At 38.8% G+C, this 288358-nt stretch overlaps 2 protein-coding genes across 6 annotated transcripts; one reads left to right on the top strand and one right to left on the bottom strand.

Moving 5' to 3' along the window:
• Positions 1 to 127020: 127020 nt before the first annotated feature.
• On the bottom strand, positions 127021 to 228705 carry WASF1 (WASP family member 1). 5 transcript variants are annotated; one of them, XM_060114865.1, is made up of 10 exons: positions 228449 to 228705; positions 165253 to 165413; positions 159667 to 159801; positions 147009 to 147162; positions 145812 to 145929; positions 144172 to 144344; positions 142366 to 142545; positions 140610 to 141238; positions 139584 to 139737; positions 127021 to 127158 (listed from the first exon to the last, which is right to left on the bottom strand). In XM_060114865.1, the coding sequence occupies exons 2-10, from the start codon at positions 165383 to 165385 to the stop codon at positions 127107 to 127109; spliced, it is 1728 nt and encodes a 575-aa protein (XP_059970848.1). In that variant the 5' UTR covers positions 165386 to 165413; positions 228449 to 228705; the 3' UTR covers positions 127021 to 127106. The 5 variants fall into 5 exon arrangements, with proteins under 5 accessions (XP_059970848.1, XP_059970850.1, XP_059970849.1 ...); XM_060114867.1 differs by having other exon boundaries at positions 144172 to 144341; XM_060114866.1 differs by having other exon boundaries at positions 228478 to 228705.
• Positions 228706 to 229434: 729 nt separating this feature from the next.
• CDC40 (cell division cycle 40) lies at positions 229435 to 279022 on the top strand. Its single transcript, XM_060114593.1, has 15 exons — positions 229435 to 229651; positions 246783 to 246869; positions 253456 to 253585; positions 256468 to 256551; positions 258685 to 258824; positions 259911 to 260007; positions 261792 to 261931; positions 262762 to 262836; positions 264259 to 264304; positions 266397 to 266498; positions 268090 to 268205; positions 268449 to 268582; positions 273486 to 273562; positions 275971 to 276115; positions 277120 to 279022. The coding sequence occupies exons 1-15, from the start codon at positions 229463 to 229465 to the stop codon at positions 277295 to 277297; spliced, it is 1740 nt and encodes a 579-aa protein (XP_059970576.1). The 5' UTR covers positions 229435 to 229462; the 3' UTR covers positions 277298 to 279022.
• The last annotated feature ends 9336 nt before the right edge of the window (positions 279023 to 288358 follow it).

Here is a 288358-nt window from a genome sequence, read left to right as displayed (position 1 = left end):
TAGTGTAATCATTTAATCAAAATTAAAGGTCAGACCACACCGAGTACTGCAAGGATGTAGAGCAATTAGAATTCTCATATACTGATGTTGGGAATGTAAAATAGTACAAACACTTTGGAAAATAGTTTGGTGGTTGCTTAAGAAGGTAAACACTCCTCCTACCATATGACCCAGCCATTCCACTCCTCCTACGTATTTATGCAAGAGAAATTAAAGCATATGTCTATATAAAGACTTGCACATAAATGTTCATAGCAGCTTTACTTGTAATAGCCAAAAACTGAAAACAACTCAAATGTCCATCACAGGTAAATGAATAAAAATAAACAAACTGTGATACATCATACAATAGAATGTTACTCAGAAATCAAAAAGGATGAACTACTGATACATGCAACAACATGGATAAATCTCCAAATAATTATGCTGGGTAAAAGAAGCCAGGCAAAAAAGAACACACATTGTAAGATTCCATTTATATAAAGACCTTGAAAATATATAGTGACAGAAAGCAGATCAATGGTTGGGATTGGGGGAGTAGGGATGGGAAAGAGAGAGAGGCAGGGATCACAAAGGGGCACAAGGAACATTTTGGGGTGATGGATAAGTTCATTATCTTAATTGTGATGATGATTTCATGGGTGTATACTTGATATGTCAAAACTCATCAAGTTGTATACTTTAAATATGTACAGTTTATTATACATCAATTATACCTCAATAAAGTTGTAATAAATAAGTGTCAGAGAAAGAATCATAGTAAAATAGCATCTAATTTAAAATAATGCTAGATGGAAATAAAATATAAAGTTCCAATATGGCATGATTCATGTGTCAGAATAAGTTATGCTGCAGTAACAAACAACCCCCCAAAATCACAGTGACTTAACACAGCAAAGATTTCTCACCTGTACAATGTTAACTGCACTGCCTGGGCAACTTCCCAAGACAACTGTTCTATATGCAGCAATGTAGCCATCCATATTCTGGCTCTATCCCTACAACATGAGGCTATCTCTATAATCACTGGGGAGAGGGAGAACTGGAGGGTCTCACACCAGCAATGCAATGCTTTGGCCCATAAATGACACTACCACTCACAGCCCATTGGGCAGAGCTAGTCACATAGCCCACCTAACTACTAGGGCATGGGGAAAAGAAATAATCCTGAATGTTCAGAAAGAAAGGCGAATCAGAAATGGATGAATTCACGAAGATTTTACCACTCGTGGTTTCAAGAACAAATACACTGTCTCTGCCATCCCAAACTGAACATCAAGTTGCAGAGAGAAGAGATTCATAAGATTCAAATCCAAATCTTTAATTATTTAAGACTAGACAGAAGTTTATCATCATTTAATAAAACTTTACATTGTGGGGCTGTTGGGTTCATTTGGAGGAACACAGTACAAAAACGTCAAGACGGGGCTTCCCTGGTGGTGCAGTGGTTGGGAGTCTGCCTGCCAATGCAGGGGACACAGGTTTGTGCCCCGGTCCAGGAAGATCCCACGTGCCGCGGAGCAGCTGGGTCCATGAGCCATGGCCTCTGAGCCTGCGCGTCCGGAGCCTGTGCTTTGCAACGGGAGAGGCCACAGCAGTGAGAGGCCCGCGTACCACAGAAAAAACAAAAACAAAAACAAAAACGTCAAGACGTGAAGTGAGAATAAAGGAAATGCAGTTCCAGACTGGACCTGATTTTCTAACCTCAGTCAGACTTTGCCCCTGGTCACACAGGAGGGGAGAATTGTGAAGGTTTAGCACAAACCCTTCTCCACAAACAGACTAACAAGCCCAAGCCCATGTTTTGGATATGTTGTTGAGATTTTGTGGGAAAAATTGAGGGAAAGAGTGTGAATTGATGGTGATCAGAGAATCCAGAAATATCTGAATTCTACCACAAACTTACTGGGTTCCCTTAGGGAAATAGTGAGGGACAATATCCTGTCAAAATTATTATCTGTTGAAGGGAAGGAAGGAGGAAGGAAGTTAGCTGTGACTGTGAGCTGTGGCTCTGGCACACAGCCTAAAGGCAGAGCATCCTTAGAAGCTGGGCTGGGTTGTATAAACCGTCCTGTTCTCTTAAACCAAGAATGTATAAATGGCCTCAGTTCAAAGCTTGACTTGCTTTGCCCAATTTAAGCCCTTAATACACAAACCCTGGTCTCAGATCTTGCCATTAGTGGTTATAAAAAGAAACAAAACCAACACCAAACTTCCAGACATGGGAAGAAGAGAATCAGAATGAGAGAGAGAGGGTGAGAGAGAGAGACCCAGTGGCCAGTTAGCCTGCACCTGGTTGCCTCAGAGGATAGCGAGAAGAAACCGGCCAGGCCTCCAGACAAGGAGCAGTCCTGTCCCTTCTACTCCAGCCAGAAGGAAGGGAGTATGCAGTTGGCCATTTACTAGATGGGCCAATTGGATCAGTGTTCCTGCCAATTAAGGGTAGAGAGAAAAGAAGATGGAAAGAGAGAGGAAAACACAGCATCTTACATGATGTGGTCATCTGGCTTTTAACTAGCTGTCAGACCATGGGAAAATTCTTATTTGTTCAGTGGGGAATCGTAATAGTAATTACCTCCTAAGGCTGTTGTAAGGGTTAAATGAGTTAATATATAAAGTCCAGTAGTGCACATGGTAGCATCATGTATGCCTTAGCTGCTATTGTTATTACTGTTGGTGAAAGCAGACGTCATGAATACTGAATTTCACCTAGTCTAGATTTTACAGCCGTAAGTGCATTTTGCTTTTCAAGTTTCCCTCTACTGCACCCATAAAATATTTTTCATATGTTATCTGTTTTCAGTAATCTGCAAATCTCAAAAATGCCTTTTCAATATCTTTAGCTACTGCTTTGAAAATAATTTGAATACAATGTATGATATTCATATAACATTTTTGATACCTAGTTAAGATTTATCTCCAAAACAGCAATCCAAATCAGCATTATGCCCATTTTTTCCAATGAATGAAATTGAGATCTACATACTTGCTAAAAAATATTGATCTTTAATTTTCAAATAATCTTGATATTTAGGAATACCTGAGCAGAACAACATTGATGCTGATGATATTACCTCTGCTTCCCTGAAAGCAGATTTTTTTTTGTACATAAAACCAAACAAAAAATTAACCTGCACACACACATCCTCTCTGTGTCTTTTGTCTTTCTGTTTCTGTCTCTCTCTTTCACGTACACACACACACACACACACACACACACACACACACATCTCTATTCTCTGTGACTTACCAGGGCTCACTCACTAGAAGGATATACTACACACCCAGTAGTTGTTTGTGTTCCAGGATGTTCTGCAGAACTCCGTTATTTTCTAGAGCAATGCAGCTATAAGAAAGGAATCTGTCTGGATCAACTTCAGAGGTGTATAGGAGAGCCAACATTCCCAGAGTGGTGGCTGGATGAACACATTCGAATACATATATGTAGGTGGAAGGAAGGGGGGAGAAGGACCTACACTCACTAAGAGAGCCCTCTGAGTACTGTACTTATCAGGCCAGGCATGTTGTGTTGAGGGAAAAGGGTTTATGGCCACTTGAGTATGCGAGTGACAGCCATGTCCTGGAAGCCTTCCTGTGTGTGTTGGCTTAAGTCCTAGGGTAACCAAATTCAAGAATGATTATAGTGCCTGGTAGTGGGGTATTACTGTAATATTCAAGTGAACCTTGTATTAAAAGAATAATTGTCCCTAGATGTTTTTATTATTATTATTAATGGCAACACACAGTAAATAAACACGAGACAGCATTCTTTCCTTCACTGGAAGTGTTAAATTTGTGTTTTGCCAATATTTTACACAAAGATGCTTATGAAAACATTGGCAGAGGTAAAGACAGCTATACAATCATGTTTCATAACATAATGATAAGTCACATTTCCACCACTGTGAATGCACATCCACTTTATTACTGAAACAGCTGACAGCTGATAGTATTATCTTTTGTTGCTGAGACATTTAAACAGTGTGTGACAGGTGTCACTGGACAGGCTGGTACCATACCAACAGAACTTTCTATATCATGCAGTGTGCATGTGAAAACCAATCTGCCTGGGCTTTGCAGATTGTACTTAACTCCTGGAGCTTGTGGCTATCTGTGACTTCCTTCCTCTCCAGTTGTCAAGGGAGCCAACTGGGTCTGCTGGGGGTTTCGGCTGTAGCATCAGAGCCAGTCAGGACTGGAGGGACCTGAGAGACCATCTTGTCCACTCACTTGGGCTTCAGACTGTAATACTGTCTTTGGATTCAGTTCAGAGAAAATGGGTCACTTACCCAAGATTGCACAGCTTGTAAATGGGGAAGACAGGTTTCCTCTTTTACCTCCCTATCACATGAAGTGTTTGGCATTCTGTCAGCCCGTATAGACTCACGTGTTTTCTCAACTACCTTTACAGTCCCTCTCTGCCCCTCCCTCTCTTCTCAGAGATGTCCCTTTCTTACATCCTAGCAAAGCAGCTGGGCCAGGACTCCATGCCAACTCTAGTGCCTGGACTGAGAGCTCTGAGTGTTGTTAGGATTGGTGACTCAAGCTGGACTTTTGGCAAGGAGGGTGCTGGAGGTACCTGCAAAGCCCGACACTATCTCTTCTGGACTTCAAACCCCAGGCTCAGAGTGAATGGTTCTACCAGTCCAGAGTCCTGGCCATTCAGTGTGGTGAAAGAAGGGAGTTTTGACCCTAGACTCTGCTTATCATCCTCCCAAAGCTCAAAGTTTGGCCGCCTTTCTTTTTTCTATCACAGCCAAGACAGAATGATACCACCCAGGAAGCAGTCTTGTGGCAACTTCCAGCTCCACTGTTGTGGAGGACAGTCTTTGGCTAAGCATTCAGTCAATTGGTAGACAAGCTGAGTAATCAGCTTGTAAATCAGATGTCCCTAAATATCAGAGCCAAACTCTCTTGTGCCCTATAATTCAGTCCAGGACTTGCTCTGTATATTGTTTATACTTGAAATACCATCTTCAACCACTAAGTCATGCAGTTGACCATCTTCAGAACTTTAAGTAAAGCTTTTAGCCTAAAGAGTCAAGAGTTTTCTACCTCCCCCAATTAAGCTTAATGTAGATTAATGAGTTAAATTACAAATTTTTATTCTATTAAAAATTAGAAGAAAATGTAAGTGAGTACCTATGTCTGACATCTCTGGAGTGGGGAGGATTTTCTGAGCTGAAAGCAATGAACATAGTCACAAAAGTATATAAGAAATTAAAGTATGTGTGCTAAAACAAACCTGTCATGAACTAAACCAGAAGAAAAAGAACATAGTAAATATTTAAAGTGTATATATGACAAAGGGGTTACTCTCCTACATTTGAAGAATTTTTAAAATCAAGAAAAGCTAATGAACCCATTAGAAAATTTGATAAAAATATGAAACATATTTCAAAAAGGAAGATAAACTGTTCAATTATACTATCCAAGAAATGTGAATAAAAGCAGCAAGATGCCATTTTTCATCTAGCAAGTCAGGTACTTCTTTCAGTGAAAGTATCAAGTATTGACAAAATAATAATCATAATGTCTTGTTGACTTTGAAATATATGTAGAAGTAAAATGTAAGACACAACATTTCATTGTATAAGAGCAGAAATTTACGAAGTAGAAAAAAAACTGTATGATGGAGAAAATTAACAGTCTTTGCATTGTTTGAGAAATGGTAACAGTGCTGTATTAGTTTCCCCTGGCTGCCGTAACAAATTACTACAAACTGGGTGGTTTTAAAAACAACAGAAATTTATTCACTCACAGCTCTGGGGGCCAAAAGTCTGAAATCAAGATTTCGGCAGGGCCACTCCCTTTGAAGGCTCTAGGGGAGAATCCTTTCTTGCCTCTTCCAACTTCTGGTAGCTCCAGGCATTCCTTAGCCTATAGCTGCATAACTCCAGTCTCAGCCTCCATCTATACATGGCCTTCTCTTCTCTGTGTCCTCTCCTCCTCTGTCTCTTACAAGGACCTTTTTCGTTGGATTTAGGGCTCACCCAGATAATCTGGGATGATCTCATCTACTGAGATCCTCAATTATATCCTCAAAGACACTTTTTCTAAATAAAGTCACATTCAAATATGTATTTTTATTCAGCATTTACAGTTGTTCTTGGTGGAAGGATTGGTTTCTTACAATCTACTCCATCATAGTCAGAAGTTCCTAATATATGTTTACTGAGTATTATTTTGTTTGGATGTATTCCAGAAGAATGTATGCTTTCTCTGTTTCCTACGTGTATATTTTAAATTTACATTAATGGTGTTGTGTTGTGTGAGATCTCCTTGAGTTTCTTACCTTTTTCTCTGAGTGCCATGCCTCTGAGCTATCCCTGTGGCTGTGTAGACTCTAAAGATTATGCTTCTCACTGCTGAATCTCACAGTGTGCTTCCACCACATTCCAGTCTCCCAGTAATGGCACCCAGATTGCCTCCAACTTTCTAAAACCACAAATAGTCTCGAAATGAGCACTCCCAAGTATGCCCCTTTATTGACCAGTCTGAGAATTTCTTTGAACTATATATAGTCAGGAGCAGAATTACTGGATCACTTGACCCAGAATTTCTGACTCAAATAATTGCTAGGGACTTCCCTGGTGGCGCAGTGGTTGAGAGTCTGCCTGCCGATGCAGGGGACACGGGTTCATGCCCCGGTCCGGGAGGATCCCACATGCCATGGAGCGGCTGGGCCCGTGAGCCATGGCCGCTGAGCCTGCACGTCCGGAGCCTGTGCTCCGCAACGGGAGAGGCCACAACAGTGAGAGGCCTGCGTACCGCAAAAAAAAAAAAAAAAATTGCTAAATTTGACTAAGCAGTATAATATTGCTCTCCGGAATGGTTTTATCTCTATATTAATTGCTCCATATCACAGAAGTGTGAGTATTTGGAATTTTCCATAAAGCAAAATGGATACAGTAGTGATGCTAATCACTTTGTTCTCACCCCGCCTCCACCTGCCCTGTACACACACACCTGCTTCCTGCTCTGGCCTCCTTAGTTTTACCAGATGGACTTATCCCCACAGGCCACAGCTGATTGGACAATGATGGACACCTTGACCATGCTGAGCCAACCAGATACTTTCTACCAAAAATTTGCGATAAGGACACTGAAGACTCAGTTAGAAGATGGTGGACACTTGAACTGAAAGTTTAGAGTCAGAACTACTCTGGTTTAACCACCATCAACAACTTTCATACTGATAATTAAGCAGGGAGAATCAGTCAAGAGAGACAGAGACAGAGACAGACAGACAGAGACAGAGAGAAAGAGACAAAGAAGCAGTGAATGGAGCCGACATGTAGCTGCACTAGAAATGGAAAAAGCAGTTTATTTGCTGACTCCCTGGACCTGGTCCTTGTGGGTCTTCCTGAATTTTGTTCCCCATTTTGGATGCCTACAAGGTTTGTGACCTACTGAATTCTTTTTTAAAAAACTGAATTTACCTAACTTAAACAGGCTACTTTCTAGTAACCAAATAGCTCCTAGGAAAATATATAGCTTATTTTCTTGCCTTAGTAGACAAAGCACACTGATTTTTGTAAATAAAGTTTTACTGGAACACGGGCAGCTCATTCATTTATATATTGTCTATGGTTGCTTTTGCACTACAAAGACAGAGTTGTTACTGTATGGCCTACAGAGTCTAAAATATCATCTGGACCTTCACAGAAGTTTGCTTACCCCAGCCTCATCTTTAGATAACTCAATGGCATCATTATGAATATCGTCTCTTGCAATCTGCCTTGGTCCAGTGTTGCACTCAGGGTTTCTTGAGGTGTATAGAGGGCTATTTGCGCCACTCTAAATGCCCCCAGAGACCTGTGATGCTCTAGCAACTGGTTTTCTCTCTCTCCCCCTCAGGACCATTGTTACTTCTCTCTGCTCTTTGGGTAGGATGGCAGCACCATGATTAGCTGTTCCTGTGTCTATCACCTCTTGAGATGTCTGCTGGACCCTCCCCTTTCCTCCTTCTTTCCTCTCTCTCCTTTCCCTGCAGCTTCTCACTTTGCACTTTTGTCTTTGAACGCTGACTTTTACGGCCAGTACCAGTCATCCAGTGCTCTGCTGAGGAGCTATCTAGACATACTGCCTCTCCTTCAGTCTTCTTATCTGAGGTTCTTATTGATTATCTTAATTATAGTTTAGTTTTATGTTCAGACTGCTGACACCTCCACATTGTGGAAAGTACTGGAAACAGAGCAGTGGAAAAGTACAAAGAGGATTTCAATAGTTCTGCAGGACACATTAGATACTAGGCATTGGAACAAAGGTGGAGATGGACCACCCCTCCTCTGCATCTTCATGCAGATTCCACTTGGCCACCTCGCCATACCTCTGCCCCATTCTTCCCACTTCCACACAGGGCTGCGCTGGGCCAGAGTTCCAGATAGCCCTCTTTACATTTTGTCTTGACACAAAGACCCCACCCTAAACTACACCCTACCCTTTAGAATCATCACTCTAGCCATCTTTGGGGTGAAGTATTAAGAGAGGACCGAAGCCCTAGACATATGGGCCCATCTAAAGTCCTCAAATGGTAGTCCTATATATATAGTAAGCCCCTTGTATTGTAATCAGAGGGTATAATTTCTGCTCATGGGGGGGCTGGCACCCTGGGAGTCAGACTTAGGCCTCAGCCCTGGCTCTTTCTTTGCATGTGTGACCGCAGATGAGGTCCTTCACCTCTCGGGCCTCAGCTTGTTCATCTGCAAAATGAGGGCTTTGGACTGAGATGAGTTCTGAGTTATTTTTTATTTTAGCCTTGTCACTCTGTTCTGAGCAGTTGGCCAGCCAAGATCCCATCTCTGATGGGGCTTAGAGAGATGCTATGTTGGCCGAGAACTAGCTTATTCCTCAGGAGATCCCTTGCTTAAATAACTTGGGCGGGGTGGGGGGGGTTCACTATATCCAGAGGCTGCTCTGTGCTTTCCAGCTTTGACTAAGGCAGAAATGCTTTGAAAACTGGCAGAATTTCATGTTCTAAAAGTTCATCACAGGGCTCCAACTGCATTAGAGAAAGGTGTATGTCTGTCATACAGAGTGAAGTAAGTCAGAAAGAGAAAGACAAATACCGTATGCTAACACATATATATGGAATTTAAGAAAAAAAAATGTCATGAAGAACCTAGGGGTAAAACAGGAATAAAGACACAGACCTACTTGAGAATGGACTTGAGGATATGGGGAGGGGGAAGGGTAAGCTGTGACAAAGCGAGAGAGTGGCATGGACATATATACACTACCAAACGTAAGGCAGATAGCTAGTGGGAAGCAGCCGCATAGCACAGGTAGATCAGCTCCGTGCTTTGTGACCACCTAGAGGGGTGGGATAGGGAGGGTGGGAGGGAGGGAGACGCAAGAGGGAAGGGATATGGGAACAGATGTATATGTATAACTGATTCACTTTGTTATAAAGCAGAAACTAATACACCATTGTGAGGCAATTATACTCCAATAAAGTTGTAAAAAAAAAAAAAGAGCAGAGAAGTGAACTATTCTTGTCAGTTCCTCTGCTTAAACCCACAGTAGCTCCCATTGCCACTAAAGTCAGACTCCTTCACATGACCAGTCAAACCCTTCATCATCTAATCCCTGGCAGCTTCTTCCCATGGACCTCTCAGCCAAGCCAGATGCCTTTTAGTACTTGAATATGCTGCTCTCATCCATCTCCAAGGCTTTGTATGTTCTGTTACCTTCGACCCCAACCTTCCTCGCCTGCCCTCCCCACCTCTTCCCAACTGGTGAGTAATACCTCAGGTCCTAGTTTACACGTTCCTCCACCTCAGACGAGGTTAGGTCTCCACAGGATGTTCTCCAAGTGCGCTGAGCATCCCCCAGCCTGGTAGTCTTCACCCTTTCTGGCAATTATTTCTCTAAATTGCCTCTCCTTGCTAGATTCTTAGCTCCAAGGGACCCTGTCCATTTTGTCACCACCATATCCCAAGGCCTGAAGCAAGCCTTGTGTTTAAGAGGTATTCAAAACATACATGTTAAAGGAGGGCCAAGGAATGAATTTGCTTCCTCTTCATGATGAGAAACACCTTCCTTCTTAGGCACTGCTATGGCGATTGGCCCAGAAGCCTTAAAAATGATCCAGTTAAGTGGCTTTATTAGCTGAAAGCTAAATGATGGAGCAATGTCTGGTGGCAATGGGAGGGCTGCAGATGGGGCTCTAAGCCATTCTGGTGGCTGGGATGGTGATGTTATTAGATGGTGTCAGCACATCACAGCACAGGGATAGGATATGGCTTGGCTGATCAAATAACTAGCTAAAGAGCGAAAAGTAAAGAGACTCTTTCCAACTTTTAAACAAAAAGGGCATTAAATCCTTTTCACTTTGATCTCTTGACTCACTAGTCAAGTTAATTTCCAACTGTCTCAGGCCCTAGGATAGCAGGTTCCTCCCTCCCTGTCCAGAATCCTAGAGTGTCCTCAAGCAGCTGCAGCCAGCACGGCTAAATCACACACTCCTGGGAAAATTCTGAGGTCCCAGAGGCAGAGGGAAGCCAAGAGGCCAGCTGGGAAGCCTGAGAAACCCCCTTGTTACTGCAGGTTCTTCTCATTATAATCTCTGTGAATAGCAGATATTCATAGAAACAAAGTGTCCATTAAATAGTATTTACATAAAGACACACTGCAACCAAGCTCCTTACATTTTCAGAGGCAGCTAGTACAGCTGAAGAAAAATGCTAAGTGGTTGTGTTAAGATAGGGGCATGTTTGATTTCTTTTTATTTTCTCTGTATTCCAAATTATTTTTGATGATGCACATAGATTTAATAATGGAAATATTAATTTATAGTAAAGAAAATATAAAATGGGGGCTATATTGTCTAGTACTAAAGACAACATAGTATTGTGACCTTTATACAAAAGTTAAAAATGTAGTACTTGGCCTCTTATCCCAAATTTCTAGTTTGGTTTCCTGCCAGGATTCTTAATACACAGCAGCAAGGTCTTAATCAACTTTTAATCATCATAGCAAGAGCTGGGATGGTGTGGGCTTCTAACAATCATCTCTCTGTAAGAACCACCACCCTGCAACGCATTTTAGGATGAGGAATGACTCACTCAAGAATATGCTTGCTGGTGGAGTTTTACACAAAGTCATACCAGTAAATAGTGGCAGTCGTGGTACGTGGGACCCCACTGAAGGGAAAGGACAGCTTTCATCCATGGAGGTTTAAAAAGTCTTAAGAAGAACTTTTCCTTCTTTTAGGTTAACTCTAAATTAAGAATTTATTTGGAAATTGAAAAAGACAAGAAAGCTTATGTTTACCATTATGTTTAAGAATAAACAGGATGAGGAAGATATCTGAACTAACTACACTATTTTCATGTTCAGTTAATATCTGCTTATTTTTAAGCAGGAGGTTCTTAGTATCTTTACTTCCTATGTAGATTAGTTTCCTGGGCCGCTGTAACAAATCATCACAAACTTAGTGGCTTAAAGCGACACAAATGTATTCTCTTAAAGTTTCGATCTCACTGGGCTGGTTTCTTCCAGAGGCTCTAGGGGAAAATCCATTCCTTGCTTTGCCCAGCTTCTAGAAGCTTTTCTCATTCCTCGGCTCACTGCTCCACACCACATCACCTCTTCTTCCTCTGCTTCCTTCATAACATGACCCTCCTGTCTCCCTTAGAAGGACCCTTATGATTACACTGAGCCCCCACAGGTAATCCATAACCATCTCCCCATCCCAGGATCTTCAGCTTAATCACATCTGCAAAGTCCCTTCTGCCAGGTAAGGTAACATACACAGGTTCCGGGGATTAGGACATAAACAACTTTTAGAGGGAGTAGGCATTATTCAACTTACGACATATACCAAAATTCTCTATTTGGTTAAAACTGACAAACTTTTGAAAATATAGAGAGCAAACATTTTTTAGTCAATAAAAGCATTTTAATATCTGTGATGTGTGATAATTATACTATAATATGCCCCCCCCAAAGTGCTCAAATTAGAGAGTTTCATCTATTTTAATAGCTTCATCAATTTTTCTGACAGAGATGAAAATTTTAAATAAAATCATCATTTGTCTCATAGCTATGAAGGCCAAGAATTTTTTAAGTGATAAAATATATTTTTAAAATTAAAATAGTTGTTAAATTGGATCTTCTTGACTTGATTAGTAATTAATCTATTTTATTCTAAGTACTCAGAGTTTCTAACCATCACTACATCCTCTAACTTGTGTGATAAATGAAAGATTCTAATCAGCATCCTTTCTGTTAGTTTAAAGAGGAACAACAAGGTGGTAAATACAAGAATATCACTCTGATATGCAAACCAAAACTACAGTGAGGGGCTTCCCTGGTAGCGCAGTGGTTGAGAGTCCGCCTGCCGATGCAGGGGACACAGGTTCGTGCCCCGGTCCAGGAAGATCCCACATGCCGTGGAGCGGCTGGGCCCGTGAGCCATGGCCACTGAGCCTGCGCGTCCGGAGCCTGTGCTCCGCAAGGGGAGAGGCCACAACAGTGAGAGGCCCGCGTACCGCAAAAAAACAAAAAACAAACAAACAAACAAAAACTACAATGAGGTACCACCTCACACCGCTCAGAATGGCCATCATTAAAAAGTCTACAAATAACAAATGCTGGAGAGGGTGTTGAGAAAGGGGAACCCTCCTGCACTGTTGGTGGGAATGTAAATTGGTACAGCCACTATGTAAAACAGTAAGGAGGTTCCTCAAATAATTAAAAATAGAGTTGCCATATGATCCAGCAGTCCCACTCCTGGGCATATACACAGACAAAACTATAATTCGAAAAGATACATGCACTCCTATGTTCATAGCAGCATTATTTACAATAACCAAGACATGGAAACAACCTAAATGTCCACTGACAGATGAATGGATAAAGAAGATGTGGTACATATATACAATGGAATACTACTCAGCCATAAAAAAGAATGAAATAATGCCATTTACAGCAACATGGATGGACCTAGAGATTATCATACTAAGCAAAGTAAGTCAGAAAGAGAAAGAAAAATATCATATGATATCACTTATATGTGGAATCTAAAATACGATACAAATCAACATATCTATGAAACAAAAACAGACTCAGATATAGAGAACAGACTTGAGGTTGCCAAGGGGAAAGGGAGGTAGGAGAGGGAAGGAGTGGGAGTTTGGGATTAGCAGAGGCAAACTATTATATACAGGATGGATAAACAACAAGGTCATACTGTATAGCACAGGGAACTATATTCAATATTCTATGACAAACCATAATGGAAAAGAATATGAAAAAGAATATATATATGTATAACTGAGTCACTTTGCTGTACAGAAGAAATTAACATAACACTGTAAATCAACTATACTTCAATAAAATTTAAAAAAAAAGAAGAATAGCACTCTGGCTTGGAATATTGCTGCCTCAGCCTTTACCTATCTGGGACCCAGTTAAGAACAAGGAAGTGAGTGGGACCTACCTCTGAACCTCCAAAACAGGAGATAATAAAGACTCCCATTTAGCAACCTGTACTCCATTCACAGGAGAGCCCATCTGGCCCTCACAGAGCCACAGTGCTTTACTTTAGATATCCTTCTAATAAATGTGATCATCCGATTTCCCACGGAGATAGGAGAAGGTGATAGGAGAAGTATCAAGCTAGAAGTCAGGGCACGTGGAATGGAGTAATTTTCTGTTAGGCGGATACAATGACCTCAGCAATAGCAAGGACCTGGAGATGAAGGGGTATGCAGGAGTCTCAATGAGCAGGCACACTCACATGCAGACACTTTCGAAGACTTGATTAGAGCAGACAAAAAATACCCCAGGCTCTTCAGAGTCCACTGAACAACCCTGAAATAACTGTTATTCAAAACATTAGCTTTGAATCACATAGAAAAAGACAAGTGACGTTTGATTAGCTCTCTTTAAGAAAACAGGGAAGTGTGTGGGTTAATTTCTTTTAGATTTCATAAAGATTAAGAAAAGTTTCCCCCTTCCCCCTAACTTGCTTGAAAGGATAAAACGTCAACCACTCAGAAAACTTGGTTCCCCTAACTGACTTACTCTCTAGTATCCAGATAGTTATGATTTTTTGGAAATTAAAATTTCATTAATTTGCGTTCTACTCATTCAGAATTTTTGATAATTCTATACCAGCTGGAATGACTAAAATTTTGCCTTTGTCTAATCTACAAAGAAAGGGTTTGCCAAGCAAACTAAACATAGAGATATATTTAGTCTGCTTATCAAAAATGTAAAGTCCTTTGAAATGCTTCTATGCATTTAGAAGCTACTCAAATATTTATTTTCTTCTGTTCATTATTCTTAATATCATGTTTATTTAATGTTAATTAAACATTAAATAAACATTAATATTAACGTTTAATATTAAATAACATTAATATTAATGTTTATTCTTAACATCTCAATATCATGTTTCAGTTTATGTACATGAAAATAGTAAAAAAAAAATTGCATTTCTTTAAACATATGTAAAATTCAAACTGATCACTTCAGTGTGTCCAAGTTAATGAGAATTTTTTTCTTTTCCCCTGTGGATTATATTACAATCAAAGCAGTGATGACGAAATAGTTTGAGAACTATTTATGTAAGATGAAAAGATGTTTTAAAGGCGCAAGCACTATTTATGACAATTCAAGATATGAATTATACTTAAAACCTTTGTTAAATTGAAAAGATCAAACACAATTTTAAATTGAGAAACAGGCTCTAATATATTCAACACCCAGCAAAACTTAACAAAAGCTTCACAAATATTTGCAATTATCCTAATTTTTCTCCTGTAGTCTAATTTACAAACAGTGGGAAAACAATTTTCATAGACCGTAAATCACAAACAACAGATGAAAGACTGAAATTGCAGACACAGAAGTTTGCATGTGTCTTGTAAGAAAACCAAAGTCCCAGAGTTGTTCACATAAATGTAAGTAGAAACAGATCTCCTAGGATTTGTATCTGGAAGATTAGGGTTAGTATTTAATATGTTCTAATTTAAAGCTGATTTAGCATCTTGCTACTTTATGTTCAGAAGAGTTTATAAACAGAGGTTGTATCTGACTGCACAAACTATTTAGGAAAAAGAAATTAAATTCAGCCAAACAATTTTTTTTTTTTCTCTAGCAACTGGATCTGGTCAGTCCAATATGTTATAACTAGATAGTAATTGGTTAGTACTTTTGATTGTTGAAATATTGGTTTAAAAACAAAAAGCTTTGACTAAATAATATTACATATATCTGGGATTTGCTTGAATTAATCCGAGAGCAGAGGTGGATTATTATGGATGAAAAAGATGGGCCATGAGTTGACAGCTGCTGAAACTGGGTGATGAGTACACAGGGATTTGTTATACCCTTCTGCCCACTTTTGGTGTGTTTGACATTTTCCATAATAAAAATGAAAAACTTTATGTTGAGAAGACAACTGAAAGAAAACAAAACTAATTACTAGTTTAGCATCAGAAAAGGAAAAGTGAAACTGAATTGTGGTTAGTTAGCCTCATTTTTTTTTTAACATCTTTAGTGTCTACACAGCAAGCATCTACAGATGTTTCATACAGCTCAGTCCAGAAATGAGTCTTGAGACCTGCTACACTCATCACACAGCGTGGGAGAGCCAGTCCTCAGAATGCTGGCAGCTTGAGGTTTCCTTTCCAGAGTTTCTGGGTGATCCTGGGCAACCTCAGCCCACCCGCCGTCTGGATCTATTAGGCCCAAGGAATCCATGGTTGAACACTATGAGATTTCCATATAATAATGATTCTGTGATTTTTCCAAGTCCTCAGGCCTCTCATCGAATAAGAATTAACCATGATTCAGTTCCTGATTCTCACTGAAAATGGGCATATATGTACAAGCACAAGTACACTTGCACATTTAAGAATATATAATTATACCCCTACCTTGTTCCCAAAAGGATTTAAGATATTTGTGCACATATGAGATAAAATTTAAATTAGTTTTGCCATTTAACATCTTTCCCTGAAATAAAGCTTCATGAATATTTATCTTATATTTGCATAAAAAGGCAAACACCTTGTCATGCGACCCTTTTGTTCAGTTGGCTCACATCACTCAAGTTCATGATGAGAAACTGTCCTATTTATACACAGAATGTTAGATTTACTTTTGATTGAAATGTGGTTAAGATCAGAAAAGTTGCCCTGTTAAGAATTTTGCTTTTCCTCAGTGACATCCACTTCAAATTCTCATTTCATGACTCTTCAGATTGCTTTTGGTCATGAAAATAGGGGCGCATACCTTTTAAATTCACACATACAAGTCCAGTTGTTCTAATACCTCTTGCATAGAAAAACACTCTCTGCTGGAGATGTCTGCCTTCCCCTTTGTCATCTCATCACCCATCATCAATAAAAGCCTCAGAATCAAAAAGCAGAAGGAAGCAATTTTCTTGCAAAGCAGGAAAAAGGAGCCAAATCTCCAAAGATGTCTTTGACCATCCAAAAGCTTAAAAGTTGGAGAAAACATGTTCTGTTTGAGCACTACACGCAGGGGTATTACCTCAATTACACCCACTTACAATCATTGCATAGACTGAATCCCACTTGGCTGAAATTCTGTTAGTTTGCAGGCAACTGGAGCTTAACCTGCCTGGGTAACAGCAGGGCAGGGCATGCTCTAGGCACAGCCACTCCATCCTAAGGGATTCAGGGACCAGGCAAACAGTGGGAAGTCATTGCAAACCAAATTAACCTGGAATAAGGAATTACAACCACATTTTCTTTTTCATTCAACGTTAATGAACAGCTGTCAGTGCTAGGCACTGACTGTTGAAAAGTCAAGGATGCCTAAGTCCTGATCCCCACCCTCACAGTGCCCCCTGAGACCTGCAATTTGTCCTATCACTAAAGTAATTCTCATTACAGAAGCTTGGGAACGTGTAGTAAATTAACCAGTGGGAGCAATGAGAAGTTAGTAAATGTGGTCACTGATAAACAAAGGTCCCTCAAGAGCCATTCAGAATAGCCTAGAAAATGAGTTTAATCATGCAGACCAGAGATAATTCTCCAAACTACTTGTGAGGCACTGGCCATCAGTCCTGCCTCTAAGCCCTTCTTGACTGTCCACTTAGTGGGTCAGGCAACAGCCAGGTGCTTTAGATCACTGGCTCTCACCTAAACTGCATATCAGAATCACCTGGACACCTCTTAAAGCTTTGAATGCCCAGGTTAAACCCCAGACCAATTAAATTAGAATCTCTAGGGATGGAATCTAGGCATCAATCAGTATATTGTTAAACTCCCCCAGATGATTCCAATAGGCACCCAAATTGAAAAGCCAGTGTTTTTAGATAAGTAATCTCATTTAATCTTTAAAACCACCTGATGAGGGGGTGTTCTCCATGCCTAGCCTATACAGAAAGAAATAGTCTGAGAGATTTTGAAATTTACAGGTAGTTTCTAACCTAAATTTGTCTGATTCCAAAACTAAGGTTTGAACAAGAGCCTTCCTTACATTAACATCTAAGGAAAGCAGCTATTCAAATGCATATCGTGATGGATCAGAATTCAATGACACATTAACAGACCAGTTTGCTAGCCTCAGAAGCAAAAAGCAGCATTCCTAGTGAATGGAGCCCAGGAAGGAAATTTGTGGTTAAGGGGAGGAGGTTGGTGTGTTCCAGACTTTGGTTTTTGACACTAAGATGCCTTAGTCCCATGCCCTGGAGTATGTCTCTTGTTTAAATGTTGGTTTCATTGTGTTGTACTGAAATCTGGCTAGGGCCTGATAGATATATGCTATTTTCCTTGAAGAAGAAATTGTCCTTAGCAACAAATAGGACATCAGTGGGAGGAGAAAGTCTCTTTTCTCTTGAGTTAGGTGCTCTAGGAGCCCAAAGCTCTCTGAGAATGGTCTGGATTGTAGAGGAAAACTTGCATATACCTTAGTGAGGCAGGCTGGGGCCCAAGCAGCAAGGCACTTCCTATTCTTAAACCTGACTACTGCCAACTGAAGAAAAATGCACAACCTAAAAGTTGAGAATTATGTTGTATTCAGTGGACATTCTGAAGACTTCAATCCTGGGACACAGCATCTCAGATAACTATGAGAGACTGCCCCAAAGAGGTTACAGGCAGTGGCGGGTAGGTGGGAGTCAGGATATATAGGAGTTTTTGCAAGACCAGGTAGTCAGAACATCAGAAGATTCCTGTTAATTAAAGAAAACCAGATATCTCAAGTTAAGGAATTTAGCACTTTTCTACGTATGGGAAGATGCAGGAGTCTGGGCTCACTGAAATCATTCCTTTGATATGCACCTCAGCTATCTGGGGCCAGTATCCTGCTTTTCTCCATCCTGAAGCCCCTCAGGGTGCACAGCTGGGGGTGATTGCTGTGGCAGTGGGCAGCCCATTTGTCTCCATCTAAGTTCCCTCAGGGCTCACCATTAGGGGCAGCAAGGCGACTGTAATGTGATGGCTTGATGGCTGCAACATCCTTTGCTTACTGATATGGCAGGCAATATTTTTCATTCACACTACATATCCTATTCCTTGGACAGAGCTTTTTAAAGATGCAAACTCCCAGGCCCCACCCCAGTCTTAGAGACCAATCTCTAAGGGTGGGATGGAAATGTGTCTTTTTTTTGTGTGTGTGTGTGTGTGGTACCCAGGCCTCTCACTGTTGTGGCCTCTCCCATTGCAGAGCACAGGCTCCAGACGCACAGGCTCAGCGGCCATGGCTCACAGGCCTAGCCACTCCGCAGCATGTGGGATCTTCCCGGACCAGGGCACGAACCCGTGTCCCCTGCATCAGCAGGCGGACTGTCAACCACTGCGTCACTAGGGAAGCCCGGAAATGTGTCTTTTTATAAAGTTCTCCTAGGTGGAAATCACTTAGCTGGGGGACTTTTTTTTTTTTTTTTAATTTTTGGCTGCATTGGGTCTTTGTCACTGCGCACAGGCTTTCTCTAGTTGCGGCGAGCGGTGGCTACTCTTGGTTGCTGTGTGTGGGTTTCTCAGTGCAGTGGTTTCTCTTGTTGCAGAGCACAGGCTCTAGGCGCACGGGCTTCAGTAGTTATGGCATGCGGGCTCAGTAGTTGTGGCTTGCAGGATCTAGAGCGCAGGCTCAGTAATTGTGGCGCACAGGCTTAGTTGTTCCACGGCATGTGGGATCTTCCCGGACCAGGGCTTGAACCCATGTCCCCTGCATTGGCAGGCGGATTCTTAACTACTGTGCCACCAGGGATGCCCGGGGGACTATGGACTAAAGATGAGTGAGCTATATTTTGTAAGTCTAAATAACTAATAATAGTATGTTCCTATCTGTGTTTATTTCCCTTTTGTCTTCCCTCAGCCCATAGCATAGCCTTGTTTAAACGTGCTAGCCAAGTCTATTGTGTACTATGAGTTGTGTGTCCATGCTTGTGCCAAAATGTTACAAGTGAAGTAACACTTCATCTCTCTGAGCACCAGTTTCCTCATCTGTTAAACAGCAAATGAAATAAAGAATGTATATAATGCATTTCATACAATGCCTGTAGGTCCCCAATGCCTTCCCTACATGGTGATAGGTAAAAATGCTCATCTCTACTATCTTTCTGCTGTGAAAGGAAGCAACTTCCTCCCATCCTTGGTCAAGGAGAGCCATGCCCAGGTGGAGGATATTAACAATCAATTGGGCGGCGAGGGCAGCCCAAGGACACTGGGCCCAAGTCATGCATTGGACATGTATAAAAATACAAACCTGTATCTGAATGATGGAAGATTCACTATTCACATTCCATAGTAGGTCTGAATGATAGAAAATGATTCAAAGTTGGATTTCTTCAATCTGCTAGTGCCACTACTGTATGTAAAGTAGAATTTAATTTACACAAAATTTTCTCAGGAAATCATCTCCTGCATTACACAAGGTCAAGTATTTATGAAAGAGAAATTTCCTAATGTAAAATCAAGTGCAAAGATAAATGGTCAGCTGGGAGCTCTAGCAGATCTCATTTTCCTTGTTTTTGGACTCATGTAGACCCAAACTACCAGAGGTCACCATCACATTCAGCAGCTATTATTGTATCTACTCTGTCCATGGCATTGTGCTAGGTGACAGGGCCAGTTTGGGGTGGGAGTGGAGGACTGGGATACACGAAGAGAAATAGTGCAGACGCCCTGCCAGAAGAGTCAGGCAGCCAAATTACACTAAGAACCGTGGCCACAAGGCCCCACACCGCCTGCCCTGCCCACTCCTCTGTGCTCGCTCTGCCCCATCTCACTGGCTCTTTTCTCTTCCTTGGTCCCAAGCTTGTCTCCACTTCAGGACATTTGCCATGTGGTCCGCTCCATCTGCAGTGCCCTCCCAACCCTACGCATTTCTTGCACACCCTACTTCTCTTGACTGGAGGAGCCCAGCACTGTTACCTCTTCAGAAAGGCCCTTTCCTGACCATCCAAATTAGGATTCCTTTTCCTTTCCTCTGCTGGTAATCTCTCTCCCAATCCCTTTCTGGCTTCCTTCATAGCATGACACCTCCCATCATTTATTGTTATTTTATTTATTTGTCTGTTAACTGGGGTTTTATTTGTCTCCCTCCCAAGAGGTATCCTCAGTACTTATCATTATGTTTTGAACATGGTTAGTGCCCATTAAATAACTTAAATGAATGATTATCAAGTCACAACAAAGCAAGAGGAAGATTCAAAATTATAGAAATTAAAGGGATCAGAGCTCAGAGGAGGAAAAGAGAGCCTCCTGGTGCAGAGAGAAGATGGTTGGGGTCCATTTTCTGAGCAATAACAGGCCAACAGTCTCATTAGACTTGTGAGAGCGGGTGTTGGTCACATCCCTAGTGGTCTCTTGGCAGACGGCCACAGGGCCGTCTTAGGGCTAATCACGTAAGAAGCCACTAGGTGTTTGGGGGTGTCTCTGTAAGATGCCAGAAAACAGTACAGTATTTACAGTGATCTGTGCCCCACTTAATCAACATGAACTTGACTCTGAGGGGTCCAGGCTGAGTAACCCTGAAAAGCCATTCCTTATATCACAGCCAAGACCTCCTTAGTGCCTACAGCATCCCTACTCTCACATTAAACATTAATAACTCACATTTATTGAGCACCTACTTATGTGTTAGGCACTAGCTTTACCGTTTAATGCCCACAGCAACCCTATAAAGCAGGTATTACTCAGGAAACTGACGCAGAAAATAGTTAAATGATTTACCAAGGTCACCCAAGCTAGGAAGTGGTAACACTGGGGCTCTAACCCAGGCATCTGACTCCACAGCTTATTCTCTGAAACCCTGCATGACCCCACTTCCTAGAGCTGTTCATACACACTGCTGGCTGACTGTACTCCTAACCACTCTAACTCAAATGGAGTTTGCTAAATATTTAAAAGCATTCTTTAGTTTGACAATCTATTTTGGGAAACTATTAACTTTCTCTTTTGAGAATGTGGAAGCTTAATTAATTTATCCATGACAGTGGTGTGGTTTTTACAAACAGTAGGTTGTTTTTAACAAGCTGATTTTTCAGCATCTTCCCAGCATAGGAAAAGATCCTGTCATGGTCTTACCCAGCTTGGGGGCCACAGGGTCAATATGCCGATTTGTTGAAAGTCTTCAGAGGTGTCTTTCTACCACTTGATGAATCCTCCTCTTCTTTCTTCAACAAGCTGCCTTTTGGATTTCTTCCCCACCTTGGCATACAATCTCTCAAATTTAAATGACAGTTGGAAGACTGGTACACATAGTCATGTGCCCAAAGCTCACGTAGAAGTGGTAAATGCTACTATTGCTGAGAAATCACTGGTAGCGTGCAAGGATGCCAAAGCCCAAATCCTCAATCTTTTTCATCCAAAATGATGCAGAGGCAAAAAAGCACAACTTCCCTGAAAACTCACAAGTGGTGTTGGCTTATTTTGTATGATATTGGCATACAGTTATTGGAATTGTGCATACTGTTGGGACTGGGTGTAGAGGAGAATGAGTCTTTTTGGCTTTCTGCACAGAACTGCTCTGTAAACTCATCCATGCCAATATCAACATCTGGATCTGTTAGGAGAAAGTATGGGGGAGCCCAGAGCCCCCTGTGGTCTTTTCCTCACATGAGTGACAGTTCTCACAGGAACCAGGCATGCCCAGAGCTCTACTGCTTTTTTATCTCAAAACCCTTTGTTCTGATGAAATGTACAAATATATACATATATAATGTCCCACACAACACTAATAACATGTTGCCAGAAATGTGTGCTCTTTCACCTCTAAGTCTGTTGCAGTTCAAAACAGGATTTTTCCCCCTCACCAGCCTATAGAAAAATATAAATTTGCTTATGGCCAAATTCTAGGAAACCACTGAAAGATACTTTTAATCCTAGGTGAAGCATCAGATTATACCTTTTTTTTTTTTTTCCTGCTTGCTTATTGTAACAAAGCCATTCCAACAAGTTCTTCTGGAGGCATTTCTAAAAGTCTGTAATTAGAAGCAGACAGAACTAGGTCTTTTTACTAAGCTAGAATTTTCATATACACCTTGAGATACGTTATCAGTGGTCACCTGGTGGTGGTGACCCTGAAATGACCTGACTAGTAATAAAAGATGTCAGATTCTGAATACAGCTACATCATGGGTGATTATTATAATTTCTTTAGGAAATATTTTTGCATCATCTGCTAAAGTTGGACATATGCATACCCTGCACCTCAGCCATTTTCACTGTCACAGAATTGGAATTTTCTGAGGCAGAGCTCAGGCTGTGTAATTCTATCAGATGCTTCAGATACGCAGACACGTGAAGAATGTTCATAGCAGCACTATTTGTAATAGTTAAAAAGCGGAAACAGCCATAGTGTCTATCAACAGTAGAATGGAAAAACTGAGGTCTAGTCACAGAATAGAATTTCATTTCAAAAATTAAAATGAAAAACTATTTCTACATACAACATGGATGAATCTCACAAACAGTGCTTCATGAAAGAAGCAGAACACAAAAGAATGCATCTTGTTGTGTCCACTTGTATAACAAGGTTCAAAAGTATCAATGGTGGAAACACTGTGATTGCTTTGCAACTGTTACCTGGGCTATGTATTTTGGGTTTGGTGTACTTTTCCATATTTGAGTTATACTTCACAATAAAAAATGATTTTTTAAAAGAAGATTAATAAACTATATATAAAATAGATAACCAACATGGTCCTACTGTGTAGCATAGAGAACTATACTCAATATTTTGTAATAACCTATAAGGGAAAAGAATCTGAAAAAGAATATATTTATATATAAATAACTGAATTGCTGTGCTGTACACCTGAAACTAACATGATATTGTAAATCAACTATACTTCAATTAAAAAAATTAATAGGAAGGAACTAAAGTCGATGCATATGGTCCATATTCTCAAACAATTTGGGAAGAAATCTGGTTTCATCTATGTCCTTTATCCCATTGAAACCTGAGCATATGAGGCCAGAAGCCAAAGGCAAAAGTGGGTCTTTCTGAGAGCCTTTATGATTGCTCCAAATCAAATCAGCTCCTGAGTTCCCAGTTCCACCTGTGAAAAATACCTAGTCTTGAACTCAGGAGTTCTAAATTCCATGTGACCAGCTTCCTTTTGCTTTTTACTTGACGAACAAATTGCACTGCCAAGAAAGTGTCAAAATTCTATCAAGATTAATTATGCAATTTCTGTCTATAAATGATATACCTCCTGTACCCGGTGAGACCCACCCATGCACTAATAGTATATGACAGCTGCATCACCAACAAAGCCTCCCCGGCCTTCAGTTCTCTTCAGAGGTGAACGCTTCCTGCTTGGGAGGTGCTGACAGGCCCTGTGACAAATATGAATCCAGTGAAGTCTCAAACCTGAGACAGCGTGACTACCCAGGCTCACCCAAGGACCATCCCATGCCACCAGTGGGTAAAGAGGGGAATTCATCACATTTCCACCTTTTCAGAACAAAATACATTCCTGTTTGAGGTTCTGGAATTTTTTTCATGATGTTTTTTATTTTTTAAAAATAGAGTTAAAAACTTTATTATTTTTTTGGTCAAGGTCATATGCAGTGTATTCCTGTCCAGAGACTGGGGAACCAACAGGCACCCCCTTCATGAAGACTCAGCTGTAACCTCATCCTGTTACTAAGGCGAAAGGGACAATATCTGTTCTCCAGGTTTTCCTTGTCTCTTTATCCTCTTTGAATGAATAAAGAAATGACTGAAAGCTAAAGTTTTGAGCCTTAAGAGAAATAAAAATTCTTTCAGCATTGGCTACAGACTCATTCTTTCCCAATGTATTTAGGTTGGGAAAAGGAAACATCCACTGCACTGGAAAGAAAAAAGAAATTGTCCCCTCCGCTACTCCTGTGAACCACACACCCAGTTCCTCACTCAATTCCCACTTGTTCCGAGTTCAAAGGAAGATGCCAGAAGACATGAGAGTAGAGACTAATCAGCATATGCAGCCCTTGCTCTCTAGAGATGTCCATATAAATATGGAAGGTGCTGACTAAATATAAGAAGGAACTGTAAGATAATGGGCCTGGGATTTTATTTTATTAATCTTTTACTAGTATTATCCAAACAAACTCTATATCCAAAGGTACACATTTTAGTAGAGGCTACACCATTATTCCACTGGTGCTGATTCTATTACAAACACTTTGGTAATACAAACGAATTTGAACAATACAATTTTGAATTTGTTTTTGCATGCAATGAGGCCCTTTTGAAATGTAAGAATTGGAGGAAGTATTTGTGGATGATTTTATAAAGCCAGTTCAAACAAAGTGGCATGTTCTTTGCTTTCCCTAGTATATTGTTATTGGGAAAGAAAGGGGGAAAGATCAGGAAGAACAAAGGGAAAACCAGGGGCTGGAAAATTCTCCAAACCAGTGGTTCTCAAAGTGTGGCCCCTGACTGACAGCCTCAGCCTCACCTGGGAAGTTTTAGAAATGCAAATTCCCCCCCCCCGACTTTAGACCTACCTACATTTCTAAATGTCCCCAGGGTTTTTAATAGCCTGATTCCATTTTTACTCTTTTTTCTCCTGTAAAAATAACTACTAACACCTTCGGATTTATTTCAAGTCATCCTTTTGGGGTACTTATGTGCATGGACCCTGTCCCCTTCATTCTAAACTGTATGATTTCACATTAGTATAGAATAAGCCAGTCCTGCCTTCCTGTGTGTCATTAGGCTGCCCAGTGTGAACTGGGCCACTGCTGTGGCTCATTGATCTGGTTTTCCCATAACTGGTAGAAGAAAAAAGGAAAATCAGGAAGCAGCTTGTTTCTCATCTTTAATTAATTGTTCCTTCCTCGAGGAAACGCTATTAGAATTAAACCAAGATTCCCTGACCCTCCGTGGGAGAAGAGCTATTTTCCCACCCCAGAGCCTGTGAGTATGCTGGAGGGGTGGGGGGCTTGTCGGAGGGGAGGGTGAGGGGGGGCAGGGTGGGTATGAGGGTAAGGAAAGGTGGTAGCAAATTCCAGAGCAGATCAGGGGAGAGGGACCATGAAAGACACCCTTGGGGGAAACAGATCTGGAAGCCACAGTAAGAAGAGACCTATCTGATTCTATTCAAGATGTACTTTGTCTTCATAAAACCATTTGGGGCCTTTTAAAAGTAAATTCAATGAAGAAGCATTACATGATAGTGGATGCTCTCTCTCCAGCAGTACTTTTATCCTTATTCCATTTTATCATAGAACAATTAGTTACTGGACAGATGCTTTTGATTTCAGTATGGAGAATGACAATGTCAAGAAAGAATACACATAAAAAATTATAACTTCTTTCAACCGTTTCTAATGACTGTTGGAAGGATGACTTGAAACAAATCCGAAGGTGTTAGTAGTTATTTTTACAGGAGAAAAAAGTAAAAATGGAATCAGACTATTAAAAACCCTGGGGACATTTAGAAATGTAGGTAGGTCAAAACATTTGCAAAACCAAAAACTGCTTTGGGAAACACTGAGTAATTTTTCAAATTTCTCTAATAGGTTTCCACAGAAAGAGGATGTGCAACAACCTGGAAGACAGATGGGGTTGAGGGGGCAGGGATTCCATTTCCAGCTCCATCAGGGAGCCGTGGAGTGAACTTGGACCCCCAGAGCCCTTGGCTCCTCATCTGTAAAGGTTGGTATTTCCAATCTCAAAGACCCATTTCAGTTCCAGCTCCCTGAGTCTAAAAAATTTAATAGCCAATAGGTAGAAACAACCCAAATGCCCATCAACTGATGAACAAAATGTGGTCTGTTCATACAATGGAATATTATTCAGCAATAAAAGGAATGAAGTACTGACACATGTTATAACATGGATGAACCTTAAAAACATTATGCTAAGTGAGAAAAGCCCATAACAAAAGACCACATATTATATGATTCCATTCCCAGGGAATGGAAATCTATAGAGAAAATAGATTTGTGGTTGAGGGATGGGTAGGTGGGGGGGATAAGGAGATGATAGATAAGGTCACAGAAGGTTTTTTTGAGGTGATGTATGACGGTCATACAGATCTGTGAATACACTAAAAACCACTGAATTGTATACTTTAATTGGGTGGATTGTATGGTATGTGAATTATATCTCAATAAGACTATTTTTTAAAAGTCTATTAGAAAATGCATTTTCATACGTTGCTAAGTTTTCTACAGGAAACAAACTCATGCTGCTAGACCAAGAACACCTTTATGAGACGGATAAGAATTATTATTTCATATAAAGCAAGTTTCACAGGGTTTAATACCACTCCCTTAAGATAAAATCTGGAGGAAAATTGAACTCCAGGCCTTCGGGCATCGAAAGGGAATGACATAAACTGAATAGGTGGAAAAGTAGAGAAATGAGGTGAGGAAAAGTTACATGAGAATCAGCCCAAGGAGCTGACTCTGCATTTGGAAGGTCAGTGATGAGAAAACACTGCCTGAGTGAGGACAGCAGCTGCTCAGTGAGCCCGGAGCAGGGGGAGCAGCCAGGCCAGCAGTGGTGAGGACAAGTGAGAAAGCTGGCACTGGCAGGTAACTTGGCAACATGCATGGGGAGGGGCGAAGGACAGACTGGGGGTGGGGGCCGGAAGCAATTACTAGATTGCCCAGCTGTAACCACCACAGCCCAGGAGCCCATCTGCTGGCTGAAGGGCGTTTTCAGGTCAGAGAACTATGGCCAGCCCTCAGCCCACAAAAGCAAGACCGGAAAAACTGACCAAACCCAAAAGCAGCGGCCTGAGTCAGTCCTTGGCTAACATTCCAAATTGGAAAACGAAGGTTTGCATCTGTTTTCTCCTTTGAGAAAACAGATACCATGTGGTGCTGATGTACTGCACAGCCATAATCCTAGTGGGCAAGGGGGCTGGGGGATTATGCAGCCCAACAAGCAAGCCCCTCCCCCATTCTCACAAAAGACAATACAGCCAGACCCCGCTGACTCATTAGCACTAGCGTGCAATTTACAGGGAAGGGGCTACAGGAGGGGGACCGAGGCCAGCAGAGAGCTTGAATCTCTAAACTCTCAAGTGAGAGCCCCCTCGGCTCCAATCTGGTCAGCCCAAGGCAGTGGGTCTCAAGGCACAGCCCAGGACCAACAGAATCAGTATCGCCTGGGAAATTGTTGGAAATGCAAATTTCTACTGAATCAGAAATTTGGGCATCGGGCCCAGCAATCTGTTTTAATAGGACACACGGAAGTCGCAGAACGATTAACTAAGTCACCCCCTATTCCAGTGACCCTAATATTGAGCACCTGGGAGCCATATCCTATAACCTTTCTGGGGAATGTTGAGGTGGAGGGTCAGCAGGGACTTAGTCTGAGGAAGAGAAATCTCCAAGTGACATGCACCAAGCACAGAACACCTCTGAGCTTCACCTGAGCCCTGCTCATCAGGGCAGACTTCTGGTGTCTCACTTTTGTGAGTGGAACCCAAAGGGTGAGCCAAGGTCTCATGCAAACCCATCTCCCCACCTCGGCACTCCCCACCCTGCTCCGCCCTCCACAAACCTTCCACGGGGTGATTATTCCCTGGAACAGTCCCAATACTCAAATAGTGCTTTTCCAGTAGGAAGTCCACTCACACATGTGCGTGCTTGATTTATTCTATGTAAGAACCTTGTGAGGGAGGGTGCTCCCCCCAAGAGACAAGGAAATGGAAGAGAGGGGTACCAGGAATATACCCCATTGTTCTCTCAGGTCAGAGTGATCTCCCCTGAACCCTGTACCTTCCTGGAAAATATCTCCTCAAAGGTTACACAACTGACTCAGAGATTAGAGACGTGGTGGCCTGCAATGTGAAAACAGATGCTCGAGATTGCTTTGCCCTTTCTCCGAGGGGTCCTTAATCCCTTCCAGAGTCTACTATCAGCCTGCGCCATGAGGCACTTCTGCTCATCAACCACCCTGATCGTGGGTGTATGGTTGAGTCTGTGTGCATGCACCCTTGTTTCAGGCCTCCTGGCTTCAATAGCCCTCGCTCCCAGCCATGGGCCATTTGATTGGCCTGCAGGGGACTTTATCTTATCTTCTTCACCCCTCCTCACGCATTCCACAGTTCTGGTCCTGTGGACCAGGAAGTCCTCCATCGTGTTTTTATTTGATAGTAATGGTGGCAAGTAGTGTTTCACTTAACTAATTATTTGAGGAATTGTTCCACTGTAGCATTCTACAGCCTCTTATCGTGGAGAGAGAGATTGTTACAGGACCAAGGTACCTTTGGGAAACACTGTGTACGTTTACCTTGCACATTAGCTTGCTAAAGGCTTTGAGAATTCCAGTAATCAAGAAACCTACTGAACTTTGTTTGCCCATTTCCTCCCAAATGTAGTTGATTACAGAACTAGTTTTCATGGGAGACCTATTTATCTCTCCCAGGACACGAGTGTTCCATGGAATGCATTTAGGGTGACAGGACCCTACCTTCTCCCCCATCCCGTACTTATCTCTGTTGGGTTTGTCTGACACATGTTCACTGTCCATAGCCTTCAGAGGACCATAGCTCTGATTCTTGGGTTCCATCCTAGCCCAGCTTCCTAGGTGTGGAAGCACCCTGTCCCTGGAACCTGGCTGCTTTTCATTAGCCTCTCCCAATTGTGAGGAAGGACAACTCCCTGTTTTGAGTCCACAGCCCACTCAGGCTCCCCACTGAGTTCCTGGTTTCCTGTCCGAAGGGTGTTTCTGTGTTTCCTTAATTCTAGGACAGAGAAGACTGTGGTGTTCTGAGCTTGGTGAACGGTCAGACCTTTCTTGGGGCAGGACCCCAGCCCTACCTCTTCCCTCAGGCTCTCTTTTGTGAAGGATAGTTCAGGCAGAGTTTCCCAATTGTTAGAGATTTACAATCAGAGAAACACAGCCAGCTCCAGGGACATTAAAATGGAGCTTGTAAGAAATGACTAAAATGCAGACCTGGGCTTCAGAGGGAGGTCAGGGCCAGAGCTAGAGAGTGGAGCTCAGGAGAGAAGACAGTGAGGGACATATAGCAGGGTTTCTTAAAGGTTGGAAGGGAGGGGCTTCCCTGGTGGCGCAGTGGCTGAGAGTCTGCCTGACGATGGAGGGGACACAGGTTCGTGCCCCGGTCCGGGAAGATCCTACATGCTGCGGAGCAGCTGGGCCCGTGAGCCATGGCCGCTGAGCCTGCACGTCTGGAGCCCGTGCTCCGCAATGGGAGAGGCCGCAACAGTGAGAGGCCCATGTACCACAAAAAAAAAAAAAAAAAAAAAAAAGTTCGGAAGGGAGGATGAGAACATGAAAGGTTTGACTTATGAGGACCAAATTCTAAAGAGAATCAAAGAGCTCCCTTGGCATCCTCGATCTGAAAAATTCCTCATTTTATTCTCATTAGATTCATTAAATTGAGTACAACTTGGAAATGGCTCAAGTTGACATTACAAATACTGAGAAATTTCACAGCAAAAAAGAGAGAGGCAAATACAAGTTACCATTTTCAAATTTTTTACCAGAGTTACAAAAGAAAGAATTGATGGAACCTGTCAAACTTCTCAGAGTAACATTTTATAGAATTCTCTTCTGTATACCTTTGGGAAGCAGAGAAAGGAAAACACACATGAGGTAACTCCTACAGAATACCTGCAATAAAAACTTTGGATATCTCCTAGAACTTCTTATAAATGACAACTCATTTTTAACCGTAAAATGACTTTCAGCTCACCATCTACAGCTACCATCTAAGCTCTGAAAACTATCCCCAATCCACACATTACTCACTTCCAAGCACTGTGGATTTTAGAGCCCTTTATCTCTAAGGAAATATTTCTACTTGTAATAGTGATGTCCTAGGAGCAAGCCAAACATATTAGAGAGAACCAATGTAATTAGTAATTAAAAATAATTAGACTATAAAAACAAAAATGTAGATCAAAACTGTATTCAATACTGAGTGAAGTACATCAGACAGAGAAAAACAAATATATGATATCACTTATGTGTGGAATCTAAAAAAATGGTACAAATGAACTTATTTACAAAACAGAAATAGAGTCACAGATCTGGAAAATAAACTTACGGTTACCAGGGGGAAGGGGTGGGGAGGGATAACTTGGGAGATTGGAATTGACACATACACACTACTATATATAAAACAGATAACTATTAAAGACTACTGTATAGCACAGGGAATTCCACTCAACACTCTGTAATGACCTATATGGGAAAAGAATCTAAAAAAGTGTGGATATATGTATAACTGATTCACTTTTCTGTACAACAGAAAATAACACAACATTGTAAACCAACTATACTCCAATAAAATTTTTTTTAAAACTGTGTTCACTCCATGTCAGCTCAAAATGAAATGAAAGATGGAGTAGAGTGAAGGAGGGAGGCAAACTCATAATCTTAATGATCTTAAACACTCAGCTATCTAGAATAGATTTTTTTGTTGTTTTTTTTTTTTCCTGCATTGAACAAGCAGCCCCTAACCTCCTTCTCAGAGGCTTTGGCAAATGATTACTTCTGAGGTGGCAGCACCCAATCTAATGTACTCGTTGTCAGAAAAGCCTGAGCCTACATTACATGTCTTCTAAATTAGTCACCTAATAAGATTGGCTCCAAGTAAAAATCAACAGTGTGTGTTCCTGCTATCTTTAGCTCTTGGGAAGGAAGAGTCTGTCTCTTGCCTTTCAGAAGAGTCAGAAGCCCCTTAGCTGCTGATAGAATTATATACAGCTTCTCTCTGGCACTTTCACAAATTTAGCACTGGCACAAAGATAATAAGGGGTCTGGAGGAGAGGGGGAAGATGGCGGAAGAGTAAGACGCGGAGATCACCTTCCTCCCCACAGATACACCAAAAATACATCTACACGTGGAACAACTCCTACTGAACACCTACTGAACGCTGGCAGAAGACCTCAGACCTCCCAAAAGGCAAGAAACTCCCCATGTACCTCGGTAGGGCAAAAGAAAAGAGAATGAACAGAGACAAAAGAATAGGGACGGGACCTGCACCAGTGGGAGGGAGCTGTGAAGGAGGAAAGGTTTCCACACACTAGGAAGCCCCTGCGCGGGCGGAGACTGCGGGTGGTGGAGGGGGGAAGCTTTGGAGCCCCGGAGGAGAGCGCAGCAACAGGGGTGCAGAGGGCAAAGCGGAGAGATTCCCGCACAGAGGATCGGTGCCGACCGGCACTCACCAGCCCGAGAGGCTTGTCTGCTCACCCGCCGGGGCGGGCGGGGCTGGGAGCTGAGGCTCGGGCTTCCGTCGGAGCGCAGGGAGAGGACTGGGGTTGGGTTGGCAGCGTGAACACAGTCTTCAGCGGGTTAGTGCACCACGGCTAGCCGGGAGGGAGTCCAGGAAAAAGTCTGGACCTGCCGAAGAGGCAAGAGACTTTTTCTTCCCTCTTTGTTTCCTGGTGCGCGAGGAGAGGGGATTCAGAGCGCCGCTTAAAGGAGCTCCAGAGACGGGCGCGAGCCGCAGCTAACAGCACGGACCCCAGAGACGGGCATGATGACGCTAAGGCTGCTGCTGCTGAAACCAAGAAGCCTGTGTGTGAGCACAGGTCACTATCCCCACCTCCCCTCCCGGGAGCTTCTGCAGCCCGCCACTGCCAGGGTCCCAGGATCCAGGGACAACTTCCCCGGGAGAGTGCACGGCACGCCTCAGGCTGGTGCAACGTCACGCCGGCCTCTGCCGTTACAGGCTCGCCCCGCCTCCGTAAACCCCTGCCCCGCAGCCTGAGTGAGCCAGAGGCCCCGAAGCAGCTGCTCCTTTAACACCGTCCTGTCTGAGCGAAGAACAGACGCCCACCAGCGACCTACACGCAGAGGCAGGGCCAAATCCAAAACTGAGCCCCGGGAGCTGTGCAAACAAAGAAGAGAAAGGGAAATCTCTCCCAGCAGCCTCAGAAGCAGCAGATTAACTCTTCACAATCAACTTGATGTACCCTGCATCTGTGGAATACATGAATAGGCAACGAATCATCCCAAAATGAGGAGGTGGACTTTGAGGGCAAGATTTATTATTTTCTCCCCTTTTCCTCTTGTTGTGAGTGTGTATGTGTATGCTTCTGTGTGAGATTTTGTCTGTATACCTTTGCTTTCACCATTTGTCCTAGGGTTCTATATGTCCGTTTTGTTTTTCTTAAAAATTTTTTTTTCTTAACAATTATTTTTAATTTTAATAACTTTATTTTATTTTATCCTCCTTTCTTTCTTTCTTTCCTCTTTCTTTCTTTCTTTCTGTCTACTTTTTCTCCCTTTTATTCTGAGCCACGCGGATGAAAGGCTCTTGGTGCTACAGCCAGGAGTCAGTGCTGTGCCTCTGAGGTGGGAGAGCCAACTTCAGGACACTGGTCCACAAGAGACCTCCCAGCTCCACATAATATCAAACGGCGAAAATCTCCCAGATATCTCCATCTCAACACCAGCAACCAGCTTCATTCAACGACTAGCAAGCTATAGTGCTGGACACCTTATGCCAAACAACTAGCAAGAAAGGAACACAACCCCACCCATTAGCAGAGAGGCTGCCTAAAACCATAGTAAGTCTACAGACATCCCAAAACACACCGCCAGATGTGGACCTGCCCACCAGAAAGACAAGATCCAGCCTCATCCACCAGAACACAGGCACTAGTCCCCTCCACCAGGAAGCCTACACAACCCACTGAACCAACCTTAGCCACTGGGGACAGACACCAAAAACAACGGGAATGAAGAACCTGCAGCTTGCAAAAAAGAGACCCCAAACACTGTAAGATAAACAAAATGAGAAGACAGAAAAACACAAAGCAGATGAAGGAGCAAGATAAAAACCCACCAGACCTAACAAATGAAGAGGAAATAGGCAGTCAACCTGAAAAAGAACTCAAAATAATGATAGTAAACATGATCCAAAATCTTGGAAATAGAATACAGAAAATGCAAGAAACATTTAACAAGGACCTAGAAGAACTAAAGATGAAACAAGCAATGATGAACAACACAATAAATGAAATTAAAAATACTCTAGATGGGATCAATAGCAGAATAACTGAGGCAGAAGAACGGATAAGTGACCAGGAAGATAAAATAGTGGAAGTACTACTGCAGAGCAGAATAAAGAAAAAAGAATGAAAAGAACTGAGGACAGTCTCAGAGACCTCTGGGACAACATTAAATGCACCAACATTCGAATTATAGGGGTCCCAGAAGAAGAAGAGAAAAAGAAAGGGACTGAGAAAATATTTGAAGAGATTATACTTGAAAACTTCCCTAATATGGGAAAGGAAATAGTTAATCAAGTCCAGGAAGCACAGAGAGTCCCATACAGGATAAATCCAAGGAGAAATATGCCAAGACACATATTAATCAAACTGTCAAAAATTAAATACAAAGAAAAAATATTAAAAGCAGCAAGGGAAAAACAACAAATAAAACACAAGGGAATCCCCATAAGGTTAACAGCTATCTTTCAGCAGAAACTCTCCAAGCCAGAAGGGACTGGCAGGACATATTTAAAGTGATGAAGGAGAAAAACCTGCAACCAAGATTACTCTACCCAGCAAGGATCTCATTCAGATTTGATGGAGAAATTAAAACCTTTACAAACAAGCAAAAGCTGAGAAAGTTCAGCACCACCAAACCAGCTTTACAACAAATGCTAAGGGAACTTCTCTAGACAAGAAACACAAGAGAAGGAAAAGACCTACAATAACAGACCCAAAACAATTAAGAAAATGGGAACAGCAACATACATATCGATAATTACCTTAAATGTAAATGGATTAAATGCTCCCACCAAAAGACACAGACTGGCTGAATGGATACAAAAACAAGACCCATATATATGCTGTCTACAAGAGACCCACTTCAGACCTAGAGACACATACAGACTGAAAGTAAGGGGATGGAAAAAGATATTCCATGCAAATGGAAACCAAAAGAAAGCTGGAGTAGCAATTCTCATATCAGAAAAAATAGACTTTAAAATGAAGACTATTAGAAGAGACAAAGAAGGACACTACATAATGATCAAGGGATTGATCCAAGAAGAAGATATAACAATTGTAAATATTTATGCACCTGACATAGGAGCACCTCAATACATAAGGCAAATACTAACAGCCATAAAACGGGAAACTGACAGTAACACATTCATAGTAGGAGACTTTAATACCCCACTTTCACCAATGGACAGATCCAAAATGAAAATAAATAAGGAAAGACAAGCTTTAAATGACACATTAAACAAGATGGACTTAATTGATATTTATAGGATATTCCATCCAAAAACAACAGAATGCATATTTTCTCAAGTGCTCAGGGAACATTATCCAGGATAGATCACATCTTAGATCACATCAAGCCTTGGTAAATTTAAGAAAATTGAAATCATATCAAGTATCTTTTCAGACCACAACACTATGAGACTAGATATCAATTACAGGAAAAATGTTCATTGCAGCTCTATTCACAATAGCCCGGAGCTGGAAACAACCTAAGTGTCCATCATCGGATGAATGGATAAAGAAGATGTGGCACATATATACAATGGAATATTACTCAGCCATAAAAAGAAACGAAACTGAGCTATTTGTAATGAGGTGGATAGACCTAGAGTCTGTCATACAGAGTGAAGTAAGTCAGAAAGAGAAAGACAAATACCGTATGCTAACACATATATATGGAATATAAGAAAAAAAATGTCATGAAGAACCTAGGGGTAAAACGGGAATAAAGACACAGACCTACTTGAGAATGGACTTGAGGATATGGGGAGGGGGAAGGGTAAGCTGTGACAAAGCGAAAGAGAGGCATTGACATATATACACTACCAAACGTAGGGTAGATAGATAGTGGGAAGCAGCCGCAGAGCACAGGGAGATCAGCTCGGTGCTTTGTGACTGCCTGGAGGGGAGGGATGGGGAGGGTGGGAGGGAGGGAGATGCATGAGGGAGGGGATGTGGGAACAGATGTATATGTATGACTGATTCACTTTGTTATAAAGCAGAAACTAATAAAAACAATGGAAAAAAAAAAAAAAGATCTGTGAAAAATACAAACACATGGAGGCTAAATAGTACACTACTTAATAATGAAGTGATCACGGAAGAAATCAAACAGGAAATCAAAAAATACCCAGAAACAAATGACAATGGAGACACAACGACCCAAAACCTATGGGATGCAACAAAAGCAATTCTAAGAGGGACGTTTATAGCAATACAATCCTACCTTAAGAAACAGGAAACACCTTGAATCAACAACCAAACCTTGCACCTAAAGCAATTAGAGAAAGAAGAACCAAAAACCCCCAAAGTTAGCAGAAAGAAAGAAATCATAAAGATCAGATCAGAAAGAAATGAAAAAGAAATGAAGGAAACGATAGCAAAGATCAATAAAACTAAAAGCTGGTTCTTTGAGAAGATAAACAAAATTGATAAACCATTAGCCAGACTCATCAAGAAAAAAAGGGAGAAGACTCAAATCAATAGAATTAGAAATGAAAAAGGAGAAGTAACAACTGACACTGCAGAAATACAAAAGATCATGAGAGATTACTACAATCAACTCTATGCCAATAAAATGGGTAACCTGGAAGACATGGACAAATTCTTAGAAATGCACAACCTGCCAAGACTGAATCAGGAAGAAATACAAAATATGAACAGACCATTCACAAGCACTGCAATCGAAACTGTGATTGAAAATCTTCCAACGAACGAAAGCCCAGGAACAGATGGCTTCACAGGTGAATTCTATCAAACATGAATAGAAGAGCTAACACCTATCCTTCTCAAACTCTTCCAAAATATAGCACAGGGAGGAACACTCCCTAACTCATTCTACGAGGCCACCATCAACCTGATATCAAAACCAGACAAAGATGTCACAAAGAAAGAAAACTACAGGCCAATATCACTGATGAACATAGATGCAAAAATCCTCAACAAAATACTAGCAAACAGAATCCAACAGCACATTAAAAGGATCATACACCATGATCAAGTGGGGTTTATTCCAGGAATGCAAGGATTCTTCAATATACGCAAATCAATCAACGTGATACACCATATTAACAAATTGAAGGAGAAAAACCATATGATCATTTCAACAGATGCAGAGAAAGCTTTCGACAAAATTCAACACCCATTTATGATAAAAACCCTGCAGAAAGTAGGCATAGAGGGAACTTTCCTCAACATAATAGAGGCCATATATGACAAACGCACAGCCAACATCGTACTCAATGGCTAAAACTGAAAGCATTTCCACTAAGATGAGGAACAAGACAAGGTTGCCCATTCTCACCACTCTTATTCAACATAGTTTTGGAAGTTTTAGCCACAGCAATCAGAGAAAAAACCGAAATAAAAGGAATCCAAATCGGAAAAGAAGAAGTAAAGCTGTCACTGTTTGCAGATGACATGATACTATACATAGAGAATCCTAAAGATGCTACCAGAAAACTACTGAAGCTAATCAATGAATTTGGTAAAGTAGCAGGATACAAAATTAATGCATAGAAATCTCTGGCACTCTTATACACTAATAATGAAAAATCTGAAAGTGAAATCAAGAAAACACTCCCATTTACCACTGAAACAAAAATAATAAAATATCTCGGAATAAACCTACCTAAGGAGACAAAAGACCTGTATGCAGAAAATTATAAGACACTGATGAAAGAAATTAAAGATGATACAAATAGATGGAGAGATACACCATGATCTTGGATTGGAAGAATCAACATTGTGAAAATGAGCATACTACCCAAAGCAATCTACAGATTCAATGCAATCCCTATCAAACTACCACTGGCATTTTTCACATAACTAGAACAAAAAAATTCACAATTTGTATGGAAACACAAAAGACCCCGAATAGCCAAAGCAATCTTGAGAACGAACAATGGAGCTGGAGGAATCAAGCTCCCTGACTTCAGACTATACTACAAAGCTGCAGTAATCAAGACAGTATGGTACTGGAACAAAAACAGAAATATAGATCAATGGAACAGGATAGAAAGCCCAGAGATAAACCCACGTACATACGGTCACCTTATCTTTGATAAAGGAGGCAGGAATGTACAGTGGAGAAGGGACAGCCTCTTCAATAAGTGGTGCTGGGAAAACTGGACAGAGACATGTAAAAGTAAGAGATTAGATCACTCCCTAACACCATACACTAAAATAAGCTCAAAATGGATTAAAGACCTAAATGTAAGGCCAGACACTATCAAATTCTTAGAGGAAAACATAGGCAGAACACTCTATGACATAAATCACAGCAAGATCCTTTTTGACCCACCTCCTAGAGAAATGGAAATAAAAACAAAAGTAAACACATGGGACCTAATGAAACTTCAAAGCTTTTCCACAGCAAAGGAAACCATAAACAAGACCAAAAGGATGGAGAGAAAAATGGGAGAAAAAATTTGCAAATGAAGCAACTGACAAAGGATTAATCTCCAAAATTTACAAGCAGCTCATGCCACTCAATAAGAAAAAAAAAAAAAAAAAACCCCAATCCAAAAATGGGCAGAAGACCTAAATAGACATTTCTCCAAAGAAGATATACAGACTGCCAACAAACACATGAAAGAATGCTCAACATCATTAATCATTAGAGAAATGCAAATCAAAACTACAATGAGATATCATCTCACACCGGTCAGAATGGCCATCATCAAAAAGTCTAGAAACAATAAATGCTGGAGTGGGTGTGGAGAAAAGGGAACACTCTTGCACTGCTGGTGGGAATATGAATTGGTACAGCCACTATGGAGAACAGTATGGAGGTTCCTTAAAAAACTACAAATAGAACTACCATATGACCCGGCAATCCCACTACTGGGCATATACCCTGAGAAAACCATAATTCAAAGAGAGTCATGTACCAAAATGTTCATTTCCGCTGTATTTACAATAGCCAGGAGATGGAAACAACCTAAGTGTCCATCATCGGATGAATGGATAAAGAAGATGTGGCACATATATACAATGGAATATTACTCCGCCATAAAAAGAAACGAAATTGAGTTATTTGTAGTGAGGTGGATGGACTTAGAGTCTGTCATACAGAGTGAAGTAAGTCAGAAAGAGAAAGACAAATACCGTATGCTAACACATACATATGGAATCTAAGAAAAAAAAATGTCATGAAGAACCTAGGGGTAAGACGGGAATAAAGACACAGACCTACTAGAGAATGGACTTGAGGATATGGGGAGGGGGAAGGGTAAATTGTGACAAAGTGAGAGAGTGGCATGGACATATATACACTACCAAACATAAAACAGATAGCTAGTGGGAAGCAGCCGCACAACACAGGGAGATCAGTTTGGTGCTTTGTGACCACCTAGATGGGTGGGATAGGGAGGGTGGGAGGGAGGGAGATGAAAGAGGGAGGAGATATGGGAACATATGTATATGTATAAGTGATTCACTTTGTTATAAAGCAGAAACTAACATACTACTGTAAAGCAATTATACTCCAATAAAGATGTAAAAAAAAATATATATATATAATATTCATATAACTGAAAAAATAATAATAAATAGGGGTTCTGGCTGGGTACACATGCAGCATGCTCCAATAGGAGCCCAAATTTATGTCCTTGGCCCATGGAGATAACTGCTGTTGGGGCCAGCCCTGAGTCTGGCTGTCTTTGTTGGTAAGGTTCTCTCTCTCTCTCTTTTTTTAAAATTTTTATTGGAGCATAATTTCTTTACAATGTTATGTTAGTTTCTACTGCACAGCGAAGTGAATCAGCCATACGCATATGCACATCCCCTCCCTCATGGCCCTCCCTCCCACCCATCCCACCCAACTAGGCCATCACAGAGCACCTAGCTGAGCTCCTCGTGCTATACAGCAGGTTCCCACTAGCTATCTATTTTACATATGGTAGTGTATTTATGTCAAACCTAATCTTCCAGTTCATCCCACCCTCCCTTTCTCCCCGTGTCCACACGTGAGTTCTCTGTGTGCCTTTCTATTCCTGTCCTGCAAATAGGTTCATCTGTACCATTTTTCTTGATTCCACATATATGCGTTAATATACGATATTTGTTTTTCTCTTTCTGACATACTTCGCTCTGTATAACAAAGTTTAAGTCTATCACATCTCTACAAATGACCCAATTTCATGTCTTTTTATTGCTGAGTAATATTCTATTATATATATATGTACCACATCTACTTTATCCATTCATCTGTTGATGGACATTTAGGTTGTTTCCATGTCCTGGCTATTTTAAGTAGTGCTGCAATGAACATTTTGGTACATGACTCTTTTTGAATTATCGTTTTCTCAGGGTATATGCCCAGTAGTGGGATTGCTGGGTCATATGGTAGTTCTATTTGTAGTTTTTTAAGGAACCTCCCTACTGTTCTCCATAGTGGCTGTATCAATTTACATTCCCACCAACAGTGCTAGAAGTTTCCCTTTTCTCCACACCCTCTCCAGCATTTATTGTTTGTAGATTTTCTGATGATAGTGGTGTGGTGATACCTCATTGTAGTTTTGATTTGCATTTCTCTAATAATTAGTGCTGTTGAGCATCTTTCCATGTGCCTCTTGGCCATCTGTATGTCTTCTTTGCTGAAATGTCTATTTAGGTCTTCCACCCATTTTTTGATTGGGTTGTTTGTTTTTTTGATATTGAGCTGCATGAGCTGTTTATATATTTTGGAAATTAATCCTTTGTCTGTTGCTTCCTTTGCAAATATTTTCTCCCATTCTATGGGTTGTCTTTTTGTCTTGTTTATGGTTTCCTTTGCTGTGCAAAAGCTTCTAAGTTTAACTAGGTCCCATTTGCTTATTTTTGTTTTTATTTTCATTACTCTAAATTTAAGACCAGACACTATAAAACTCTTAGAGGAAAACATAGGAAAAACACTCTTTGACATAAATCACAGCACATAAATCACAGAAAGATCTTTTATGACCCACCTCCTAGCATAAGGTTTTCTCTTATCCATAGAGCTGGTGAAGAGAAAAATCAAAACAAAGGGTCAGCAAAGAAACACTCAATCTCTTCCCTGTTCTTCTGTAGATACACTGTTTTAAAATGTATCTAGGATCTATCATAATCAGGTATGGAAAAACAAGCAGACACAGAAATGACGGTTATGAAGGAAGAAATTTTTACTCACAGATCCCTAGAAGCAGGAGGCAGGCCACACAAGGCCACATGGGGAAGCTCCAGTGTTGGTCAGGAGGCAGGAATGAAGGGAAAGCATAGGCAAAAGACTTTATTGTGGTTTTCGTAGAAAGGGATGGATGAGCAAGGTAAGCAGTTTAGGTTTGGCTAGTTTGAATAATTTCAGCAAGCTCTGGACTACAGGGTGGTCCCTAGTTGTCCAGTACCTGTCCCTGGGTGATTTAGAGGGAATATTGGCTTGGTGTGTGAGTTAATAAAGGAAGGAACTGGGAATATGGACTTTGGATTGGTTGGTTTGCATATGAAAGGTGTGCTCGCAGGCAAATTGTTTACTATCTCTAGGAATTAGCTAGCTCTGGAAGGGGCAGTCTCTGGGATTAGCAAGGCCCCAAGATGTCAAAGCATCATAAAATACAGAAAAAGTTAAAAATCATCTGATGTCCCTCCCTGCAATTCTCATTTCTTCCTTCCTCCTCTCCAACAAAGGACCAGTCTGTTCAGCGTAAGCTCACTAGCCCCCAGATATACAGTACTATCCTCTCATCTGTGCAGGAACCCTTCTCACAGTGCTGCCTTAACACATTGCTTAAGCATCCTGGTTGAGAACCAGAGTTAAATATACCTGCACATTAGAATCATTGGGGGAATTTATTAAAAATATAGTTCCTTGGTCCCATTCCAGACCCACAGAATCAGAATTTTCCAAGGTAGTGCCGAGGTGTTCTGTGATGGTTAATTTTTTGTCAAATTGACCCCAGGGTGCCTAGATATCTGGTTAAACATTTTTCTGCGTGTGTCTGTGAGGATATTTCTGAATGACATTAACATTTGAATCAGCAGACCAAGTAAAGCAGATTGTCCTCCCCAATGTGAGTGGAGTTCATCCAATTCATTGAAGGCTTGAAAAGGACACAAAAGGCTGAGTAAAGAGAGAATTCACGCTCTCTGCTAGACTATTTTTGAGCTGGGACACCAGTCTTTTGCCTTCAGACTTGGACTGGAATTTACACCACCAGCTCTCCTGGTTCTCAGGTCTTCAGAAGCTTGTTGACTGGAGATATTGGGACTTCTCAGCCTCCATAACTGTATATACACCTCCTATGGGTTCTGTTTCTCTGGATAACCCAAGCAATTACACCTTGAAATTCTATCAAAGGCTTCAGATCTTCAGATTTAGATCTAGGGTATGTATCCTCCAGTTCCCTGCCCCTTCTGGTCCATGAAGACTTCTCTGCCTCAGCCCATACAGAGTTTTCCTTTCTCCTGAATGCTTGGCACATTAATTATCAGAACTACACATTTTTCTATATATCTGCATTTTCACTGTCCTGATTACTATAACTTTATATTAAATCATAAAATCATGAAGTATAAATAAAGAACTCCAAATATGTTCTTTTTAATCAAAATCAATTTTTTATTCAAAATTCTTTTAGCTATTCTAGGTCCTCTGCATTTCTCTATAGATTTCAGAATTAGCTTGCCAATTTCTACAAAACTCCTTCCGGGATTTTGATTGGAAATGCATTGAATGTACAGATCAATTTGGGGAGAACTGACATCTTAATATCATTTAGTCTTTCCACCGTAAGCATGGTATGTATCTCTATTTACTTGGGCCTCATTTAATTTCTCTAAGCAATGTTTTATATTTTTCATTGTACAGGTCTTGCACATATTTTATGCCATTATAAATAGTATTATTAAATTTCAGTTTCTAAATTATTCGTTGGTTATATATAAAAATTTGATGATTCGCCTTTTATCCTATGACCTTGCTAAATCCATTTATTAATTCTAATAGATTTTTTGTAGTTTCTTAAGATTTCTTTACATAGATAATAATGTCATCTGTAAATACAGTTTTATTTCTTTCTTTCTGATCTATATGTCTTTTATTTCTTTTCTTATCTTACTAGACTGGCTAGGATCAATACAGTGTTGAATAGAAGTGAGAAGAGTAGACATCTTTACTTTGTTCCCAATCTTAGGGGGGGTGCATTCAGTCTTTATCTAGTATAATGTTAGCTACAGGTTTTTTATTGATAATCCATTTTGGTGAGAACAATTTCTTCTATTTCTATTTTACTGAGAGGTGTTCTTTTTTTAAAAAATCAGTATTGGGGCCTCCCTGGTGGCGCAAGTGGTTGAGAGTCCGCCTGCCGATGCAGGGGATGCGGGTTCGTGCCCCGGTCTGGGAGGATCCCATGTGCCGCGGAGCGGCTGGGCCCGTGAGCCATGGCCGCTGAGCCTGCGCGTCCGGAGCCTGTGCTCCGCAGCGGGAGAGGCCACAGCAGTGAGAGGCCCGCATACCGCAAAAAAAAAAAAAAAAAAAAAAAAATCAGTATTGAATATTATCTAATTCTTTTTATGCATTAGATCTGTTGAAATGATCATACTGTTTTTCATTTTTAGTCTGTTTAATGTGATAGACTATATTGACTGATTTTTGTATGTTAAACCAACCTTGCATTCATTCCTGGGATAAACCCCACTTGGTCATGATGGTCTTCTTTGTATATTTCTGGATTTAGTTTGGTAATATTTTAAAAGAATTTTTGTGTCTTTGTTCAAGAGAGATATTGTCCTTGATACTCTCTATGTGCCTAAAATCTACATGATTTTATTTTGATTCTCACAAAAATCTTGTGAAGATAATGTCAGTGCATCTTAAAGTGGATACAGGCCTTTAAAATTCCTGTCAGTTGGCACTTATGCTGGCTTTTTTTTTTCTTTCTATTACTTGTATTGATAATTTTTAGATGTGAAAATTAAGGCTCAGAATTGAGTAACTTGTCCAGTAGTTAGATTTGGGATTCAAACCCAGGATTCAAACTGAAATAGGAGGGAAGGGGGCAGGGCACAACCTTTAAAAGAATGGCATAGCCATTGAGGATACGACAAAAAATGGTTAGAGCTGATTAGGCCCAACATGGTGAAAGATTTGACTTCCAGTAGACCTTGAGCCTCATTATACACTCATTGTAATACATTAGCATGCTAAATGACACACCCACAAGCACCAGGACAGTTCTGAGGCTGACCATAAAAGGCCAAAAAGTGGGCAGTGGCCCAATTCCTAGAAATCCCCACCCCTACCCCAAAACAGTTGGAATAATCCTCCCACCAGTTAGCCTGTGAAATTACTCAGCCCATAAAAACTAACCACCTCTTATTTCAGGCCTCTCTCACCTTTTGAGATGGACCACATTCTGTCTATGGAATGTGTATCTCTCTAAATAAATTCACCTCTTACCTATCACTTTGTCTCTCACTGAAATCTTTTTGCAACAATGAGACATAAAGAACATGAGTTTCTTTAAGTCCTGAAACCAGATGTTTGATTTCAATTAAAAGACAGGGTGTTCGAGTCCCAGCCCGTGGGTTCAAGTCTCAATCCAAGTTGTGTGGCTTCAAAACCACCTTATGTTCATGCTGCCTTTATTATTTTTTTTTTTAATTTTTTTTCTTTTTGCGGTATGCGAGCCTCTCACTGTTGTGGCCTCTCCCGTTGCGGAGCACAGGCTCCGGATGCGCAGGCCCAGCGGCCATGGCTCACGGGCCCAGCCGCTCCGCGGCATATGGGATCCTCCCAGACCGGGGCACGAACCCGTATCCCCTGCATCGGCAGGCGGACTCTTAACCACTGCGCCACCAGGGAGGCCCCCATGCTGCCTTTAGAGGGAAGTGACTTCTTTTCATCTTGTGTAAGGATTCTGTATCAATTAGAAATGCATTTGGCTTCATGGAATAAAAGACCCAATATACAATGGCTTATTCAAATGGATATTTCATTTTTATTTTATTTTAGAAAGTCCAGATTTATGAACTTCAGAGTTGGCATGATGGTTCCTCAATGCCACCAGGGACTCAGGCTCCTTCTGTCTTCCCACTCAGCCCTCTTTAGTGTTTGCCTGTCACCTCATGGGTATGAGCTGGCTTGTCCACCTCCAGCACTGAGACAAGTTCAAGGCAGGAAAGAGAGGATGGGCAAAAAGCAAAAGGAGATGGCTGCCTAAGTCTACCCTCATTAAAAGAATGTCCCAGAAACAACAGTTAATTAATTAATTACTTATGCGTATACCACACTGGCCAGAACTGTGTCGCGTGGTGACTGAAAGAAAGATGGGGAAATGTAGTATTTCTCCCTAAGCACACTGTCCACCCGCCTCAGGGTATATTGCTGCCCCGTGCAAAACTGTGTATAGTCAGTAAGAAAAGGAGAGAGAATAGATATTGAGTGGGTACTTAGCAATGTCAGCCACAGTTCTCTCAGGGAGAACTGATTATTCAACAATCAATAACCCTAGTACATTGGCTAGAAATGAGAGTGAAGTTCTGCTTGGACTATTTCCCACAGGCCACCAGGTAACAGTATAATCCTATGGCTATACACGAGTTTGACTGAATCATAGTCAGGGTGACTCTCCTCAGAGGTGTAGCTTACCACTCCAGCCCAAGCATTTCATCAATGGGGATTCTGTGAAACCATCTACAGTGTAAGAAAGCTGAACCAGAGGTTGCAAAGAGGCTTGAGTCAAAAGTTCTTCAGGTCTTTAAAGCAGGAGATGACCTGCTGCCAGTTTTCACAAATAAAATTTTATTGGGACACAGCCATGTCCATTTAAAAAAATATTGTCTGTGGCTATGTTCAGTCAAAAACAGTGCTAAGGGCTTCCCTGGTGGCGCAGTGGTTGGGAGTCCGCCTGCCGATGCAGGGGACGCAGGTTTGTGCCCCGGTCCGGGAGGATCCCACGTGCCACGGAGCGGCTGGGCCCATGAGCCATGGCCACTGAGCCTGCGTGTCCGGAACCTGTGCTCCGCAACGGGAGAGGCCACAACAGTGAGAGGCCTGCGTTCCGCAAAACAAAAAACAAAAAAACCCCAACCAAAACAAAAAAAAAAACAGTGCTAAATACTTGCAGCTGAGGCCTATGACCCACAAAGCTGAAAATACTATTATTTGGCCCTTTGCAGCAGAAGTCTGTTGACCTCTGCTCTAACACAATGCTGCCCAATAGAACTTTCTTTGATGATGGAAATGTTCTATGTCTGCCCAATATGGTAGCGACTAGCCACCTGTGACTGCTGAGTGCTTGAAATGTGGCCAGGGGGACTAAGGAAATAAAATTTAAATTTCATTTGATTTTAATTAATTTAAATAGCTTCATATAGCTAGTGGCTACTGTATTGGACAGTGCAGCTTTAAAACGTTAGTGCATCTTAAAGTGGATATAGGCCTTCAAGATCCCTGTCAGCCAGGCACTTATGCTGACTTTCTTCTTTGCTATAATTTCTTACATTAATAAGTTCCTTACACCTTGGCAGCTGAAGAAGCAGAGACTCATCCAAATTAACTAACTTGCCCATTGTTACAGTGTTGGTTAATGACAGACCCCACAGTTGAACAGAATCTCCACAGAGCCCATGTGTGATGCTTGCCAAGAGTGTGGTGAATTCATGTTTTGGTTCTCTAGGAGTTTTGGGGGTGGTAAGGGTGGGCTTCGCCCCGTGTAGTCCTGGCCTAGGTGAAAGGCGTGTTATTAACATCCTGTCCATCCTTGGCTCCCTGTTGCTCTTCTAATATGAGATGATAGAAGGATTTCTGCTCTAAAAGATATTCATTATTTTACCATGAACAGTCTTTCTGGCAAGGGTCTGAAGAGCTGTTTATGCTCCAGACTGCTCATTAAGATCCATTCTCTCCCTGGAGAGAGAAGACAAAGGGACTCCAATGACTTCTATTCTTTTGGTGGGCCAGTAGTTGCATTTAAGTTGTACCCAAGAGGTACCAGAAAAGGGGCTCAATAATGTTGCTGACTGAATGGCTCTTCCAGTCAAATGTAAGTGGTTGTACCCAGAATACTAGCAAGGAATTAGCCCAGTGCACGTACAAAATGCAGCATTCCCTCCTCTGCGGTGTGGGTCCATGGACCGCTCTGCTTTTCCTTGGTTAAATGGGAGGTGCCTGTAGTCTTTTCTGCACTGGTTGTTAAATACCATTCCTCCCCCTCCTCCCACCCAACACCTTCCCCAGTTCTCTATTCATACTGGCCTGGAAACCTGCTTTTCCCATAAATGAAATAGTAAGAAAGGAGTATAATCTGTGTTCAAATCCATGTCAGCATGGAAAGAAAGTGTTCCCTGGCTGTGACAAGGCCTGAGTCATGCAGGGGAGGGTTCTGACCCTGGTGTGGGCCTGCAATTTATGGAAGTTAAAATGTGCTAGGGATGCCCATTGCCAGAGGAATCCTGTGATGTAGCCTCAGCAGGAAGGGTATCACTCACAATAGTAACAAAACACAGAATGTACTGAGAAATAAGCCTGGCATGCCATGCATGAGACCTATATAAAGACAACAAAAAGGCTTTACGAGAGACAAATGAAGAAGGGCTCTGTATAAGCCCTGAATATGGGGCCTGAGAGGCCTGCTGGATCATGGATAAAATGCTCATTGTTCTCTCATTATGGGTAATAATAATTCTACCTTATGGAATTGTGGCAAAGATTAAATGGGATAGTTCATATAAAGATCAAGGTCAGTACTCATTATATATTAACTACTATGATTATCAGTTAATTTTAACTAAACAAAACCTATTTTTAAAGGAAAGCAGAGAACACTAGTATGATTTAAAACATACCAGATATTTAAGTATGATTTAAAACAATGAGTAAAATAAACAGGTTACTGACATAAAGGTGGACATGTAAATAAACAAAGAACAGAAAGTACTGGAGGGCTTCCCTGGTGGCGCAGTGGTTGGGAGTCCGCCTGCCGATGCAGGGGACATGGGTTCGTGCCCCGGTCCGGGAGGATCCCACGTGCCGCGGAGCGGCTGGGCCCCTGAGCCATGGCCGCTGGGCCTGCGCGTCCGGAGCCTGTGCTCCGCAATGGGAGAGGCCACAGCAGTGAGAGGCCTGCGTACCGCAAAAAAAAAAAAAAAAAAAAAAAGAAAGTACTGGAGACTTACTCATTGTGAGAATGTAATCTATTCTAAAGGAACCATCACAAAATAATGATGAAAAGAAGGATTTGTTCAATATTCTTGGGATAACAATAAGCTATTTGGAAAGAATAATTTACATTAACCCTTCATACCACACAATGAAAATAAATTCCATATGTGTATTAAAGAGTTAAACAGTTCTTATAAAACACAGAAAAACTAGCAGAAAACAAAACTGAGTGATTATCAGGTCTCTGGGGGATTAATTAACTTAAAGCTATGAAGTGATCAAAGTGTTAAAAATAAGACAACGGGCGCAAAATGAAGTTGCTTATGCTAAGCCCCACATCACAAAACCAAGACTTAATTACAGTTTCAGCCTCTTTCAGACATGAAATCTTAACGCAGTCAATCAGGAATCCTCTGATCAGCACTAGTTAGGTAATCTGCCTGAGAGATCCCTGCCATCCCCTAAAGGAAAGTAACCTTGCAATAATCAACTCGCTTTTTTGCTTAGTATAATTTCCTTGTTTCTGTTCCCTTCTGCCTGTGAAAGTCTTTCATTTTGTACAGCTCCTCAGAACTCCTTTCTATCTGCTAGATTGGATGCTGCTTGATTCAGGAATCATTTAATAAAGCCAATAGGACCTTTAAAATTTACTCAATTGAATTCTGTTTTTTAACAAAAGAAAATACAAAAGTAAAGATCAACAGAACTGACTACATAAAAGTGTTAAGTTTGACAGGACAAAAACTGAAAGAAAATAATAGATTAGAAGAAATATTTTTGTTCAAAGTCCAAAAGATTAATATTTATATTATATGAAGAACTCATGAAGATATATTAAGAAAACATTAAGACTGACATAAATGAGAAATGATACAATCCACATAAGAAGTGATATCATTAGCAAAATACATATGAAAAAATGTTTGCATCTTCCTCCTTACCTAAAATAACCACCAAAACAAAATACTAACGTAAGAGGGAAGCATTAGAGTCTATGTATTAAATTGGAAAAATGTAGAAAATCTGATAAAACCCAGTGTTGATGAGACTGATAATACTTGTACATTTGTACATTGCTATGTGTTACTGAAATTTGATACAGAACTTTGAACTCTGCAAATCAATTTGCCAATCTTCAAATCTTTTGACATTGTGTATTGTGTGTATATATGTATTTCAATTCTCTTTATATTATGATGCTTTGACATCTTAAGAAAACTTTCTGGCTGGGAAGAGACTGCCTCCCTGGCTAGCCAATTCTTAGAGATAGCTAAGGGCCCAGCAGGGAGCAAGCCTTTGATATACAAACTAGCCAAGGCAGTCCTCTATCTGGCCTGTGTGCAGGAGGTCGTATTCCTGTGCCTTTATCATCCCAGGGCCTGGTACCAGACTACTAGGGACAACCCCTGTAGCCCAAAGCCCACTGAGATTATTCCAAATAGCTAATCCAAATAGCTAATCCAAATAGCTAATCCACCATGGCTAGCCCGGAGGGAGTCCGGGGAAAGGGTCTGGAGTTGCTGAAGAGGCAAGAGTCTTTTTTCACTTTCACTTTCGTTTCCTGGTGTGCGAGGAGAGGGCATTAAAAGGGCTGCTTAGGGAAGCGCCGGAGACAGGCGCGAGCCGCGGGTAAGGCGTGGACCTCGGAGACGGGCGTGGGCCGCCGCTGCCCGCTGCCCGCCGCCCCCGCGGCCCGCCGCCGCCGCCGCCGCCGCCGCCGCCGCCGCCCCCGCGGCCCGCCCCCGCCGCCGCCGCCCGCCGCCGCCGCCGCAGCCGCGGGGCCTGTGTGCGAGCGCGGGTCACTGTCCGCCCCGCCTTCCGGGGGACCTGTGCACCCCGCCACTGCCGGGGTCCCGAGACCCGGGGACGGCTTTCCCGGGAAAGCGCACGGAGCGCCACGGGCTGCTGCAACGTCACGCCGGCCTCTGCCGCCGCAGGCCCGCCCCACACTGCGCGCCCCTCCCTCCCCTCTGCATGAGTGAGCCAGAGCCCCCGAATCAGCGGCTCCTTTAAACCCGTCCTGTCTGAGCGAAGAACGGACGCCCTCCGGCGACCTACGCACAGAGGCGGGGCCAGGTCCAAGGCTGAGACCCGGGAGCTGTGAGAGCAGAGTCAGGGAAATCTCTCTGTGCAGCCTCGGAGGCAGCGGATTAAAGCTCCACGGTCCATTTGATGTGCCCTGCGTCTGTGGAGTGCATGAATGGACAGCGAATCATCCCAAATTGAGGAAGTGGACTTTGAGGACAAGATTTAAGACTTTCCCCCCTTTTCCTCTTTTTACAACGAATTATTCCAAAGTAAGGAGGTGGACTTAGAGAGCAAGATTTCAGACTTCTTGCCCTTTTCCTCTTTTTACAACGAATTATCCCACATTGAGGAGGTGGGCTTGGAGAGCAAGATTTTTGATTTTTCCCCCTGCTCTCTTTTTGTGAATGTGTATGTGTAATCTTCTGTGTAAGATTCTCTCTGTATAGCTTTGCTTCCACCATATGTCCCAGGGTTCTATCGGTCCTTTTTTTTTTTTTTTTTTTTCAATAATTACTTTCTAATTTTAATAACGCTACTATATTTCATACTTTATTCTATTTTACTTTACCTGCTCTTTCTTTTTTTCCTACCTTCCCTTCCTCCCTCCCTCCCTCCGCTCTTCCTTTCCTTCTTTCTTTTTCTTTCCTCCCTCCCTCCCACCCTTCTTTCCACTTTCTTTTTCTTTCCTTCCTCCCTCCCTCCCTCCTGTCTTTCTTTCTTCCCTTCCTCCCTCCCTCCCTCCCTTCTTCCATTCACTCTTCCTTTTGCTTTCATTGCCCCCTCCCTCCCTCCTTTCTTTCCTTCTTTCTTTCTTCCTTCCTTCCTTCCTTTCTTCCCTTCTTCCTTTCTTTCCCTCTCTCTTTCTCTCTTCTACTAATTCTTTCTTTCTGCTTTTTCTCCCTGTTATTCTGAGCTGGGTGGATGAAAGGCTCTTGGTGCTGCAGCCAGGAGCCAGTGCTGTGCCTCTGAAGTGGGAGAGCCAACTTCAGGACACGGGTCCACAAGAGACCTCCCAGCTCCACATAATATCAAGCAGCGAAAATCTCCCAGAGATCTCCATCCCAACACCAGCACCCAGCTTCAGTCAACGACCAGCAAGCTACAGTGCTGGTCACCCTATGCCAAGCAACTAGCAAGGCAGGAACACAACCCCACCCATTAGCAGAGAAGCTACCTAAAAACATAATAAGGCCATAGGCACCCCAAAACACACCACCAGACGTGGACCTGTCCACCAGAAAGACAAGATCGAGCCTCAACCACCAGAACACAGGCATTAGTCCCCCCCACCAGGAAGTCTATACAACCTACTGAAACAACCTTAGCCACTGGGGTCAGACACGAAAAACAACGGGAACTACGAATCTGCAGCCTGCAAAAAGGAGACCCCAAACACAGTAACATAAGCAAAATGAGAAGACAGAAAAACACACAGCAGGTGAAGGAGCAAGATAAAAACCTACCAGACCTAACAAATGAAGAGGTAATAGGCAGTCTACCTGAAAAAGAATTCAGAATAATGATGGTAAAGATGATCCAAAATCTTGGAAATAGAATAGACAAAATGCAAGAAACAGTTAACAAGGACCTAGAAGAACTAAAGATGAATCAAGCATCGATTAAAAACACAATACATGAAATAAAAAATACTCTAGATGGGATCAATAGCAGAATAACTGAGGCAGAAGAATGGATAAGTGAGGTGGAAGATAAAATAGTGGAAATAACTGATGCAGAGCAAAATAAAGAAAAAAGATTGAAAAGAACAGAGGACAGTCTCAGAGACCTCTGGGACAACATTAAACGCACCAACATTCGAATTATAGGGGTTCCAGAAGAAGAAGAGAAAAAGAAACGGACTGAGAAAATATTTGAAGAGATTATAGTTGAAAACTTCCCCAATATGGGAAAGGAAATAGTTAATCAAGTCCAGGAGGCACAGAGAGTCCCATACAGAATAAATCCAAGGAGAAATACACCAAGACACATATTAATCAAACTGTCAAAAATTAAACACAAAGAAATCATATTAAAAGCAGCAAGGGAAAAACAACAAATAACACACAAGGGAATCCCCATCAGGTTAACAGCTGATCTCTCAGCAGAAACTCTACAAGCCAGAAGGGAGTGGCAGGACATAATTAAAGTGATGAAGGAGAGAAACCTGCAGCCAAGATTACTCTACCCAGCAAGGATCTCATTCAGATTTGATGGAGAAATTAAAACCTTTACAGACAAGCAAAAGCTGAGAGAGTTCAGCACCACCAAACCAGCTTTACAACAAATGCTAAAGGAACTTCTCTAGGCAAGAAACACAACAGAAGGAATATACCTACAATAACGAACCCAAAGCAATTAAGGAAATGGGAATAGGAACATACATATCAATAATTACCTTAAATGTAAATGGACTAAATGCTCCCACCAAAAGACACAGAGTGGCTGAATGGATACAAAAACAAGACCCATATATATGCTGTCTACAAGAGACCCACTTCAGACCTAAAGACACATACAGATTGAAAGTAAGGGGATGGAAAAAGATATTCCATGCAAATGGAAATCAAAAGAAAGCTGGAGTAGCAATTCTTATATCAGACAAAATAGACTTTAAAATAAAGACTATTAGAAGAGACAAAGAAGGACACTACATAATGATCAAGGGATCGATCCAAGAAGAAGATATAACAATTGTAAATATTTATGCACCCAACATAGGAGCACCTCAATACATAAGGCAAATACTAACAGCCATAAAAGGGGAAATCGACAGTAACACAATCATAGTAGGGGACTTTAACACCCCACTTTCACCAATGGACAGATCGTCCAAAATGAAAATAAATAAGGAAACACAAGCTTTAAATGATACATTAAACAAGATGGACTTAGTTGATATTTATAGGACATTTCATCCAAAAACAACAGAATACACATTTTTCTCAAGTGCTCATGGAACATTCTCCAGGATAGATCATATCTTGGGTCACAAATCAAGCCTTGGTAAATTTAAGAAAATTGAAATTGTATCAAGTATCTTTTCCGACCACAATGCTATGAGACTAGACATCAATTACAGGAAAAGATCTGTAAAAAATACAAACACATGGAGGCTAAACAATACACTACTCAATAACGAAGTGATCACTGAAGAAATCAGAGAGGAAATTAAAAAATACCTAGAAACAAATGACAATGGAGACACGACAACCCAAAACCTATGGGATGCAGCAAAAGCAGTTCTAAGGGGGAAGTTTATAGCAATACAATCCCACCTTAAGAAACAGGAAACATTTCGAGTAAACAACCTGACCCTGCACCTAAAGCAATTAGAGAAAGAAGAACAAAAAACCCCCAAAGCTAGCAGAAGGAAAGAAATCATAAAGATCAGATCAGAAATAAATGAAAAAGAAATGAAGGAAACGATAGCAAAGATCAACCAAACTAAAAGCTGGTTCTTTGAGAAGATAAACAAAATTGACAAACCATTAGCCAGACTCATCAAGAAAAGAAGGGAGAAGACTCAAATCAATAGAATTAGAAATGAAAAAGGAGAAGTAACAACTGACACTGCAGAAATACAAAAGATCATGAGAGATTACTACAAGCAACTCTATGCCAATAAAATGGACAACCTGGAAGAAATGGACAAATTCTTAGAAATGCACAACCTGCCAAGACTGAATCAGGAAGAAATAGAAAATATGAATAGACCAATCACAAGCACTGAAATTGAAACTGTGATTAAAAATCTTCCATCAAACAAAAGCCCAGGACCAGATGGCTTCACAGGCGAATTCTATCAAACATTTAGAGAAGAGCTAACACCCATCCTTCTCAAACTCTTCCAAACAATTTCAGAGGAAGGAACACTCCCAAACTCATTCTACGAGGCCACCATCACCTTGATACCAAAACCAGGCAAGGATGTCACAAAGAAAGAAAACTACAGGCCAATATCACTGATGAACATAGATGCAAAAATCCTCAACAAAATACTAGCAAACAGAATCCAACAGCACATTAAAAGGATCATACACCATGATCAAGTGGGGTTTATCCCAGGAATGCAAGGATTCTTCAATATACGCAAATCAATCAATGTGATACACCATATTAACAAGTTGAAGGAGAAAAACCATATGATCATCTCAATAGATGCAGAGAAAGCTTTCGACAAAATTCAACACCCATTTATGATAAAAACCCTGCAGAAAGTAGGCATAGAGGGAACTTTCCTCAACATAATAAAGGCCATATATGACAAACCCACAGCCAACATTGTCCTCAATGGTGAAAAACTGAAACCATTTCCACTAAGATCAGGAACAAGACAAGGTTGCCCACTCTCACCACTCTTATTCAACATAGTTTTGGAAGTTTTAGCCACAGGAATCAGAGAAGAAAAGGAAATAAAAGGAATCCAAATCGGAAAAGAAGAAGTAAAGCTGTCATTGTTTGCAGATGACATGATACTATACATAGAGAATCCTAAAGATGCTACCGAAAAACTACTAGAGCTAATCAATGAATTTGGTAAAGTAGCAGGTTACAAAATTAATGTACAGAAATCTCTGGCATTCCTGTACACTAATGATGAAAAATCTGAAAATGAAATCAAGAAAACACTCCCATTTACCATTGCAACAAAAAGAATAAAATATCTAGGAATAAACCTACCTAAGGAGTCAAAAGACCTGTATGCAGAAAATTATAAGACACTGATGAAAGAAATTAAAGATGATACAAACAGATGGAGAGATATACCATGCTCCTGGATTGGAAGAATCAATATTGTGAAAATGACTCTACTACCCAAAGCAATCTACAGATTCAATGCAATCCCTATCAAACTACCACTGGCATTTTTCACAGAACTAGAACAAAAAATTTCAAAATTTGTTTGGAAAAACAAAAGACCCCGAATAGCCAAAGCAATCTTGAGAACGAAAAAAGGAGCTGGAGGAATCAGGCTCCCTGACTTCAGACTATACTACAAAGCTACAGTAATTAAGACAGTGTGGTACTGGCATAAAACAGAAAGATAGATCAGTGGATCAGGATAGAAAGCCCAGAGATAAACCCACGCACATATGGCCAACTTATCTTTGATAAAGGAGGCAGGAATGTACAGTGGAGAAAGGACAGCCTCTTCAATAAGTGGTGCTGGGAAAACTGGACAGGGACATGTAAAAGTATGAGATTAGATCATTCCCTAACACCATACACAAAAATAAGCTCAAAATGGATTAAAGACTTAAATGTAAGGCCAGAAACTATCAAACTCTTAGAGGAAAACATAGGTAGAACACTCTATGACATAAATCACAGCAAGATCCTTTTGGACCCACCTCCTAGAGAAATGGAAATAAAAACAAAGATAAACAAATGGGACCTAATGAAACTGAAAAGCTTTTGCACAGCAAAGGAAACCATAAACAAGACCAAAAGACAACCCTCAGAATGGGAGAAAATATTTGCAAATGAAGCAACTGACAAAGGATTAATCTCCAAAATTTATAAACAGCTCATGCAGCTCAATAGCAAAAAAACAAACAACCCAATCCAAAAATGGGCAGAAGACTTAAATAGGCATTTCTCCAAAGAAGATATACAGACTGCCAACAAACACATGAAAGAATGCTCAACATCATTAATCATTAGAGAAATGCAAATCAAAACTACAATGAGATATCATCTCACACCAGTCAGAATGGCCATCATCAAGAAATCTAGAAACAATAAATGCTGGAGAGGGTGTGGAGAAAAGGGAACACTCTTGCACTGCTGGTGGGAATGTGAATTGGTACAGCCACTATGGAGAACAGTATGGAGGTTCCTTAAAAAACTAAAAATAGAACTACCATATGATCCAGCAATCCCACTACTAGGCATATACCCTGAGAAAACCATAATTCAAAAAGAGACATGTACCAAAATGTTCATTGCAGCTCTATTCACAATAGCCCGGAGCTGGAAACAACCTAAGTGTCCATCATCGGATGAATGGATAAAGAAGATGTGGCACATATATACAATGGAATATTACTCAGCCATAAAAAGAAACGAAACTGAGCTATTTGTAATGAGGTGGATAGACCTAGAGTCTGTCATACAGAGTGAAGTAAGTCAGAAAGAGAAAGACAAATACCGTATGCTAACACATATATATGGAATATAAGAAAAAAAAATGTCATGAAGAACCTAGGGGTAAAACGGGAATAAAGACACAGACCTACTTGAGAATGGACTTGAGGATATGGGGAGGGGGAAGGGTAAGCTGTGACAAAGCGAAAGAGAGGCATGGACATATATACACTACCAAACGTAGGCTAGATAGACAGTGGGAAGCAGCTGCAGAGCACAGGGAGATCAGCTCGGTGCTTTGTGACTGCCTGGAGGGGAGGGATAGGGAGGGTGGGAGGGAGGGAGATGCATGAGGGAGGGGATGTGGGAACAGATGTATATGTATGACTGATTCACTTTGTTATAAAGCAGAAACTAATAAAAAAAATAATAAAAATAAAAAAAATAAAAAATAAAAAAACCACAATGAGATATCACCTCAAACCTTTTAGGATGGTTATATCAAAAAGACAAGAGAGGCTTCCCTGGTGGCACAGTGGTTGAGAATCTGCCTGCTAATGCAGGGGACACGGGTTTGAGCCCTGGTCTGGGAAGATCCCACATGCTGCGGAGCAACTAGGCCCGTGAGCCACAACTACTGAGCCTGCGTGTCTGGAGCCTGTGCTCCGCAACAAGAGAGGCCGCGATAGTGAGAAGCCCGCGCACTGCGATGAAGAGTGGCCCCCGCTTGCCACAACTAGAGAAAGCCCTTGCACAGAAACGAAGACCCAACACAGCCAAAAATAAATAAATAAATTTAAACATGCATTGGTAAAAGCCTTTACAATATGAGGATTTTAGCTACTTCAGCATAATCTAGCCTATTCTGACTGGTAGAGAATCTCTGTCATCACTTTCTCTTAAAAAAAAAAAAAGACAAGAGATAACAAATGCTAGCAAGGATGTGAGAAAGGGGAACCTTTGTACACTGTTGGTAGGAATGTAAATTAGTGTGGTCACTATGGAAAACAGTATGCAGGTTTCTCAAAATAGAATTACCATATGATCTAGCAATCTCACTTCTGGGTATATACCCAAAGGAAATGAAGTCACTATCTCGAAGAGATATCTGCACCTCTATGTTCACTGCAACATTACTTACAAAAGCCAAGATATGGAAGCAACCTAAATGTCCATCAATAGATGAACAGATAAAGAAGTGTGGTATACACACAGACAGACAGACACATACACACACACACACACTGGATTCATCAGTAGTTTGATTGATTCAGCCATTTGTGACAACATGGATGAAATGAGCACATGATGCTAACAGAAATAAGTCTGACAGAGAAGGCAAATTTTGAAAGATCCCATTTATATTTGGAATCTAAAAAGAACCAAAACAGAGAACAGACTGGTGTTTGCCCAGGGGCAAGGTGTGGGAAAATTGGTGAAAGTGGTCAAGGGGTACAAACTTCCAGTTACAAGGTGAATAACATGACGACTATAGTTAATAATACCATATTGTATATTTTAAAATTGCAAAGAGTAAATTTTAAAAGTTCTCACCACACACACACAAAACTGTAAACATGTGAAGTGATGGATGTGTTAACTAACCTTATTGTGGCAACCATTCTGCAATACATACATATATACCACATTGTATACCTTAAACATATACAATGATCTATGTCAATTATATCTCAATAAAGCTGGGAGGGAAAAGGATACCTCTGAGACAGAGGGACAGTGAAATCTGAACTGGGTTCAAAACCTCCTGGCAAGTGTATGATTTTCAGTTTGGTCAGGAGCTGAAAAGAACTAGGTATTCAGTAGTCATGGTATTTCCAATTCACACATAGACTAAGACAGAATTTTTACAAAGTCTAAAACAATAATGATAATAATAAGCAATCAGATTCCCTGATAGACCCTCCATAAGTTTACATCAAAAAGTCTCCTTTTTGCCTAACAACTCTTCCCAGAGAGATGATGTGATAAACATACCATTTTTAGCCACAGGCTTGTTTTCTCTTATGGCCACTGTGATTACACAGTGATTATGTTCCCTTTTTTCTTCAGTTGCTAGGAGGCTCAAAGTCAATTTGTAGTCCACTCCAGCTGTTGTACAGGACTTTAATCGTGGGTAGCTATCTCAGTGTTTTCACACCACCCCTAACATTACTTTCTTTTTATTCCATCATTTTCCCTTTTTGCAGCTTCTTCAACTACTTTTCTTTTATCCCATTATAGACAATGTTATAAATTTACTCCAATCCTTTTTTTTTTTTTTTTTTTTTTTTGCCATACGCGGGCCTCTCACTGTTGTGGCCTCTCCCGTTGCGGAGCACAGGCTCCAGACGCGCAGGCTCAGCGGCCATGGCTCATGGGACCAGCTGCTCCGCGGCATGTGGGATCCTCCCGGACCGGTGCACGAACCCGTGTCCCCTGCATCGGCAGGCGGACTCTCAACCACTGCGCCACCAGGGAAGCCCCTTTTTTTTTTTTTGACTGCGTTGGGTCTTCATTGCTTCGCGTGGGCTCTTCTCTAGTTGCAGCAAGCCGAACTTGCAGAAACACACAAATTAATCAAATATTAAATTATGCCTGTCATCAGAGTTCCTGACGCTACTCCTTTTGGCACCTGACAAACTGAAGAAGTACAGTTGGGGACAGGTGCCCTGACTACCCTGAGAGCCCTTGACATGCTCCCTTATTAGAAATGCTCTAAGAAATTCAACTGCAGGATCAAAGCCATCTCTGATTTAAGCCCTAAAACCATCCCCACAAAATTAATTTATTCAGTCCTTTTAAAAAGTGGAATTAACATTTATTAAAAAACCAACTTTATGCATTGGTTTTAGATACAGACCTATAAGTTTTGACAGATGTATACACCTGGGGATCTATCACCCCAACCAAGATGTAGCAATTTTCCATTACTTCAAAATTGCCTTTCTGCTACTTTCCAGTCGATCCCTCACCCCCATGCCCTATTCCTACCACCACTTATCTATTCTCTATCATAAATTTGCTTTCCTTGTAGAATTTCATATAAATAGAATTGTACAGTATGTACTATTATGTGCCTGACATCTTTCATTCAGATTAATTTTTTTAATTTATTTATTTAATTTATTTATTTTGGGCTGCTTTGGGTCTTTGTTGCTGCACGCAGGCTTTCTCTAGTTGCGGCGAGCGGGGGCTACTCTTTGTTGTTTCGGTGGCTTCTCTTGTTGTGCAGCACGGGCACCAGGCACGCGGGATCCAGTAGTTGTGGCATGCAGGCTCAGCAGTTATGGCTTGTGGGCTCCAGAGCACAGGCTCAGTGGTTGTGGCTCACGGGCCCAGATGCTCCGTGGCATGTGGGATCTTCCTGGGCCAGGCCTCAAACCCGTGTCCCCTGCATTGGCAGGTGGACTCCCAACCACTGTGCCACCAGGGAAGCCCCAGATTAATGCTTTTAATTAATACATACATACTGATACATACATGTTGTATGTACCAGTAGTTTGATTATTTCCACTGATGAGCAGTATTCCATTGTATGCATGCTCCATGTTTTGTTTATTTACTCATTTGTTGATGGATATTTGGGCTGTTTCCAGTTTGGGGGTCTTATGAATAAAGCTACTATGAACGTTTACATTAAAATATCTTTGTGGACATATATTTTCATTTCTCTTGGGTAAATACCCAGGACTAGAATTGCTGGGTCATATGGTAAGTATGTTTAATTTCATAAGAAACTCCCAAACTGTTCTCCAAAGTGATTATACTATTTTACACTTGCTCTGGCAATGAATAAGAGTTCCAGTAGTTTCAAATCCTTGTTAACACTTGATATTGTCAGTCTTTTAAAATTCTAGCCTTTTTAGAGACTGTGTCATGGTATTTCATTACGGATTTAATTTGCATTTCTCTGATGACTAATAATTTTGAGCATCTTCCATGTGCTTATTGGTCTTTTGTATATCTTCTTTTGTGAAATGCTTGTTCAAATCTTTTGCCTATTTTTTTATTGGACTGTCTTCTTATTGAGTTCTTTACATCTTCTGAATACAAGCCCTTTATGATGATCGGTAGATACAGATATCCACAAAATATTTGCAAGTATCTGTATTTATATTTAATAATAGATATATTTCATATATTTGTGAATATAAATGCAAATACTTTATTTTTTCATATATTTTTATATGCAATATGATATATATTTACATGTGTAACATTTATGATACATATACATTTTAAAATATTTATCTCAGTTTATGGCTTTCCTTTTCATTTTCTTAATATTATCTGTTGAAGAGCAGAGCTTTCAGTTTTGAATAAAGTCAATTTTTTTTAAGGTGTGATTTTTGTATCTTAAGAACTCTTTTCCTACCCCAAAGTCACAAAGACTTTCTCCTATGTTTTCTTCTAGAAGTTTCACAATTTTAGCTTTTTTATTTAGGTCTCTGATCAATTTTGAGTTACTGTTTGCATATGGTGTGACATAAGATTCTAGGTTTGTTTTTCTTTTTCCAAATGGACACCAGCATCATTTGTGGAAAAGACTATCCTTTCCCCCATTGAATTACATTAGCATCTTTTTTGAAAATCAAAGGACCATACATATATGGTTCTATTTCCGGGTATTTTTTCCTGTTTCACTGATGGATATAACTACCGTTATGCCAATACAACACTCCTTGATTACTGTAGCTGTACAGTAAGTCTTGTAGTCAGGTAGTATAAAATCTCCAAATTTGTTCTTTTTCAAAGTAGTTTTGGCTGTTTAAGGTCATTTTGTATTTTTATATAAAGTTTAGAATCCACTTGTGAATTTCTATTTCTAAAAATGGCAGCTAGAATTTTTATTTGAATTGTGTTCGTTGACTCTATTAATCAGCTTGGGGAGAACTGACATCATAACAATATTGACGATTCTAATCCACGAACCCAAGTAATGAAAGGCTATATGATTTCTAAAGTGCTGGGTATTTAACAGTCCTGAGTGTACTTTCTGTTACTATACTTTTCATACGTATGCTTTATTTCTCACTGTATGTTTGATATTACATTATTGTATTTATTTTAAGAACACTAAAATTTGCTTTTTATTTTCTAAGTGGCGAAACTCTTTTATGGAGGTGTTCTTTAATTTTTCTCAGCAATGTTTTGTCATTTTCTGTATAGAGGGTTTGGATGCCTTTGCTAAATTTATACCTAAGTATTTCATCTTTTCTTGGATACTACTGTAAATAAATAAATGGTGTTATTTTTTAAAATTTATATTCCAACTCTTTGTTCCTAGTCTACAAAAATACAATTAATTTTTTTAAATTGAAGTATAGTTGATTTACAATGTTGTGTTAGTTTCTGCTGTACAGCTAAGTGATTCAGTTATACAAATGTATATTCTTTTCATGTTCTTTTTCATTATAGGTTATTACAAGATATTGAATATAGTTCCCTGTGCTATACAGTAGGACCTTGTTGTTTATCTATTTTACATACAGTAGTTTGTATCTGCTAATCCTGAACTCCTAATTTATTAAATACAATTATTTTTTGCATATTTGACATTGTATTGCGCAACCCAGCTAACTCAGTTTTTATTTCTAATAGCTTTTTGCTGATTCTTTAGGATATCCTACATACATGGTCAGGTCATCTGCAAATAAAGACAGTTTTACTTGCTGACTCTTGAATTTGCATGGCTTTTATTTTTCTTACCTTATTGTACCAGATAGTATCTCCAGTAAAATACTGAACCAAAACTGTGAGAGTGGCTACCCTTGCCTTCTTGATATTATGAAAAGAAAGTGTTGTCTTTCACCATTAAGTATGTTGTGCATTGTAGGTTTTTTTGTAAATGTCCTTCATATATGGAGAGGCTTATCTTTACAGCTCATCTCTGATGGCTCTGTGCTTCTTTCTTTCTTTCTTTTTTTGTGAAAGAGCTCCTTTTTTCTTTTAAGATTTTAAAATTTTATTATTTATTTATTTTTGGCCGTGTTGGGTCTTAGCTGCGGCGCGCAGGATCTTTCATTGCAGCATGCGAGTTCTTCCTTGTCCTGCACAGGCTGCTCTCTAGCTGTGGTGGGCGGGTTTTTCCTCTTCTCTAGCTGTGACACGCAGGCCCCAGGGCGCGTGGGTGCTGTAGTTGTGGCGTGCAGGTTCCAGAGCGCTTGGTTCTGTAGTTTGCAGAACGCGGGCTCTAGGTGAGGCATGCGAGCTCAGCAGTTGCGGTGCGCGGGTTGCCCCACAGTATGTGGGATCTTAATTCCCTGACCAGGGATCAAACCCGCATCCCCTGCATTGTAAGGCAGATTCTTTACCACTGGACCACCAGGGAAGTCCCATCTGTGCTTATTTCTGAGGACACATGGAAACATGAAACAGACCCTTTGGCCAAGATAGGAATGAGATATATTAGTTAGTAATTTATAATGTGCTATTTAAAGTCCAAAACTTCCCTAGAGGCACCCTATATCAGCTTGTCTACATTGTTTATTGAAAATGTATAGATTGATGGCTTGAACCTGGTTTACTGTATACACAGCCTGGTTTTGGCTTTATGAGAGCAGAGAAAGGAAACTGACTTGGAATTTTTATGGCGGTTACTGGTGGGGGCAGAGTGAGGGTTTGTGAGCAGAGGGTAAAAGGTCTTGCATGGTTTGAACCTCCCACCAGCAAAAGAGGAGGGAGTATCTGCATTTTCTATGGGCTTGTCCGGACATGTAACACAAAGAGGGAGGACCGAGGCCTAAAAGCTGTCAGCAGTCAAACATCAAAAACTGGAGTCAGGGGCTTCCCTGGTGGCGCAGTGGTTGAGAGTCCGCCTGCCGATGCAAGGGACGTGGGTTCGTGCCCCGGTCCGGGAAGATCCCACATGCCGCGGAGCGGCTGGGCCCGTGAGCCATGGCCGCTGAGCCTGCGCATCCGGAGCCTGTGCTCCGCAACGGGAGAGGCCACAACAGTGAGAGGCCCGCGTACCGCAAAAAAAAAAACAAACTGGAGTCAGACACACATGATGAATTTGTCCATATTACCTAAGTTGTCAAATTTAGTGATATAAAATTATTTATAATATTTCTTAATATCCCTTTAATTACTGTAGAATATGTAGTGATGTTTCCTCTTTCATTCTTCATATTGGCAATTTGTTGTTTTCTCTTTTCTGCTTGATTGGACTAGCTATAGTTTTATGAGTTTATTTAGTCTTCCAAAGAACCAGCTTTTGGTTTTATTAATTTTATTTATTGCTTATTCGTTCTCTGTTTCATCAATTTTCTCTGTATTATTTCCATTCTTTACTTTTCTTTATATTTACTTTACTTGTGTTTCACTAGCTTCTTAAGATGAGAGCTTACATTGGTCATTTTAGAGCTTTCTTTTTGCTTCGAGCATTATTGAGTTATGATTGATAAAATTGTATATATTTTTATGTATAAAATCTGGTGTACAGCAGGATGTTTTAATATATGTATTCATTGTGTTACCTTTCTTCTTTATTAATACAGGCATTTAAAGCTAAAAGTTTCCTTCCAAACATTGCTTTAGCTGCACTCCACACTTTGATGTATTTTCATTATCATTCAGTTAAAAATATTTTCTTATTTCTTTTTTTAATTTATTTATTTATTTTTGCTGTGTTGCGTCTTCGTTTCTGTGCAAGGGCTTTCTCTAGTTGTGGCAAGCGGGGGCCACTCTTCATCGCGATGCGCGGGCCTCTCACTATCGTGGCCTCTTGTTGCGGAGCACAGGCTCCAGACACGCAGGCTCAGTAGTCGTGGTTCACAGGCCTAGTTGCTCCGTGGCATGTGGGATCCTCCCAGACCAGGGCTCGAACCCGCGTCCCCTGCATTAGCAGGCAGATTCTCAACCACTGCGCCACCAGGGAAGCCCCCTTATTTCTCTTATGGTTTGTTCTTTGACCCGTGGGTTGTTTAGAAAAGTGTCATTTAATTACAAATATCTGGAGATTTTCCAGGTTTCTTTTGTTAGTGATTTCTAGTTTAACTTTGTTGTGGTCCAAGAATATACTCTGTGTGAATTCAGTCCTTTCAATTTATTGAGATACTGTTATTGGCCAGCGTGTGGCCTACCTTGGTGAATGATCCATGTGTATCTGAAAAGGATGAGTATTCTGCTGGCGTTGGGTGGAGTCCTCTACAAATGGTGAAAATTGAGACTGAATCGTCAGGAAGGGCTTTTCAGGGACAGTCATAGTTAAAATGTGTAAATGACAAAAAGGAACCAACTAGGCAGAGACCAGGGTAAGGGCAGACTGGACAGAGGGAGTGGCTGGTGCACAGACCCTGAGATGGGAGGTGGGTCCTGTAATAACTGCCATCAGAGGACCATAACCTCCACACAACTCATGCTCACTCGGGTTTTGGACAGCTGCTGTCACACCTGGACTGGTGGTGCTTTATAGCCACGGTCCGCCATTCTCCCCTGACCAGAAGCCAGTGGAATTGAAGAGATTCGCATCCAGTTACCCAAGAGGTGGGCCTGCCTCTGGTCTTTGCCTCAGTTATGATTTCAAGGCAGCTGCCTTATCTCAAGACTCACTAAAATAACAATACATCTAAAATAACAATAGCAGTTATCACATATTGTACAGTACCAAACACACGCACAGTAGAGTCCGCTTAATCCTCACAACTACCTTACGAAGTAGGTATCATTAGTCCTTTCCCATGTAAGGAAAGTGACGTTCAGTGAGGCTGAGGAACTCTCCCAAGTTCATGCAGCCAGAAGAGGCAGAGTTGGGTTTTAAGCCCAGACAGCTCTGACTCTAAAGCCCATGCTGTTAACCATTAGGCCCCACTGCCTCTCTTCACCCACCCGCTATGTCAGTTGTGACCCTGAATCCCTGTCTCAGTTCCAGTCTTGATGCTGTCAAGTTTCTCAGCACACTGAGCACAGAGCCCTGCCTTGCTCCTGCTGATTCTCCCGGTCTGGACACAGACACATGACCGGAACCTGCTCTATCCTGACATCCCCAATCCCATTGCCTACTTCACTGTGTGATGCTGGCCTGCAGCTGGATGTCCCAGGGCTACAGCAGGGGCTGTGAACACTTTACCATACCAGTGGGATTCCAGTTTCTGCCTCCTGGCCTTGGCCTCCCTGACTAGGGCCTGGGTCCAGTTCCAGGTCTTGGCCTCTCACCCACAGCCTCACGCCGCTGTGGCTCACTACACTCCACGTCTGAAGGACACACACTGCCCCTCAGCTTCCACCTTCTTCTGGGGTTCTGTGAGGTTTACATTCCTGAGACTTATGGGGACTCCATCTTACTTCAAACCTTGAACATCATCTGCAGCAGTAGACACCCAACCATTTTCATCAGAAACCCCATCAGTAAAACATTTCTGCACCTGTGCCCCTAATATATGTACATTTAATTATATGTAAATCAGAGACACGCACTATTGTACCAGTATATTATATACTTCATAAAGCACAAAAATATGGAAAGTGTTACATATGGAAAATGTTAAATTATAAAATATAGCACTCTCTAATATATGTTTAATATTTAATATATATAATATACATTGCAATATTTTCCACCTTAAGAATTCCACCTTAAGAATACGTGTGTGGGGGCTTCCCTGGTGGTGCAGTGGCTGAGAGTCCGCCTGCCGATGCAGGGGACACGGGTTTGTGCCCCGGTCTGGGAGGATCCCACATGCCGCGGAGCGGCTGGGCCCGTGAGCCATGGCCGCTGAGCCTGCGTGTCCAGAGCCCGTGCTCCGCAACGGGAGAAGCCACAACAGTGAGAGGCCCGCGTACCGCAAAAAAAAAAAAAAAAAAAAAAAAGAATACTTGTGTGGGACTTCCCTGGTGGCGCAGTGGTTAAGAATCTGCCTGTCAACCCAGGGGACACGGGTTTGAGCCCTGGTCCGGGAAGATCCCACATGCCGTGGAGCAACTAAGCCCGTGCGCCACAACTGCTGGGCCTGCGCTCTGGAGCCCATAAGCCACAACTACTGAAGCCCACGCGCCTAGAGCCCGTGCTCCACAACAAGAGAAGCCACTGCAATGAGAAGCCCGCACAATGCAACGAAGAGTAGCCCCCGCTCGCCACAACTAGAGAAAGCCCATGCGCAGCAACGAAGACCCTACACAGCCAAAAATAAATTAATAAAAAAAAACCTGTGTGTGTTGTGTGTTTTATTTTCTCATTCTTTAACACTTTTTATATTTTGTATGTATAATGTATATACACACACTAATATTTTCTATACCAAGGATTTTTTTCTGGTTCACATGAAGGGTACACCCTCCTCTGGAGACCCCTTAACCACAGGATCCAAACCAAGCCCCTCAGAAGCTGTCCTGGCTCTCTGCAGACAGACCTGCCACCTTCTCCATGCCGACCCAGAACTCCACCTCTGTCAGGCAGCTTTTCCCATTACTCCCCTCCATCCCAACACATGCTTTGGAGTCAGAACCCCTAAGGTTAACTACAGATGGCTGCTTACCAGCTGTGGGACCACGGACAGTGTATGTAACCTCTACAGGCCTCAATTCTCACCTGAAAAATCGGAACAATAGCACGAACTTTTCTGGTGGTTGTGAGGACAGAAAGAGGAAATTAGAAGGGGGCCTGGCCCAGAGACGGCGGTCAACAACTGATGACCATCACCATCGTTTTGCCAGGGGGCTCACTACTGCCCGCAGCTGCTATTTATTCTGATCTCTGCTGCCCTGCTGAGGGCTCCTTACCTTCTAGTTCAAGGGCTACCTTTCCTGACCGCTCCAGCCCTCTTGGCCTCCTCCATACTCTCTCTCCTCTGGCACCCCCCAACCTTCTGCACTTAGGCCCCGGTATCTGCAGGTTGCCAGTTAAGCATTTCTGTCTACTCTCACTTCCCCATCCAGCTTACATGCTCCAAGAGGGCAGGGGCCAACAGAGGTCCTGCTCCTGGGTGCTCACCACAGGTGGCAGGTGCTCAGGCAAAGCAGACGAAGCAGACATGTGCCCTCAGACTGCATGACTCTGGAGTCTTCCTGAACCACCACCTCCTGGCATTTTGTCACCCTTTGTCCATTCGCTGAAATCACAAGGTTGCATCTGCTGTCCTATGAAATCCCACAGGCTCCTACAGAAGAGGCCACTCTAACCAGACACTTCAGCAGATTCTGCCAAGCTGGGATCAGCATCTAATCACGTTTCCATCACAACACAGTGAGAAACATGTGACTGGCCCTTAGCAACAGTTTCTCAAGAAAGCTACCCCTATAGAGAGCTCATTAAGTTAACTGAACAAACGTGAGGCAAAAGCTAAAAACGGACCTGTGCTGTCTGAAGCCTCATGCAGCACGTGGCAGAAGCTGGAAAGGGCAAGGATGGAGCCTCGCTCCCAGGAAGAGCAGGGAAAGGAAAAAAAAAATCTGCTGGGCAGGCAGCCCTGGGTGGGTCCCTATCCCTGAGAAAGAAGAGAGCTCTGGACTTCCTCCTGGGGCTGAAGACCCTCTGGTGAGGCCAGACCAGCCCCGCCCTGCCCCGCCCCACAACACACACAGACAGCTGCTCCCAGGTATGAAAATCTCTCCTCCACTGCCTAACCCCTAAGTCATTTGGAACCCAGGGCAGGGTAACACCAGGAACTGGCTTTGAAGAGCATTTGAAATAGTGAAAATTTAAAATTTAAAATTCATTTCAATTCAGTAAAACTCAGGCACTTACCATGTGTTCTGGGTGACATAATCCTCACTCTTAAGAGGTTTACAAGGACAGATAGGTTATGTAACAAATACCCACAACTCAGGATAACACACAGTAAATGCTCTAATGGGGGAGGAGGAAGAGCATTCTGGGAGCAGAGAGGAGAAAGGAGGAATAATACTGAAGGGGGACAACAGGTAATCAGGGAGGGCTGCATGGAAGAGGCAGTACTTGTCCTGGGGCTTGGCTCCTGACTCCTGGAACCTGTGAGTTGTCTTCCTCAGGGCTCAACTGAATTCACCAAGTACTGGTTAAGTGGTTAAATAAGAAGGTATTCCAGGAGTTTGGTTATTGCCTATGCGTTGGTTGCCGAGGGTAGACTGGAAATGCTCCAGCTTCTTTTGTCTCTGGGGAACCTGTTCAATGGGGTTAGAGAGACTCAAACCTCAGAGAGCAGACACCAAGGACGCTGCTCCCTTGCACCCTTTGCTAGTTGTCCCCCTTCCTTATGGAGACCAGTGGGGTAAAATGGACTCCTTGGCTCACTTTGATGTAAACATAGGAAAGCAAACCGGGGCAGCACACACCTGTGAGTTATGGCTTTTAAAATGATTTTCAAATGCAAAACGGTCTCAGCTACCTTCACTGACTGCTTGCCTTCAAGCAAAATCAGCACAAGGGGTTAATACTATTCCCTTTGCCTGGAGTATATAAAAGGCAACCTTTCTGTATTAAAGGAGCAGCAAACCTGGAAAGAGGAGAAAACAGGGATATGTGTTCCACCCCTGACACTGTATGTTTCAAAAGAACTCAAGACAGCAGGTGAAGGAGCAGGCAACTTTAACCTGAAGGTCTTAGCAGCCCATCGCATTAGGAAACATGTCAGAAAAATAAACCACACCCCCCCCACAAATGCACCTACGTACACACTCAGACAGAGAGGGAAATTTCAAGAGTGTCTAGAGTTTAAAGCATAGAACATCAGACATGCAGGCCACCAGAGCTTGGGTCAAAAATCTCTGGCTCCACCGCAGCTGGTGAAGGTGTAGCGGGAAGGGTGGGGGCCGCTGTGGGGTGTCAGCAGCAGGACTTCAGCTCTCATTTTCAAAGTCACCAGGAGGCTCCATCCCTAGAGGCGAACTCTTGAAAGGAGGGGGCAGCTCACACCTGCTTCAGACAGAGCCACATTCAAAAGCAGGGACACATGCCTGGGGTAACCTCTCAGACACACAGACGACGTAAAAGTTGTGACAAAGGGGTCTGTGAGGCCGGGAGACTGGCAGGGCTCTTCAACGAGAAAATGTGCACCGTAAAGCACTATAGCAGGGGTCCCCAACCCCCGGTCCCCGGACCAGTACTGTTAGGCACCAGGCCACACAGCAGGAGGTGAGCGGCGGCCGGGCAAGCAAGCGGGTGAACTTTCATCTGCAGTTCCCCATCCATCGCTCCGCATCACAGCCTGAACCATCCTCCACCTCCACCCGCCCCCCCTTCTGTGGAAAAACTGTCTTCCATGAAACCGGTTCCTGGTGCCAAAAAGGTTGGGGACCGCTGCTGTATACAACCGTTAGGATTTAGTGTTTAAGGAAATTAACATCAACATTACTTCAGTTGGAATGAGTAACTGTCGTTCCCAGCCTCCGAGTAGCTAGTGCTGTTTGCCTCACTCCCACCCGCCTCACTGAAAATTAATCAGTTCATTTATTTATTCCTTTACTTGATTCATTCAATACATGTCGTTGAGCACGGAATACATGCAGATGCCCTCAAGAAATTCGCAGCCTGGTAAAAATGTTCCAAAGGTACTAGTTACACCAAATGCATAGAAAAGGTCTGAAAAGAAACACGCCAGAAGTGGCTTCCTCTGGGGAAGGGAGCAGGAGGCGGGTATTAACTGAATTCTTTTTTTTTTTTTCTTTCTTTTGCGGTATGCGGGCCTCTCACTGTTGTGGCCTCCCCCGCTGCGGAGCACAGGCTCCGGACGCGCAGGCTCCGGACGCGCAGGCTCAGCGGCCATGGCTCACGGGCCCAGCCGCTCCGCGGCATATGGGATCCTCCCAGACCGGGGCACGAACCCGTATCCCCTGCATCGGCAGGCGGACTCTCAACCACTTGCGCCACCAGGGAGGCCCTGACTGAATTCTTTACCAGTGAAAGACTCAACCAAAGCACCCAAGTGTACCTCTGATTTTTGAAAAATGACGCCTCTGTAAGCTACCTTTTCATATGCAACAAAATGAAAAAAATTTTTTGATCTTGGAATAAGCTGCTATTTCAGTTAGTCAGAAATTTCATGAAATGGACGTGACCACTGCTGGCAGCTGTTCCCAGCTGAGTGAATTCACTCCTGAGTGAATGTCCCAACCTGCAGGTTGCAAGAGCACCAAACAACTCTTAATTATTTCCTACTTCACACTGCCCACTTGGAGGCCAAGCAAGTTCTGCTTCACGTGAGTGGAGCTCCTCGGGCTCATTTTAGTTCCATTTTCATCTTCCCGTTGACCCCAATCCGTCTCTGGCCCCAGGAATTAAGAGGAACACACTGGAACTGTGTTCCAGCTACATAAATTCTAGGCCTCAGAATGGCCGTGCATGCTGACAGCCATTTACCCTGTCCCTGGGCCCCCCAGTTCCTGCTGTCCTGCCCTTTCAGATGACCACAGCGTCTGTCAGCCCTCTCAGGTGGGCAAGGCCAGGGGGTGCTGAAAAAGGTCCCTTAAGAGGGTGTCCCAGACCACCCAGCCATGCATGCTGGCTCACAATGCCCACTCCCCACTAGAGGACATGGGGAAGAAGACTTCCTAAGTGTCCTCCGAGAAGTTTTAAACAAGCAGAAGCCACTTAAACAATGAATGGTAGAATTAAAATATAATTCATTCGTTCTCAAAGTATAGTCCCAAAGCCGCAGCATCAGCACGCCCTGGGAACTGGGTAGAAATACAAATTCTCAGGCCCTGCCCCATACCTACGGAATCAGAAACTGGGGGTGGGGTGCAGCAAACTCAGTCTCATCAAGCCCTCCAGGGGAGTCTGGTGCAGGCTGAAGTGTGAGCAGCACTAATATAATTATCTGAAGCTGCGATGAGAAATGACTGGTTCCCTTTACATGAAAATTATAGAAACTGCTCAGTTTGAGTGCCTGCTTCAGAGAGTGTGTGTGAGTGGTCATTGCCTCAGACACTTAATTCTACAGAAGAGCTAAGTTATTTGAGGATGTGAGAATAAGAGTTATATTAGTCTGCTAGGACTGCCGTTACAAAATGGCACCAGGGACTGGGTGGCTTAAACAACAGACATTTTCTCTCTGATCTAGAGGTTGGGAGTCCAAGATCAAGGCGTCGGCAGATTTGGTTTCTCCTGCAGCATCTCTCCTTGGCTTGCAGGTAGCCGCCCTCTTGCTGCCTCTGCAGAATGGTCACCCCTCCATACATGCATGCCCCTGGCATCTCGCTATGCATCCTCATGGCCTCATCTTACAAGGGCACCATATTGGATTAGGGTCCACCCTAACAGCCTCATTTTAACTTAATCACCTCTTTAAACCCAATCTCCAAATACAGTAACATTCTGAGATACCAGAAGTTAAGAAGTCCATGTATAAATTTGGGGGGATACATTTCAGCCAGAACAAGAGTCTTCTCAAAATGGACTGTTCTATCAGTTTTCACCAGTTCCGTCTGAAACACTTTCCCAGGGCGTGTGGGACCAAGGAGAGGATGACTGGATTCTCTTTCCTTCTCCTTGGCTCCCTCATCCCCTCACACTGCTTCAGGCCTGTCCACTACAGGCCCAAAGACCCCTGGGAAGGACAGCCATGCCACTGGCTGAGCAGACAGGAAGAGGAGGAAACGGAGGGGGAACGGGAAAGAAGAAGGGAGAAGGAGAGACTGAAAAAAACGAAAGGAGAAGGAAAAGGGTGAAAGCATTAATGAGCTCAGCAGGGAGAGGCCTACCTGCCTTTGTTTCCAGAATCAGAGATTCTAACCCCACCCCATTTGGAAGGCCAACCAGGGAGCCAGACCAAAGCTCTATCACTTAGGAGCTGGGTGGTCTTGGGTCAGCCATTTACACCCTTGATATCTCTACTCATTCATTTGTTGTCTGGTTCATTCATTTGTTTGTTCACTAGTTTATTCGATCGTCCACCCTACAGAATAAGAATAGGCTTTAGACGCTGTCCTAGGTATTATTTCCTTGTTGGTCAAATGGGAATAAGAATCCCAATTTGCAGAGTTGTTAGGAGGATATGAGGTGTCTAACCTTTTCGTGACTGGTTTGTGACTCTCACCTCACGTGAATGGAAGCCCTTGAGGATAGGGACGTGGTGTGTGTTTGTTCCCGTCTGTCGCCCAGCACCTGGAGAGTGAATGGTGCTCGATGGACATTTGAGGAAGGAAAGGAACTTGGGATGAGGGGGGAAGAGAAGAAAGTGAGGCAAGCACGGCGCGCTGAGGGCTCACTACCATTGCTGCTCCCTCTTGGGATGGCCCAGAGCCCGGGGAGTCCTGAGGACGGAGTCACGTTAGCACCAGACCTTCGAACCTCACCACTTCCCTCCTTCCTCAGCAAGGCTTCTGGGAACAGAAGGCTATACTTCTGAAGACATGAGGGATTCCAGGTCAGCTGCAGACCAGTCCACAAAGCAACTGAATTTGTCACCCGTGAAGCTCATTAACAATTCCCGGGAAATAAAAATAGAATCTGGGTAATAAAAGAAAGTCTAACCTTTTTTCTTTTCCTTTGCGCTTGTCTAGTTTCATTCGAAGTGCACCCGGCTCTTCAGACCAGAGCTCCTAGTGTGAAACGGCGACGCCCGACACCTCAGCTCGGCAGTCCGTGCGCGCGAGCGCTGCGCTCGACACTGCAATCCAAGATGGCGGCAGGGGCGGGCCCCGTGCAGAGACGCTGCGCCCGGCACTGCGATCAGGATCTGCAGCTGTGAGCATTGCAGCTGCGTGAGGGCTCCGCCCCCTCCCTCCCCCCACCCCACTGACGCAGGTGAGAACCCTACTAAGCAGCCCACGGCCTGTGGGAAGAGCGTGTGCTCTAGATCATTGGCTCGCACCTCTCTGTCCTCCGATCAAAGAACACTTTCCGCTGCCTTCTGAACCAAACTTGCTCTCATTCTATTGGCTCAAACGACACTGAGCAGGAGAATCCTTGTTGGGGACTGACTCCGGTGGGTCCATGACAAAATTTCTCTCTGACGCTCTTCCAACTTCACCCCGCTTTCCTATACCCCTTACTCCTGATGCCCACAGGCTGCTGGGGCCCCACACCCTGAGGGAAAAAGGGAGAGGGTGAGGTCAGAGCTCTGAACTCTCCCACACTATCCCCCTTGCACTTGCCAAGGCTCGTCTGCCTGCTGATAATTCCAGACATCTGGCCTGTGGAATGAGCTGAAGAACAAATTCTCACCGTGGTGTAAGAAACATGGTAGGATGGTGTGTTACCTCTCCCAAGGGTCCTTGCCCTGCCGCTGGGCCTGTGCTTTAAGCCACAGCCAGTCATTACAGAAAGTTAGCACTGGGAGAGATCTTACAGACCAGCCAGCCCAACCCTTCATCTCCAACGGCCAATTGCAGCCCCACAAAAACATAAAAACTAATACTGAGCCCCTGAACAGAATGTCTCTTTGTGACTCCCTGAACCCCAATTTCTGAATAAGCCAGCCTGTTGGTGCTGACATACATTTTTGGCTTGGCAGAGACAAGTGAAGAAATTCTCTGTTCCATCTCGTTGCCTTCTCAGTGCCCTCAGACACTGCCAGGTATTGTCCTATTCTCACCTCTAATTTGACAAGAAGTAACTTCCTGATACATGCGGCTCTGCCGAGAAACCAGTCCCACAACCAGAGCCGTCAGGCTGGACCGCCGTGACACCAGCCCACCCAAGACCTTAGACCCCAACTCCCCTCCTCTCACACACTCTTCCTTTGGACCGTAAGAGAAACAGAGTTTGCCTTCCTTCTTCTTGGGGCAGAAATTGCCATAATGGGGAGACAGCCCCTTCCAAAGCTGTTTTTATCATTCAAAATTTGAGAGCCTGTGTTTCCTGCATCTTAGCAAAGGAGGTGGGGAGTTAAAAGGCAGGTCCTGGCCTTCTCTGTCCTGGGCCCCAGGCTAAACGGAGAGCTGTCCCAGCACAGAGGGAGCCATGCTTAGTCCTGTCCCTGCAACATGCACCCCCAGCACAGAAGCTAAACACAGAGCCGAGACAGGAAGAGTCTCTGCTTCATTTCCACAAACTCAGCAGCAGCAGAAGTGGACTAATGCTGAGGTGAATGAACGCCTTACTTCAAGGTTCTGTCTAGGGTCCTAGCAATGCATTCATACATCATGTTTTTGTAAACTGTGTAGATATTTTATAACCTCAGTCAGTGACTTTCCCTTCTGCCATCCCCTCCAACATACTCTTGAAGAGTGATGGAGACATTCTGAGCATGAGTTAAGGAGAAACAGAGTAAGGAATACAGGTTTCATGGGACATTTTATGTGGTCCACAGTTATTTCCATGTCTTGTTAGATTATTGCTAGCCACCCTGAGGAAGGGCTTCCAGGAAATCTTCCACTGCCCACTGGGCATTCTCCTCTGCCCTCCTGACCCAAATGTGCAAGGCCAGGGGCTGTGTAGCAATGCGAGCACATACTGGAAGAGTGGGGTAGTGAAGGAGAATCAAGGTCTGGAATGTATGAAGCCAGAGGCAAGTCTGTGGAAAATTCATCCACTTCTTACAGCTCACATATGAAAGAAATTTGATAGCAGTTTTCAAACATCTGACAACAAGCCTAAACATTTACATGGCATTGCCAATGAAAAGTTGTGAAGCTGGAAGAAACTTTGCTAAAATATAATAAGAAAAAATAGGCCAGGTTTGATCAGCCAAGTCAGAGGAAAGATGAAATATCTTTCTCTTCTCTCCATTAAAAATATACTACACTGAGAGTTAAATAATTGTAAGAATCAGGGACAAATAATTATAAGCCTTTATTTTATTAACCCAGAAAAACTACAAGTAATGACTTTCTCTGTTCAGCTAACAACTTGGCTTATGGTTTATTTCTGAAGGAGAGATCATAAAGAAGATTATTTAATGACTGTAAATCAATGTTCAAGAGAATTCACTTACTCATTCAACAAACATTCATGTACCACCTACTATGTTCTGCTGTATTCAATACAATTTTACAATAGTGAAAAAGAAAAAAAAACTACAGAATCATTGTCATATGAAGAGGTGATCAAAGAGTATGCAAGGAAAAGATAAATAAATAAATGAAGGGAATAAAGCATTATAAGGGTGTTTCAAAGAGTTAATTAAAATAGCATATTATTGGGCTTCCCTGGTGGCACAGTGGTTAAGAATCCACCTGCCAATTCAGGGGACATGAGTTCGATCCCTGGTCCAGGAAGATCTCACATGCTGTGGAGCAACTAAGCCTGTGCGCCACGACTGCTGAGCCTGCGAGCCACAACTACTGAGGCTGCGTGCTACAGCTACTGAAGCCCGCATGCCTAGAGCCCTTGCTCCACAGCAAGAGAAGCCACCACAATGAGTAGCCCCACTCGCCGCAACTAGAGAAAGCCTGCGCACAGCAACGAAGACCAAACGCAGCCAAAAATAAATACATTTTAAAAATTAATTTTTAAAAAAAGTTTAAAAAAATAAATAAAATAGCATATTGTTTGAATTTTATAATGTTTGTGTTATATTTGATTTGTTTGTGTTTTCTCATTATAAATAAATACTTTTATACCTAACTTTGTAATGTGTGTTTTTGTTTTTAAGAGTACCTCCAAAACTATGTAAGCTTCATGCCCCAGATAACCTGGATGGAGCCCTGTCAGGGAGTCACTAAGGAAACAATTTGAACCCACTATAAAGAAGTCAACCATGTAAGGACAACAATGACATTCTCCCTGTGGCAACCCCAAACAGCTATGCCATATAAATAAGGCAACTGAGCACAGAGACGCTTTGGGTTCATAAGGAATAGAGAGTTACATGGTTAAAGGAAATGTTCTCACTTGGGGGTAGATAATGGACATTAACTTGTGCATTGGTACAATGTGAGTTGATACAATGTGAGTTGTGAGTCGGTAGTTGGGACTTCAAAAGGAAGGCAAGCCCCAGTGTCAAGTGAACTCTGCCCCTGGTTCTGGAAGATTGGAGCTGGGGTGTCCCTGATGGGAACAGGGAACTGTGTCCCCCTGCAAGGATGCATCAGAGAACTGGGGCTTCCCCTGACCTCACTCAGAGGAGGGGAAGACTCACATCTCTGGGATGAATCTCCTGCCCACTAGTCTGAGCCTTATAATGGTTATGAGTGCTTTTAATCTCCTGAGTCTACCTTGAGAGCTCACTGTTCTTGACTTTGGTTTTTCCCCTTTCTTTTCAAGTTATTTTATGTTTGGAGAAATGAAACATCAACAAAAAATCAACATGCTTCTGTAGGATGGAGGGTGGCTAGAGCTCAGGCTTGTGCTGGAGGAGGACTGGGACTTTCACGGGGCCCTGAGGAAGGTTCAACGTGACAAATGTAACCAGTGCAACTAGCATCCAAACCCAAGAAGCCTAACTTCCGACTCTGCACCGGGGAGTGTGTGCTCCTAACAGCCTCCCTCACCTATCTGGCCTTCCATATGCATCACTTCTGGTACATATTTTCTGTGGAAGAGAATGCTAGGTGTATGCCATTATTCATTCTTGCCATCTTATAAAAGAATAGAATTTTAGGCAGTTCCCGCCATATGCCCAGCCTCCCTCACAGCTAGGCACAGCCATGTGGCTAAGTGCTGATCACAGTCACGTAAGATGAAATAATGGGAACAAATTCCAGATGGTGCCCTCGAAGGGAAGGAGACTACTTTCCCCTTCCCCTTTTCTCTTTCCCAAAGCTGGAATGTAGACCTCGTCGCTGGTGTTAGAGCAGCTTACACCACAAGATGGAACCTGAGTTTTGAGGGTGGCAGTGCGCTGAGATAAAAGGAGCCTGGCGTCCACCACCATGGAGCCACCACACAGCCCTGGACTGTGATGTAAGAGAAATAAACTTCTAGCTTGTTTTGTCCACACTTGTTCCAGCCTTTGCTGCAACACCCAAACTTGCATCCTAGTATCCTTTCCACCAGGCAGTGTAGTACAACTGGTTAGAGCCAGGCTCTGGAGTTAGACAGATCTGGGTTCAAATCCTGCCTCCATCCCAAAGGATGGCTCTGGTTCTTTTCTGGTAATTGCTATTCATCTTCTTTGACAGCCACTTTGTAGACCTTCCTAAGGGACAACTATTCATACGCCATATGTACTCAGCACAGTATGGGCTCGATGGTTGAGCCCAAAGACTCATACTGTTGGGCTCAAATCCTAGATCCATATGTTCTGACTATATTACCTTGAGCAGGTTACTTAACCTTTCTGTGCCTCAATTTCCCCATATGTAAATGAGGATAGTAATAGTGCCTCTCTCATAGGATTTGGTGAGAGGTAAGAGAGATGACAGCTACCCACTATGAATGCAGAGCAGACTCAGCTTCCTAAGACTTAAAGATCCTTGGCACAGGACCTGGTATATGATAAGCATTCAATAAATGTTAGCTGTTGCTGCTGCTTATTATTGTTTTTATTATTCCCAGGCTGAGCACAGAGCTTGGTGCCTAAGAGGTAAATGTTTTCAAAAGGATGAATGAATGAAGATCTAAACCATATTCTGTGGAGTGGAATAAGTCACAAAATAAACCAAATGCCAAGGTGAGGTGTTTTACCCCAGATTGATCACTGCCCATCGGTGTCTGTCAAAGACACCTCAGTCTGCAAACCCTCACAAGAGTTCCTCAAGCTTGAAATTAAGGGTTTCAGTGTTGTTTACACTAAGTCAAAGCTTAGACTATGGCTCCTCATGGACCTCGTCGATAGTGGGGATCTCGTACAGCCCTGGAGGATTGTCCACAAAACGCAGATGTCCAGGCCACTTTTACTCTGGGTATTGACCCCTGCTATTTGGTGCAACCATAAGGATCTGTGATTGTTATTCAAAACAGGTAAGTGTAATTCTCACCAGTGATGAAGCTGCAGTAAACTATCTCAGTCCAGGTGTTCATGAGGAGCTGACCCTGCCTGGATGGGGCATCACTTCTGGTACAGCCCTGCTTGGGCACCAGAAGCCGACTCCACAGAGTTCCTCCTCCAACAGACAACACCACTGTTTCTAAAGAAACAGGGACTGGGGCTTCCCTGGTGGTGCAGTGGTTGAGAGTCTGCCTGCCGATGCAGGGGACACAGGTTCGTGCCCAGGTCCAGGAGGATCCCACATGCCATGGAGCGGCTGGGCCCATGAGCCATGGCCTCTGAGCCTGCACGTCTGGAGCCTGTGCTCCGCAACGGGAGAGGCCACAGCAGTGAGAGGCACGTGTACCACAAAAAAAAAAAAAAAAGAAAAAGAAACAGGGACTGACTCGAACGAGGCAGTTGGCCTGGACTCCACAAGGCCTGAAGGTCTATGCTCGGAGAGCTGCAGTGAACCAGAGGCAGAGCATAGAATCAGATCCCTGGGTTTGCCGTTCACATTCTGGATCCATTACTAGTTATATGGTCAAATTTCTCTCTCTGAAACTTGATGTTCTCATCTGTCAAATGGATATAATAATGGTATCTACCTCACCAGTGGTTGTAAGAAATAAATTAAACAATGTGAAAAGCGTATAACAATGCCTGGCACATAGTAAGGCCACAATAAATGTTTACTATTATTCTTGCTGTTTTTAGTTTTTGGCTGGGGCGCGCAGCCGGACGCAATGGTCTGTGGGTTGTGGTGTGGTTTGCCCTCCTTCCTGCTTCTGTGCCTGACCCAGGCCATCCCTCCAGCCCAATGACTCTGCTGGCTCCATCCTGATCACCAGACAGTGGCCCCACTGGACCAGCTGTCACTGGGAACACATCCCCAAATCTCACCTCTTGCCTCAAGTACGCACCACTATGGTTTTAAGTTAAAAGCAAACGGAAAAGAGATATTTCAAAGCATTTTATAAATTACACTTGAAGTAACAATCCAGTTGGGCCCAGCCTGGTCAGCACTGTTTTTCTCTTTTCTCCTCAATTCTTTCCCCTCACAGACCTGAGGGCAGATTGTTCTGGTGGAGGGGACTTTGCCAGGTGACCCCTCTATTACAGTGTGGGCAGGTTGGTGCAGGGGGCCCCCGGGGGCACTGCCAGGCACTAGCTCATCCACGCAGGCTGCCAGCTTTTCTTAAGTTCTTTATCAGTGTTTAACCCAGAGGTCCGTCCAGGAACAGTATTCCTCCTCTTAGCCGGCCAACAGGATTGTATAAGGTAGGGAAATACTGCCACCTGTTGGTTATTCAGAATTCCTGTTTGAGCACAAACATTTCCCTGTACACTCACTTTGTAAATATTACTCTAGGCCTTTACTCGTGCTAGATACTTAGAAAATTCAATATCTTATGTTTCTGCCCAATGTGTCCATTTTACACAAATAGACCTAAAAATTAGTAAATATACTTAAAAATGGCCTGTCCATACCAGCTCCCTATTCTCAAAATCACCTCTGCATAACCAGGTGTCCATTTCATATACAGTCGTCTACAGTCGGGCTCCAACACCGCCTGCATCCACGGGTTCTGCATCCCACAGCAGGCAGACTGTGAGGGACTGGAGCAACCGCAGTATCCTCTGGGGGGTCCTGGAACCAACCCTCAGCAGACACCGAGGGGTGACAGTGCACTTATGAAAGTTCTGTAGGATCAGAGGAGTAAGGGAGTCTAGAAGTTCAAGTTCAGAATTCTGGGCTCTGTCCTTGCCGGGCCATTGATTAGCTGTGGGACTGGGCGAGTGCCTTCCCTTCACAGGTGCTCTGGTGGGTGGGGTAAGCAGGGACTTCCAGCTCCAATACTATATGGTTCTGGGTACCTAATAACATGTAATGGGAAGGCACTGCAAGTGAATTTTCTGAACTAAGCATAACATCAAAAATTATATTGCAAAAATTCTATTTTAAAAAAATGAATAGAAAGAGCTCTCTTTGAGGCCTTCCCCAATGGGTCATTACCACCCTGCAACAATTAATTGGGCCTGCAGAAAAGAGGTGCCTCCAAGCAAGAGAATGACTGTGGAAACGGTTGTGTGTCCATTCTCCCTGCATTTGTCTGAATAGTTCCCCCTCGACCTTTCAAACAGAGAGTGGGGTGTGCTCAAACCACCCTTGGCTGCCGCCGCCACTAGGAGCCCAAATCCCCCAAAGAGCACAGCAACTGGGGCTTCCCCACATGGGGAACCCCTGGGGTCATCAGCCAGAGACTGGTAGTAAGGGATCCCTCCTTACTGCCCAGGACACCTGTGTACAGGGCCCTGGAGCTTTGAGGGTTTGTGGCACAAGTTAGGACTTTTTCTCACACCCGGTAAACACAGGACATTGCAGGTTGGACAGTCAGCCTCAGAAATGGAAGAACAAAGGGGGTTCAGAGGTACATGTACAGTCCTGATTTGTCACATGTTCAAATAAAAATTTGTCACACATTTGCTAAAATAAAAAAATCAGTTATAAATTACAGTAATAAAAAAGAACCTTATCCTGTAAAATTTTCAAAATACTACTACGCCCGTTAAACACATCTGTTAGTTTTTAAATGTGTTTACTTATTTCACCTAATTTATCCTCAGATGTCCTGTCTCAGAATTGGGCTTGGGTTAGTCTATGCCTCAGACTTCAGTGTTTCCAATCATTAGAATAGCTTGTCAGCCACACCTGCCAACAGCAAATCTCTTTCCTCAGTTAAGCCCCACCCAGTGATGACTTGAGAATTTGAGGCATAACCTCCCCAGATGAGAGTCTCTGTTTCACAGTTCCCACCTCGTCTCTCTAAGTCCCTGCTAAGTAACTTTTGTAGCCCTCAGAGCAGTGGTAGGCTAGTAAATGTTGAATAGCCACACCACCCACCTGCTGGGGCCAGGAAGCCCTGATCTGTAGTGTTTGCCAATTTTCATGGTGTAAATGCTCCTGCTGTGGCCAGTTTCAAGCGACTGTGATGTGACTGAGCACAGAGTTGAGAAGAAAAGTGCACAACTGGCAAGCACCAGCCCCATCCGACCCTGACCCAGCACATCTCTGCAAAGTGAACTCACGTTCAGAGCTGATGATTTCTGAAAGACACACTTTCCCTACTCTCCCTGCTTTGTATACAGAGCAGAAAATAGTATCTCTCAAATAAAACATTATTGTGATAATCTGCAAAAACGTAGATACACAGTTGTTTTTTTCACACACATGCCCCTGAGAAAGCCTTGGGAGAGTCTCCCCAGTTCTTGCGGATGCAGAAAACAACAGTGTAGGAGGAAAGGGAGTCGCGTATTTCATGACTGCAAAATCAGGAAAGTGAGAGAAAAGTCTGGGAAGGAGCTGGGTAGCAGTCCATCTCAAACTGAAATCTCTCCTCGGGGCCGAGCCCTCGCGGAGAAGCAAGCTGAATGCTGGATGCATGAATAGCAGCCCAACCCGTAGTCCCCGTGAGTCCCCCTCAGCACCCATCAAACCTTAGTGTGACTTGAGAGAGCTCCCACTTCAGGGAAATGAGATATGAAGCAGGGTCCCAGGGAACCCGCAAAAAGACAACATCAACCTCATTCACACCCGGCTAAGGGGTCAGCACAGCCGACAGTGTACTTCACATGTCTTCACATGCTATTAAAGCTTAGTGGGAGACGACCAGCCCCAGAAAAAGTCGTGAGGAAGCAAACGTGTGTTTTCCTTCTTCCATCCTAATCCTCTCTCTTCCTCTCCCCGTTTGTCCAGCTGCTGGCTGCCTTCCAACGAATCCGCACATGCAAGAGGATTGGCCATTCTGCTTCAACTAAGAATTTCCTTCAAAAAGCAATTTGCATTTTATTAATGGATCGAGGGAGACAGAAAAGCCTTCAAGAAAACAGCAGTCAGTGCAGGCGGGTCAGTGTGGAGGCTGCTCGGTCTTCCCAGGAGGCCGGGGCTTGGTGGCAAACAGGAGTCTTAAGAGAGCAAGGCTGAGTTGATTAAAACAGAAGTCAAACACACTGATGTGTTCATATAAATGGTGAGCACCTTCTGCGGAGGACTAAATGAGAGTAAACGAGTTTACATTTTAGCATGAACTACATAATGGATATAAGAAAAAAAAAAAACTACAGATGACAGTCAGTATTTTAGATGATTTATCACATCAGTCGTTGACTTGGTGATTTTCCTTTCTTTCCCTCTTAGACGCTGTATATTTTTTAGATTTATTTTTTAAGTTAAACTGATTAACATATAATTTTGCTTTTAGAATTATCCTTTAAACTTTATTACATGAGATATCCTGAGGCATCGTGGGAACAATTTGGAAGTGATAGTGGGTTTTTTTTTAATCTTTGCACAAAGCAAATTAATCAAAATTGACATGATTAAGCAGAAACTTCTCCAGCAATGTGTCTATTAAAATGACCTCTACCCAGGGTGATTATGAGTTCTACATACTTTCTATTTGCTTATTTGTTCATTTGTTTTTAAAAGTTTATTCCTTTTTCCTCATATCTCACACTCATTCTCCCATCACGTTCACATAAGCAGACATTCCAATATTTTTCATGTATGTATTTTTGCATATCTGTATTCCTATAAATTTTATGTTGTTGTTTTGTATACTTGGACTTTTATGTGAGTGATGTTGTGTTGTGTACCACACTCTCTTTGTTACTTTTTTCCCTGAGCATTGTGATTTCAATATTCATCCAACTTGCTCTCTCGTAGTGACTTGGATGAGTACAACTGCTGCAAAGTAACCCAGGCAGTGCCCCATCACATTTTACCTCTGCTCTCCTTGTAAGGGACACTGAGTTCATTTCCAACACTTGGCCGCCACAAACAATACTGTAACGAGCAATCTCCTCATGGACCTGGTGAGAGTTTCTTTGAAATAAACACCCAGGAGAGAATTGTTGAGTCATAGGGGATGCATATACTAAATTTTTCTAAGTAGGACCAGAAACCTTCTTTGTGTTCTTTCCAGAAAGAGTGGTGAATAAGGTTTCCTACATTCTTACAAATATCTGGCATTATCCAACTTCATATTTTTGCCGGGCTAATTAGTATAAATTAATATCTCGTTGTTTTCATTTGCATTGATTACTAATTATTTGAAGCTTCACTTCCTATACATTGCCCAGTGTTATATGATTAGCTTCTGGGCTGGCTATAAATGTCCTATTCCTATCCTTTTCCCATTTTTCTACTGGGGCTTGTCTTTTTTTTTTTTTTTTTTTTACAAAAGGTTCTCGTATGGTCTAAATATTAATCCCAGGTTTAGTTTAAACTTTGAAAATGTTTCCTCTTGTCCTACCTTCTCTCCATTAACTTTGTTTTTCTCTGAAAAATAACGTTTAATTTTTAGTTAATCCAATTCATTTATTTGTTGTTTGTTTTTTTTGCAATGTGATTTGTGCTTTTAAAGATGTGCTTAAAAAGTCTTTCCCTGCTTCTGGGTCACAAAGATAACTCCTGTATTATCTTGGATTAACCTTATAATTTTATCTTTCATATTTTCATTTTTAGTTTATCTCTAGTCCATCAGTGATATGGCATTGTGTAGGATCCAGTTTTATTCTTCTCTATAAAGTGAACCAGATCTCCAAACATGTTTTTACTAAACAGTCTGTCCTTTGCCTAGGATTGTCACCTCTATCCTGTAGTTTCCACTTATACTTGGATTTGTCCCTGAGCTCTCCATTCTGTTCCATTGATCTATTTGTCTGTTCTTACTCCAAAACTAAACTTAAAAAAATAATAATTTGGTTTTGTAGTATGTCAGTATCTAGTAGGATTAGCCCCCCTCCCTATCTTTACTCTTCTTTTTTAAGACTGATTAGCCATGAATTTTTATTTCTTCATATAAATGTTAAAGTTAACCAAATTCCTCAAAAAAATTCAGCTGGAATGTTGATTGAAATCGCATTTGATTTATAGCTTACTTTGAGGAAGAACTGACATCTTTATAATACCACATCACAGCATTCAAGAGCATGGACTCTCTCTCCATTTACTGACATATTCTATGGTGTTTATAACAGTTTAAACGTGTTCTCCATAGAGTTATCATGTAGTCTTGGTCAAGTGAATTCCTGGATACTTTATGGTTTTTTGTTTCTATTATGAGTGGTATCTTAATTCTGATTATATAGTGTAAGAGATGCCATTTTTACAGCTTGATCTTTATTCAGTAATATGGCTAAATTTTTATTACTGCTAACAATTTATAATTTCTGTTTTTCTAGAAAGATGATTATATCTACTGAAAACAATGAAAGTTTCAACTCTTCCCTTTCAGTCTTTAAAGAACATATATTTTTTTCCCCAATAGGTTGTTCAGGACCATGAGTCCTGTGTAAGATAGTATTAAGTGGTATTAATACTAACAGTAGTAGTAGTCACCATTGTCGTCATCTTCGTCTTTTATTAGTATGTAAGGGATATTGTTTTGATCCCCATCTGAAAGGAACTGTGTCTAAAGTGTCATCACTATGCATAAGTATATTTACTCTATGTAAGATTTTGGTATATAAGCTTTATTAATTCAAGGATGTTTACTTCTACTCGTAGTTTGATAAGAGTTTTTATCATAAATAGGTACTGATCCTTTTCAAAAGCTTTTTCTGCAAAGATTGAGGTAATTAAATAATTTTCCTTTATATGTGTGGAATGTGGAGAATTACACTGATTGATTTTCTGTTGTTGAGCCATCATTTTATTCCCAGGATAAACCTCACTTGATTTTGATGTATAATTTTTACAATATACTGATGTTTTCAGTGAATATTTTACTCTCTGCTTATGTATCTATGTTCATCATGAAATGAGTCTATAATTTTCTTTCTCTTCTGTCTTTGCAATCAAGAGTATACTAAATTCATAAAATGAATGAGGCAGCTTTCATTTTTCCTATTTTGTGGTACCACTTGTATAATATAGGAATATCTGTTCCTTGAAAGTTTGGTGAAATTCACCTATGAGACTGTATGAGCATGGGATTTTTTGGAAGGTATGTCTTTGATGATCTTTTCAATTTGTTTAATACTTGTTGATCTAGTTCAAGCTCTGTTTTTTCCTGTGCTGTTTTAACATTTCATATTTTTCTATGAATTCATTTCTTTCACCTAGGTCTGCAAATTTAGTGGCAGATATGTGTTCATGTGCTCTTCCAATCTTTCTGTTATAGTTATTTCCCTCTTTTTGATTCTGTATTTTTAAATTTATGCCTTGTCTTTTTTTATTTTTCCCCTTTCAGTCTTGCGAGAGATCTGTCTTGTTGGTACTTGAAAAAAAATTAGTTAATCCTGTCAATCGTTTTTTGTTGTTCACTATTTTATTGAATTCTGCCCTTATAATTATTTCCTTCTTTCTTGTTTGCTTTATTGCTGTTTTCCAAATTCTCTTATTGATTGTTCACTTCATTTATTATTAATATTCCTTGTTCCCTGACAAATATATTTGAAGCTGTAAACATTCCTGAAATTTTCAGTTGAATCCCACAATTTTAATGTGTAGTGTTCACTGTAGTCCTGGTATTTCTTAAAATTTCTTTATTATTTTCTCTGTAACGCAAATGTTGTTTAGTACTATGTTATTTTGTTTCCTAACAAAAGGAATTATTTAGTTCTATTTATTTGTTTTCTTGTGTCTGAATGTAATCATTATTAACTTGTTGCCTAAAACATAATCTATTTTTGTAAATGTTCCATGTGTGCTTGAAATCTTTGTTTAATTTTATTGTTAGGTCTTTGATCACTGCTTTTTCTTTCTTTTCCTTTTTTTGGGGGGTGGGCATGTCTACTCGAGCAGTCTTTCTCCAGTTACCATTGTAGGATCATCTATTTTTCTCTGTCATTCTTTGAAGCTTTTTTATTAGGTATATATATGCTCATAATGGACATATCTTTTTTTATTGTTATTCCTTTTATACATATGTCAACATAATGTCTATCATCTATCCTCTGTGATATTTTTTGCCTTAAATTCCCATTTTGTAAGATATTAATATTGCTACTCTAATTTTCTTTTCACTCATAATTACCTGGTATATATTTTTTATCTACTTTCATTGTCAACTTTCTGTATTTTGTCATAAATTTTGTAGACAACATACTGTTGTGTCATATTTTGTTTGTTTTTTAATCCACTCTGAGAGTCTCTGCCTTTGGTGAGTTTAACTTTTTGCTGCTCTAGTTCCACTGTCTCATTTAGTTATTTATTTCTTTTTTATAATCACCATGCTATACATTACATCCCCAGGATTTATTTATCTTATAGCTGGAAGTTTGTACCTTTGACCATCTTTACTCATTTTACCTGCCTCTGGCAATCACCAACCTGTTCTCTGTATCTATGAGTTTGTTTTTCTTTAGATTCCACATATAAATGAGATTATACAGTATTTGTCTTTCTCTGACTTATTTACTTAGCACAATGCTCTCAAGGTCCATCCATGTTGTCGACTATTTTCTGTTTGCTCTACTCTCTCTTTCCTCTGTTCCTCAGTTCCACTGCATATATGAAGTTTTCCTAAATGCACTGCTGTCTATATATCCTCGCCTTACTTTACCATAATCTCATGTCCTCTTGGGCTCCCTCCCACTCTGTTCCCTACATCATGCTGATAGAATTTTAGTTCTGGGTTTTATGTGAGAGGGTTTTTTTCCTTCTGACACCAAATACGTGGTGTCACGTATTCCAACACTATTTCTCCAACTCCCTAACACCACCGACGTGCCCTACAGTTCAATTCTGACACTAACTACCCAGAGTTAAGTCAGATTCCACAGGCTTAAGGACTTAGCCCTGGAGACTGCCCTCACTTCAGATGCTAGTTACAGGTCTCGGGTTCCCAGTTTACTCATGCTTCTGTCCAATTTGGCTACAAAGTCAGAGGTTTTCACAACCCTCACCTCAGGCTTGATAATTTGCTAGAATGACGCAGAATTCAGGAAAATACTATACTTACTATTACAGTTTATTATAAAGGTTATAAACAAACAGTCAGATGAAGGGGTATGCAGGACAAGGTCCAAAAAGGTCCTGAGCACAGGAGCCTCTGTCCCTGTGGAGTTGGAGTGCACCACCCTCCCAGCATGTGGATGTGTTCACCAGTTTGGACGTTTCTCAGACCCCATCATTTAGGGGTTTTCAAGGAGGTTTCATTACATAGGCACAATTGAGGAAGCCATTGGCCACTGGTGATTAACTCAATCTTCAGCCCCTCTTCCCTCTTGGAGGTTGGGGAGTAAGGTTGAAAGTTCCAAGCTTCTAATCAAGGCTTTTTCTTTCTGGCCACCAACCCCCATCCAGAAGCTATCTAGGGGCCTGACAGACCTTGCCTTATTAGTCAAAAGATGCTCTGTCACCTTATCACTCAGGAAATTCCAAGGGTTTTAGGAGCTCTGTGCCAGGAACTAAGGACAAAAACCAAATATCTTTCTTATACCACATTATGTAAATATATTTCCTTCAGCCTTAGCTTTTAAGACAAAGATAAGCTTTACCAAGATATTTGATCACTCTTACTTCCTATAAATCGTGCTCCATCATTTGGATTTATTTCTTATTTAAATACTTCTTCCCAAAGTGTTTTTAATATGGGTCTTTTTTGTGGCAAAACTTCTAATGCTTTCTATGCCTGAGAATATTGTTATTATGTCCTTACATTTGATTAGCAGATTGTCTGGATATAGTAGTTTAATACCAGAAAATTTATCTTTATTTCTTCAAATATTGCCTTTTCTTGTTTTTATTTTCCTCTCTTTCTAGGACTCTATTCGTGTGGATGTAGACATTTCTCTATCCTCCATTTCTCTAAGCTTTATTTATTTTAAATATGTATTTTCTTCTCCTCTTACCCTTTTCTGTTGCATTCTGGGAGAATTTCTCAATCTGATCTTCTAACTCACTAATTATTCTTTAGCTGTATCAATCCTACTAGTTATCCCTTCTATGGTGTTATTTTATTGCCTACTTTTTCCATACCTAGTATTTCTACTTGGTTCTTTTTGGTGACTCTTTATTCTTATTAGTATCGCCCCTATTTCTTTAGGTGTACCTATAGTGCTTATTTTAAATTCTTGGTCCATCTGTTCAAATACTTCTGCCTGATGGCATATGTTGTGCAGCTTATTTATTTTTTTGGTAGTTGTATTTCTCCGGTCATTTTGGCGTGTGAGCTTGTGTTACTCCCCTCTCCTCATTTTACCTGTTAATATTTCCTCTACTTTATTTTGTAATACGTATTGGTAAAGAGCCAAAGACATTAAACCAGGCCAGTTCCAGTGAATATGGGGAGAAAGGAGGGAATGGAGTTCTGGGATGAAGAGTCCCAGGCACCATGGAACCACTACTGATTCCTCTGGGCTGTTGGCTTTCCGTCAGGCACCTCCTCCGGTCAAGATTTCATCTTTAAGTCTTTAGGATAAGGCAGGATTGGGAGGAGGTAGTCCCCTAACATGCTCTCCCCCGTCCCTGGGGGTGTGGAGAGGGAGAGGTGAGGAATGACTCTCAGAGGTTAGCTGTTCAGTCCACATCTGTTTCCATCACTCTTCCCTCAGCAGGGCTGTTGTGCTGCCATGAATTTGCCCTGCAAATACCTGCACCAATAGTCCAGGCTACAAGCACAGAGAGTCAGGTCATGATTGTCATAAGGCTACTCCAGGGAGATGCAAGGATGGCCTTTTAAAGGCTTTTCTCCAACTGGTCTCTTCACTGCTGCCTCTGGGTCCTGCCACCCCAGGCTGCCGTACCCCCTCCAATAAGAGTTTAAGACAACATTCCCAGCAGCTTATTGAGGGTTTTGTTTGTTTCTTTGGCTGTTTTTGTTTGTTTTCCCAAATGCACATTTCCTTCTTGCTTCAGTGTTAGCAAGCAGCCTGATCTAGTTTGCCATCTTGCTAGGAACCTAACAGTAAATATTTAATAATTGTTTGTAATTGATTAGCAAAGCTAACAATGACGTACGTCTTTCTCTCCAGGTTTTGTTGTTGTTTTTAAACAGGGAAAGCTTTTCAACTGGTTGCAAGATTTAGGAATATCCCTGACAGAAGGGGACAGGAAAGAGAAAGGAATGGACTTCTCATTCTGTGCTCACTAGGTGTGGGCATTTGCTAGCTGCTAAACATGTGAGATAGGTATGAAATGTACTCCACAAAATTTGTTTCATTTCTGTATTTCTCTAAATCAGATGACCACTCTGGGCTCCCACCCAGATGGCTAGTGGAAAAGTCAATCTCAGTAATGGCGGGAGCTTCCCCTCCTTAGGGTGATACAAAAGTCCCAAGAGAATGAGTCTTCAGTAGCCTAGAGCGTTCTGGAAAGGGCATCTACTTTTCAATTCCTGCTAGCGTCTCTTGGGGGACTCTGTGTAGTCTTTGGAAAGAGGCAGTTCTGCTGCTTCTCTGCCAGGCACCAGTCCAGGAGGTTTTTTCTGAGATTTCCAAAGCAACAACTAAAGATGTACACTCTCCTTCTCCTCAAATGCATATCACCTTCTGGGGGCTAAATAGAAGTGGGATGAGACCCACCTTCACAGGTCAGAATCCACATTCACTGATCTTCTCTCAGTTGTAGGGAATTTCTCTCCACTTCCATTTAAAATCAGGACCATTTCCATTTCCTTATCTTCAAACGCGCCTCATCCCCTCTGGGCTGGGACCATCCAGCCTGCTGACCCTAAATGAGCCTGAAACACAAAAGCTTTCTCTCTCCCCTGTGGGGTGTTGAATTTCAGGATGACAGAACTTTAATGACATAATGCTACTTTTTCCAAGGATGAGGCTGGGAAAAGATGAACCAGTTAGGTTTCATTCATTTATGTTTCTTACCTTATTATATAGATGTTATGTCAACACCTTCAGCAGTTGCTGCAGTTCACTGCCCAGGTCCTCCTCACCTGGTAGGGAGGGCAAGGCAGTTTGGGGTCACTTTCCTTACCACAGTGTCCAGAGGTTGGCTGATGTGGGATTCAGGTGGGGTATGAAGGCCTGGTCCCCTTGACTCAAGGTGGCACAACTCTGAAAGACCATTCGTTGGAGCTGCCTGTGAAACCAGCTGAGGCCTTGTGGTTAATTGTCTCAATTTGTCTCCCTGCCCACCCTGCTTCCTTGCCTTTCCCTCCACATGTTGGCCCATGAAAGCATTCTCCCAGGAACTTCCTGTACACAGATCTCTGCCTCAAAGACTGTCTCCTAAGATAAGCCCCAAGAGAGAGACATTTATTCACACTTTATAGGTGTGGAAACAGGCTCTGGGAGCTTAAGTAACTTGGTCAGATAGTAAACTTGATATTTGATTACAAAATCTGTCTGATTCCCAAACCTTTGGAAATTTTTTGTCCAGTGAGGGCAGGACTGTGGAGTAATAACATTCATTCAACTGTTCTTCCCAGGTCCTCCCCACCCGGCACCATGCCCCAAACCTATAGCTACATTACACACGCACACACCTTTGCACCGGGGTTAACATCTCTTCCATGTCGAAAATTCCCAAAGAGAAGTGAGGAGATGCAGCCCGTGGAGGTATGCTTCAAATGCCTTTGCAACTTCAGCAGCATTAGGCCAGGCTTTCGGGCTGGGAAAGAGGGCTCTGGCTGACAGGCCCTCCCCTCAGGGCTGAGGCTGTGCTTCCCCTGCAGAGTCCAGAAGAGGAGGTTCGGCCAGCCAGGCTCCAGGAATGGCTGCACCGGGAGGTCTCCTTCACCTCCCCTGACGTCCGCCTCTGTCCTTCTCTCCCATTCCTGAAGAGCTCAGGGCTGTGCGGGAGAGGGAGTGAGAGTGTGTGTGTGAGTGCGTGCGTGTGAGTGCGTGGAGTGTGTGTGTGTGTGTGTGCACGCACACGCGCTGGTTTTCAGATTCCAAGGCAGAGTCAGGAACTGATGCATTCTTTAAGAACAAATGCCATCTGCTGTCAGAGCGCAGCTAATAACACTCCCTCTGGGGCCTTCATTATAACATACTAACCCTCCCTCCCGCTCGTGCCCATATTAACATGCTGCACGCTGAAATATTCTCTCAGCGTAAGGTCCTTGCCTAGCACCTTTTAAAGAGGCGGTCGTTGGGCCTCCCTGGTGGCGCAGTGGTTGAGAGTCCGCCTGCCGATGCAGGGGATACGGGTTCGTGCCCCGGTCTGGGAGGATCCCATATGCCGCGGAGCGGCTGGGCCCGTGAGCCATGGCCGCTGGGCCTGCGCATCCGGAGCCTGTGCTCCGCAACGGGAGAGGCCACAACAGTGAGAGGCCCGCATACCGCAAAAAGAAAAAAAAATAATAATAAAAAAAAATAAAAATAAAAAAATAATAAAGAGGCGGTCGTGTGTGTTGCGTAGAAGAAACACCCTGAGCCTGCCTGCGGTCAGAAAGGCGCCCCGTGCTGTGAGCTCAACCCCACCTCACACAGAGGGCCTGGGGCTCTCCCTCAGCAAAACCCTGCTTCAGTGTGGCATCAAGGAGAAAATGCAAAGAACCCCCTGCTGTGCACAAACCGTGTTGCTCCTTTCTTGCAGGGGATCCGAAATTACCCAGGGCCTGTGTGTGGTTTCTGGGTCCGAGACCAGGCCCGGCTCAGCCCCCATGCTTTCCTGGTGCTTCTCTCTCGTGAGGAAAAGTGACATAGCAGAGGAGGAGAGGGCGGGGCCTGGGGCGGTGCCCTCACTCAGCGGAGGAATCTGCATCCAGAGCCTACACCTTGGTGTTGCCCCATGTGCCAGTCATGTGCCCGCAGCTCAGAGTAGCAGCCTCCTCTGTGGGTCTTTGAGGTGATAGCTCCAGTTGTCATGCCTGGTTTTGTTTTGTTTTGTTTTTCTTTTTGTCTAAAAGTTTTATTAAAATATTAGAAGGACAATAAAGTTGAGTGGATCACCTTAAGAGCTTAGGACGGTTCCGCCACTTTGGTAGCAGAGAGGGCACTACAACGTCAGAAGCACAGCAGTTTGTGGTGCCCGGGCCTCCACAGGGGGCTTATCCTCTCCTTCTCTTGGTGGACAGCTGTGGTCCCTGTACCCCTGGTGTGTGACTTCCCCTCAGGGCCCCTCCCAGGGCCGGGGAGCTGGGCAACTCTTCCTGCTTCCCGAGCACCCACCATTGCACTCATGTGCTCCCCAGGATACTCCGGAGTCCCAAACCTGAACATCAGAGCTGGCAACATGGTGGTGAGGAAAAGTAGATTTAACAACCATCATGGAACTTACCAAGTCTAGGGGGAAGACCAACACTGATCACAGAATTAGACAAATAAAACTAAAGTTATAATTGTACCAAGTGCCAAGAAAAGGAGGTACATGGAACCGTAAGAACATGTAACAGGGGACCTGACCTAGTCAGGCTGCCCTGACTCTGGAGCAGAAGCAGGCAAAGTGGGCAATGGCCATTCTAAGCAGAGGGGACAGCAGTGGCAGGAGGGAGTGTGGCCTCTGAGGACTGGAAGAAGGCCAGTGAGGGTGGGAAGGGGAGACTGACCAGGTGTGCTGTGAGCCCAAGCTAGAGAGGGGCCAGATGGGGCAGAACAATAGAAAGTCTTTAAAGTATCTGAAGCAGTCACAGGAAGTAATCAGATACGCACTTAAAAAAAATCACTATTGCCTGCAGTAGAGAACAAAATAGGAAGAGATGGTGAAGACCAATTAGGAGTTACCACTTGGACCACAGTGTACAGATGAAGAGGGAACAGGTATTAGAGATCTTTTTGAAGAAGGATCAGCAAGACTTGGTGGATTTGATATGAGGTGGGGGGCAGAGGGAGGTGTCAAGGGAGATACACGGGTTTTGACTTCATAACTGGTTATATGGTAAGAGAAGGATCAAATCTGAGAAAAGATAATGAATACCCTTCAGACATGTAGTTTGAGGTGCTTAGGGACATTCAAGTTGTGTAGTCAGGGGCAGTCGGGCATCTGTGACAGGAGCTCGGGACCAGGAACATAGTTTGTAATATAGGTCTGGACGAGGTCGCCCAGGGAGCAGTTAGAGAGTGGGAGGAGAGAAGAGGGCCATGGATGACGGAGGAGCTCCAACAGTTAATGGCAGGCTGGGGAGCACGAGCCTGCCAAGTAGACGAAGAGGAGCTCCTAGAGAGCAAGAGACAAAGCAAGAGAATGTCAGGGCATGGAATCCAATAGAAAAGAATGTGTTTCATGAAGAAGAGGACTTTGCTTCTGGCCACAGTGGGGTAACAGGGTCTAGATTTGTCCCCCTGCCTTAAAGACCTACTAAAACAGGTAAGGTATATCAAACAATGGTTTTCAGACACCGAAGAACAGGCAGCATGGGACAGCCATCCCTGAGAGAAGAGAAAGAAATGAGGTGAGTCCAACACTTGATGCGGTCTACTGCCTGGAGAGAGTTCCAGGCTGCAGGGCAGGGAGAGGGACCCTAAGCAGAGACTGATGGTCTTCCTGGGTCCAGGAGACAGAGTGAGAATTCAGGGAGCCAGATATAGTCTTTTCCTTTTCTTCTTCCAGAGGGCCTGAAGTGCTTTGGAATCTGGGTCTCACATGGGGCCTTCCTAGGGGGCTCGGGGACTTGTGGCAGACAGTTTGGAACTGGCTGCAAGTAGCCTAGGGAGCAGGTAAAAAGAGGGCATGAAGCCTTGATGGGAGAGTGACCGAGGGACCCCATGCTGCTTGGAGAGTACAAGTCTGCGGGAAAGAGGTAGCTGGTAGCTAGGTGTTGGGTGCGGGGGTGACAAGGCTGCATGGATTTATACCGCCCCTTGGGACTTTCAGGACTAGCCAGTGTAGGCACCTCCCCTCCCCTGCTGGGGTTGCTCTTACTTTGGCTTGTCTTTGGAGAAACCTATCCGGAAATTCAATATTACACCCGTATTTTTTAACTTCCCAGTAAGAAAGCAGCTCACCGAAGCCCACCCACCAGACTCAAAAGCCCACCTGCCAGATGTGGACGCCCACCCCTGTGGAAGAGACACGGCTGCCTTTTTTTCCCTCCCAATCACTTTAGCATGTTGTCGTTTATGCAGTGCCCAGGTTGACCTTCCTTGTAGGTGGCCCAGCTGGCATACCTCAGAGGCTGTGACAGGTAAAGGTCTTCACCTCCAGACAGAGGAAGTGATCCCCAAATTAACCTGCCAGGGGGCGTGAATGACGAGCCAAAGAGCCAGGGCTGCCACCAAGAGCCTCACTTCAGCAATGCAACCTAAGGGAAATACAAAGCCAAGACTCTCCAGCTAGAAAGTCAGCTCAGAGCGTTGGCCAGTGGCCTGTTCACTCCTAGCAGCACATGTGCCCCGCAAGGCAAGGAAGCCTGGGAAGGACAGGAGAAGATGGGGTGGGGAGAGGATGGAAGCATGTGAGGGGAGATCCAGGAGCACACACAGCTCTTGTCACCATGCCTGCCTTGAGATGCTAACTAGCTACAATTCTGGTTTGGCATCTGGGTGCGTTTTCCTTGAGAGCTGGGTGAAGGGAAAGGCTCTGTTCATACAGTGTTCATCACTCACCGCATTAATTTTCTGAATTTCTGCTTAGAACATTTGTGCCTGTTAGATAAGAGAGGAACTCAATTAGACTCCAAATGTCACCATTTCTAGTAATTACCATCATGCACAAACAATGGAAAACTCTCAACAGTGGGGCTGATTTGAAACATTAACTTTCAAAAATGCTCAAAACTGAATCATTTAATCTACATTCAACTTCTATTTTACTTTCTTTCTCCTAGAGATAGAAAATAGATAATTACTGAGAAGAGAATTGGGGAGACTTTCCACGCAGATAATTTGTGTTCAGAAACATAGAAACAAACATTTTTCTGCAATGTACAAAATGATTCCATATATAATGTTATCATTGTAGAAAACCTTTAAAAATGGATTCAGTGCAAGAAATCTTGGTTGAAAAACATCTGTGATTTAAGGCATGTCAAACTTAAAATATGCATGTATGGGCGTATGGGTCTATGTGTGTGCTCCCCATAATAGAGTCCCTGTGCTTCTCATTCTATGCGTGGCCCATGTGTAAGTGGGCATGAAATGATTATTAACAAAACCCCAAGTTGCTGTACCAAGGAGAGTGTCTGATAGAGCAACACAAAAAAGGAGCATAGAGCCTGCGACTGCTATGCACTGGGGGAGACTTGGTAACTATAGCAACGTGCTTTAGAAGTTGTTCTTTCCCTGCCCAAAATCAGGTGGGCCCTGTCAGCCCTCCCCACACTGCAGGGAGCGAGAAGCCATTCAGGAGAGGCCGCAGGCCCGCCCCACAAAGGGCACATGGAGGAAAACAGACCTCCTTCAGTTCTGGCACCACATGGGTCTGTGAAGCAGCAGGTTAGGAACAAGGATGAGGGGTGCAATTGAAGAAGGTGAACATGAAGAGTGGATTCTGAACTCGTGCAAACAGAATGGGAATTCTCTGTCAGGAATACGTCCAGCCAGCTGCGACCAATCTGATGTAAACGTGACATGGAAAAGATCAGCACACACTCAAGAACTGAACCCAGGCGGGGTCAGGGTATTTCTATCAGGCTCCTGGGTAAGCCCTCACCCCTTCCACAGGGAGGAGGGACTGGAGTTAACAACAGAACCCCACCGTATATTAGATTTTTGTAGTTGTGGCAATTTTAAAAAAATATTCAACTGTTAGTAAACTGCAGATAGTTGAACACATAGGGTGAGCTCATTTCTTCTCATCAAATCCTTTATACCTGTCATTAAAAAGCCTGGAGCCAGGAGGAGCTTCAAGATGGCGAAAGAGTAAGACGCAGAGATCACCTTCCTCCCCACAAATACATCAGAAATACATCTACGTGCGGAACAACTCCTACAGAACACCTACTGAATGCTGGCAGAAGACCTCAGACCTCCCAAAAGGCAAGAAACTCCCCACGCACCTGGGTAGGGCAAAAGAAAAAAGAATAAACAGAGACAAAAGAACAGGGCCGGGACCTGCACCAGTGGGAGGGAGCCGTGAAGGAGGAAAGGTTTCCACACACTAGGAGCCCCTTCAAGGGCGGAGACTGCGGGTGGCGGAGGGGGGAAGCTTCGCAGCCGCGGAGGAGAGCGCAGCAACAGGGGTGCCGAGGGCAAAGCGGAGAGATTCCCGCACAGAGGACCAGCACTCACCAGCCTGAGAGGCTTGTCTGCTCACCCGCCCGGGCGGGCCAGGGCTGGGAGCTGAGGCTCGGGATTCGGAGGTCGGATCCCAGGGAGAGGACTGGGGTTGGCTGCGTGAACACAGCCTGAAGGGGTTAGTGCGCCACGGCTGGCCGGGAGGTAGTCAGGGAGAGAGTCTGGAGCTGCCGGAGAGGCAGGAGACTTTTTCTTCCCTCTTTCTTTCCTGGTGCACGAGGAGCGGGGATTAAGAGCGCGGCTTAAACAAGCTCCAGAGACGGGCGCGAGCCGCGGCTATCAGCGCGGACCCCAGAGACAGGCATGAGACGCTAAGGCTGCTGCTGCAGCCACCAAGAAGCCTGTGTGCGAGCACAGGTCACTGCCCATAGCTCCCCTCCTGGGAGCCTGTGCAGCCCGCCACTGCCAGGGTCCTGTGATCCAGGGACAACTTCCCCAGGAGAACGCACGGCGCGCCTCAGGCTGGTGCAATGTCACGCCGGCCTCTGCCGGCGCACGCTCACCCCGCATCCATGCCCCTCCCTCCTCCCCGGCCTGAGTGAGCCAGAGCCCCCGAATCAGCGGCTCCTTTAACCCCGTCCTGTCTGAGCGAAGAACAGATGTCCTCCGGCGACCTACACGCAGAGGTGGGTCCAAATCCAAAGCTGAACCCCGGGAGCTGTGCGAACAACGAAGAGAAAGGGAAACTCTCCCAGCAGCCTCAGGAACAGTGGATTAAATTTCCACAATCAACTTGATGTACCCTGCACCTGTGGAATACCTGAATAGACAAAGAATCATCCCAAATTGAGGAGGTGGACTTTGGGAGCAACTATATATATATATATATTTTTTTTTCCTCCCCCCCTTTTTCTCTTTTTGTGAGTGTATGTGTATGCTTCTGTGTGTGATTTTGTCTGTATAGCTTTGCTTTCACCATTGGTACTAGGGTTCTGTCTGTCCGTTGTTTATTTATTTATTTTTTAGTATAGTTTTCAGTGCTTGTTACCATTGGTGGATTTGTTTTTTCGTTTGGTTGTTCCCTTCTTTCTTTCTTTTAATTACTTAAAAAAATTTTAATAATTATTTTTTGTTTTTTATTTTAATAACTTTTTAATTTAATTTAATTTTATCTTTTTCTTTCTTTCTTTTTTTCTCCCTTTTATTCTGAGCTGTGTGGAGGACAGGCTCTTGGTGCTGCAGCCAGGCATCAGGGTTGTGCCTCTGAGGTGGGAAAGCCATGTTCAGGACATTGGTCCACCAGAGACCTCCCGGCTCCACATAATATCAAACAGCGAAAATCTCTGAGAGAGCTCCTTCTCAACGCCAAGATCCAGCTCCACTCAATGACTAGCAAGCTACAGTGCTAGACACCCTATGCCAAACAACTAGCAAGACAGGAACACAACCCCACCCATTAGCACAGAGGCTGCCTAAAATCATAATAAGGTCACAGACACCCCAAAACACACCACCAGACGTGGACCTGCCACCAGAAAGACAAGATCCAGCCTCATCCACCAGAACACAGGCACTAGTCCCCTCCACCAGGAAGCCTTCACAACCCACTGAACCAACCTTACCTACTGTGGGCAGACACCAAAAACAACGGGAACTACGAACCTACAGCCTGTGAAAAGGAGACCGCAAACACAGTAAGTTAAGCAAAATGAGAAGACAAAGAAACACACAGCAGATGAAGGAGCAAGATAAAAACCCACCAGACCTAACAAATGAAGAGGAAATAGGCAGTCTACCTGAAAAAGAATGCAGAGTAATGAGAATAAAGATGGTCCAAAATCTTGGAAATAGAATGGAGAAAATACAAGAAATGATTAACAAGGACCTAGAAGAACTAAAGAGCAAACAAGCAATCATGAACAACACAATAAATGAAATTAAAAATTCTCTAGAAGGGATCAATAGTAGAATAACTGAGGCAGAAGAATGGACAAGTGACGTGGAAGATAAAATACTGGAAATAACTACAGCAGAGCAGAATAAAGAAAAAAGAATGAAAAGAATTGAGGACAGTCTCAGAGACCTCTGGGACTATTAAATGCACCAACATTCAAATTATAGGGGTCCCAGAAGAAGAAGAGAAAAAGGGACTGAGAAAATATTTGAAGAGATTATAGTTGAAAACTTCCCTAATATGGGTAAGGAAATAGTTAATCAAGTCCAGGAAGCACAGAGAGTCCCATACAGGATAAATCCAAGGAGAAACACGCCAAGACACATATTAATCAAACTATCAAAAATTAAATACAAAGAAAACATATTAAAAGCAGCAAGGGAAAAACAACAAATAACACACAAGGAAATCCCCATGAGGTTCACAGCTGATCTTTCAGCAGAAACTGCAAGCCAGAAGGGAGTGGCAGGACATATTTAAAGTGAGGAAAGGGAAAAACCTACAACCAAGATTACCCTATCCAGCAAGGATCTCATTCAGATTTGATGGAGAAATTAAAACCTTTACAGACAAGCAAGACCTAAGAGAATTCAGCACAACCAAACCAGGTTTACAACAAATGCTAAAGGAATTTCTCCAGGCAGGAAACACAGGAGAAGCAAAAGACCTACAATAACAAACCCAAAACAATTAAGAAAATGGTAATAGGAACATACATATTGATAATTACCTTAAATGTAAATGGATTAATTGTTCTAACCAAAAGACATAAACTGGCTTAACGGATACAAAAACAAGACCCATATATATGCTGTCTACAAGAGATCCACTTCAGACCTAGGGACACATACAGACTGAAAGTGAGGGGATGGAAAAAGATATTCCATGCAAATGGAAATCAAAAGAAAGCTGGAGTAGCAATTCTCATATCAGACAAAATATACTTTAAGACAAAGACTATTACAAGAGCCAAAGAAGGGCACTACATAATGATCAAGGGATCGATCCAAGCAGAAGATATAATAATTGTAAATATTTATGGACCCCACATAGGAGCACCTCAATACATAAGGCAAACACTAACAGCCATAAAAGGGGAAATTGACAGTAACACAAACATAGTCGGGGACTTTAACACCCCACTTTCACCAATGGACAGATCATCCAAAATGAAAATAAATAAGGAAACACAAGCTTTAAATGATACATTAAACAAGATGGACTTAATTGATATTTATAGGACATTCCATCCAAAAACAACAGAATACACTTTTTTCTCAAGTGCTCATGGAACATTCTCCAGGATAGATCATATCTTGGGTCACAAGTCAAGCCTTGCTAAATTTAACAAAATTGAAATCGTATCAAGTATCTTTTCCGACCACAACGCTATGAGACTACATATCAATTACAGGAAAAAATCTGTAAAAGATACAAACACATGGAGGCTAAACAATACACTACTTAATAACCAAGAGATCACTGAAGAAATCAAAAAGTACCTAGACAAATGACAATGAAAACACGACGACCCAAAACCTATGGGATGCGGCAAAAGCAATTCTAAGAGGGAAGTTTATAGCAATACAATCCTACCTTAAGAAACAAGAAACATCTCAAATAAACAACCTACCTTACACCTAAGGCAATTAGAGAAAGAAGAGCAAAAAAAAAAAAAATCCCAAAGTTAGCAGAAGGAAAGAAATCATAAAGATCAGGTCAGAAATAAATGAAAAAGAAATGAAGGAAACGATAGCAAAGATCAATAAAACTAAAAGCTGGTTCTTTGAGAAGATAAACAACATTGATAAACCATTAGCCAGACTTGTCAAGAAAAAAAGGGAGAAGACTCAGATCAACAGAATTAGAAATGAAAAAGGGGAAGTAACAATTGACACTGCAGAAATACAAAGGATCATGAAAGATTACTACAAGCAACTATATGCCAATAAAATGGACAACCTGGAAGAAATGGACAAATTCTTAGAAATGCACAACCTCCTGAGACTGAACTAGGAAGAAATAGAAAATATGAACAGACCAATCACAAGCACTGAAATTGAAACTGTGATAAAAAATCTTCCAACAATCAAAAGCCCAGGACCAGATGGCTTCACAGGCAAGTTCTATCAAACACTTAGAGAAGAGCTAACACCCATCCTTCTCAAACTCTTCCAAAATATAGCAGAGGGAGGAACACTGCCAAACTCATTCTACGAGGCCACCATCACCCTGATACCAAAACCAAAGATGTCACAAAGAAAGATAACTACAGACCAATATCACTGATGAACGTAGATGCAAATATCCTTAACAAAATATTAGCAAACAGAATCCAACAGCACATTTAAAGGATCATACACCATGATCAAGTGGGGTTTATTCCAGGAATGCAAGGATTCTTCAATATATGCAAATCAATCAATGTGATACACCATATTAACAAATTGAAGGAAAAAAACCATATGATGATCTCAATAGATGCAGAGAAAGCTTTTGACAAAATTCAACACCCATTTATGATAAAAACCCTCCAGAAAGTAGGCATAGAGAGAACTTAACTCAACATAATAAAGGCCATATATGACAAACCCAAAGCCAACATCATCCTCAATGGTGAAAACTGAAACCACTTCCACTAAGATCAGGAACAAGACAAGGTTGCCCACTCTCATGACTCTTATTCAACATAGTTTTGGAAGCTTTAGCCACAGCAATCAGAGAAGAAAAGGAAAGAAAAGGAATCCAAATCGGAAAAGAAGAAGTAAAGCTGTCACTGTTTGCAGATGACAGGATACTATACATAGAGAATCCTAAAGATGCTACCAGAAAACTACTGAAGCTAATCGATGAATTTGGTAAAGTAGCAGGATACAAAATTAATGCACAGATATCTCTTGCATTCCTATATAATTATGATGAAAAATCTGAAAGTGAAATTAAGAAAACACTCACATTTACCATTGCAACAAAAAGAATAAAATATCTAGGAATAAACGTTCCTAAGGAGACCAAACACCTGTATGCAGAAAATTATAAGAACTGATGAAAGAAATTAAAGATGTTACAAGTAGATGGAGAGATATACCATGTTCTTGGATTGGAAGAATCAACATTGTGAAAATGAGCATACTACCCAAAGCAATCTACAGATTCAATGCAATCCCTATCAAACTACCACTGGCATGTTTCACAGAACTAGAACAAAAAATTTCATAATTTGTATGGAAACACAAAAGATGCTGAATAGCCAAAGCAATCTTGAGAACGAAAAACGGAGCTGGAGGAATCAGGCTCCCTGACTTCAGACTATACTACAAAGCTACAGTCATCAAGACAGTATGGTACTGGCACAAAAACAAAAATATAGATCAATGGAACAGGATAGAAAGCCCAGAGATAAACCCACACACATATGGTCACCTTATCTTTGATAAAGGAGACAAGACTATACAATGGAGAAAAGACAGCCTCTTTAATAAGTGGTGCTGGGCAAACTGGACAGTTACATGTAAATGAATGAAATCAGAACACTCCCTAACACCGTACACAAAAATAAACTCAAAATGGATTAAAGACCTAAATGTAGGGCCAGACACTATCAAACTCTTAGATGAAAACATAGGCAGTTTGACAGTATCAAACTCTTAGATGAAAACATAAATCATGAAAACATGATTTATGTCTATGACATAAATCACAGTAAGATCCTTTTGGACCCACCTCCTAGAGAACTGGAAATAAAAACAAAAATAAACAAATGGGACCTAATGAAACTTCAGAGCTTTTGCACAGCAAAGGAAACCATAAACAAGACCAAAAGACAACCCTCAGAATGGGAGAAAATATTTGCAAATGAAGCAACTGACAAAGGGTTAATCCCCAAAATTTACAAGGAGCTCATGCAGCTCAATATTAAAAAAACAAACAACCCAATCCAAAAATGGGTAGAAGACCTAAATAGACATTTCTCCAAAGAAGATATATAGATTACCAACAAACACATGGAAGAATGCTCAACATCATTAATCATTAGAGAAATGCAAGTCAAAACTACAATGTGATATCATCTCACACCAGTCAGAATGGCCATCATCAAAAAATCTACAAACAATAAATGCTGGAGAGGGTGTGGAGAAAAGGGAACCCTCATACACTGTTGGTCGGAATGTAAATTGATATAGCCACTATGGAGAACAGTATGGAGGTTCCTTAAAAAACTAAAAATAGGGCTTCCCTGGTGGCACAATGGTTGAGAGTCCCCCTGCCGATGCAGGGGACATGGGTTCGTGCCCCGGTCCGGGAAGATCCCACATGCCGTGGAGCGGCTGGGCCCGTGAGCCATGACCGCTGAGCCTGTGCGTTCGGAGCCTGTGCTCCGCAATGGGAGAGGCCACAACAGTGAGAGGCCCGTGTACTGCAAAAACAAAAAAACAAAAAAACAAAAAAAAACCTAAAAATAGAACTGCCATATGACCCAGCAATCCCACTACTGTGCATACACCCTGAGGAAACCATAATTCAAAAAGTCATGTACGACAATGTTCACTGCAGCTCTATTTACAATAGCCAGGACATGGAAGCAACCTAAGTGTCCATCGACAGATGAATGGATAAAGAAGATGTGGCACGTATATACAATGGATATTTACTCAGCCATGAAAAGAAACGAAATTGAGTTGTTTGTAGTGAGGTGGATGGACCTAGATTCTGTCATACAGAGTGAAGTAAGTCAGAAAGAGAACAACAAATACCGTATGCTAACACATATATATGGAATATTTTAAAAAAAAGGTCATGAAGAACCTAGGGGAAAGATGGGAATAAAGATGCAGAGCTACTAGAGAATGGACTTGAAGACATGGGGAGGGGGAAGGGCAAGTTGGGGCAAAGTGAGAGAGTGGCATGGACAAATATACAGTACCAAATGTAAAATAGATAGCTAGTGGGAAGCAGCTGCATAGCACAGGGAGATCAGCTCGGTGGTTTGTGACCACCTAGTCGGGTGGGAGAGAGGGAGACGCAAGAGGGAAGAGATATGGGGTCCACCTTATTTACCTGGCATCAGAGTGGTGCCAAGACCATGGGCACAGCTACCCAGATAATTAAAAAATTAATCTCTGTTATGAGCTGGTTCACATGTACCTTTTCTTTAAGTTTCTTTTCTTACACATAATTCTGGTACCATGAGTAGTCACTACAAGCCATAATTAATAATGTTTATATAGTATGAGCATTTGCAAGTGTTTTCAATCTGAGATAATCAGTCAGAATTCCTTTGTTGTAATTTTCTGTAATATAAACCATATGCCACCAACATATATAAAATTCTTGAGAAAATTATTAAGTAAATATTTAAAAATCATATATTCCAAATAACAGTAGAAACCATAAAACTTAAAATTATATCCTATCCTAAGGAAGGAATGAAATAAAAAAACATCTTTAATGGTACCTCTAAAAATATCACACTTTGAAGACAATAATTTATTATTATATATACATATGGAACTATGACATAAAATAGCATAATATTCCTGTGAGGTGAAAATAGTCATGTTATTAGAGAAATACTAGGTGCCCCAACTCTCAGCCACCAAGTTCCTCATTAAGTTCTCAAGATAATAAAGGTGTCTGAGTACATAGCAACTTCAGGCCAACATTTTATTCACAATAGAATGGAATTTGGGAAAAGACAGATCTCAAGTGTAAGGTTAGATATAAAAACTAATAGCCTAGGGGCTTCCCTAGGTAGCGCAATGGTTAAGAATGGTAGCGCAATGGTTAAGAATCTGCCTGCCAATGCAGGGGACATGGGTTCGAGCCCTGGTCTGGGAAGATCCCACATGCCGTGGAGCAACTAAGCCCGTGTACCACAACTACTGAGGCTGCGAACCACAACTACTGAAGCCCATGCACAGCAACAAAGACCCAATGCAGACAAAAATAAATACATAAATTAATAAATTAATTTAAAAAACCTAATAGCCTAAATGTATATAACTTACCCTCAAATTGTTCATTAAAAAGTACACATACAAATACACACAAAGTAAATAATAAAGAAAATTCAGTAAAATGTTAATAACAAGTAAATCTGGGTAGGAGGTATCTGGGTGTTCTTTGTACGATTCTTATTCTTGCAACTTTTCGATAAGTTTGAAATTATTTCCAAATAAAATATTTGTAAAAAGTTAATTGCCCTATTTTGGGGTTTAGGGGAAGAGAGCGGACAGGAGGAGGGAAGGAGAAGAAAAGGGGGCAGATTTTAAGTTTCCAGCCAAGTACACAGGAGTCCCTTGAGGCCCAGACCCTATAATAAGCTACAGTTCTGCTATTGATTGTCACATTTCATTAATTACAGGAAGAATCATTTTAATATGGCCATATTTTCAGGGAAGAAATTGTCCCTTTCCGGCCTTGGTTCAGAATTCCAAACCTTGGACCTTGAGCAAGTCAGCCTCTCTGAACCAGTTTCCTCATCTCTAACACAAGGGATGGGCCTGGCTGGTCTCTGTATTACTGGATGGTGCCTTCTGATTCTATACCTAGAATAACAACAGTCATTATTTCTTTATTACCAGGCACTGTGCTAAGTGTTTTATGTGCATTTCTCATTAAATCCTCACAACATCACTATGAAATAGGTACTATTATTATCTCATTTTTACAGATGAGGAAACTAAAGTTTATAGAGGTTAATAAAATTGACCAAGGTCACATACTCAGCAGGTGAGTGGCAAGGTGGGATGCAAAGCCTGGCAGTGTGCCCAGATCCTACAGTCGTAACCAGCATGAGGAAGTAGTGTGCTCCCTCACAGAATCACGGAGAGCAGAGGTTCCACAGAACATCTCCCCTCACAGTACAGATGGAGACACTAGGGCCAAGAGAATCTGAGTGACATCCAATGTCACATTACCAGGCAGTGGCAAAGCCAACATGAACTCTCTTCTTGGCCATTTACTGTGGCTGTTCCATCAGGTAGATTCTGGAGAATGGACGTCTCTCTCATCAACAAGCTTTTGATTAGACTCTGGGCCTGGTTTACTCACCTTTTGTCCAGGAATATATTAAAAATAGTTTGGGGAAGTGGTATGCATCTACCATGCATTAGATTTATACATTTTCATGCTAGACTTAAGTCTGATCCTATATATCTATCCTTTTTTTTTTTTTTTTTACTTTATTTGGAATTTGTTTTCAGAATCCAATCTGGGTTTCACAAGGATGCTATTGGTTGTCAATGTGCTGTTCTAGTCCTTCTCCACAGGAACTTTCCCCACAAATCCACTGCCAGATGGGTCTGCAGAAGGCTGAGGCTGAACTGAACTTGAAGTGCCTGCATCTTCTCCCACATGCTAAGCCCTAAAAGTGTTCTCCTTCACATCATCTACCAACTTCTGACCTTTAAGTTGCTTTTATTAGGGCAATGATTCTCAACTCTGCCTGTACATTAGAATCATCTAAGGGAATGAGAAAAAAAATCGTAATTTGGGACCACTGAAACCTTTGGAAGCCCCAAAACCACTGAAGGTGTTTGAGCAGCAACATGATGTGGGGAATAGTATGTTTCAGGAAAGTTGTGGTCAGGTTGCCATTTCCATATTTAACTGGAGGGAGATTTTTACATATTTTTTGGAAAGAGCCAGGTCTTCTGTTCTTAACCTCCCAGTTTTGGATTAATCTTGAATCATAGGTTTCCCACGCACCCTATTCTTTCTTCTCATGGTTCCCTGGGGGATTTATCTGACTTTCATTTTGCAGTTCTCACTCCACATAGAGCAGCTTGTGGAGGAGCATGTACCTCTATACTGTTTTCTCCCTACTTTATTATTAATTTTGAAAATATATTTTGTTCACATTACAACATTCAGGACAGAGTAAAAAATGAGTCTCCCTACTTTCCTACCTCTTAGCCTTGGTTTTCCTCCCTGGAGCCCAGTTTCCAGCTCTTGGGGTATCCTTGCAGAGATGGTTTCTACATATACAGGCAGATATTACACATATGGATTTACCTAAATGGCAACCTTCTAAACACTGATCAGTAACTTGCTTTTTTCCCCTTTCTCTTTCATCTCCAAAATTAAGCATGCAAGCTCTTCTTCTAGGTATTTTTTTTAGGGAAATAAAAAGGGCAATGACAAGGCTTATAGAGGATCCAGAACCTTAGAAGTTGTCATCATATTTCTGAGTTCCTTGCTCAGTAGTACTTGGAGCTTCCTGCTCTCTTCCTTTCTCCTCTGTACCTGACGGTGGAGCTCTCCAAATCTTATTGTTGCTCCCCCAACCTCCTGGGTCCCCGACCCCATTCAGCAATTTCTTCTGTCCTTCCTTCATGAAAGTTCCTTTCACTAGGAAGTGGCCCTGAATTTACAGTTGAGGTGAAAGAAACAATGCTTATGAATAGGAGGCCATTCAGGGGCCTGCCTAACTTCATTTGGGAATTATACATCTCAGGGGAATTTAGGATCCATGGTCACCCTGAGCAACCTTTCACTTAGTAATTTAGGCAAGTGACAAGGGTATGAGCTACGATGTTAAAAGCTGGAATTCAAAGGAAGGGGTAAAGAGAAGAGACCATGCAAAGAGAAATGTGATGCAACTTGATAACTGACTAGGTTCAGGGAGTGGAAAGAATGTAGTGAACAACTTTCTATGCCTTAGAACTTAAGATTTTAAGCTCAAGCAACCAGAAGAATGGTGGGATCACTGTTAAACAAGACATTCTTTGTAAAGGCTTTCAAAAGCCTTATTTTTTTTCTAGGTTGAATACAGTACTCATCAAATTTCCGAGGCAGACCAGACATGGGAAAATCTGTGAGGTAATGGGGTTTGTCTCTGACCCTTCTCTGCACCTTTTCTCCTTCACTCTTCTGCCTGATTCCGTGGGCTATTCTTCCATGCAGCTGCCTGTCATATAACCCTGCCAAAGTGATGAACAGTATCAGGTGTAGGCTGATAAAGGCAAAGCTGTGCCCTCTCTCGGGAGTAGCTACATTTTAAAAGGAGACTCATGAAGAAATAAAGCCTTAAGACAAAAAAAGAGTGCACCTACAAGAGTGAAATTAATGGGTCCTAGGGTGCATTTTTTAAGATAAGCTGGTAGTCTTCAAATCACACCAGTGGTTAATCACAAGGTTAATTCTATTCCATTGGAACTACTTATTTCAAAGCTTTTCTTGCCTGAACAGACTACTGTATGGATGGAGCTTTAGGTGTATTATTGTGCGAGGTACAAAGTTACTTTCTAGCCATCCATTTATTTACTTTAAAAGATAAAATAGACATTGAATAAGTTTCTTCCATATTTTCTGACAGTCTGTTTTGGTGGGATTTTTTTGTGGTCCATAATAGGTCTTTCCCTACTGGGATTATGTAATGTTTAATGTCTTGTTGAAGAACAATGAAACCTCCATCACCACATCCAAAGCTTTAAGAGAGATACATTGCTCTTTCTAAAGAGACAATTCCCCACATCCTCAGTTAAATTGAATGCAACTGAAACAGCTCAGTGAGCCAGCAACTCAGACCAGAGCAGAAGCTCAATAATGCATGCATACAACCAACAGTCACCGATTCCAATCCAGCTGGGTTTACCCGAGGTCCAGCTAAAGGAGATACTGCTTCACCTTCTCCAGGCATCTGATGTTGAAAATATTCACACTATAAGAAATAGAATGGAACAATGGTGAAACGCAGGAGCTCTGGAGCCAACCTATTTGGGTTCAAATACTAGCTCTGCCAATCACTACTTAGGTGACCTCAAGACATTTATTTATTCTGCTGTGCCTTGGATTCTGTAAAATAGGGACCATACTAATACCTATCCTACAGAATGGTTGTGAAGATGAAATGACATAATACATGTACAGCACTTAGAACCGTACATGGCAGATAGTTAATGCCATATGAGCATTAGCTGTTAGAGGTTTTACTTACTAGTTCAAACATTTCATATTACTTTAGATTTTGCAAGCATTCCATTTTTTTTTTTTTTTTTCTTTTTGCGGTACGCGGGCCTCTCACTGTCGTGGCCTCTCCCGTTGCGGAGCACAGGCTCCGGACGCGCAGGCCCAGCGGCCATGGCTCACGGGCCCAGCCGCTCCGCGGCACATGGGATCCTCCCAGATCGGGGCACGAACCCGTATCCCCTGCATCGGCAGGCGGACTCTCAACCACTTGCAAGCATTCCATTTTGCAATTAATTTTAGTTTGTTAAAATGAGACAAAAGAAAAAAAACAGTATCTAGTTTCTGTCTTTAACCATTTCATTTCTCTCTTATGTCCTAGGGTCTAGTAATGGCATCCACATGTGGCAAGGGACTATAGCAGTTAGGCCACACACTAAATGGCAGAGATGTCAGGGGACCCTTCAGAGTCATCTCTAAATTCTCATTGCCTGTCAGCATAGATAAACCCTTTTTATACCCCTTTACTGTCATACTGGCCACTGGCAGGAGATCCAGTTTCAACTGAATTCAGCCAACAACTTTTCACTTCTGCTTCAAGCAAGCACCCCTGACAATGGAGACAAGGCAGTTAAAAAAGAAATATATTCTACATTCATGTCTTTAAAAAAATGTATATGCCAAAGTAAGATTTTTAAAGAGGTGACATGCCAATATTAGTTTCTTCAGCTAGAGATACAAGGTCCATCTGAATATATAATCTCAATGAAAGGCAGATCTGTGATACCTCGGGGTTTGGAGAAAACTGTTACCACCAAGGACTTGGGAACATCTGAAGATATACTGAACGAATGGGTCTTTTCATCATGATGTCTTATTACACTGTGGAGGTACACAAATATTTGTTGAATATTTATGCTAGGTGCTTTGCCTCTGTATGAAATGCCTTTCACATAAATGTTCATTAACGTTTTTGGTGTGTTGAAAAGTAATGGTAATCTAAAGCGTTTAAACTGGATGGTTGAAAATATTTTAGTTAGAATTATTATTATTTAGATATCGCATCCTCTATGTTTTGGCCTTTAACTAGGGTAGCTTTTTCTACAATACTATAGCAGGTCAATTTTCTATTCCATATTGTTTAAAAGTTTCTCTCTTTGTAGAGTTCAACAGGATTCCAGAAAAGAAACAAAGTGAGTTTAGTACCTTTACCTTTTAGCTTAGCTAACAAACACCAAATTAAAGCCACAAATAACCTCCAGACAGTTTGTACTGCTATTGATTAAAAATTCACTTTGATAGCAGTATCTTTAGGTATGAAAATGGAGCATATTTGAAAGAACCCCAGAGTTTGCACCTTTTCTTTGAGAAGACAAATCATTTCCTGCTGGAAATATAAGGCTGAATCAAATACTGATGTTAGAGGTCTAATAAATCTTGTTGATGAATTACACAGAAGCACATATGTCTAAAGGGTATCTCATGCTAGGAGAATATATTAAAGTTACATGCATAATATGTATTTTCTTCCTTCAATCAACTTTCCAAGAAAGTGAATGAAGTATTTTAACTTTAAACCAGCCCAGAGATGGCTCTGTTTCATATCCTATTCCATGTTACCTAAACTTTTATTCTTTTATCCTATTTCTAGAAAGACTAGACCTTATACTGGATAATGGGATACCTGGCACAGTTTAATTTATCCAAAGATCTCAAAAGGCCATACATAGAATAATGTGAGTTTTACCAAAGAAAAATAGGGTTCTTCAGAGTCACGTAACATGTAACATGAGGGCTGGAACAGCTCAGCAGGCAACAGCTAGACTAAGAATGATGTTCCTTATCTACAGCTGTGTTTGTTGAGATACCACTTAGAGGCTCTCTCTCAGTATTGAAATCACGAAATAACTAAAACATCTCAAGCCATAAAAATCAATCCACAAGCTCAGCTCTTGAGTATGAATTAAGAGGCATCCAAACTTTAAAGATTCTATAGGTAATAAAATAAATTATTTGTGATAAACTTTTTCGTGATTAGCTTGTTAGCTTACTGATAGTGTATAATAAGCCCATTGGGGAATGGAAGAGAACTGGTGAATTTTTGGTGAGACTGGGGGTAAAGCATTATGGGTGGGACACAGTGACGTTAGGGAGCTGCAGAACTGCCAGCACAGTGGACAGAGGTAGCACTGAGGTAGTTGGGAAGGAAGGAATGTGTGGGGTGGGATAAGATGGAAGGGGCCTTGTGAGTGAGATGGGAAATTTACTATGGGAGGAAAGAATATAAAACACTCTCTCTCTGCAGATATATATGCATGTAGGGTGTGTGTATATCTTTCCTTCTCTCCTACCCCAGGCTGGTTCTGGCTAGTGATCCAACCCAGCACTAGTGTGGTCTTTGGTAGATTTTTAAAAAACTCTAAAATATGTTTTTTAAATAAACTAAATCTTTTTTTGAAATTTTTTATGTAGAAAAAATGATAATTTTATGATCTAGAGATATTTTGACAAGTTTCATCCAAGTGTTCTCTGTGTTTATTGTATTTCCGTAACTGGGATTATGCCTATAATATTTTTAAGAATGTGAATATATGTTTCTTTAACTACAAAAAAAAAGCTTAAATATTCCCTTCCTAAGGAAGGGAGTTATGATTATCTTGAATGCTGTTTTTTTCCCTGTGATAAAAACTAAGTCCTATAGCATGCCTTCTACTTCCCTCAAACTCCTGCCCTTTTGTCATGGTTTAATCATTTGCTTTGTACTTTTAGCTGTTATTCAGAAGTCCTTCTCCCCTTATCCCCTGCTAAAAAATGGGGACAAGGAAATTTCACCTGAACAGGCTGCTCCCTTGTGTTCGTGATTTTTTACTCTCTTCTTTCAGAGTTGAACCCCATCCCATCCCCTTTCCTGTAACACAGCATGACTGTTGTTGGTTGTAATCTTTACTATAGTGCAAGGCAAATCTTAGTAACTCAAATGGTTGACACAGACTAAACTGTCTTGTTCAGACCACCCTGTAAATCCCTTCCCTAGTTTTTAGCTCTTGGGCATAGAAGGGGGCAAGGGATGGGGTGCTGCCTGCCTGTCCTGAAGGCTTTTATTTTATTGTGGTAACACTGGTTTTTAACATTCTATAAATTTCATGTGTACCACATTGTATTTTTACTTCTATATACACTACAGCTTGCTCACCACCAAAAATTTAGTTTCCATCTGTCGCCATACAGTTGATCCCCTTTACTCATTTTGCCCAGGGCTTTTTAACCCCATGCTAGGTTGACTTCTTTCAGACAGGCTGCTCTTGTTTCTGGAGAAAGAGGATGTTTTCCCGTCTGGGTCCAAGTCCATCCATCCCTTTGACATCAAAACTGCCTTACCAGGCTTCTAAGACCAACTTGCCTGCTGTCTTCTGGGCTCTACCAGGAAATCAACAACATGCCTTTCTCTCCTGGCCCTGGGCCTCCAGCTCCTTATCCAACGTACTAATCAGAGCCAACCATCTCCATTAGCAGATTCAAGTTTATTCTTCCATGTCCTTGCTGTCAAGTTCTTACATTAGTGAGCTGAGTGACCCCAGCCTCTCCCTCTATTCAGTTACCTCACTCTGGTTCCCAGGAGTGTATTTCTACACCCACATCTTCTCTGAAAAGCCTCCTTGTTGCTGCATATCTTACCCCTGTCCTTGGAATATCTAAGTCACAGCAGGGAAGGTCATCCTTCATGAATCACATTGTTCATGTACTCATAGCATGTTAGAAAGTTAATCGCCTTTTCCTGGGGAAACAGAAATTTCATATGGTTCAACCTAATAAATGTCACCAATAGGAAAATAAATAAAATAGTCATAATCTATTAATACTCTGGCTTAATACTCTGAGCAGTGAGAATGAATGAGCTAGAACATATATCATCATAGGTAAAACTCGCAAATATATTGTTGAAGAAAGAAGGAGGAATATACATCGTATATCATGAATACAAAATTTGAAATCCAGGCACAACAGGGACTTGCCTGGCAGTCCAGTGGTTAAGACTCCGCTCTTCCACTGCAGGGGGCACAGGTTCGATCCCTGGTCAGGGAACTAGGATCCCACATACCATGCAGTGTGGGGGGCGCTCCCCCATAAAAAAAATTTATAAAAAAGCTAGGCACGACAATACTATATATTTCTTGGGGATATATATACACACACGTACACACACATACATATACATATAGTACGAATATATTTATATATATACATATAGTATGAATATATTTTTATATATACATATAGTATGTATGAATATATATACATATAGTATGAATATATGTATATATACATATACATATAGTATGAATATATTTGTATACATATGTATGAATATATACATATAGTATGAATATATACAAACATATGTAATATGTATACATATAGTATGAATATATATATACACATATATAATAAAAATATAAATAAGTGCACAGAAATAATAAACACACTGAATTCATGGTAGTAGTTACGTCTAGCAGGGAGAACACAAGTAGCTTCAACTGTATTGGTTAATGTATATTTCTTAAGATGGGAGAAGATATGTGGGTTTCATTATATATTTTATAATTTTATGTATGCATAACAAATAAAAAGAAAATGCCTTCCAGCTTTTGCTGTAAAAATGTAGTTAAAATATTTTATTAACATTAGCTGAAATTTTGATAGAACCATTTATAATTTGCCTTCCCACAATGTACTGTGTTGGCCAAAAAGTTCATTCAGATTTTTCGTAAGATGTTATGGAAAAACCCAAATGAACTTTTTGGCCAACCCAATAAAATTCTGGTAAGAAGTTGCTGGCTCTATTTTCTTAGGAAGATAAACTTTATGTCATTTTAAGTTAATGTAACACTCTCTTTCTCTTATTCCAAGCACAAGCTTATTTCAAGCACAAGTCACAGTAGGAAACTTAAATCCTAATTAAAACCAGCTCCTCTCTTTCCTAAAACTAACTGTGGAATTAATGTGGATCTGGCACTAAGTTTCTTAACTGGTACAAGCAAACTGGCTATGATTTCTGCTTATCTCTACTCAGGTTTCAGTGTTATAAATCACCATTGGCCAATAATAACATCATATTTTAATGAAATATAACCACCATTAATATTCCTGAATTTATGGATTTTTCATTAAGATATTCAGAGAGTATCTTCCACCTTATTTACCTGGCATCAGAGTGGTGCCAAGACCATGGGCACAGCTACCCAGATAATTAAAAAATTAATCTCTGTTATGAGTTGGTTCACGTGTACCTTTTCTTTAAGTTTCTTTTCTTACACATAATTCTGGTACCATGAGTAGTCACTACAAGCCATAATTAATAATGTTTATATAGTATGAGCATTTGCAAGTGTTTTCAATCTGAGATAATCAGTCAGAATTCCTTTGTTGTAATTTTCTGTAATATAAACCATATGCCACCAACATATATAAAATTCTTGAGAAAATTATTAAGTAAATATTTAAAAATCATATATTCCAAATAACAGTAGAAACCATAAAACTTAAAATTATATCCTATCCTAAGGAAGGAATGAAATAAAAAAACATCTTTAATGGTACCTCTAAAAATATCACACTTTGAAGACAATAATTTATTATTATATATACATATGGAACTATGACATAAAATAGCATAATATTCCTGTGAGGTGAAAATAGTCATGTTATTAGAGAAATACTAGGTGCCCCAACTCTCAGCCACCAAGTTCCTCATTAAGTTCTCAAGATAATAAAGGTGTCTGAGTACATAGCAACTTCAGGCCAACATTTTATTCACAATAGAATGGAATTTGGGAAAAGACAGATCTCAAGTGTAAGGTTAGATATAAAAACTAATAGCCTAGGGGCTTCCCTAGGTAGCGCAATGGTTAAGAATGGTAGCGCAATGGTTAAGAATCTGCCTGCCAATGCAGGGGACATGGGTTCGAGCCCTGGTCTGGGAAGATCCCACATGCCGTGGAGCAACTAAGCCCGTGTACCACAACTACTGAGGCTGCGAACCACAACTACTGAAGCCCGTGCACAGCAACAAAGACCCAACGCAGACAAAAATTAATAAATTAATTAATTTAAAAAACCTAATAGCCTAAATGTATATAACTTACCCTCAAATTGTTCATTAAAAAGTACACATACAAATACACACAAAGTAAATAATAAAGAAAATTCAGTAAAATGTTAATAACAAGTAAATCTGGGTAGGAGGTATCTGGGTGTTCTTTGTACGATTCTTATTCTTGCAACTTTTCGATAAGTTTGAAATTATTTCCAAATAAAATATTTGTAAAAAGTTAATTGCCCTATTTTGGGGTTTAGGGGAAGAGAGCGGACAGGAGGAGGGAAGGAGAAGAAAAGGGGGCAGATTTTAAGTTTCCAGCCAAGTACACAGGAGTCCCTTGAGGCCCAGACCCTATAATAAGCTACAGTTCTGCTATTGATTGTCACATTTCATTAATTACAGGAAGAATCATTTTAATATGGCCATATTTTCAGGGAAGAAATTGTCCCTTTCCGGCCTTGGTTCAGAATTCCAAACCTTGGTTTTGAGAGTAAGATCCTCTCATATCTTAGAGGAGAGCATATCTCCTCTAAGATATGCCCAATTTTCAGAATATTCCTGGAATGATGTAGAGGCTGATAGCAAAAAGGGAAGATGCAATCATTTCTGATGGTTTCAGTTGCAGGCAAGTCCCAGACAACCTGATTGGTAGGACAGCCACGGTTAGAGTTCAGTCTGTCAAAACTCATAAAGGGCCTAAAGCTTCACCTTACTTGCAAGCTAGTTTCCTGGATGCTGACAGAAGACATGAGATTCCTGAGTAAGAAATGAAAGCCTATTACAGCAAAAGCAGTGGCCAGAGTGTCAGAGGTTCGCAGTGGTTCCCTAAGCTCCAATCCCCACAGGGGTGATGTGAATGCGGCTAGATGTAGATGGAGCTGTAGTGGGTTGCATTACAGGACAGCAACAACAAGCTTGGGGTACCTGCTGTTTTAAAGTAGGAAGCAAGCAAGTTTGCTCTCTGCCAGGGAGGGAGACATTGCCTTATCCTTCAAGGTTGCTCACTGCAAAAACAACCCTGAGAAACGGCCCAGATAAAGAGTGGTCAGGGCCTTGCTGGAGTGCAAGAGTCTTGGAGGACTGTTTTGCAAGCATCTTTTCTCAATAATAGATAGCTAGTGAGTAGCACAGTGCAGGTTATCAGTCATAGACAAAACATTTTCAGGATGGAGCTAATGGCAAGTGGACTGTGCAGGAAAATAGTAGACAGGAAGGATGGATGGGCAGGTAAGTATAGCTCATCTAAGGTCTTATATTTGATTAAGGAGTAGAAGGGGTAGAAGAAGAGAGCAGGTGCCTATCAAATAATGAGGCTGGAACATTCCAAGGAGGATGGGAAATGTCTCTTTTACTTGTATTGTCTGTTTTTTTCCCTTAGCAGCTGCTTCCTCCTCCCGAGCCTTCCCTTTTGCCCTCTATGGGATGGCACTTTGGTGGCTGGCCCTGCTTTGGACAGCTTTCCTCTGAGATGTCCTCCAGTCCTGGATATTAGCTGTAGACATTTGCATCTTGACCCTCTTTTGCATCCTAGGGCTCACTGAAGGTTCTGGTTTTACAATAAAACTAACAGAATTTAATTTCTCAAATGTCTAAAAACCTCTCAGTCCCAATATTTCAAGGGAACAGAGACACTACAATGATCAATTTTATTATTCTTTTAATTGAGAATATTTTAATTTTTAGTTATATATGGCTTCCATCCATTCCGCATTTATGTGTCCTGGTACTGTGTTCATGCTAGGGATACCAACTTTAACAAGTCAGTGTGCCTATTTCCAAAGATTTTACAGTCTCTGCCTAGAAAATCCAAGAGAATCCATAAATTATTATAATTCTTAGGCAAGTTCAGCAAGGTTGCTGGAAATGTACCAATATTTGAAAAATATATGTACTAGCATTTAGAAATTATAATAAAAAGACACCTTTAATTATAACTAAAAAGATTATAAGGTATCTAGTAATAATCCAACTGTAAACAGGATGTTGATTTGGACTCTTCTGTTTTGTTTCCCCAGAACTGTTAAGACCCAAAGCAAGGACGAGTGACAAGTACACCACCTACAAGAACACTACCACTAACCAACCACAAATGGGACCAGACTCCTCCCTCTAGGGAATGCAAAATTACCATCATCCACCTCCACTCCTGCCCAGTGTATAAGGTAGAGCACTGACAAGGACAAAGAAGAAGTGGTCAGAGTGGACTTATGAGGCATGTGGTAATTCATGGTTAACTGAGTAGGGGTAGATAGGGCAATTGGTTCAAGAAAGAGACTAATAAAGATTGGAGATGCCTAACAGTGGGTTCTGTAGCTGGTTGTTGGCTCAGCTGCAAAACTTGTAGGCCAACACTGATTGTCATCTAAGTGTGGAAAGGGAGTTCTTGGGAGTGGCCTGACATTTGTTCCCTGAGATTGGGGTCATATTCTAGGTATACGATCTATGCATAGTCACCAACCCATGGAATTTCAATCAAAATCTGAAAAAAGTATTCATGGGATTTGATAAATTGGTCCTAAAGTTCATTTGGAAGAATACAGGAACAAAAAATAGCCAAGATTTTTTTTTAATCAAAAGAAACATAGTCTACCAGAAATCAACACTTAGAAATCTATAGTAATTAGGAAAATGTATTGTTGTTGTAGAGAAAGACTAATATACCACCAACTCATTCACACATGGGGATGTGATATATGAGAATGGTGGCATTACAATTCAGTGGAGATAGGAAGGACTGTATAGTTTTTTATTCATAAAGAAAAATGATACCATATTTCCTATGTCATACCCTAAACAAAAAGAAATTCCAGATGGTTAAAGACTTAGTGTGAAAAAGCTAACTTCTAAAGCTTTCAAAAGAAATTATATGAAAATATATTTTGATATTGTGTCTTTAAAAAGCCACAAAAAGTATAAACCATAAAGAAATATAATAGTAAATATGAATGCACATTAAAATTTAAAACTTCTGTATGGTAAAACTCATTATACTTAAAGTTAAAGGCAATCTACAGATTGGGAGAAGATATTTATAGTTCATATTATTAATATAAATCAGTAAGAAGAGAAATATTCTAAACAGGCAAAGGATATGAGCAGACAATAGATGAAGAAACTTAAATGGCCAATAAAGATATGAAAAAATGATAACCAAAGAGATAATTGTTTCACACTCACGTGTGAACTGCAAAGATTTTCAGCATCTATTTTTGTTGGAATATTAGACAGAGAATTTTAAAACAACAATGATTACTATGTTAAAGGCTCTAATGGAAAAGATAGACAACATGCATGAGCAGAACAGGAATTTCAGTAAAGACAAGGAAATAAGAAAGAATGAAATGGAAATGCTAGAAATAAAAAGCCCAGTTATAGAGCTGTAGATGCCTTTGACATTAGTAGACTCAACAGAGCCAAAGAAAGAATCAGTGAACTTCAAAGATAAGGCAATAAAAATTATACAAACTGAAACACAAAGAAAAAAGGAACATGTGTGGGGGAGGGTAATAGAACAGAAGCATCCAAGGGCTGTGAGACAATATTAAATTATTAAGCATGTATGTAAGTGGAATCTCAGAAGAAGATGAGAAGGAAAAACAGGGCAGAAGAAAAATTTAATAATGACTGAGAAGTTTCTAAAAGTTCCACAGATGAATCTGATGATCAGTCAAGTTTAATAACCACTGGGTAATTGGTGGGCAATTCCTCCCCAATCCATGAACTAATAATGCAAGTGAACTGCAAGAGTGGATAGAAGCTTATCAGAGGTATCTGCTTATTCATTGTTTAATGAGGCATCAATCACGCTGACAAGTCAACATAGTAGAACACTGAAGAAGAGGATTTTGTTTAGAGCCAGAAAATTCTCTATGGTAAGGGTGCTTCAGTCTCTGATTTCTAATCAATTTGGGGGGGGGGAACAAACCATCTTACTCTTCCTAAACCATCTTACCTTTTCTAAAAGAGGTACAGCTACACCAGCTTCACACCTTTATCAGGAAGTGACTGTAAGCTACTTTACATCTATGTGTTCCTTTTCTTTACAAGCACATAATAGTCATGTGTCTGACATACAACAACTATTTATAAATATTTGTTGAATGAATTTAAAAAATGAGCAAAGAAGAAAAACTGACACCTGGAACTTTTCTCAAAAGAAGCAAGGTTTAAGTACAAGAATGGAAACACTACACTTTTAGGTTTATACACCACAATCTACAACTATATATGCTTCTATATCTGCTTTTTAGTACCTCACAGCAACTAATAACTGATAATAGTAACACTAACTCACTCATTCTTTCATTATTTTAACATTTACTGACAGCTTCCTATGAGGCTAGGGCCTATACTGAGGGTGCAGAAACAAAAATGAACAAAATATAGTTCTCAAGATGCTCACACTCTGTGTCCCCTCGCATCAAGCAAGTACTAAGTAAACATTTCTTGGTTAAAAAAAAAAAAGATGCTCACACTCTAATATAAGGAGATAGTAATATAAACAAATAATTACAATATATTCATAAGTGCTGTGTTAGTATCACATTTTAAATGGAAAGAATGCCCAGAATATTCTTTTTTAAAAGGTAGAAAAATTCATAGTAGCTTTCAGTAATATTAGTGATTAAGGACATGGGTTTTGGAGTCAGACAGACCTGGATTCAAATCTAGGCTTTACTCCATATATGCTGTGAGACACGGGAAGTCATAATTTCTCTGAACCTTAGCTCCTTCCTCTGCAAAATGGAGATAATGCCAGTTCCTACCTCATCCTGTTGTTAGGTGGATTAAATGAGATGAAGAATGTAAACTACTTAGGACAGTGCATTGCACAAAAACTACAGATGGTTGGTGGGAGGGTGGGGTGGAAATGGTAGTAACATTAATACTTCCTTTATAATATATAAAATTTTAACCCTTAATTACCTGTAAAGGGGATTTATCAAGAATTATTTACTTCTTAAGGATCCTAGATAGATAATATTTTATTTTAACAAACTTATTATACCAAGAACTGGGAGTGGAAAGATAAGTAAGACACAGTGTCTATCCTCCAGCAGAGGTATTATCAGTGATACCTGTTAGGGTACCATTTGTAATCAACAAAGATACCAAACAGTCACCAAACAGTTAAAATAGAAATGGAAGTACAAATAAATGCTTCAAACACACTTGCCCTCCCTTAAGCAAGAATGCTTCAAAGTAAAGTGACACTGGGGAATTTTGATTTATGATGAAGTTTTTACAAGTTGTATAACTTCAGATAGCATCCTGTAAGTCCCCAAGCAGTAAACTGGGAGCCATTTGACAGGTCTGTCATTTGCTTTTTCTCATTCTTCAGAAAACTCCAGGGATGCACTGTCTCCACTTATGTAAGCCTTTGTATATACGCTTTTGAACATTTCCCTTTCTTAGTTAAAAATAACCCGGATTCTTCACAGTTCTCTTTTTTTGTTCTGACGTGTCTTTAAATGCAGCTGCATGCAGTTTCACAGCAAACAGTTTAATTGTGAGCTTAAAGAACTCACTTAAAATTTGGAAATTGTGCATTTTATGTAACGCAAGTTCGGGATGGAAAAATGTTGGTTATTAATTTTTACTTTTTATTAGTACCAAAAATGGACTTTACACTATTTTCCTTTTTGTTGATAAAGGAGGGGGAAAAAAAGAGAGAGAGAGAGAGAGATTAGGCCGGCCAATCTCTTCTGGTAAAGAGGTACTAGGTAATTTGGATCTACCTTCTTACTGAGGGTAATTAGAAAGTTGGACAAAATATTAATATAAAGATATATGCTTGAAATCACTTGAAAGACAACTAGATCGTAAAGAACTGCCAGGCCAAGATCTGGGGAAACTTGATGGCCGAGTTACTTTCTCTTGGATGAGTTTAATGACTCTTGAGGGGATTATTGAGAAAATAAGCAGTCCTTCTGACACCCTCATGGTGCTAGGAGGATAGGAACTGGAGTCTGGGACTGGACATAGAGGAAGGCCAGGTGAACCTCCTCACTTTAGGTTAGGACCCTTAAGGGCTGTATCCTAGGAGTAAGGTCAAATCAAAAGTAGACAGGGTCTATAAGGGCTGCAGTGCAAATTTGAAATATCTCCATTCCTAAAACTGGATTGAAGTAATCCTATACTGATTGCTGGGCCAGAAAATAGTAAAAACAAATCCTCTCTCAAAGAAGGTACCATTTTTTTTAAAAATCCTTCAAATTATTTCTATAATCACAAATAACTAGGTACATAAGGGAAGAAGAAAACATAAAGAAAACCTACAAAAATAACAGACATTAGAAATAGGGAATATTTGATTTATCCAGATTTATTCCAGATACTGGAATTATCAGACACAGACTATAAAAAAAACTATCCTTCAGCTTCCCTGGTGGCGCAGTGGTTGAGAGTCCGCCTGCCGATGCAGGGGACACGGGTTTGTGCCACGGTCCGGGAAGATCCCACATGCCGCGGAGCAGCTAGGCCTGTGAGCCATGGCCACTGAACCTGTGCGTCCGGAGCCTGTGCTCTGCAATGGGAGAGGCTGCAACAGTGAAAGGCCCAAGTACCCCACCCCCGAAAAAAAGAACTATACTTTTTTTTTTTAACGTCTTTATTGGAGTATACTTGCTTTACAATGGTGTGCTAGTTTCTGCTTTATTACAAAGTGAATCAGTTATACATATACATATGTTCCCATATCTCTTCCCTCTTGCATCTCCCTCCCTCCCACCCTCCCTATCCCACCCCTCTAGGTGGTCACAAAGCATGGAGCTGATCTCCCTGTGCTATGCGGCTGCTTCCCAAAAGCTATTTTACGTTTGGTAGTGTATATATGTCCATGCCACTCTCTCACTTTGTCACAGCTTACCCTTCCCCCTCCCCATATCCTCAAGTCCATTCTCTAGTAGGTCTGTGTCTTTATTCCTATCTTAGTGCCAGGTTCTTCATGACCATTTTTTTTCTTTTCTTCCTTAGATTCCATATATATGTGTAAGCATACAGTATTTGTTTTTCTCTTTCTGACTAACTTCACTCTGTATGACAGACTCTAGGTCCATCCACCTCATTACAAATAGCTCAATTTCATTTCTTTTTATGGCTGAGTAATATTCCATTGTATATATGTGCCACATCCTATCCATTCATCCAATGATGGACACTTAGGTTGTTTCCGTCTCTGGGCTATTGTAAATAGAGCTGCAATGAACATTTTGGTACATGACTCTTTTTGAATTATGGTTTTCTCGGGGTATATGCCCAGCAGTGGGATTGCTGGGTCATATGGGAGTTCTATTTGTAGTTTTTTAAGGGACCTCCATACTGTTCTCCATAGTGGCTGTACCAATTCACATTCCCACCAGCAGTGCAAGAGTGTTGCCTTTTCTCCACACCCTCTCCAGCATTTATTGTTTGTAGATTTTTTGATGATGGCCATTCTGACTGGTGTGAGATGATATCACATTGTAGTTTTGATTTGCATTTCTCTAATGATTAATGATGTTGAGCATTCTTTCATGTGTTTGTTGCCAGTCTGTATATCTTCTTTGGAGAAATGTCTATTTAGGTCTTCTGACCATTTTTGGATTGGGTTGTTTGTTTTTTTAATATTGAGCTGCATGAGCTGCTTGTAAATTTTGAAGATTAATCCTTTGTCAATTGCTTCATTTGCAAATATTTTCTCCCATTCTGAGGGTTGTCTTTTGGTCTTGTTTATGGTTTCCTTTGCTGTACAAAAGCTCTGAAGTTTCATTAGGTCCCATTTGTTTATTTTTGTTTTTATTTCCAGTTCTCTAGGAGGTGGGTCCAAAAGGATCTTACTGTGATTTATGTCATAGACATAAATCATGTTTTCATGATTTATGTTTTCATCTAAGAGTTTGATACTGTCAAACTGCCTATGTTTTCATCTAAGAGTTTGATAGTGTCTGGCCCTACATTTAGGTCTTTAATCCATTTTGAGTTTATTTTTGTGTACGGTGTTAGGGAGTGTTCTGATTTCATTCATTTACATGTAACTGTCCAGTTTGCCCAGCACCACTTATTAAAGAGGCTGTCTTTTCTCCATTGTATAGTCTTGTCTCCTTTATCAAAGATAAGGTGACCATATGTGCGTGGGTTTATCTCTGGGCTTTCTATCCTGTTCCACTGATCTATATTTTTATTTTTGTGCCAGTACCATACTGTCTTGATTATTGCAGCTTTGTAGTATAGTCTGAAGTCAGGGAGCCTGATTCCTCCAGCTCTGTTTTTCGTTCTCAAGATTGCTTTGGCTATTCAGCATCTTTTGTGTTTCCATACAAATTGTGAAATTTTTTGTTCTAGTTCTGTGAAAAATGCCAGTGGTAGTTTGATAGGGATTGCATTGAATCTGTAGATTGCTTTGGGTAGTAGAGTCATTTTCACAATGTTGATTCTTCCAATCCAAGAACATGGTATATCTCTCCATCTATTTGTAACATCTTTAATTTCTTTCATCAGTTCTTATAATTTTCTGCATACAGGTGTTTTGTCTCCTTAGGAACGTTTATTCCTAGATATTTTATTCTTTTTGTTGCAATGGTAAATGTGAGTGTTTTCTTAATTTCACTTTCAGATTTTTCATCATTATTATATAGGAATGCAAGAGATTTCTGTGCATTAATTTTGTATCCTGCTACTTTACCAAATTCTTCGATTAGCTTCAGTAGTTTTCTGGTAGCATCTTTAGGATTCTCTATGTATAGTATCATGTCATCTGCAAACAGTGACAGCTTTACTTCTTCTTTTCCGATTTGGATTCCTTTTCTTTCCTTTTCTTCTCTGATTGCTGTGGCTAAAACTTCCAAAACTATGTTGAATAAGAGTGGTGAGAGTGGGCAACCTTGTCTTGTTCCTGATCTTAGTGGAAATGGTTTCAGTTTTTCACTACTGAGGACAATGTTGGCTGTGGGTTTGTCATATATGGCCTTCATCATGTTGAGGTAAGTTCCCTCTATGCCTACTTTCTGGAGGATTTTTTTCATAAATGGGTGTTGAATTTTGTCAAAAGCTTTCTCTGCATCTATTGAGATGATCATATGGTTTTTCTCCTTCAATTTGTTACTATGGTGTATCACGTTGATTGATTTGCGTATATTGAAGAATCCTTGCATTCCTGGAATAAACCCCACTTGAACATGGTGTATGATCCTTTAAATGTGCTGTTGGATTCTGTTTGCTAGTATTTTGTTGAGGATTTTTGCATCTATGTTCATCAGGGATACTGGCCTGTAGTTTTCTTTCTTTGTGACATCCTTGTCTGGTTTTGGTATCAGGGTGATGGTGGCCTTGTAGAATGAGTTTGGCAGAGTTCCTCCCTCTGCTATATTTTGGAAGAGTTTGAGAAGGATAGGTGTTAGCTCTTTTCTAAATGTTTGAAAGAATTCGCCTGTGAAGCCATCTGGTCCTGGGCTTTAGTTTGTTGGAAGATTTTTAATCACAGTTTCAATTTCAGTGCTTGTGATTGGTCTGTTCATATTTTCTATTTCTTACTGATTCAGTCTTGGCAGGTTGTGCATTTCTAAGAATTTGTCCATTACTTCCAGTTTGTCCTTTTTATTGGCCTAGAGTTGCTTGTAGTAACCTCTCATGATCTTTGTATTTCTGCAGTGTCAGTCATTACTTCTACTTTTTCATTTCTAATTCTATTGATTTGAGTCTTCTTTTTTTCTTGATGAGTCTGGCTAATGGTTTATCAATTTTGTTTATCTTCTCAAAGAACCAGCTTTTAGTTTATTGATTTTTGCTATTGTTTCCTTCATTTCTTTTTCATTTATTTCTGATCTGATCTTTATGGTTTCTTTCCTTCTGCTAACTTTGGGGTGGTTTTGTTCTTCTTTCTCTAGTTGCTTTGGGTGCAATGTTAGGTCGTTTATTCGAGATGTTTCCGGTCTCTTAAGGTAGGATTGTATTGCTATAAACTTTCCTCTTAGAACTGCTTTTGCTGCATCCAATAGGTTTTGGGTCATTGTGTCTCCATTGTCATTTGTTTCTAGGTATTTTTTGATTTCCTCAGTGATCACTTCGTTATTAAGTAGTGTACTGTTTAGCCTCCATGTGTTTGTATTTTTTACAGATCCTTTCCTGTAATTGATATCTAGTCTCATAGCGTTGTGGTCGGAAAAGATACTTGATACAATTTCAATTTTCTTAAATTTACCAAGGCTTGATTTGTGACCCAAGATATGATCTATCCTTGAGAATGTTCCATGAGCACTTGAGAAAAATGTGTATTCTGTTGTTTTTGGATGGAATGTCCTATAAATATCAATTAAGTCCATCATGTTTAATGTATCATTTAAAGCTTGTGTTTCCTTATTTATTTTCATTTTGGATGATCTATCCATTGGTGAAAGTGGGGTGTTAAAGTCCCCTACTATGAATGTGTTACTGTCGATTTCCCCTTTTATGGCTGTTAGTATTTGCCTGATGTATTGAGGTGCTCCTATGTTGGGTGCATAAATATTTACAATTGTTATATATTCCTCTTGGATCAATCCCTTGATCATTATGTAGTGCCCTTCTTTGTCTCTTCTAATAGTCTTTATTTTAAAGTCTATTTTGTCTGATATGAGAATTGCCATTCCAGCTTTCTTTTGGTTTCCATTTGCATAGAATATCTTTTTCCATCCCCTCACTTTCAGTCTGTATGTGTCTCTAGGTCTGAAGTGGGTCTCTTGTAGACAGCATATATATGGGTCTTGTTTTTTTATCCATTCAGTCAGTCTGTGTCTTTTGGTGGGAGCATTTAATCCATTTACATTTAAGGTTATTATCGATATGTATGTTCCTATTCCCATTTTCTTAATTGTTTTGGGTTTGTTATTATAGGTCTTTTCCTTCTCTTGTGTTTCTTGCCTAGAGAAGATCCTTTAGCATTTGTTGCAAAGATTGTTTGGTGGTGCTGAACTCTCTCAGCTTTTGCTTGTCTGTAAAGGTTTTAATTTCTCCATCAAATCTGAATGAGATCCTTGATGGGTAGAGTAATCTTGGTTGTAGGTTTTTCTCCTTCATCACTTTAAACATGTCCTGCCAGTCCCTTCTGGCTTGGAGAGTTTCTGCTGAAAGATCAGCTGTTAAACTTATGGGGATTCCCTTGTGTGTTATTTGTTGTCTTTCCGTTGCTGCTTTTTTTTTTTTTTTTTTGGTCCGGTACACGGGCCTCTCACTGTTGTGGCCTCTCCCGTTGCGGAGCACAGGCTCCGGACGTGCAGGCTCAGCGGCCATGGCTCACGGGCCCAGCCGCTCCACGGCATGTGGGTTCTTCCCGGACTGGGGCACGAACCCACGTCCCCGGCATCGGTAGGTGGATTCTCAACCACTGCGCCACCAGGGAAGCCCTGTATTTAATTTTTGACAGTTTGATTGATTTGTGTCTTGGCGTATTTCTCCTTGGATTTATCCGTATGGGACTCTCTGCGCTTCCTGGACTTGATTAACTATTTCCTTTCCCATATTAGGGAAGTTTTCACCTATAATCTCTTCATATATTTTCTCAGTCTCTTTCTTTTTCTCTTCTTCTTCTGCAACCCCTATAATTCGAATGTTGGTGCATTTAATGTTGTCCCAGAGGTCTCTGAGACTGTCCTCAGTTGTTTTCTTTTTCTTTCTTCTGCTCTGCAGTAATTATTTCCACTATTTTATCTTCCACATCACTTATCCATTTTTCTGCCTCAGTTATTCTGCTATTGATCCATTCTACAGTATTTTTAATTTCATTTGTGTTGTTCATCATTTCTTGTTTCATCTTTTGTTCTTCTAGGTCCTTGTTAAATGTTTCTTGCATTTTTTCTATTATATTTCCAAGATTTTGGATCTTCTATACTATCATTATTCTGAATTCTTTTTCAGGTAGACTACCTATTTCCTCTTCATTTGTTAGGTCTGGTGGGTTTTTATCTTGCCCCTTCATCTGCTGTGTGTTTTTCTGTCTACTCATTTTGCTTATCTTACTCTGTTTGGGGTCTCCTTTTTGCAGGTTGCAGGTTCGTAGTACCCGTTGTTTTTGGTGTCTTTGCCCAGTGGCTAAAGTTGGTTCAGTGGATTGTGTAGGCTTCCTGGTGAAGGGGACTAGTGCCTGTGTTCTGGTGGATGAGGCTGGATCTTGTCTTTCTGGTGGGCAGGTCCACGTCTGGTGGTGTGTTTTTTGGTGTCTGTGACCTTATTATGATTTTAGGCAGCCTCTGTGCTAATGGGTGGGGTTGTGCTCCTGTCTTGCTAGTTGTTTGGTATAAGGTGTCCAGCACTGTAGCTTGCTGGTCGTTGAGTGAAGCTGGGTGTTGGTGTTGAGATAGAGGTCTGTGGGAGATTTTTGCTGTTTGATATTACATGGAGCTGAGAGGTCTCTTGTATACCAGTGTCCTGAAGTTGGCTCTCCCACCTCAGAAGCACAGTACTGACTCCTGGCTGCAGCACCAAGAGCCTTTCATCCGCATGGCTCAGAATAAAAGGGAGAAAAAGTAGAAAGAAAGAAAGAAAGAGGATAAAATAAAATAAAATAAAGTAAGGTAATATAAAATAAAGTTATTAAAATAAAAAAATAATTATTAAGAAAAAAATTTTTTTTTAAAAAACAAAAACAAACCAAAAAAAAAAAAAACCTGACGGATAGAACCCTAGGACAAATGGTGAAAGCAAAGCTATACAGACAAAATCTCACACAGAAGCATACACATACACACTCACAAAAAGAGGCAAAGTCCACCTCCTCAATTTGGGATGATTCGTTCATTGTCTATTCAGGTATTCCACAGATGCAGGGTACATCAAGTTGATTGTGGAGATTTAATCCGTTGCTCCTGAGGCTGCTCAGAGAGATTTCCCTTTCTCTTCTTTGTTCGCACAGCTCCCGGGGTTCAGCTTTGGATTTGGCCCCGCCTCTGCATGTAGGTCACCGGAGGGCGTCTGTTGTTCGCTCGGACAGGACAGGGTTAAAGGAGCTGCTGATTCGGGGGCTGTGGCTCACTCAGGCCGGGCGGAGGGAGGGGTACGGAGTGCGGGGCGAGCTTTCGGCGGCAGAGGCCAGTGTGACGTTGCACCAGCCTGAGGCACGCCGTGCGTTCTCCCAGGAATTTGTCCCTGGAGCCCGGGACCCTGGCAGTGGTGGGCTGCACAGGCTCACTGGAAGGGAGGTGTGGAGAGTGACCTGTGCTTGCACACAGGGTTTTTGGTGGCGGCAGCAGCAGCCTTAGCATCTCATGCCCGTCTCTGGGGTCCGCGCTGTTAGCCGTGGCTCACGCCCGTCTCTGGAGCTCCTTTAAGCAGTGCTCTTAATCCCCTCTCCTCGTGCACAAGGAAACAAAGAGGGAAGAAAAAGTCTCTTGCCTCTTCAGCAGGTCCAGATTTCTTTCCGGATTCCCTCCCAGCTAGCCATGGTGCACTAACCCCTTCAGGCTGTGTTCACGCCACCAGTCCTCTCCCTGCGCTCTGACCAAAGCCCAAGCCTCAGCTCCCCACCCCCCCCACCCCGGCGGGTGAGCAGACAAGCCTCTCGGGCTGGTGAGTGCTGGTTGGCACCAATCCTCTGTGTGGAAATCTCTCCGCTTTGCCCTCTGCACCCCTGTTGCTGCGTTCTCCTCCGCGGCTCCGAAGCTACCCCCCTCCACCACCCGCAGTCTCCGCCAGCGAAGGGGCTTCTAGTGTGTGGAAACCTTTCCTCCTTCTCGGCTCCCTCCCACTGGTGCAGGTCCCGTCCCTATTCTTTTGTCTCTGTTTATTCTTTTGCCCTACCCAGGTACATGGGGGAGTTTCTTGCCTTTTGGGAGGTCTGAGGTCTTCTGCCAGTGTTCAGTAGGTGTCCTGTAGAGTTGTTCCACGTGTAGATGTATTTCTGATGTATCTGTGGGGAGGAACGTGATCTCCATGTCTTACTCTTCCGCCATCTTCCCCCTCTCTCCTATCCTTACTATTTTTAAGGAGATAGAAGACAAAATTAAAAGTTCTGAAAGAAAACTGGAAATGTTAAAAAAAATTGGAAATTCTAAGAATGGTAAATATATTACAGAAATCAGGAACTTATTCAATGGGTATAACAGCAGATTAGACACAGATTAACTGAATTACAAAGGAGGACAGAAGAAAATATCCAAATTAAACACAGATAGACAAAGAATGGAAAATAGAAAACAAAAATTAAGAGACAAGGAGAAGGGACTTCCCTGGTGATGCAGTGGTTAAGAATCTGCCTGACAATGCAGGGGACACAGGATTGATCCCCGGTCTAGGAAGATCCCACATGCCACGGAGCAACTAATCCCATGTGCCACAACTACTGAGGCTGTGCTCTAGAGCCCACGAGCCACAACTACTAAGCCCACACGCTGCAACTACTGAAGCCTGTGTGCTCTAGGGCCCATGTGCCACAACTCCTGAGCCCACATGCGACTGAATCCCGCGTGCCTAGAGCCCATGCTCTGTAACAAGAGAAGCCACCACAATGAGAAGCCTGCATACCACAGTGAAGAGTAGCCCCCACTCGCCGCAACTAGAGAAAGTCCGCACGCAGCAACGAAGACCCAAAGTATACAAAAAAAAAAAAAAAAGAAAGAGAGTCAAGGAGGAGACATTGAGACAATGTAATATGTAGGTAATTGGAATTCCAGGAGGAAAAGAAAGAAAACAGGCCAGAAGAACTTTTTAAAGAAATGATAACTGAGAATGTTCCAAAACTGATGATAGATATCAAGCCACAGATTCAAGAAGCCCTTCTGGATTCCAAGGAAGATAAATTCTAAAAAACTCATAATATCACCGCATAGTCTAAAAACATTAAGAGGACAATAAAGACATATTGTGAACAACTTTATGTCAATACACTAAATAATTCAGATGAAAAGGACACAATTGAAAATCTGAATAACTCAATGTCTATTAAAGAAGTTAAATCTCTCATAATAAACCACCCCACAAAGAAAACTCTAAGCACATATAATTTCATTGGCAAAATTTATGAAACACTAAAAAAAGAAAATACCAATCTTACATAAACTCTTTCAGAAAACAGAGGAGGAAACACTTTCATAAGGCCAGCATAAACGCATATCAATATGTGAAAATCTGACAAAGACATTCCAAAAAAAGAAACTATTAACCCTCCTGAACAGTGATTACAAAAATCTTTAATAAAACACTAGCAAATCAAATCTAACAGTATATTAAAAAAATCATGATTAAGCAAAGGCTTACCTAGCAAGGTTAATTTAATGTTCGGAAATCAATCAATGCAATTCATCAAATTAATAGAAGAAAGGAGAAAAATCATCAGTTCAATAGGTAAAGAAAAAGCATCTGACAAAATTCAACTCCAAATCAAGATTAAAAACTCTCAGCAAATTTGGACTGAATGAGAACTTCCCTCAGTCTGATAAAAGGCATCTACAAAAACCCTGCAGCTATCATACTTAATGGTAACATGAAACTTAATTAATGTTTTCCCACTAAAGATAGGATCAAAGCAGGGATATCTGCTCTTACCATTCCTATTTAACACTGCACTGGAAGTCCTAGCCAGTTTAATAGAACGAGAAAAAGAAATAAAGGGCATACATATCAGAAAAGAAGTACACTGTTTCTATTCACAAATAATATGGTTGTTTACATAGAAATTTCTATGGATTCTACAAAACTATTAGAACTAATAAATGAGTTTGGCGAGTTTGGAGGACACAAAGCAAATATACAAAAAATAATTGTACTTTCATAGATTAACAGCAAACTACTGTAAAGTAAGATAAAAACTTCAATACTGTCAAAAATATAAGCTACTTTCAGTATAAATTTGATAGAAAAAAAGCAAAACCTCTACACTGAAAATTACAAAATACTGCCAAAAATTAGAGACACAGACCATGTTCACCACTGAGACATGGGAAGACTCAATATTGTTGTCAATTCTTCCAACTGAGCTATAGATTCAAGGCAACTCTAGTCAAAATTCCCAGAAAAAAGTTTTTGTACAAATTGACAAGCTTATTCTAAAATTCACATGGGACTATAAAGGACCTAGAATATATAAAACAATCTTGAGAAAGAACAAAGTGGAGCGTTGACAGTACCTGACTCCAAGACTTACAAAAGGTACCAATAATCAAAGCTGCGTGGCACTGGCAGAGGACACACAATTAAAACAGTGGAATAGCAGAAAGCCTAGAAATACACCTCCACTCATATACTCTTTGGATTTTGATAAAGGCAATAAAGCAATCTCTAGTGGCCATAAAAATGCACCATTCAGATCTCCTGCTGGGGAAAGCATACTTGACTAAGGTAAGGCCCCAGCTGCTGCCCTTCTGGATCTATTATTATGTTCAGGCAAAGGCCAAGTTTACCTTTCACTAACCCTAGCCAATGATTTAGCACAGCAGGGTTAGTAATACTGGTCCATTCCTCTAACAAGGCAACTTTGGTGTGAGGAGTCCCCATAGGCCTGGCCAAAACTTTCCTAGAACAGCACTGCAGTTCAAGATACTTTTCAACCAATCATCCTTTCCCCTCCTCTCCTTTCACCACCCAAAGGCCTTCTCTGGCCTTCCTCCCCTTTCTCCTTCATAGGCATTACCCTCAGTAAATATCTAGTACATCTAATCTTGTCTTGGCATATGCACCTCAGAGGACCCTAAACTAACACAGGTGGTAATGGGAGTGACCTAAGAACACAAGTGGTAGGATGGAGTTGTAGACTGGCTTATTAATTACCTGGTAGACAAAGAGGAATGTCATTCTGAGTGGTATGTGGGGCATGGATAGTCCCTGGCACAGGGTAGTAGCCAAACAGTTAAAGATTTCACCAATGGTGACTTGGGAAAACATGCTGGGGAGGTGATTGCCCTTGCCTGTGTATCGATTCAGGCATCTCAATGAAATGGGGAGAACAATGTCTAAAAAGACAGGGGAATTGGCTGATTACTGCCAAGTTGCTATGATGCTCTACAGAGGGAGGATGAGAAATGAGGGCTATTAATGAGCAGTTAAAAGTCTATGGGTGAGGGCCTCCCTGGTGGCGCAAGTGGTTGAGAGTCCGCCTGCCGATGCAGGGGATACGGGTTCGTGCCCCGGTCTGGGAGGATCCCATATGCCGCGGAGCGGCTGGGCCCGTGAGCCATGGCCGCTGAGCCTGCGCGTCCGGAGCCTGCGCGTCCGGAGCCTGTGCTCCGCAACGGGGGAGGCCACAGCAGTGAGAGGCCCGCATACCGAAAAAAAAAAAAAAAAAAGTCTATGGGTGAGATATTAGTTTGGTAGCTTATAAAAAGGCCCTTATTTCTAGGTGTAGAAGAACAGATACAACTGAGTGGTTGACTGAAGATCTGTTCATTAGAGCCACAGAGTTCTAGAAACATTTAAATGCTCAGATGGAGGTCTGCTATGCCAAGACCAGGAAGAGTGGCATGAGGGCACATGAGCAGAGTGGCCATGGTGGCAGAAATGAAAACCATGTAATGGGCTTCCACTTACCAAGGCCAATTAAGCCACTTCTGGCTCTGAATGGCCAACATGTTAGCAGCCAATCTGATTCTAAAATTTATATAGAAATACAAAGGGTCAAGAATAGTAAAGGTTATCTTAAAGAAAAACAGTAAGGTGAAAGGGTTTGATTTCCTGGCTATCAACACCCTTTATAAGGCTAAAACCATTAGAAAAAACTGTGATACTGGTATAAGAATAGACCAGTAGAAAAGAATAAAGTCTATAAATAGACTCATTTATTTGTACCTATACTGTCATCATTACACAGTCATATCATAAATCATATATCAATATAAATACATATGTATATTTATTTTTTGTCTATGTTTATGTATTTTTAATAAATTGGCCCTGTAGAGCAGTGGGGAGAGGACAGTCTTTTCAATAAATGGTGCTAAGTTGATTCCATATCCATATGAAAACAAAATGAAATGAACCTCACCTCATATGGCTCACAAAGATCAATTCCAGATGGATTACAGATCTAACTGTGAAAGGTAAAATAACAAAGCCTCTACAAAACAATATAGGAAAATCATATAACCTTGGCATAGGGAAATATTCCTTAAATACGGCACAAAAAGCACTAACCATAGAAAGATTGATAAAATGAACTATATTAAAATTAGTAACTTATTTTCAAAGAGCACCATTAAAGTGAGAAGACAATCCACAGATAAGGAGAAGATATATTTAATAAAAACATGGAAAGATGCTCAACATTAATAATCAGGGAAAAGAAAACTTAAACCATGAGACACTGCCACAAACCCACTAGAATAGCTAAAATTAAACAGTAATATCAGAAGCTGGCAAAGACAAAGAGCAACAGGAATTCTCAGACTGCTGGTAGGAGAATAAATTGGTATAACTTTGGAAAATCGTTTGGCATTACTACTAAAGCTGAAGATATCATATCCTGCGATTTAGCAATTCCACTCATAGGTATATACTTAACAGAAATGCCTGCACATGAATAAGAAATATATGCAAAAATGTTCACGCCAGCATTACTTCTAAAAGCCCCAAACTGCAAACTAAAATATCCATCAACAGTAGAGTAGATAAATTGTGGTATATTTATACCACGGATCACTATTAGCAATGAAAATAAACAAAGCAGTTTACATATAATAATATAGTTGAATTTCACAAATAAAATTTTAAGTAAGAGAAACCAGACACTGAAAAATTCCACTTATATAAAGTTCAAAATATAGGCAAAATTAAATTATTACATTCAGAAACCACATGCTTAGGGGGTATAAGTCTATAAAGAAGCAAGGAAATGATTACCATAAATTAGGATAGTGGCTACCCTTGAGGGAAGGGGTGGCAATTAGGAAGGGCATGAGAGAGGCTTTCGGAAGTAATGACAATATTCTGTTTCTTGACCTGGATGATGGTTACATTTGTATTCACACTGCAGAAGGGTTACTGAGCTGAAAATTTTATGCACTTTTCTGTATGCATGTTTTGCAATAAAAAAGATTAAAAAAACCAAACAAAAGGAATGGTCTGGTCTTTGATATCAAGATGAAAGGATTAGTACTTGCTTAGTATGCCCTTATCTTTGAGTTATTTTATTGACAATGGTAAGTAGTTCACATTGAATTATTCACTCTTTTACCGAGACGCTATGCCAGACATTTCTAAGATGTTTGGCTAAGGGTAAAAAAACAATTTATTGCCAAAGAGTTGTGGAAAATTAACCAACCCAGGAATCAAATCTAAAAATATGGCCTCATTTTAATACGCTCTAAAAAACAAAATTAATAGAATCACATCACACATAGTACTTATTTTTTGAGCTGAGTGTCTTCAAAAGAAAATGGATTCTTACCAACAAAGTAAATGAGGCGGAAGAGATAATATAGACATGAAAGGGGCAGATAAAAAGTCAAATTCCCCAAAGCCTTCCCCCTTGTTGCTGCTTTGTTTTGAATTAGAACCTCCACTGCAGAATTATCTTTGACAAAATCCTTAGATTTCTAGATCTGAAAGATAACAGAATAAAGGGTAGCTGAGCATGTTAAAATGGGAATAGAGCAGAGATTCTGCAGATATAACAGGATAAAAAGGAGAAACTGCATAATAAACTGAGGTAGAAAGAAAACCAAGATGGTGTTGAGTCTAAGGGTGGTGGAATGTAAAGTCTTAAAGACAGAAGATTCGTCTGCATGATTTGACAATCCAGGAGAGCCTACTAGAGTATACTTAATGAGAAAAGGAGATCAAACTAGTATTATGGTAAATTAGATGAGAAGAACTTCAACATGGAAGTTTAAGCATGGGATTAAGATACTAAGGAGATGGTTCTTCCATCTCACAATACAGTCAAAACCCAACTCTAGATAAATCAAACTGTCTCTTTTTGACAATTGTCTTCAGACTGCTGGGGAAAAAAAATCACATATTGCAGACTGGAACCACTATAAATTCATGGTCACCAATCTCAACAATGTTTTCAATATTGCATGACAATTTCCTATTTCCCTGGAAAGCTCTCTCCCATTTATCACATGACTACTTCAAACCTTCTCTACTTTTCTTAAAACTGCCGTCACTTCTCCTGCTCCCCATTTACCCTGAGCAGTGTCGTCATCTACTTCAAAGAGAAAATAGATGCCGTTAGAAGGAAACTTCCTCAACTTTTTTGGCACCAGAACATCAAATCTTTTTTTACACATTCATCGTTTTCTCCTTCCTGCAGGCAAGGTTTCCTTTTACGAATGTAAGATTAATCCCTCCCTCCAATCATGTCAGTAATCCCTTCCCTGCTTTATGTCCCAAACTGCATTACTCATCCTCCCAGACCTGCTCTTCCTCTTAATGGCCCTTATATCAGTAAGCTAGGACTCTGGAAATTATCCTTGACTCCTTCCTCTCCAATTACCAAGTCCAGTGTATTCCACATCCTAAATATCTCCTGAACCTATTTCATTAACTATCTCCTCTGTCACCGTCATCCCCAATTATTATCTGTCATCTACTGTACCTGCCTAACTGGTCTCGACCTCCAAGTGTACTTCTAACTTATTTACCACTTTGCAGCTGCCAATCATCTTTCCAAAATGCTACTCTGATGTCACTTCCTCAATTTTACTGCCCACAGAATATAATGCAAGCTCCTTAACAGGAGCTCCTATTACCTTCTCAAGGTAATATTACCTATTACCTTCTTAGCTCCTAAGACCTTCTCATGGTTTGCTCTTGCTTACCTTTCTAATTTATTTCTAGTTACTCCACTCCTTGTACGCTTTGCATCAAGCATTTCCAGACATGCACGCACCTATTTCCTTTGCCTGGGAGACTGTCCACCCTCACTTCAACATTCGCCTGCCTAGGCCACCTCAAACTGTAAATATTATTTCCTTTTGAAGGTCTTTCCTGACTTCCTAGACTAGGTTTGGTGTCTTTGCTAGGAGCTTCCCTAACATAACATTCATTGTTCTTTGTTAATTTATCTGTATGCTCAGAAAGTAGGACTCTGTCTATTCACTGTTGTATCCCCAATACCCAGCAGAGTAACTGCAGGCATCAAAAATTTTTGCTGAATAAATAGAAATATAATAAATGTAAGAAGAAAAAGAAAAACAAATCATTAATAATAGATGTGCTCCTTTATCTGGTGTGGTCTAGATAAAAAGTTCCTATAGGTTTTCTTTAAAGTCAAGTATAACATTTCATGGTTTTCATAGGTAAGAATGAAATAGATACTTTTAAGTATTATTGGAAGCTGTTACAATAGAAGACAGATTGTGATTTGATGACTCTTGTGTCTTTTGTGTTGCTTCCAGGCCAGAAAGCTGTAATTTTATTACTCCTGGAGACATCAATGTCCTATATCAAGAGAGTAGTATTGAAATAGCTAGCCTAAAGGCAGGATGGATAAATAAGAAATTTATCAAGAAGTCTTTGAGTATTACACAGACACATACACAAGGAACATATTTATATAACTATAAAATATTCAAAATCATTATCACTAAACAAATTTATTATAGCAAAAAGAATTATAGCAAAAATATCCTGAGAAAAATGACTTCAATACATGCTCAGTTGTCTTAAAAATGTTTTTTTCTAAAGAAAAAAAGTCAGGGCAGCTGGCCTTACAATAATGAGGAAAGATACTGATAACTAGTCTGTAAAAAAAAAAAAAAAAAAAAGTGCCTGAAATGTTCATTCAAGGCTGGTATTCATTCTTTATTCAGAGCCTGGCTGTCAGACTTGAAAAGCAACAGAGATTACTGATGCATTCTACAGCCAAGTCATGGAGAACATAAATAAATTTGTTCTTAGTACAGCAATGAATAAAGGGAGGAAAAGACTTATTCTTTGTATTACAAGGGTTCTATGCCTTCTGTTTGGCTTCAGTAAGATGATTTCTATTAATTACAGTTATATGACACAATTTAGAAATATCATAATTTGATATTTCATTTTCATTAGTTCAATGCAGCAAAGCCACCTTTAAATCCTGATATTGCATGATTAATATCCTGTATTGGTTTATTTGCACTTATTTATTAAGTAGTTAACATAGAGATCATGAATCCCAAAAGGAATTTATTGGACTATTTAGGAGCTTTAAATAATTTATGCTTACTTCAGTTTAGGGAGGTAGTTTTCAGAAAAAATAAAAGATGGGGTCAAGATAAATGTAGTAGAGTGAAAACCAACAAAAAACCCAGCAGCGGTATGTTTACTAAAGTCAAAGTCAAAGCTATGTTTTGAAAGTCATTCATGAGAATTCCCATTAAATTAAAACATTTGATCAATTTTGTTCCCTGCCTTAATAAATTACTTCAGAAATATTAATAACTTTTACCTTTTGGCCAGAAGGGAAGATTCTATGCTTTCCATTTCTTAAATTACACACACACACACACACATGCACGTGTGCATGCACACACAGAGTTTTTATGAAGCTAGGACTAGTTTTATGTCAACTCTATTACTGAGATCAGCAGGGGAAATTTTTTTAAGCAGGAGCAGTGTCTAGGAAGATATGATTTTAAGAGCCTTAGTGGACAGAACAAAAAAGATATTTCCGAACCCGTTTACAAGAAGAGATATTGTGAGTTGCCTGTTTAAGACAAGGCCGCTGCTGTCCTGTGAGTAACCAATTTGGCAAGCTCGAGTAGTTAATAACTGTGATGCAAAATGGCTTAAGTATCACTTGAAGAAAGCCTATAAAAGAATTAGAGGGGCTTCCCTGGTGGCGCAGTGGTTGAGAGTCTGCCTGCTGATGCAGGGGACGTGGGTTCTTGCCCCGGTCCGGGAGGATCCCGTGTGCCGTGGAGCGGCTGGGCCCGTGAGCCATGGCCGCTGAGCCTGCGCGTCCGGACGGAGCCTGTGCTCCGCAGCGGGAGAGGCCACAACAGTGAGAGGCCCGCGTAACACACACACACACACACACACACACACAAAAGAATTAGAGAAACTGAAAAGGAATATGAACTGTAGTTGTGGTGATCTGAGAAGACTTCATGAAAATATGGATGTGAGATTGTTGTTGAAGAAAAAGGGTAGGGCTTTTTAAAAGTGGAAATAAAGGGTAGTGTCTCATAATTTACAGAACACAACTGAAATGAACATTTTTCTTATTTATCTTTAATACATATTTATAATACGAAAATGCTTCAGAAGTCATCTCATCTGCCCAAATAGGCTATAAATTATGAAAAGTAGTAGTTATAGCTTAAAACACCTTATAAATCTGCAGCTTACAAATATCCCTTACTTAGGAAAAGTTATAGACACACTTCCTTTCCCTCCATAATGACTGAATTTCATCCCAAATTCCACAGCTGCTAAGTATTTTCCTCCCCTTCTTTTGTCCCACCAATATCGGGAAGGGGAAGGAACAGTGTTACAAAAAAAAAAAAAGAATGTCAGAGGGATTGACAGTTTCAAGGAGGTAGAGTATATGCAGAAAATAAAGATCAAATATATTATGAACTAAAGAGTGTTTGTTGGATTTGGTAATATGGAGGTAAATGGGTGATTTCAACCATAACAAGTGAAGCCAATTATTTCTCCACAATATGTAATTAATTTTTTCTGACTCTATGCTTATGCACGACCTTGTGGAACAGTAACATAATTCAATAAGAAAGAAAATAGTCATTACCCAGTAACTTTCATCCTTCTTAGGGTACTAAAATTAACTACTGAATGATTTGCTCCAAAAGTCTCTCATCAAGGTAAGTTGAATACTAGACTGAAAAGTTATTTTGATTTAAAAATAAATACTACATGTATGGCCTCTTCAGCCTGTGGGCACTTTCTTATCTTCTAGGAATGTTCTGAAAAACAAACAAAAAAAACTATCATAAACTGTTTAGGATATACAATGCCAGGCTTTACAACAGATCCACTTCTATTATTAAGTTTGGGACTGACATGTACACACTGCTACATTTAAAACAGATAACCAGCAAGGACCTACTGTATAGCACAGGGAACACTGCTAGATAGTCTGCAATAACCTAAATGGGAAAAGAATTTGAAAAAGAATAGATATATGTATGTGTATAACTGAATCACTTTGTTGTACATCTGAAACTAACACAACATTGTTAATCAACTATGCTCCAATATAAAAAAAAAAGACAAAAAGAAATCTTCAACCATTTCCTTTTGTATCTCCCTTAACTGCACCAATACCAGTATCATTCCCTTTTTAGTTACCTGGCCACAATTGAGCTTTACAAAAACTATCTACTAGCTATTGCCTTTTGATCATAAGCACCTTTGGAAAGACAAACCTTAAATTGTGGCATATTTTCTTGAGTTAAGTTCAACAATATACAGTTTTGTAAGGTGGGAAGGAAACTCAAATGGCTATCTAATCTCTTGTTCTAGGTCTAGGTAAATCTACCTAAAATAGCAAAAGCAAATCTCTTTTTAAAGCCATTGGGAAATGTTTTTTATGTCCAAACCGTATTGCTATTGGAGGACTTAGTTTATCATTCCTCTTCTACAAGGATTACAGATCATTAGTTAGCTACCTAAAACCCCCTCAAATTAGCAGGTTACCAATGACCTCATGTTTCAGCCATCTATTGCCACAATGCTATGTGAAATAATCCACCTCAAAACTTAGGTGTAAGACAATAAACATTTATTTTTACTCATGAATTTATATGTCAGCTGAACAGTTCTTCTGGGCTGGGCTAATTTTAGCTAGGCTTGCTCATCTGTCTACAGTCAGCCAGCAGGTGAGCTTGCAATTGGCTTGTCTAAGTTGGCCTCACTTGGGATAGTTCTCTGCATAAGGTTTCTGAACTTCTAGCAGGCTAGGCTGAGCTTACTTTTTCCACGTTTTTGGCTAAAACAAGTCTCAGGACACTCAGATTCAAAGGGGGTGGTAACAGAACCCACCTGTTGATAGGAGTAGCTGGGATAGAGGGATCCCTCTATTGATGGGATAGAAGCAAGGATGAAGATTACAGTCACTTTTTTTTTTTTTTGTGGTACACGGGCCTCTCACTGTTGTGGCCTCTCCCGTTGCGGAGCACAGGCTCCGGAAGCACAGGCTCAGCGGCCATGGCTCATGGGCCCAGCCGCTCCGTGGCGAGTGGGATCTTCCTGGACTGGGGCACGAACCCATGTCCCCTGCATCAGCAGGCAGACTCTCAACCACAGCGCCACCAGGGAAGCCCTACAGTCACTTTTATAGTCAAACTACCAAAGCCTCATTTAATCTTTTCTTCATACTAAATAATCTGATATTGATGCTGCTTCTCGTCCATCCCTGAATCTGGACTGTGTAAACATTAACAGTTAATTTTATCATTGCAAAACATAATTTCAAGAATGCTGTTAAACTGAAGTCAAGATGTGCTGAAATTAGAGAGCAAGTTGAGATTTTAATTTAAGAGCATAAGGAGTTGAAAAATACTGACTTTTTACTTTAGGAAAAAAATGACATAAAAGCTACCTTATACACTAGACAATATGAGTCTGTACAATTAAGAGGAAATTATACAGCTTAAGTAGTTTTTAAATTTTTCATTGACTATTTAGAGCTTACTTTATATTATTTGATAAACTATCAGAAAGTTTTATTCAAAGAGGTAACACCCATGAACCTTTAAAATGAACCATTTATTAAATCAGGCTGTTATTCTTAACAGTTATGTAAGTTACATGGTTTATGTCAGAGTATTTCACATGGAAATTTTTTAAACTCTTATAGGCAAGCAAAATTGTACCACACAATATATAAGTAGGAAGGGGATACTGCTAAACATTCAAATAAGGCAAGTATTTTAAAACAATAAAACAATAATTAAAAATTCAAGCATTCCTTTAAGAGAATTCAATACTACAAGCTAAATGTACTTTCTGAGTGTATTCATATAAAGGTAGTGTTTCTTTTTTTAAAACGTCAGGAAATGGAATAAGGCTCATTAACAGATACAGCTGCCCTCAAGATTTTTAATCTCAGTTGCTCTTTTTAAATTAAAATTCACAAAGTGCACAATTAAGATATATCAAAAAACGGAATCAGCTACTCTAACAACAGCTGTCCATGCTTAATACTTAGTGGTTTATTTGACCAAATGATGCCTTTTCAGGGAAAAATAAAAAAAGATAAGCCACTGTAAAACATTTAGTTTGAAATGTATGCTAATATTTTTCTTAGAAATCAAAAATTATGGAGGAAAAGGGTTATTTACCTTAAGGAAAAGAAAGCAAAACACTGGAATGACCAAACATTTTCAAAGAACAAGCACCACAAAGGACATTTGCATTCGGTTTTGTAATATTTATCAATGCATTTTTTCTTACTCCAACCAATCTACTTCATCAAATTCTGAATCATCTTCTGAATCACTGTATTCCACAGCAATACGGCGGGACAGGATGGTGGCAACATCATTTTCAATGCGTTCGTGTTTAGCTTCCTGTTCACGCTGCTCTTCGACTTTTCGTAGCTGAATACCTGATATAGTAAATCCAAACCATTCATTGTAAACCAAAATACAAAATACTAGATATTATTAGATATTATTAATCTAATAAATTCAAATACACATGAGAAATACTAACAGGAAAATAAAAAGCAAGATCTATTAAAAAGAATTTGAAGATTTGATGAAACTTACCACATACCCCAGTGGATGTCTATAGTTTATTTAGCCATTATGGTCTATTGTGCTTCCCTACTCACCACCTCCTAAAGTTAACCAGGTGATACATTTCTTTTGTTTGTTACCTCTACAGTCAAATAAATTAAACATCGTTGAGCGTATTTTCTGTGTCTTTGTTCTCCCCAGTACTTGAGGGAAAGGCACTATTATTCATTCTATACTGTTAGTGCCTGGCATATAGTAGGAAATGTTGGCTGAATAAATAAATGAATGTGACAGGTTGTTCCTTTGTTACTAAGGTAGGAACTTTAATCCTTTAAAGGTATTGGTAAAGCAAGTGTCACTTACATACAAAACGGACAGCCTTAACACTGAAGAAAATACCATTTTAAAAGGAGTTTATATATATATTGAATATAATATTTACAAAGGGTTTTAACTAAATTTTCTATAACATTTAAGTCTGATACTTTTAATTTCTCATTCATTCAATAAACATTTTAAGAATACCTACTAAGTATGAAAATAAAATGATTAATGTGACATATTTTCTTGAAAAAGACTTAAAATATAAACTGAACATAGCTTTACTTTCTAAAGACCACTTGTACAAAAACATGAGCATCTAAACTTTTATAAATGAAGAAAACATTATTGTCTCCAATATTTAGAAAGGTTCTAATGCTACCATTGCAATGCTTTTAACGGCTCTTGAGAAAATTACCTTTTCGTATTGCTTCCAGAAGTACACTTCTGGCATCACTGATTACAGGTAGGGTGGATGGATGACGCTTTGGCTCAGAAGCAGGTATAATTTGTGATGGAGGAGATGGAGGCATTAATGGAACATGGGGACCTGGGGCAGTAGATGGAGTTGGATGTAGCCCAGAGGGAGGATGAGCAAGAGCTGCAACTGAGACAGGTGATGATGGTCGAATGCCAGGTGGAGGCAGAGGAGGCGGTGGTGGGGGCGGAGGCAGCCCCTGGACTTCTCCTTGTGGGAGTGGGTGAACTGGTACAGTCTCGCATACTGGGGCAGCTCTAGCTACCGGTGGAGAGGGCTGTACTAGAGGAGGTGCAATTGGAGGAGGAGCTGGGTGAAGAACTCCAGGGGCAATCTGAAGAGGAGCTGGAGGCGGTGGTACTGCTGGAGCTTGCAAAGCAGTGGTTGGAGGTGGAGGTGGGGGAGGTACTGGTGGCGGGGGAGTCGAAGTCATTGAAGCTCTTAATGAAGAAGTTGACAAGGCAGATGGAAGAGGTGGTGGAGGAGGTGGGGGGGTGGCGCTCACAAACACAGGTGTCCTGCCTGTAGCTGGTGACTGAGGACGATTTTCTATCAAACCTGTAGCAGAACTGAAATGATAAAGAGATCCCAGCAAGTTATTTAAAGAGAAAAATCTAACCACACTAAACATAAATGGCTACCAGTAATTCTATCAAGGTAGAGGCATTAACATGTTCCTATAAAAATTAAAAATTCTTCAGCAATATTTAGAATGAAATGAGAACTAAAAGTACACTAACAAGAAAATCAATATGTGGTGCTTTGATTTATAATATTCTAAATGATCTCATCCTCTCATGTAACTTTCATATCCACTTGAGCATTTTATCCTTCCTTTGATAAAATGCTCAATTTTACACTGTGATGAGTCTTCATAATGACTCAACATTTATCATATTACAACATTTGTATTGCTATACCTGTGGCCAAAACAATACTGTATTTGTATTGAAGCTATTAAGACTCATTATATGTCATTTCAGTTAAATCAATGACAACTAATTACAAACCATAAAAGGAAATTTATGGCCCTCTTCCTTGCTGAGGATGGAACATCAAATGAGTCAGTGATATAAAAGATTGATCTTTTTAACTGAAAATTGTAAAGCTGATCTCTATTTCTCTATGAAAAAAATTTATAATGTGGATAACAGTGGACAAAATGAAACTTCAAAAAGCTTTACTAAAAGATTATTATGAGCAATTGCCTATTCTCTCTCAAATTCTTAGAGTATTTCCCCTAATATCAAATTAACATTTATAATCAAGTCTTTGGTTCCCATTCCTTTGTCCCTAACCACATACCAAAAATTCTTAATTTTTATTAATATATTGCAGATCATGTGCTTGATAACAAAGCTATAATAAAATGAAATACACTTTAATCTTTAAATTATCATTAGCTAAAATTTCCCAAGAGAATGTGTCAGCTCTTATGAGAGGCTGGAAAATTACGGGCCAAATCACGGGCCAAATCTGACCCAATCCCTGTTCTTATAAATAAAGTTTTGTTGAAACACAAACATATTCATTTGTTTATGTATAGTCCATGGCTGCTTTCATTCAACAATGGCAGAGTTGAGTAGTTGTGACAGAAGCCATATGTCTTAAAGCCGAAAACATTTATTATATGGGCCTTTAAAGAAAAAGGTTACCAACATCTGAGATGAAACATCATGTGCTTGTTCTGACATACCTGATACAGGTGGGTATGGGTTTTGCATCTCCTGCTCCATGCACTGGTGGAGGTGGAGGTGGTTCATGTGGTCTGACTAAGACCCTTTCCTCAGCTCTTGTCAGAAGCTCACTCATCTGACTAAACGGCAAGGCAGAAAGCGAGTAAGATCCATCCATATGATCTACATATGTCTGCGGTCTAAAAAAATACATATAGTATCAGTGTATTTTTCTTGAATTATTGGTGAAGTAAAATGTTCTACATGAGATATTGAAGGTTTATCCCTTGAATGTCAATATTTTAACTACTTTAAGAAACTTCTTTCAGAAATTTATTACATTCATCCTGCTTTTAAAACACAGAATGCTGCTCACAATGCAAACTTTCCTTGCTGATTCAGGTTATTATGATGACCTTCAGTTATTTTATTATTTTATAATATAATACTAATTCAATTCACAAGGGTGAAAAGTATTACTTTCATAATCTGATAAACAAGAAAATAACTTTCAGCCAATTGTGTTCAAAGCTATCTGCCTCTATTTAATTTTTTTCTTTACAATAAGATGCCAATGGCAACAAGCTAGAATATGAAAACTGGAATTTTCTACCACCAGAATATCCTGCTGTTCTTTTAAACCTAAATGACTTCCAAGTGTCTGGTGCCCAAGGGAGATAGGTCTCCCTGATACTAGTAGCACAGACATGGCTAAATACATTGTTTTTGTCTTTTTGCTGTTTTCAAAGGTGCTAAAGTACTCAGAAAATAGCTGAGTAACATAATAACATGTGACTTAAGTCAGATTTAAGCAAAGTTTTAGATACCTTGAGCATGTGAAGACTTATAAATATTTACTGACTGTAGTGCATGCTGGAGACAAAGCTGGATTTAAAAGATGTGTACAAAGCAAGTTAGAAATTATTATATTTATACAACTGGGTCAGCTCAATACCTCAATCACTTAACAGTGATTAGAAATAAATGTCTGTCTACAGATTATTAATTTTTAAAAAAATCAATCCTTTCAGTCTCTTTCTTTCAGTACTACATATAGATAGTACCTTATATGTATATTACTCTTAAAATAGGCCAAAATAATTTACACTTATGACCTAATAATTTACATGTATTATTTGAAAGAAAGTCTTAAGTTCTTTTCCATTCAAAAATCAATAACTATAAAACATATAATAATAACTATAATCAACTGTACACAAATCTCTTCACAGAGAGATGCTAGTATAATGTTTGTTAGGGCTGCATATTAGTTAGATAGGGCCCCTGGCCACTGAGATAGGAAAAGGACCTATTGCATATTTCTGCAAAAGGGGATGAGTAATTTTGTTTTGAAAGTCCTGATATACCTGAGGTGGAAGATGTGGCATAGAAAGGAAGTCAGGGGAAGGAAAAAGGAACAAAATATAGCCCCCTTCCAACTCCTATTTTATATGCAGTGAATCAATAATATTCAAAAAAAAATCCAGACCCCATTACTCTATTATGAAATTCTAACAGACTCTGCCTGAACTACTGAGAGGGAGCTGAGACCTCATATGAAAGTTAAAACAACACCAAAGATCATCACTCCAACCACTTCTTTCTACAGATGAGAAAACTGAAGTCTGGGTACAAAAATGACCTGCCCAAGATCAGACTTCAGTAGGCTCACAATGGTCAGGGTTTCAAAATCAACTCAATACTTATAGAACAGGGTCTGTCAATTCAACAGTTCAGGACCTAAGACTTAGACATATAGATATTAGAAATAAAGCCAGTGTTTTACCATTAATTTTGTTTAAAAAAACAAACAAAAGAAAATAAACCTTGTTTCAAAATGAGAGGCTGGGCCATTAGCAACTTCAATATGCTTATGTAAGAGATTAGCATCATCTTCAGCCAGCTCTGGACCTTGGGCCAGCTTCTGCCATTCTCTCCGCCTGTCATGAGGTGCTCTTGGCACTTTTTCTGGTTCATGAGGACGATCTAGATTTTTCTGCTATAACAGATGTATTGAAACAAAGCCAAATGCTGAAGTACTACGTTTTTAAAAAGAGGTTATAACAATGAAAATAGAATTCTAACATCAGTATTGAAAAAGACAATGTCATCATAATATAGTAAAAGTAACACAGATAAAGTTCATTTGTGCATTCAGAGTTAAATCTTAGCTTGTTTGCTTGTAATCCCACTTTCGAATGCTTTTTTAACCTTTAAATGAAATTGATGTATCAGATAAAAATAGTATGTCTACATAATAAAACTTGAGGTCAGAAAGTCCTTTCAGATGAAAAAAGATTCATCAACTCTGCTCCTACATTATTAGTTTTTGCTTTAATGAGTGAAATTTCTACAATTAATGGCACTGCCTACCTCTAGCCAAAACCTGAAAATTTACTAAGGTTATGTTATCTGAGAAACGACTAATTAGCTAGCCAATACATTAGAAAAAAATCCAATTACCCAATTAAACCATAATAACTGTCACTCAACAGAAAATAGGGTATTTGAAAAATAAAACAAAAAGTGATTCCAACTGTGGGAGAAAAAGTATAGAAAGAAACCAAAGGGGCCAAGCAGGTAACATACGTGAATAAAAAGAGTCAGATATAAGATGAGGCCTGCATTGAACTAGATGGGTATGTCCATCTAAGCCATTCCAGTTCAAAAATTTAAAAACCACTGTGTTTGTCAAACAAAACTGCTTGCAAGCACAGTCTGGGCTACCAGTCACCAGTCTGCAAACTCTGGCTAGAACACTGGTACACTGTCTAGTGCAGAAAATAATAACATGTAGGGGAAGAGCGGGGAGAGCAGAGATAGCTATACGAGAAACAGAGGGATGATAAAGACAAACTTTGCCACCTTCATAATTCTGCCTAAATCCAACTTTGCTTCCTCCTTCTATATTTCAAGTTATCATTAACATGGAATAAAACAGATCCAAGTGAACTTTATTAGAAAGCAGAAACTGATAATACATCAGACAGGTAATAGGAATTTAGTGAGACTGTTATAAGCTTTCCATTTAGGATATGCTCTGTGGTAAGAAAATATTAACTTAATCTACTTTACCAATATCTGTACAATATTCCTTTGCTCTGCTTTAGCAGAATGCCTTTCTCTTCCCTGGTCCACTTAATTCTTATTTGTTCTTCAAGATTCATTATAAGCTTTGTTGAAGTGTTTATCAGCCCCGTCCTCCCTAAAGCAGGTGCTATTTTGTGCTACTCAAACCCTCCATGCATACCTCTCTGTTAGGTGGGCACTTATCACACCATATTATAATAACCTAATTGTTCATTTGCTCCCCATTAGACTGTGATCTTTCTGTGTGGTTATAAAGACTTCAGTATTTGACCATATGGACCAAATAAAATAAAACTGTCAAAGTACAGAATTAATAAAGTTCCACATATGCAACAAATCACAAATACATGAAAACTAACTTCAATTTTTGAAATACCTTCTGCTTCCTCTTTTCCTTCCTCTTATCCTCCGTATCTTGTAACATTTTTTCTTTCCATAGATCAAAGAAATATGAAGGATTGGTATAGAACTTCAAACCTTCTTTACCATCATCTCTGAAGTATAAAATATCAATTAAAATATACATTAGTAAGACTTAGAGAGGCAATAGGAATAGAAGTAATTTTACTAAAATTGTTTCCTCTTACATTAACAAAATATAGCATGTGTAAAAATATTGGCAAAATAAATGAGAATATGCACCAATAGAACATTTCACACAAATCAGACAGGAAACTAAGGAAAATGGAAAACCAGAAGTTTTTCAGAGTTGGTATTAATAATTTAAAGGTACAACTGGACAATTTTCATCCCTAACTTCTGCTGAATGTCAAGTTTTCTATAAGTCCTGTGGGAAATTCCAGTAATTACAAATGATTCTGCAAAGAGAAAAGCCTGAAAGGACAACAGAACAGAGAAACTATACAGGGTTTCTGCCAATACTCTAATTTACTTATCATCTTACCAAATCCAAAAAATACCACCAAATAGTCATTCTATTAGTAATAGTTATATCCAATGCCTTGCATACTGACAAATAGTTTCAAATAACTATCCAAATACCATTTTATTCAGGACACGTGTTGTGCCTCTTAAATCACCCATTTAACAATTCATGTGAAAGACTCCAAAGAAAGGCTGAATAAGTCCAGAGTTTTTTAAATGGTAAAAAAAATTTAAAAACAGATACTACATACTCAATACACAGAAATTTAATGCAAAGATCAAGAGTAGATAAGAACCAGAAAAAAAACAATATTTATTTTATTAATGTGGTGGGATTTTGAACTCTTTATTTTTTCTTTTCCATCTAATTAGAAATTAAATTAAAAAGACAATAACAACTCCTTGTCTCTTCATATTCATGTTTGTCATTGGCTTTTCTTAAAAACACTTGTCAAAACAACTCCTTTGAGTAAGTCTTGTTTTTTGTATGCCCAAACCTTGGGAACTCACCTAGTGAATAAAGCAAAGGTTTTCTAAAGGTGGTGGATAAGGAGGGTTCTCTGCATTGGTCAGGAGACCAGTGAAATAAAAAATGTTTGGGGATTTAGCATTTAAAGGTAGACTGCTACATATCTGAACTTGAAGTCTGAAATAAATAACCGGCCTTCTTACTTATTAGCGTACTGACCTGTAAGGAGTGAGTATATTGAGAGGTGGAGGCTGTTCACAAACATCGTACGTCTCCTGTAATGGAACAGGCAAAGTCCTGCGGTCGAAAAGCTGCTGATCTTGAACTGTAGAACTTCGGAAAGCTTTTCTCATGGTTATGTCTTGCAAAGACACTGAAACAAAAATCAAAAATGTATTGTTTTATTTTACGAAGATGATTTAACATAAGGACAAATTCATATACCATATTTGTTTAAAAGTCAGAAGGTAATGACTGTTAGTGGCTTATGAATTCAGGAACCATAGTTTAAATGTTCTATCACTATACGCTACATCATTTTGTGCTTTATTTTCCCAATTAGATGGGTTTTAATGCAACCTCTGATTTCTAAGGCTCTAATGACACCTGAAGCATATGCTACATTTCCCATCAAATGCACCTTTTCCTTTTCTCTCCTTGCCATTCCCAGCCCCCAGCAACCGAAATTTTCCTCTTTTTTTCTATAATCTTTTTTCCATCTCCCTTTATTACTTTTATTTAGCTTATACCAGTAACACTGAAGGAATTACTTAGTTATCAGTGGCATTCTGGGCTAAATACACTATTGCCCTCTATGCTTTAGAGACTATAAGTATGATACATGGACTGTAAAGTTAAAACAAACTTATTGTAAAGAAAATTAAGTTTTCAAGTCCTGGGCAATCTGTACTGTTGTCTATTTCACTTATCTTTTATCTTGTTCTATAAGGGTCTCCAATTAACTACAAGTTCTTGAAGACTGAGGCTATCTTGTACATTAGTTTCTCCAGTAAGATAACACAGCCCCATCATACATATGAGGATTTAAAATAACTTCATTTGCTCAGTTTCTTTTGGACTGTGCAGCATGTTAAAATAAAAAATTTACCAAAATACTAGATTTTTAACTCTTAGAGTGATTTCTTGATATTAAAAAATTAGGTGATTTTTTAATGTATTTAATATGGCTTTTAGTACAAATGCCTTATACCATAGAAAGGTCAGTACTAAATTATCATAACAATTCTTAAATTATTTTTGTCCCTAAAATAGTATCTCTTTCATCCTTACAAATAAAATTCAGTCAACATGAATGTTTGGGTCTATGAAATAAGTGGAGCAATGACGCTGGCTATGCAATAGTCACAACATGACTGCATTCCCAGCAATTCCACTTCTACTTGACTTAAAAACACCAAAATAAAATTCAGAGAAGGAAAAAAGTTTTTTTCCCACTATCACTAAAGAGTAGTATGAGAGATACTTAATGAGTATAAACTATAGTGTTAGATGCTTTCACTAATTTTTACTTAAGCTTTATAACAATTTAATGGAATAGGAATTATTATTCCATTTTTAAACATAAGAAAACAGAAAATATTATATAACTGGCCCAAGGTAAAATGGTTAATAAGCAGTAGAGCCAGAACAGAAAACGCAGATCTGTCTGCCTTTGAGGCTAATCTCTCTGGCACAATACCACACGCTGTTCCTCTGGCTCCTATCAGAAGTGGCCTCTGGTTTCTGCAATCAAAATGGATCAACTTTTGCCACCCTCCTACCCCACTTATTAACCATAAGTATGAAACCTAGTGTTTGATTTCCCAAAACTGTCTTAGTAAAGGATATAAAGAACATGTAAAGTAATAAGCATTTTTCTATCTTCAGCTCCTCTCATTTATCATTTCTCTCATTTGTTAACAGACCAATGTGACAAAGCCCCTTCCAGTTGCCAACAATGACATCTGATATTACTTAGTGTTATATAACACAGTAAGTCAGCACAATATATTTGTAAACATAACTAAATTAAAGATAATGGTACAGATCTTTGTTTAAAGACTCAGTTTTTTACCCTTTCTAAATTACTGTTACTTACTATTTAATGGTAATTAAAAACCTCAAAATATTGATATTACATTCTGTAATTTATTATTCTACTCAATGTTATTTTATGTGAACTTTAACTGAGTTAAAAAATCTAGGTTAAATAACTTTGAAAATTCCTTTATTCAACATCCCCATGACAATTTCAAATTAAGTAGTTCAACTTTTAGATTCTGAATTCTTCCCCAATGCTCCATATAATTTTAAAGGAAACTGAATAATTCTGATAGTTGTTGGCACATTAAGAATTTTTTAGAACACTTAAACACATAAGTTATTTACTAATATCTGTATTTTCATTTTCAATTTTAATGGGAATGCTAAAATATCTGTTAAAATTTAACAATATTTTCAAACTAAATACTAATTTTTACTTCTGTTACATAAAAGAACTGCCTGTATATTTCTATATTTTTAGATGAAATGTACTTGTAACTTACATGTTTAAATTATTTAAAAAAGAAATTTTGGATATAAATGACATATTTGAAAGTATGGCCATAAAATTTTTTTTAATATTAGCAATGATTTTTATCTCAAGAATTTCATGATGTATAACAATATACATTGTATACATTATAATATACACAAACATGTTTCAAGGGATACCACCAGGAAAAAGCAACCCACAGAATGAGAGAAAATCTTTGCAAATCATAAGATTTGGGACTTGGATCCAGAATATATATAGAATTTGCGTAACTCAACAATCAAAAGAAAAATAATCCAAATTAAAAATGGGAAAAGGATCTGAACAGATATTTCTCCAAAGAAGATACACAAATGGCCAGTAAGTCATTTAAACCCTGTTTCGTTTTTTTTCTTTTTTTTTTAAGTTGGATTATTATTCTTTTTATTAATTTGTGTTTTTTTTACATATATACATCACTGTGAATTACACTTGACTGTAGTTTTATTAAAGGAAAAAACACATTTTAACTATCTATTTCTGTTAGATTTTTGGTACAATATAAAGTCAGGTTATAGATCCAGCCCTTTGCACAAAAATAGAATCATTTTTGTCTTAGTTGCTTTTAACTGAACTAGTTGCAGTTGTCAACATTTAAAAACAAAAGGTATGAGATAAAAATCTAGATACCTGGCTTCTTGGACAAAAGAAAGATCTGGCATGACTAGACTGACTTTACCTCATTTCATGTCACCCACATGCCAACAATCTGCTCCCTGTTTTGTAAACAGTCTCAAAATCATGCACTTGGTCCACTTCACTCAGAGTAACCTGGGTATAAATCCTGGTTTTAAGTCCTAGCTCCACCACCTTCCTGCTTGGAGACTTGATTCTAAGTGGCTTATAAGCCATGAGAAGATGCTCAACGTCATTAGTCATCAGGCAAATGCCAATACATTCTACAAAATGAACCAATATTGAAAACATTATGCTTAGAAATGAAAGAAGCCAGTCACAAAAGACCATATATTGTATGATTCCATCTATATGAAATGTCCAGAACAGGCAAATCCATAGAGACAGAAAGTAGATTAGTGATTGCTGGAGGCTACGGAGAGGGGGAGATGGGAAGTAACTACTATTGGATATAGGATTTCTTTTTGGGGTGAGGAAAAAGTTCTAAAACTGACTGTGGTGATAGTTGCATAACTCTGTGAGAATACTAAAAACCACTGAATCATACACTTTAACTTTAGACGAGTTAATTGTAGGGTGTATGAAATATATTTCAATAAAGCTGTTTTTTTCTTAAGTACTGTCTTGGTTTTTTCTCATATCCAGACCTATGAGTTTATATCTTTGCATGTAGAGGAAACTTAGCATAGTAAGTACTCACCTCTCCTTATTCAGGCATTAAATTATGTCAGAAGTTGGTTCAATCACTAAAACAGCCATCATTATATTCTACCTTTTGCTTTTTCCAGTGATATCCTTTAATATTTTTATTGTTCAAGTTTAGATCTATTATATAACTTACATTTATAATAAAAATGTTCTTCCACAAAAAATATTTTTAACAGAGGATTGTAAGAGATTCACATTAAATAATACTCTAGGGTAGATAAGTGAAAATTATGTTTTTAGTAGTTTCACTTTTCTTTCTTAAAAAACAAACAAACAAAACAGAAAGAGGCATTTGAGAAACATCACCATTCAATGTATTCTATCAAGGCATGAAATGTTTTACCACTAAACTTTCTACCATTATTTTAGCCTGTAATATGGTTTTCTTAACATAATATCCCTATCTCAGCATAGAACACTTTTGTCCTATATACTGGCAATTTGGGAACTTTTTTTTTTTGGAAACGTTCATTTAAATTGGGAAGTAACATTTAAAGAATGAGATCAGATTCTAGCAGTTTAGCAACATGCACCCACAAAAGCATATTACAAGGAATTGCATTCTTAAACAATCAAACCTAAGAATTTCAGGTAATTTTCAAATAATTTTTATTTCTAAGACAAATGTATACAAACAAATTATAAGGGAGAAGAGACAAAGAAAATAGAGGAAGAGTCTGGCCAAAAAAATCTTATGTCAAAAAATGAAGAGCTATTTAATATACAAAAAGAAGAGATAAAAAAGGAAAAAAAGAGTAGAAAACCCAGGAGACTCAAGCTAATGGCATTTATACATAAGCCACCAATCTATTACAACATGTAAAACGAAGGTTGTGGGTAAAAAAGCTGTGTAGTAAATTCCTTTTTTTTTTGCATTATGTGGGCCTCTCACTGTTGTGGCCTCTCCTGTTGCGGAGCACAGGCTCCGGACGCGCAGGCTCAGCAGCCATGGCTCACGGGCCCAGCCGCTCTGCGGCATGTGGGATCTTCCCAGACCGGGGCACGAACCCGTGTCCCCTGCATTGGCAGGTGGACTCTCAACCACTGCGCCACCAGGGAAGCCCGCTTTTTTTTTTTTTAACATCACTATTGCAGTATAATTGCTTTACAGTGGTGTGTTAGTTTCTGCTGTATAACAAAGTGAATCAGCTATACATATACAAATATCCCCATATCTCCTCCCTCTTGCATCTCCCTCCCACCCTCTCTATCCCACCCCTCTAGGTGGACACAAAGCACTGAGCTGATCTCCCTGTGCTATGCGGCTGCTTCCCACTAGCTATCTGTTTTACATTTGGTAGTGTATATATGTCTATACCACTCTCTCACTTCATCCCAGGTTACCCTTCAGCCTCCCCATGTCCTCATGCCCATTCTCTACATCTGTGTCATTATTCCTGTCATGCCCCTAGGTTCTTCAGAACCATTTTTTTTTTTTAGGATTCCATATATATGTGTTAGCATATGGTACTTTTCTCTTTCTGAATTACTTCACTCTGTATAACAGTCTTTATGTCCATTCACCTCACTACAAATAACTCAGTTTCGTTTCTTTTTATGGCTGAGTAATATTCCATTGTATATATGTGCCACATCTTCTTTATCCATTCATCTGTTGATGGACACTTAGGTTGATTCCATGTCCTGGTTATTGTAAATAGAGCTGCAATGAACACTGTGGTACATGACTCTTTTTCAATTATGGTTTTCTCAGGGTATGTGCCCAGTATTGGGATTGCTGGGTCATATGGTAGTTCTACTTTTAGTTTTTTAAGGAACCTCCATACTGTTTTCCATAGCGGCTGTATCACTTTACATTCCCACCAAGAGTGCAAGAGGGTTCCCTTTTCTCCACACCCTCCCTCTCCAGCATTTATTGTTTCTAGATTTTTTGATGATGGCCATTTTGACTGGTGTGAGGTTATACCTCGTTGTAGTTTTGATTTGCATTTCTCTCATGATTAGTGATGTTGAGCATCCTTTCATGTGTTTGTTGGCAATCTATATCTTCTTTGGAGAAATGTCTATTTAGGTCTTCTGCCCATTTTTGGATTCGGTTATTTTTTTGATATTGAGCTGCATGAGCTACTTGTATATATTGGAGATTAATTCTGTGCCAGTTGCTTCATTTGCAAATATTTTCTCCCATTCTGAAGGTTGTCTTTTCACCTTGTTTATGGTTTCCTTTGCTGTGCAAAAGCTTTTAAGTTTCATTAGGTCTCATTTGTTTATTTTTGTTTTTATTTCCATTTCTTTAGGAGGTGGGTCAAAAGAATCTTGCTGTGATTTATGTCATAGAGTGTTTTGCCTATGTTTTCCCCTAAGAGTTTTATAGTGTCTGGCCTTACATTTAGGTCTTTAACCATTTTGAGTTTATTTTTGTGTATGGTGTTAGGGAGCATTCTAATTTCATTCTTTTACATGTAGCTGTCCAGTTTTCCCAGCACCACTTATTGAGGAGACTGTCTTTCTCCATTGTATAGTCTAGCCTCCTTTATCAAAGATAAGGTGATTATATGTGCATGGGTTTATCTCTGGGCTTTCTATCCTATTCCATTGATCTATAATTCTGTTTTTGTGCCAGTACCATACTGTCTTCATTACTGCAGCTTTGTAGTATAGTTTGAAGTAAGGGAGCCTGATTCCCCCAGCTCCATTTTTCTTTCTCAAGATTGCTTTAGCTGTTCGGGGTCTTTTGTGTTTCCATACAAATTGTGAAAATTTTTGTTCCAGTTCTGTGAAAAATGCCAGTGGTAGTTCGATAGGGATTGCACTGAATCTGTAGATTGCTTTGGGTATTATAGTCATTTTCACAATGTTGATTCTTCCAATCTAAGAACATGGTATATCTCTCAATCTGTTTGTATCTTCTTTAATTTCTTTCATCAGTGTCTTATAGTTTTCTGCATACAGGTCTTTTGTCTCCTTAGGTAGGTTTATTCCTAGGTATTTTCTTCTTTTTATTGCAATGGTAAATGGGAATGTTTCCTTAATTTCTCTTTCAGATTTTTCATCATTAGTGTATAGGAATGCCAGAGATTTCTGTGCATTAATTTTGTATCCTGCTACTTTACCAAATTCATTGATTAGCTCTAGTGGTTTTCTGGTAGCATCTTTAGGATTCTCTACGTATAGAATCATGTCATCTGCAAACAGTGACAGCTTTACATCTTCTTTTCCGAATTGGATTCCTTTTATTTCTTTTTCTTCTCTGATTGCTGTGGCTAAAACTTCCAAAACTATGATGAATAAGAGTGGTGAGAGTGGGCAACCTTGCATTGTTCCTGATCTTAGAGGAAATGGTTTCAGTTTTTCACCACTGAGAACGATGTTGGCTTTGGGTATGTCATATACAGCCTTGATTATGTTGAGGTAAGTTCCCTCTATGCATACTTCCTGGAGTTTTATCATAAATGGGTGTTCAACTTTGTCAAAAGCTTTTTCTGCAGCTATTGAGATGATCATATGGTTTTTCTCCTTCAATTTGTTACTATGGTGTATCACATTGATTGATTTGTGTATATTGAAGAATCCTTGCATTCCTGGGATAAACCCCACTTGATCATGGTGTAAGGTCCTTTTAATGTGCTGTTGGATTCTGTTTGCTGGTATTTTGTTGAGAATTTTTGCATCTATGTTCATCAGTGATATTGGCCTGTAGTTTTCTTTTTTTGTGCCATCTTTGTCTGGTTTTGGTATCAGGGTGATGGTGGCCTCATAGATTGAGTTTGGGAGTGTTCCTCCCTCTGCTATATTTTGGAAGGGTTTGAGAAGGATAGGTGTTAGCTCTTCTCTAAATGTTTGATAGAATTCGCCTGTGAAGCCATCTGGTCCTGGGCTTTTGTTTGTTGGAAGATTTTTTTTTTGCGGTACGCGTGTGTCTCACTGTTGTGGCCTCTCCCGTTGAGGAGCACAGGCTCTGGACGCACAGGCTCAGCGGCCATGGCTCACAGGCTGAGCCCCTCCGCGGCATGTGGGATCTTCCCGGACCAGGGCACGAACCCGTGTCCCCTGCATGGGCAGGCGGACTCACAACCCCTGCGCCACCAGGGTAGCCCTGTTTGTTGGAAGATTTTTAATCACAGCTTCAATTTCAGTGCTTGTGATTGATCTGTTCATATTTTCTATTTCTTCCTGGTTCAGTCTAGGCAAGTTGTGCATTTCTAAGAATTTGTCCATTTCTTTCAGGTTGTCCATTTTCTTGACATATAGTTGCTTGTAGTAATCTCTCATGATCCCTTGTATTTCTGTAGTGTCAGTTGTTACTTCTCCTTTTTCATTTCTAATTCTGTTGATCTGAGTCTTCTCCCTTTTTTTCTTGATGAGTCTGGCTAATGGTTTATCAATTTTCTTTACCTTCTCAAAGAACCAGCTTTTAGTTTTATTGATCTTTGCTACTGTTTCCTTCATTTCTTTTTCATTTATTTCTGATCTGATCTTTATGATTTCTTTCCTTCTGCTAACTTTGGGGTTTTTCTGCTCTTCTTTTTCTGATTGCTTTAGGTGTAAGGTTAGGTTGTTCATTTGAGATTTTTATTGTTTCTTGAGATAGGACTGTATTGCTATAAACTTCCCTCTTAAAACTGCTTTTTCTGCGTCCCATAGGTTTTGGGTCATCGTGTTTTCACTGTCATTTGTTTCTAGGTATTTTTTGATTTCCTCTTTGATTTCTTCAGTGATATCTTGGTTATTTAGCAGCATATTGTTTAGCCTCCATGTGTTTGTATGTTTTACAGGTTTTTTTTCCTGTAATTGATATCTAGTTTCATAGCATTGTGGTTGTAAAAGATACTTGATTTCAATTTTCTTAAATTTACCAAGGCTTGATTTGTGACCCAAGATATGATCTATCCTGGAGAATGTTCCATGAGTACTTGAGAAGAAAGTGTATTTTGTTGTTTTTGGATGGAATGTCCTATAAATATCAGTTAAGTCCTACTGGTCTAGTGTGTCATTTAAGGCTTGGGTTTCCTTATTTATTTTCATTTTGGATGACCTGTCCATTGGTGAAAGTGGGGTGTTAAAGTCTCCCACTTTTATTGTGTTAGTGTCGATTTCCCCTTTTATGGCTGTTAGCATTTGCCTTATGTATTGAGGTGCTCCTCTGTTGGGTGCATAAATATTTACAATTGTTATATCTTCTTCTTGGATTGATCCCTTGATCATTATGTAGTGTCCTTCTTTGTCTCTTGTAATAGTTTATGTTTTAAAGTCTATTTTGTCTGATATGAGAATTGCTACTCCAGCTTTCTTTTGATTTCCATTTGCATAGAATATCTTTTTCCATCCCCTCACTTTTAGTCTGTATGTGTCCCTAGGTCTGAAGTAGGCTTCTTGTAGACAGCATATATATGGGTCTTGTTTTTGTATCCATTCAGCCAGTCTATGTCTTTTGGTTGGAGCATTAAATCCATTTACATTTAATATAGTTATCTATATCTATGTTCCTATTACCATTTTCTTAATTGTTTTGGGTTTGTATTGTTGGTCTTTTCCTTCTCTTGTGTTTATTGCCTAGAGAAGCTCCTTTAGCATTTGTTGTAAAGGTGGTTTGGTTGTGCTGAATTCTCTTAGATTTTGCTTGTCTGTAATGGTTTTAATTTCTCCGTCAAATCTGAATGAGATCCTTGCTGGGTAATCTTCATTGTAGGTTTTTCCCTTTCATCACTTTAAATATGTCCTGTCACTCCCTTCTGGCTTGTAGAGTTCCTGCTGAAAGATTAGCTGTTAACCTTATGGGGATTCCCTTATACGTTACTTGTTGCTTCTCCTTTGCTGCTTTTAATATTTTTTCTTTGTATTTAATTTTTAATAGTTTGATTAATATGTGTCTTGGCATGTTTCTCCTTGGATTTATCCTGTATGGGACTCTCTGCACTTCCTGGACTTGACTATTACCTTTCCCATGTCAGGGAAGTTTGCAACTATAATCTCTTCAAATATTTTCTCAGTCTCTTTTTCTCTTCTTCTTCTGGGACCCCTATAATTCGAATGTTGGTGCGTTTAATGTTGTCCCAGAGGTCTCTGAGACTGTCCTCAATTCTTTTCATTCTTTTTCTTTATTCTGCTCTGTGGTAGTTATTTCCGCTATTTTGTCTTCCAGGTCACTTATCCGTTCTTCTGCCTCAGTTATTCTGCTATTGATTCCTTCTAGATAATTTTTAATTCATTTATTGTGTTGCTCATCATTGTTTGTTTGCTCTTTAGTTCTTCCAGGTCCTTGTTAAACGTTTCTTGTATTTTCTCCATTCTATTTCCAAGATTTTTGATCATCTTTACTCTCATTACTGTGCATTCTTTTTCAGGTAGACTGCCTATTTCCTCTTCATTTGTTTGGTCTGGTGACTTTTTACTTTGCTCCTTCATCTGCTGTGTATTTGTCTGCCTTCTCATTTTGCTTAACTTACTCTGTTTGGGATCTCCTTTTCACAGACTGCAGGTTCGTAGTTCCTGTTATTTTTGGTGTCTGCCCCCAGTGGGTAAGGTGGGTTTAGTGGACTGTGTAGGCTTCTTGGTGGGGGAGGACTGATGCCTGTGTTCTGGTGGATGAGGCTGCATCTTGCCTTTCTGGTGGGCAGGACTGAGTCCGTTGGTGTGTTTTGGGGTGTCTGTGGCCTTATTATGATTTTAGGCAGCCTCTCTGCTAATGGGTGGGGTTGCGTTCCTGTCTTGCTAGTTGTTTGGCGTAGGGTGCCCAGCACTGTAGCCTGCTGGTTGTTGAGTGGAGCTGGGTCTTAGCATTGAGATGGAGATCTCTGGGAGAGCTTTCACTGATATTACGTGGGGCTGGGAGGTCTCTGGTGGACCAATGTCCTGTACTCGGCTCTCCCACCTCAGAGGCTCAAGCCTGACACCCAGCTGGAGCATCAAGATCCTGTCAGCCACACGGCTCAGAATAAAAGGGAGAAAAAAAAAGAAATAAAAAAAAATAAAATAAAGTTATTAAAATTAAAAAATTATTATTAAAAATAAAAAAGTAGGGTTTCCCTGGTGGCGCAGTGGTTGAGAGTCCGCCTGCCGATGCAGGGATGCGGGTTTGTGCCCTGGTCTGGGAAGATCCTACATGCTGCGGAGTGGCTGGGCCCATGAGCCATGGCCGCTGAGCCTGCACGTCTAGAGCCTGTGCTCCGCAACGGGAGAGGCCACAGCAGTGAAAGGCCCGTGTACCGCAAAAACAAAACAAAACAAAAAAAGTAATAAAAAAAGAAAAAACAAAATAGAAAGAAAAACAGAGCAACCAAACCAAAAAACAAATCTACCAATGATAAGTGCTAAAAACTATATGACAAAAGAAAAACAAACAAACAAAAAATGGACAGGACCCTAGGACAAATGGTAAAAGCAAAGATGTACAGACAAAATCACACAAAGAAGCATAGGCATAAACACTCAGAAAAAAAGGAAAAAATATATATATATATTAGAAAAAAAGAGGAAAAGAGCAACCAAATCAATAAACAAATCTACCAATGTTAATAAGCTCTAAATACTAAACTGAGATAAACATAAAACCAGAAACAAATTAGATGCAGAAAGCAAACTCCAAGTCTATAGTTCCTCCCGAAGTCTACTGCCTCAATTTTGGGATGATTCGTTGTCTATTCCAGTATTCCACAGATTCAGGGTATGCCAAGTCGAGTGTGGAGATTTAATCTGCTGCTCCTGAGGCTGCTGGGAGAGATTTCCCTTTCTCTTCTTTGTTTGCACAGCTCCTGGGGTTTAGCTTTGGATTTGGACCTGCCTCTGCGTGTAGGTCACCTGAGGGCATCTGTTCCCCACAGAGACAGCATGGGGTTAAAAGAGCAGCTGATTAAGGGACTGTGGCTCACTCAGGCCGTTGGGAGGGAGGGCTACGGAATGCAGGGCAAGCCTGCGGCAGCAGAGGGTAGCACGACATTGCAACAGCTTGAGGCATGCTGTGTGTTCTCCCGGGGAAGTTGTCCCTGGATCACGGGACCCTGGCAGTGGCAGGCTGCAGAGGCTCCTGGGAGGGGAGGTGTGGATAGTGACCTGTGCTTGTACGCAGGCTTCTTGGTGGCTGCAGCAGCAGCCTTAGAGTCTCATGCCCGTCTCTGGTGTCCGTGCTGATAGCCTCAGCTCACGCCCCTCTGGAGCTCGTTTAGGTGGTGCTCTGAATCCCCTCTCCTCACACAACCCGAAACAATGGTCTCTTGCCTCTTCGGCAGCTCCAGACTTTTTCCCGGACTCCCTCCTGGCTGGACGTGGTGCACTAGCCCCTTCAGGCTGTGTTCACACAGCCGACCCCAGTCCTCTCACTCGGATCTGACTTCCAAAGCCTGAACCTCAGCTCCCAGCCCCCGCCTGTCCCGGCGGATGAGCAGACAAGCCTCTCAGGCTGGTGAGTGCTGGTTGGCACCGATCCTCTGTGCGGGGATCTCTCCGCTTTGCCCTCTGCACCCCTGTTGCTGCATTCTCCTCCGTGGCTCCGAAGCTTCACCCCCCCGCCCCCCCATCTCCTTCAGTGAAGGGGCTTCCTAGTGTGTGGAAACCTTTCCTCCTTCACAGCTCCCTCCCAGAGGGGCAGATCCCATCCCTATTCTTTTGTCTGTTTTTTCTTTTTTCTTTTGCCCTACCCAGGTACGTGGGGAGTTTCTTGCCTTTTGGGAGGTCTGAGGTCTTCTGCCAGCGTTCAGTAGGTGTTCTGTAGGAATTGTTCCACATGTAGATGTATTTCCGATGTATTTGTGGAGAAGAAGGTGATCTCCACGTCTTACTCCTCTGCCATCTTGAGGGTCTCCCCCCTCCCCCCGAGGTGTAGTAAATTCATGTTTTGTGTGTTCGTGTGTGTGTGTGTGTATGTTTCTTTGATTAATTGAAGCACATTTCTCCCAGTTTTTTTAAAATAAATTCATGTATAATAGTGTTCTTAAATATATCACTCATCCCACCTAACCAAAAACATACATGTGAAAGAAAATATAATATGAATAAACTTACATTCTTCTTCTTTAGGATCAAGCTGTGTAACACTAACAGATAAACGGTCCACACGTTCTTGTAATGAGTTAACTCTGAAGGAAAAACTATGTGCCTCATTGAATAATTCTCCAAATATATCTTCAGCATATTTACCTAAGCAAAAATGAAGCATATACCATAAAATTTAATGTTATCCGAGATAAATATCAAACAATTTAACATTTAAAAACGCTGCCCCGGGCTTCCCTGGTGGCACAGTGGTTGAGAGTCCACCTGCCGATGCAGGGGATGTGGGTTCGTGCCCCGGTCCGGGAAGATCCCACATGCTGTGGAGTGGCTGGGCCCGTGAGCCATGGCCACTGGGCCTGCGTGTCAGGAGCCTGTGCTCCGCAATGGGAGAGGCCACAACAGTGAGAGGCCTGCGTACCGCAAAAAAAAAAAAAAAAAAAAAAAACGCTGCCCCAATGAATTTGGTATTTACTTGAAAGTAGTTTAAATTTTAAACCCTAGCCTAAAGTAATCCAACTGTGACAGAGTGAGGAGAAAACACAAACCCTGGGAAATACAGTTTTAGATACTAGCTCTACCACTTCCTGGTAGGTGACTTGTGGCTAAGGAAATACTTTCCTGCTTTATCTCTATCTACACACCTGTTGAGGGTTAGAGAGGTTATAATGTAAAGTACACATAAATAATACATCTCTTAATCCCAATTCAGCAGTCATAAACAGACTCTACACTAGAACTGAATTTCAGGCCAAGTGGCAGAATCCAAGATATTTCATAAACCTAGTAGATGACCTAATCTCAGGTACACCCAAAATACAGATTCTGAAAATTTATGAAAGATATTTTACATTTTCTCTCATTCTAGTTTCTTAAAAAATCATAAATCTAAAATCACTGAATTCCTCTAGTCATGTAAATTTCCATTACTCTAAAGAATAAGCCAAAATAATCCCATTCTAAAAGGAGAAATAAAAATTTCTATCTAGTAAATAAGCCAGGGAGAAGTTTTAGATGACCTATAATTTTAAAATGTTCAAGTGTATTTAGAACATATAAATAAATGCTCACAATATAAAGATAAGTCAATCACTATCTGTACCTTTGAATAAAAAAAATTGATGGTCTTCCTAAATCAAGATATTTTAGACCCAAGCATACTGTCTAGGTTAAATGTAGCTCAACAGTAAACTCTATAGAGTCCTGTAACAGGGTACTAAATACTTATAGAATGAATTCATTAATCTCAGCAGTTTACATTTGAACAATGGCTGTCTTTTTTTCAAAGCACTTCAATATATTATCAGTTAAATCAACAAAGGTTTACTGAGGGCTCACCCTGTGCCTGGTAGGTGTATTTCTTACTGAAGACACCAAGAAATAAAACATAAAATACCTGTCCTAGAAGATATTATAATCTTTAGGAAAAAAATCATAACTTTAATCTCTCTATAATAAATTAAGAGAAAAAGGATAATTTTATATATATTCATTCACACACATATATTCTTTAAACCAAAATGACTGGGAATGTCTTATGTGCCAGACAGTGTACCAGATCCTGGAGATATAAAAATGATTGGAAGAAGTTCTCTGCCACTGACGGGTTTTGAACAGAGGGAGAAACAGACATTTAAATAAACATGAAAACCAATTTAATAAATAAGTCCAAATCTTTGTTCCGTTCACTTTGAGGCCTTGGGATCAATTTCCTCACCCATAAAACAGGAATAAAAATATCTCCTTCAAAGAAGTTATAAGAAAAGGAGAAAAAAGAAGGAGAGGATGGGGCGCAATTGTAGAGTAACTGATACAGGATAGGGGCTCAACAACAGGCAGCTCTTACTATAAAACGATGTAAAAGTCACAGAGCACAGAGAAAGAAGCATCTAAACGTTTGGGTGTGGGATGGTATTAGAGACACTTCCAGAGACACAGAGTTTCTCTGGCAGATAAGGGAAGCATCCCATACATTTATTCATCAAATGTTAGGGATACAGAGATGGAAGAGACAATTTTAAACCTAAAAGAACTTAGTTTAATACACAGATCTTTAAGTTATAGTCTGTATACCACCTGAAATTATATGCAGATTTTTAATGCATTTGCATTTTTCTGGAAAGAGGGCCCACAGATTTTTTCTTTAAACAGATTTTTAAAAAAGCGTTTACATTTTCCCCGCCTCAGGTTTAAGTGCCAAAGCACTGCAGTGGATAAGATAAACACCCCCATCTGTTCTCTTTTCATATTCCTTCTTACTTTCCACATCTACCTCCTCCTTCCCTCCCAGAGACAGGTGAAAGGAATAAAGTTCACAATGTAAAACTAATTGTGTATGATCTGAATTTCAACTAACCTTACATTTATTATACTATGTCTCTACTCAAGAATCTATGAGGTCTCATTACCTCTGATGTTAAAATCTAAATCCTCTCAGCTAACACTGTCCTCCATAATCAAGTTCCACCTTACATGTCTAATATCATTTGTCCCTTTAATCCCCCTCATATATTTATTTTTGCCTCCATTCATCTGCCTACTTCTACATACAAGTTGAAATGCCTTCCTTCTTCATTCATCTCCAGTTTCCAAATTCTTTTGTTCCTTAAAGGCCCAATTCAATTCATATTTCGTTCAGCAAGCCTCCTCTAATGACTTCTCCTATGCCTATCTCTCTTTTCTCGGTTCCTATAATCTAAAACTCCTGATTTTAATTATATACATGCTCCCACTGTTTGAAACTCACAGAATTCATAATATTAGACTCTTCAACTAAATGGGGTATGTTCTTTACGGACAAGAAACATGTACCTTTATCACACAGCAAAATATTCAATGTTATCTGTCCATTGTCTATCTATTATCTAATTAGTCTTATAGAGCCAATCTATTTATCCACCCTCTTACCCATCTACTTTCTTATCTAGCTGTCAAATTTTCTATGATTGAGAACAAGAAGTAGGCTCTATCTGCTCATCTTGGTAGCATGAAATGACCATATTCAATAAGAGAAAGGTCTTGGGAAGAGAAAATGTAAAAGATCTCTCAGGTAATTAGAGTCCCAATGGTTGTTAAATAAGATGGCAATAAAATGGGGAAACTTTTGGTATAGCAGAAGAAATTTAAATAAAGTGAATTCTATGTTTTCAGTAATTATCTATTATAAAACAGAATTGTGTTCCGCTAGGAAAAACAACTGAACCAGATGCATATTTTTGCAAGGAAGAGGTCAGGACGATGTGCAACCCCAAGCAATGCTGAGCTCTGGAGTTGACCTTCACTGCTGTGTGCAATAGCATTTTTGGTGTTAGGAATTGTGCCAAAGTGAAAATTGGAATTACCTAGAACCATTCTGAATAGCCTAGTTTTCTAAGTAATTCAGAAATTATTTAATGCATTAATTATTATTTTAACTATTTTGGATGGAAACTAATGTAAAATCTACTCTAAGCTTCCCTATCTTCTTAAATAAAAATTAAACATAATTTAACCTTTTATTGAGGACTTATAGTCATGAATTGATTATGAGAAACAACAGCTTTGAAATGTATAAGAATATTTGCTTTTACATTAAATGGCCTCTTTCCAGTTTTTGTTGCTTTTTCCCTTATGTCACTTCTTCCTTTGCTATAAACTACATCTTTTGGTTGGCTTCAGTACTGCCTGCTTCTATTATCTCCCCCCGCCCCCTGTATCTCCTCTTTTAATGCTCTGAAACATTAATGTTTGGAAACCACATCATAAACCCTGTCTGAATTATCAAAGTAAAAGTAAACAAGTTGGGAGAGGGATCAACTGGTTATTTTATGTGCATGGTCTTTAGTGCTTGGGCTTGTTTATTCTGGCTATCTAGAGGGCTTTTAAATTTAATTCCAGGTTCTCAACTATGTCACATGGGAAAGCTGCCAGAGAGCTTAATTCTGAAGTGGTAAACTATTGTTACACCTTGCTACAATATTTTATGCTTTTTCACTTTTTTCTTTTTTTGAATCTCTACCAACTGCTTAGAAAATGCCTCTATAGTCTCTGATTCCAAGTTTGAAGTACCCAAAACCTAATTTAGTTATATCTTTACAATGTATTTCTATTTTCAGTCTGGCTACAACAAGACCATGTGCTTGCTGACAGATGTTGCTTATATGGACTTTCTGTATCAAACTTGAAAATTCCTTAAATTTTCACCTTCAGGTTATGTTAGAAACAGGTTAGTACTGCAAAACTGACACACATTAGTTCTAAATTCTATATTGAAAATATACCTAAAACAAGTTGTTTATATTAGATCTAATATTCATTTTAATTTAAAGAAATATTTTAACCAAATTTATTAATGTCATTTCTATGCTCTTAACATGTTATTTTAATATTAACAAGCTGATGTACCCATATACATATAGAATATATACATTTTATATGAAGTTATGTTATGTTAATAGAATCTGACAGATCATAAAACCTATTAGTGCTAGCAAATGACTTTAAACAATATGGATAATCATATATTAATGTACTTTCTAGGCCTTTTCTTTTGACTTGTTTCAAAAGTACACTTTATATTGAAATTCTCAACGAAGAAACAAGTAAACAATACGTTAGTGATTCACTGCTGATAACTAAACTGAAAAAAAAAAACCCACCAAATGGGACAACGAATACACTTAAATTCAAAGAAACAGTCTTTTAATTTACTCTTACAACTATTTCATAGGCAATGTAGAAATTTAGTGCTCTAACCAAGAATATTCAAATATAACTTTCTATGTTGCTCTGACTACATGTGTATGTCCAAATGCTCTCACTTGAAACAAATCAGATTAACATCTTTTTACCTTGTGCTAAGTAGTCAATTATAAAAAGAAAGGTTAGTCACCTGACTAACCTAATCCTCTGACTAGTTAGTTACTATTCCACATCTTTCACTTTTAGATATTTGTAATATAAAAATATTTCCCTATGCTAATGATATATATATATATATGTATGTATGTATGTATATAAAGAGAGAGATACTAGCATCCCAAAACACAAATAGTTTAAGCCTCTAAAAAAGTAAATAGCGATAACAAGCAAGCAAAAGTACAACTTGAGCACCACCTTTTACAGACTGAATTATATTTTAAAAACAATCTCATTCTTTCTTAACCATCATGTGATTCTGTTCCTAAAGATTCTATCCTTATTTCCCTTTCCCAGAGGAAACATGCAGGGGAAGAAGAAATGATTCTAAAACGCATTAATTTTACTTAAAATGACTACATTTTTCAAGATAACTTTGTACTCTTCTCATCAACTATCCCCCCCAAATTAATCACAAGAATATCGTCTTAATACCCTAAAGCATAACATTCTGGTTTGCGAGTAATATTTTTTTGCGGTACGCAGGCCTCTCACTGTTGTGGCCTCTCCTGTTGCGGAGCAGAGGCTCCAGACGCGCAGGCTCAGCGGCCATGGCTCACGGGCCCAGCCGCTCCACGGCATGTGGGATCCTCCAGACCGGGGCATGAACCCATGTCCCCTGCATCGGCAGGCGGACTCTCAACCACTGCACCACCAGGGAAGCCCGCGAGTAATATTTTTAATTGATGTAAAAATACTTACTTAGGCTACTTAGTTGTCTAATTATATTTGCCAAGGAAATATTGGTTACACATTCCAGTTCATTCTTAATTCCTCTAGGCAGTGCTGTGTGGCACAAGTGCCTAGGATCGATGTTTCTTTTCACTAATGGCATCTTGAGATCAACCTCTATGCCAGTTCACCTGTAGGAAATCAAACAATAAATTAACACTTTTCAGTTTCGACCAACACAGAATGAGACCTTACCTTTTTCATTTAATAATAAAATATTTGCTCGTATAAAAATGATGAAAATGGAGTCACCGGACTAAATGAATCAAAGTTGATTTGTTAACCATTTTTATCTTCAATTATTAGAATGTCAGCATTATGTAAAATATTTTTTTTAAAAACTTACTTTCAATGTCAATTGCTTCATGGTGAATTCATAATCATCATCACTATTATTCTCTTAAAACCACTGATTTTACTTACTACAACTAGGGGTTTTGTTCTAGAGAGTTAGTATGAAAGGTCCTCTGTAAGGAAGTACCTAAAAGGATTAAAGAAACTGCAAGAGTAGTATCAAAATTACACTTCCACATAAAATGTATCAGGCATTCAATAGCTCAGAAATCAGATAGTCCAAGTAGCCTTACATCCTCAATCTAATCAAAACCAACCAAATATTTATTTAATTGATCAAATGGTTCAACCTTCTTTGAATTACAGTCAGTCCTCACTTCCCAGGCTTCCCATATGCACAAATTTCAGCTTCCACAATTTAGTTAAATACCAGTCCCCCAACAACATGGTTCCAACTTCACTTACCACAGTATACTAAGTGTGAGTAACTACATAAATATGAACTTCTTTGCTGGCACTTCAGTTCACAGGTCACTATGTTAGTAAGAGATGCACGTCATTTCAGTGACCAATTGCATCACTTCTTTTCAAAGTTTGTTGGTGATAGGTCACTCCTCATCTGTTACTCAGTTCGCCTACAGACAGCAAAGCATGTAGCTGGTTTACCTTCTTGCCTCCCAGTGATAAACTCATACAAAATTTTACAAAATGGTAACTGAAAGAGGGAACTGGCCAACAAAGATAAAAGTGTGGCACAAAAAGGAAAAATGATGACACTGGAGTGAAATTCAAATTGAATATAAGTGGAGTAACAGAAAAAACAGCTGATTGCAGGAATGTTGTCGCTGCCACTGTTTGAGAGACACAGATATGCAGTCAGAGGAATTTAGTGAAGGTGAAATTATTGATGTAAATGAGGAAAGTAGTTGTGACAAAAAGGAAGATGTCCCAGAAGAAGTGACAACAGCAAAAAACTTCACAATAAAGGAATTCTTGGAGATATTTCATGACACTGAAAGTGCAAAGGATAAAGTGTTGGAAGCTGATCCAAATTTAGCAGAACAGAGTAAGAAAGTTTGCCATGGCACAGAAAAGATGCTTACTCTACTAGCTCTGTTTTTCTAAGTTATACAAGGAGAAGGCAAAGCACTGTTCAAACTACCCTTGTTTAAGTTTTTTACAAAGAAATAAAGTACTATAATTCTAATTGTTTCTAATGTTTCATATTACATTTTACTAAATTAATATTAGCTTTACTATTTTTTTCATTTCCCTATATATTTATAACCAACATAGAAGAATTTTTAATGTTTTGACAAAAATTTTTAAAGATTATGGAACAACTGTTATTTTTTCCCACTGATTATTAAGATCATTTTGTACAGTTTTATCTTGTATGGTCATCTTTTTTTCTTTTTGGTCCCACACTACCATACAAAGTGAGGACTGCCTGTACTTACCTACTGGTAAACAATGTTTACTGAAGGAAGGCATTTAGTATTTACTGAGCTTTAATCACTACCAAATGGAAAGTTTTGGATAAATCTCATTGCATTTAAGTGTTACTCATCACCATTCTTTAAAAACAAACTTTTACATGAAATCTGTCCTCTCCGATCTGTTTGCTCAGCATTCTCTCTACAATTTTAAACCTTTTTACAATTGTACAACATGAAAGATGTATGAAAAAAAGTATACAAAATTGTACAGCTCAATGATTTAAGCACCTAGCAAGCTAACATAAGAAATAAAAACCCCAGAACCGTCCCACTTTGGTCTCCTCCCCAGTCACCCTCGCTTCCTTTCTCCCCAAAGGCAACCATTACTCTGACTCTTACAATACACATTTCCTTGTTTTTCTTTATACTTTCACACCTTAAGCAGATAACTCTAAACACTGTAGTTTTGTTTTTATTGCTTTTTGAAGTTTATGTGAATAGAACCATATGATATGTATTATTATTTTGTGTCTTACCCTTTACAGTCAACATATTAGTAACATTCATCCATGTTGCTTTGTGTAACCGTAGGATGTTCATTTTCAATGCTGTAAGATATTCCACTGTATAACTACACCACAATTTATTTACACATTTAATGTTGCTATTATATACATGAGTGTTTCCAGTTTGAGGCTATTATGAATAACAGTACCATGAACATTCATGTACAAGTCTTACAAATGTGTCTTACTCTACACATTTCTGTTGGAAATATACTTAGGAGAATAGCTTGGTTAAGGATATGCACAGCTTGAACTTTAGAAGATGATGTCAAACTGTTTCAAGAGCGACTGTACCAATGTATACTCCTTTCAGTAGTGTAAGAGGCTGCTGCTGCTCCACATCCTCACAACACTCAGTACTGTCAGTTTTTTAAAATCTAGCAATTCTTGTAGGTAAATTGTGATAACTTACTGCAGTTTTATGTTTTCCCCAGTTACTGAGAGTTTATGCACCTTTTCATGTGTTTATCTTTTGGATTTTTCTCATCTGAGAAGTGCCTAGTCAATGCTCTTGCCCACCTTCTATTTACCATTTGTTGTGTTAGGGTTGATTTGTAGGAACACTGGATATGAGTCATTTAAAGGTTATATATGATGAAAACATCTTCTCTTGTGTCACTTGCTATTTCATTCTCTTGATGTCTTTTATGAAAAAGTGATGGAATTTATCAATCTTTTTGTTTTAGGTTTAGTATGAAAGCATAGGTTTTTAAATAATTTTATACACTAAGATCATAAGTATGATATTATCTCTTAGCTTTGTTGTTTTGCCTTGCACTTTTAATCTATAATTGACATGGAATTAATTTTTGTGAATGGTGTTAGGTAGCAGTCAAGTTTCTTACATATTATTTCAACACCATTCACTGAAAAGACTGTTCTTTCCCTATTGCTCTACAGTGGCGCTTTTGTCATAAACCAAGTTTCTATGTATTTTTAAATCCATTTTGAGTCTAGAGCTAATCTTAGTGGAGCTTTACAGTAAGTCTTGATATCGAATAGGGTAAGTCCTCCTACCTTGTTCTTCAAAAATGCTGTTTATTTTTGGCCCTTTGTACTTCCATGTGAATTTTAGAATCAGATTATCAGGTTATACACACAAACACAAACACACCTATTGGGAATGTGACCAGAACTGTACTAAATCTATAGATCGTATTGGGAAGTAGGGATATCTGTATAACACTGCATATTCCTATCCATGAATATAGTGTATCCCTCCAATTATTTCAGGTTTTTAGAATGTTTCTTAATAATGTTTTATAATTTTCAGAATAGAAGTCATACATCCTTTGTTAGATTCATTTGTATGTATATGACTTTTTTTACAATACTAGAAATGGCATATTTTGTTTTCTCTTTATTGTATATATAGAAAATAAGTTAATTTTTGAATATTGACTGCATATCCAGAGACTTTCCTAATCTCCACTAACCTACCTAAAATTATTTTGAATTTTTAAAATGTATACAATCTATATGATTAATGATTTATTTCCTCCTTTCTAATGTTCATTTATTTTTAATTTTATTTTTTTCTTCCTTTTTTTCCCATATTGCATCAGCTAGAACCTTTTTTTTTTTTTGCGGTACGTGGGCCTCTCACTGCTGTGGCCTCTCCCATTTTGGAGCACAGGCTCTGGACGTGCAGGCCCAGCGGCCATGGCCCACGGGCTTAGCCGCTCCACAGCATGTGGGATCCTCCCGGACCGGGGCACGAACCCGTGTCCCCCGCATTGGCAGGTGGACTCTCAACCACTGCGCCACCAGGGAAGCCTATAGAACCTTTAATACAATGTGAAATAGAGTATTATTGTCTTTTTCCTAAACCAAAAGGGAGAGCCTTCAATATTTCACAAGATGCCTGATATAGGGTTTTTGTTGTTATTGTTGCTTTGCCTTGTAGACACTTTATTTCCCTTGAAGTATAGTTAATTTAAAATGTTGTGTTAATTTCTGCTAGACAGCACAGTGATTCAGTTATTTATATTATTATATTATATATTATATTATGTTATATATACATTCTTTTAAAAATTCTTTTCCATTATGGTTTATCACAGAATATTGAAGACAGTTCCCTGTGCTATACAGTAGGACTCTGCTGTTTATCTATTCTATATATAATAGTTAACATGTGCTAACCCCAAACACCCAGTCCCTTTCTCCCCCATCTCCCTCCCCTTTGGCAACCACAAATCTGTTCTCCATTGTAGACACCTTTTAATAGATTAAGGATGTTCCTATATATTACTAATTTGCTAAGATTTTTAAAAAATAATGTTGATTCTATAATTTTTTCCTACATCTATTATAATTATGTGACTTTCTTCTTTTATTGTTAATGTGGTGAACTACATTGATTGATTTTTTTAATGTTAAGCAGCTTTGCATCCTTGGAATAAACACAGCCTGGTTGAGATGTATGCGGCAGGGCAAAATTATGGCCCTCCAAAGCAATCTATGTTCAATTCCCCAGAATTTGTGACTGTAGTACATGGCAAAGGGAAATTAAAATAGCAGTTGGAATGAAGGTTGTTAATCAGCTGACCTCAAAATAGGAAGATTATATCTTTTTTTTTTTTTTTTTTTCTTTTTTTTTTTCTTTTTGCGGTATGCGGGCCTCTCACTGTTGTGGCCTCTCCCGTTGCGGAGCACAGGCTCCGGATGCGCAGGCCCAGCGGCCATGGCTCACGGGCCCAGCCGCTCCGCGGCATATGGGATCCTCCCAGACCGGGGCACGAACCCGTATCCCCTGCATCGGCAGGCGGACTCTTAACCACTGCGCCACCAGGGAGGCCCCTATATCATTTTTATTGTATTGCTGGATTTGGTTCTGGTTTGTTACTAAGTTTATTAATTTTTGCATTTATGTTCATGAAAGAAATTGGTCTATTATCTTCCTTTCATGTATTGTCCTTGAGAAGTCTTTTGTATTAAGGTCATGCTGGTCTAATAAAACAAGTTGGGATATGTTCCCTCTTTCAACTATTCTTTGGAAGAATTTGTATAAGATATGCATAATTCTTTTCTTAAAAGTTTGGTATAGTTCAATTATGAAGCCATTTAGCCTCAAGTTTCCTTTGTGGGAAGGTTTAATATTATGAATTCTTAAGGGAACTCTCCTACACTGCTGGTGGGAATGTAAACTGGTACAGCCACTATGGAGAACAGTATGGAGGTTCCTTAAAAAACTGAAAATAGAGCTACCATATGATCCAGCGATCCCACTCCTGAGCATATATCTGGAGAAAACCACACTTTGAAAAGACACATGTGTCCCAATGTTCACTGCAGCACTATTTACAATAGCCAGGACATGGAAGCAACCTAAATGTCCATCAACAGAGGAACGGATAAAGAAGATGTGGCACATATATAGAATGAAATATTACTCAGCCATTAAAAAGAACGAAATAATGCCATTTGCAGCAACTTGGATAGACCTAGAGATTGTCATACTGAGTAAAGTAAGTCAGAGAGAGAAAGACAAATATATGATATCACTTATATGTGGAATCTTAAAAAAGGCTATGGGACTTCCCTGGTGGCACAGTGGTTAAGAATCCGCCTGCCAATGCATGGACACGGGTTCGAGCCCTGGCCCAGGAAGATCCCACATGCTGCAGAGCAACTAAGCCCACGTGCCACAACTACTGAGCCTGCGCTCTAGAGCCCGTGAGCCACAACTACTGAGCCTGGGTGCTACAACTATGGAAGCCCGTGCACCTAGAACCTGTGCTCCTCAACAAGAGAAGCCACCTCAATGAGAAGCCAGTGCACCGCAATGAAGAGTAGCCCCCACTCACTGCAACTAGAGAAAGCCCGTGTGCAGCAATGAAGACCCAACGCAGCCAAAGTAAATAAATAATAAAAAATTCTAAAAGGCTACAAAACAGAAAAAGAATTACAGATGTAGAAAATAATCTTATGGTTACTGGCAGGTAAAGGAGTGGAGGGATAAATTGGAAGATAGGGATTGATACATATACACTACTACATATAAAATAAATACCTAATAAGAACCTACTATAGCACAGGGAACTCAATATTCTGTAATGGCCTATATGGGAAAAGAATCTAAAAAAGAGTGGATATGTATGTATAACAGATTCACTTTGCTGTACACCTGAAACTAACACAACATTGTAAATCAACTATATTCCCAATAAAAATTATTTTAAAATATTATGAATTCTTTCTTTAATTGTCATAGAATTTTTGACATTCTCTATTTCTTTTGTTAATTCTTGGTAAGCTGCATTTTCTAGAAACTTATCTACTTCATTTAAATTTTCAAATTTATTGACATCAGATTATTCTTATGACTTTCCTATGATTATAAGATTGTAAAATATCCTCGCTTTCATTTACTATATTAATTTTGCATGCTCTTTTTTTTTTTTTTTTTTTTTTTTGCGGTACGCAGGCCTCTCACTGTTGTGGCCTCTCCCGTTGCAGAGCACAGGCTCCGGACGCGCAGGCTCAGCGGCCATGGCTCACGGGCCCAGCCGCTCCGCAGCATGTGGGATCTTCCCGGACCGGGGCACAAACCCGTGTCCCCTGCATCGGCAGGTGGACTCTCAACCACTGCGCCACCAAGGAAGCCCTGCATGCTCTTTTTTTTTAAATCACAAAGGGTTTATCGATTTTATTAATCTTTCTAGAGAACCAATTTTTGGCTTTACTGAATTTCATTATTGCTGATTTATTATTTCTCTCCTGCTTTCAGTGGGTTTAATATGATGCTCTTTAAAAAAATTTCTTGATATAGATGCTTATTGATATTCAGCTTCATTTCAGACATATGGTTTTAAAGCTATAAATTATCCTCTAAGCATATATTTAACTGTATCCCTCAAATTTTTAAAAAATAAATTTATTTATTTATTTTTGGCTCCATTGGGTCTTTGTTGCTGTACGCTGGCTTTCTCTAGTTGCAGCGAGCAGGGGCTATGCTTTGTTGCAGTGCACGGGCTTCTCATTGTGGTGGCTTCTCTTGTTGCAGAGCATGGGCTCTAGGCATGTGGGCTTCAGTAGTTGTGGTTCATGGGCTCTAGAGCGCAGGTTCAGTAGTTGTGGTGCATGGGCTTAGTTGCTCTGCGGCCTGTGGGATCTTCTTGGACCAGGGCTCGAACCCATGTCCCCTGCATTGGCAGGCGGATTCTTAACTACTGCGCCACCAGGAAAGCCCCTATCCCTCAAATTTTGATATGTAATAATTTTGTTATGGTTTACTGCAAAATATTTTCTAATTTGCACTGTGATTTATTTTTGCTCCATGGGTTATCTAGAAGTATATTATTTTGATTAACAAACATATGGAGATTTTCCAATTATCTTTTTGTTACTAATTTCTAGCTTAATGGCATTATAGTCAGACAGCATATTTATATTATTTCAATCCTTTAAAATGTATTTGTGTTTACTTTATTGCCCAGCATATAGTCAATTATACATAAAGAATGTATATTTTGTTGTTGGTGGTTACAGTGTTCTACATATGTCCATTAGTTAGATTTGCTAATTGTGCTCAAATCTTCTATAGTCTTAATTATTTTTTTGTCTTCTGGTTCTATCAGAGAGATGTGTTAAGATCTTCCACTATGATTACAGATTTATCAAATTCTCCATATGATTTACAAATTTTGAGACTATGTTATCAAGTACATTTATCACTATAAAGTTCTCTTTATCTCTAGTAATATGGCTTTTTCTTGCATGATATAGCTTTTCCCATCCTTTTCCTTTCAACTTTCTTGTATCCTTATCTCTATGGTTTATACATGTCATTTCATAGCATACAGTTAGGTGCTTCTTTTTCATTCATTATTTTTTTAACTCAGTTTGACAACCTTATTAGTATGATGCTGATGTTCCCTCTGCCTGGAATACTCTTCTTGCCCACATTCCCTCTCTTCCCTACTCCTACTAGTTCTTCAGATTTCAACTCAAATAAGGGCATTCCCTGATGCCCCAGCCCCAGACTAGATCAGGTCCTTCTGTTAAATTTTTCTCATAGGACCTTATAATGTTTCCTTATAGCATTTGTCTCAGTTTGTAATGATATATCTTCATGACTGATTTCTGTTTCTCTCCTTTATTAGGTTTTTTTTTTTTTTTTTTTTTTTTTTTTTTTGCGGTACATGGGCCTCTCACTGTTGTGGCCTCTCCCGTTGCGGAGCACAGGCTCCGGACACGCAGGCTCAGCAGCCATGGCTCACGGGCCCAGCAGCTCCGCGACATGTGGGATCTTCCTGAACCGGGGCATGAACCCGTGCCCCCTGCATCAGCAGGCGGACTCTCAACCACTGTGCCACCAGGGAAGCCCTCCTTTATTAGTTTTAAAGCAGATATCGTGTAGTTTGTTCCTCATAGCATGCTGAATGCTGGGTACATCACTGGCACATAAAAATAATTCAATATATATTTATCGAAAAGCTCAACAATTCTTAACTCCAACTCAAATCTCTCTCCTAACCTGTAAATGCATTTATGCAACTATCTCCCGGACATCTGTACTTGGAAGTTCTGTAACATCCCTCAAATTCAATATGTCCAAAAGTTAACTCATTATATTTCCTCTTCAAATCTAGACATTACCTTTAATTCTGTCCCACCACCACAGTTCCCAACTATATCCAATAGGAAATAAAGCCTTACTAATTCTATCTCAAAAACATCTCTCATATTCTATTGTTCCTTTTCTATTCTAACTTCTGCTGCTTTAATTCAAGCCCTGGTCATTTCTCACTTGGTTGAACTAGACTTTCTGTCTTGAGGCTTACAGCTTTCTCCTGCCATGCCATCTATATCAGCACTCCCATCACAGTGTTAAGAATATTGTCAAAATTTTGAATCTGATAATGTCACTGTCCTACAAAAACAAACTCTTTAATGGTTCATTGCTGCCAGGATAAAGTCCAAACATAATATACGAAGTTCTTCAGGATTTAGTCCCTCCCAATGTCTCCTAGCTTCATTCATACTACACTCCTTCTACCTTATGCTCTAACACACCTTGCTGCTTTACAGTCCTGCCTTTTCTCATGCTGTTCTCTGTCTAGAATGCTTTTCCCTCTTTTATCCTCACAGAGAATAGCTGTTCAAGACTAGACTCAAGCATTACCTCTTTTCTGAAGCATGATTTAAGCCCCAGGCAGATGTAACTATCTACTCTTTGGCGCCCTCAACTCTGACCCACATATGCGTCTATCCAAATACTACCAATTACACTCTTCTGTATTACACTTATATGTTTACATGTCTATGCTTGAATAAGAACTCCTAGAGGACAAAAAAATCTTGCCTTACTCAGCTTGTGTTTCCAAGATCTAAGAAATGGAAGATGTTCAATAGTTGATGATAAATAAAGGGAAAAAGAAGAAAACTGTTAACTGTAAGGAGGCAAAAAAAATTCTTTAGGTTACTGAGTGGAGAGGACACACACACACACACACACACACACACCCCTTTCTAAAGCAACTATTTAATTATGATTCTAAGGAGTTGCTCTTTTCTATGTGCATGGAAAATACATTTGAGAAAAATAATACCTTTCTATTCTATTTGTATTGTGGAATCACAGGCTTACTTGTTTCACCCTCCCAAGAGAAAGCATGGACCACATAGACCAGTTATATATTTTATATATATATATATATATATATATATATATATATAATATACACACATAGACATGCACATACACACATACATATACACAAAAGTATAAAGTAATATGTAAAGTGTTAAAAATAACCCAAGATCAGGTATCATAGCAATTTTATGGCTTTAAGTATTAGAAAAATAAATTATCATTTTCAGAACTCAAAAATAGCCCATAAAATTTATTTTAAATATTTAAAGGACTCCTTTAGTTAGCAATTCCAAGGAAAATAAAATAGCTGCTTTTTAAAAGACTGCCATAAATTAATTACAGTTAATAATTGCTTTGCAGGTTATAGAAAAAGCATAAGAATTAAGAAATAAAAGTATTTTATTATGTCATCAATTACAGGTATTAATTCCTTATATTCACTAATATGCTAATGAAACAACTAATCTTTGATTGTTTAAGGGTATTTCTGATTTTTTAAAATGACATTAATATTAAATAAGAAAAACTTTATGTTAAATCATGGAAATATAATTTTCAAATTTTATAAGGATTCAAACTAAAGGATTATATTGTATTATGTAACCTAAGGGAACAGGTTAGAATAAAATGATTATTCTAATAAAAACAAATTTCAGTATTTTAAATACTTTAAGAATTTCTGAGGGTGCAAATACTTTTTAAGAAATTTCCTACCTCCTTAAGAGTAGAAGTCACTTAATTATGCATAACACAAGAATTAAATAAATTTACATATTCCTTGGGAATATATAAAAATAACAAATTTCCCCTTTGTTATGAGCAGTAAGCTTTAAAACTACTAACTACTTATGAATCTCTAAAATTCTACACATGAAGAGATGACAAAGCCAAACTAGGCACTCACAGGATTAAAGAACTATTGATCATGCAGAACATCTACAGTTATTTGACTGTTTTGAGGTGCTCTGGCCCTTGCTTAAAGAATCTGCCCTAAGAAGAGTGCTATCTTTACGAAAAAGAAATTATATTTTTCACCTCAAGTCACAATAGCAAAGTATTAAATTTTGGTTGAAAAGAATACACTGCTATATGAACTAAAGCAAAAAAGAAATGAAGAAATAAGCTACACACTGCAATTCATGACTGATGTTACTGTTAGATTCAAAAAGAAAAATGGATGCTAATGAAATAATTAATATTGTTAAACACCTCTAGAGTGGAAATGAGATTCAGTGTGGTCAAATTTGATTCCATGTTACTCTCAAAGAAAATATGTATTTCTTTTAAATTAATACAACCACTACTGAAACTCACTTGGATAAATCATACAGGCATAAAATCGTTCCAAGGTTATTTTTAGTGTTTTAAGAGATGTTAATTTGAAATTTGAGGTATGTAAACCACAAATGCAGATTAAATTATCTGAAAAACGAGATCAGGTGTTCTTTATTCTATTGGAAATACCTCTAAAAGCAATAATTACCTATAAATATGTTGTACTTTATATGAAAATGGCAATATTGACACACTGCCATCCATCCATTCATCTAGACATTCAATTACTGAACACCAATGGCTCAAGCACTATGCTAACTGCTGAAGATAAAACAGTAAGCAAAAACAATCTCCCAGGGATTAGTTAGAATTTAGTATCTAATTATACTTATGATAAGTGCAATGAAGTAAAAAGTACTAGGTATTATAAAGAGATCTATTTCCTCAAGAAAATGACATTTAAGTTGGCACCAGAGGATTATTAGGAATTAGCTAGCTAGGTTGGGGGAGTTGGAGCATGTGTGTGTATGTTTTCATTCTAACTTAGAAGGTGCATCAAATGCAAAGGCCCTTAACTGCGAAGGGGTTTAATGTACTGGCAGCTATGAGAGCAGGACGGTGGATAAGAATACAGTGAGCATAGACTGAGAGTCAGTAGGGGGTCAGATCAAGTAGGACCTTGAAGGTAATGTCAAAGATTTTCAATGTATCCTAATGGGAAGTCACTTAAGAATTTTAAGCAAAGAAGTGCCAAGATCAGGAATTGCTGTTCATTCTAATTGCTGCTCATTCTAATTGCTGCATGGAGACTTGGGGGAGGGGGGTGAGTGATAGCAGAATAAATGCTAGAAAACCCAGTTAGAAAACCCAGGTACAAGATGACAGAAGTTGTCCAGATAACAGAGATAGTAGTCATTTGGACTAGATGATGGTGACATAGAAGCATGTCAATTCAAGATATATCCTGAAAGTAGAATCAACAGGACTGATGATGGATTAGATGTAGGGGTGAGGCCCAAATTCTTGGCTTAAAGTGGAAGATAAAATAGTGGAAATAACTGCTGCAGAGCAAAATAAAGAAAAAAGAATGAAAAGAACAGAGGACAGTCTCAGAGAGCTCTGGGACAACATTAAACGCACCAACATTCGAATTATAGGGGTTCCAGAAGAAGAAGAGAAAAAGAAAGGGACTGAGAAAATATTTGAAGAGATTATAGTTGAAAACTTCCCTAATATGGGAAAGGAAATAGTTAATCAAGTCCAGGAGGCACAGAGAGTCCCATACAGAATAAATCCAAGGAGAAATTCGCCAAGACACGTATTAATCAAACTGTCAAAAATTAAACACAAAGAAATCATATTAAAAGCAGCAAGGCAAAAACAACAAATAACACACAAGGGAATCCCCATCAGGATAACAGCTGATCTCTCAGCAGAAACTCTACAAGCCAGAAGGGAGTGGCAGGACATAATCAAAGTGATGAAGGAGAAAAACCTGCAACCAAGATTACTCTACCCAGCAAGGATCTCATTCAGATTTGATGGAGAAATTAAAACGTTTACAGACAAGCAAAAGCTGAGAGAGTTCAGCACCACCAAACCAGCTTTACAACAAATGCTAAAGGAACTTCTCTAGGCAAGAAACACAACAGAAGGAAAAGACCTACAATAACGAACCCAAAACAATTAAGAAAATGGGAATAGGAACATACATATCGATAATTACCTTAAATGTAAATGGACTAAATGCTCCCACCAAAAGACACAGAGTGGCTGAATGGATACAAAAACAAGACCCATATATATGCTGTCTACAAGAGACCCACTTCAGACCTAGAGACACATACAGATTGAAAGTAAGGGGATGGAAAAAGATATCCCATGCAAATGGAAACCAAAAGAAAGCTGGAGTAGCAATTCTCATATCAGACAAAATAGACTTTAAAATAAAGACTACTAGAAGAGACAAAGAAGGACACTACATAATGATCAAGGGATCAATCCAAGAAGAAGATATAACAATTGTAAATATTTATGCACCAAACATAGGAGCACCTCAATACATCAGGCAAATACTAACAGCCATAAAAGGAGAAATTGACAGTAACACAATCATAGTAGGGGACTTTAACACCCCACTTTCACCAATGGACAGATCATCCAAAATGAAAATAAATAAGGAAACACAAGCTTTAAATGATACATTAAACAAGATGGACTTAATTGATATTTACAGGACATTCCATCCAAAAACAACAGAATACACATTTTTCTCAAGTGCTCATGGAACATTCTCCAGGATAGATCATATCTTGGGTCACAAATCAAGCCTTGGTAAATTTAAGAAAATTGAAATTGTATCAAGTATCTTTTCCGACCACAATGCTATGAGACTAGATATCAATTACAGGAAAAGAGCTGTAAAAAACACAAACACATGGAGGCCACATGGAGGCTAAACAATACACTACTCAATAACGAAGTGATCACTGAAGAAATCAAAGAGGAAATTAAAAAATACCTAGAAACAAATGACAATGGAGACACGACGACCCAAAACCTATGGGATGCAGCAAAAGCAGTTCTAAGGGGGAAGTTTATAGCAATACAATCCCACCTTAAGAAACAGGAAACATCTCGAATAAACAACCTAACCTTGCACCTAAAGCAATTAGAGTAAGAAGAACAAAAACATCCCAAAGTTAGCAGAAGGAAAGAAATCATAAAGATCAGATAAGAAATAAATGAAAAAGAAATGAAGGAAACGATAGCAAAGATCAATAAAACTAAAAGCTGGTTCTTTGAGAAGATAAACAAAATTGATAAACCATTAGCCAGACTCATCAAGAAAAAAAGGGAGAAGACTCAAATGAATAGAATTAGAAATGAAAAAGGAGAAGTAACAACTGACACTGCAGAAATACAAAAGATCATGAGAGATTACTACAAGCAACTCTATGCCAATAAAATGGACAACCTGGAAGAAATGGACAAATTCTTAGAAATGCACAACCTGCCAAGACTGAATCAGGAAGAAATAGAAAATATGAACAGACCAATCACAAGCACTGAAATTGAAACTGTGATCAAAAATCTTCCAACAAACAAAAGCCCAGGACCAGATGGCTTCACAGGCGAATTCTATCAAGCATTTAGAGAAGAGCTAACACCTATCCTTCTCAAACTCTTCCAAAATATAGCAGAGGGAGGAACACTCCCAAACTCATTCTACGAGGCCACCATCCCCTTGATACCAAAACCAGACAAGGATGTCACAAAGAAAGAAAACTACAGACCAATATCACTGATGAACATAGATGCAAAAATCCTCAACAAAATACTAGCAAACAGAATCCAACAGCACATTAAAAGGATCATATACCATGATCAAGTGGGGTTTATTCCAGGAATGCAAGGATTCTTCAATATACGCAAATCAATCAACGTGATACACCATAGTAACAAATTGAAGGAGAAAAACCATAGGATCATCTCAATAGATGCAGAGAAAGCTTTCGACAAAATTCAACACCCATTTATGATAAAAACCCTGCAGAAAGTAGGCATAGAGGGAACTTTCCTCAACATAATAAAGGCCATATATGACAAACCCACAGCCAGCATCGTCCTCAATGGTGAAAAACTGAAACCATTTCCACTAAGATCAGGAACAAGACAAGGTTGCCCACTCTCACCACTCTTATTCAACATAGTTTTGGAAGTTTTAGCCACAGCAATCAGAGAAGAAAAGGAAAGAAAAGGAATCCAAATCGGAAAAGAAGAAGTAAAGCTGTCACTGTTTGCAGATGACATGATACTATACATAGAGAATCCTAAAGATGCTACCAGAAAACTACTAGATCTAATCAATGAATTTGGTAAAGTTGCAGGATACAAAATTAATGCACAGAAATCTCTGGCATTCCTATATACTAATGATGAAAAATCTGAAAGTGAAATCAAGGAAACACTCCCATTTACCACTGCAACAAAAAGAATAAAATATCTAGGAATAAACCTACCTAAGGAGACAAAAGACCTGTATGCAGAAAATTATAAGACACTGATGAAAGAAATTAAAGATGATACAAATAGATGGAGAGATGTACCATGTTCTTGGATTGGAAGAATCAACATTGTGAAAATGACTCTACTACCCAAAGCAATCTACAGATTCAATGCAATCCCTATCAAACTACCACTGGCATTTTTCACAGAACTAGAACAAAAAAATTCACAATTTGTATGGAAACACAAAAGACCCCGAATAGCCAAAGCAATCTTGAGAACAAAAAATGGAGCTGGAGGAATCAGGCTCCCTGACTTCAGACTATACTACAAAGCTACAGTAATCAAGACAGTATGGTACTGGCACAAAAACAGAAAGATAGATCAATGGAACAGGATAGAAAGCCCCGAGATAAACCCACGGACATATGGTCACCTTATCTTTGATAAAGGAGGCAGGAATGTACAGTGGAGAAAGGACAGTCTCTTCAATAAGTGGTGCTGGGAAAACTGGATAGGGACATGTAAAAGTATGAGATTAGATCACTCCCTAACACCATACACAAAAATAAACTCAAAATGGATTAAAGACCTAAATGTAAGGCCAGACACTATCAAACTCTTAGAGGAAAACATAGGCAGAACACTCTATGACATAAATCACAGCAAGATCCTTTTTGACCCACCTCCTAGAGAAATGGAAATAAAGACAAAAATAAACACATGGGACCTAATGAAACTTCAAAGCTTTTGCACAGCAAAGGAAATCATAAACAAGACCAAAAGACAACCCTCAGAATGGGAGAAAATATTTGCAAATGAAGCAACTGACAAAGGATTAATCTCCAAAATTTATAAGCAGCTCATGCAGCTCAATAACAAAAAAACAAACAACCCAATCCAAAAATGGGCAGAAGACCTAAATAGACATTTCTCCACAGAAGATATACAGACTGCCAACAAACACATGAAAGGATGCTCAACATCTTTACTCATTAGAGAAATGCAAATCAAAACTACAATGAGATATCATCTCACACCAGTCAGAATGGCCATCATCAAAAAATCTAGAAACAATAAATGCTGGAGAGGGTGTGGAAAAAAGGGAACACTCTTGCACTGCTGGTGGGAATGTGAATTGGTACAGCCACTATGGAGAACGGTATGGAGGTTCCTTAAAAAACTACAAATAGAACTACCATATGACCCAGCAATCCCACTACTGGGCATATACCCTGAGAAAACCATAATTCAAAAAGAGACATGGGGGCCTCCCTGGTGGCGCAGTGGTTGACAGTCCACCTGCCGATGCAGGGGATACGGGTTCGTGCCCCGGTCTGGGAGGATCCCATATGCCGCGGAGCGGCTGGGCCCGTGAGCCATGGCCGCTGAGCCTGCGCGTCCGGAGCCTGTGCTCCGCAACGGGAGAGGCCACAACAGTGAGAGGCCCGCGTACGGCAAAAAAAAAAAAAAAAAAAGAGACATGTACCAAAATGTTCATAGCAGCCCTATTTACAATAGCCCGGAGATGGAAACAACCTAAGTGTCCATCATCGGATGAATGGGTAAAGAAGATGTGGCACATATATACAATGGAATATTACTCAGCCATAAAAAGAAATGAAATTGAGCTATTTGTAATGAGGTGGATGGACCTAGAGTCTGTCATACAGAGTGAAGTAAGTCAGAAAGAGAAAGACAAATACTGTATGCTGACACATATATATGGAATTTAAGAAAAAAAATGTCATGAAGAACATAGGGGTAAGACAGGAATAAAGACACAGACCTACTAGAGAATGGACTTGAGGATATGGGGAGGGGCAAGGGTAAGCTGTGACAAAGTGAAAGAGCGACATGGACATATATACACTACCAAACGTAAGGTAGATAGCTAGTGGGAAGCAGCCGCATAGCACAGGGAGATTAGCTTGGTGCTTTGTGACTGCCTGGAGGGGTGGGATAGGGAGGGTGGGAGGGAGATGCAAAAGGGAGGGGATATGGGAACATATGTATATGTATAACTGATTAAATTTGTTATAAAGCAAAAAAAAAAAAACTATTGTAAGCTTTTAACTTGAAGTTACCTGAACAATGTTGCTAGACAGTATATTAAAAATAATTGGGACAATAAAAAAAAAAAGAAAATTCCTATGTCAGCCAAAACTGAAAATTATTTCTAAATCACATCAATTATATGATATATTATTCCCTATCTACAAAGTCTACGAGATTAGGAAGAGATTTATGACCAATACTAGTAATAAATATAACCAGGTAACTGGGATCACAGAGAGAGTAATTTCATGGTATTTGCGGCATAGGGTTATGGGGGGATGATGGCTTTTAAAACCAAAACTAAGTGAGAGGGTAAAGGAGCATTTAGTGACTTTCTTTTTCCCTTTTTATTTCTTTATATTTCATTATTCTCTATATATCTACTTTTATCTCTTTCAGCCCCAAAGGAGAAATCTTAGATACACTTAACTCCTTTTTTTCCCTACACTGTTCCCATCTCCGTACCCTGTAACTTGAGTTCACTTGACTTCTAGAGTAGAGAGCCTGGGTAAAACAATATTCCTAGCATTTCACCTTCCAGTTTCCCCACTCATATGAAATTTCCAGCCATCTTCTTTCTGTAGGGAACAGCACAGCAAAACATGGGTCTCTGCGTTATTAACAATTTAATTTCTCCAATGTTGAATTGTACCTTTCTCTTCATGTGTACTATGAAACAGAATGGATGATGACCACTGACAATAACAACAGCCATACTATTCTGTGGAACTGTATATCCATAATGGGATGAATTTCATTTCTCTGTTTTGTTGAAATTTACCAAACAAGAGTTTAAAAGACCTCCTTAAATATCTTAAAGTTAACAGTGAAGTGATATATAGTATAGGGAAAATTTTAACATTTACACATCAAAAACTGAATAATGTATTAGCCATTTTTTTTTTTTTTTTTTTTTGGCCGTGATGTGCAGCATGCGGGATCTTAGTTCCCTGACCAGGGATCGAACCCATGCCCCCTGCACTGGGAGTGCAGAGTCTTTACCACTAGACCACCAGGGAAGTACCACATTAGCACTTTTTTGGAAGAGAAAAAAATCTTTCAGACCCTTGATATTAGCTTAAATTATTTTTAATGTAATGTTACTTAGCAGTATATGGATGTACAATCAGATGTAAAATCCTTATGCTTATAACTCTTATGCCAAATATATATATAAATCTATGAAACCAAAATAGATTTAAAATAAATTCAACAAAAACCAATAAAATTCAAAATAACAGTATTAAATACAATGAAACCATTTTGCTTTAATTCCATCCTGCTTGCTATATGAATCTTGAACTGACTGCTCCAAAAACCTCCTTTATTTTGTTTATGCCTATCCTACTATGTACAAGAGTCTTTTCTCTATTTAAACTGCTGTGAAATTTTATTCATTCATGACCTGATTGACACTATTTAGGCTTTACTATTTACAAACACAACATTTATGTAGCAAGTGTGCCCCTGTAATATCATTATTAGATTGAGATAATTAAAGCTGTACTATTTGGCACCAAAATTATGCTAAACATAATCATAAGCAGAGATACTAAAATTACTTGACAGGACTCACTAAGTCCTTTTTAAAATAAAAATAAAAAATTGAATTCTCATAGAAAACTCACAAACATCCAAAAATATTCAGGCTGAGAACCATAGGCCAAGCCAAAGACATGACTCAAAGAGGTGGAATGAGTGGCTCAAGAGTCAGGGCCAGGAACAGAACCTATCTGTATGCATGTGTGTCTTATCATACTCTATTGCCTCTATTATATTAAGATGAATTTATATAACATACACTTTATAAAACCATTCTAACAGTTCACTATTCAGCAACTGAGCAAAATTTCACTTAAGAGGAGAAACAAAATGATTCTTTCACCAACCGAAACAGATTAATACATTTTTAAAAAAAGTATAAACATACATCAGTATGTATACCTTGGATGAGAATAAGCCCATCCAGCCTCCTGCATGTGATTTATGCCAAGATATGGAAAATTTTATTCCCCCTTCCCACTGTCTTTCTCTCATTCTCAGGCCAGTGTTTCTCTTATCTTCAGATATGTATTTTCAGATACTGTTTACTCCCTATGAATAAACCTCAAAATCAACAAGCCCCAAACCAAAGCTGTTATTTTTCCCCAGCAAAAAACCCTATCTCTTTCTTATTTTAATTAACAGTTCCATTGAAGAGTAGAAAGTTAGAAACAGATTTTTCTTTGACTCCTTCCAGTCTCACCATATCCAACCTGTACAAGAATATCCATTAAATTCCTAGCAGAAGACCTGTTGACATCAAACTGTTGGTATATTCCTTAATTTTTTGGCATATTGACCAATAACCTTCTAAAAATTTTCAACAAATTATATTTCCATATCCTCGCAAACACCAGGGAAAAATGCTTTCTAATGTCCACATTATAGTCTATAATATTTATCATAATTTATTTGGATTCCCCTAATGCTGGACATTTTGGTGACTTTAAAAGTACTATAGGGCTTCCCTGGTGGCGCAGTGGTTGAGAGTCCGCCTGCCGATGCAGGGGACACGGGTTCGTGCCCCGGTCTGGGAAGGTCCCACATGCCGCGGAGCAGCTGGGCCCGTGGGCCATGGCCGCTGAGCCTGCGCGTCCAGAGCCTGTGCTCCGCAACGGGAGAGGCCACAACAGTGAGAGGCCCGCGTACCGCAAAAAAAAAAAAAAAAAAAAAAAAAAAAAAGTACTATAATACATACTACTGGAAAAATTTTCATTATATAAATCTTAATGCAAGTTTCAGGTTATTTTCTTAGAATATGAAAAATTCAATGCCTTTGAAGTATTTATTTCCAAATTTCCTCTAATAAAATTATGCCATTTCCATTTTCATCACACGAGGGTATTTTACTACTTTCTCAGCCCCATTATTTACTGTCTGAGACCACTTGTACTTCAATTTTCTCATCTTTAAAATGGAGATAATAACAACACCTACCTCAAGGGTTGTTTATGAAGTTGGTTATTACACATAGAGCTTTTCGAAAAGTCCTTGGCACTCCTGAACCACCAATGGGTCAAAGAAGAAATGAGAAAATATCTTGAGCAAACAAAAAGAAAAACAAAACATACCAAAACTTAAGGAATGCAGCAAAAGCAGTTCTAAGAGCGAGGCTTAAAATGATATTTACATTAAGAAAAAAGAAAGATCTGAATTTAAAAAACTAATTTTACACCTCAAGAAATGAGAAAAAGAACAAACTAAGCCCAAAGTTTGCAGAAGGAAGAAAATAATAAAGCTTAGACAAGATATAAATGAAATAAAGACTAGAAAGACAATAGGAAAAAGTCAATAAAACTGAGAATTGGTTTTTGAAAAGATAAAATTGACAACCTTTTAGCTAGACTAACCAAGAAAAAAAGAGAGAGGACTCAAACAAAATCAGAAGTTAAAAAAAAACATTACAAATGATACCAGAGAAATACAAACGTTCATCGATAGCCATTATGAACAATTATACATGAACAAATTAGATAACCTAGAAAAAATGAATGAATTCCTAGAAATACACAAACTACCGAGACTAATTTATGAAGAAACAGAAAATCTGAACAAATCAGTAACAAGTAAGGAAATTAAATCAATAATCGAAAACTTCGCAACCAAGAAGAGCCCAGGACCAGATGGTTTCACTGGTGATTTCTATCAAACATTTACAGAAAAATTAAAGCCAATCCTTCTCAAACCCTTCCAAAAAACTGAAGAGAAGGGAACACTCCCAAACTCATTTTATGAGGCTAGCTTTACCCTGACACCAAAGCCAGATAAGGACATTACACTACACTTAGTAGTGTACACCAATATCCCTGATGAATACAGATGCAAAAATTCTTAACCAAATACTAGCAAACCAATTCAACAGCACACTAGAAGAATCATGTATCATGATAAAGTGGGATTTATCCCTGGGAAGCAAGGATGGTTCAATATATGCAAGTCAATAAGTGTGATACATCACATTAATAAAATGAAAGATAAAAATCATATGATCATCTCAATAGATGCAGAAAAAGCATTTGACAAAATTCAACACTCTTTCATGATAAAAGCTTTCAACAAATTTGGTATAGAATGAACATATCTCACATAGTAAAGGTCATATATGACAAGCTGACATCTAACATTATACTCAACAGTGAAAAGCTAAAGCTTTTTTCTAAGGTCAGGAACAAGACAAGGATGTCCACTCTTACAACTTTTATTCAACAGTACTGGAAGTCCAATTAGGCAAAAGAAAAAAAAAAGAAAAGAAAAGAAATAAAGGCATCCAAATTGGTAAAAAGGAAGTAAAATTATGTCTGTTTGCAGATGACATAGTATATCTAGAAAACCCTAAAGACTACCAAAAAAATTTGTTAGAACTGATAAATTCAGTAAAGTTGGGGCTTCCCTGGTGGCGCAGTGGTTGAGAGTCCGCCTGCCGATGCAGGGGACACGGGTTCGTGCCCTGGTCCGGGAAGATCCCACATGCCGCGGAGCAGCTGGGCCCGTAAGCCATGGCCGCTGAGCCTGTGCGTACAGAGCCTGTGCTCTGCAACAGGAGAGGCCACAACGGTGAGAGGCCCGCATACCACAAAAAAAAAAAGGAAAGAAAAAAAATTCAGTAAAGTTGCAGAATACAAAATCAACATAAAAAATCAACTATATTTCTATACACTAACAATGAACTATCCAGAAAAGAAATAAAGAAAATAATCTCATTTACAATAGCATCAAAAACAACAAAATACTTAAGAATAAAGTTAACCCAGGAGGTAAAAGATATGTACACTGAAAACTATAAGACACTGATGAAAGAAATTGAAGACACAAATAATGGAAAGATGTCTCATGTTCATGGACTAGAAGAATATTGTTAAAATGTCCATATTACCCAGCCATTTACAGATTCAATGCATTTTGAATGCACTGAATTCCTATCAAAATTCCAATTTCATTTTTCATGGAAATAGAAAAAGCAACTCTAAAAATTCATATGGAAACACAAAAAAAACCCAAATTGCCAAATCGATCTTGAGAAAGAAGAACAAAGCTGGAAGCAACATACTTCCTGATTTTATACTAAAAGGCAATAGAAATTAAAACATTATGGTACTGACAGAAAAATAAGATATACAGACCAATGGAACAGAATCAATAGTCCAGAGATACATGCATGTATAAATGGTGAACTAATATTTGACAAGGGAGACAAGAATACTCAATGTGGAAAAGATAGTCTTTTCAATAAATGGTACTGGGAAAAGTACATATTCGCATGCAAAAGAATGAAATTGGACCCCTATCTGACTTCACTCACAAAAATTAACTTGAAATGAATTAAAGATTTATATGTAAGACTTGAAATGTAAAACTCCTAGAAGAAAACAAAGGGGAAAAGCTCCTTGACATTGGTCTTAGCAATGATTTTTTTGGATACAAGACCAAAAGCACAAGTAACAAAAGCAAAAAAAAAAAAAAAAGAGGGATGGCATCAAACTAAAAAGCTTCTGCACAGCAAAAGAAACAATCAACAAATGAAGAGACAACCTCCAGAATGGGGAAAAATATTTGCAAACCATTTATTTAATAAGGGGTTAATATCCAAAATATATAAGGAACCCACACAACCCAACAGCAAAAAACCCCCAAATAATCCAATTAAAAATTGGGCAGAGGAGTGAACAGATATTCTTCCAAGATGACATACAAATGGTCAACAAGTAAATAAAAAGATGATCAACATCTTTAATTATCAGGGAAATGCAATTTTTTTCTTTTTTAAAAAAATTTTTATACAATTTTAAAGGTTATTTTCCATTTACAGTTATTACAAAATACTGGCTATATTTCCCATGTTATACAATACATCCTTGAGCCTATCTTACACCCAATAGTTTGTACCTCCCACTTCCCCATCCTTTTATTGCCCCTCCCCTTCCCCACTGGTAACCACTAGTTTGTTCTCTATATTGGTGAGTCTGCTTCTTTTTTGTTGCACTCACTAGTTTGTTGTATTTTTTAGATTCCAAATATAAGTGATATCATGCAGTTTAAAACCACAATGAGATATCACCTCACAACTGTTATAATGGCTATTCTCAAAAAGACAAGAGATAACAGGGACTTCCCTGGTGGCTCAGTGGTTAAGAATCCACCTGCCAATGCAGGGGACATGGGTTCGATCCTTGGTCTGAGAAGATCCCACATGCCACGGAGCAACTAAGCCCGTGAACCACAACTACTGAGCCTGTGCTCTAGAGCCTGCGAGCCACAACTACTGAGCCAGCACACCACAACTACAGAAGCCTGCATGCCGCAACTACTGAAGCCCATGTGCTCTAGGGCCCGCGTGCTGCAACTACTGAGCCCATGTGCTGCAACTACTGAAGCCTGTGTGCCTAGAGCCTGTGCTCCGCAACAAGAGAAGCCACCACAATGAGGAGCCCGTGCACCGCAACAAAGAGAAGTCCCCACATGCCGCAACTAGAGAAGGCCCGCGCGCAGCAATGAAGACCCAACATAGCCAAAAATAAATAAAGTGGAGAAAAGGGAACCACTGTATACTGTTGGTTGGAATGTAAATTGGCACAGCTACTATGGAAATGGTATGGAGGCTCCTCAAAAAAATTAAAAATAGAATTACCACGTGATCCAGCAATCCCCCTTCTGGGTATATATCTGAAGGAAATGAAATCATTATTTTGAAGAGTATCTGCAATCCCATGTTCATTGCAGCATTATTCACAATAGGCAAGACATGGAAACAACCTAAATGTCCACTGATGGATGAAGAGATAAAGAAAATGTACTATTTACAGTATTTATAATGAAATAATATTCAGTCATAAAAATAAAGGAAATCCTGCCATTTGAGACAACCTTGATGGTATTATGCTAAGTGAAATAAGCCAGATAGAGATGAACAATGTATAATCTCACTTATACATGGAATCTAAAAAAGCTAAACTCAGAAACAGAAAGTAGAATTGTGGTTGCCAGGGAATGGGGATTGAGGGAAGTGGGTACAAAATCTCCAGGTATAAGATGAATAAATTTGGGGGATCCAATGAATAGCATAGTGACTATATTTAACAATACTGTATTATACACTTGGAAGTTGCTAAGAGAGTGGATCTTAAATGTTCTCACAATAACAAAAAAGGTAACTATGTGAAGTGATGGATGCAGTTAACTAATCTTATTGTGGTAATCATTTCACAATACATACTTGTATCATATTATCACATTGTACACCTTAAATTTATACAATGTTCTATGTCAATTATATCTCAGTGAAGCTGGTGGGGAAAAGGCCTTGGCACACAGTAAGTGCACAATGGATACTAATTTATTTGAATTTCTCACCAACATTAATGGTTAGAAGATAGAATTGATAGAGATGGAAGGTTAAAGTTGGGAGAAGAGAATGAAAATGACTATACATAGAAAAGTTTGCAGGTCACACAGACAGAAGCTCTCTGGAGCACAATGGGAAGATTTGAGAAAGATGGAGAAATGGGTCAAACGAGGAGCTATTCAAAGCAGTATGAAGATGTGAGTTCAGAAGATAACAGAAAACAAGGCCTGTATTTCTGCCAGTTGACACAGGTAAACAGTGATATGAGGCATAGTCAAATTATTCCTAGGTCTTTTGAAAGAGTATGGGCACACTCTCTGGTTTATGCTATGGTCCTGAAGATGTCAATAGAGGATGCTATGGCATGCAGAAGTAAATACCCTTTCAACTTTACCACATGTTGTCATACAGCTAACTATCGGCATTGCAGGGATAATAATTTCAGTTCTGGCTTCCAATTCAGTGTTTCCTTCATCAGAACAAGTTGACACTTTCTCCTAAATCTTATTCCTGGATTTGTAACTAATTACTTGGAATACATAATCATTTAAACATAGTTTTTTTTTTTTTTTTTTTTTTTTTTTTTTTTGCGGTATGCGGGCCTCTCACTGTTGTGGCCTCCCCCGTTGCGGAGCACAGGCTCCGGACGCGCAGGCTCCGGACGCGCAGGCTCAGCGGCCATGGCTCACGGGCCCAGCCGCTCCGCGGCATATGGGATCCTCCCAGACCGGGGCACGAACCCGTATCCCCTGCATCGGCAGGCGGACTCTCAACCACTTGCGCCACCAGGGAGGCCCTAAACATAGTTTTATTTTTCCTTAGTTGTATTCAGTTTGCTACAAAGAAGCTCACTTGTTATTTTCTTGTGCACTCATTATCTCATTAGATCTTCACATAATTTTTCACTACACAAAGGGATGTACTGGCATTTCAACGTGTGCTTTCTCCTCTTGAACATTTTAAACATATAAAACCAGTATCAACATTAATCCCTACTGTTAACAGTTTTCAATTCAAAATAGACCTCTTTAAAGAATCTTAAGCTGGAAGAGATATTAAAAACCATTTAATCTCTTTTTTAGATGAACAAACTTACCTGAGAAAATATTAAAACTTGTGCAAGTTCACAAAATTAACATCAAAGTTAATACTAGATTTTAGGTTTCCAGATTTTTAATCTAGTATTTTTTTTTTTTTTTTTTTTTTTTTTTTTTTGCGGTACGCGGGCCTCTCACTGTTGTGGCCTCCCCCGTTGCGGAGCACAGGCTCCGGACGCGCAGGCTCCGGACGCGCAGGCTCAGCGGCCATGGCTCACGGGCCCAGCCGCTCCGCGGCATATGGGATCCTCCCAGACCGGGGCACGAACCCGTATCCCCTGCATCGGCAGGCGGACTCTCAACCACTTGCGCCACCAGGGAGGCCCAATCTGTTAGTATTTTTTAATTCCATTTTATGTTCTTGACAAATCAGCCTTCAAATTTCACAATACTCTAGAAGATTTTCGATGGTGTTTTGAAGCTCCCCAATTCCCAGGTGACTACCTCTTCCAACAAATATTTTCAGATTATATATTACGATCAAAACATAGGTGGTAAAAGAGATATAAATGAAATAAAATACCTTCACTACCCAGAAGCTTACAAGATAATAAGGAAACAAAGATATATGCCAAAAAATTTAAAACAATAAAAATTAACATATGGCTATGGTCTAAAAGTAGGATAAGACAAATTATTAAGTATGGAGAGAATGAAATCAAAACAAGGTAAAGAGATAAGGAAGACAATATTGATATAGACCTGTGCTATCCAATATATTAACTGTTAGCCCCATGTAACTAAATTAAAAATAAATAAATAATTTCAAGTTCAGTTTTTCAGTCACACTAGCCACATTTCAAATGCTCAATAGTCCCATGTGGCTTGTGGCTGCAATACCGGACAACATAGTTATAGAACATTATACCATAACTGCAGAAAGTTGTACTGGACAACACTGATGTCTGTGATGGATAAAATGGCAAGGAGATAGGATATTTCAAGTCAAGAATAAGAGAGGAAAAATAAGGAAACATGCCTGAAAGGAACACAAAGGTATCAATAGAACTAGAAGATAAAATGCAATCAAATTGAAAAATTTGAACTTTGATATTCAATAAAGAACATACGAGTCTTCTTAAGGAGCAAAAGATCACAAACATTTGCTTTTAAAGAATTTTAAAGAGATCTTATTGTTTATTATGGAGTATATGTGAAATGACTGGAGGCAGTAAAATGCTGGGCCATAGGGTATATATACACATACATATACAGAGCTTTAGTAAATATTGCTACATAGTTTTCCGAAGTGCTTGAACCAATTTATACCCCACCAGCTCTTTATGAGCATTCCAGCTGTTTGATATCCTTGCTAACACTTGGTATTGTACACTAATAATCTGATGAGCCAACCAAGACTAATCACATTTTATTCTAAAGCTTCTAGTCTACAATATTTTTTAAATTTCTAAAATCTTTGGCCATTAAATAATAATAAAATATTAAATATATTATTCTTGATTTAATCCTTGCTAGAAAGTAAATGAGGAATACATAAAATCTCTTCCGTGATATAGAAACAGTATTCCCTACATTCTGTAATATAAGAATTCTGTAAACTCAAGAATTCCAAGATTGGTCTAAATAATAACAAGATCAACAAAATTCATAGCTACATTAATTCATCTATCGTACAAGTTTAAGTAATGAATAAGGACTTTATTAAATTTATATTGGTAGACATACAATTAAATTATAATATTCATTAATCACAATTTTGAGTCAAGAACTTGTAAAACTTTCAAAATCACCTCTTTTCTATTATGTTTGATTCATAGTTACATCCTCAACATTCTAGTTTCCTCTCATTACAGGTAAAAAAAAAATACAAATACTGAAAAGGTGCTAGGCATATTATTAACATTTTAGTTCTATTCCCTGACTTGGACATGGAAATGCTATGCAAATGCTGTGCTGAATCAGTGAGAATAATCAATCTGCATCTTTTCTAAGTCTCACAATCATCCCTCTGCAAGCATTTATTATTATAACCATTATTATTATTATTAGGTCTTTTGTCTTATTTTTAGAAAAAAAATACATATACAAACTTTATTGAGGTATAATTGAAGTACAGTATACTGCCCTATGTGATAGGCAGAATTCTAAGATAGCCCCCAGATCTCCAGCACCTCCTCCTACTACTCCCGTGATTATATTACATGTTACAAGAGATTATGAAGATGTAATTATGTTTGCTAATCAGCCAACCTTAATATACAAAGATTATATGCATGGGTTTAACCTAATCACAAGAGCCCTTTAAAAGCAGAGTGTCTTCTCCAGCTGATAGCAGAAGAGGAAGTCAGAGATTCAAATCATGAGGGAGATTCACCATATCATTGCTGGCTTGAAGACAGAGGCCATTTGGAAAGGACCTGAGAGTTGTCTTTAAGACCTAAGAGCAACATTTGGCTGACAGCCAGGAATAAAACAAGAATTTCAGTTCTACAACTGTAAGGAACCGATTCTGCCAATTTGAATAAGTGTGGAAGCTGATTTTTTCCCCCAAAGCCTCTGGAAATGAATGTAGCCCAGTTAACACCTTGATTTCAGCCTTATCAGACTCTAAACAGAAAACCAGCTGAGCCCACTCAAACTTCTGACCTACAAAACTGTGAGATAATCAATAGATGCTGTTTTAATCTGGTAAATTTGTGGTAATTTGTTAAGCAGCAACAGAAAATTAAGTGTACATATTTATAACTGTACAATTTAATTAGTTTTAAAGCAGTTTTAACAATTTAACACTGTGAAATCACTACAGTCACTCCTTACATTTTCTTTGTGCCCCTTTGCAATCTTTTCCTCCACTCATGCCTGCAATCAACCACTGACTTGCTTTCTGTCACTATAGATTTGTTTGCTTATTATAGAATTCTATATATATGGAATCATATTTATACATTTTGCCTGTCTTCTTTCCATTAGCCTAATGATTTTTTTTAGATTCATCCCTGTTGTTGCATGTATCAACAATTCATTCATTATTATTATTGAATTTTACTGTTCATGGTATGGATGTACCCTAATTTATCCATTCATCTGTTGATGGACATTTGGGTTATTTTCAGTTTGGGGCTATTACAATTAAAATGACTATGAACATTTTGTGCAAGTCTGTGTGTGAACATATGTTTTTGTTTTTCTTGATAAATAACATACATAAGTTTGTTTTGAGAGCCTGAGGTGGGGCAGGGAGAGGATAAGTGGCAGGCAAAGAGTTACCTTTGCTGCAAAAAACGAGAGGGACTCTTTTGAGTTCCAAAAGTAGATTTCAGGAGAAGCTGTGAAGTCTCCTCTTCTGTACCTGGAAAAAACCTTGGAGGAACTAGGATTCTACAAACAGTTTGAATGATAACAAGGACAATGGGCTAACAGGCAAAGACCTAAGTCTCTTCTAAATTCTACTTTTTTTTCAACGTATCTTTCTTTCCATGGTTTTATTTTGTTGTCTATATGCCTAATAAAATACAATATCATACAGATTATGTACAATGCATTTTCAATGCATTACTACAAAGATGCCTGCTTTCCAGATTCCTCATTTACTATGATGAACAATGTTACTTTGTCCTCTATGAACAGGCTATGTGACAACAAGAACCATGGCCCAGCCTTAACCTGACCTCTATGGAAGGACAACAGTTCAGCAAGAACTCAGCCTCTATGAGTAGTCTTCAATTAAGAAGTATTACACACATAAGCAAATAAAGAAAAGAGGTCTAAAACAAAACACATAATGGTGGACTTGTTACCACCAACTAACATTAATAAATCTGAAGTTGATTAATAAGCAATTTTGAAAGAGCACAAGTAAGCGGTGAAATTCATTCTAGCTCTCATGGACATATCTGAGTGATTATTGGGCATTTCAGTGAATATATTTTAGGAAATATATTCAAGTGTTTTTAAAGAGTAAAAGTAATTTGAATTTATTGAGAATGATTACTTATGAAAAATATTTTCTTTTTGGGGGGACAGGTCCTAGAACACAGAGAGATGAAATCTGCTCCAACTCCCCTTTTTTTTCATGATTCCTCTTCTGTGAGTCTACTCTGACCTAATCACATTTTCACTTTTTCATTGTATAGTATTCTCAAAACAGGTAAAATATAAACTAAGATATATCAGGCAGATAGCACTTGCTTGCTTCAAAAGTCATAAAACAAAGACAGAAGTAGAAGGAATACTTCCTAACTCAATGAAGTTGGCATTACACTAATACAAAAGCCAGACAAAGAAGTATCAGGAAAAGAAAACTACAAATCAACATCTCTCATGAATACAGATGCAAAAATCCCCCACAAAAATTAGCAAAATCAATCCAATAAGGTATAAAAAAATTATACACCATGACCAAGTGGAATTCTTTCTAGTTATGGAAGACTGGTTCAACAGTCGAAAATCAATCAAACTAATCCAGCACTTCAAAAGGCTATAGAAGAAAAGTCACACAGAATAGAAAGAATAGAAAAAAATATTTGACAAAAAGCCAACACCCATTCATGATAAATTCAGAATGGCCAGCAAACTAGGAATAGAGGGTAACTTCCTCAACTTGATAAAGAACACCTAATAGTTAAAGCTGTTACCGACAGCTAACATCATACTTCATGGTGAGAAAATAGAAGCTTTCCTGCCAAGATCAGAAAAAAGGCAAGGATGTTCCATATCACCACATCCTACTCAAAGTCTTAGCTAATGCAACAAGACAAGAAAAGGAAAAAGTATACAAATTGAGAAGGAAGAAATAAAACTGTCATTATTCACAGATAACATGGCTGTCTATGTAGAAAATCCAAAATAATCAACAACAACAAAAAACTCCAGGAAGTAGTAAGTTATTATAGCAAGGCTGCAGGATACAAGGTTAATATATAAAACTCAACTGTTTTTCTATATACCAGCAATTACAATTGGAAATTTAAATTAATAACACATAATTTACATTAGCACCCCAAAAACCCAAAATACTTAGGTATAAATTTAACAAAATTTGTATGAGAGCTATATGAGGAAAACTATAAAACTCTGATTTAAAAAAAATCAAAGAACTAAATAAATGGAGCAATATTTCATGTTCACAGGTAGGAAGACTCAGTATTGTCATGATGTAAGTTCTTCCCAACTTGATCAATAGATTCAATGCAATCCCAATCAAAATTCAATGCAATCCCAATCAATTTATTTTGTAGCTATTGACAAACTAATTCTCAAGTTTATATGGAAGCCAAAAGACCCAGAACAGCCAATGCAGTACTGAAGGAAAAAAAAAAATAAGTTGGAAACTGACACTACCTGACTTCAAGACTTAGTATAAAGCTACAGTAAGCAAGACAGTGCAGTATTGGCAAAAGTACAGACAGGGCTTCCCTGGTGGCGCAGTGGTTGAGAGCCCGCCTGCCGATGCAGGGGACACGGGTTCATGCCCCGGCCTGGGAAGATCCCACGTGCCGCGGAGCGGCTGGGCCCGTGAGCCATGGCCGCTGAGCCTATGCATCCGGAGCCTGTGCTCCGCAATGGGAGAGGCCACAACAGTGAGAGGCCCACGTACCACAAAAAAAAAAAAAAGCACAGGCAAACAGATCAATGGAACAGAACAGAGGGCCCAGAAACAGACCCATATAAATAGAGTCAACTGATCTTTGACAAAAAAGCAAAGGTAATAATAGACATACCTCAGTTGTATTATGCTTCACAGATACAGCATTTCTTACAAATTGAAGGTTTGTGGCAACACTGTGTTGTCAGATGGCAGTTAGCATTTTTTAGTAATAAAGTATTTTTTAATTAAGATATATACTTTTTTATAGACATAGTGCTACTGCACATGTAATAGAATACAGTATAGTATAAACATAACTTTTATATGCACTGAGAAACAACAAAATTCATGTGACTAGCTTGATTGTGATATACACTTTATTGAAGTGGTCTGGAACCAAACCCACAACATGTCCAAGGTGTGCCTGTACAATGGAGCAAAGACAGTCTTCTTAACAAATGGTGTTGGAACAACTGGATATCTACATGCAAAAAAGTGAATATAGACACAGACCTTACACCCTTCACAAAAACTAACTCAAAATGAATCAAAGACCTAAATGTGAAATGAAAAACTATAAAACTTCTAGAAGATAACATAGGAGAAAATCTAGATGACCTTGGGTTTGGCAGTGACTTTTTAGATCCACGAAAAGAATTGATAAGCTGGACTTTATTAAAATTAAAAATTTCTGCTCTACAAAAGACATCATCAAGAGAATGAGAAGACACATCACAGACTGTGAAAAAATATTTGCAAAAGACTGAAAAAGGGCTGTTATCCAAAATATACAAAGAATTCTCAAAAACAGTTATTAAAAAAAAGGAACAATCTGATTAAAAACTGGGCAAAAGATCTAAGCAGACACTTCACCAAAAAAGAGATATAGATGGCAAATAAGCATATGAAAAGATGTTCAACATCATCTGTCATTAGAGAACTGCAAATCAAAACAATGAGAATTCCCTGGTACTCCAGTAGTTAGAACTCCGCGCTTTCAGTGCCGAGGGTGCAGGTTCAATCCCTAGTTGGGGAACTAAGATCCCACGAGCCGCGCTGCACAGCCATTAATAAATAAATAAATAAATAAAATAAAAAACAACGAGATACTGCTATATACCTATTAGACCATACTGACAACAATACCAAATGCTGACAAGGATGTAGAGCAACAGGAATCTCATTCACTGCTATTGCTGATGAGGATGCAATATTTGTATAGCCACTTTGGAAGACAGTTTGGCAGTTTCTTATAAAACTAAATAAAACCTTACCATATGATCTAGCAATCAAGTTCCTTGGTATTTATTCAAGGAACCCTATAGTTGAAACCCTATGTCCACACAAACACCTGCACATGGATGTTTATAGCAGCTTTATTCATAACTGCCAAAACTTGCAAGCAACCAAGATGTCCTTTGGCAGGTAAAAGGATAAAGTATGGTACATACATTCAAACAATGGAAAGCTTTTCAGTGCTAAAAAGAAATGAGTTTTCAAGTCATGAAAAGACATGGAGGACCCTTAATTGCATATTACTAAGAGAAAGCCAATCTGAAAAGTCTATATATTGTGTGATTCCAACTATATGACATTCCGGAGAAGGCAAAACTATAGAGACAGTAAAAAATCAGTGTTTGCCACAGTTTGAGAGTAGGGAAGAGGTGCATAGGCAGAGCTCAGAGGATTTTTAGGGCATTCTTGGATGATACTAAAACAGTAGATACATGCCTTCAGACATTCATCAAAATCTACAAAATATATAACACCAAAGTAAACTATGGACTTTGAATAGTAATGATGTGTCAGTGCAGGTTCACTGATTTTAACAAATGTACCACTGATGCAGAATGTTGATACTGGGGTAGGCATACCTTTGCAGAGTGAGTGTGTATGTGGGAACTCTGTACTTTCTACTCAATTTTGCTGTGAACTTAAAACTGCTATAAACATAAAATCTATTTTAAAAAGTCATACAACATGTGAATGTACTGAATGCCACAGAACTGAACACTTTCAAAATGCTTAAAATGGTAAGATGTTATGTATATTTTACCACAATTTTCAAAAAGTCCCAAGAGAGTTCTAGCAATATTAGGAACTTAGAAGGTATTCTATTCAGATGTCTGTGTCTTCTCCATCTCTTCTTACTCAAACCACTGCCTTACTGTTCAGACTATTGTAACAGAATAACACAGACTGGGTGGCTTGTAAACAAAGAAATTCATTTCTTACAGTTCTAGAGGATGGGAAGTCCAAGATCAAGATATCTGGTGAGGGCCGGCTTCCTAGTTCACAGATGGCTGTCTTCTTGCTGTGCCCTCACATGGCCAAAGGGGCAAGGGAACTTTTATAATAACATCATCATTTAAGAATGAGTCTCCTTTAAGGAGATATTTTTCCTAACTACTTCCTTCTGGCTTAGACTTTCCATAGCAGCACTAATTCAAAGTGTGGCCCTTAAACCAGCATCACCTGGGAACAAGTAAGAACTGCAAAATTTTAATACCACCCTGTAACTTCTGATCAGAATCTACTTTTTTAACAAGATCCCCAGGTAATTAGGATGCACACTAAAGTTTGAGTACAGTGTTCTAGAAGACTTAGCTCTTGTGTACACCCCCTTTTACCTCTTCCTTTAGACTAGTGGTAAGAGGCATGAATTCTAGCAATAAAGGAAGCAAGGAACAACAAAAATTAAAAGTTTTTATAAAAGGAGAAAGGGTAGGGATGCAGTAGTGTCAACTTGAATTTAAAAGGGTACCAGGGGTGTAGCTGGGAAAAGAGAAACATTTATGAGAAAAATCAGTGGTATACCAAGCCAAAATGGAATGTCAGTATCAGGGACTAAGGGTAATGGGAAACAGATGAATGCATGTGAAAAGAAACAGTTCGATGGACCAGGAAATTAGGGCGAAAGACTAGGAAAAGGGTTTAATAATGAGAAAAAAAATGATACCCAACAACAATTCTCCTATTCTGAATTCTCATTTTGACCAAAATATTTCTGAACCCTTTTATCCTGAACAGATTTAAGACTATAATGTTTTTAAAATACCAATGTCATTCTCAGATTGCATTTACACACCAAAAGTAGAGTCTTTATAGAGAATATTCAGATTACAATAGCGTCCTCATTTTATGGAAAGCAAGGCTCAAAGAATGACCAGAGACACCAGGAAAGCCGACATGAGATGAAACCTATTTCAGTTTTAGTATTACATACATTATTAAAGCAATAAACAAATATTGGCATTTTATACTCCAGCAATAGATGAAACATTTTTATTTACTTTGTCCTCTAGCAAAAATATTGCTAGTTGAACTTAATTGTAAAATTTAAAGGCAGTTTCCTATAATGTTTAGGAATACAGAGTTTGACAACAGAGGAGATGGGGTTTGAATATGGCTCTGCCACTCACAAATTGTGCTAAAGACTTTAACCTCTCTGTGCCTCTAGGATTAATACTACCTACTTCACTTGGTTGTTTGTGAGGATTAAATAAGCTAAAATGACTAGCAGAAGGCCTGGTACATAGCAAATAAGAACTCAAAAATGTTAATTATTATTTCTGTGAAAAAATTCTATAAGTATTTCTTAAAGAAAAATCTTCCAAGGATAAAGGGCTACCCTATCTTATTATAATTGGAATGACTTTCTTTCATTTTAAAGAACAATATTTGAATGAAAAGAACAGCAGTAGTCTGGATTTCTGCCACCTTCCCTTTTATGAACTATTATTTTGCATGTCCACAGAATCCACTATGTATATGCTTGTAGAAAAGTGCTTTGTTGAATCTTCAGACAGACTGGTCTGGTCTTTAACATAATCAATAATCAAATGTGAATGTTAGTTTTAACAGACTCAGAAGAACAGAAGTACTGTGATCTGTTTTTACGCACACCTCACTTCTGACAACAGATGTGTAGATTTTTCCATGCCAAGGAGTTCTCCAATTCTCTGTGGACATCAACTGAGTGTCCTACACGTCAATTCAATTCTGACATTAACTACCCAGAGACAGCGAAACCCCACAGGTTGCTCACTCCCGTAAGACTGCCGCAACTTTAGAAGCCAGTCAAAAGTCGTAGGCCTTCCATCCTTCTCACCAACAGGCTATAAATCAGGGGTTCCCATGACCCCCTCCTCAGATTTGATGATTTGCTAGTACAGCTCATGGAACTCGGGAAGGCACTTTACTTACTATTACTGGTTTGTTATACAACTCAAGAACAGCCATGTACAAATACATCTGGGCAAGGTATTGGGGGTGGGGAGAAATCAATGCAGAGCTTCCATGCCCTGTCTGTGCGCATCACCCTCCCAGCAGCTCAATGTGTTCACCAGTCTGGAAGCTCTCCAAACCCTGTAATTTAAGAGTTTTTACAGAGGTTTCATTACATAGGCATGGTTGATGAAATCATTGTTCATTGGTGATTAACTTAATCTCCAGCCCCTCTTCCCTCTTTGGAGGTTGGGGAGTAAGCCTGAAAGTTCCAAGCTTCTTTTTTTTTTTTTTTTTTGCAGTACGCGGGCCTCTCACTGTTGGGGCCTCTCCCATAGCGGAGCACAGGCTCTGGACGTGCAGGCTCAGCGGCCATGGCTCACGGGCCCAGCCGCTCCACAGCATGTGGGATCTTCCCGGACCGGGGCACGAACCCGTGTCCCCTGCATCGGCAGGCGGACTCTCAACCACTGCGCCACCAGGGAAGCCCCCCAAGCTTCTTAATCAAGGCTTGGTCTTTCTGGTCCCCATCTAGGGGCTGTTTAGGGGGCCCCTTGTCACTAGTCATCTCATCTGGATACAAAAAGACACTCAAAGGTTTTAGCAGCTTGTGCGAGGAACCAGGGACAAAGACCAACTATATGCTTCTTATTACATCACAATATCACAAGAAGTAATTCTGCAGTTAAAAATGAAGATTAAAAGAAAATTTTAAAAGATAAAAAATAAATTAAAATCAAAATGAAGGTATATCTTAGTCATTTATCCTTGTATCTATACTCCTAATAGTCCAAAAGTACATTCAATTAAATTGCTTTAGAGGCTATTAAGTCAGAAGGCAGTAATACATTTTCACCTCCTTTTTATATCAAAGGATGAAGGATAGAAAAAAAGAGATCCAGTTTTCAGATTTCTAAAAGTCTAGGTACATGTAATTGTCTTATAAAAAAGATAAAGACTGTGAAATTATTTTTTTGGTGAGGATCCATTCCTTGCAAATAACATTTCTCTTTGCTATTCCATGCCACTTAAGGAAATTACCTTAGACTCCATCTTCTTATCACCTCCCACGTTCCCTCAGGCCTGACTCCCTAGTTTATTCTACCAAATAACACAGGTCAAGTTTGTGTGGTAATTTTTTAATAATTGTGTATTATTACCCATAGGTATTGTCCAGTTCATGCAACCTTAAGTGCCTCAGGACCTATGGTAAATTAGAAATGACTGCAAATTCTTTGCAACTCTTTATTACATTATTTCCATACTCCTTGAATATGGGCTGGTTTTGTGACTTGTTTTGACAATATCATGTGGTAGAAGTGACACTGTGTGATTTCCAAGTCTAGGCCTCAAGAGACCTCACAGCTCCTATAAATGCTCTCTTTGAACTCTTCCACAGATAAGCTCAGATAGCCTCCTGGAGATATATGGCCCAGCCAATATCCAGAACCAACTGCCAGCCATGTGAATGAGGTCTTCTTAGACTCTCCAACCCAAACTGGGCCACCAGATAACTGCAGTCATGTAAGTAACCTTGACAAGATCAGCAGATGAATTGCTCAGCTGATCCCAGCCCAAATTACTGGCCTACAGAATCATGAACAAATAAAATAGTTGTTTTAAGCCATTAAGGTTTGCAGTAGTTTATTATCCTGTGAGAGATAACAGATACAAGCCCACAACTCCCTTCTAAATAAATGAAATTACCTTTGCATAGAGTAAAACTGAGTTGTACTACTTTGCCTTCAATTAAACCAAACCTGAAAATATGATCACAACCACTGGATTGGTATTTGATCTAAAAGCAGCCACATATTACAAGACATAGGAAAATCTAGTCATCTATAAAGTGACATGGCACGAAACTCTGCCCTAGTGGACAATTCCGTGGAAGGTAGTGACAAACAAGTTCACATAGTTTATTAGGTAACAGGAATGCAATATAAACACTGAAAAACTGGTCACTAAAGCTGTTATTGCATCCTGAAAAACATAATGTAAATCCTTATACTGTAAGCACTAGGACCCAAGGGGCTGTATGTCTACTCAGCCTCTTTGTGACCCTACTCTGGAGTGAGCCTCCATTGGCTAAGGAAATCTGAGCATTTTTCTTTACAATCTGAAAGGACATAATACACTATATTAATTTCATCTATGGTAACATTTTATAGTGTTTTTTATTAAGTTTATAAAACATTTTTAAATAATCTCATTTGAAAGGCAACATGGCTTTTTGGACAGAGCACAGACTTTGGGTCAGGGAGACCTAAGTTCGATCATACTAATCGAGAAATCACTACGAGCAGTTTTAAGGATTAGAAACAAGAAAAGTTCATGTAAAAATTTTAAAGTATCTGGCAAATAACAGCACCTCAACAAATTCTATTTTTCTATAATTTAGTAAGATTTATTAAGGACATTGATCTTATCAATTGGCTTCTGTTACATAAAAAAAAGTCTCAAAAACTAGTAGCTTAAAATAACAACCAATTCTGAGCCAGCAATTTAGGCTATGCTCAGCTGGGCAGTTCTGTTGATCTTGGCCAGACTCACTCATGTGCTGTGGACAGATGCCAGGTAGACTGGCTGGTCTAAGAAGGCTCAGCTGGTATGGTTGTCTCTGTTCTAAATGATCTCTTGTCATCTATCTGGCTAGCCTAGATTTGATTACACGTGGAAACATTCAAGACCTCTTAATGCCCAGGCTCAGAACTCATAAAACATCACTTCCACTGAGTTTACTGGCCAAAGCATATCACAAGGCAAGCCAAGACTTAAAAGGATGGAGAAACAAAGTCAATGAGCTGCTTATTGTGGTCATTTTTGCAAATTACCCAGAGACCTATATATTGGGTATTGTTAAGGTCTTTTAAATGCTATATATATGTAGCTGTGAATGTTTTATGTATTTAATCATTACATTAAATCATTACAAAAAGTCCTCAAGAGAGATATAGACTACTCCTATTTTTCCATGTGGGGCAACTGAAGTGTAGGGAGCTAGTAACTAGCCCCAAATATTATTACTTATACATGGCAGAGTCAAAATTGGAAATCAGGTTTCCTAGGTTCTACCTAGTTCAATGTTTTTTCCCTTATATCATCCTATTTGTCTAGAAATTGATTGCAAGATCTTAGTGGTCCTATAACACCTCTATAAAAGAGCTTCGAAATAATGTCACATAACAAAATATTTTACAATTTGAGATGTTAGTTTAAGTCATATTTGCTTGATTTCTTTGTCACAGTCTACCTAACCTAACAAAACACCAGTGGGCAACTTTAATGAAAACCTGTTTACATGGCACAGGAATCATCTTGTTTTGGTTTGGTTCTGGGCACATTATTTTTCTTTCAAACAGAATTCATTCAATGAATCTCTACTGAATGCCTGTTGCCTATGTCAGTCACTGTACTAAATACTGAAGGTACAGCAAGATAATCTGCTCTTATAAACTTTATTAAAAGTTTCTCCCACATTATGATGCCTTCCTTGAAACATGAATAAGAAAGAAGTATTAATAAGGGAAGTATTTATTTTCGGAGAAATTTCTGGGATATACTATTTTCATGGAAATATATTCCTTTTTACAGTCAAACCCTGAAATAGCTAATAGGAATACCAAATTCAATAAATTGTGTCACCTGTATGTATAAACAGATATTCACAAATATGCATTTAATTACCCAAGTCAGAAGCCTATTAATCATTCTGACTCCTATCTCTATTCATCTCCCTCATCTTGGTTGATTCTACCTTCAAAATATATATCAAGTCCATCTACTACTCTCCATTTCCACTAACACTACCTTGAATCAAGCTACTACTGTCTTTTGCTCAAACCATAACTGACACCAATTTGGTCTCCTTGTGTCCATTCTTGCCTTCCTAGAGGAGCTAAACATATTCTTAAAATATAAGTCTGATCACATTATTTCTCCTGCTTAAAACCTTTCACAAGAGCTTCCCTATTCTAAATGTAATCCCTTCAGTGTAGCCTACAAGACCCTGCTTACCTTTCCATCCTCACCTTTAACCCTTCTCTCTGTTGCTCCAGTCACACCACCCTTTTTCTTTCTACGCTCTTCTCACTGTGGGGCCTTTGTATGCACTGTTCCCTCTTGACGTCACTGGCCTCTTTTCATTTCTCAAGGCTCAAAAAGGCCTTTCCTAACTCCTCTCACATACGTCCCCTTCTTGTCCTATTATAGTGCCCTATTTGTTTCCTTCATAGCATGTTTTCAATTTATAAATACATACTTACTTGTTTATCTACTTGTTATATCTTTCCTACCTGGCTGTAAGTTCCCTGAGAGTACAAACTATGTTTCATTCATTACTGTACAAATACTTAGCATACTGCTTGCTACATAGTAAGTGTTCAATAAATATTTTTAAAAATAATCAATATCTAATTTTTTGTATGGTACCATATTGGTTTATTCTCCAATAACTGCAGATAATAAAAGAAGGATGGACAAAACTAAATTTACCACAGGGAATGAAAATGAAAAGATTTCCAGGGTCAACACCCAACATGAAAATAAAATTTATTGCCTAAAATAAGTACCTGTTACCATCAGCTTAGATTATTAATTGTCCAACAAATAAAACCTAATTCCTATGCGCCTAGAGTATCTACAAGGATAATCATATTACTGCTAGTGTGACTTTTCACAATAGGCTTTTCTCACCTCTTCTATTTCTCTATAGGAACACTTCTCAGGTTAAATACTAGGTTGCTGAAATATACAGAAATGGAATTTATACACTAATTTCAAACACAGTACAGTGTATTTCCAAAGACAGAATTACACTGTTTCCAGCATAAAAGCAATAACTAATGTTGAAACAGATTTTTAAATAATGATTCTCTGCAGGCAGTTGAAAGAGGGAATTTCTAAGGTCAATTACTTTAAAGTGGAATAACATATCTATATGGCATGTAAATTAGTACAGTATAACAAAGTAAATAAGTTTAGATAGCTCACTAATTTAAAAATACATATATCAAATCGTAGTTAGCTTCAAATGAAGTCTTTTCCCAACTATATTCAGAAACAACATACTTGTCTTTTAATCATGTGCAATAATGTTTATTGCTGCCACTTATATAATCAGTACACGTTTCTTGAAGAAAATTTAGAAAATATTCACATACATGAAAATAAAATTATCCCAAATCCCAGCAACCAGAGAGACTAACAGTTAACATTTTATTTAACAGATAACTATATATTTTAGATCAATTACAGTATTATGTAAATAAACTCTTGAAAGAAGCTAATTCTCTGAACTTATTCTGTGACTTCTATCCAACTACTTCCAGACTTCTGCTCATGCCATTCTCTCCTCAAAGAATGAACCCAATCTCAATCTACTCACCTTTAACACTGAGTTATTTAACATCTCTGAGCATCTGTTTTATCATAAGATTTTTGTGGGGATTTAGTAATGCACATTAAGAACCTAGTACAGAAGGTGCTATACAAATGGTAGTCATTGTTACAGCTAAAAAGTCCCCTCTTTAGTGGAACTTTCACAGATTACTTCAGTCCTTCTCTGATGCTATTTGTATGTCACTTACATTGGAATGCCTCAACATGAGCCAATACATGTCTTATCTCCCTCCCTAGGATCTGAGATGATTTTGGCAGTTCTCCTACAACTTTATACTCCTCATAGTGTATACAAATATTTAAGGTCAATTCAATAATATTTTTTTCACACATATTACCTGTAAGTCATTGAAATGGAGACACAAAGATAAATCTCAATTTCTGCCCTCACTTAGCTTATAGTAATCTTTTAGAGGGAAAGAGACATTATTTAGTGTAAATGACTTTAGGTCCACAAACTCTTTTTTTTGAAACCCTTTGGGGGAAAATGTGTTTCAGAATTTAGAATTTCCCAGATTTTAGAAAGGTAATACAGTATATATACTATATATTAAGAAACCACTCAGCAAGGTCTAGGTCAGCACTCTATGATCCAACATTGTTATTTCTATAATGAAATGTATAAATATTTACTAACTGGTACAAATATTGACTATAAATAGCCTCCCATCAGTTCAGGTCAGGTTTTATCACTGTATTAGCTTCCAACTGATGCTGTAGCAAATTACCACAAAATGTAGTGGCTTACACAATACAAATTTATTATCTTTTTTTTTTTTTTTTTTTTTTTGTGGTATGCGGGCCTCTCACTGTTGTGGCCTCCCCCGTTGCGGAGCACAGGCTCCGGATGCGCAGGCCCAGCGGCCATGGCTCACGGGCCCAGCCGCTCCGCGGCACATGGGATCCTCCCAGACCGGGGCACGAACCCGTATCCCCTGCATCGGCAGGCGGACTCTCAACCACTGCGCCACCAGGGAGGCCCAAATTTATTATCTTATACTTCTAAAAGTCAGAACTCTCACTGGGCTAAAGACAAGGTTTCTACAGGGCTGGGTTCTTTTTAGAGGATAAATGGGAGAATCTGTTCTTTGCCTTGCCTGACTTCTAGACGCTGTTTGCATTCCTTGGCTCCTGGCCTTCTTTCACCTTCACAGTCAGCAATCCCATTACTCTAACCTCTACTTCTGCCATGACATTTCCTTCTGACTCCCTTGCTTCTCTCTTCCTCTCATAAGGACTCCTGTGATTACAGTGAGTGCATCTAGGTAATCCAGGCTAATCTCCCCATTGCAAAATCCTTTTTTTTTCCTTGTCTATAAATAATGTTTTATTGCAACAGTTATACTCCTTTATTTACATTTTACTGTGGCTGCTTTTTGGCTACAATGACTGAGCTGAGTAGATACAACAGAGATCATATGGCAAATCTAAAACATTCACTCTCTGGCCCTTTATACAAGTTCCATTGCAAGTTCTTTAATTTAATCATCTCTGCAAAGTCCCTTTTGCCAAATAAGGTAATATGTCCATAGGTTCCAGGGATTAGGACATGGACATCTTTGGGGGGCCATTATTTTGCCTACCGGAGCAACCAATCTAGTCTTTTTTTTTTTTTAAAGAAACTTTTAGTTTTCAGAGTCTTTTGAACTTTAGAACTACAGATAAGGAACTTTGGACCTGTATAACCAAAGGTAGTACAAGGCCAGTGATATAAGAAAAGCACAGGAGAATTGCAGAAATATGATGAATGGAAAGACCACAACCAGCTAAGTATCAGGAAAAGCTCAATGAAATAGATGGAATTTGACGAGAGCCTTCAAAGATGCAAAGGATCATGACAGGTGAACACTGGTACAAGAGGTAATTTTCAGACATACTTGCTCTCAAAATTTTATAGACATACAAAACAGCAACAACAAATTTGGAGTCAGGAAACTATAGTATATATTTGGAGAAGAAAGAGAATGCAGTTTGACTGAACTATACAGAATAAAAGTAGAAGAGTAGTGAAGGAAAAGAAGGGGAAAGATAAATTGAAGACAGATACAATGGGCTATGTTGCTTGTCAGTATGAAGAGTTTGTCCTTAATTCTGGAGGAAGTGAGCAGTCAGGTGGAAATAGTTTTGAACTGAGAAATGATGTGATATGATTGGTGTTATATTGGAGAAAAATTAACTTGGCAAGAGGATTGATTCAAATTGAAAAAGGCAGAACAGTAGCAGACAAACGACTAATCTAAAGAAGTAATAATGGGGCCTCCCTGGTAGCACAGTGGTTAAGAATCCACCTGCCAATGCAGGGTACACGGGTTCGAGCCCTGGTCCGGGAAGACCCCACATGCCGCGGAACAACTAAGCCCATACGCCACAACTACTGAACCTGAGCTCTAGAGCCCATGAGCCACAACTACTAAGCCCACGTGCCACAACTACTGAAGCCCGTGCGCCTAGAGCCCGTGCTCCGTAACAAGAGAAGCCACCGCAACGAGAAGCCCATGCACCGCAACAAAGAGTAGCCCTTGCTCGCCGCAACTAGAGAAAGCCTGCGCACAGCAACGAAGACACAACACAGCCAAAAATAAAAATAAATTAAATTAATAAATTTATTTTAAAAAAAGAAGTAATAGGTACTTTAGCATGATAGGAGAAATAGAATGATGTCAAGGTAGCTAGCTTCGTTAAGAGATTTTCATCAACATGATTTTTAATAAAAGTAGCTACAAATTATAGTTTACTGTATGTCAGGCACCATTCTATGAAAGAGTTTAACTCCATTTTATAGATGAGAAGACTAAGGCATAGAAAGTGTAAGCAATCCTACACTGAGTAAGTATCATGGCTGGGATTTGAATCAAGGTGTATATGACTCCAAAGTCCAAATGAATGGGAGCCTGTAGTGACAATTTGAAAGCTGAACAAATTGATCTGTGAAAAATTCACCATTCCACTTAAAAGTAAACTATGGTAAGTTAAAGATGTATACTATAAACTCTGAAGTAAACACTAAAATATCACAAGGAATTATAGCTATTAAGCCAACAAAGGAGAAAAAATAGAATCATTAAAAAAATTACTCAATCTAAAAGAAGACAAAAAGGGAGATAAAAGAATGATGAACAGTTAAGTCAAAAAGAAAACAAATAGCAAAATGATAGACTTAAACCCTATCATATCAATAATCACATTAACCATAAATTATCTGAACATGCCAGTTAAAAGGCAGAGACTGTAAGACTGGGTTAAAAAAACAAGACCCACCCACACGCTGCCTATAAGAAACATGTTTTAAATACAAATAGGTTAAAAGTAAAAGGACAGAAAAAGATACACCACGCTAAAGAAAAAAAAGTTGGAGTGACTATATTAACATCAAAGTCGATTTCAGAGAAAGAATATTACCAGAGATAAAGGGAATCATTCATACTAACATACAGTTAGAAACTTCAACATATGTCTTTTAATAACTAATAGAATAAGTAGACAGAAAGTCAATAAGCATACAGATGTCTAGAAGAACACCATCAACCAACTTATCCTAAGTGAACTTTATAGAACATCTTATCCCAAAACAATGCACATTTTTTTCAAGTATTACAAGTATATAAATAACATTTACCAAGAGAGACCACTTCTGTGTCATAAAATAAGTAAGACTAAATTTAAAGGGATCCAAGTCCTACAAGGTATATTTTCTGACCACAATCTAATTACGTTAGAAATCAACAACAGAAGGATATATGGAAAATTCTCAAATATTTGGAAATTAGGAAACATATTTCCAAATAACCCAAGTCAAAGAGGAAATAAAAAGAAAAAAATGCGTTTTGAGTTGAATGAAAATGAGAAAAATGTATCAAAATTTGAGAGAAGCAGCTAAAGCAGTACATAAAGGGAAAATTATAGCACTAAAATGTCTATATTGGAAAAGAAGAAAGGTCTCAAATAAATGGCCTCAACTACTTAGGCCTCAAGAAACTAGAAAAAATAAAGCAAATTAAACTGGCAGTAAGCAAAAGAGAGGAAACAGTAAAGGTGAGAGCAAAAATCAATGGAACAGAAAACAGAAAAATAATGGAGGGGGGAATAAATCAACAAAAACAAAAGCTGGTTCTTTGAGAACACCAATAAAAATGATAAACCACTAGCCAGGCTGAGGGGGGGAGGGTGGCATTCGAGGGAGATACAAATTGACAATATCTGTCAATATGAGAGGAGTGCTATCATTATAGATTCTACAGATACTAAAAGAATAGTTAGGAAATATTATAAACAACTTATACCAATGAATTCCACATCTTAAATGAAATGGAAAAAATTCCTGGACAACCACTAAACCTCACTCAAGAAGAAATACAGAGCCCTCTGAAAAAGAAAAACAATATTAGAGGATTTATATTACCTGACTTCAATACTTGTTATAAAGCTACACTATTCTAGGTAGTGTGGTATTGGTATAAAGACAGACAAATATCCAATGGAATAGAAAAAAGTCCAGAAATAATCCAACTGATGGATTATTGGGTCAATTGATTTCTTACACAGGTGAAAAGTTAATATTCTCTTTTTTTAATGGTGCTACAACATTTGGATATCTGTATTAAAAAAAAGAACTTTGATCCTTACCTCATACCATGTACAAATAAGTCACAGACCTAAATGTAGAATGTAAAACTATAAGACTTCTAGAAGAAAACAGCCTCAGGTTAGGCAAAGATCTCTTAGATATAACACCAAAAGTACAATCCATAAAAGAAGAAATTTTTGAATTGGAATTCATCATAATCAAGAACTTCTGCTTTTTGAAAGATACCATTAAGGGAATGAAAAGACAATCCACAGGCTGAGAGAAAATATTCACAAATCACTTATCTGATAAAGCACATGTATCTAGAACAAAGAACCCTCAAAATTCAATTAGAAAACAAATAATCCAAAGCTAAATATCCAGAGATTTAAATAGATACTTCACAAAAGAAAATATACAAATGGCATACAAAAAGATGATCAACATCATTAGTCTTTAGGGAAATGCAAATTAAAGCCACAAGGAGATACCACTACACACCTATTAGAATGGCTAAAACTAAAATGGTGAGGATGTGGAGCAACTGAATTCCTACCTTGCTTGTAGAAATATTATAAAATGACATAACCACTTTGAAAGAGACTTTGGTACTTTCTTATAAAGTTAAACATATGCTTACTATATGACCCAGCCATTTTACTTCTAGGTATTTACTCAAAGGAAAGCATATGTCCAAACAATGACTTCTACATGAATGCTCACAGTAGCTGTATTTGTAATAGCCAAAACCTGGAAACAACCCAAATGACCACCAACAGTCGAATGAATAACAAATTGCTTTCCACTGGAATAGTGTTTACAAAATACAATCGTATTCAGCAAAAAAATGAACTAATGATGGATGTGACAATACAGATGAACTTTAAAATCATTATGCTGAGTGAAAGAAGCCAAACAAAAAAGACTCTATACTGCATGATTCCATTCATATAAAGTTCTAGAAAATACAAACTAACCTATAGTGTCGGAAAGTAGATTAGTGGTTGCCTAGGGTAGGGATTGGGATAGATGAAGGAGTAGGAAAGATAGGATACAGGAATTACAAAGGAAAAATAGGAAATTGAGGGGAGGGGTTTATTATCTTGATTGTCATGATGGTTTCAAAGTGCATCCATAAGTCAAAACTTATCCAAGTGTACAAGTCATTGGATGTCAATTATGTTCCAATACAGCTCTCAAAAATCCATTTAATCAAATAGCAATAACCATTTATTCCAATATAGTCAGTACTCATATCCTGCTATAAAATGATTATTTTCTACCACCTATTAACAAAAAAATGATTTAAACTTATAGTAGTAATATTATACTACTCAACTTCAGTGTGCAGAAGAGTACATTTCTTTCTGGAAATATGCAAGCAAAAAAATCTTGACTAATGGATTAAAACACAGTGCAAATTCAGCGTACATCAGAGAGCTTCGCTATCTTCTGTCAGCATATTACAATCCTATTCCTGACTTGAAAATAAATGCAGTTATCACAATGGAAAACTGGTAAGTATGTGGCTTTAACAATTTCCATCCCAACACTAAAAATAATCTACAAGTATAAAATGGTAGATGAGGGCTTCCCTGGTGGCCCAGTGGTTGAGAGTCCGCCTGCCGATGCAGGGGACACGGGTTTGTGCCCCGGTCTGGGAAGATCCCACATGCCGCAGAGTGGCTAGGCCCGTGAGCCATGGCCGCTGAGCCTGCGCGTCCGGAACCTGTGCTCTGCAATGGAGAGGCCACAACAGTGAGAGAACCGCGTACGGCAAAAAAAAAAAAAAAAAAAAAGATAGATGAGTTGGGTTACTAGTCATTTGTAATCTGCCTATGTTGAAGTGAAAAATTTCTCCACAGAAACCATTTCACATGGTGGGAAAGTTCCAGGCCAGTTCCCAAATCTTATTTACACAGTAAGGATTAATTAGCCCCTCTTTCTCTTCTGCATCACTGTTTTCCCTCTACTGGATCACTGTCATCAACATAAGGACGTGCTATAATTTCATCCATCTTAAAAAAAAAAAAACAGAACAGCAACAACAAAAACAAACTTCTCTTGGTCCTACTTCTGCCTCTAGCCATTTGATGATGATTTCTGCCTCTAGAAATCATTCCCTGATTTCTCCACCCTCCTTTTTGGTAAAATTCCTTGAATTAGTTCCCTGATTTCTCTCCTGCAATTCTCACTTAAATCTGCCCCGTTCGGGCTTTCATTTTCAGCATTGTATCAAACCATCTGACCAAGGTCAGTTATGTGCTATATCCAGTGGTTAATTCTGAAGTCTCTTTTCACTCAGCCTCTTAACAGCATCTGACACAGTTGTTCACTCCTTGAAATCACTTAATGTGGCTTTCAGGAAACCTCAAGTTCCTGGCTTTCCTCCTACCTCCTTCTCCTCATCTTCTCTACCTCTGAATATTAAGAGAGGTAGAGACCCTAGGACTTAGTCCTTGGGCCTTTTTTCTTATTTTTATTTATACTTACTCCATTAGCAGTTTCATATTAAATTTCCTTAAAGTAAGATACATCTATGCCTAACTTAAAGGACTTAATTGCTTCACTGTAATCCTCAAATAAGGTCAGTTATGGCTAATTCTATCATTTCAGGAGGCAGCTGCAGATGAAAAACAAATACAAAAGAATTAAAGAGAAAATAAGTGATTTAATTTTCAATAAATCATCACCATCTTTCTTTAAAATTCAGTATTACTGGTATAGAGAGTTACTTAAAAGTTAAAAATAATAAAGCTAAATTGATGAATATCAAAACAAACATTATTTATTCTAGTCATTTATTACATTGGAAACATTTAAATACCACATTAAATATTTCATTAAAAATGTAAATCATGACCTTATCTATGGTCCTAGTCCCATATGGGCCTATAACAGTAACAACTTATATTAATATAGACTTGTTTCAAAAGCCTTTTTTATAACAAGTATCTCATTTTACCCTAAAAAGACTCCATAAGAATATTACAGTAAATACTATTTAAGCCAGCAGGTTCTGCTCTTACCATGACCTCTCACATAACAGTCAGACTTTTAATGAGCAGATTTAATTAACTTAAAATTAGTTGGAGGGCTTCCCTAGTGGCGCCGTGGTTAAGAATCCACCTGCCAATAGATAGCTAGTGGGAAGCAGCTGCATAGCACAGGGAGATCAGGTCGGTGCTTTGTGACCACCTAGAGGGGTGGGATGGGGGGAGAAGGAGACACAAGACAGAGGGGGTATGGGGATATATGTATACATATAGCTGATTCATTTTGTTATACAGCAGAAACTAACACAACATTGTAAAGCAGTTATATTCCAATAAAGGTGTTAAAAAAAAAAAAAGAATCCGCCTGCCAATGCAGGGGACACGGGTTCGAGCCCTGGTTTGGGAAGATCCCACATGTCCCGGAGCAACTAAGCCTGTGCACTACAACTACTGAGCCTGCACTCTAGAGCCCGCGAGCCATAACTACTGAGCCCACGCACCACAACTACTGAAGTCCGCGCGCCTAGAGCCCGTGCTCTGCAACAAGAGAAGCCACCGCAATGAAGAGTAGCCCCCACTTTCGCCACAACTAGAGAAAGCCTGCGCGCAGCAATGAAGACCCAACGCAGCCAAAAATAAATAAATAAAATAAATTTTTTTAATTTTTAAAAATCAACTGGAGAACGCATAAATCCATCCCCATTACAAGAAATATATATTAAAATTCATGTTCAACTGATGACAGGTCATTAATGCCATCTTTCTGTACTTAGCATAAAATTACAAAAAAGAAATTTACATTTTCTTTTTAATGTTAATGAAACTAAGTCCTTTATATACATATCCATTAAGGGATATTCTTTATTTCATTTACTTCCATGACTACACTGATGATAAAAACAATATTAACACTGATCTCCTATATATTAGGTACACAATTGTTGCCTGCCTCTATCACAATGAAAAAAGACTTATTTTTGCAAGCAAGAAGGGGAATATATTTATAATTGAGCATTCACTAGTAATGCACGACGCTTTTTCTCCCTCCCAAATTCCCACTTCAAATGATGTGGCGTGCACTGCCTACTAACCCCAGGGCAACGGTTAGAGGCATAAAGACTAGCGCAAAGCTTTGTAAAGTATACCTCATGTCTCTTGAGGGCTCAAACTTCAGTCCTTCCAGTCCTGAGGACTGAGGAGTAGCCCCTTCCCCTCTACTACTGAGCATACATCAAGAGTCAGTATAGACTCTTACAGTTCTGCCTCTAAGATCTCCATCTATGAAATGTCCCTTTCTGACCTAAATATTCTATTCCACCCCTCCAACTCCTCATTATTAAATTTCTTTGTCCTTACCCAGTCCTTGTGATCCTTTCATTCTCCTCTGTTTTCAAAACCATCAGCATACCTTTGGCTTTGCTTCCCTTCCTACCTCACTAGCATTTCAGATTTCTTTTCAAAGGAGAATTGCCCCAGACCACAAGTCTTACTTTATCCTCTGGGCCCCACTGAACAGTCATATCAGAACGCAACACATTACATCTTCTCTTATCACATCTTCAGCATCCTCTTCTGGCTGTCCTTTTAATTTCCACTCTGTAAATAACGAGTCAGGAATCAACAGTTTTGTTATACCCCAGTTCATTCTATACTCTCTCTTCTTCATAAATCCATCTATATCCAGATCTTGAACTATCACCTCTAAATTACAAACAGTCCTAACATCCCTGTAAACATTTAGACCTGTGCTGTCTGCCAGACAGCAACACAATAATGTCTCATTAACTCATTTTCAACATATCCAAAATCATATTCATCATCAGTGACTCCCCACTCTCCCCCCAGAGAAAAACCATAGTCTATACACTACATTTATGTACTCTTTTAAAAAATATATTATACATATCTCACTTTACTTCATTCAGCTCTCTGCTCCCTTCACTCTCTCTTACAACCCTACTTAAAGTAGTGGCCTCTCCCATTACTTACTATATCTATGCCTTGCTTTATTTTTCTTCATAGAACTTACGGACATCTGTTACATAGGTATTTATTACTTATGTATTACACAGGTATTTGTCTATTGCCTATCTCCCGAACTAGAATGTAAGCTCCACATGAACAATGATTTTGTTTTGTTCTCCACTGAATACTCAGTAGTTAGCAGAGCCTGGCACTTAATAAGTGCTCAATAAATATCTATTAATGAATGAATGACTGGAGAGGTCAAGACCCTCATGTGATATATAGTCTCATCTGGTTTCTTAGAGTGCAGTTAGAAACAACAAATTAAAGGGGGAAGCTGAGAGAAGCAGCCATATAAACACTGAAAGCTGACAGAGAAAGATAGGGAAAGTTCAAAATTGCAAACACCGTAACGTAGGCCAGCAATGTAGATCATTTGTTATATGGATAAATAATCCTATATCCTTTAATAACCAATATCTCTGTATTACAACAAACTGTAATAACAGAAGGTCTTCATAATAAGTCAATTCATCAGTTTAACTGAGCATCTATACATGTAAGGTTTTGGTAGGAGATAGGGGAATCTTTATTACTAAGAATAGGTTAAATTGTATTCCATGTACTTTGTTTAAAGAAGCAAAGTCTCCTTAAATACAGTTTAAAAACTGTGAATTTTAAAACTATTTCCATGGAAAGTAATTAAAACACAAATTTTACTTTTAAAAGGAAAAGATATAATTTTTTGGAAAAGACATGTAAATGGAATCTCTCAATTCCCAGTGAAGTCAGATGAAGAAATCATTACCACATTTGACAAGTTTAAAAATTAACTTAATTTTTCTTTTTAAGAAAAAATTCATTATTGACCTATAGATCATTAGGCTTGCCACAGCCTATCCTCATCTCTGTTAGAAGTATGTAAGATTTTAAAAATAGATTAGTGCATCCCTCTGTTTAGCATAATTTCTAACAATACTGGTAAAGTTACATTTAACCCAATACCCATTTCTCTCTTTAAATCATAAGCTATTCAGAAATACTACGTAGTTGAAAACCTTGACAAAGGTCTTTCTCAACTGCAAGATTTATGTATACTAAGTCAGAGCTTCTCAAATGTAAAGGTGCATACCAGTCATCCAGGGATTTTGTTAAAATGATTCAGTAGATTCGGGGTAAGCCTCATCTTCTGCATTTCTAAAAAGCTCTCAAGATGATGCTGACACTGCGGTCCACAGGTCACACTTTTGAGTATCAAGACACTAAAGACTATATGACCTCAAAAATTACTGTCACTTTGAAGAAGAATATTGAAATAAATGAAAAATCAAAATTCTATCTGATTAAGTCTTACCAAATGTCTTAGAACAACATATTGAATGCATAATTGCAAAGCTAAGTTCAAATTGGCTTTGCTTACTTTTCTTAGTTCTTATCTTCATAAAACCTAATGTATTCTATCATAAGTTTAAGAGTATACTATATCAGCTTCCATCAACATATTATTTCCTCAATTAAGTTTTCAAAGTGTACTTGTTACTTAGCTATCTCTCTCAGAATCAACTATGACCCCTGTCTCAGAATCAACTATGCCTCCTTTCTCAGAATTATCAGCAAATCAAAGTATCTTCTTTCAAAATACTGTACTGAGCAGCCTGGTCTAAAGCTATTTAATTAACAGCATGCTTTATTACTAAGACTCACAGTTTATATCACAACTGGATATACCTAAACTACCAAACTTTTATATAGTGCTTTATAGTTTATAAATGCCTTCTATTATATTATTTAATCCTCACAACAACTCTTCAAGGTAGTTTTTATCATTTACATTTCATAAATAAGGAAACTTATCAGAAGTAAAATGGTCCAAGACTATATAATAAGTGAAAGTACTAAGAATTAAATTCAGTCTTTTGATTTAAATACAGTCAATTCCTGATTAATTTCTACGTAACTGCAGGAGGAAATATAGATAACTGAAAATAGCCATTAAAATCAAAACTACAGTTTATTCAAGGAGAGTTATTATATCATGGCTTGTCATATGAAAAGAAAGGAAGCAACCTAAACATCTAACAGTGAGGAATAAGTGAAATAAATTTCGGTTTACCTATATAATGAAATACTATGCAGTTTTTAAAAATACATATGATTACTTTCAGGTTCCACTCCAACATGTAAAGAGCTTGGAAGCCACCATTCTTTCTCTCATAACGAAACGAAAGCTGAACGAACTGAAAACCAATGGACTTTTCTTAGATCCACCAGAGACTGAAGTCACAGGACAAAGTGCCACCCAAGAAACTAGAGAGAACGGTGAATCCAGAGAATATAGATTAGTTAACTGAAGCAGAAGCCACGGGAGCCAGGAATTGGTATGAACACTTAAATGGTAACTTCAACAAGTTGCTGGACACTGACTGTGGACTAGTTTGAAAGTTTAAAACTCCTGGGGCGGGCTTCCCTGGTGGCGCAGTGGTTGAGAGTCCGCCTGCCGATGCAGGGGACACGGGTTCGTGCCCCGATCCCGGAAGATCCCACATGCCGCGGAGCGGCTGGGCCCGCGAGCCATGGCCGCGGAGCCTGTGTGTCCGGAGCCTGTGCTCCGCAACGGGAGAGGCCACAGCAGTGAGAGGCCCACGTACAGCAAAAAAAAAAAAAAAAAAAAAAAGAGTTCCAAAAAAAAACAAAAAAACAAAAAACTCCTGGGGGGGGTCTCCTCTAAGGAGGTGTGGGCTGCCATACTTTCCTGGGCTTTATACCCCACAAGGTTATCATAGTGAGGATCAGAGAAAAATCACCTCCTGTTTGGCCAGAGGAGGGGGAAAGTAACCATTCTGATATAAGTCCAGAGAGTTCTCCACAACAAAAGCCTATTCAGCAAAGGAAAAGACTTCGCCAGAGCTTTATCCAACTTGGGGAAAAGAAAATTACCCAATTCCTGCCCACTCTAGCCTTACTGACATACCTACAGAAAGGAGAGCGGAAGCTGAGAAGCACTTGTGAAGGCTCAGGGGCACAGACCCTGCAAAAGACTGATACCTTATCATAGGGTTATAGACCACTTCCCATCCCCTACACCTTACCACCACATGAATAGGGATCCTATACAATAACAGGATTATGGCTGAAAAGAAAATGCAAGGCTCTAACTCTATTGATGAAGGTGTTTCTAGGGAAATCCAAAGACAACAAGGGAAACAAAAACAAGGACACTAAAGGAAATTGAAACCTCTGACACCTACTGCTACAGCAAACAGTAATCACAGCCTAATTCCCAGTCAGATAAATACAAAAAAAAAAAAATAAAAGTCATGCTAAAAGGGAAGAAAAAGCATAGTCAGAAGAGTCAAAGCAAGCATTAGAACCACACTCAGATATAACAAGAGATTTTATGATATCAGACTGGGAATTTAAAATCACTATGATTACTAAGGGCTCTAATGGAAAAAGTGGACAACATGCAAAAGCAGATGGATAACGTAAGCAGAGAGGTGTAAACTCTAAGAGCCAAGAAATATTAGAAATAAAAAAACACTGCAACAGAAATGAAGAATGCCTTTGATAGGATCATCAGTAAACTGGACACAAATGAGAAAAGAATCAGTGCACTTGAAGAAGTATCAACAGAAACTTCCCAAACTAAAATGCAAAGAGAGGAGAGAATGAGAAAACAGAACAGAATATCCCAGAACTGTGGGACAATTAAAGAAGGTGTAACATATGTATAATGGAAATAACAGAAAGAGAAGAGAGAAAAGAGTAAATAAATACTTGAAGTAATAATGTCTGAGAATATTCCAAAATTAATGACAGGAGCCAAACCATAAATCCATGAAGCTCAGACTACACCAAGAATGAAAAACCAAAAACTCTACACCTAGGCATATAATATTCAAACTGCAGAAAACTCAAAGATAAAGAGAAAATACTGAAAAAGCCTGAGGAAAAAACACTTTACGAATAGAGAAACAATGATAAGAATTAAACTGACATCTTGTCAGTAACCATGAACAAGAGAGTGGAGTGAAATATTTAAAGTGTTGAAAGAAAAACCACCAACCTAGAGAAATTACCCTTCAAAGTGAAGAAGTAATGACTTTTTTGTACAAGTGAAAACTGAGGGACTCTGTCACCAGTAGACATGCCTTGAAAGAAAAGATAAAAGAAGTTCAGAGGGAAGGAAAACAATATAGATCAGAAACTTGGATCTACATGAAGAAAGGAAGAGCAACAGAGAATGAATAAATAAATGTAAAAAAATATATTTTTAAAATTTCTCTTTGATTTTAATAGACAACTGTTTTGTTCAAAGTAATAATAGCCACAAAATATTGGGTAATTATAGTATACGCATAAATTGAATGAATGGCAGCAATGATATAAGGAATGGACGGAGGAATTGGGAATATTCTGGGGTTTTTTTTGTTTTTACTTTTTTTTTTTTTTTGGCCGTGCAGCAAGGCATGTGGGATCTTAGTTCCCCAACCAGGGATCAGACTCGTGGCCCCTGCAGTGGAAGCGTGGAGTCTTAACCACTAGACCGCCAGGGAAGTCCCTGGAATATTCTGTTATAAGATACCTGTGCTACTTGTGAAGCAGCATAATGTTATGTGAAAGTGGACTTAGATCAGTTGTAAATGTACATTGCAAACTCTAGGGCACTAAAAACATTTTTAAAAGAAATATAATTGATATGTGAGGAAAGGAGAGAAAAATGAAACCATATAAAATGCTTAATTAAAGCCAAAGAAGGCTGAAAAAGACAAAAGTATAAAAAAAAGAACAAATGTAATGAATACAAAATAGTTACAAATATGGTAGATATTATCCAACTGTATCAATAACCATTTTAAATGTGAACGGTTCAAATACAGCAATTAAAAGACAGAACATCTGAGTGCACTAGGAAAAAAAAAAGACCCAACTATATGCTGTCTACAAGAAACCCACTTTAAATATAAAGACACAATTTCAGAGAATGCAGACACTTTTGAGCAGAGGAATATCCCAGGGATAAAGAAGGGCTTTACATAATGATAGGGGTATAAATTCTCCAAGAAGACATAACAATCCTTAATGCATATACCTAACAGAGCACCAAAATATGTGAAGCAAAATCTGACAGAACTGCAAGGAGAAATATAGATGGATTCACTATTACAGAGACTTGAACACCTCTCTATCAGTAACTGACAGATCCAACAGGCAGAAAATTAATAAGGATAGGGTTGAACTGAACAGAATCATCAGTCAACTGGATCTAATTGACATTTATATAGTACTTCACCCAACAACAAAGAACACACATTCTTCTCAGGCTCACACAGACCATTCACCAAGACAGACCATATTCTGGGCTGTAAAACACCCTCCCCGCAAAAGAACAGACATCATACAATGTATACACTCAGACCACAATGGAATTAAACTAGAAAGTAATACCAGAAAGGTAGCTGGAAAATCCCCAAATATTTGAAGATTAAATGACACACTTCTAAATAACATATGGGTCAAAGAAGTCTCATAAATTTTTGAATATTGTGAAGTAAATGAAAATTAAAATACCACTCATCAAAATGTGTGAGATCTATCAAAAGCTTAAAGGGAAGTGTACAGCACTGACTGCATATATTAGGAAAGAAGAAAGATCTAAAATCAATCTCAGCTTCTACCCTAGGAAACTAGAGAAAGAAGAGCAGTATAAGCCTAAAGTAATCAGAAGAATTTTTTTAAAAACAGAGCAGAAATCAATGAAATTGAAAATGGAAAATCAACAGAGAAAACCAATGAAACCAAAAGAGGGTCCTTTGAAAATATCAACAAAATTGATAAATTTCTAGCCATGTATTATGATGTATCACACAAAGCTTTTATTTTGGTTTTCAAAATAAATGAGTGCTAGTTTTCTGTATAAAATGCTTCTCATATTCCTCCCATTTTGCTTAACCTTTCCACAATTCTCTGGTTTTATCTCGAGCACATTTATGTCACAAAAATTTACCAAAAAACAAACAAACAAAACCCAGATATAAGACAACATGTCTTATCAAAGAATGGAAAACAAAAATGCTTATTTTTGTAGCATAACATGAAAACATAACAGACTTCACATTTTTCAGTAGAGGAATCAAATGAGTTAATCCATTCCCCGACACACAAGCTTTTTCTTTCTTTTTCTTTTCAAATGAGTTAGTCATTATAGAAAGGCTAACTTTTTAGAGTAGACCTGAGTAACTGTTACTCAACAGAAAAGAATGCCAGGAAGCTTTACATTGCAAAACATACCCCAAATAAAGCACTGCTGCCATCATCATCCAACAGTGTCATCACACCCAACACCCACCTCCTTAGAATCTCTTTAGAATCATTAATTTAAGGAGTGGTGGCTTAGCAGCATATGGTTATAGGAAAAAAATGGGACTTTGAAATCTCTATTCAAGTTCCACCTCTACCATTTTTATTAGCGTTGTGACTTTGTACAAGTTACTTAATCTAGGACTCAATTAGTTGGTTGCCAAGCACCAAAAATATCATTCCAACTAGTTTGTGTAAAAAAGGACAACTTATAACAAAGATACTAGGGTGCCTCTTGCAACCCAATCTCAGGACCATGGACAAAGACACTTGAACAAAGCCAAGACTCTTTATCTGCTTCTCTTCTTGTTCTTTCTTCAAGATGCCCCTGCTTATCTACTTCACAGGGCAGGAAACAAGGCCATTAACAGTTTCTCAGTTTTGTGTCTTATGGAGAGAAAACAAATTATTCCACCCTCTGGGCACTTAGGACCTAGAAAAAACTGAGTAGCCTGGCTCAGCGCGGGCGTCTAGAACTGGACCAATAAACTACAGAAATAGGCAGAATTGTGATTGGCCTCCCTTGCCCCCTCTAAGCCAGAGCGATCTTTTTAAAAGACAGACCTGATTCAGGATTAACGTGGTTAAAATTCCTCATGGCCTTCCCCAATACACTTAAAGTAGAAATCCGTACCTCTTACTGAGCCAGAGCTAATGCGCCTTGCCTGGTCTGCCTCCCGTTTACCTCCAAAAGCCCTCCTGCCCACTGCACAGCTCAGCTTTATCTACTCTGGCCTTTCTTTAGTCCCTTGAACCTGCCAAGCTCTTTCCCATCTCAAAAATTGTTTTCCACGCATTCGTTACCTTCTATTCTTTTTTCGCATAGGTAATGTCCACCAACCTTTCCTCAAAGCAGCTGTCCCTGATTTCCAAGGTAAACTAGGTTACCTGTTCTTGTCCTTTAGAGCACTCATCACAATTTCTAATGATAAATGTGTGCCTTTCTCTAGTATCAGTCTCTTACCGTGCTGCTTAAGAGAATCAAGACCTCTGTTTTACTCTTTCTGTATCTATCTAGCACCTAGTTGGCCCTCAATAATTATGTGCTGAATGAATAACTGGCTTAGCATGGGACAATCACCACTAGATTATCCAAATGCAGATGAAGGAGAGGTAGCAGGCAGGCAGAATTACTATTATCAAGTTATTAAAATGGCTGCTTCAGCAGTAAAGGGAAGAGAGTGGTGCCCAGAGAACCTGTGCTTCTGCTGAGCAGGATGAACTTGTTTAATTCAGTTAACCCCCTTCTTCCATAAAATCCTCATAAGACTATGATATCAAATAAGTAAGACAATAAATGTAACAGTACCTATACAGTAGCTTGCACGCAGAGCAAGCATGCAGTGGTACTTCTTTTCCTCTTAGGAGACCATGTTACCCTGTTACCTGTTATTCTTGAATATTATTAACCTCCAAATAAGAACTTAATTAAAAACCTACAAAATACTCCAGTGTATATGACAAACACAGCTGTGTTTCATAACCCCTTTTCTCATAGCATCTTGATCTTACCACCTTCCTAAGAGAATTATTTACCTGCTCTTCCGTCGAAATTATATCAGCTCAAACATCCATTTAGCTTAAAGAACAAGTACTAGAAACACAAAAATGAATGAGCGCAAAACAAAACAACCAACCAAAACAACAACAACAAAACTGCCCTGTCCTCAAGGAGGACTTTCTCCCTGTCTCCCTCTGCCTCCAACCACCCCATCACCGTACTCTTGCCCGGCCCAAAGATCCACAGCACCCAAGGCAAGGCTGCCAGATTTAGCAAATAAAAATACAGGATACCCCGTACATTATCTGACAATCCTATTCTCAGGTCATATTCCATCTCTTTACCTTCATACACCCACTCCACAACTTTAGTTACAATATTTTTGCCTTCTAAAAAAATTTCTCTGGAGATACACTGCATGTGATCTTTCTCCAAAGTATAAAAATAAAATCTACCTTGACTTTACTTACAGGCTGTCAGTAAAAAACTCAAAAGAGGAAAGCAAAGAAAATCATCTTAATTCTATTTCTTGGTGGTGCTGGGAGTTTAAAAAAAGAATAAAAACAAAACAGCAACCGTAACAACAACAAAAATTCCTTTAAAAACCTAAAAAGTCTTGCTCCCACGAATAGGCATGTGAGAAAAAGAGTAAGAGTATAATCTTTCCAGAGGTAGATCCAGAAAGGAGAAATTTTCTGACAGGAAGTATATAAGCAGTAACATTAGAAAGGGAAAATGAACTCTCAGATTAAAGGGTTACACTTAGCTTCGAAACGCCTTTGAATTTTATTTGTAACCAAAAGGAACCTCAGAGATCATCTACTTCAACCTTCTCAATTCATAAATGAGAAAACCAAAGACCTTAAGAGGTAAAATGACTTGTCTAACGTTACAAAACAGATCTTAGCTCCTTCCAATTTCTCATTCTTTGACCTCTTGCCCCAGATGATGTACGGTTGCACCACTCACGGAACTGAGGAAAATCTTCCTCTTCATGTCCAGTGGGTGTCAGAGGACAAGTTCCTAATAACGTTGTTATGTCTAATACAAGAGAAATGTATTCCTAGCATTTCAAGGTAGATTCTGAATTGATTTTCCCACAGAAAGACTGTTGTACACATTATTTTCAATATAGGTATAGGTATTATACCTATCGGTATTTTCAATATAATAGGTATTTTCAATATAGTATTTATATTAACTAATAATACAATTTTACAACTCTCAAATAGTATTAGTCTACTCCTAAAATTCAAGTATATTATGGGTTAAATTTGGTGAGTTGTCTGCAAATCTAACCAAGCATATTGCTTCTGAGAACGTAAGTTCCAAGTTCTAAACCATTTTACAAGTTTTAAAATATAATCAACCCTATTGTAAGCTAGGAACTACCACTACACAAAGATTCAAAATTATAAACTGAATGTGATAAACTAAAAACACAAGATCCTTCATTTTATAAAAAGCTCCACCCTAGAGGTCACTTATTCTTAAAATTAGGTACTCAGGCACATTTAACACAGGATATACTCTACATACATTTTTTAATTAATATTTTACTGGAAAAATGAAATAAGTCAAAAAGAATCAAACACATATCTATACTCATCTAATTTAGGAAAAAAAAAACCTTTAATGTACATTTTCATGAAGTGACCTGTAAGAAATAAGAAGAAAATTATTATCATTTCATAAATGAAAGGTTCACAATGTATGCATTATACAGTATCTAGTGCTAGTTCAAAAAATGTGTGGGTAAAGGAATTATGCCTGAACAGGTAAATGAAGTTCAAAGAACTTCCAAATACATTTTTTTCTTTTCTCTTGAGATAAAGCTATAAGCTTTATGAATTAAAAATTTATTTGATAGATCTTTTAAAAAATGTCTACATGGTACATTAAATCAATGGATAGTCTTCATTCATTCATTTTATTTGTCCAATAAAAAATTAAACCTATACTATTTGCTAAACACTATGCTAGCAATCTCAGGTTTATGACAATAAGCATTGGGTCAGTTCCTGTCCTCAAGGAGCTTAGAAAAACCTTGAGTAAACTGTACTTATCCAAGTAATAATGACAGCTAAATTTTAGTTGGTCATTTAAGAAAACATTAAAAATGTCATCAAATTAATTCTCAAAAATAGAAACTATATAATAGTAACTTTAAAGACATCTGAATAGTCTTATTTATATGAAGTTTCCCCATAGAGTAACTAAAAGCACTGTTTTGGTAAAAGCAATAATAATATATTTTAATAGTTTTTGCTATGAAAATTAACTGAGTTAATCCCACGATAAGAAAATCAAAAGCTACTAGCTACTGTGATAATGAAAATCAAACACTTGGAAATACCTTAAATTATTCTGACAATAAAGCAAAACGTATAATTAAATATAGTATTATATTTATACACCATCTCTGAATATATAAGTGGTTATTTACAAACCTGAATAATAAACAAAGTAGCTCCATATCACACCTCACAAATGATCAACATATTTTCAATGTATTACAAAGTCAATGTATTATATTACACTACAAATATCAATGTATTACAAATTCAGTTACAAAATGTATTTTGAATTGTGTCATCTGCAAATTTTTCAATGAAAAAGGCCTTAATGTTTTCTGGAGATTTTCTTTTTCACAAACTTAATTCACTATTCTACTTGTTTACTACCAAGTCATATAACTTTTTCATGAATATTAACTATACCTATATTTACAACTACATATATGTATTAACTATAATACCTATTAAATTTGCAATTATTAAAAACTTGATAGATGAGAAACATTCTTCAATTTAGAGCCATATGTCTCCAAAGCAAAATTCAATGTAAAACATCCATTCTAACATGCCACAGAAAATCCTAATGACATTTTTCACTGTATTTTACACTGAAATATTTTCATCGTTCATTAGCTAAAATATTTAAATTTTCTTTGAAAGCGTCATGAAAACATATGTACTTAATTTATGCATACTACTTAGTGGCATAAATGGGTTTATTTCCATTTACATATAAAGAAACCAAGACAAGGTGTCCATTTTGTAAACTGCAAGGTCATTTCCTAACAAGCAACTGATGCTACACCATCAAGTTATATTATATGTGCGCCACTTCCAAGTGCCATAAAACAATTACTGTACCTTAAAACAACTGCCTCTGCAATGTCTATGTGCAATTCCGTTTTACCAAGAGGGTTATGGCAACAATCTTAAACAAGAAAAGCTGGAAAGGGAGGATCTCAAAAAGAAAAATAAAACACTTATTTTTGGTCGTGAATTGTTTATTTTTAAATAGTGGGATGTAAACAGTTTTTAACATAATAAACAAATGACCAACAGTTGTTTCTTCCACGTTCAAAAAATATTTCATCTTTCAGGTAGATCGTGCAAAATTGTAGCCTACCCATCCTTGTAGACAGAAGTTGGAAAAATGAGAAGAAATTCTATAACAAGTAATTAAATACATGATATTGCAAAGAACTGAATAAAAAGTAAAATTTAGATAAATTTAGGAAATGTTATGGCAGTTAAAACCCCATCTTAAATATTAAATGCTTTCTTTCTTTCAACCGGAGGCTAGAACTGGCAATCAAATATTCCGCTACTGAAAAATAAAGATATACAAAACTTCCCTTATTCAAAACTTGAGAAATTTTATATCAAATAATGGACATTAAAAAACACACTTTTCCTAACAGAAACTTAGAGCATAAGGGAAAAAACTGTTCCTGAGAGTTCAAAGACTGAGACTGAATCTGTAATTATGATACAGTGCTACCAACAATTAGGGAAATGAAAGTAATCTCCTATACAAATTAAATTTAAAGCATTAGACGGGCTGAATAACCAATAAATCAATTACATCAATTACCGGACAGGAATAAGACTTAGCTAATACGTGGATTTAACACCAACACCAAAAAAACAAAAAACAAAACAAAAAAAACTATATATAATCCTAGGCACACCTTACATAAAAAAGGACAGAATTAGACTGAGTCGTATTCAAGTATCTAGGCTATCTGGGGATTAGTTAATTAATCGGCTATAGGACAGGTTATGAATGTTCAGGTCAGATGTGCTTTCTTTTCACCATTATTCAACTCCAGTTCATCATCCGCAAGTGCAAGAGAAGGCGTCAGAGTACCGAAGCTAGGGGGCATGCTACAGCAAGGGGAAAAGAAAAATGGGAAAGGTGCAATGGATGCTGCAGAGTTGAATAATTATCCGGGTGGCACAATGGGCGAGTCCTGCTGACATCGGAGCTGGGTGAGCAGCTCCCTAACTCTGCCCAAGGCACCCCCCTCCCCATAGCAGGCATCGGAGGCTAGAACCGCGCTTGGCCTCCTCTTCTAGCGAAGAAAGAGATCCCCGCACTCGCTTTACCGTTATGTTGTCTCTTTAGACACAGACGCGCGGCGCAAAAACGCAAACGCACCAGCTGGCTTTACAGAGCCTCGGGCACGTATCTCGAGCGGGGCTTCTCCGGCACCGGGTGCCGCAGCCTCCCCCAGAGCGAGGAGGCACAGGGGCGGGCCGCGGGGGCAGGGGCTCTCAGGCGGTGGCACCTAAGACCCGCAGTCTCCCCGCCTAGAGCAGCCTCGGGGCGGTCCCCGCAACCGAGCCCCAGGTGCGCCCGCCGGCCGCCGTGACCCTGGGTACCCAGCCGGGCCGGCGGTCTGGCTGCCGAAGCTCTGGAAACCCGCGAATGGGGGTGGGGGCCGTCGCGGGGTAGGCGCGCCCATCCTCGCAACCCTTGCTGGGCTAGTGCTCCACGCACACCTCTCTCCGTTCTGGCCAGTGAGGAAGAGTTCCTCTCCCGGCACCCTGTCCCCCCCAAAAAAACACAATTCCTGAGACTCGCGCTCACCGAGGAATCTTGAGGGGCTCTAGCCTTACCCCTTCTTCATGCTTCGGCGGTGGCCGCCGGTCTCTCTCAGCTCCCGGGACTCCACCTAGAGCCTCCAGGATTGTCAGGCTCCCCGGTGAAACCCGCTGTGGGCAGCGGCCGAGGCACCGGGCCACAAGGAACGCCGCCTGCGACGCCCGCCGCTCACCGGACCCACCGTGTGCTCGACGCGCGAGCGAACAACACCGCGAGCGGCCGCCGCCGCCCCCCAGCTGCCCCCTCCCAGCGCGCGACTCTCCACAACTGGGCGCGAAGACCCGCGCCTGAAGCAGGGGGAACCGCAGGACTCTCGCCACCTAATCCCCCATCTTTCCCACCAGGAGCTATTCCCCGCCAGTCAAGGTCTTCCCACTTATGATTCTCACTTTCCTCTTCAGCTCCCAGTGCCCAGGTGCATCTGTGGTGGGAAACTCAGCCCCCACCCACTCACCCATCAGTGGGGGATGAATATCTCTCTTCCCCCCCCTTTCCTGAGGCTTTATGGTATTGCCCAATCCTCAGTTTGGGGGAGGGGGACGGAGAGAACAGTGCTTGGCCAGGGAATGAGGAAAGATGATAGCCAATTGAATGAACCTACCATTCAGGGGCGGGGTCAAAGAGGGGCCTGCCCACCCCGCCCCCTTTCTCTAAACTACAGTTCCCATCGTGCCTCTCCCACTTCCTGCCGCGCGGCACGCCGGAAGCGTAGCACTTCGAGGCCTCAAGGTATTTCGGAACTCGTAGTCTTTAATCTAGCCGCAAAGGTCCCGAAAGTTATAAGCTATTATAATTCTATTTCCCTAAGTAAATGTTTCCAAATTCCAAGTCCTGTTGTTCTTATTCTAATACTAATTAATCTATTGTAATGATTGTTTTAAAATATAAACGATTTCGTAGGAAAGGAGCTAAATAATGTGTGTCATGGCAATCTGTCAGGACCTGAAGCTACTCCTTCTTCCGCCAGGGCCTGGTCTCCACAGAGTGTCTATTGCCGTCATGTCGGCTGCGATCGAAGCTCTGGCTGCTTCGTATGGTTCGGGTTCAGGGTCCGAATCGGACTCGGACAGTGAGGGTGGACGGTGTTCGCTGCCAGCCGCGGACTCCCTTATGCACTTGACTAAATCGTCTTCAGATAAGTCCTCTCTGGCAGTGCCGGTGGACTCCGCTCCGGAGGTGGCCGTTAAGGTAAGCGTTTTGGCCACTATTGCGCGGCTGGAATTGTCGGTTTCTGCTCCAGAATCTGACAGTCACTGGTTAGGCCCCGGGTTACCTCGTCCGCAGTCCTGAAAGGTAAGTGGCTAACGCTTGGATCTCTTCTTCTCCCTACATGCATCTTCCTTGGGAGAAGCTGGGAACTGGAAGTTCAGGACAGCCCTCCACTCTCGGCTCTCACCTCCCACCTGCAGAAAGCAAGCGGGAAGAGGGGGTGAAATTTGAATTTATGGATTAGGATGTGGCCTGGATGGAGTAGGTGTAACAGAACATAAACAAAGCTAAATCAGGACTTCCCAAACTAGAGTATGTGCCCTCGCTTGAAGTGAGGTGTGGCCTGGCTTTGTTTTGTTTTTGAAGTCATAACTAAATTCTGATCCCGGGTCCACCACTTGTTTGAACTTGGGCAAGTTATACAACGTCCTCAGTTTCCTCACCTGTACAATGGAGATATAATTTTAAAAGGACCTATCTATATGAGAGGACTATTGTGACGATTAAATGAAATGATACAAATAAAGCTTGCAGCAGAGATCCTGGTATCTAATAAAAGTGCATATATAAGTCAAGACAGTGAGGAAAGGCCTTAGATTTAAGAAACAGTGTGCATGATCCCAATTGAGGAAAGTGATAGAGGGAGAAATTGGGTTATATAGTTCCTTTAACAAATATTTATTGAACACATGTTACTTGCCAGGACTAAGGACTGAAGACACAGAGGCAAACAAGCCAGACATCTTTGACATCATGATTGCATACATTTTAGTGGAAGAGGCAGCCAATAAAATATGAGCAAATAAAGTGGTTACAGATTGGATTGAGTACTGTAAAGGAAAAAATAGAATTCCGTGAAATAGAGTTCAGTGATAAAGAATAAGTTAGGAGTATGACTTCTGTAGATTGGTCAGGGAAGTCCTCTTGCAAAAGCAGCTTTGAGGAACAGGAAAAAGCCAGCCAAGTGCACGATAAGGCAAGAGTTTCCCAGCAAAAGGAGACAGCAAGCCTTGAGATGGCAAAGAGCTTAGTGTGTTTGAAGAACCGAGGAAAGGTCTGTGTGTCTAGAGCTGGAGAAGAGCATCCACCAGTTGGTAGTAGAGGCCCAGTAGAGCCCAGTGGGGGTCATCAGGAGCTGAAGATGTGGTGAGGGGAGGCAGTGTGCAAAAACTCCTTTGTATTTAAGATGTTTCCCAGTCTAGTGATAGTGATATACCTGAGTGTTTTACAGGCTTTTAGTGAGCTATTCATGGATTTTACTTTTTACTAATGTATATCGAGTATGAAAGAATGCTTAGGATCCTCCTACTTTTATAACAAAACAAACTCCCCAAACTTACACCCCTCCTCTAGCAGCCTCCTGAGTCTTCATTCTTTTCACAGCTCAGCTTTTTGGAGCTCTCTCACTTTATCTCATTTTCTCCTCAACTCAATGCAGCCTTGCCCTAGCCTCTTGGGAAACTTACTCTCCCTGAGTAATGTCACTGGCCTTCCAGTTGTCAAGTTCTGTCATCTGAGTTGAATACTTGCATCAAGTGACACTATTAAATAGTTCTTTTTTGAAACGTTCTCTCTTTTTGGCTTCCATGGGGCCATCCGCAGTCTTCTGATCCCCTGTTCTTCTGCCCTCCCTTTCAATATTAGTGTTTCCTGAGACTCTGTCCTTAGTCCCCCTTTGCACCCCTCATACTCTCCAGGCCTTCAACCTGCAGTGCTCCTGATGACTTACAGGTGAACACTGTGAAGTGGTTCACACAGGCTCTGGAATCAAGACCGCCAGGATTCAAATCCTACCTCCAGCAGCTACCCAGATGGTGACCTTGGATAAATTAAGTGCTCTGTGTCTAAGTTTTTTCTCATCTGTGAAGTAGGGATAACACTAGTAACTATCTCATGGAGTTCAAGACTTGTCATAAAGCATATGCCAGGCACACTATCCTTATCCAATTCTAAACTCCTTGCTAGCTTCAGAACTATTGCCATCTCTCCCAGGATAGCTCTCAGGCACCTCCAATCCAATGTGCTAAAAAATTGACATTTTCTTTCCCTCGGGATCTGCTTCACCTGTTTTTCCCATGTGGATTAATGATCCCACAACCCACCCATTAGTCCAAGCCAAGAACAGAGGGGTCTTCCTTTTTCTCTTCCTTCTTCCTCAGCCCCTGAGGCTAGTCATTCAGCTGGTTCTAACATTTCTGCTTCACTAATTTCTCTCAAATCAACTCCTTCCTCTCCATTTTTACTGACAGCCTTACTTCATATCTTCCTTACTTCTCTCAGGAGTCATTCTTGACTTTTCTTTCTTTCTGAACCCCTGCTATTGGGTAATGGGTCCTGTTCATTACCAGGACCCATTACCCAATAGTACCAATGATGTTTATCAAATCTCTTTCCTCTTTTGCTGCCACTGTTCAGATTCTTATAATTTTTCTTCAAGACAATTATAATAACCTTCTAACTGGTCTTTCTACTTCCTCCATTCTTGTCTCCCAGTTCCATACCCACTTTTCCCTTCACAATGCACTCAGAGTGGTCTTTCTAAATTCCAGTGTTATCATATCACTTCCTTGCCCCAAGACACCCTATTGCCTGCTGGGTAATTTCTGAGTTCCTTATGAGACCTGCCATTCTCCCATGCTGAACTCTCTACAAAGCACCCAAAGCCTATTTTCTTTTTTTCTCTCAAGATTTTGCCCATGCTAGTCTCTCTGCATGGAGATCCCTTGCCTCATGCCTCCCCTCATCCCACCCCCCAAAACTCTACTGTCCTTCAGTCTCAGTGCACATATTTCCTCCTCTGTCTACCTTAGCCCCCTTTCCACATCTCAGTTATAGCACTTGCCACATTGCTGTGATTTGTTAATTTTTTTCTTTCCCCTGGACCAGACCCTGGCGACCAGAGTTTGTTGTGTATATCTGTTTTCATGTCTTCAATGCCTAGTACACGATATTAAGAGAAATACATTAGGTGAGAAATGAATGAAAGAGTAAGTGAAAACCCAAGTCTTGAAAAAGCATGTATGTTGAGATTCAAGGTACATTTATTGGGTGGGAGTGAGAGGAAGTCTCTAAAACTCAGTTCAATCACTTGAAGTTATAAGTAAGATAATCCAGGAGGAAAGACTGAATAGGTATCAGAGGCCCATTAGAAGCAGAGCTGGGGCTAAACCCCGCAGTGATCTGGTTTCTGTGATGAGAGAGTAAGGGATATTGATCATCGCTAGTTTATTAATATGCTTTTACAAAAGCTTATACCCAGTAAATTTAATGACAGAAAAGTGTCCAGGGGAGGAGATGTGAAGCATAGAAATAAGTTCATCTGTATTTGTCAAATTGTACTGTGACTAATAGCAAGCATTCTGGCAAAGTATGAACTTATGTAATGTTTTTAATCCATATCACTGAACACTAATGAGATTTCACATACCTTATAGGTGATTTGATTTGATTTTTTTTTTTTTTTTTTTTTTTTACGTTACGCGGGCCCCTCACTGCTGTGGCCTCTCCCGTTGCGGAGCACAGGCTCCGGACGCACAGGCTCAGCGGCCATGGCTCACAGGCCCAACCGCTCCGCGGCATGTGGGATCTTCCCGGACCAGGGCACGAACCCGTGTCCCCTGCATCGGCAGGCGGACTCTCAACCACTGCGCCACCAGGGAAGCCCTGATTTGATTTTTTGAAGTTACTATTGGGTTGTCTTTTTCCTGATCTGTAGGAGATCCTTATATATTCTGGATACTATCCTTCGTCAATTATGTGTTGCAAATTTGTGGCTTGTTATGGATTGTGGCTCCTTTTCCTTGTTGGAGAAATTCTTCCTTTTCCCAAAGTCATAAAAATATCCTCCCATTTTGTCTTTTGAAAGCACTGTATTTTTGCTTTTTCCATTTAAGTCATGACTCCACATGGAATTAAGTTTTGTGTAAGGTGTGAACATTTTTAATAATATAGCTCTATCTTTGGTAGGGTTGTTCTCCCTCCCCCACCCCCACCCCACCTCCATCCCTTTTTGTTGTTATTCAAGAATGCCTTGGCTATTCTTGTCCCCTGTAATTCTGTATACGGGTTAGAATTAACCTGTAAATTCTGCTAACACCCAGGTGGGATTTTGTTTGGAGTTGGGTTGACTCCTAGATCAATTTGAAGACAGTGTTATATCTGTTCATTCATTTAGGTCTTCTTTAGGTTTTTAATTTCTTTGAAAGTTTATAATTTTCTCTATCAATATCTTGAACAGTTTTGTTGCAGATATTTCTAGGTGCATCTTAGTTTTATGCTATTATAATAATAAATTGTGTTATTTTTTCCATTATTTAATTTTTTGACTGATCTTACTACTTAAATAATGGTATCAGCTGCAAACATGACAGTATTTTTTTCTTCCTTTCAGTCCTTTTTTCTTTTCTTTTTTTTTCCTTGCCTTGCCATGATTGCTAAGATCTCCAGAAAGATCAAAAATAAAAAGAGGGGAAAAGAATATATCAGGCAAATTCCAAGAAGAAGAAAATGGCATTGATTGTATTAGGGTCAATAAAATAGACTTTAAAACAGAAAAAGGATCACTTCATAATGATACAAGGCTCAGTTCACAAAGAGGTACATAACAATTTTAAATTTATATGCACCTAATAATGTAAGCGCAAAATATTTAAGCAAAAGTTTTTATAACTACGAGAGAAACTAACAAATCTACAATTACAGCAGAAGATTTTAATATACCTCTTTCAATAATTGATAGAATAAGCAAAACAATATCAATGATGACACAGAAAATTCAAACAAGAAAATTAGCAAACTGTATCTGAAGGGTATAAAGGACATGGCACTAAATGCAGAAAACTGTTTTCAAGCAGTAATAAAACATTTTTTAAAAATTGACCATATACTAGGCCAGGGATTGGCAAACTTTGGTAAAGGGCCAGATAGTAAATATTTGGGGCTGTGCAGGCCACATAGAGTCTTTGTCACATCTTAATGTCTGGGAGCATTCACTCTTCTTCAATTTTTTGGAAGAGTTTGAGAAGGATAGGTGTGAAATCTTTCAATATTTGGTAGAATATTGAAGCCTTCTGGTCATGGAGTTTTATTCTTTGGGAGTTTTTTGATTACTGATTCAGTCTCCTTACTAGTAATTGGTCAGTTCAGACTTCCATTTCTTCATGATTCAGTCTCGAAGACTGTATGTTTCTAGGAATTTATCCATTTCTTCTAGGTTGTCCAATTTGTTGGCATATAGGTGTTCATAGTAGTATCTTATAATCCTTTGTACTTTGATATCAGTTGTAACTTCTCTCTCGTTTCTGATCTTATTTATTTCATCCTCTCTTTTTTCTTAGTGAATCTAGGTAAAGGTTTATCAATTTTATCTTTTCAAAGAACCAGCTCTTGTCTTTTTCTTTCTGTTGTCTTTTTAGTCTCTATTTCATTTATTTCCACTCTGATCTTTATTATGTCCTTCCTTCTACCAACTTTGGGCTTCATTTGTTCTTCTTTCCTAGTTCCTTTATGTGTAAAGTTAGGTTGTTTATTTGAAGTTTTTCTTGTTTCTTGAGGTAATCCTATGTCTCTAACTTCCCTCTTAGAACTTCTTTTGCTGCATCCCATAGATTTTGGTATGTTGTATTTCCATTTTCATTTGTCTCAAGGTATTTTTCTTTTTAATTTCTATTTTGATTTCTTCATTGACCCATTGGTTGTTCAGTAGCATATTGTTTAATCTCCACATATTTGTGGGTTTTCCAGTTTTCTTCTTTTAATTGATCTCTAGTTTCATACCATTGTGGTTGAAAAGATGCCTGATATGATTTCAGTCTTCTTAAATGTATTGAGACTTATTTTGTGGCCTAACATATGATCTATTCTGGAGAATGTTCTATGTGCATTTGAAAAGAATGTGTATTCTGCTGCTCTTGGATGGAATGTTCTGTATTTATCTATTAAGTCTATCTGGTATAATTATTGATTTTCTTTCTGGATGATCTATCCATCAATGTAAGTGGAATATTAAAGTCCTCTACTATTATTGTATTCCTGTCAATTTCTCCCTTAGGTCTGTTAATACTTGCTTTATATATTTAGGTGCTCCTGTGTTGGGTGCATAGATATTTACAAATGTTATACCTTTTTGCTGGATTGACCCCTTTATCATGATGTAATGTCCATCTTTGTCTTTTATTACAGTCTTTTTCCTCTGTATTTGTTAAGGGCCAAACTCAAAAGATATCTTTATATGAATTTCTATTTTTTTCCTCAGCCACTTAAACTCCCATTATAGAAAGTCTATTCATTTCTATTTTTTGGCAAAAAATCTATAACATAAATTGATAGTTTGTAATAATGGTTGATATTTATGTCTTGTTTATAGTTTACAAAGTACTTTCACATCCATTTCTTATTTGTATAACAGTAAGAAATGTGAAAAGGACTAAAAGGTAAATATTATATGATTTTATTTTCAAATTACTTTGAATCAACAAAAGGTAACAGTTAAACTTATTTGACTCATAGGGTACACTTTACTTATTGCACTTTAATTTTTATGGATAACTAAAGCTGAATAGAAATCCTTTGTAATTCTCTGGTAATTTCAATTGCATGCCTAATTGTTATTGAACTCCTCATGGGTATTAAAACAAGGTTGTGGTGTTGTCCAAGTTTTTCTAATTAAACGTAAAATTAATAACTCTTCATTTTCTGAGGAGTTGTCCAGTTTGTTCTATAATTTTAGCAGGAGCCAGAGACGGGGACCTATTTATATTTTTTATTAGTTGCTACATTGCTTTTTAAGAGTAGTTCTTTTAAAATTGTATTTTGCATTTAAAACTTGATGTCTTGTGGTACTCTGTTCAAAATAATTCAAATTTAGAATATTTAAAATACCCTTAATCAGAAAGATCTGGTAAACCATATTATAAAGTGGTTCTAGCAACTGTATTCTAAAAAAGCCATTGGGGAAGTATGAACACGGCTAAGCCTCTTGTTATTATAAGCAGTTTATCTTTATAAAAGAGAGAAAAGCATTTAATTTAGTTTTTATGCAGTTTAACTTTGTGGTACTTGGTTTTGCTACTGAGCCCTAGGTAGATACTCTCTCTAATCAATGAAGATTGGGGTATGCTTTCTAGGGTAATATAGGTGGCCCAGCATTTGAACCCCCTTCCTTAATAGTCTTAATGTAAACAGCATCTTTCCCTGCCTCCTACCTTCAGAAGCTGGAAACCCAGATTCTATCCTCCCAGCTCCCTTTCAGCTAAGGTTTAGGACTATAATTTGGGCTCACAGGCAGATGCACCCACCTAAATTCTAATCTAAAGCTAATACACAAGGAAGCAAAGAAAAAGAATATTTTACATGGCAGTGATAACTCCCAACACTAAAAGATTAAAAGAAAATTAAAAGATCATCTATGACTCCCGACATCTCCCACCAACTCCAAAAATCTATCACCCATCACCCATTCTTGTCTTTGTAATCTCTGTTTCATCTCAGGGAGGATTCTCCTTCCCTTTTCAGAGGCTAGTTGGTTGTATCTTGAATTATCTCCCCTCTCACCTCTTCCAGAATGACCATACCTTTTTGATCATTCCCTCATTCTTAACATATGTTTCTCCCTACTTGCTCCTTTCCTGTAGCTTATGATTGACTAAATCTTTGGCTTAGCCTTTTCTTTAGAAAGGAAAAAAGCAGAAAATCCTTCAATCTGGTACTCCATCTCTTCTTTACTACCAAACGTCTTGAAAGAGCAAAAATATTGATGTCTTTTTTTTTTCTAAATCCCCGGTTATACCTCTGCCCCTTGCAGCTGGCTCTCCATACTTCACCCCACTACCAAAATTGCTCTGGCAAAGGTTTTCTGTGACATAATTGCCAATTTCAGTGATCTTTGGTCAGCCTTCATCCTCTTTAATTTCTCTAGGAATTTGACATTTCTTTCTTCAGTTTAACAAATATTTATTGAACATGCGCTTAATGCCCTGCATTCTACTGGGCAGTAAGACTATAAAATATAAGTAAAAGTCATGTGCAACAAATAATGTATCACAAGGTCTATTAGGAGTTATGTGTAACATCTCTTAGGACTGTGGATGAAAAAGCATTTTTCCTGAGCCAAGAGGAGGGGCGGTATCAGGGAAAAGAAGAAGATGACATATTATCAGATAGCAAAGGGAAATGCATAAGGAACAAAGTAACATTGCCAACAACACAGGAAGCATGAAAGTGCATGATATTTTAAAAAGTCAGCAATTAGTCTAATACAGCAAAAATGGGTGTACGTTAAAGCAGATAAGGACATATTATAATAGACCAGGCAAGATATGAAGTCTGAAATAGGTTGGTGGAGAAAGGAAGGTGGGAGTAGGGTTGCTAGAGAAATATTTTAGGGGTAGAATCAGTAAGACTCGGTGCCTAATTTGTTCGTGTGTGACAGTGAAGTCATGGGGAAATGGTATCTTCTGTTTTGGACATATCAAGGTATTTGATGCTGTGGAATATCCATATAATGAAGTTCAATAGGCCGTTAGATATGTAGATACAGAGGCTAGGTATGGTCAAGGCTGCAGATAAAAATTTGGGCTGGAAATTGAAGTCAAGAGATAAGATAAAGATGTGGACAAATTTGAAACAAGAGAGGAAGGAAGTTTAAGAGAGTCAGACCTGAAGGACTCTATCTTTGTAAAGTAGAGAAACTAAGTCACCTGCTTTGGTGGGGGGTGTATTAATAGTGACAAAATTTTGGAACAGTAACTGTGTGCCTATAGTACTACTTTTCCTGTCAGTTTTCTATATTTGGTCATTACCTAGTCTAACTCTACGAGATCTTCATTTGTCAGTGGCATTGCTTCTTCTCCAGCATCACTGTCAACTTCATGCTTTCCTACCTGTTTTGCAAAATTTGCAGTGTTACTTTGCATTATCTTTGCATTATGTTTACAGATATATCCTACATCCGCAAGTGGCCAACAGAATAAAGATGGTGACATGACAGGAATAGTTCTAGGGTGTTAAGGCCACATTCGTGCATACAAAATCCAACTTCTGTAGCTTTTTTTTTTTTTAACATCTTTATTGGAGTATAATTGCTTTACAATGTTGTGTTACTTTCTGCTGTATAACAAAGTGAATCAGCTATATGTATACATATATCCCCATATCCCCTCCCTCTTGCATCTCCCTCCCACCCTCGCTATCCCACCCCTCTAGGTGGTCACAGAGCACCGAGCTGATCTCCCTGTGCTATGCAGCTGCTTCCCACAAGCTATCTATTTTACGTTTGGTAGTGTATATATGTCCATGCCACTCTCTCACTTCATCCCAGTTTATCCTTCCCCCTCCCCGTGTCCTCAACTCCATTCTCTACGTCTGCATCTTTATTCCTGTCCTGCCCCTAGGTCCATCAGAACCATTTGGTTTTTTTAGATTCCATATATATATGTGTTAGCATACGGTACTTGTTTTTCTCTTTCTGACTTACTTCACTCTGTATGACAGACTCTAGGTCCATCCACCTCACTACAAATAACTCAGTTTCGTTTCTTTTTATGGCGAAGTAATATTCCATTGTATATATGTGCCACATCTTCTTTATCCATTCATCTGTCGATGGACACTTAGGTTGCTTCCATGTCCTGGCTATTGTAAATAGTGCTGCAGTGTATACCCTGAGAAAACCATAATTCATAAAGAGTCATGTAGCACAGTGTTCATTGCAGCTTTGTTTTTCTGATATTGAGCTGCATGAGCTGCTTGTATATTAAGGAGATTAATCTTTTGTCAGTTGCTTTGTTTGCAAATATTTCCTCTCATTCTGAAGGTTGTCTTTTCATCTTATTTATGGTTTCCTTTGCTGGGCAAAAGCTTTTAAGTTTCATTAGGTTCCATTTGTTTATTTGTGTTTTTATTTCCATTTCTCTGGGAGGTGGGTCAAAAAGGATCTTGCTGTAATTGATGTCATAGAGTGTTCTGCCTATGTATTCCTCTAAGAGTTTTACAGTGTGTGGCCTTACATTTAGATCCTTAATCCATTTTGATTTTATTTTTGTGTATGGTGTTAGGAAGTGTTCTAATTTCATTCTTTTACATGTAGTTCTCCAGTTTGCCCAGCACCACTTATTGAAGAGACTGTCTTTTCTCCATTGTATATTCTTGCCTCCTTTATCAAAGGTAAGGTGACCATATGTGTGTGGGTTTATTTCTGGGCTTTCTATCCTGTTCCCTTGATCTATATTTCTGTTTTTGTGCCAGTACCATACTGTCTTGATTACTGTAGCTTTGTAGTATAGTCTGAAGTCAGGGAGCCTGATTCCTTCAGCTCCGTTTTTCTGTCTGAAGATTGCTTTGGCTATTCGGGGTCTTTTGTGTTTCCATACAAACCGTGAAACTTTTTGTTCTAGTTCTGTGAAAAATGCCAGTGGTAGTTGGATAGGGATTGCATTGAATCTGTAGACTGCTTTGGGTAGTATAGTCATTTTCACAATGTTGATTCTTCCAATCCAAGAACATGGTATATATCTCCATCTGTTTGTATCATCTTTAATTTCTTTCATCAGTGTCTTATAGTTTTCTGCATACAGGTCTTTTGTCTCCTTAGGTAGGTTTATTCCTAGGTAATTTATTCTTTATGTTGCAGTGGTAAATGGGAGTGTTTCCTTAATTTCTCTTTCAGATTTTTCATCATTAGTGCATAAGAATGCAGGAAATTTCTGTGCATTAATTTTGTATCATGCTACTTTACCAAATTCATTGATTAGCTCTAGTAGTTTTCTGGTAGCATCTTTAGGATTCTCTATGTATAGTATCATGTCATCTGCAAACAGTGACAGTTTTACTTCTTTTCCAATTTGGATTCCTTTTATTTCTTTTCTTCTCTGATTGCCTTGGCTAAAACTTCCAAAACTATGTTGAATAATAGTGGTGAGAGTGGGCAACCTTGTCTTGTTCCTGATCTTAGAGGAAATGGTTTCAGTTTTTCACCATTGAGGACAATGTTGGCTGTGGGTTTGTCATATATGACCTTTATTATGTTGAGGTAGGTTCCCTCTATGCCTACTTTTTGGAGAGTTTTTATCATAACTGGTTGTTGAATTTTGTCAAAAGTTTTTTCTGCACCTGTTAAGATTATCATATGATTTTTTTCCTTCAATTCGTTAATATGGTGTATCACATTGATTGATTTGCATTTATTGAAGAATCACTGCATTCCTGGGATAAACCCCATTTGATCATGGTGTATGACCCTTTTAATGTGCTGTTGGATTCTGTTTGCTAGTATTTTGTTGAGGATTTTTGCATCTATGTTCATCAGTGATATTGGCCTGTAGTTTTCTTTTTTTGTGACATCTTTGGTTTTGGTATCAGGGTGATGGTGGCCTCATAGATTGAGTTTGGAGTGTTCCTCCCTCTGCTACATTTTGGAAGAGTTTGAGAAGGATAGGTGTTAGCTCTTCTCTAAATGTTTACTTGTAAAGCCATCTTGTCCTGGGCTTTTGTTTCTTGGAAGATTTTTAATCACAGTTTCAATTTCAGTGCCTGTGATTGGTCTGTTTAAATTTTCTATTTGTTCCTCGTTCAGTCTTGGAAGGTTGTGCTTTTCTAAGAATTTGTCCATTTCTTCCAGGTTGTCCATTTTATTGGCATATAGTTACTTGTAGTAATCTCTCATGATCCTTTGTATTTCTGCTTGTCAGTTGTTACTTCTCCTTTTTCATTTCTAATTCTGTCGATTTAAGTCTTCTCCCTTTTTCTCATGATGAGTCTGGCTAATGGTCTATCAATTTTGTTTATCTTCTCAAAAACCAGCTTTTAGTTTTATTGATCTTTGCTATTGTTTTCTTTGTTTCTTTTTCATTTATTTCTGGTCTGATATTTATGATTTCTTTCCTTCTGCTAACTTTGGGGGTTTTTTGGTTCTTTTTTCTCTAACTGCTTTAGGTGTAAGGTTAGGTTCTTTATTAAGTTAGTTCTTAAAACTGCTTTTGCTGCATCCCATAGGTTTTGGGTCATCCTGTTTTCACTGTCATTTGTTTCTAGGTATTTTTTTGAATTCCTTTTTGATTTCTTCAGTGATCTCTTGGTTATTTAGTAGCATATTGTTTAGCCTCCATGGGTTTGTATTTTTTACAGATTTTTTCCTGTAATTGATATCTAGTCTCATAGCGTTGTGGTCAGAAAAGATACTTGACATGATTTCAACTTTCTTAAATTTACCAAGGCTTGATTTGTGACCCAAGATATGATCTATCCTGGAGAATGTTCCATGAGCACTTGAGAAGAAAGTGTATTCTGTTGTTTTTGGATGGAATGTCTTATAAATATCAATTAGTCCATCCGGTCTAGTGTGTCATTTAAGCTTGTGTTTCCTTATTTATTTTCATTTTGGTGATCTGTCCATTGGTGAAAGTGGGGTTTAAAGTTCTCTACTATGATTGTGTTACTGTCAGTTTCCCTTTTTATGGCTCTTAGCATTTACCTTATGTATTGAGGTGCTCCTATGTTGGGTGCATAAATATTTACAATTGTTATATCTTCTTCTTGGATTGATCCCATGATCATTATGTAGTGTCCTTCTGTGTCTCTTGTTATAGTCTTTATTTTAAAGTCTATTTTGTCTGATATGATTATTGCTACTCCAGCTTTCTTTTGGTTTCCGTTTGCATGGAATATCTTTTCCATCCCCTCACTTTCAGTCTGTATGTGTCCTTAGGTCTGAAGTGGGTCTCTTGTAGACAGCATATATACAGGTCTTGTTTTTGTATCCATTCAGCCAGTCTATATCTTTTGGTTGGAGCATTTAATCCATTTACATTTAAGGTAATTATTGATATGTATGTTCCTATGACCATTTTCTTAATTGTTTTGGGTTTGTTTTTGTAGGTCTTTTCCTTCTCTTGTATTTCCTGCCTAGAGAAGTTCCTTTTGCATTTGTGTTAAGCTGGTTTGTTGGTGCTGATTTCTCTTAACTTTTGCTTGTCCGTAAAGGTTTTAATTTCTCTGTGAAATTTGACTGAGATCCTTCCTGGGTAGAGTAATCTTCGTTGTAGGTTTTTCCCCTTCATCACTTTAAATATGTCCTGCCACTCCCTTCTGTCTTGCAGAGTTTCTGCTGAAAGATCAGCTGTTAACCTTATGGGGATTCCCTTGTATGTTATTTCTTGCTTTTCCCTTGCTGCTTTTAGTATTTTTTTTTCTTTGTATTTAATTTTTGATAGTTTGATTAGTATGTGTCTTGGCATGTTTCTCCTTGGATTTATCCTGTATGGGACTCTCTGCGCTTCCTGGACTTGATTGATTATTTCCTTTCCCATGTTAGGGAAGTTTGCAACTATAATCTCTGCAAATATATTCTCAGACCCTTTCTTTTTCTGTTCTTCTTCTGGGACCCCTATAATTCGAATCTTGATGCATTTAATGTCCCAGAGGTCTCTTAGGCTGTCCTCAATTCTTTTTGTTCTTTTTTCTTTATTCTGCTCTTTAGCAGTTATTTCCACTATTTTACCTTCCAGGTCACTTATCCGTTCTTCTACCTCAGTTATTCTGCTATTGATTCCTTCTAGAGAATTTTAAATTTCATTTATTGTGTTGCTCATCATTGTTTGTTTGCTTTATGGTCCTTCTAGTTCCCTGTTAAACGTTTCTTGTGTTTTTTCCATTCTATTTCCAAGACTTTGGATCGTCTTTACTCTCATTACTCTGCATTCTTTTTCAGGTAGACTGCCTATTTCCTCTTCATTTGTTTGGTCTGGTGGGTTTTTACCTTGCTGCTTCATCTGCTGTGTATTTCTCTGTCTTCTCATTTTGTTCAACTTACTGTGTTTGGGGTCTCCTTTTCGCAGGCTGCAGGTTTGTAGTTCCCATTGTTTTTGGCGTCTGCCCCCAGTGGGTTCGGTTGGTTCAGTGGCTTGTGTAAGCTTCCTGGTAGAGGGGACTCGTGCCTGTGTTCTGGTGGGTGGGGCTGGATCTTGTCCTTCTGGTCAGTAGGGCCATGTCCGGTGGTGCATTTTGGGGTGTCTGTGAACTTAGTATGACTTTAGGCAGCCTCTCTGCTAATGGGTGGGGTTGTGTTCCTGTCTTGCTAGTTCTTTGGCATGGGGTATCTAGCCCTGGAGCTTGCAGGCCATTGGGTGGAGCTGGGTCTTAATGTTGAGATGGAGATTTTTGGGAGAGCTCTCGCCGATTGATATTACATGGGGCCGGGAGGTCTCTGGTGGTCCAATGTCCTGGACTTGACTCTCCCACCTTGGAGGCTGAGGCCTGACACCTGGCCGGAGCACCAAGACCCTGCCAGCCACATGGCTTGGAAGAAAAGGAAGAAAAATAGGGAAAAAAAAAAAAAAAACAACTAACAGATAGAACCCCAAACCAAATGGTAAAAGCAAAAGTAAACAGACAAAAATCACAGAAATAAACATACACACACACTCATAAAAAGAAAACAAACAAATAAACAAAAAAAATAACGAACAGTCAGGACCCTAGGACAAATGGTAAAAGCAAACCTAAACAAATGATATCACACAAAGAAACATACACGTACACACTATAGACCAGGGCTTCAGAATATCTGTTTCTTTTTCAAACTTCTCTCTGTTCCTCTGTGAAAGGACTTCATGGTCAATTTGCTCAGACTTTGATTCTTAGCCTGCAACTTTGGAATCACATGGGAAGCTTGAACCAATGCCGGGCCTCACTCAGGAGGAATTAAATCAGAAAATATGAGGTGAGGCCCGGCATGAAACTTCTTTAAAGCTTCCTGCTGGACTCCACCAGTCTACGGAGGCCAGCTTATACTTTAATAGAGGGAGGTAGACAATGAATACATGTCAGGTGATGATAAGTATAATAGAGAACAATAAAGCATGGTAAGGGGAAAGTAGGAAAACTGTGCAGAGACCTAAAAGGAGAGAGAACAGTCATGTGGGTATCCAGAGAAAGAACATTCCAAGAAGAGGAAACAGGAAGTGCAGAGACCCCAAAGCAGGATTGTCTTTTGGTGAATTCCTGGAATAACAAATGAGCCAGTGAGGCTGGAGTAAAGTGAGCACATGCACAGGGCTAGGTGAAGACAGAGGTTAGTAGGGGCAAGGGACAGATTTGGAGGGTAAATTCTCTCAACCAGTTAGATTCAGACTTCTTCAGTTTATAATAGTGATTTTGTCACTTCAGCTTTCCTGAAATATAATCCATAGATGATATATAACTTCCCTGAGAATTTCAAAATATAACTTGAATACCCTAATTAAAGGAAATTTTGTAAAGCAACTTTATAACATGTTTGATATATAAATTAAACATGTACTGATAACATGTTTTTACTAGTAAATGCTCAGGCAGGACAATACAGGAAGACAAAAATGCCCTATAAAACTACCCTTGGGAGCCATACTTTCTGAAAACAACTTGGTAATGAGCCCTGTAGTTCTTTGTTAGGCTCCTACCCTAAATGGGGAAGCTACCAGAGGGTTTAGAGTGAACGAGTAACATAAGTGGACTAATATTTTAAAAGAATCACACTGGCCTCTGTGTGGAGTGAGGCTGTGGGTAGACAAGGGCAGAAGCAGGGAGACCAGTTAGGAGGCTGTTACAGTAACAGGTGCAAAATGATAAACTGGACTGAGGTGATAGTGAAAGAGGACTTGAGAAGTGGTTGAACTCTGGGTGTCCGTAGAAGGTAGAGGATTTGCTGATGGGTTGGATATACAATGTGAAAGAAAGAGGAGTCAAGGATAACTGTGGCAGTTTTCATCTGAACACATGTAAGGGTGGGATAGTGGTTAATTTAGAGGAGGGTAGAAGGAGTCTTTGGGGAAGGGGAGAACAGAAGTTCCCTTTTTGGATATATTAAGTTTGAGATGTCTGTTAGACATCCTGGGAGAAAAGATGTTGAGTTGAAGCTCAGACATATAAATCCCTAGAGTTCAAGGGAGAGAGCCAGGCTAGAAAATTGTTATATTGTATGTATTGCATGTATTGTTTATGTGGTGGGGCTACACAAAAGATACACTACCAGTGATTTCTCTAGTGGAGATGAGATTTTTTTTTTTTAAATAAATTTATTTATTTATTTATTTTTGGCTGTGTTGGGTCTTCGTTTCTGTGCGAGGCCTTTCTCTAGTTGCGGCGAGCGGGGGCCACTCTTCATCGCAGTGCGCGGGCCTCACTGTCGCGGCCTCTCTTGTTGCGGAGCACAGGCTCCAGACATGCAGGCTCAGTAGTTGTGGCTCACGGGCCCAGTTGCTCTGCGGCATGTGGGATCCTCCCAGACCAGGGCTCGAACCCGTGTCCCCTGCATTGGGAGGCAGATTCTCAACCACTGTGCCGCCAGGGAAGCCCAGGAGATGAGATTTTTATGTTAAGTTGGGGGATGAATTTAATAGTCGATGTAGATTATTAGACTTTAGATTTAGAAGATTTGGGCCCTGCCATTTCCTTTCGTTTCTTCTGCAGTCCCTAAGCAAGTCCATCTGGGTACATATCTAATAAGGTCTGCTGAATAAAGGAGTGCTTCTCCTGAATTTGGAACCAGAAAATCAGGTCTTTTGAGTTCATAAAAAAGAGCTGGACTCTCTTACTTTAAGGCTTTGAGTAGTATTAACTTACTTAGAAATTTCTTTTTTTTTTTTTTTTTTTTTTTGCGGTACGCGGGCCTCTCACTGTTGTGGCCTCTCCCGTTGCGGAGCACAGGCTCCAGACGCGCAAGCTCAGCGGCCATGGCTCACGGGCCTAGCCTCTCTGCAGCATGTGGGATCTTCCCGGACCGGGGCACGAACCCGTATCCCCTGCATCGGCAGGTGGACTCTCAACCACTGCGCCACCAGGGAAGCCCTTACTTAGAAATTTTAATTTTTTCAGATGGGATAAAGTCAATGTTTTTGAAGGAAAGAATTTTTGTTATGCATTCTAACTTCTATAACTGTTTACATTACTCTTATTAGTCTTTGATTATTAGAATTATATATAATTATGTACATTAATATATAGAATTATATATTAATCACATAGCACTAGTGTAATCTTCATAAAAGTGATGTTAAAATGGCTAGTGTGACCTTAATGTAGTTTCTAAAATACAGTAAATACTTGTCGTATCTTTCATGTTTGTTTGGTTTTCTTGTAGGAAGATTTGGAGACTGGAGTTCACCTTGACCCTGCTGTCAAAGAGGTTCAGTATAATCCTACCTATGAGACCATGTTTGCTCCTGAGGTAAGAAAATGTATTATAGTTAAGAGTGTCGGGCCTCCCTGGTGGCGCAGTGGTTGAGAGTCCGCCTGCCGATGCAGGGGACATGGGTTTGTGCCCCGGTCTGGGAAGATCCCACATACCACGGAGCGGCTGGGCCCATGAGCCATGGCCGCTGAGCCTGCGCGTCCGGAGCCTGTGCTCCGCAACGGGAGAGACCACAACAGTGAGAGGCCCGCGTACCGCCAAACAAACAAAAAAAAAAAAAAAAAAAAAAGAGTGTCTTTTGCTATATAGTATTTAAATTATACATACGTAGATAACCAGTTGGTGAATTTTTCAATGTTTTCTGATGAAAGTATACTATTTAAACTGTTAGAAAATATATCCTGTTGTATGTTAGTTATATCTCAATTAAAAAAAGAAATGAAAATATATCCTTCTATTCTCCAAAAGTTAAATAGTACGCTTTTGTAAGAATAATATCTAATTCTTAGATGCAAACTTAGTTAACATCTTCCTCTCAATTTTGATAAGGGAGTATTACAAGTTAACAATGAGGGAAAAAATTTTGGTTGATTAGCATCATTAATGCACAGTATATTATGAAACATCTAGTGACAAATGCTGCTGTGTTAAACACTAAAAAGAGGTACCATACTGACTTGGTCACTGCTCAAAGATAGCCACACGGTTTATTGCTTGCTCTGAGTCAGACATCTTATGGATTCTTTTTTCTGATGATGATAAATGGTGATGGAAGCATTAAAAAAGCTGAAGAAGAAGGGAAAAAAAAGCAGAAATAGTGAAAATTGTCCATTTAGGAAAGTCTTTGTAGAAATGATTAGATTTCTAGGTATTTAGCCTTTATAAAGGAGAAAAGAATGCTTGATTAACAAGATACAGATATCAGAAAAAGGTCATTATAAGAAATAATAATATGGTTTCAGTAGCAGGATCTTTAAGAGCACTTTAAAGATAGAGATGAAGAGCTATATCTTATTGCACCCTGGTAGAGAAAGGAGTACTTTTTAATATTTTTCATTTTTTAGCATATAGTCATTGTCTTTTTTTTTTTTTGATAAAGCTATTTCATGTAATTTTTGCCTGCTTAGGTTTCCATAGTCACTTAAAATATGGCAATGGAAATGTATAGCACAGCCAAGGATGTCAGTGCTAGTGCCCTAGCTGTTCTCCTAAGTGTACAATAAGCAAAAAACTCATTCTCATGCTCTGAGACTGGTACATTTTTAATTTTATTCCATTATTTCCTAAATCCTTATAAACTGTTGAATTATAGGCTGTTTTATATCCCTTGGCACCATTTTAGCGCTGGCACGCTGCATGATTTTTTTTTTTAATGTAAAGTACTTCAATTTAAGCCACTAACTTTAGAAAATGAGAAAATTTGGAAGTGGCATGGTGTATGACATTCCTGTGTCAGTGTATTTTCTATGAAGCCTGTTTTTCTTAAATTTTTAGATCCTATGCATAACTAATGTATTGCTGTATGATTAGTTTTCAAAACTTTCAAGAAAAATTCAAAAGGTCAAAAAATTTTTGGTGCTATTGACGAGGCAGTAGGTTTATCATTCTCTTTTGGGGATTATCAGTCGAATTTTCTGTTCTTTTTTTTCCTGTGTTAGGGAACCTCACATTAAATATATCAACTAGTTTATGTCAGGAACATTTCAGTGCTTATTGTCAACAATTTAAGGAAAGAGTGATGGGACTGAAAAGTGAAGAAAAATTAAAATTTTTCTAAGGAATTGTCTGTGACATAATAAATTATCAACTTTGACCTTTATGACTAGGGTCTGTATAACTTGGCAAAGTCTGGAAGGGTATTACCAGGAACTTTGCTAGATGAAATTCAAGTTCTCATATTTTGAGAATCCATCATTAGAGACAAGATTTAATCCTTCTTCTCAATCTAGTGTTTACCAGAGAGGACATGCTAAGTGCTTTTTAAAAAAAAAAGATGGAGGGCTTCCCTGATGGCGCAGTGGTTAGGAATACACCTGCCAATGCAGGGGACACAGGTTCGAGCCCTGGGCTGGGAAGATCCCACATGCCGCAGAACAACTAAGCCCATGCGTCACAACTGCTAACTCTGCCCTCTGGAGCCTGCGGGCCACAGCTACTGAGGCCTGTGTGCCTAGGGCCTGTGATCCACAACAAGAGAAGCCACTGCAATGAGAAGACTGTGCACTGCAACGAAGAGTGGCCCCCACTCGCTGCAACTAGAGAAAGCCCGTGTGCAGCAACAAAGACCCAATGCAGCCATAAATAAATAAATAAATAAATAAATAAATAAATAAATAAATAAATAAATAAATTTTTAAAAAGATGGACACCAGACTATTTCCTATAGTGCCTCTAAAGCACCAGTCAAGTTTAAGGAGAGATTGCATCTTGTTATAAAGATAAAAGTTCCATGAAAGTATTTGTAACTGGCAAATGTTTTTTGAAATAAGCGATACAATCCAGGTTAAGAACATGAGATGTGGGGCTAAACAGACCACTTATTAGCTCTTATATGACATTAGATTATCTTAGTTTTTTCACAGGTAAAATGAAGATAATTTCTACTTTACCAAATTGTAAGGATAAATGAGATAATATGCGATGTGCTTAGGAAACTGGCACAGAATAAGCATTTAATAAATTATAGCCTTTATTGTTATTTATGTTAATATTATTGGCATTGATGGCTAGATAGTCCTTTATGAGGAAAGATTCCAGACAGGGGAACAGCATGAGCCAAATCATAAAATCTAAAGAACAGTAGTGTTTTAGTCATTATCAGTAGGGGAGAATGGGATAAGGCTAGAATAGTACTTTGTACAATCGGTATTGCACAGGCTCTAGAGGCCAAGGTAAAGAGTTTGGTCTTGATTTAATAGATGAATTTTTAGGAAGATTAATTTTAAAGGTTTGCATGATGGAAAAGAACAGGGATGGAGACTAATAAAATAAAACTACCATTTAGTACACTATGCCAGGTACCACATTGCGGGATTTGTATACCTTATCTCCTTTAGCCCTCACTACAACCCTATGAAGTAAGTACTTTTATCCCTATTTTATAGTGAGGAATTCAACTGTCAGATTATACTGCCAGCAAGTGCCATATTTGAGGCTTTGAGTCCAGATCATTCTTAACAATCACTCCATAACTATAAGACCATTTAGAAGGTGCAGTTTTGACTTTATTAGTTCAGTAAACTAACAAATTGGCTATTTTATTTTATAAATTACTGTTTCCCTCCCAACCAAGGACTTTTCCTAGTTGATCTACCTAGTTATCCAGATAAGCTTTCTCAAATTACAGAAGTAACTTGAAGACATAATAGCCATTGTTTTAGTCTAGTGATTTTCTTCATTTCACTCAATCCTGTTGGATCCGCTTAGAGAAAAGTCTATTTGTTAGCTTCTCTAGACTCATATAAAGCCCATAGGCCTCAGAGAGAATTTCAGACTCCTTAAAATAATATTACTTTAGAATAGAAAAAATATAAAAGTTTAGAGGGGGAAAATGCCAGTTACTGTTTAAAATCTGGCCGTAAGGGCTGCTATAAATATTAATGTTAGAATGGACTTTAGAAGTCATATAGATCAGCTCTTTTATTTTATAGATGAGGGAACTGAGGTGCAAGGTTATAGAACCACTAATAAAATATACTATCCTAATAATTAAACTGTGCTTATGTGTTACAAGATTGAGGTATTCTGCCAATAAAATTGAATTGTGGTGATCTTTTCCAAAATTATAGAAAATAATAATTAATATGCTCTTCTCATCTTAAAATTTGTTTATAAATGTTTTATACATTGATTACTTCAATGAATATTAATGGAAAACTTAATACAGCAACCTGAGTATATGATTATTTGTTCAGTAACTTGGGTTTTTTTTCCTATATGTGAATTTATGGTTACGATTTCATATAGTCAATTTTTACTTATATGAATTTTCTTAATTCCTGTGATGTTATAATATACTGCTAAGGCATCAACCCTCAAGTACTCTGCCTGCTGAAGACTTGAGAACCACTGCCTTATAATACATGGATCTCTTAGATTTATCAACTAATGTCTTAAATTAAAAATGCTTTTCTCCCAAGTTTATAAATAAATCACTACTTCACTGAGATGAAAGATGTAAAGTTACTTACCTCAGAAACATTTTCTTTTTTGGTGCAATGTCTGAATTAATACTTAAGTATGTATATTTTATATGGGAGATTTATAATTGTAATTGACTGTGATATACTTCAATATTATCTTCGCTAAAAACTATTAAATACTCATACCTAATTAACTTGAATATTTTTAAAAATCACTTGAATACAAACTTACGCTTAGACTTAACTACCAAAAGTTGAAAAGAAGCGTTTAGATATCAGTTTTGTGTATTTTAAAATATGCATTGTTTTGTTTTTTTAATGGTTAACCCAGAATTAAGAGTTGCATATTCACACAGACCAGGAACATCTGAGAGAGTAATTGGTAAGAGCTGAGTCCTGCTGAATAACATTCTCTGCCTTCCTCTGTTGACATGTAATGTCTCTGAGGTCAGCTCCAATAGCTGCCAGTAACCAGAAAGTTAAGGTGAGCCAGAAGGAGATGAGCCTACCCCAGGCAGCTTCCTATATCAGTGGAAGATTTTTTTGTTGTCTCAGCTTAAATATGTATAAAATATAAGCACGTTTAAATTTTTAGACAGTGTTAGGAAGAGTACCAAGATATACTTTGCTGTAATATATGGATCTATATTCTTATAGAAATCAAAGTTCTTAACACTGAGGATTTTTCTTTAAAAGATGGAGGCAGTTTGCTATGTATGACCTGTAGAAGAATTATTCCCTTTTTGTAAAATCTTAATAAAATTAGAACATGGAAATTGTACTTTCCTTTTTTAAATTGGAAATTATAAGCATAACGATTGGTAATTTGTTATATGTGATAGGAGTAACAATATAGGCAATGGGGATTTTTATCATTTTGGAATTTTTTACCCCCAGAAATATCACATGCTGCTTTGCAGATGTTAACTGACTATAGCAACTAGATCATCTAGTCAACTTAAGTCATTTTATTATCTTTAATTTTATGGATGTTTTTGTTTTTGTAATACATTTCATGACTGAATGAAGTTAACTGTAACTTCCAGCCTTCAGCAATGTAGATTTTTTCCCCTACATTTCCACCCGTCAGCTCAGGAAGAACTAATATGGGCTATAAAGTCTTGCCCTGTCCTTTATTATAATTTAGAATAAATAGTAGTAAAAGCTTTATATATGAATTAGATATCTTAAGATTGAATCATTTTAAACCTAGAAATGGAAGCTGTCAATAGAAAGGAATATTATAGTAATTTATTTTCTTCTAAAGCAGAAAAAATTATAAGGCAAATTAACGTTTAAATTCAGACTTTTATGCATAGCATAATGTTGATATGTAGAGAAGACAACATTCTGGTTAAGGAAAGATCAATAATTTATATTTATGGCTCTGGAAGTGTATCATGGAAAAGGTGGTTTCAGATGGTAGTGACCTAAGATGTTCTAATGTCAAAATATTTATTATGACAGTCGACCTTCCAGAATTCAAATAAAAATATCCAGTCTACTTCCACTGTTTCCAAAGTGGGAAGTTCATTTTATTCTTTATTTTTAAAACTGGAAAGAAAAGAGTTGGATCTTCCCAATACCTTTTCTAATAGCATTAGTGACTTTAGGCAGGCAAGGTATGTCATCTTGACCTTTTTCTCCATTTCTAACATGAGAAAGAGAATACCTCTTTAACTTTCCAGAATTTTTGTACCTATCAAATTAAATAACATTTGGAAAGCCATTCTGGAAACTCAAAACATTGTAAACATATAGATAATAATGGCACTATTTTGTGTTAAGATTTTCATAGTGTGACTTTTCAGAGTGGAGAAGTTTTATTTACATTTGTAATGTCTTTTCCTAGGGACTTTTTCAAGCACTTTACTTTTATTGTCTACTTCCTATCTTCTGCCCCCAGTGAGACTGATTAATCTTTCCTTCATTAGTGCTTTCTATATGCCAGGCACTATGGAAAGTATTGATGGTTCTAAGTCTCCACCTTTGAGGAACTCATAATCTAGTAGCAGAGAAACATGTGTTTTTTAAATTACATCATGGTACCATTCCAGAAATCCCCTAAATCATCATTTAGACAAAACTATAGTGTGTCTCAGTTATCTAGAGTGACACTGTCAGATAGAACTTCCTGCAATAATGAAAATGTAGTAGCCAGTAATTGTATCTGGCTGTTGAGCTCTTAAAATATGGCTGGTATGACTGAGGAACTGAATATTTTAATTAATTTAAATTTCAATAGCCACACATAGGCTTGGGTGAGCTGGTTCCTCTCCAGTCCTGGTGGCTGCCAAACAGTGCTAACCAGACATTGTCCAGTTGTACTAAACTATGGGAGGTAAGCATGTTCCCACACAGGTTAATGGGCCCCTGATGATTTAGAGTTAAAAATACATTGTGCAATAATTCTACTCATTCTAGCTTTATACACTGAGAATTTGGGTTTTTTTGTTTGTTTGTTTCTTATAACATTGTAGTTTGGACCAGAAAATCCCTTCAGAACACAGCAAATGGCTGCCCCTAGAAATATGCTTTCTGGATATGCTGAACCAGCCCATATCAATGATTTTATGTTTGAACAGCAAAGAAGAACTTTTGCCACATACGGTAAGGTGATACGCGAGTTTCAGGTTAAACCTTATTAGAAGTGGGGTGTGTGTGTGTGTGTGTGCGCGCGCGCACGCACATGCACACAATAATCGATTTTATCTTCTGGCTTTTAAAATTTATTAACCTGGATTCCTTAAAAGGGTTGTATATTTTCTTATACACATCTATAAATATTTATACAAATAGGAAGGTGCACTAATATTTTTAGCTGTCATTCTAAATCTGCTCTGATTTCTGAGTACTAGAAATATTCTGTGGTCTTAAAAACAGAACATTCTCTGTTGTACTTTTTAATGAACACTTGTTATTGAATGACTGTTGCATGTAGACTGCTGTTGAAATTGGTAAATAACAGGATAGTGTTAAGAGGTATATTTTTATCTTCTTATGCACTAGTTGACTTTACTCTCTTTCTCAAATTTTATCTCTGAAAAGTTTTCTGTTGATTACTGAGGGATATCAGGAAATGGAACGGCCACAAATTCATTGCGTAAAATAATTACATCCTATCAGTGGTGGGATTTGAGAAAGTTAATGTGCATACAAAGCTGGGAATCCCCTCTATAAGAAGATGGTCTTTATAAAAATGTCCTTGCTGATGGTTCCAGAGATCATAGGTCTGGTCACTTATATCAGCTTTGTCCATATTTGGTAGTGCCTTTTCTTTCTCTTCCCATAATCTACATCTGTAGGTTGACAGACACACTGATCACCTTCTGCTTTGAAGAGCTTTTTGGTAGGGTGGGTGAGCAAAGTAACTGAGAATGTTTTTATGCCTGTTGTAGTTGTGATCTTTATGAATTAATTGCTTACGCTGATGTTCTCTTCCCCAAAGAGTAAATGAAAAAGAAAACTTTGAACTTTTTTAACAAGAGATTTAATAATCACATTTTTAGACATCAGCAACATTGTCTCTCTATTTTCATTTAGTTTTCTTTGCAGTTAAAATTCTAATACCGCCTCCTTTTATTTCTTATAGAATTTTTTAAAAGTTCTAAACAGATTTTTCTGTCCTATCTACCATTAACTTCCATTATTATAAGATAGCACCCAAAAAAAAGTTGAGAAAGCAGTATCATGTGAAATGTTACATATTCAGTGTTGCTTTTTAATTGCAATTGTTTTCACTAAAAAATAAACAAATTTTAAACATTTAGGAAAGAGAAGAAAAAGGTTACCTATAATCCCACTATACTAAAATATCTACTTTTAGTAGATATTTTATTCCTCCAAGTCTTTTTTATTAAACACATTTGTATTACAGAGCTATAATCCTTCTAAACTGAAAATTTTGCAACTTTTAAATTCAATGTTCTATCATAAGCATTTTTCAATGTTACTTTATAATCTCAAAGATTATTATTTTTAAGCACTATGTAATATCCACTGATGGGTTTATATTACAATTTACATAATTATTCTAACGTTAGAAAATTACTTTTTTCTAGTTTTTAGTGAGCGATGCAAACTGATTCATCATGAATTAGTTTAGAGGTTTAGTACAGATAGTCTTAGTTATTTATCCACAATATGTTCTTGGAAACTGGTTGTAAAATGATTGACATATATTAAATTATATTTCACCGTGGCAAGGTTATAATTGACTTAACAGGTGCCAAAAGCCATAGCAAAGACTTTATACCTCTGAAATCTCCTACAAGAGTTCAGTGATACTTCCAGTCCAATAAAATGGTTATAAATGCATTGTACCCATTGCTTGTATAAGGGATCCCACGTAAATCTAAAGTATATGTGCATTACATAAAAATTTAATTGTTAACTATATTCACTAGAATGTACCGTTAAAAAAAATGCGCAAGTACTCTTATGTAGTATTTCATGATTGTTCACATGGGTTGTAGGCCATAGACTGATTTAATGATCTAGCTCTCTTTTGTGAATATACTGGATTATTACTAAAACTGATTTTACTAAACATTTATCATACTAGCACCCCCAGTTGAAGAAAAACTGATTTGAGTTACTATAGACTTTCTTTCCTGAAGTTCCCATAGACCACTGAAGACTACATTTATATGTAGCTACACACTCTAGCTGAAGGAGTATATAAATATGCTAGTAGATATCCTTACTGCTCTTACCAATGAAATATAAATAATGATTTATGAAGTAGAAATATACTGTTTTTTTAAATTGGGAGGGAAGACTATCTTTACTGAGAATAGCATTTCCAAAATAATAGCTAAATTTTATGTAATTCTTCTTACCCTATTTCTTTTTTAAATTATTTAAAAGTTTATATAACTTGATAAACTAAACCATGCATTATCTGTTACCAAAAATAAAAAGATTTCTAAACTCCTGAATGTATGATATACGTATATTTTTAAGCTCTTAGAAAATTTAAGACTAAAGTTTGATATTTTGGCCTAACGGGCTCTTAGTAATGTAATGTCAATATGCTAGATTCATCTGTTCTACTGAAGTCATTCATTGTCCAGCCTGAGATTTAGGTTAATGATTCTAAATAGAAACATAGCTCATGAAAGAAGGATTAGTCCTCAGAGTAACAGTGGACAGTTGAATGTGATAAAGTAAAGTGATAACTCTTTTGGAGATAAGCTCAAAGAGATCCAACACAATGAAAGACCTTTGAAATTATCTTGCACAAGCAACTTTACAATCAAAAATTTGGTTTGCTTGTGATAGAATTATTGGTGTGTACATCCTGATGATAAAGGAAGCTGTAATACTTTCAGAACATAAGGAAGAAATAAAGTCACAAGAAAACAAACAAAAAAAGAGACCATTTTCAGCATCTGGGAAGGAAAATGTAAAATGAGTAAATGTGTATAGAATTAAAATGAATTGTAAATGGAAAAAAATGGAGTCAGTAATTTGTACTTTTCTCCTTTCAGGTTATGCCTTGGACCCTTCATTAGATAACCATCAAGTGTCTACTAAATATATTGGTTCTGTAGAAGAAGCGGAAAAAAATCAAGGTAATTTATTTGAAATATCAATATTTAATATCAAATATATATACCTATTGTTTGTAGATTGACTTTGGACAGTAGGGAAAAACTAGTATGTAATTTATCTCTTGATTTTTTTAAGTTGAGACAATAGTGGGATATAGTTTAGAGCAATGTATAGAACTATTAGTTTGGAGCTTGCTTTTGCCACTTAACTAGGTGTGCAACCTTGTAAGGAAGATAGTCATACCTGTAGTGGCGGGGTTGGGGGGTGGGGAGTGATTTATTGGCACAGTTCCAGTCCTGTAGAAATCATTCAAGAAATGAAAACTAATGTATATCTGATTTTAGCAGTTTATTTCTCAACACTAATGTCAAGCTCCATTTTAACAGAGCAGAAAAAAATCTCATCGTGCATGTCTGTGGAGATTGTCTTTCAAGGGTTGCTTTGAAGTCTGAGTTTGAATATGTGTTTTAAAATATATGTTTATACTTGTATTCATTTTGTACTTATTTTAAGACAAAGCATCAAACTCTAAATGCTAACTTGCCACAGAGCTCATCAGCCCCTTGGAATCTTATCCATAAAATGTTCGATAGAAAAAGAGTACGCTGTTTGTACGAAGGCACTTAGTAACTCTAGAGCCTATATAAGGGGTCCCCAACACCCAGGCCACAGACAGGTACTGGTACGTGGCCTGTTAGGAACCGGGCTGCACAGCAGGAGGTGAGCAGTGGGCGAATGAGCAAAGCTTCATCTGTATTTAGTCACTCCCCATCGCTTGCATTACCGCCTGAGCTCCACCTCCTGTCAGATCAGCGGTGGCATTAGATTCTCATAGGAGCACGAACCCTACTGTGAACTATGAATGCGAGGGATCTAGGTTGTATGCTCCTTATGAGACTCTAATGCCTGGTGATCTGAGATGGAGCTGAGGCAGTGATGCTAGCGCTGGGAAATGGCTGCAAATACAGATTATCATTAGCAGAGAGGTCTGACTGCACAGAGACCATAATAAATCAACTGCTTGCAGACTCATATCAAAACCCTATCAGTGAGTGGCAAGTGAAAACAAGCTCAGGGTTCCCACTGATTCTGCATTATGGTGAGTTGCAATAATTATTTCATTATATATTACAGTGTAATAATAATAGAAATAAAGTGCACAATAAATGTAATGCACTTGAATCAACCCAAAACCATCCCCACCCTCCCACCCCCGGTCCATGGAAAAATTTTCTTCTACAAACCAGTCCCTGGTGCCAAAAAGGTTGGGGACCGCTGGCCTATATGATCAAGCTACCTTTGGTTTATGAGCTAGACTGTTGTTAAAATAGGATTTTAACAACCTTTTGTTATAACACAGCTTAAAGGAAACTGATTTGAATTAATATAGGTTAAGCTTTTCTCTTTGTTAGACCTGTACAAGCTACATCTTTATGTAGCTAGATTCTCAGTTAACAGTTAAATTGTGACTATGACTCCCGTAAACCTTTCTTTTTCCAATTTAATGACTACACACAGCATGCCACCTCCTACTGATCAAATGAGAATCCCAACCAGAAACATCCTCTTTCCTCTTTTCTTCTTACTGTTAAGATTTATGGTATTAGAGGTCAAGTTTAGATTGAGATCACCTGGAAGAAGTACCAGATTCTTGTGAAACCTTCTTTAATTTATATTGTTGCATTACAATACAGCGAAGCAAGTGAAGCAAGGAAAAGTTATTAATTACTTAATGTAATTTTATCTAATTCAGCTTTTGAATGAGAAATTTTAGTTTATTCTTGCTTTCAAAGGTAACTTTATCATTATTTAGCATTATTAAATTGCTATGTTTCTTTCAAAAAGTGGTAAAATCTACTGATAAAGGTCTGTGATTAATTAAAAAGATTGTGTACCACTGCAGGATTACATAGCTGGGTCTTTTCTTCCTTCACATATATTAGAATCTGCAACATATTGCACCGGTAGAAAGCTGCTTTGCCCAGAAGGTTGAGTCTCTTTTTATATAGCATGAGTTGGTGTATCTCGATTCATGTAGGTTTCCTTTTGTGTTCTAAATATTTTGTGTTTATAAATCTATATAAATATATATATTGGTGTTTCTTTAGAAAATATCCATATTTATTATCTCTGCTTCTTTGTTTTTAATATAGGTTTAACTGTGTTTGAAACTGGTCAGAAGAAAATAGAAAAGAGGAAAAAATTCAAAGAAAATGATGCATCTAATATTGATGGTTTCTTGGGACCATGGGCAAAATATGTGGATGAAAAAGATGTAGCCAAACCTTCAGAAGTAAGCTGTGATGTTTTTCATTGCCAATTCAGGTGTCTGCTATGTCTCTATGAAGGATACCTATGTTAATAAACTTGAGGTTTCCTTAGAGAACCAAATGACTCATCAGAATTTCTCTGCCTTAGGTGATTGAGAAAATACAATAATTCCTTTGTTTTTCTTTGGAATAATTTTTGTTTATATTTTTCTGATTTATTATCTTCCATACTTTTTAATTAAAATACAATATTGAACAATTTTTAATAAAAATCACCTTGATAATAGTATTAAGGTGTTATGGTAGCTGATTTTCTGATGCCAGATATTCAGATAGTAATTACAGAATCAGCCTTTCTATGATTTTGGAATTCATGATGGGTTTTATTTATTAATTTATTAAAAAATTTTAACAAAGTAGTGTGTCTATTTTTTTTCATAATATTATGAAGTTTATAAAGTAAAACTATAAAACCCTACTTGCCCCTCTCTACCTCCTAATCCTGCTGTCTCTACGAGCCAGTCACTGTTCTAGGTCGTAGGGATATAGCCGTGGAAAAGATGAAGCTTACATTCTAGCTGTATCTCACATCCAATTGTCTCAGTAACACATATATGCTGCTCTGTATTTATTTTGACTTCTCAGTTATTATAAGGATTTACTACTACCCCACCTTCCTTTTACTGTTTCTCCCACAAAAGTTGTGTCACAAATCTGTAGTCACTGCTTATATCCTTATGACTATTAAAAGCTGCTTACTGAGGAAGAACATCATCTACTAAAATTCCCTGTCTTTTCTGGTACTAGAGTTTCTAATTGCCTCATCTTTTCACTTACATAATTAGCATAATACATCAAATTACTTTCTAGGCGTTCCAGAAGGATGGGTTTTGTATACATTGAGTTTAGAAGTATTAACTAGTACCCACTGTGTGTTTAGTGCCATTTTGTAATCTGCCAAAGAGTTGAGATTGTTATCCTGGGAGACATACTTGCGGCTATTGCCTCACCAAAAAAGTGTGCCTCATTGTAAAGAATTTATGACCAATGTTGGCCAGGATGGGGTTCTAGAACATCCATTTTAAAAGTTCACTCCTTAATTTCCTTAGGAAGAACAAAAAGAATTGGATGAAATTACAGCAAAGAGGCAGAAAAAAGGCAAACAGGAAGAAGAGAAACCTGGAGAGGAAAAGACAATCTTACATGGTAATATATTTTTTATGCCTCCTCATTTTTATGATAAACTTTCAGATATTTACTCTGTTCTCTGTTCACATAATATATGTATTGCCTTTACTAATCAGCTGCTAGAATTCATTTTATTAAGAATTACATTGGACAATTTGCATCCCAAAGAAATTATAGCAAACCTCTTGTATGTTCTAATTAAAGAGACAGCCACAGATGATTTTTTTGAAGTGCTAATGAATTTTTTTTAAAGGTAGATAAAGGAGATTATGGTTCACAGTCTGTTCTTTCCTAAGATAAAGTTGACTCTTTGTGATGTATAACTAGTCCCCCAGTCTTTTTTTTTTTTTTTGCGGTACACGGGCCTCTCACTGTTGTGGCCTCTCCCACTGCGGAGCCTGTGCTCCGGACGCATAGGCTCAGCGGCCATGGCTCACGGGCCCAGCCGCTCCGCGGCATGTGGGATCTTCCCGGACCGGGGCACGAACCCGTGTCCCCTGCATCGGCAGGCGGACTCTCAACCACTGCGCCACCAGGGAGGCCCTCCCCCAGTCATTTTAACCTTTTGTTTTTAACCCAAGCCAAATATTCTCCAGGTATGATCACAGTTCATAACTGTTACTAAATTACACTTTAAAAGAATAAACTTTGTTTTTCATGTAAGTGGATTGGAGATTAAGATTCTCATACTTACTTTGATTTGTAGAAGGAAATGCATATTCACCAAAATAAATTATATTCTAAACTCTGCCTGGTTCATTAGTAACTAGTTATATTGGGGAAATTATGTAGTGACTACCAGACTAAAAGAATAATTCAGTTCTGATAGTATTGATTATTCTAATGTTATATCACTTACCAAATATATAGGTTTCACGAGGTCACGTTTAGCTTCTCAAGCTCCAGTTTTATCTCCAAGGAGTCTATTTAGTACTGTGGTGCTTGTGGCCATAATAACAATAACAGCCAACATTTACTGAGTACTTACTCTGTGCAGCATGCTACTAAATGCTTTATATATACTATGTCATTTAATTCTCACATGTGACTTTACTGTAAAATCTGGGTTGAAAGTAGAAAAGAGATTGGAAAAAGAACCTGGAAGGACATAAAGGAGGAAAGCAGGGAAAAGGATAGTTGATATATTTTTGTTTTGTTTTAACTTCCTTCTTATCCTGTTTTGCTTCTGATTCTTTGCCAATGACTCACAAGGCCCAAGTATTATCTTTTCTTCTCTCACTGTGATTGTACTGCAGTGGAGTCTTTGTATATGCCACTAAAATGTGTAACTGGATAAAGAAGTAAGAGCTTATTTAAAGGTCTGATATTCTCTCGATATTTAGGGATTCTAAAATACTACCACTAATTGTAAATAATAGCTATGATTTCAGGCAGTTAAATTTTAGCTGACTCTTGGTCTTAACATCATCAAAGTATTTTTACCAAAACCTTGATACACAACGATATCCCTATGAATAAAGTGTTTGTTATCATTTTAAGAATGTAGATTTCGGGCCTCCCTGGTGGCGCAGTGGTTAAGAGTCCGCCTGCCGATGCAGGGGATGCGGGTTCGTGCCCCGGTCTGGGAGGATCCCATATGCCGCGGAGCGGCTGGGCCCGTGAGCCATGGCCGCTGGGCCTGCGCGTCCGGAGCCTGTGCTCCGCAACGGGAGAGGCCACAACAGTGAGAGGCCCACATACCGCAAAAAGAAAAAAAAAAAAAAAAAAAAAAAAAAAAGAATGTAGATTTCATGACTATGGCTTTTATTTGTTCACTGCTTTCTTTTGCCTTCTTGTTTCAGTTAAAGAAATGTATGACTATCAAGGCAGGTCCTATCTTCACATACCTCAGGATGTTGGTGTTAATCTGCGGTCACCTGTGCCACCTGAGAAGTGTTATCTTCCCAAAAAACAAATTCATGTGTGGTCCGGACACACAAAGGTAAGCAAATTGGTTGTTTTTGGTTTGTTGTACTGTATAATAGTGACATCAGCATAAATTTTCAGCTATTGATGTGGGACATTCAATATTTCTAGTAAAGATGTAGAGAAGTCAAGATAGAACAGGGAGTTCAAATTGAAGATAAACCGGAGTCAGACTCTGGCCGTACCAACACATATGAATCACAAGTGAATACTCAGTCTTCAAGGTCATCTGATTGGGCCGTGACATAAGCATTCATGATTCGGTGTCCTATCCCCTTATGGTAGCCGAGGCCTTCGCCTCCAAGTTCCTGCCATAATATTCTTCCTCTTGGGCACCAAGTCAGTGAGTAATGGGCTGGCACTAGCACAAAAGCCTCCATAATTTTACCTTAGCAATTAGAGTTATCACACTTCAAAGAAGATTAGATGCTCCCTGGTTTATACACTATGATATTCTTAAACTAATGCAGAGACAAGACACTTGAAAATTTTGATGTTAATATTCTTTGTCATCTACACTGTTCCAACTGATAATTTCCAGCTCTTAGCAAAGAGCAAAGGTACTGAGTAAAAGAAGGAAGAGGAGTGAGGGCATTAGTAACATGACTGACTAAGAATTCCCTTGGGTGAGGAAGTCGGTAATGAAGGTTAAAAAAAAATCCTGAAAAGCTTAGCGTCCCAAGGGCTGCTCTTAGAATACTAACGAAGGTTATTCTAGGGTATGATTTTTAGAATGAAGAAAAATAGTAAATTAGGTGGCATAAAAATACACTGTCTTTCCCTTCTGTTTAATTTTAGCTGAGGTTTCAAATGCTTCTGATTGATAATTTTAATTCCTTTTTACAGGGCGTCAGTGCAGTCAGATTGTTTCCTCTCTCTGGCCATTTGTTGCTGTCTTGTTCCATGGACTGTAAAATTAAGGTGAGTTTTCAGTAACAGAGTAGGAGTGCTACAAAGCTAGTGCTTTGGTTAAATCTATTCGGTTAATTATAGATAAATCTGGGTTTGTTAGGCAATTAGAGGCTAATTATTTTCTCTTAAGCCCTGTGAATGCAGCAGTTTTTATGAACTGCTTCCAAACACGTTGATTCACATATGGCTTTGTGGTCCAATTGGCTAGGCTCTTTTTTTTTTTTTAAGATTTAAAAATTTTTTTATTTATTATTTATTTTTTGGCCGCGTTGGGTCTTTGTTGCTACACGCAGGCCTTCTCAAGTTGAGGTGAGTGGGGGCTACTCTTCGCTGCGGTGCACGGGCTTCTCATTGTGGTGGTTTCTCTTGTTGCGGAGCACGGGCTCTAGGCGCACGGGCTTCAGTAGTTGTGGCACACAAGCTCAGTAGTTGTGGCTCACGGGCTCTAGAGCACAGGCTCAGCAGTTGTGGTGCACAGGCTTAGTTGCTCCGTGGCATGTGGGATCCTCCCAGACCAGGGCATGAACGTGTGTCCCCTGCATTGGCAGGTGGATTCCTAACCACTGCGCCACCAGGGAAGCCCTTGGCTAGGCTCTTTGTAAGCTTAAATAGCTGATTAGGACATAATCAATCACATGGCTTTAGGCACATAAGTATTTAATCACCAATAATGCATTTTTATTGAGGTTTTAGATATGTAACTGAGTTCATTTGTTCCTTAGTACCTTAAAGGTAGAGAGGACATGTGATAGAAAACCCATTTTTAGAGAGCAGATAATGTAATTCACCCTTTTTCTTCTAAATGCTAGTAGCAGAATTGCTCCCAGCCTCTTCTTACACTTTTTATAGTCTTGGGAAGGTCCAACTTTAGTTGATGTTCAGCTGTAGAATGTGTGGTAGAAAAACTCACTTGCCAATACATGTCAATTCGAATATGGGAAAGCCTTTTAAAAACTTAAATCTGGAAGCATGGTTTTTACCTTTTTTATGTCTTCTGTGTCTGGATCATTATACTGGTCAATAAATATCAACCCTATAGTGCTCTTGAGTCTTGGAAATTTGACTCATGAAAATTTTATTCTTTGTAAATAATTCATGGGTAGTAGCAATATATAAAGTAAAATATATAATATATAAATTCATGAAAACCACCTGTATAAGCTCCATCTAAGTTCTCGATTTCAGAGTTTAGCTTTAAAGTGTGTGTGTATGTGTGTGCACATGCGTATGTGTGTAGTCCAAATAGTGCAAATCACTAACAGCACTGAATAATATGTTTAATGATATGTAATGCCTTTGGTTAAATAACCTGTACACACACAGATATGCACATACATAGCTGGCATACGACTATTGTTAGTGATTGATAGTTGTCATTTTATCAAAGTCTTGTATTAAATTTAATGTTTCTGTGTGTTGTTTTTTCTCCAGCTATGGGAGGTTTATGGAGACAGGCGCTGTCTGCGAACATTTATTGGTAAGACTTCTTTTCTCTCTGGCTATAAATCTGTTTGGAAAGACTTTTTAAACTACAATAACAACATTAACAGTAATTTTACTACACTGATATGAAGGAAAGCCTTCATAGACTTGAGCTGAGTCTTGAAGGAGGGGTAAGTCTCCCCATGTAGACAGAAAGAACTAGGAAGAGAGAGCAGCAGAAGCTAAAGCAAGAGTGGAATGAGAAAGCATACTGCTTTGAGGGAACCACTTCTACTTCAGAATTGTTAGCCTGAGGGATATAGTAAGAGATGACAGTGGAGAAAGCAGTAGAGGAGGGCAGAGTATGGAAGACCTTTAGACTATCCTGGGGGCCTTGGGAAGCCAACCACTGAACTGTTCTTGCAGGAAAGCAACGTGATCAGATTTGAAGTTTACAGAGATCACAGTGGCAGTATGGAGGATGCTTTGGTGGGGCAGGCCTGGAGGCAAGAAAGTGATTTACAAGGTTATTTCATTGGTCTGGATTAGAGATAATGAGAGCCTGAACTAAAGCAGCAGAGAGAGAGGAAAGAAACAATCAAGAGTTAAAACCAATGGGACTTAGTTAGCAAGTGAGTGATAAGAGTGAGGCAGGAATCTAGAGTGACTCTCAGGTGGCTGGAAGAATGGTGGTGCTACTCATCATAGGAAGATGATGAGATTTCAGACTAATGGAATTTGAGCTGCCTCTGAGATATTGAGATAAAATGTCCAGTAAGCAATTAGATAGCCAGATGCTGAGCTTTGCAGAGAGGTTGGGAATTGGCAACAAAAACAGATAAAGAGTTAAGGTTGAGAGAATTCCTTGAAGGAAGCCAAAAAGAGGACAGCTTTGTGGTAGACTAGCCTTGTTGGTAGATACTAGTTTATTGTCTTTGTCAGATTTTGTGTGAAGGCTAGTTATGTTTTGAAATTTAACTGTACCAAATTGAAATGGTATTTGTGTGAATTATATTGGCTCTGTTTTTAGATTTAAGTGGGGGTCCATTTGGCAGTGCTTTGTCACGATTTTAGGGTCTCACTGCACAAATAAATATGGCCCGAGATGCCAGGGCAGCCCAGAAGACTTGTGGGAAGGCTCTCAGCAGTGTACAGGGAACAAAATGTCTCCTGCGACATAGGGGATTTGGTCCCCATCTGTCTCCCCTGCACTGGCAGTTTTTCAGTGGAAAACTGAAAATTTCCTACTTAGAAAGATGATAGCAGCTCTGACTGGGACTCCTGCTGTACAAAAGAATGCCTAATTGCCATGACTGGAGGTCATCGGTGGTAGTGGTTCAGGACCCCTGGGTACGGCTGACAATTTGTGCCATGCACATTTTGCACAATTGTGCTTGGCAGTCTTTGTCATGGTGGGATGGTAAAAAGTAGGAAAGTTTCTGCTTTCATTTAATCATATTTTATTTGCCTCTGTAACTTTCAGAAGAGTTCACTGGTCGGGCAAGATTGATTTCCAAGGAAAGCACCTTAACATTAATTTATTGTCAAATGCCATTTTAAAACTAAATGATAGTTAATATTTGTTTTCAAAAAGGTTTAGTCTCTGGGATTCTGAATCCATTTCTATGAAATTTGGGAATGTGATCACAGAAATAGACAATTATTGAACAAAGGCCACAACTTCATGAACTTTAGGTTTAGGTCACTTTGTTTTCACTTCCAGCTTGGCAAGTAATCTCAGAGTAAATCTTCAAAGCGTCACCAGCCATTTCTCTTTCATTGGCAATAATTGGACTATTATATTTCCTTAAATTCTTTTGACTGTTTAGTCATCAGCTGTATGTATTACATATTAAGAGAGTGCATGAGAGACTTTTTAAAACAAAGTTACATTTTTCTCTTGGTTCTTACCTAAATTTTATGCATCAGAATCACCAGAGGAGCTTTTCAAAGGGGAAAAAAACCACCTGCATTCCCAAGCCCACACATAACATATTCTGAGTCAGTAAATCAGCATGTGGGGTTCCAGTGATTTTGACTCACAGCATGGCTTGAAAAATACTGTTTAGTGCTGTTTCTCTTATGGTGCTTATATTTTAAAAGAACATACTTCACCTCACCTCCATTTCTATTGTCTCTGCCTTTAGGTCACAGTAAAGCTGTTAGGGACATCTGCTTTAATACTGCAGGAACACAGTTCCTCAGTGCAGCTTATGACAGGTATCTTAAGCTGTGGGACACTGAGACAGGTAAGAGCTCACTTATACTAACATCTGTTTACCTTATAAATTATAGTGTTTTTAAATGAAACAATGTGAGTGGTCTTTTGTGGTAAAATGGTACCTTCCCTAACTGCTGATTCTCGTATCACTGACTATCAGCTAATATCACAAAATGTTTGTAGAGTTAAAACTCAGCTATATAAGTAGCTCTTTTACTGTGAAATTTCTTTTCCACCAAATATTTACAATTTATAAAGCAAATATATTGATAGACAAGGAAATTTAAAAATTTCTGTAGACTATTTAATTGATCTTTTTGTTCCCCTACATAACCTAGCACACTGCATTGTACAACATAGAAGCACAATAAATACCTGATGAGCAGAATTAAATTTAATTGCCCCAATTGGTTAAAATGTAGGTCTAAACTTCCACGGGCAGCTTGGTTTTATATATTCACAGACATATTGATTACATCAGCACATTGTGGCTAGTATAATTTTATATAATTAGAGAACCGTCTTTCATCCTACTGAGTTTTAAGGATAAAGAAAATAGGTAATAGTTATTGAACACTGTTTACCAGGCATTGTACTAAGTACTTATATTGCAGTATCTTTGTCAATCCTTAAAATATCACTATGAGATTAAATACTATTATTGTTATAGATGAGGAAACTGAAGCTTAAGAGGTAACTTTTCTAGGGTCACACAGCTAGTAATGGTCGAATTGGGTTCAAACCAAGGTCTCTGTAATGCCAAAGCCCATACTCTTAACCTCTTTGGCAATGGTCCTCAACTCTAGCTGCATTTGTAAAATAAATTTATTTATTTATTCATTTATTTAATTTTTGGCTGCACTGGGTCTTCGCCGCTGTACGTGGGCCTTCCCTAGCTGCAGTGAGCGGGGGCTACTCTTTGCTGCGGGGCGCAGGCCTCTCATTGTGGTGGCCTCTCCCGCTGCAGAGCACAGGCTCTAGGCGTGCAGGCTTCAGTAGTTGTGGCTCGCAGGCTCCAGAGCGCAGGCTCAGCAGTTGTGGTGCACGGGCTTAGTTGCTCCGCGGCATGTGGGATCCCCCTGGACCAGGGCTCGAACCCGTGTCCTCTGCATTGGCAGGCGGATTCTCAACCACTGCGCCACCAGGGAAGCACCTCTAGCTGCATATTGTACCTGGAGAACTTTATCTGCTCTGCAATTGATGATACAGATTTACTTTTGAATATACTATTTTTTTTTTTTTTTTGCGGTACGGGCCTCTCACTGTTGTGGCCTCTCCCGTTGCGGAGCACAGGCTCTGGACGCGCAGGCTCAGCGGCCGTGGCTCACAGGCCCAGCCGCTCCGTGGCATGTAGGATCTTCCCAGACCGGGGCACGAACCCGTGTCCCCTGCATCGGCAGGCGGACTCTCAACCACTGCGCCACCAGGGAAGCCCCTTGAATATACTATTTTTAATCATTAAAAATCCATGAAAAGGAACAATGTAGTTTACAGTAAAGAACAAGCAGGTTGCCATTCCTCAAAATGTATTAGCAAATCATCTCTAGATCTTAATCCCAGGGTTATCTTTAAATGGTCAAATTTATTTTACCTACTTTAATTTGGGTCTTTGGTTTTAGGACAGTGTATATCAAGATTTACAAACCGAAAAGTACCCTATTGTGTCAAATTTAATCCTGATGAAGATAAGCAAAATCTCTTTGTGGCTGGGATGTCTGATAAAAAGATTGTGCAAGTAAGTCTTCTCACAATATTTTTATTAAGATTCCTGAGCTTTACACTGTATGAGGGGCTAGAATAAGGAATATTAACTTGTTTAATGTTTGCTACTTCTAGGGAGTGCTGATGCTCTAGTCTTGGAAGCAGTAGATCTATAAAAACACGATTTTGGAGATCTTTTTTCCTTCTCCATTTTCCACAGTTATGATCTTTGTTTTCATAAATCTGCTCTTTGCCATTTCTCTTATTTGATATACAGTGGGACATTCGAAGTGGAGAAATTGTACAGGAATATGATCGGCATTTGGGAGCTGTCAACACCATTGTTTTTGTTGATGAGAATAGGAGATTTGTGAGCACATCTGATGATAAGAGCCTAAGAGTTTGGGAATGGTGAGTTTTTATCAGTAGAAGATCTAATTAATATAAAGCAAACAATTTAAAATTTTGTAGTGAAAGATAAAGCCTGATAATATTCAAAAATCTGAATATTTTCACCACTGTGATCTCTGGCCTGTCAGTCAAACTGGTTTAACTATTTAGGTATCTAGAATATGAAAATAAAAATTTAAACATGCTACTTTTCATAGTCTTTAGATAATCTATCTAAAGAATATGTATTTTGAGTCCTTTTTCTTGCACTAGTAAAAAAGCTTATATAGTGCCATCTTACATTCTTTATTGGGTATCTTATTCATCTTTGCAAAATGACTGACGAAAAGTAGGGGTCACACACGTATAGACTGTGTTGCTTATGCTAGGGATTGAGCATAACATCCTAGCCTTAGAACCAACCCGAAGAAAATATTTTTTAAATCTCTTGATTTTCTGATTATTCAGTACTGAAAATTGCCCCATGTCATCACCCCTGTGTCCTGCTGTTCATAGCCCATAATGTTTTACTTGTAGAGTATAATCAGAATATATTGCTTAATTTTGCTTTCCTAGAGAAAAAAACACTTTTCTAAAGTCAAGAAATACTAAAGCTAATTTCACTAAGTATCTATCATAGATCATGTTTTATAGTTGATTTTCAAAGCAATGCATAATAATCTTTTTGTTAGAGTTAATGTCTGATTGGAACCCAGCTTGTTTTGATAGTCAATTATAAGGCACAACTCAACTGTGGTTACAGCCTTGTGGGGACTAGAAACTATCTCCCTACCCCCAGAAGTTGTTCAGCTGTAGGAAGTGAGAAACCTTGAAGCAGTAGTTTCCTCCTGAAACTCAGTCTGTTTGGGGACCTGAGCACGTCCCTAACCATTGTCAGGACAGTTTGGGTAACTGAAGATTTAATGTAATTTAACTGCTGTTTCTCCCATCACCAGTATACCCCTCCAAATTACCCCCAATTAATGGAGAGTTGACTGTACTTTATACATAGTCTTAACATCATTCTTAATGTCCATGGTTTGAGACTATCTTATAACTAAGATCTCTCCTACTTCAGAAATGATGTTACATGCAGAGGACCTGATAAGGATATAGTTTTATATGAGCCATATAGACCATTTGCACAACAAGCTAGATAGTTTAGCATACGTATAGCTGTTTTGTTTTATGTATTTTAACAGTTTGATTATTCTTAAACTTTCAGGTGTTTCTATCAGATATTTTCGGCTCCATTTGAAAATGTGAAGTAGTATAAAAGAAATTGGTAAATGTTTGAATGATGCACCAGTTACAGGGCTTTTAGAACACTTGTGTATGTTTTCTAAATTAGAGCATTGGTCAGTAAAATATTTTGATTAAATGATCATGTTTCTTTTTTTCCTTCTCAGAGCTTAAGAAATACTCCTAAGACTCATGATACTGTTCCATTATAAATGATGACATCCTGTAGATTTTAGTTTAATTCTCACTTGCTATTAGAGCCTTCCTGACCAATCCTCACATGAGATTAGGCATCTTCTCTATTGTCCCACAGACAACCTTTGCTTCTCACAGCTTTTTAGTTCTTATTTGTTCTCTTCCCTGATGAGTTCTTTTTTTATTTTTAATTTTTTTTGAAGTATAGTTGATTTACAGTGTTGCATCCTGACGAGTTCTTAATCATGAGAGAAAGAACTGTGTCAGTCAAACTCTCCATCTGTCTTCAACACCAGCACAGTGCCTGGCATGTAGTATGCACTGAATATCTAAGGAAATCATTGTCGTAATTATTAATGATGTTACATTTATTGAGCTCTTTCTATGTCCCAGGCACACTAAGCATTTTACATGAACTATTTCATTTAATGGGCAAGTAATCTTACGAGATAGGTGTATTTCCTATTCCTGTTTTATAGATAAGGCAACTGAGATAGATTAAGTAATTTGCCCAAGGTTCCACGAGAAACAAAAGAGCCAGAATTCAAACTCAGATCAAACTGATTCCAAACATTTTTTTGTTTTTATTAATAAATTTACTTATTTTATTTATTTATTTTTGGCTGCATTGGGTCTTCGTTGCTGTGCGCAGGCTTTCTCTACTTGCGTGCCAAGTGGGATCTTCCCAGACCAGGGCTCGAAACCATGTCCCCTGCATTGGCAGGCAGATTCTTAACCATTGCGCCACCAGGGAAGCCACTCCAAAGATTTTTTTTTCTTTTCTTTTTTTTTTTTTTTTCTTTTTGCGGTATGCGGGCCTCTCACTGTTGTGGCCTCTCCCGTTGCGGAGCACAGGCTCCGGACGCGCAGGCCCAGCGGCCATGGCTCACGGGCCCAGCCGCTCCGCGGCATGTGGGATCCTCCCAGACCGGGGCACGAACCCGTATCCCCTGCATCGGCAGGCGGACTCTTAACCACTGCGCCACCAGGGAGGCCCTTTTTTTTTTCTTTTTCTCCCCAGTTTTATTGAGGTATAATTAAAACTGAGGTATAAATAAAATTGTAATGTATTTAAAGTGTACAACATAATGATTTGATATACATATACAGTGTGAAATAATTCATTAACCCTTAATTAACATATCTATCACCTCACATATTTACTTTTTTGTTTGGTGAGAACACTTACGTTCTACTCTCCTAGCAAATTTCAGTAATGCAATACAGTATTATCAACTATAGCCACCATGGTGTATACACTAGAACCTCAGACCTTATTAATCTTACAGATAAAAGTTTGTACCCGGGCTTCCCTGGTGGCGCAGTGGTTGAGAGTCCGCCTGCCGATGCAGGAGACACGGGTTCGTGCCGCGGTCCGGGAAGATCCCACGTGCCGCGGGGCGGCTGGGCCCGTGAGCCATGGCCACTGAGCCTGCGTGTCCGGAGCCTGTGCTCCGCAACGGGAGAGGCCACAACAGTGAGAGGCCCACGTACTGCAAAAAAAAAAAAAAAAGTTTGTACCCTTTTACTAGCTTTGCCTAATTCCCTGCCCACCCCTCCACCCAGCCCCTGGCAGCCACTATTCCACTCTCTATTTTTATGAGTTTGACTTTTTTTTTTAAAGACTGCACAAATAAGTGATACCATGCAGTATTTGTCTGACTTATTTCACTTAGCATAACACCCACCCTCCAGGTTTACCCAAAGGAACCTTGGTTTTCTTAAACAATACTATACAAACTATTATACAGTTTTAAAGAAGAATAGGAGATTGTAATTAGATATTGAGCATCCTGTGGTATCCTAACTGCCTAAATTCTAAATTCATGAGATATCATAGGCATGTTTTCTCCCCAAAGCATTTATTTTTCTTAAAATGTTTTTAAAAGAAAATTTTACAGTGGTTGGCACTAATGTCTATCTTTTATCTTTAAAATTTCATAGGTTTTGGTAAGGTTTTTTTGTTTGTTTGTTTGTTTGTTTGATGATCTCATTTCCAGACTGAAGATTATTTGTAACATAAGTTACTAGCTTATTATACTGATTTACAATTTCTAATTAGAATATAGTATTATGTTTATTAAATAGAACTATGCCTAGCATTTTTACTAGCAATTATGAAGTTCACAGGTGTTCAGATTCTTTTCATGTTATAGAGCTCATTGCACCAAGAGTCCTTGAAGTAAGGGGTCTGTTTAAATTTTAGTAAACCATTGATTGATATGAACCTGAACTATCATTAACTTAATTTAGAAAATGCTCTTATTTTTTAATTCATGTTATAAAATTATCAGCCACTAATAATGAGAAGGGAAAAGTAGTTGAACCTTTTTAAGGTTGAGGCTCTTCTCAATACATTTGGGTCATTCTGAATGTCAGTTCTCACTGGTACCTTAGAGGTATTAAAGGGTTGGAGATTTGATAAATGATACTGTTCTTCAGGTTATACCTGAAAATGTTTTCCTCCAACCAAGACTCTGATAGAGTTTTTTCCAATCATTTGCTTCTTCTTCTGGGTTGATAGATAGATGGTTAGAGAAGATGCTTACTTAAAAGGCAAATTATTATTATTGTTATTGTTCTAATTAATCAAAGTCTTTGAACTTGAACCATGGTTTGAAATTGAAATTGGTGCTTTATAGTCTGTATTATTCATCAGATTACATTTCCCACACATTACTCTATAAAAAACAATACTGATGTCTCATGGTCTCTGAAGGACCAAAATTCTTCAGAATTAGTAAAGAATTTTTTTATCATGGAGAATATTAAAAATGAAAAGACACAATTTTGGATGCGTCTAGATTTAGGTGACTAGTTTTGGATTTTCGTTGTTTTTGTTTTATCTTTTGTATCACTCACAAGAAAAAAATTTTAATGCTTTTTCTCCTACACTGTACACATTTGGGATACTTTACAAATAAGCTGAAAATAGAAGATGTCCAGGTACCAAGCACTTAATCTACCTTACCCATCCCTTACCCATCTGGGTGGGCTCGACCTGCTTGCAGATCCCTGTACATCTTTGCCTACCATCTATCTACTTGCATTGCTGAAAGCTCTTTAGCACTCTCACCTGCTTGCAGAGTAACAAGTTATGGTTGACTGGCAGGTAAAATAAGAATACTTCCTTGTAGGCTTGCCTCAGACATCTTGCTACTGCCTACCATGGTACATTTTTAGATGAGTTCATTATTAAAGAACTTATAGTAACAGATTTTTTTTTAACATAAAGGCCAAAGTTTAAATCAAATAGAGATAGAAAACTAAATCACTGACACTTGTAATTATCATGGAAAGTCATTTGTAAAGTAAAAGCTTTATAATAATCAATAGAATGTCATTTTGTGGTTTTCCTTCCCCCAGGAAGTTTCATGAAAGGTTTATTAAATATATAATTTCAAGAGCATCTCTTTTGTTTCAGAGATTATTCTTATAAAAGTACTTTAAAAAATTACTATTCTGATATGCTATTTTTAATTTTTAGGGATATCCCTGTGGATTTCAAGTATATAGCAGAACCCAGCATGCACTCAATGCCTGCAGTGACTTTGTCTCCAAATGGTAAGTTAGTAGATAGTGTTTTAAAATGAGCTCTGTTTTCAAAAGAGCCTTGGCCATTCCCTCCTAGGGCAAGTCTGTCACAGTGCCATACTTATATAAGGAAATCTTTTCAATATTAGAAATAATCACTGGTTTTCATATGTGAGTCACCTCACCCATTCTCTTGTTTTTTTAAAAAGGTAAATATGAAAGAAATGATGATTTGCAACTAACATTGCCTGAGCATCTAAGGATTTCCATCTGAGAATCAGGATTTTTTTTTATATATATATAATTATCCTTCCAACAGAATCATGTTCAACAGCTCATTTAATGATTTACTGTGAGCTCTTTTTCTTTCAGGGAATAGGAAATTTTTTTCTGGTTCCTCATAGAGAACACCTTAGCAATTTACTGTAAAAGATTTTTTCAGGCAAAAATTAAAAAGATAAGTCTAATACCGTTTTCTATTTAATAATTCATTGCCTTTTAAGTACAAGTACTACAAATATACTGATATAATTCTACATGAAGATATTAAAGTGGAGGATCTGATATTTGGGCAGCATTGTGAACTCAAGAGCTACTGTGAGTATAGGGCAAAGAAGAGGGGACAAGAAAGAGTTTGCTCTTCTAGTCGGGGCATCTGCCACAGGCAAATCAGTGATCATTTGTCAAATGCCCTATGATTTTTATGAGAAGAGCAACCTCACTGGGTGCTGTTCTGATAATAACTATATTGTATACAGTCACATTTGTCACTGTGCACCTGAATTTCATATAGTGTATTTTTAAACCATCCATTACAAATACTGTGCCCATCTTGAACAGGCCATTTACCCAGTCAGACTGTGAGCATTGTTAGGGTCATCCCTTAGTTAATCATGTTTACAAATATATAGGATGTAAAGACTCTGCAGTTAAGACTCTAGTGGCTTTGGTGAATCCTGGGTAGATAAAAGCAAGGTGGCCCAAACTGAAAAATGGGCAGAAGACCTAAATAGACATTTATCCAAAGAAGACATACAGATGGCCAGTAGGCACATGAAAAGATGCTCATCATTGCTAATTAGAGAAATGCAAATCAAAACTACAATGAGGTACCACCTCACACCAGTCAGAATGGCTGTCTTTAAAAAGTCTACAAATAATAAATGCTAGAGAGGGTGTGGAGAAAAGGGAACCCTCTTACACTGCTGGTGGGAATGTAAATTGGTGCAGCCAGTTTCCTTAGCCATACTAAGGAAAACAGTATGGAGGTTCCTTAAAAAACTAAAAATAGAGTTGCCATATGATTCAGCAATCCCACTCCTGGGCATATAACCAGAGAAAACTATAATTCGAAAAGATACATGCACCCTTAGTTCATAGCAGCACTGTTTACAATAGCCAAGACATGGAAACAACCTAAATGTCCACTGACAGATTAATGGATAAAGAAGATGTGATACATATATACAATGGAATATTACTCAGCCATAAAAAAGAATGAAATAATGCCATTTACAGCACAATGGATGGACCTAGAGATTATCATACTAAGTGGAGTAAGTCAGAAAGAGAAAGAAAAATACTATATGATATCACTTATATGTGGAATCTAAAATACGACACAAATGAACATATCTGTGAAACAGAAACAGACTTAACACATATAGAGAATAGACTTGTGGTGGCCGGGGGAGGGGGGAGGGGAGGTTGGGGTAGGGGGAACTGGGAGTTTGGGATGAGCAGATGCAAACTATTATATACAAAATGGATAAACAACAAGGTCCTACTGTATAGCACTGGGAACTATATTCAATATCCTGTAATAAACCAGAATAGAAAAGAATATAAAAAGAATATATATCTGTATAACTGAGTCACTTTGCTATACAACAGAAATTAAACACAACACTGTAAATCAACTATACTTCAATAAAAATTTTTTTAAAAAGCAGTGTGGCCCACAACAAGTTACTAGAATTTTTTTAGTCATATCTTTCTTTGTACAGTTTTATTTAATAATCCTAGGTTTTCTCACCTGGAGTTTATCTTTCCTCTTTCTATAATTAACATAAATAAGTCTCTTTCTCTCCATGGTTCTATTGTTTATACTTACTACAAATTAATTTCATTTCATAAAATTTAGTTTTATTAACGCTAAACTCAGAGTTTTTGTATATCCTAATTTAAACAAACAAAAAAGCTTTTATAGGAAAAGTGCTAAATGATATGATTGTATGAGCAAAATCCATTACTTTATATATAAATACCTCTCACCAGCAACAAATTTGTAACACTTTACAGGTGGTATGGTAAATTAATTTTCCTACTATTATGAAGTAGTTGGGAACAAAATAATATTACTGACTGAACATATTTAAATAAAGTCTTTTTAAAATTTTTAGTCTTCCTCTAAAATGTCTCATTTATTAAATTTACAGGGAAATGGCTAGCGTGCCAATCAATGGACAACCAAATCTTAATTTTTGGAGCACAGAACAGATTTAGATTAAATAAGAAAAAAATTTTTAAAGGCCATATGGTAGCAGGCTATGCGTGTCAGGTAGACTTTTCACCAGACATGAGGTAAGTTTAAACCTTCTCATGTATTTCCATATTCATATATAATGATATAAACTACTGCTATACAAATAACACTGTACAAATCACTTTTATATATGTAATTGTATGAGAACTGTTCAGATTGTCAAAATGCCAGATAAAAGGCAAGAACAAATTAAGACAGCTACATTTGGCTTTTTTTTTAAGTTCTTCAGTCTGTCTCTTTATATTGTTTAGTTCTGTGCCCTTTAACCACATAGTGAATCCCTGTCTTTATAGGCTATGTCTTACTTTCTTTCTGCGTTTCTAAGCAAGGCTGGGAGGACTGTAATCTCTATATTACTGTGATTGAATGAGCACCAGAAGAATTAATCCTGTATTGTAGGGTTGAAGTTAACAGTTTCACTACAGCTTTTCTGTGCTGAAACCTCAAATCCATCTTCTGGTCACACTAGATTTGTGAAGCCTATAGCCTTCCTAAGAGTGAAACTCTGCATTCATTCCCCTATTGTTAGCTAAAATATATGGGTATCACTAATTTAGAAATCCCTAGAAACTTGTATGTTTAGCCTGGTAATTGGGATTTAGACTCCTACCTCTGAGTGAATCTTGGATATATTCAGAAGCTGTTGGAGCCAAAAATAGTTATGAAGGTGGTAGAGTCCACTATAGTTGAATGGGTCTACATGTGTTTGCCGGCTCTGTATGAAATTGGTTCCCTTACACTGTTTCTGACTGTCTAGAGAGTGATTGTGATACCGCATTCACTGTGGCCCCTGGCTCTCCCAATCTTCCAAGTTAAAAATAATTTTTCACTCTTAGATTGGTCACTCAGTGGGGAGGTTTTTTGATAGAAGTTTAAATTATAGACTGCTTTATACTCTACCTTATTATTCTAAGTATTATATAATCACAGTGATTTTTTTGTTAAGGTGAAAAAGATAAATTCTTTCTCTGTTCCTCACCGACTTTACCAGTTTAAGGTGCTTGAATAATTTGAATTTATTTTTCTTCTCATTCTTCTCAAGCTATGTGATTTCAGGAGATGGAAATGGAAAATTAAACATCTGGGACTGGAAGACCACAAAACTCTACAGTAGATTCAAAGCTCATGATAAAGTGTGTATAGGTGCAGTGTGGCATCCTCATGAAACATCTAAAGTCATAACTTGTGGTTGGGATGGTCTCATTAAATTGTGGGATTAATGGGATTAATGGGATTAATCCTTATACTATCTGGGATCATTTTTGATCCAATATCATATTTAACTATATTTAATTATTAAATGTGTTAAATGACAACTTGATTTACAGATTATGATTTGCTTACGTGGCCTTATGAAGTTGAACCATTGTTTAAAAAGAAAAAAACTTTGTAAATTTGGCTCATATAATTTCATTGGCAACTTCATTTTGTTATTTATACAGAGAATGACCATTAACTTTATATTTGACAAGTAGTTAATTTTTGGCAGGCAGTTTGGGTTTACCCCCATGACGTACTGAAAGGATCCCTTTAGAGCTAAGAAGGAATCCCTAGTGGATTACCTCTAACAAAAAGGGAAGAACAGGGATGGTATAATTTAATGTGAATCTGAAAGACGGATAAAACCACCCACAGTTATTGTTCCCATTATTTTCAGTGGGTCAAGTTCTAATCTTTCGGATTCAGGAGTTCCACTATTTTTTATGACGTATGTTGTGTCTGTTTAGTTGTAAGCCAGCAATCTTCTCTGACTGCAGCATTCCTCTAATTATTAAACAGTGTAAAATAAAAATCAGTCCAGCGTTCTTTCCTTGACTTTCTTCTTGATCAGTATAGACAGGATTGTATATAATTAGAGAATTACATTATTTTTGAAGATGGAACTCAAGAGGATGAATCAAGACTTTGAACTGTATTTGTATTTACTGTCCAATAAGGACCTGGCTAAACTTTCAGAAATCAGGGTCTCTTAGGTCACTCACCTCTTCACAGTTGTTACTACTGAAATACTCCTCATAGGAGATTGGATGTGAGGACATCGTTCAAAATGTCAACTTGTAATTTCTTTGAAGTTGTATGTTTTATCTATAAAATTAATCTGATTTTTCTTATGAATATATTCAATAAAACTTTTTAAGATTAGAAAAATTTTAAACTTCTTTCCAAATCTTTGGGTAAAATTGACACTCCAGAAAGTTGGCTAAGTTTCCCAGTTTGAGAAGCAGGACTGTGATTGGTTAAAAAAATTTTTTTTCAACTTCAGATTGTGAAATCAAGATAGCCTCTTAAATATAGTAACCAAGAGCACTTTAGTTTGACAAGCCATTTCTCCTGTTTTTTTTACAAATCTATGTTAGATGTTTGAATGTAGTATGAAATATTTCAATACCATGCTGTAAAAGATTGATTCATAGCTGCTCAGAGTGCTGACTTGGAGACCAGAATCACGTTGAGTGTTGATATCCTAGGAACATCATTAGCTCTGAGTCCTGTGCTATCAAGAGCAGTTCATGCTCCGTACCCTTAGAACTTCCATTTTTAAACATTAAATTTAAAAAGACCTGGTATAGATGACCAGGTGTTATAGCCACATATAAATAAATTTCAAAGAAGAAAATAGAAAAAGAGAATAAAAGTGGGAGAGATGTATTTTTGGACACACAGGCACTCAAAGAAATAAGAATACACTGCCTAGCTGCTGTCATTTCTATTTCTTTATCTGCTGGGAAGGGTGCCTGCCATTTCCTGGAGAGGAAAAAATTCAGACAGGAGCTTTTCTTTAGTCCCAACCACTGGTTTTAACAAATGTGAATTACTGAAATATGATGGGACAAAAAGAGTTAATCATACATTTGAACTATCTTGTTCAGCACCAGTATTGTGTATGTTACAAATCATAATTTCAAAATATGGGTTTATTTTATTGTGTTTTTAACTGTTTCTAAACTAAGGAACTGTATATAAAAGTTGTCGCTTTTTTTTAAAAGACTGTATTTTTAAATAAAGCACTTTTGTAGAAAGTGTTATCAAAATTTTCATTCTTAGTCTCCTTTTAAGTCTTAACTCTGAGACACCACGTTAAACATTTGCATATTTTAAATGGGTCATTTTGATTTTCTGGGGAGAAGTGATGCTTTAAAAGTGAGTATAGTATATTAAAGGGTTTATTCTAAATAAATGACAAGAATACAGGGCAGTGTCCTCAGAGCACATAGACTAAGTTTAACACAGTCCATATTTATTCACTTGGTGCCACTGAGTCATGATTGTATCCATTTCAGAGTATACAAATGAGTGGGGTTCTTTTCCAGCATAAGAAAGTTTCCAGATTATGTTGTGACTGGAATTAAATGGTTACCATCTGGCTCCTTTTCCTCACTGCAACCCTTTTGTCATACCCAGGACAGATTTCCTTCCTAAAAGTTAGAATAAAAGTGATGCTTTAGTGAAGGTTTAATGAATATTTCAATACTGAAGCACAGGCTGGGAATATGTTGTCCTAAATAGGGAGCCAGTTTTAAGATAAGGAACAGGGAGTAGCCTCAAACAGGCACTTCTCTAAGTAGAACAGTATAGAGTGATTTTTGAGGATACATTGTGAGGCTGGTTGATGTCCTTAGCATGTTTATTAATTACCTGGAAGGAAACATGGACAATGAAATAGCAAACCCTTGGATAGTAGCTGTAAGAATTGCAACACTAGCAACAATTATAGAGACTCTACTTGAAGAATACTGTTTCTCAGAGTGTAGACTGAGAACCACCTGGAGATGGTGTCACTTACTGAGATACAGAATTCAGAAGAAAGTAGTGGTTGGTTGAGGAAACCATAATGAATTCAGGTATGGAGAAGGGAAGTGTCAAGTGCCATCCAGGCCAAAATATCCATCAGCAGTATTAACTTTGGGTCTCAAAGTGAGACCTAGGGAACATTGATGCTATATTTCATCAAAGATGCAGGTTTTTCACATTTTTAACATCTCTGAAATAGGGCTATGTCTTAAAATCAATGATGTGTCATAGTTTAATTGGCGGCATTCTTTCTTGATCATAAAATAACTGATGAAATACAGTGTAAACAAGGCAATTACTAAGGGACCTAAGAAGAAGAAGAGAAGATCCAGTGGAAAGAAGATTCCATCTTAGCAGCTGGTTCAAAATTCATGTTATCAAATATTTATTTGATCAGTGGGTAAATAAAATGAATTAATTAGCAAAAGACTGCAATTTTACAAATACTGTATATTCATTCCCTGGTTCAAAGTCAGCACTTTTAGTAAGTTCCCCAGATGATATGCACACTAAGAATGAGAATTAGTGGAGTCTGAGTTTATCTTGAGTATTTCAGAAACTACACTGTTTAGAGTGTGTAAACTCAGAGAAATTTAGCTAACCAAAAATATATACACGTGTGTGTGTGTGCATGTATTTATATGCATGTATGTGAATGATATATATTTTACATGTTTATATGTACACCTTCCATGTTCAAAGTCATAACTATACAAACAATTTTCTCAATCTAAACACTGAAATTTTATCTGAAACTTAAAGAAGTCACAACTTGCAGCCAGAGTCCTTAGAGTGGCTTTATTTTTAGTGACAAAGTGATAACTCCTTTGCTTTTACAGCTTCCTATAACTGCAATAACTGTCTTCAGATGATTTTTTAGCTCCCCACATCCTACTCTCCAACCTTCAGCATTTTTGAGATCTGAGGGACTAACTCAAATCTCAAACATTTTGTATTTAAGTATGTGTTCTAGTATAGCACTAATAGAAATACATGAGCCATATATATAATGCTTAATTTTCTAATGGCCACATTAAAAGGGGGATATTAATATAAATAACGTATGATCCAAAATATTCTTTCAACATTCAATTATTTTTAAAATTAATATTTTACTTTTCTCATACTAAGTCTGAGATCTGGTGTATATTTTACGCTTAACAGCACATCTCAATGCAGACACTAAATTTTCATCAAATATTTTATCTGTTTCACACAAAGTAGATTTACACGCCTAAGTTGTTCCAAACAGACCTACTAAGAGTTTTCTAATAATTGAATCAAGTATAAGTTTTTAACTTAATTAAAAGTAAATATAATTTTTTTTTTTTTTGCTGTACGCGGGCCTCTCACTGCTGTGGCCTCTCCCGTTGCGGAGCACAGGCTCCGGACACACAGGCTCCGCGGCCATGGCTCGCGGGCCCAGCCGCTCCGCGGCATGTGGGATCTTCCGGGATCGGGGCACGAACCCGTGTCCCCTGCATCGGCAGGCGGACTCTCAACCACTGCGCCACCAGGGAAGCCCAAAAGTAAATATAATTTAAAATTCATCTCCTCAAGTCATACTAGCCACATGCTAGATGCTCAGTAGCAACATGTGGCTTCTGGTTACCATATTGTCCATACAATTCTAGTACCACTTTTTACACACAGTGGCTCAAATACCCAGCTTTACTGCTTCATCTTCTGAAAGACATTTTAAGGTTCAAACTACTCATAAGATGTCTTATTTAAACAATATAAATGTTCATATTTTTCTGTACTACATTTTGGACAGTTTCCTCAGGTTTATCTTCCAGTTCACTTTACAGTCTCTTCAGCTGTGTCTAATCTGCTGTTTAATTCATTAAACTCATTCTAGTGACTATTTTTCCTTTGTGGTAGGTCTATTTTTACTTTTTTATATCTACCTGTTCTTCATATGTCTTACTTTTTTATGGTTTCTATATAGTCTTTTATGCCTTTAATCACATCAAATAATTTATATTATACTTTCTTTAAGATTGTTATTCTGTTATCTCAAATTCTTGGACTGAAAATCCCAGTGTATAATGTGTCTGTTAACTCTATCTCATGGTGGGCCATTTCCTTATCAGTTGTAATTTTTTATTAGGAGTTCATCTTACGTGGGTCTTGTTTTTTGGAGGAAATACTTTAGTCCAAGTTGAAGAGTCCCTTTGAGTGGTTTTACATTTGCTTCTGCCATGTACCCCTGAGACATCACCCCCTAGAACCAGTTTTATATCTAAATTTTTCAGCTTATGGATTTCTTAGCCACGTGATTATAGATTCAACTCTTTAAACAAGCTGAAGTTTTCAAATTCTCATAAGAAAATTTGCTTTTCTCCAGAGCTATAGCAAGGGTAGACTTCCTTGTGCTCGGAGGAAGGGAGATAGGGGTAGTTTTTAGAACCCTCTTCCATCGAGATTGTAGCCCTCCAAGGGTCCCACTGCTTCAAGTATCTCACTCAGTTCCAATCCTTTCCCCCAACACAACAGGCCTTATCTCTAATGCTCCAGGCCACTGGCCATCACTGGTATACTGAACTAGGACCACTGCAGTGTAGGTTCCTGCTCTACCTCTCTGGTTCTAGGGTCCCCCGAGCTTTTTGTGCCTGAAGATTTTTCTTTCTTGGGCATTCATATATGTACATAAACACATACACATACATACATAGATAAATGCATACATATATATTCACACATATACATACAGAAGGATCACCATAAAGATATATACTTAATCTAGTATCTTTGGATATTGCCACTTTGTTAGGATAGTCTAAAAACACAGAAGTGTAAACAAGTGCAGTCTGAAACATTCTGATTTTTAGAACCTTGTGAGTTTAAGTGTGTTATCCTAAAAAAAGGTACTTTACCTAAGGGCACTTCACTTGATGACTGGAGAGGCATCATAATGAATTCATCTTTTTTTTTTTTTTTTTCGGTATGCGGGCCTCTCACTGTTGTGGCCTCCCCCGTTGCGGAGCACAGGCTCCGGACGCGCAGGCTCCGGACGCGCAGGCTCAGCGGCCATGGCTCACGGGCCCAGCCGCTCCGCGGCATATGGGATCCTCCCAGACCGGGGCACGAACCCGTATCCCCTGCATCGGCAGGCGGACTCTCAACCACTTGCGCCACCAGGGAGGCCCTGAATTCATCTTTTATCTGGGGCTTTTCTTCTGAATAAACATATCATTTGGATTCTCCTGAATTTATCCTAAGACTTTACAGCACACAAATCAAGAAATTACCTAACCACTGTCTAAGCCTTCTCTAATCACAAAATGCTAGAATAATGAGATTTTCAAGCTAGAAGAAACCTTAGAAATCAAATATTCCAACCTAAGATAAGAAAATAGGCCAATGAGGGTGATGAATTGCTTGGTATCACGCAGCTGGTTAGCAGCAGGGTCAGAATCTTTCTCCCTTCGTCCTGCTATCCTTTCTCTTCTACATACTGCCACTTAAGTGTGTATTTTTAAAACTGTCAGATTTGTGTTGTAATCTTTGTGGCTTCCAGCTTGCTTTCGCTGAAGTAGTTTAAAAGATTGTATTTATTTCATCTTTTAGTAAAACAGAACCTATAGCTAAAGAGATTCTCATAGCCTCTTCCACAAGAGTTAGACCTAATGGTAACTGTGCCCGAAAGGACTTTTCTTGGTCAGACTTCAAATATCCTGGAGAACATAATACCCTCTCTCACCTTGTTTTTACTCTTTGAACAACTACCTTAAATTTTTTTGTCCTAGAAAAACAATGTGATTTTAATCGTTTTTGTAGAAATACCAGCCCCTGTCCTTTACATCATCATACCTTCTTTCTCTCATAACTGAAAAATATTCTCCATGCTACTGTGAGTTGTGACCAAATACACTGACTCTAAAAAGTGTGTTTTCTGGGAATTGGTTAAAAAAAAAAAAGGACAATGAGGAATGAGAAAGGAAGATTGAGGTTTTATATCCTAGGGTACCTTCTAACAATACTTGAGCCTTTAATTATTATTGTATTTATTCGATTCAATTATTATATAGCTCTCAAGTCCCCGAGGTCAAGAAAGATCTTCAGGTTAGCATCCTTTAATTAGGAATGAGGACTATTGCAAGCAGTGCAATAAACAACCATGTCAAGAAAAGGACAAATTGTGCCTAAAATTAAATTAACCAAAATGAGAAATATTGGTCCATCTAAATTCCAAAGACATTTTTAATACCAGTAAAAAAGTCAATAACAAATGATGATGAAATAATTTCACTGAAAAATCCTTTGTGAAACAGCTTTCTTTATATTCATATTCAACAATATTTATGGAGCACGTTTGACCTAGCAGGCCCCATGGTAGGCACTAGGGATACTGACATGGTGTTTACCCTCATGGAGCTTACAGTCTGCTGGAAAACCATTACACAAGCAGATCCATTAAAGTAAAAGGAGCGTGAAGCGGGGAAGAATAGAAGACATTGTAAGGAGACATGGCTGGGGGTCTTCAATATGGGAGTCCCTGAGAAAATGATGTTTGATCTGACACCAATCCTTGAGAAGTAATACTTTCTTGTACAGATAACTAATAGCTTATTTTTATTGATACATAATTGTGGTTTCTCAATAATGTTATGGAACCCACTTGGACTTTTGGTTATTATATATACCCACCTAGGGGTGATGTCAAAATATCCAATGACTGGTAATGCATGACATAGAGCAGTTAGAATAGAAGCTAAACACAGGGATGGTGCAGGGTCCTGGAGGATGCCTATTGTGCTGTGCATTAATTGCTTGATCTTGGGGTGGTCTGGGGGTCTTGTGGGAGGCAATGCAGTGGAGGAGAACCTCTGGAGGACTGAGGACCACAGTCATTCACCAACTCTGCTCCCTGGTACATACTGATTGCATATCTGTCCTATATATACTGAGTTTCTATATTAAAATAGTCTAGATTAGAATCCAAACTTAACAGGAAAAAAAAACCCTTATTACTTCAGACAATCTTATTGCATAAAACCAATCACTAAGAAAAACTTAAAATATTTTATATGAGAATATGAATTGCTAGTTTTACACAGCAATTAGTTTTAACAAGTGTTGGGAACTAGCATTTCTCCCTACAGTGCTAAATATAAAGTGTGACAATATTAAGCTTGCTTGATTTACTTTTCTTAAGGACAGAAATACAATAAAATTAAAGAATTTCTAAATTTAAGCAGTTTAAGAATATCTTGAATCTCTGGATTACGATTTCATGTGATAAGTAAAGTTCAAATACCTCTTTAAATGTAAGAAAAAGGAACATATTTTAGCATACAATTAAATGCATTGAATTCACAAAGAACCAGCAATTGGCTAGTACAAAAAGGAATTATGTTATTGCTTAAAAGGCAAAATAAATTTATCTCCAAAAGAAGAGAATTATATTACGTAATTGAGCTTGTAGGTACCTACCATCGTATAGTCAAGTAGAATAATCTGTTTAAATGAGGCCTTCATTTTTCATCTGGAGAAATATGACGACGAGGCTGGCTCCCTGGTATTAATTCAAGCTTTGCAAAATCCAAACATGTTATACTTAGGAAATGCAAATCTTGTACTGTATTTACTATATACTAAAATCTTATAGTCAAAGCAGAAATGCTTACATGAATAACTGATTTGGACTAAACACTGTAAATTCATGAATTTGCTTTTGTTCTACCCTGATGTAAATACTAGTGGACCTTCAGTCAAGTCTAACAGAAGTTTGTTTATCTCTTCCTGGCTCACTTCATTTGAACTATGTCAAACAGTTACAAATATTTATATGATAACCTATTATAACTGTGTCAAATACAATCACTCTAAGAAAAGGGGGATTGGGAAAATTGTTTTTCTTTGACTTTAATCTCAAATTGTGATTTAGCACAACCTTTTGTGCTAAAAGGTTGACCTCTGAATCTCTTACATCCTCATATGTCTTTCATCCAAAAAGGAACAGTTTTTAAAATCATTTGAGAAGAGCATTATTAAATTTCTATCTTCAGATTCATTTATGAGCACTGCTCTGGTAGGAGTTAATTAAGAGATGTATGTCACAGATATTCACATCTGAGCTCATATATCTGCAGGTCAAAGGCGAGTTTGAAACAAAGGAAACTTACACTACACTTCCAAGTGACTGGGCCTTTCCTAAAATCTAGGAGCAAAGTGCGGCATATTGGGACCAGTGAGGGCCAAGAGTCACTTCCAGGACTTGCAAAATCTTTCCTGGCAACCTGAATATATTGACAGAGAAGCTGTTGGGACCCCATATTTTTTCAGTAAGATACCATTTGGTGGGCACATTTTAATTAAGTAGATTGTTTAAGTTAAACCTGCATGCTACAAAAATGATCCCAACTCTAACAGATTTGCAGGTCTGGTCTTAGTAAATTTGTAGGCTTTTCTTCCCATTTACTAATAGGGAGGCAAAAATATGTCCTTACGTTTGTCAAAGGCTATTGAAGCAGACGGTGGAGGGGTCCTGCAGGGGCTTTGGCAGTCTGAGATATGGATTCCTGCTTCACCATTTGAATAATCTGAATAAGGTATTTAACCTCTCAGAGTTTCCTTACCTGTATAATTGGGAAAATTACACTTCCTTATAGGACTGTTTGGAGAATTAGGAATAATCTATGCACAGTACTGGGCATATAGTAAGCTCTCAATGAATAGCAGCTCTTGATTTTGTATGTTTGTTTTTTATATTTTGTGTTGTTTTTGTGGTGCTCCTGGCACCTAAGGGGAGGGCCAGGGATGCTGCTAAACATCCTACAATGCACAGAATGGCCCTCCCTGCCCCAACAAAGAATTATCCAGCCCAAAATGGAAATAATGCTGAGGTTAAAAAACCCTGGCCCACACAATAAACATAGTAATTCTAGAGGCAGGGGAACCATAGCAACAGTCAGAATATTCATCACAAATTTCAAACTCTCCATGAAGGGAATGAAGGACAGTCTTAGAAAAAATCATAAGATAAGTACAAATAACAATTGAACAGGCTGCCTAGTAGGTGGGTGTGGGTGGGTGTGTTTGTGATTTATTTTGAGTTTGTCTTTATTTTTTTCTTAACAGTACTTCCATTCTTGCTTCAGATATATATAGTGTGATGAAGTTGATGTTCTGCACCACCAATCCGGAATAAATGGTAACCTGTCCTGTACAAAGGGGGCTTTCAGTAATGCCATTAATCTTCAATCCCATGAATTAAAAATCTTGGTATGAGTGTGAATACATCTAAAACCTAGTCACACTAGATACTTAGGATTAGTATACTTCATACCTTGGTGTATAAGTTTTAATGTATAAAAGTTTTAATGTATAAAAAGATCTGTGTTTACTTTAGTATATAAAATTTTTATTGAAAAATGAAAGATAATCTGTGATATAATCCAAACAGGGCTGAAGTTAACTTTGTTTTGGAGGCTACACCATGCAAACTAACAGTAAAAACCACTTTTGAGTTTGATAAACTTTTTGTACTTTTGAAAAACCTAGGGACATTGAAAGCAGCTAAACTGTTATTTCAAATAAAACTTATTCAAGCTGGTCCTCTCACTTCAATGACTTTTATTAGTGTACTATAAGTTTTAATATAAAAAAAACCTCATTTATATTTTAAAAAATCATCACTACTAATTCAGAAAGTCTTATTCCGTTTTGAACCCAAGTTAGTAAGATGCTATAACTCTACTGTATTTTGGTTTCTCACCTGAGGAATGATATTTTCAAACCACTGCAAAAAGCAAAAAGCCAACCCAGGGAATGTGTGGGGTGGAAGGAGGTAAAACAATGGGGAGAAGGAATCTGGGTCTAGTAGTAATCAGTATTTTATGCTCTCCCAAAATTTCTTAAATGAACAGTGTATGTATTCCTGCTCTCTTGGGATATAAAAAATACCAGAAGATGTACTTAATTTATAATAAGGTAATAATTTGATTTATTTTTATACTATTTAATTAATTTATTTGAAATAGGATTTTTGAAAATCATTTGTAGGGGTAAATGTCTAATCCTATAAATAGAAATGATAGAGATTGTTTGAACTATTGAGAACGTGCATTATCTGCTTAATTAAAAAATATATACAAAAAGGATTGGTATTACCAAAACACACTGTATCTGTCCCGGGAAAGAGAGAGACTCTGGCCCGCAGGCCACAGGCTTACAATGAATGCCAACTGGCAACAAGAAAAAACTTAATCTTGGAGATAATATTTAAAAAAAAAAAAAAAAAAAAAAAAGATTTGACACCATAGGCAAGTCGGAGGTTGAGAAATCAGGTTTGAAGACACCCAAGTTCTGCTTTGTGTTTAGTTTCATAGGAACAGAGGGGATTTAAGGCTGAGCATGAAAAGAATCCTGAGTTGAATAACTTGATACTCTAGTCTTTTAAACTCAGTTACAGAATTTGGTGTGTTTAAGTTCCCAGAAACCAGAATCAGTGGTTCTTATAAAGTCACAACATGGCCTCAGCA

The sequence above is a fragment of the Mesoplodon densirostris genome, chromosome 12 (assembly GCF_025265405.1).
Source record: "Mesoplodon densirostris isolate mMesDen1 chromosome 12, mMesDen1 primary haplotype, whole genome shotgun sequence".
NCBI lineage: Eukaryota > Metazoa > Chordata > Mammalia > Artiodactyla > Ziphiidae > Mesoplodon > Mesoplodon densirostris.
Note: the sequence above shows the minus strand (reverse complement) of the source record. Positions and strands in the feature narration are given on the sequence as shown.

What these genes read in the sequence shown, in the direction of transcription:
- CDC40 (XM_060114593.1), top strand. Translation starts at nt 229,463, where the DNA reads ATGTCGGCTGCGATCGAAGCTCTGGCTGCTTCGTATGGTTCGGGTTCA. An exon ending in TGTGGTCCGGACACACAAAG is followed by an intron (nt 261,932 to 262,761) that starts GTAAGCAAATTG and finishes TCCTTTTTACAG; the next exon opens with GGCGTCAGTGCAGTCAGATT. An exon ending in CTGATAAAAAGATTGTGCAA is followed by an intron (nt 268,206 to 268,448) that starts GTAAGTCTTCTC and finishes TTTGATATACAG; the next exon opens with TGGGACATTCGAAGTGGAGA.
- WASF1 (XM_060114865.1), bottom strand. Translation starts at nt 165,385, where the DNA reads ATGCCATTAGTGAAAAGAAACATCGATCCTAGGCACTTGTGCCACACA. An exon ending in CCCATACCCACCTGTATCAG is followed by an intron (nt 141,239 to 142,365) that starts GTATGTCAGAAC and finishes TTATCATTTCAG; the next exon opens with TTCTGCTACAGGTTTGATAG. An exon ending in TCTGGAAGCAATACGAAAAG is followed by an intron (nt 139,738 to 140,609) that starts GTAATTTTCTCA and finishes TTACTATATCAG; the next exon opens with GTATTCAGCTACGAAAAGTC.